We start from the raw sequence: 215,000 nt of genomic DNA, 5'->3' as shown, positions 1-215,000 counted from the left end.
GAAGGTAATTGCTTATGTAAACAAAGCCTAATTGAATATAATGGCCCAGCTTTATTTAGCATTTAATTTAACATGGCTGTTTAAGCAGAAGTCTACAGCGGCTGAGCTGTGAAGATGCAGTAGAGCTTGGTGCAGTCTTCTAATGTATTCTACTGTTTGGTCTGGTCATTTATGTTGGAGGTAGTGTAGTGAAGTAATATTGAATACACACACACACACACACACACACACACACACACACACACACACACACACACACACACACACACACACACACACACACACACACACACACACACACACACACATATATATACAGTGGGGCGAAAAAGTATTTAGTCAGCCACCAATTGTGCAAGTTCTCCCACTTAAAAAGATGAGAGAGGCCTGTAATTTTCATCATATGTACACTTCAACTATGACAGACAAAATGAGGGAATAAATCCAGAAAATCACATTGTAGGATTTTTAATGAATTTATTTGCAAATTATGGTGGAAAATAAGTATTTGGTCAAAATGGTTTAATGACATTGTAAAACAAACAATTAATTATGCAAGGAATAAAGCTTAAGTTACAAACCATTAATAAGAATTACATGACATTATTCTAGCCATGAAAACCTTAGAGTTACAAAGCAAAGTATGAACAAATTAGATGAAAATGTACCTGGCCAGAGGTCTAAAAGCCTAGGAAATTAGAATCTATCATACAGTTTTTTTTCCATGGGTGGAATACCGGATAAGAGGCAGAAAAGGGCATTTCATTCCATTTATAACATTTGAAGGTGTGACTTTTTCAAACCAAAACCAACCAACATGGAACAATTAAATGATACCTAGTTAAAGTAACCTGATTACTCAGGCCCAATCTCTACAGGATGTCCCAGCATCCAAAGGTATTGTGGGGGATGAGACCACTGCAACTAAGATAGAATTCCTAAAGACAATAAAACTCCTTTACATACAGTAGTTTACAGTTCACCCTGTACAGGTGCAAGTTACCACAGAGATCATACATCCATATACAGTAGTTTACAGTTCACCCTGTACAGGTGCAAGTTACCACAGAGATCATACATCCATATACAGTAGTTTACAGTTCACCCTGTACAGGTGCAAGTTACCACAGAGATCATACATCCATATACAGTAGTTTACGGTTCACCCTGTACAGGTGCAAGTTACCACAGAGATCATACATCCGTATACATTAGATAGCATCCGAGTTCTCCTCAGGGGACAAGTATAAAATAGATACCAAACATGGCTGCAATATATAATTCTATCACACATTGAAGTAGTCAGTCCGCTGTATACGGTGTGAGAGAGAGAGGCCTTTTGGCCCCTTAACGGGGGAATCTTATCTTTGACTGGTCCGTGAGCATTGTCTTGGGCCATTTGCCATGCAGACCCAGAGATGACAGAGAGCACATACAGTGCCTTGCGAAAGTATTCGGCCCCCTTGAACTTTGCGACCTTTTGCCACATTTCAGGCTTCAAACATAAAGATATAAAACTGTATTTTTTTGTGAAGAATCAACAACAAGTGGGACACAATCATGAAGTGGAACGACATTTATTGGATATTTCAAACTTTTTTAACAAATCAAAAACGGAAAAATTGGGCGTGCAAAATTATTCAGCCCCACTTGTTGTTGATTCTTCACAAAAAAATACAGTTTTATATCTTTATGTTTGAAGCCTGAAATGTGGCAAAAGGTCGCAAAGTTCAAGGGGGCCGAATACTTTCGCAAGGCACTGTACATTAATGCCAAGCCTATACTAGAAGGTCAGCATTGAAACAAGACTCAAAAGCCGTTTTATTTTTTCATTCAATGCTTTAAAGCCTTTTACGATTCATGTTGATATCATCCTTTAACTTTTTATAGAAAAGATTGCCTGAAAGTAAAACTTATGTTATCATACCATCAAACTATCATACCAAAAGAGTATCATTTCTAGACAGGCACTGAGAAAAGACACCCTGAATGGTAATGCCCCCATCAGTTCCTTGTCCGCTTGACTCCCTTATAAGGTTTGCTCTTGTATGTCCTGTATGACATTGACTATTGCCTCTTGACAACGCATTATTCAAGTTTCCTATCTTTCTTCATCTGTGGTCATTGCAATGCAATCAGAACTTGTGCACAATTCTGTCTGAGAAATGTCACACTGTATTCATAGATATTCCTCTCTCCACAAACACTCCAAAGCTCCATAACTCAAGGAACTCACATACTGGTGATAATTTCCCAAAACCATCTAGGAAGCACTTCTCCTGTTATTATTTTCAAGTCACAGCATTGCCTGTTGACGAGACACATTCAGTCGCATGGGAACTGGTCCGTACAGATAACGGAAAATAAATAGTGTATTTACAGAACGAAGACACTCAAATGGAGAACCAACAATGCATGTTGTTGTTCCTACCTAACTTTTCACGTACCGACGGAACTACGTGGAATTTTGGAGTACTTTGAACAGTTCAAAGAACAGCGGGACAGTTTTTCTATTTGTTACTTGTGAAGGGTGTTATTGAAACTCCGGCGGAGATGGATAAAGAGGACAGTCGGGGAAACACGTTATCAGTATTTATAATAGAAAGTACATTCCCTGCTCGGAGATGAACACACAGATGCATCCATAATTGATCTGGGGAGTAAGCGAGGGGTCCTGTGTAGTCTGTGGCGGGCCCTCCTATTCACCAACTCTTGTAATGTGATGATGGATGCTCCGCTGGAGCCAAAGATAACACGGAATCACCCAAGAGAGGAAAGACTGAAGCACAGAGATAGTCTGGGAGAGGGAGAGCAGCTAGACAGTGCATAAAAGCAGAAACAGTGATAAGGAAATTGCTTCATATCTCTGCAAATCCTAAACAATAAGAGGTTTGCAGAGTGAGAGCAGGCCTCACAGTTCTGGTAAGCCATCCTTCACAGAGTGGGGTGGACTCCCCATTGTATCAGCAGTGATGGGGTTCCATCAAGTACCCAAAGCTAGAGTTAGAAGGCTTCAAAACAAGAGGTCCCCATATGAAGGCCTCAATGATGTTAGATTAATTGAAATGCATTCCAGGTGACTACCTCATGAAGCTGGTTGAGAAAATGCCAAGCTTGTCCAAAGCCATTATCAAGACAAAGGGTGGCTATTTGATTTGATATATTTGTTTAACACTTTTTTGGTTATTACATAATTCCATATGTGTTATTTCATAGTTTTGATGTCTTCACTATTATTCTACAATGCAGAAAATGGTAAAAATAAAGACATACCCTTGAATGAGTTGGTGTTCTAAAACTTTTAGTAGTGTACATGTCATCATACGGTCAATCAACGCCACTGGCTACCGTGTATAAAACCACAACAACGGCAACAGATTTATTAAGAGAGCTGTGTGAAAAATGACATAATACAATCAGACATCTCTGGAATTGAAGCAGAACATTGAGAAATGTTCCTATTTACTGCAGACAAATGAATATGAAGCAGGAGAAATGTCAAAAGCGATGATGACAAACAAAGCTCAGAGCACAGCGAGTACTAAAGAAAATGATGGAAAAACTGACAGAGGAAGCATCTCAGCCCCTAATGAAATTGATAGCGGTTCACATCTCCGATTTACCGCCATGAAAGTGGGCCACGCCGCCAATTCTATTAATCTTGTTCATAGATAATGGGCGACAACTATCAGCCATAACAGCCACCATTGATGCTGAATATGGAAAAGAAAGGGGACAGAGATGAAAGGTAAACAAACAGAGCGTTGTGCAGTGGCTGGGGTTAAATGACAGGGTCAGCCTCTTCACAGGGTAATGCCCTCCAGCACCAACTCAATAGAGTAGCTACAGGTGCAACCTCCACTTCAGCACAACAACGCTCATAAAAAGGTTCTTATTATGACACTCTACCAAAGCAAAGCCAATAGTAGTCCGCTTAGCATTAGATGGCTTTCAGCAGACATTAGATGAATTAATCCTGTGACGGCTGTTAGAGAAATAAATTATATTAAAGAGGAACTCACTGATTTGGCCTGGCTTTGTAGCTTGCTCATTAAGAAATGCAAGAAGCCATGAGCGAGAGGTGTTTTGGGGGTGTGGTTTGACGTGGATGTGATATCCCAAATAGCCACCGTACCAAACACGCGACGCAGCATGACAACGTGAACGTGATTGCTTCCTTGTTTCTAGAGTAGCAGCTTGTTTCTAGAGTAGCAGTTTGTTTCTAGAGTAGCAGCTTGTTTCTAGAGTAGCAGCTTGTTTCTAGAGTAGCAGCTTGTTTCTAGAGTAGCAGCTTGTTTCTAGAGTAGCAGCTTGTTTCTAGAGTAGCAGCTTGTTTCTAGAGTAGCAGCTTGTTTCTAGAGTAGCAGCTTGTTTCTATAGTAGCAGCTTGTTTCTAGAGTAGCAGCTTGTTTCTAGAGTAGCAGCTTGTTTCTAGAGTAGCAGCTTGTTTCTAGAGTAGTCGCTTGTTTCTAGAGTAGCAGCTTGTTTCTAGAGTAGCAGCTTGTTTCTAGAGTAGTCGCTTGTTTCTAGATTAGAAGCTTGTTTCTAGAGTAGTCGCTTGTTTCTAGATTAGAAGCTTGTTTCTAGAGTAGTCGCTTGTTTCTAGATTAGAAGCTTGTTTCTAGAGTAGTAGCTTGTTCCTAGAGTACCAGCATTTTCCTAGAGTAAAAGCTTGTTTCTAGAGTAGCAGCTTGTTTCTAGAGTAGAAGCTTGTTTCTAGAATATAAACTTTCTTTTAGAGTAGCAGATTGTTGAGTACCAGCTTATTTCTAGAGTAGCAGCTTGTTTTTAGAGTAGCAGCTTGTTTTTAGAGTAGTAGCTTGTTTCTAGAGTAGTATCTAGTTTCTAGAGTAGAAGTTTGTTTTTAGAGTAGTATCTAGTATCTAGAGTAGAATCTAGTTTCCAGAGTAGAAGCTTGTTTTTAGAGTAGTAGCCTATCTTTGATGACAGCTGTTTTTGTGATGCAAATGTTAGTTCACAAATGTGAGAATATTTGAGTTCGAATAAATGCAAGCCGTAAAAAATAAACTATTTTTCTTTCAACACTACAGTTGCGACGATGTCTTCTTGTTTGTTGTGTAAACAAGTCGAGGCGCTGCGTGCTAATGGTTAGTTTGGCTGTCTGTAAATAAATGGTTGGTTGTAGGTTGATTCTGGTGAGAGATTGGATAGCGTGCACCAGATTATTTGATTACTGCCAACTGTGATTAGACTGCCAGGCAGGCTGCGTTTAGACAGACAGCCCAATTCTGATATATTTTTTTCACTAAACCAACCACTGACCAATCAGATCAGCTCTGAAAAAGATCTGACGTGAAAAGATCGTATGTGTTTGGTCAAAAGACCAATTAGGAGAAAAAATATCAGAATTGGGCTGCCTGTGTGAATTAAGTCGCTGTGGCCCTGTGTGGGCAGGATTGAAATGAAAACCTAACCCTCATGCAAGTTGTGGCATCCTCAGTTATTTATGCCGAAAATTATTCTACTTACACTTTGCATTCAATTTTGATACTAGAGTAAATGTTTCTGACGTATTGATGCCACATAGGCCGTTTTTAACCAAACAAGTTGGTTTTGATGCTCTTAAGGAAAAAGTGTGGTTAGCATGCAGACCAGGATTACATTTCTTCAAGGTCCATTTGCTTCCTTAGCTTCGATTAGAATGTTTAAAGGATTTTTTACATATCCTCACACTCACAAAGTCATTATTTCCAACTTGCTTCTTTTCAGGGCCATTCACATTTTACAGCACTGACCACTAAAATGGAGAAGCAGCTTGTTTGTAAAGTTATCCTCTTATTATGGTCCCTTTAACAACAGCATGCCTACAGGGAACGATCACTGGGCACTATTCATTTGTCTAACTGATCATAAAATCGGTGTTTCACATCAAGCCTGTGTTAGATTTTTTGAATGGAGTCAAGGACTGCCAAATTAAATTCCGGAAAATATTATGTCAATAATGGTCAAAAAGAACATAAAGATTTCTGCTGGAATAACCTTACTAGCCCCCTCATATTCCCTTAGTATCTATATTAAAAGTCCCCACTTCATCTTGACTGGTATCCTCCAGTATGTGGGTTGCATACATGATCCAGCTCCTTTAACAGTGCTCTTTGCCATGTAAGTGTGGAGCCATAATGACATTTCAATTAGCGACGCCCCCCACGGGATGAATTCACAGTCACTGGGACTCTGGCGAAAGAGAAAGCTGTGCATCCTGGGAATGCATAATCTGATGAATGGCTTCTTAATGGAACGGCTAAAGAGCAGCGACAGACAGAACAGCTGGGCTCTGGTCTTCTCTCCGTCTTGCACGTCTCCTTTCTGCTAAGCACTAATACACACGTTTTTAGTTCTGCCCAGCCCCGGGCGCTCTGAGTAGGAATCCATTTCTTTAAATTGTGTATATACACACCAGCTATAAAGAGACACAGAGGTTTAAAGGGGTTTTTGAGGAGAGGATACAAACCAAGGGCATTTTTTTCTCTCAGAAAACGGCTTTGGGCGTTCCAACAGAGACGGGTCATACTGTGTACTTTTTGCCCCTCGTGGTTTTACTTGTGAAGATATTTTGGTTTTCCATTTTCTGTTTCCAAATTCTATTTGTGATGAATAATTGATGCCAGAGAAACACTGGACTGAACAAGGAGTTAGACCAAAAAGGGTTAGACGTTTTGCGGTGGCAGTTTACCTGCCAGCCAAACTAAGACTTTGCTCCAACTGACAAGGTCAACGCTTCCTGTGTTTCTGGAGTCTGATCCTTCCCCTAAATCCCACTAGGGATTGCGTGTAAATCCTTCTACCATCTTTGGAGCTTTCTGTTGGGAACAAACAGGTATGTGTAATATCTGGCTGTAGTATCATTGGTCTGCTGTGATCTCTGAACTGTGCTGGGACTGGAAGCTATATGAAGTCTTTGTCAGGTGGATTTTGATTGTTAATCTCATGGATGAGCTTGGAGTTTTTTGTTTGTTTTTGCAGTCAGCCATTTGATCTGGCCTGGTGTGAGATATGACACACATGCAGAGACCTCTCTTTGTTTGTCCAGAATTCCTTCTTTGTTGTTTCTCATCAAAATCTCTCTCACCATTCCATTCCTTATGATGCTCAACATTAACAGGTGTGCCTTCTTAATGAGTTTGAGCCAATTAGTTGGATGGGGAGGGGTTATACCGAAGATAGCCCTATTTGGTAAAAGACCAAGTCCATATTATGGCAAGAACAACTCAAATAAGCAAAGAGAAATGACAGTCCATCATTACTTTAAGACATGAAAGTCAATCAAAATCCATCAAGCGCTATGATGAAACTGGCTCTCATGAGGACCGTCACAGGAATGGAAGACCCAGAGTTACCTCTGCTGCAGAAGATACATTCATTCGAGTTACCAGCCTCAGAAATTGCAGCCCAAATAAATGCTTCACGGAGTTCAAGTAACAGACACATCTCAACATCAACTGTTCAGAGGAGACTGTGTGAATCAGACCTTCTGTCATGTACTGTCATGTTGTCTTGTCTCTGTCCTTTCCCTTCACCCTGTCTCCCTCTGCTGGTCGTGTTAGGTTACCTTTTCTCCCCCGCTTTCCCCCAGCTGTCCCTTGTCTCCTCTAACTACCCATTCACCCCGTTCCCCACCTGTTCCCTTTTTCCCTCTGATTAGGTCCCTATATCTCTCTCTGTTTCTGCTCCTGTCCTTGTCGGATTCTTGTTTGTTTGTGTCATTCATGCCTGAACCAGACTGCCGTCATGTTTGCTGTAACCTTGTCCTGTCCTGTCGGAATCTGCCGGTCCATCTGAGCCTACCTATGTTTGGTAATTAAAGAAGCTCTGTTTAAGTTGATTCGCTTTTGGGTCCTCATTCACGCACCGTAACAGAAGAATCCGACCAAGAATGGACCCAGCGACTTCGGATCCTCTCCACTCAGCCGTCGAGATCCAGGGAGCGATGCTAGGCAGACACGAGCAGGAATTGTCTGCTGCTCGACATGCCGTTGAGACCCTGGCCACCCAAGTCTCCAACCTCACAGAACAGGTTCACCATCTCCGCCTCGATCCACCGGCCACTTCCAGGGCTTTCGAATCTCCGGAGCCCAGAATCAATAACCCGCCGTGTTACTCTGGGGAGCCCACTGAATGCCGCTCGTTCCTCACCCAGTGTGATATTGTGTTTTCTCTCCAGCCCAACACTTACTCCAGGAGCACTGCTCGTGTCGCCTACGTCATATCTCTCCTTATTGGACGGGCTCGTGAGTGGGGCACGGCAATCTGGGAGGCAAGGGCTGAGTGTACTAACCAGTATCAAGACTTTAAGGAGGAGATGATACGGGTTTTTGATCGATCTGTTTTTGGGGAGGAGGCTTCCAGGGCCCTGTCTTCCCTATGTCAAGGCAATCGATCCATAACAGACTACTCTATTGAGTTTCGCACTCTTGCTGTCTCCAGTGGCTGGAACGAGCCGGCCTTGCTCGCTCGTCTTCTGGAGGGTTTCCGCGCAGAGGTAAAGGATGAGATTCTCTCCCGGGAGGTTCCTTCCAGCGTGGATTCCTTGATTGAACTCGCTATTCGCATTGAGCGACGGGTTGATCTTCGTCACCGAGCTCGTGGAAAGGAGCTCGCGCTCTCCGTCGCCTCCCTCTCCGCATCACTACCATCTTCCTCTGCCGGCTCGGGTGCTGAGCCCATGCAGCTGGGAGGTATCCGCATCTCGACTAAGGAGAGGGAACGGAGAATCACCAACCGCCTCTGTCTCTATTGCGGTTCCGCTGGTCATTTTGTCACTTCATGTCCAGTAAAAGGCCAGAGCTCGTCAGTAAGCGGAGGGCTACTGGTGAGCGCTACTACTCCTGTCTCTCCTTCAAGATCCTGCACTACCTTGTCGGTCCATCTACGCTGGACCGGTTCGTCAGCTTCCTGCAGTGCCTTAATAGACTCTGGGGCGGAGGGCTGTTTTATGGACGAGACCTGGGCTCGGGAACATGACATTCCTCTCAGACAGTTAAAGGAGCCCACGGCCTTGTTCGCCCTGGATGGTAGTCCTCTCCCCAGGATTCAGCGTGAGACGCTACCTTTAACCCTCACTGTTTCTGGTAATCATAGTGAAACCATTTCTTTTTTAATTTTTCGTTCACCTTTTACACCTGTTGTTTTGGGCCATCCCTGGCTAGTTTGTCATAATCCTTCCATTAATTGGTCTAGTAATTCTATCCTCTCCTGGAACGTCTCTTGTCATGTGAAATGTTTAATGTCTGCTATCCCTCCTGTTTCCTCTGTCTCTTCTTCACAGGAGGAGCCTGGTGATTTGACAGGGGTGCCGGAGGAATATCACGATCTGCGCACGGTGTTCAGTCGGTCCAGGGCCACCTCTCTTCCTCCACACCGGTCGTATGATTGTAGTATTGATCTCCTTCCGGGAACCACTCCCCCCCGGGGTAGACTATACTCTCTGTCGGCTCCCGAACGTAAGGCTCTCGAAGATTATTTGTCTGTAGCTCTTGACGCCGGTACCATAGTCCCCTCCTCCTCTCCCGCCGGAGCGGGGTTTTTTTTTGTCAAGAAGAAGGACGGGTCTCTGCGCCCCTGCATAGATTATCGAGGGCTGAATGACATAACAGTGAAGAATCGTTATCCGCTTCCTCTTATGTCTTCAGCCTTCGAGATCCTGCAGGGAGCCAGGTTTTTCACTAAGTTGGACCTTCGTAACGCTTACCATCTCGTGCGCATCAGGGAGGGGGACGAGTGGAAGACGGCGTTTAACACTCCGTTAGGGCACTTTGAATACCGGGTTCTTCCTTTCGGCCTCGCTAACGCTCCAGCTGTCTTTCAGGCATTAGTCAATGATGTCCTGAGAGACATGCTGAACATCTTTGTTTTCGTTTACCTTGACGATATCCTGATTTTTTCACCGTCACTCCAGATTCATGTTCAGCACGTTCGACGTGTCCTCCAGCGCCTTTTAGAGAATTGTCTTTTTGTGAAGGCTGAGAAGTGCACGTTTCATGCCTCCTCCGTCACATTTCTCGGTTCTGTTATTTCCGCTGAAGGCATTAAGATGGATCCCGCTAAGGTCCAAGCTGTCATTGATTGGCCCGTCCCTAAGTCACGCGTCGAGCTGCAGCGCTTTCTCGGCTTCGCGAACTTCTATCGTCGTTTCATCCGTAATTTCGGTCAGGTGGCAGCTCCTCTCACAGCCCTTACTTCTGTCAAGACGTGCTTTAAGTGGTCCGTTTCCGCCCAGGGAGCTTTTGATCTCCTCAAGAATCGTTTTACATCCGCTCCTATCCTTGTTACACCTGACGTCTCTAGACAGTTCGTTGTCGAGGTTGACGCGTCAGAGGTGGGAGTGGGAGCCATCCTTTCTCAGCGCTCCCTCTCTGACGACAAGGTCCACCCATGCGCGTATTTTTCTCATCGCCTGTCGCCGTCGGAACGTAACTATGATGTGGGTAACCGCGAACTGCTCGCCATCCGGTTAGCCCTAGGCGAATGGCGACAGTGGTTGGAGGGGGCGACCGTTCCTTTTGTCGTTTGGACTGACCATAGGAACCTTGAGTACATCCGTTCTGCCAAACGACTTAATGCGCGTCAGGCGCGTTGGGCGCTGTTTTTCGCTCGTTTCGAGTTCGTGATTTCTTATCGTCCGGGCTCTAAGAACACCAAGCCTGATGCTTTGTCTCGTCTCTTCAGTTCTTCAGTAGCCTCCACTGACCCCGAGGGGATTCTCCCTGAGGGGCGTGTTGTCGGGTTGACTGTCTGGGGAATTGAGAGGCAGGTAAAGCAAGCACTCACTCAAACTCCGTCGCCGCGCGCTTGTCCTAGGAACCTTCTTTTCGTTCCCGTTCCTACTCGTCTGGCCGTTCTTCAGTGGGCTCACTCTGCCAAGTTAGCCGGCCACCCTGGCGTTCGGGGTACGCTTGCTTCCATTCGCCAGCGTTTCTGGTGGCCCACCCGGGAGCATGACACGCGTCGTTTCGTGGCTGCTTGTTCGGTCTGCGCGCAGACTAAGTCCGGTAACTCTCCTCCTGCCGGCCGTCTCAGGCCGCTTCCTATTCCCTCTCGACCGTGGTCTCACATCGCCTTAGATTTTGTCACCGGACTGCCTTCGTCAGCGGGGAAGACTGTTATTCTTACGGTTGTCGATAGGTTCTCTAAGGCGGCTCATTTCATTCCCCTTGCTAAGCTTCCTTCTGCTAAAGAGACGGCACAAATCATCATCGAGAATGTTTTCAGAATTCATGGCCTTCCGTCAGACGTCGTTTCGGACAGAGGTCCGCAATTCACGTCTCAATTTTGGAGGGAGTTTTGCCGTTTGATTGGGGCTTCCGTCAGTCTCTCTTCCGGCTTTCACCCCCAGTCTAACGGTCAAGCAGAACGGGCCAATCAGACTATTGGTCGCATCTTACGCAGTCTTTCTTTTCGCAACCCTGCGTCTTGGTCAGAACAGCTCCCCTGGGCAGAATACGCCCACAACTCGCTTCCTTCGTCTGCGACCGGGCTATCTCCTTTTCAGAGTAGCCTCGGGTACCAGCCTCCGTTGTTCTCATCTCAGTTCGCCGAGTCCAGCGTCCCCTCCGCTCAGGCTTTTGTCCAACGTTGCGAGCGCACCTGGAAGAGGGTCAGGTCTGCACTTTGCCGTTATAGGGCGCAGACTGTGAGAGCTGCTAATAAGCGTAGAACGAAGAGCCCTAGATATTGTCGCGGTCAGAGAGTTTGGCTCTCCACTCAGAACCTTCCCCTTAAGACGGCTTCTCGCAAGTTGACCCCGCGGTTCATTGGTCCATTCCGTATCTCTCAGGTCATTAATCCTGTCGCAGTGCGACTTCTTCTTCCGCGATATCTTCGTCGCGTCCACCCGGTCTTCCATGTCTCCTGTGTTAAGCCCGTTCTTCGCGCCCCCGCTCGTCTTCCCCCCCCCCCCCCCCATCCTTGTCGAGGGCGCACCTATCTACAGGGTCCGTAAAATCTTGGACATGCGTCCTCGGGGCCGTGGTCATCAGTACCTAGTTGACTGGGAGGGGTACGGTCCTGAGGAGAGGAGTTGGGTTCCCTCTCGGGACGTGCTGGACCGTGCGCTGATTGATGATTTCCTCCGTTGCCGCCAGGTTTCCTCCTCGAGTGCGCCAGGAGGCGCTCGGTGAGTGGGGGGGTACTGTCATGTACTGTCATGTTGTCTTGTCTCTGTCCTTTCCCTTCACCCTGTCTCCCTCTGCTGGTCGTGTTAGGTTACCTTTTCTCCCCCGCTTTCCCCCAGCTGTCCCTTGTCTCCTCTAACTACCCATTCACCCCGTTCCCCACCTGTTCCCTTTTTCCCTCTGATTAGGTCCCTATATCTCTCTCTGTTTCTGCTCCTGTCCTTGTCGGATTCTTGTTTGTTTGTGTCATTCATGCCTGAACCAGACTGCCGTCATGTTTGCTGTAACCTTGTCCTGTCCTGTCGGAATCTGCCGGTCCATCTGAGCCTACCTATGTTTGGTAATTAAAGAAGCTCTGTTTAAGTTGATTCGCTTTTGGGTCCTCATTCACGCACCGTAACACCTTCATGGTCGAATTGCTGCAAAGAAACCATTACTAAAGGAAGAAACTTGCTTGGGCCAAGAAACACAAGCAATGGACATTAGACCGGTGGACATCTGTCCTTTTGGTCCAAATTGGAGATTTTTGGTTCCAACCGCTGTGTCTTTGTGAGACATGGTGTGGGTGTATTTCCCACTGTCGTGTCTTTGGCATCATTGAACTGAAGACTGTTAGTTTATCAAATCAATTCTCTGTAATTATTATTATGTGATTAAACTAATAATGTAAATGTAATTAACTAGGAAGTCGGGGCACCAAGGAAAATATTCAGATTACAAAGTTATAATTTTCCTAATATAATTTTCAGATATTTTAATATCTGATCAATTAGTCTTCTAATTAATGAATTATTCTTTACCTCACGTTAGTCTCATTCCAAACTAACGTAAATTGTTAGTTATCTGCACAAACCCAGTTTTCACTATGAATCATCCATACATCAATTGTCTCAATCATTTATATATTTATTAACTAACTAAATAATCACAGAAATGCATAAACAAACAAACAAAGTAGATATGGTAATAAGGAAATGATAGGGAATGTGCCCTAGTGGGCTAAACCGATATGACGGTTTTGGCAGACAAAGGGACTGAGAAGGGCGCGAAAGACAAAAAGACACTACACCGTTGATAATTATAACAATTTAAATGCTAATCCTTTGCACATGGACGCTCACTCATTCGGGAATAATTGCAAATGAATATATATATTTACGCTCAGTGTGTCATCGGGATCTCTGTTGGAAACGTCCTTCTTTCTGTTGGAAGTTCATCCGCCCCTCTCTCTGCATCCCTGGAGTCTTTGGTTAGAATGGCTACTTCAGAGTAACATTCAGAAATGTTCTTATAGAATAGATGTTTCGGCGGTTGTCGGCATTCGCATTCAATGGTATAGAATTCCTAGCTGCAGAGTAGTAATTAGTATCAAAGATTTGCTCTTATTCTGTCGGTATCGAGAGTCTCAGAGTTTTGACAACCATGACAACCTTAGCTTATACTCAGGTTTATGGTCTCTACTCAAACCTTAGCCCTTTTGTGGTAATCGAGGTAAGCTGGTCTGCTGGGAAATCCTTCAGGTGGGGGTTATATTCGTAGCAGAAGAAAAGGGCTGTCCCATGATGCCAGGTCAATGTCTGTGCTCATGGGGCGGGCCTATGACTTAGTTAAACTCCAAAGGGAATTGGAGTTTCCTTCATTAAACCGTTTAAAATCACATTGCATAATTTCACAAATAGTTTCATCGTTACTCATTCATTTTATACAACAATTAAATGCAAGCCTCACAACTGAGACTCTTGTATAAACAGAGTTATGGTAATGTGGCTGTATTGTCTCTCATGAGTTTCACAAACATTGAAACGAAATGGACCAGGCGTAGCTGAATTCTCCCCCGATCGTGTACACATTATCCAAAACATGGACATTGTTCAGATCTCAAGTTCTGTGATGTGGAAGAGGTTCCTTTGTTCTCCTGTGAAACTCACTCTCTCTATATTGTCTGGCCATGAGGAGAGAGACTCCTCTAGGAATTTATGACCTGCATAACAGAGCCTGGGTGTAGGGGAAGAGAGAGAGGTGGTGAGAGAGAAACGGGGATGGTGCAGAGAGAGGGGGATGGTACTCTCTATCCCCAAAGAGGGCCACATCATGACACCACCGTGAGCATGGAGGAGAAGGTGTGATGGTGTGAGGGTGCTTTGCTGGTGACACTGTCTGTGATTTATTTAGAATTCAAGGCACACTTAAGCAGCATGGCTACCACAGCATACTGCAGCAATACGCTATCCCATCTGGTTTGGGCTTAGTGGGACTATCATTTGTTTTTCAACAGGACAGTGACCCAAAACACCTCCAGGCTGTGTAAGGGCTATTTGACCAAGAAGTAGAGTGATGGAGTGCTGCATCAGATGACCTGGCCTCCACAATCCCCCAACCTCAACCAAATTGAGATGGTTTGGTATGAGTCGGACCACAGAATGAAGGAAAAGCAGACAACAAGTGCTCAACATACATGGGAACTCCTTCAAGGCTGCTGGAAATGCATTCTAGGTGAAGCTGGTTGAAGGAATGCCAAGAGTGTGCAAGCTGTTATCAAGGCATAGGGTGGCTATTTGAAGAATCTCAAATATAACATATATTTTTGGTTACTACATGATTCCATATGTGTTATTTTATAGTGTTGATGTCTTCACTATTATTCTACAATGTAGAAAATAGCACAAATGAAGAAAAACTCTTCTAAAACTTTTGCCCAGTAGTATACATACAAATGTGTATTTTTTTCCAGTGATTATTCTGCTCATTGTTTCATACTCTGGGTAATTACAGAGGTTTACATAGACCCATAGCCAGAATATGTAATTATGGTATATTAGGATCCAGCCTTATAAACGTCCAGTTCAGTGATAGTGGCTGGTCTTCCGGATGGCTGTATGGCTATGCGCGGATCTAATTACTTTTCATGAGAGGGCCAGAACAATAACAAGTTATATGTTGCATATTGCAAGAAAGATAAGAATCTTACCTTTCTGATAAAACATACAGTGCCTTGCGAAAGTATTCGGCCCCCTTGAACTTTGCGACCTTTTGCCACATTTCAGGCTTCAAACATAAAGATATAAAACTGTATTTTTTTGTGAAGAATCAACAACAAGTGGGACACAGTCATGAAGTGGAACGACATTTATTGGATATTTCAAACTTTTTTAACAAATCAAAACCTGAAAAATTGGGCGTGCAAAATTATTCAGCCCCTTTACTTTCAGTGCAGCAAACTCTCTCCAGAAGTTCAGTGAGGATCTCTGAATGATCCAATGTTGACCTAAATGACTAATGATGATAAATACAATCCACCTGTGTGTAATCAAGTCTCCGTATAAATGCACCTGCACTGTGATAGTCTCAGAGGTCCGTCAAAAGAGAGAGCATCATGAAGAACAAGGAACACACCAGGCAGGTCCGAGATACTGTTGTGAAGAAGTTTAAAGCCGGATTTGGATACAAAAAGATTTCCCAAGCTTTAAACATCCCAAGGAGCACTGTGCAAGCGATAATATTGAAATGGAAGGAGTATCAGACCACTGCAAATCTACCAAGACCTGGCCGTCCCTCTAAACTTTCAGCTCATACAAGGAGAAGACTGATCAGAGATGCAGCCAAGAGGCCCATGATCACTCTGGAGGTGGGAGACTCTGTCCATAGGACAACAATCAGTCGTATATTGCACAAATCTGGCCTTTATGGAAGAGTGGCAAGAAGAAAGCCATTTCTTAAAGATATCCATAAAAAGTGTTGTTTAAAGTTTGCCACAAGCCACCTAGGAGACACACCAAACATGTGGAAGAAGGTGCTCTGGTCAGATGAAACCAAAATTGAACTTTTTGGCAACAATGCAAAATGTTATGTTTGGCGTAAAAGCTGAACACACCAACCCCACTGTCAAACATGGTGGTGGCAGCATCATGGTTTGGGCCTGCTTTTCTTCAGCAGGGACAGGGAAGATGGTTAAAATGGATGGGAAGATGGATGGAGCCAAATACAGGACCATTCTGGAAGAAAACCTGATGGAGTCTGCAAAAGACCTGAGACTGGGACGGAGATTTGTCTTCCAACAAGACAATGATCCAAAACATAAAGCAAAATCTACAATGGAGTGGTTCAAAAATAAACATATCCAGGTGTTAGAATGGCCAAGTCAAAGTCCAGACCTGAATCCAATCGAGAATCTGTGGAAAGAACTGACAACTGCTGTTCACAAATGCTCTCCATCCAACCTCACTGAGCTCGAGCTGTTTTGCAAGGAGGAATGGGAAAACATTTCAGTCTCTCGATGTGCAAAACTGATAGAGACATACTCCAAGCGACTTACAGCTGTAATCGCAGCAAAAGGTGGCGCTACAAAGTATTAACTTAAGGGGGCTGAATAATTTTGCACGCCAATTTTTCAGTTTTTGATTTGTTAAAAAAGTTTGAAATATCCAATAAATGTCGTTCCACTTCATGATTGTGTCCCACTTGTTGTTGATTCTTCACAAAAAATACAGTTTTATATCTTTATGTTTGAAGCCTGAAATGTGGCAAAAGGTCGCAAAGTTCAAGGGGGCCGAATACTTTCGCAAGGCACTGTAGTTATTTATTGACTTGATGTACTCACGTTTGAAGACACAAGCTCAAGTAGATAGCACAAATGTGATGAAAATATGAAATATCACATATGATTAACTTCCTATTCATGAAAAATGGGTGAATAGGGCCTGATTTTGGGGGGGATAATCTACATACATTTCCAATCAACTTTACAAATGACATCCTATAAGATTGCCTTATCACTGTAATAATTCATCATAAAACTAGTGGGTAGGGGAAATGTTCCTTATTTTTGTTGCACAGCTTTCATTCATTCCTCCCCCTACCTTGTGAAACCCACCGCGAGTTGGCTAGCGACTCCACAAATCTGTCACGATTTCAGCTTTCATGTCCTATTAAAGTTATACATCTGTAATGAACATAAAGTTGTTAAGTTTCACATCTACAAATAATATTTTGTTTAAAATAATCTAATTCGATATAAAACCGTGTGTGTTTGTTAGGGGCACAACTTGCACTGGGGTCAGGGGGGACATGTCTCCCCCATATTCTGAAATTGTATTTTTGTCTACCCCAGTTTTATCATTGGAATGTGATACAAAACGAAGCAACAGTGTGCTTTAGGGCCATGCGGATGCCTCCAACCGGTCGGGTAGGCCGTTGGTAGTGTTTATACGACTGTCTAAAAAAAAAAGTTACGACGCCCCCACTTCTAAAACAAAGTTGCACCCCTGGTGATTGTCATAGGATGATAGGACTACTTCCTATCGATGTGTGAGACTCTCAGTTTTTCAATGCTATGCAGTACATTTGTTCAATTAGCTACAAAATAAGACCTGTGGAAAAACTGCTACCTCATTCTATACGTGTTATAGTCAAAACCTATTGACCAGAGGAAGGCACTGAGGAGCATAAAGAAACTGCATTAAATATGCTCTAACCCATCTGTACATGTTGGCATACGAGGAAACACCAGCTGAAAACCAGATCAACTGATTGATATGCAATGAGAACAATATCACTATTTGAAGGCCTAGTTATGCATAAGCAACAATACTGCTATTTATGGCCCTAGCATGTAATATATTTTTCTGACCGTCTGTGACAGCTGCTGAATTACATGACCTTAAAGCTAAGATTTTTTGGCCATCACAAAATCTAATCACAGGTAATATGAATTCTGTCAAAGACTATGACAATTTTACTTCCTGGAGCGGGAGATTTGATTTTATTTAACTAGGTAGGCTAGTTGAGAACAAGTTCTCATTTGCAAATGCAACCTGGCCAAGATAAAGCAAAGCAGTTCGACACATACAACAACACAGAGTTACACATGGAACAAACAAGCATACAATCAATAATACAGTAGAAAAATCCATATACAGCATGTGCAAATGAGGTAGGATAAGGGAGGTAAGGCAATAAATAGGACATGGTGGTGAAGTAATTACAATATAGCAATTAAACACTGGAATGGTAGGGTGTGCAGAAGATGAATGTGCAAGTAGAGATACTGGGGTAGAAAGGAGCAAGATAAATAAATAAATACAGTATGGGGATGCGACAGGGTAGCCTAGTGGTTAGAGCGTTGGACTAGTAACTGGGCTGACAAGGTACAAATCTGTCGTTCTGCCCCTGAACAGGCAGTTAACCCACTGTTCCTAGGCCGTCATTGAAAATAAGAATTTGTTCTTAACTGACTTGCCTAGTTAAATAAGGGGTAAAATAAAATAAATAAAGATTGGATGGGCTATTTACAGATGAGCTATGTACAGGTGCAGAGATCTATGAGCTGCTCTGACAGCTGGTGCTTAGAGGTAAGAGTCTCCAGCTTCAGAGATTTTTGCAGTTTGTTCCAGTCATTGGCAGCAGAGAACTGGAAGGAGAGGCGGCCAAAGGAAGAATTGGCTTTGGGGGTGACCAGTGAGATATACCTGCTGGAGCGCTTGCTACGAGTGGGTGCTGCTATAGTGACCAGTGAGCTGAGATAAGGCGGGGTTTTACCTAGCAGAGACTTGTAGATTACCTGGAGCCAGGGGGTTTGGCGACGAGTATGAAGCAAGGGCCAGCCAACGAGAGCATACAGTTCGCAGTGGTGGGTAGTATATGGGGCTATGGTGACAAAACGGACCACCCACAATCCTGTTTAATAATACATGCTTAAATGAGTGAGCTAACCTGGAAGCCTGCCATCCATCTAAATGTAGCATGTGGTGCCCTTGTGGGACACCAAGGTTCAGGGCAGCTCTGCCTTGAGCTGATGGAGGTGACTTGTAGTGAGCAGGAATTTCCCTGTGTTCATTCAGGCTGCTTGTATAAATCTAGGCCTACATGACTGGAGCCAGGTCATGCCTCTAAGTCAACCTCCACTCCGACGCAAAGGTAAACACAACGCATTATGTCTCCATCTAATATTCATCAGGACATCTGAGCAGAGCTCCCGTGTTGCCCCTATTGAGTCGTCACTTGTATAATTTGATACTCAGCCTGAGTCCCAGACCTATCGAGCGGACCTGGGTGTTCCTGCCGGAGCGATTACAAGTAAACCTGGGGAAGAATTTTCACAGATCAATGTGAGGCGCTTCAGATTTTCATACATAATTAGCAACTGAAGTGATCAAGTGAAGGGATCTGAGACGTTATCAGGGTTTTTAAAGTCCCGTCGAATTAAATTTGAAATCGATCCCCTGTATAGGACACACACAAGTAGGTGTGTGGGTGGGTGCACAAACACACACACACACACACACACACACACACACACACACACACACACACACACACACACACATCAATACAAATTCATATAGTTGTGTACACACGCTAATGTAACGGATGTGAAACGGCTAGCTTAGTTAGCGGTGGTGCGCTCTAAATAGCGTTTCAATCGGTGACATCACTTGCTCTGAGACCTTGAAGTAGTAGTTCCCCTTGCTCTGCAAGGGCCGCGGCTTTTGTAGAGCGATGGGTAACGATGCTTCGTGGGTGACTGTTGTTGATGTGTGCAGAGGGTCCCTGGTTTGAGCCCGGGTATGGGCGAGGGGACGGTTTAAAGTTATACTGTTACATTGATGCCGTGACCCGGATCACTGATTGCTGCGGAAAAGGAGGAAGGTCAAAAGGGGGGTGAGTGTAACGGATGTGAAACGGCTAGCTTAGTTAGCGGTGGTGCGCGCTAAATAGCGTTTCAATCGGTGACGTCACTTGCTCTGAGACCTTGAAGTAGTAGTTCCCCTTGCTCTGCAAGGGCCGTGGCTTTTGTGGAGCGATGGGTAACGATGCTTCGACTGTTGTTGATGTTCGCAGAGGGTCCCTGGTTCGAGCCCGGGTAGGGGCGAGGGGACGGTTTAAAGTTATACTGTTACACTAACATAATTTACTTAATGATGACATAATTGAGTATAAAGTGTTTAATTGCCATCAAACACTAACAGGGAAAGATTAGGCCGATGGGTTAAACATTAAAATGGACATTACCACATGGCTCTTACATTAGACGGTCCATTACAACAATGATATTGTGTGTATTCCACATACAGCACTGTGCGATAAGTGTAAACAACAAATGCCATCTTTTCCCTCTAAAGCAATCAATAATATTACTGTCTTGCCTTGTGCTCCTTTGTTTTCATTATTCTCAACTAATGAGACAAGCATATTATTTGAGACAAGCATATTCTCCCCTGAAAGGGACCAAGAGTACACACCATTAATCAACCACCATGCTTTAATGGTGCGGCTGCCGCCTGGGTTTGTCTGCTACTGTGATAGCACCTGTCACAATGGAACAATGTGCATGGGTGCCTTTCCATCAACTCAGACCTCAAACCACACTCAAGGCATGGGGAAGGACCCCCTCCAACTACAGCATCTTCAATCAGCTTGTCGATGAGGTCAATACAGTAGGCTGCTGAATAACACACTGATGTGGAGAGTCATGATTTATGAAAGTAGACAGGTCAGTGCTTCCCTGAATTCTGTGAGAATAAAGTGGCGCTTAAAAGTCTTAATTGACTGCAGTGCTCTGTGTCTACCCACAAGCCCTTGCTTCTGAAGACGCTGCAGGAAGCCGGTTAGGTTGAGGGCGGCGGGGCCACGGGGGACCCAGTCACAGTTGATTGGTATGCACACGTACAGTATGTTCCCTCCATTCTTTATTGTCCTTCACGGAGAGTTGCCATGACACAGTAAAGTGAGACTGCTTTAATATGCTATTTATTATCCTTCCTCCGACAGGAAACAGAGGAGGGAGAGACACAAACCTGATATTACCATATCGTAATCCAACCGAATGGGTTAGAGTAATTTAATAATGTATTACACAGGGTTGACTTGGAGGCTTCTAAAACATCCCTGTAATGCTTTGGAACAATGTCAATGTACTCAATGCGGGCAGCTTGGTGACCCACTGGATTATATTGGATAAGGTGAAATAGGTGAAATAGTTACATTATTTTATGAACTGCAGTCCAGAGCTTTAGAGACAAGATTTCAGTAACTCCTCCTAGATGTTTATTATGCATTAAATCAATAAGAGCAAATATTTGCAATTTCCTGACTGTGTGATGTGCCCTGTGTTATCACTTAACCTTCATGTAGGGAAGCTCTCAAGTGGTCACTTCCTCTTGCATAATAAATACAGCCACGGCAATCAAAGAATGTGTTGTATTAAAAGCCTGAAAAGTGAGGACCAAAGGATTTTTTATCTGTCTGGGAACACGCTGTCGTTTTCCCATTTTATTCAGCCAAAGCAGCGCTATTGATGTTAAACCAGTAACCCTGGACTGTAATTACTCTGTGCATTCTTATCGCCGGAAACTAGGAGGGAGGAAAAGACGGGTGAGAACGAGAAAAAAAGGCTTTGGCTGAGGAACTTTTCATCTGGCCTGTCAATCAGGTGGATGGATGCTTCCGGACCATGGTAGTTAACACGTTTTTTGCAAGATTAGCTTAAAGTAAAACATATCTCTATGTTTCTTTGTTCTTTCATGAGTTAGACAGTTGTTTTGCATCATCTCTTGTTTTGTTGCTTCTCTTTTATGTTTGTTTTAAAAGTATCTTAATTACATATTTAATAGTCTAGGTATACGTTAGTATTATATGTTGTTATTATATATTATTATATACCACCTAACCACCATCAGAAACAACGTTGGTGGGTTTTGACTAGATGGGATACAGCTTTGACAGATTTGACTTATCTCAGCAGGTTAAGAGAACTTACGCAGCAGGTTATCAGAATTAACATAGGAGGTTAGGGGGATTAGGTTAAGGATAGGAAAAGGGTTAGGGTTAGGTAAAATGCAGAAAAATGCATCTTTTGACGTTAATTTGAGAAAGGCTGTTTTCCTTCTACCCATGAACACGTTGGTGGGGGCGAACAAGTAGTCGTATTCCGTATTAGCCATCATAGCCCAGTTGTCTCATAAAGGATACTGTTCTATACCAGCAGCAAGAGCTACTGTTGTAGTTTACTGTATTTCCTTGATTCCTCTGTCCCTTCGATCCCCAAACAAGTATAAATGCTACAGTTCTGTTGTGCAGGTCAAATATAGATCAGAGTGCAGAGCTAGGAGCCTTATAGTGTCATGCTAATGACTCACTGTTTGAGCCAGTTTGCTACAGCAGGAAAATAACCCTGCAGCAACAGGACATTTGAATTATTATACAGATTATAATTAATGGAAATCTTTATAGGGGTTGATACATTTTGATACAAGGGAAAATCAAGTCTGAAATTTCTAAGTGGTAAATACAAACATTTCAGAAGCCAGCAGATGTCACAAAGTGCTGTACAGAAACCCAACTTAAAAAGAGAGAGAGTGAGAGAGAGAAAGAGAGAGAGTGAGAGAGTGAGAGTGAGAGTGAGAGTGAGAGAGAGAGAGAGAGTGAGAGTGAGAGTGAGAGAGAGAGTGAGAGAGAGAGAGAGAGTGAGAGGGAGAGTGAGAGGGAGAGGGAGAGGGAGAGGGAGAGGGAGAGGGAGAGAGAGAGCGAGAGAGAGAGAGAGAGGGAGAGGGAGAGGGAGAGAGGATCAAAAACAACAGTTCTGGGACAAGGTAAAACTTCCGGGGAACAGGTCAGGGTTCCAGAGCCGCAAGCAGAACAGTTGAAACTGGAGCAGCAGCACGACTGGACACGGGGACAGCCAGGAGTCATCAGGCCAGGTAGTCCTGAGGCATCATCCTATAGCTCAGAGAGGGGAGAGGGAGAGAATTATTATTATTAGAGGGAGCATTCTTAAGTTCACACAGGACACCAGAATTTCACTAGATACGACAGACTGACCCTAGCCCCCAGGCAAATAGACTATTTAATCAGGAAAGTAATGATGCAACAGGTGATCAAATGATGATCCTACATCTGTAGCCATTTACTCTTTCTGCAATTACATCTACAGACTGTCTTCTATGAGGGCAGAGGGGGATGTGGAGAGTGAATAGACAGAGATGGAGTTCAGATAATACCTGAAGTTGAAACCAAGTTCAGTTGCAGTTGGAAGTTTACATACAATTAGGTTGGAGTCATTAAAAACTTGTTATGGCTGCAATCCCGATATCGGGATAAGTGTCATCAACAACCGCTGAATAGCATAGCGCTACATACAATAAATATTACTAGAAATATTTATATTCATGAAATCACAAGTGCAATATAGGAAAACACAGCTTAGCCTTTTGTTGATCCACCTGTCGTGTCAGAATTTGAAATTATGCTTTACAGCGAAAGCAATCCAAGCGTTTGTGTAAAAGTGTACTAAGTGTACTTAATGTTTATCGATCGCACGATAAAACATTAAGTACACTTAGCATCAGGTAGCTCGGTCATGAAAATCAGAAAATCAATCAAATGAATAGTTTACCTTTGATGATCTTCGGATGTTTTCACTCACGAGACTCCCAGTTACACAACAAATGTTCCTTTTGTTCCATAAAGATTATTTTTAGATCCAAAATACCTCCATTTGTTTGTCGCGTTATGTTCAGAAATCCCCAGGAAAGAGCGGTCACGACAACGCAGACAAAAATACCAAATAGTATCTATAATGTCCACAGAAACATGTCAATTGTTTTTTATAATCAATCCTCAGGTTGTTTTTAAAATATATAATCGATAATATATCAACCGCAAATGTCTTTCACAGTAGGAGAGGGGAAAACAATGGCTGTCCAAATTCTGTTCCGCGAGCAAAACTCATGTGACCACTTGACGCGATGTTATCATTCTGGCTCATTGTTCAAAATAAGTGCCTGAAACTATGTCTGAAGACTGTTGACACCTTGAGGAAGCGATAGGAAAAGGAATCTGGTTCATATCCCTTTAAATCCAGCAAAGGGAGGCTATGGTACATGGAGTTTTCAAAATAGAAGCCACTTCCTGTTTTGATTTTCCTCAGGGTTTCGCCTGCAAAATCAGTTCTGTTATACTCACAGACAATATTTTGACAGTTTTGGAAACTTTAGAGTGTTTTCTATTCAATACTAATAATAATATGCATATATTAGCAACTAAGACTGAGGAGCTGGCCATTTACAATGGGCACCTTTTCATCCAAGCTACTCAATACTGCCCCTGCAGCCATAAAAAGTTAAAACTCATTTCTCAACCACTCCAACAAATTTCTTGTTAACAAACTATCGTTTTGGCAAGTCGGTTGGGACATCTACTTTGTGCATGACACAAATCATTTTTCCAACAATTGTTTACAGACAGATTATTTAACTTATAATTCACTTTATCACAATTCCAGTGGGTCAAAAGTTTACATACACTGAGTTGACTGTGCCTTTAAACAGCTTGGAAAATTCCAGAAAATGATGTCATGGCTTTAGAAGCTTTAGAAGTATTTCAAGGCCAACCTTCAAACTCAGTGCCTCTTTGCTTGACATAACGGGAAATTGAAAATAAATCAACCAAGACCTCAGAAAAAAAATTGTAGACCTCCACAAGTCTGGTTCATCCTTGGGAGCAGTTTCCAAGCGCCTGAAGGTACCACGTTCATCTGTACAAATAATAGTATCCAAGTATAAACACCATGGGACCACGCAGCCGTCATACCGCTCAGGAAGGAGATGCGTTCTGTCTCCTAGAGAATACAAAGTCTCCTACTTTGGTGCGAAAAGTGCAAATCAATCCCAGAACAACAGCAAAGGATCTTGTGAAGATGCTGGAGGAAACACAGTAAAACGTGTCCTATATTGACATAACCTGAAAGGCCGCTCAGCAAGGAAGAAGCCACTGCTCCAAAATCACCATAAAACAGCCAGACTACGGTTTGCAACTGCACATGGGAACAAAGATCGTACTTTTTGAAGAGATGTCCTCTGGTCTGATGATACAAAAATAGAACTGTTTGACCATAATGACCATCGTTATGTTTGGTGGAAAAAGTGGGAGGTTTGCAAGCTGAAGAACACCATCCCAACAGTGAAGCACGGGGGTGGCAGCATCATGTTGTGGGGTTGCTTTGCTGCAGGAGGGACTGGTGCACTTCACAAAATAGATGGCACCATGAGGGAGGGAAATTATGTGGATATATTGAAGCAACATCTCAAGACATCAGTCAGGAAGTTAAAGCTTGGTCGCAAATGACCCCAAGCATACTTCCAAAGTTGTGGCAAAATGGCTTAAGGACAACAAAGTCAAGGTATTGGAGTGGCCATCACAAAGCCCTGACCTCAATCCTATAGAACATTTGTTGGCAGAATTGAAAAAGTGTGTGCGAGCAAGGAGGCCTACAAACCTGACTCAGTTATAACAGCTCTGTCAGGAGGAATGGGCCAAAATTCACCCAACTTATTGTGGGAAGCTTGTGGAGGGTTACCCAAACCGTTTGACCCAAGTTAAACAATTTAAAGGCAATGCTACCAAATACTAATTGAGTGTATGTAAACTTCTGACCCATTGGGAATGGAATATGTTGTGATGGAATAAATAAAAGCTGAAAAAAATAATTATCTCTGCTACATTTCTGACATTTCACATTCTAAAAAAAAATTGGTGATCCTAACTGACCCAGGACAGGGAATTTTTACTAGGATTAAATGTCAGTAATTGTCAGTAACGGAGTTTAAATGCATTTGGCTAAGGTGTATGTAAACTTCTGACTTCAACTGTATACCCCAGCCTTTATCTAAGCATTCCACAGGAAGAGATCCATAAGAAATGAAGTATCCAGACTAACTGGGTTAATCAGGTAATTGCTCAGAAGACTTGAGGTCGGAGAATGGATCAATTTTCACCAGATAAGATGTTTATCTTATCAGAGAAGAGCAGGCTGGGTATTCTCTGCTGTAGCTACATCAACTACCCAGAGTCAACGAGAGTGGTGAAAATACATTTGTGGACTTCATTTAAATATCCAATATTTGCAACCATGCAGTGGATTGAGAGACTGGGAAAATACTCCACTGCTTACTGAGCATGATCAGTACCCACTTCTAGTGCTGCTAAGAACTCTCTGTTTTGTTCTGAGTCCATGGGTATATTACAAAGCAGGGTACAGGAGATTACTAGCTAACTTCAGTCAATTCTGAGTTCAACTCGGGATCACCTTTGACACAAAGGTGGCTCACGTTTTTATCCAGGTACATTTCTATGGCAACGAATCCTAAACTCTAACATGCTTCAGGGAAGGCTAATGCCATTTGATCCTGAATTAAGTGTCTGCGCTGTGAGTTGAGGACCAATGAAATCATATTCCCTCCCTCTCGCAAAGATTGACTCACCATCCCCTTCATTTGATGAAATCTTTTATTATTCAAATGTTTTATGTGTTAAATAGAATAACATTAAAATACGCATCACACTACACACATTTAGTAACATCTGCAACTTCACGGGCAGTAACTTTAGTTTGACTATAGGAGCAGAAAAAAGGGGTTCTCTTTCATTGATAAAAGCACACCAAAGACGGCATAAACGATTCGCTTAATTTAAAAAAAAAGGCACTTCTAGTAGCATATCTCCCACCATAGATTAAATTAAATTAATTATTTCAGCAAAAATGAAAATGTGGTACTGACTGGCCATGGATAGCTGTTTCAACATTGTCTCAATGAAGAGTTCGGCTTTCGACTCGTTGGCCAATCCACATGTGAAATGCATGCGCAGGTGCAGGATCAATATCCACCTTCGTAACATGGATGAAGCCTGAGTGAGAACTGAAACTTTAGATAATCCTGAATAGATCTAGCTAGTGTCGTAGTATACACCTCAGGAAAGCTCTGAAGTAATACTGAGAGGGTATTTCCCCATAGAAAGACCATTGACTCCAACTTGCTCAGGACCTTTTCATAACACCTCATACTCAAGTGGGAGTATTTTGAGGAGAACTGAAGTGATGTTATTTAAGAGGCTGAATACAAAGTGAAGGCAGCATAATTCAACACACTGTGGCTGCTGCCGTGAAATATTGGGCGCTCAATGACTCGGATAGAGAGGGCAAGGTATGGAGGTGGGAGGGGCGGCGCAATGAGACATTATTTCTTCTAACACAAACAGGGACACACACAATACACACATGCACATGCATACACACACTGTGGGATTCTGTGTTTTACATTATATCCATTACCATATATATGATTAAATATTATCTGATGTTGGCTGTGTGAAGTATCTGCATTTGTGCACTTGAGCATCATCATGAGATTAAACAACTGCTTGCTACATCTACTTGCCTGTTTGTGTGTGTGACAAGAACTGAGTAACATGGTGTGACCTGCATGTTGCAAAACTGTAGATAACAGCACAGCAGATGCTTTGTCCTTGTGTTTGTTTGTGACAATATTGAGCACATGGTGTGACTTGCTGTATCTTACAAAGTTGTGGTTAATCAGGTATAGGGAGGGGGGGTCATCACGAGGTTTAACTGAGATGGAAAAATACTGAACAACACAATAGCAGGAACTGAGCAACTGTTATAACTAGGCTGCGATACCAGAACAGTGAGAATCTATACATCGACAGAGGGTGGACTCCAAGAAGCGCCAAGAGGCAGGGACCAGCCTGAGCGCCTGCGATAGGCTGAGCAAGTCTAATCCACGCTCAGCCTCTACTGTGATAGGCCAACAGACGGGTTGGAACTATGTCTATCACAGTATAAGAACAACTGTTTACGTACATCCTGTCAGTTCCCTTTTCTGCCCTGCGTGGTATTACAGTGAGCCCATATATACGAAAGAACATTTGCCATTTATTGCTTAGCTAATAAAAGTACATAGAGTACAATCAGTGACTCAGTGTTATAACTTGTACTAATAGCAGATTCGAATTCACGCAACCCTAACAATACGCATGCACACACAGAGTCAGGGCGGGCCATTATTTCTGGGGAGGAATGAAAGTGTACACTAAACAACAAAGATGTATATGGAAATCCATCCATATGACTGATGACATTCCCACCTTCTCTGTCACGTTCTGACCTTTATTTCCTTTGTTTTGTATTTATTTAGTATGGTCAGGGCGTGAGTTGGGTGGGCAGTCTATGTTTGATTTTCTATGATTTGGGATTTCTATGTTTCGGCCTAGTATGGTTCTCAATCAGAGGCAGGTGTCATTAGTTGTCTCTGATTGAGAATCATACTTAGGTAGCCTGGGTTGCACTGTTTGTTTGTGGGTGATTGTCTATGTTAGTGGCTTGTGTCAGCACAGGTCTCATTTGTAGCTTCACGGTCGTTATTTGTTTATTGTTTTGTGTGCAGTGTTCAGTACTTTCTTTATTAAATATTCACTATGAACACATACCACGCCGCGTTTTAGTCCTCTGATCCTTCTCGCCTCGCCTCTCCTCTTCAGATGAAGAGGAGGACGACCGTGACATTCTCACGTCCCATTTTTCATCTGCTTTCTCAGTTTCTCTACACCCTTTTACAGCATGATGTATACAGTGGATTTTCATATGAGTCAACAAACAATGGTCTAAGGTGTGTTCTGGGTCTACAGTATACCACAAAAATACCAATATCTCTTGCACAAACTGGTTGCTATTCAGCATTGCATAGGGCAGAAATAGAGACCTAAACTGAAGTGCTTCCAACAATTCACTGCCAAACAATTTGTCAGACTCAAATTGTAGTTCAAATTGTAGACAATAAATATTTTGTCAATGCTGTTGACTTAGATGACAAAATATGTTACTTATGCAGTTAGGGATATGGTCAGTGCATTCAGAAGGGAAAATGGAAAATGGCTCATTTCCTTTGAACCTGAAGGTGAGAAAAAGATGTATCAGACTGAGCAGACAGTCTAGACAGTGGTCTACTAGTCAGCTACATTATTTACACCTTTCAGTATTGACTCATGTACAATGTAAAACACGGCCAGGATTCACACAGTAATATTGATCCAACTGCTCGACATCCCACATCATTAAAAAAACGAACAGTTTCAGATCCTCTCTCTTACCATTGCATCTTCTCACCAAGCGTGAAATTGATCGTCTTCCGATAGTTGTTCAACTACTCAAAGACTCGCACCGACTTTACTTGTTCATATACACATTTCCTGGAGGAGGTGGGTTTATTCAAGGCTCTGTTATCTGCTCAGGGCCGAGAGCAAACACAAGCCCTAAATAACGTTTACGGCCATCTTAAACATTGATGTTAGTGGTCCCCTCATGCAGTGACTGTCACTATACAAGGACATTAAGAGGCACTGTTGCTGTTTGCGTTACTGCAGAGTGATTGTTTCCCCCCATCTATAGCCTGCATCACTCCCCTACTCCTTTCTCTGTACTGTCGTATCACACATCTACAAGTTATTCTCAAAGTCCAACAATGAGGTTGTACCGCTGTGCCAATCTGAAGGGATCCGCTTCACTCTCAAGCACTCTATCTGAATGTCCTGAGTGCTGGCCAAACCAGTGGGGTAGAGAGGACTCCTAAAGATGTTGGATGGGGAGGGGGGGGGGGGGGGGGGGGGGAGAGACTCTCCCTGGTCGCTGCAGGACTCTGCTGGCCTGGCTGGCTTCCCTCCAAACATCCCAGAGATCCACCCAACTAGCTGCCAGGCAATGGAGGGGTCCCGGGACTCATTGGGAATGAGAAATCACCTACTCATCATGTCCACTAACCATCCCAGTACCCAGACTCAAGGACTTTGAGTCAGTAATGGAGAGAGAGAGTGGGCTCTGTTCACAAACAGACCCCACAGAGCCCCAGGACAGCAACAGAATTAGACCCAACCAAATCATGTGAAAACTAAAAGATAATTACTTGACACATTGAAAATAATTTACCAAAAAACAGAGCAAACTAGAATACTATTTGGCCCTAAACAGAGTATACCTGACCACTGTGACTGATCCAAAATTAAGGAAACCTTTGACTGTGTACAGACTCAGTGAGCATAGCCTTGCTGTTGAGAAAGGCCGCCGAAGGCAGACCTGGCTCTCAAGAGAAGACAGGCTATGTGCACACTGCCCACAAAATGGGGTGGAAACTGAGCTGCACTTCCTAACCTCCTGCCAAATGTATGACATTTTAGAGACACATACTCAGATTACACAGACCCACAAAGAATTCGAAAACAAATCCAATTTTGATGAACTCCCATATATATGGGGTGAAATGCCACAGTGTGCAATCACAGCAGCAAGATGTCTGACTTGTTGTCACAAGAAAAGGGCAACCAGTGAAGAACAAACACCATTGAAAAATACAACCTATATTTATGTTTATTTATTTTCCCTTTTGTACTTTAACTATTTGCACATCATTACAACACTGTATGTATACATACTATGACATTTGATATGTTGTAACGTCTGCTTCCAACTCACACTCTCAAACACCTAGATCCCCTGAACACAGCTCACTCTCCAGATCCCAATAACCTGAATTCTAATCACCTGTTCACACACCTGTATGTCATTATCACACACTATCTAGTTCAGTTCATGGCACCCCATCACTGCGAGGTATTGTTTGTTTTGTGACACATTTCTTTCAGAGCTCTGTTTTTCCCGTGAATAATAGTTTTTGCCTGCCTCACTAATGACGCCTTTTGCCTATTCCCTGCCTGTACTTTAGCCTATCATATTTCCTGTTATCTACCTATTGCCTGATCTCCTGGACTAGGTTACTAGCATTTTCCCTGCCTGTACTGTTGCCCTTTTGGATCCCCTATGTATGACCTTCTGCCTGCCCCTGGACCCAGCTACCTGCCTCCTCATGTGGTCCTATGCAATAAACACCTGCTGCGCCCTGCGCTTGAAACCAGCTCTCTGTCTCCCCTTGTGTTCAAGGGGAGACTTTTTTTGGAAGTGTAATGTTTACTGTTAATTTATTATTGTTTATTTCCCTTTGGTTAATTATCTATTTCACTTGCTTTGGCAATGTAAACATATGTTTCCCATGCCAATAAATCCCTTAAAATGAATTGAGAGAGAGAGATAAGGAAGAAGTGAAGTGAAAATGCGATGCAGTCTCAGAGGGAGGGAGAGAGGATGAAATGGTTGAGAAGATAAGGAGAGACAGGAAGAGACACTGCAGGAACTAGAAAGAGCAGTGAAGAAACGGAATCTGGAAAAGGGAACTTCCGTAACTCAAACTTCCATAAATCAACAAGTGTAATGTCTGTCTGGTGTACTAAAAGCCTGCATGACGTAATAAAATCCTGCATTGTTTGTCATGTGTCTGGCTATGTCTATGTCTGTGTGTGCATTTCTGCAGTATACACATCTAGCAGCAACTACAGCACGTTTGTCACTTACAATAACATTAAGATGTCATCAGTGTAAAAAATAAATAATTTTGAACATGTCTTGAGGGATATTGTATGATCCAAGAATGGATGCTGTATGATGAGTAATGATGGAATTTGTCAGCCTGTGGCAGAATGATAGAAGGCATTACCATACTTATGAGGTTCATGTGAGATGACACCAGAAAATGGTTTGCCAAAATGCGGTGCAGTCTCATTACTTTCTGCTGCACAAACGTAGGCTACTTTATACCCAAATGTGGCTGTTCTCTGACTTTGATTTAAAGTAAACAGACAAGGCACAAATCTAACTGCTCCTAAATGCCAATCAGATACAGTCCAGACCACAGAAGCCTGGTGGCACCCTTAATTGGGGAGGATGGGCTCGTGGTAATGGCTGGAGCGGATAGGTGGAATGGTATCAAATACATCAAACATGTTTTAATGCCTTTCCGTTTACTCCATTCCAGCCATTATTATGAGCCGTCCTCCCCTCATCAGCCTCCACTGGTCCAGACAGGTAAATACTACTCGGAGCAGCTCAGAGGAGCTGCACCAATGCCCCAGCCACACTAAATACACACTAAATAACTGCAATCAGCCACAGCATTCAGGGCCAAGACGCTCAGGGGTTTCATAGAAAGGAAGATAAATATGTGATGTTTCCTCATTAGCTCTCCATCCCTCCTCACCCTTGAGATAGCCTGGCCTAGGGCTCGTCAGGCCTGCCTTTACCGTACTGCTAGGAAACTCCTCCGTTCTCCAAGAAGAGGCGAATGGACTGCTAACCTCCGTGATCATTAAACTAAGGGGGTAATAAACAGATATGAAGGCTGGAGCTAATAACCTGACCATAAGTAGAAAATGGCGAAATCGACCAACTTCCTGATTCCCAATTAATTGTGATGCATGATTTCCCTTTAGATTCGCTCGACGAGGCTTAATGTTACCACCACTCAAATGTTCAGCATCATTAGTGGAATATAAAGGGCCCTACCATCACTCTTCCCCTCTCCAGTGGTTTGTTATTGCCCTCATCCCGCCAAGTGATTTAAACTCATGGCCAAGAGCACCATCTCTTTTACACCTCCACTGTCCATATGGCTAAACTTTAACAATGGCTGTAAAAATAAAACACTCTTCCCTGTACACGAGCGGTGAGGCACATCATAAAAGGAAATCTCTTTTTTTACATTGTTGTTGATGTGGTGGCGACAGAAAAAGCCTATTACAGCAATGATTTCGTTTTTTGCTTAATTGATCATGGAAGAATGACAAACCACATCATAAATGGAACACATTACGGAATATTTTGTCCTTTCTAAATTGAGAAATTGTCACGATCGTTTGTAGAGAAGGACCAAGGGGCAGCGTGATTACAGTTCCACATCATTTATTAAAGTGAAACTATAAAACAAAACAAGAAACAACGCACCATGACTAAAGCGGTGCTACATACACTAACTCAAAATACAAAATACATGTGGAAAAAGGCTACCTAAATATGATCCCCAATTAGAGACAACGATTACCAGCTGCCTCTAATTGGGAAACATATCAAGCACACCAACATAGAAATATGAACTAGAACTAGAACACCCCAGTCACACCCTGACCTACTACACCATTGAGAAACAATGGCTCTCTATGGTCAGGGCGTGACCGAAATGATCTGTATTGAGTTAGTAAGTATAGATTATAGCAATCCATATTGTTTGTGATGGGAAGCCTCTTCCAGTTTTGACAGAGTGTCACATTGGTATGAATGATTCAGGAGACAAGCGCACATTTTTTATTTTATTTTACCCAAATTACAGTGTGCCGTGTAAAGGCACGGGGACTAAGACCAAAGACCAAACAAACACTATACAAAACAAAGGGTAGAAACCCAAACAAAAGAGACCCCACAATCATCTGCGCAATCCACAATGGCACGAAAGCCAAAACACACAGCACAGGTACTCACACGAACCAACGGACATTGTAACAATAATCGACAGGATAATGGTAAACCAAGAGAACACTTATACAATTACTAATCACTGGGAATAGGAGCCAGGTGTGCGTAATGAAAGTTCCGGAGGGATCTGTGACACAGAGAGGCTGGTTTTGTATTTCAAGCCTGAGAAAGGCTGATAACAATGGCTTTCTCAGGAGATGGTTCTATGGCTCCTGTCCTGCCTTCTGCCGTGACCAGAGCTGGCTGATGAATGTGTCTCTTCCTGTCTGGGAACGACTGCTACATGCACAGGGAATCATTTTCAATTTCCTTATACCTGTCTTGCTCCACTTGGCACGATTGATTGTTACTTCTCATTTAGTTTTGAGACCAAGTGACCCCAGGTTGGGCTGAAACTATTTCATCTATCCCCGCCCGCTTCAGAAATCAAATCAAATTGTATTTTTCACATGCACCGAATACAACAGGTGTAGACGTACAGTGCCTTGCGAAAGTATTCGGCCCCCTTGAACTTTGCAACCTTTTGCCACATTTCAGGCTTCAAACATAAAGATATAAAACTGTATTTTTTTGTGAAGAATCAACAACAAGTGGGACACAATCATGAAGTGGAACGACATTTATTGGATATTTCAAACTTTTTTAACAAATCAAAAACTGAAGAATTGGGCGTGCAAAATTATTCAGCCCCTTTACTTTCAGTGCAGCAAACTCTCTCCAGAAGTTCAGTGAGGATCTCTGAATGATCCAATGTTGACCTAAATGACTAATGATGATAAATACAATCCACCTGTGTGTAATCAAGTCTCCGTATAAATGCACCTGCACTGTGATAGTCTCAGAGGTCCGTTAAAAGCGCGGAGAGCATCATGAAGAACAAGGAACACACCAGGCAGGTCCGAGATACTGTTGTGAAGAAGTTTAAAGCCGGATTTGGATACAAAAAGATTTCCCAAGCTTTAAACATCCCAAGGAGCACTGTGCAAGCGATAATATTGAAATGGAAGGAGTATCAGACCACTGCAAATCTACCAAGACCTGGCCGTCCCTCTAAACTTTCAGCTCATACAAGGAGAAGACTGATCAGAGATGCAGCCAAGAGGCCCATGATCACTCTGGATGAACTGCAGAGATCTACAGCTGAGGTGGGAGACTCTGTCCATAGGACAACAATCAGTCGTATATTGCACAAATCTGGCCTTTATGGAAGAGTGGCAAGAAGAAAGCCATTTCTTAAAGATATCCATAAAAAGTGTTGTTTAAAGTTTGCCACAAGCCACCTGGGAGACACACCAAACATGTGGAAGAAGGTGCTCTGGTCAGATGAAACCAAAATTGAACTTTTTGGCAACAATGCAAAACGTTATGTTTGGCGTAAAAGCAACACAGCTCATCACCCTGAACACACCATCCCCACTGTCAAACATGGTGGTGGCAGCATCATGGTTTGGGCCTGCTTTTCTTCAGCAGGGACAGGGAAGATGGTTAAAATTGATGGGAAGATGGATGGAGCCAAATACAGGACCATTCTGGAAGAAAACCTGATGGAGTCTGCAAAAGACCTGAGACTGGGACGGAGATTTGTCTTCCAACAAGACAATGATCCAAAACATAAAGCAAAATCTACAATGGAATGGTTCAAAAATAAACATATCCAGGTGTTAGAATGGCCAAGTCAAAGTCCAGACCTGAATCCAATCGAGAATCTGTGGAAAGAACTGAAAACTGCTGTTCACAAATGCTCTCCATCCAACCTCACTGAGCTCGAGCTGTTTTGCAAGGAGGAATGGGAAAAAATGTCAGTCTCTCGATGTGCAAAACTGATAGAGACATACCCCAAGCGACTTACAGCTGTAATCACAGCAAAAGGTGGCGCTACAAAGTATTAACTTAAGGGGGCTGAATAATTTTGCACGCCCAATTTTTCAGTTTTTGATTTGTTAAAAAAGTTTGAAATATCCAATAAATGTCGTTCCACTTCATGATTGTGTCCCACTTGTTGTTGATTCTTCTCAAAAAAATACAGTTTCATATCTTTACGTTAAAAGCCTGAAATGTGGCAAAAGGTCGCAAAGTTCAAGGGGGCCGAATACTTTCGCAAGGCACTGTATATACAAGGAGTACCGGTAGCGAGTTAAAGTGCAGGGGTAATTGAGGTAATATTCTAGGAAGGGGTAAAAGTAACTATGCAATCAGGATAGATAATAAACTAGCAGAAGTGCATGTGGAAAGTGTGACAGTGTGTCTGTGTGTGAGTGAGTGTGTGTGTGTAGGAGTGTCAGTGTAGTATGTGTGAGTGTGTGGATAGAGACTACTGTGCGCATAGAGCCAGTGCAAGAATGTCAATGCAAAAAAAAGGGGGTCAATGCAAAAATTCTGGGTTGCCATTTAAAAAATACACATACACCAGATATGTGGTTAACTGTTCAACAGTCTTATGGAGTCGGGGTAGAAGCTGTTCAGGAGCCTTTTGGTCCCAGACTTGGAGCTCCATTACCGCTTGCCGACTTGGGTGGCAGAGTCTTTTTTTTAGGGCCTTCCTCTGACTCTGCCTTGTATAGAGGTCCTGGATGGCAGGGAACTTGGCCCCAGTGATGTACTGGGCCATACGCACTACCCTCTGTAGCCTCTTGCAGTCGGATGCCAAGGAGATGCCATAACAAGCGGGGTTTCAGCCAGTCAAGATGCTGTCAATGGTGCAGCTTTAGAACATATTGAGGATCTGAGGGCCCGTTACAAATATTTTTAGCCTCCTGAGGGTGAGGAGGCGTTGTCGTGCACTCTTCACGACTGTGTTGTGTGTTTGCTCAGTGTGGATGTTGCCTGTAACCCATGGCTTCTGGTTAGGATATGTACATTGTCATCATCAATACACTTATTAATGAAGCCGGTGACTGATGTGGTAAATTCCTCAATACCATTGGATGAATCCCAGAACATATTCCAGGTTGTGCAAGCAAAACCTTCCTGTAGCTTAGCATTCGCTTCATGTAACCACTTCCGTATTGAGTGCGTCACTGGTACTTCCTGTTTGAGTTTTTGCTTGTAAGCAGGAATCTGGAGGATAAGGTTATGGTCAGATTTGCCAAATGGAGGTTGAGGGAGAGCTTTGTATGCATCTCTGTGTGTGTCTTAAAGGACGCTGGCACAAATTAGGTAAAACTGATTTCAGTTTTCCTGCATTAAAATTACAGGCCACCAGGAGAGCTGCCTCTGGGTGAGCATTTTCTTGTTTGTTTATGGCCCTATACAGTTTGTTGAGTGCTAGCATCGGGTTGTGATGGTAAATAGACAGCTCCAAAAAATATAAACCAAAACTTTCTTGGTAAATAGAATGGTCTACAGCTTATCATAAGGTATTCTAACTAAGGCGAGCAGAACCTTGAGAATTCCTTAATATTAGAGATTGCGAAACAGCAGTTTTTAACAAAAAGACACACACACCCTCCCCTGAGCTTCCCCAACGCTGCCGTCCTGTCCTGCCGATGTATAGAACAACCAGCTAGATTTATATTTTACACGTACTTGTTCAGCCATGACTCTGAGAAACATAGCATATTAAAGTTCTTCAGGTCACGTTGATAGGATAGTCTCGAACGGAGCTCGTCCAGTTTATTCTCCAGTGATTGCAGGTTCGCCAATAGAACAGAGGGTAGAGGCGGTTTATCCACTCTCCTCCTTCTCCGGGTTTGGACCTGATCCGGGATAATCAATAAATGATGTCCTTCTCCTCCGACTCATTGAAGTAGAAGACCTCATTCAAGGTTAGTGATAGCTGTTCTGATCTCAAGAAGCTCTTTTCAGTCATAGGAAACGATGGCGGGTACATTATGGACAAAAATTGAGAAATAGCGCGTAAAACAGCTGCTAGACCCTCAAGCTGCATTTTTTTTTTAAATCCTCTGCCCTTGTTTGTCACAAATAACTTGCACTCGTGTTAGGCTGTGACTGTTGGCTGTCCCCTCCTTTCTCTCTTGTTCTCCAATCCAAAATGATACCTATCAAGTGTGGTTGCCAGGCTTGACAGAGCTCCTCATAGTTTGGGGTTGATTACAACAATCTGAACCTTGGACCCCAATTAAATCTCATCTTCCTAACACTGATATGCACAATTTGGCACAACGGGATAGTGCCCATCCCCATTTCCTGTGAGTTGTTGTCCAAGTGACAATATGAGCGGATGCAGGAAAGCATTTCTCATAAAAGGAGATTTGCATTTTTATGAGTCGGTTATGTGTGTCTGCCGTTTCCTATGAGGTCGGTCTAAGAGAATGTCATCACTGAATGATACATAATCTGTAGCGAGAAACACGTGTTTATGAAGCCACTGTCCTTTTGCTGACAGGTACTACTGGCAGATAGTTGTTAACCCTATCAGTCCCGAGACCCCAGCAAAAATTGGCTTTTTATTCCTCTGACGTTTATTTATCTGCATGTCCAGCCCTCATATTCAGCCTCACAAAGAAGTGTTTTACCATTTTCTTTTCAGGACATCCAGGGCTACAAACTGAATCCAATTTGACATAAACAGTTGCATTCCTGAGTTTTATTGACACATTTCAACAACAACCAAAACCTCCAGCCAAAGCAAAAATCTGATAAAAATGAATTTAAATGAACGCTGTAAGAAAATAAATAGTTTGCTTAGTGGGAAATGAATATCTCACTAGTCAGTGACAACTGTGTGGAGTTTGTGACAGCAACTTTGTGAGTTTATTACAGTATTATAGACACTATGTCCTGGGATTTCCTATGATCTTCTATGTAGAGGAACCCCTTACCTTCTAATCACTCTTGTAAAGCTTGGGAGCATCATGAAGCAAAATAGCTTTCATAGATAATGTTTAATAGTTTGTAGCTCAAACTATTCTGACTCTACAGATGTTTTTGAAAAAAAAGACCTGGCCCCGGGCCCCTTCGGGATCCACCCTTGTCTCACAGACACCTCTCTAGCTCAGCCACTGTTAATCACACAATAAATAGGCACATCCAATGGTACAACCCAGAGGTATGTAGCTCAAACACACAATGTTTAAAAGCGGTAGAAGTCTAGAATCATGCTGGGGCGACGGTGGGACTAATTTGGTTAAATGAAGTTTATTTTCAAACTTTTTAATAAGGATTTGCTGTCTTTGGAGAGCATGACATACAGATGTGGTTCTGTATCAATGGACACAGTTTATTTCAGAGATTTTTCTTCAAGTCAGCGTGCCATTACGATCCTCACAACTATGCAACTATGCCGCAGAGTGTTTTTAAACTCTTGCTCCAACTAGTAATTGGGGCAGTGTCCTTGTCATGGTAAGTACACCGCAAAAATATATTCTAGTAAGGCTCTCTCACTTCCTGATTTCTTTACTGATTTTGGTCTTGAAGTCATTTCTGGCGATCTCCGCAGTCTGCAGTGAAAAGGCAAAGCCTTCAGCTGTGGTTGATTTTAAAAGACAGGGAGTTTTTACTTTTAAATATCCCCCCCGTCTGCGTGCACAGAAACACTCTCCACTATGCACGCAATATGTTTTGCCACTGCAGCGAAGGTTTTATGTTCTTCAGATAATAGGTTAGTCTAAGAAAGGTAAGCCGCGGCAGAAACATCACTAAGCTCGGAGGGGAGCAAAGGCCAAATTGTCTCGTATGTGCAGTTCACCGCGGCAACTGTCTCAGTGAGTCACCTCTAAGAGTTTCCAGATCATACACATTTGGTGTATTTACCAGGCTCAGACTAAATGTCCTCAACAGTAACACCACGATACAGGCTCAAACTCCTCTTCTGTAAATAGTCACAGACAGAGTGCGCTGCACTGCTAAGTGTCATTGTTCAAACAACTTGACTATATTGAATACGACAGACCAATCCGATCCCAATATAGCCTTATGAACCAAAGTAGCCAATACAGACACGGATCTCCTTCCATTTGTTCGTGAACAGAAAGTGAACAGAAAAACTAGAGGTACAGCAGGCGTGCACTTGGGTTTGAACACACATTCATATGACAGTCATATGAGGTGAACAGTGACAACAAACAGGTTGATGGTTGTCTATTATTCTATTCGTCTCTGACTGCAAGACTGTTTGTGACGACACCCATTGGTCTCTATTGCGAAAACGTTCTATTTAATAATCGATACATCAGCTTTGGCAAACAGTGATATGTTCCAGATGTGTGGATCTTCCTGTCCTCTAGCAGTCTCATACAACAGAATAACGATTTGAGGTCTTCTTTCCTGAGCAGTCAATGTTAGCGACAGATTCATGGTTCATCTATTTGGGCAGATTTCAGTGCTTTGTCCAACCTACCATCGCTATCACTTCAATTAATTACTCTCAATTAAGACACTATAAACCAATCTAAAGAATTGCTAATAAGCTAATTTAGGGACAATGAAGACTGAAACAGAGATGGTGAATGGAAGATAATGAACTCTAAGCTTGATGTCAGCCCTGTCTGCCGCTCGTCTCCTCACTATGCGACGGGAGGGATTCACTGATTGACATCAAATCAATCAAGACTTTAAGGTGGAAACTGGAAATATGGAAGATGGACGGACACCTCTACAAAATGGCCAACAAGACAACAAAAGGAGCCATGAAGATAGAGATGCCGAGGTTTGGAACATACTGTCGAACACAGCTACTTAACCAGACCGTGTTGTCTAAAACATATACCGTAGGATGACAGCTGTATGATATGAGTATTTACTGTATTATTTACTGTAAACACACGATACAAGACACTATAGGCATGTCATAGTACTGAAGCTGAGAGCATGTAAATGGGGCCAAACATAGTGCAAAGAGTGGCTACCAGGTCACCTGACTGACACCAAAACACACCTATTATGGGCTGATGCTAACAAAACATTACATACACTCATTACTGTCACCCACCAGTCAGAAATCTGAGTGAGACCATTAGGCAATGCGGGAACTCAAGAGCATTGCACCTTATTTCTGAAGAAAGCAATGTTCATCCATGTTGCAACAGCAATACGTTCATGCTAATATGTGTTGTAATTGCTTGATAGTCAGGCCCCATGTGTCAACAAGCGCTGTTCAGCAGAGTGCTTATTAGCTGGCGGGAGACTTCGGGAAATGTGATTGGTCATGCTTCAAGCAGCAAGAGCTGTATAACCAATGGAATTGAGTGAATCATTTCAAGTATCTCATCCCCTTCGCTTTTTGTGATATTTTGCACTTAACTATGTTATATTACATGTTTGATTTGGTTATAAACCAAAACAAATGTCCTTCCTTTTCACTGGTGGGTAAAATCAATGAGTAACGGAACAAATTGCGTCAGCTGCTTGTCCCTGGCTTCCATCTAAATGTCTTCCACCTGACTCTTTATTGATTTGTGCATATTTTGTGAGATGTAGCGTTTCACTCTCTCCCTCTTTCTCCCTTCACCCCTCTCGTCGCCAGGGTCCCAGGTGGATTCAGAGCAGCCCAATTTGTCATTGACTTGTCAGGCCTGAATAAGACAAACTGCTCCATGCTCATTTATCTGTTATAACACCATACCCTGAGGATTCTGGGTCAGGGGCTCACTGAGGGGATAAGTACGTTACAATGTATTGTTGATGTGAGAGGTTCATGTAAAAAGATATTATAGTGCCATAATATCATGTGTACTCTCTAGGATGCACTGCCCAACAATATTGTAGTGCTCTTCTCCCCTGTCCCCGATGGTCCACGGTGTGTGTATGGTTATCACACCTGCTTTAGCTGGTCAAGGTCTGGATGATCCGTTGAAAAGTAGAAATAGGTGTTTTGGCACTAGGCTGGGTCAAATGGCTGCATCCACTGCAGGATATGTATTGATACTGGAGCAGGGAAAAGGGAAACCATATGTTACTATCCTTCCCCAAAGGAATCCGGGACTCACTTTTCCTGCAACCCAATGCAGATGAGCTTCCTGATTTAAATAAATTAGCTGAAAACCCACACTAACACACGGTTATATTAACAGTATTGTACTTGTCTTGTATCCTACTTTTGGCCAGCTAATAGCCTAACCACCGATCAAGCAACATTATAGACTAAAAGTTACAATCCTGTTGCTGCAGGATTATTTTGCTATCACAATATAGGTCAAATTAAGATCTTCTGATAGCTCCAGGATTAATGAGTGTCCAGTAACTTCAACACACTGTGTCAACCAGGGGAGCACTTGAACACGAGTATTTGAAGAGGGCCATATTGATATCCTGATGTCAATCATGACACGGCTGCAGACAGGGCTCTAGGGTTCCATTGGGACTACCCACTATACTCCACCTCCCTAAGGCCTGCTCATGGGAGAGAAGAGCATTACTGGGTTATTACACTGGACTAGACTGAAGGAAGAAAGATCTTCTGTATTTCGTAACACCGTGCTTGAGAACGTATGGCTCTGAATACATACATAGTGGAAGAATAGCCCCTTAATGAATATTTTGGTTCACGTGTGGGTCTTTAACACATCTGAATTTGATGAAAGACAGTCCATTAACAGAAGATACTCTCGCTCCATCTGCCCTCTAATTGAGGCCAACCTTTAGCTGTCTCTAGTGTACCACTTCAATATGCTGCTCTTGATCATCCTCTCCTCTTTTAATCTCTGTGTGTGTGTGTGTGTGTGTGTGTGTGTGTGTGTGTGTGTGTGTGCGCGCGCGCGTGCGTGCGTGTGCAGTATGCATCAGACTGTTGTCCTATATTTCCTGGTTCTTGTCAGACTTGATTAATAACACATCTCCCATTAACAAGAGCATTAACACCAGCTTTTTGTTTGTCTTCCTAATTACAGTGTTGGGAGATGCTTAATGCTGACAGTTGCATTTATGATGAAAATATAAACTTGTCACTTCACATCTCGAGAAAACAACGGAACTCCATGGCTTTATCCGGTTCATGTTTCTTTTCCACACAGGCCCCCCTCTACTTCACATTATGTAAAGTAAATTATATGCAGGCATTCCATCCACTTACCGCTAGCCAATTTAACAACCGCTACTTTGCTACACGGTAAGACACCATTCTTATTTAATGCAGGAGTATATTTTGCAAAATCCAAAACACCATTACAGTCCACTGTCTTAATTGAAAGCTACAGTTAGAACTGCTTCTATCCATACAGTGTCTACTAACCCCTTTCCCAATTTGGCAACTAGCAATAGTCTAACAATAATGGCTTTTCTTGGAGTAATGGCATTGTCAAGTTGAAGAGAAAGGAGAGATGGAAATAGGCAGTTTTGGGGCAGACGGGTCTGTTTATGACACTGGGTGTCACGACTTCTGCCGAAGTCGGTTCCTCTCTTTGTTTGGGTGGTGTTCGGCGGTCGACGTCACCGGTCTTCTAGCCATCGCCGATCCATTTTTCATTTTCCATTTGTTTTGTCTTGTTTTCCCACACACCTGGTTTTCATTCCCTCATTACGTGTTGTGTATTTAACCCTCTGTTCCCCCCCATGTCTTTGTGTGGTATTGTTTGTTTGTAAGTGCTTGTGCACATGTTGACTGGTGCACGTCGGGTTTTGTACCCAAGTTGTTATTTTCTTGATGCCGTTGGTTTTGGAATTAAACTGCTCTGGCTATTTCCTAGTTCTGCTCTGCTGCGTCTGACGTCCCTGCAGCCAGTTACGCACCCCTTACACTGGGCTGCTGTTCAAATTCCCTGTCTGTCTGTGAATCTTTTACAGGACTATAAGACAGTCAATGTCTACATTGTCTGTCGCTTGCATTAAAATGTCTCCATAGTGTTGTGATATGGTATACTCATATACAATGTTCTCTATCATTTATTTAACACAGCTGATATAGAGGTGTTGTGTGTTGGGAGGAGAACACACAGCAGGACTCAGAGAGACTTCCCCAGTAGATGTCAGTAGAACATTCTGAGCCCAAATGTTTCAACTACACTGTTTGCTTTGGAATGATCCCCAGAAAAACCAATGCCAAGCCATGAGAAAGGAAGTGAATGGGAATAATAATGAACAACATAATGTGGGAAACAAACAGGCAAACACACTGAGAGCTTGCGAATGATAACATCCCTGTTATACAAGAGCTAATCGTAGAAAATAATTATTTCCAGACATTGCTTAGATCATTGTCTCATAATAAAAAGATCCCATCAGCTTCACAATGAATTGGAACAACAAGAGATGTATATCTCAAGAGGCCTGTAGGCTACATGTATGAGGCCATGACAAACAATCATTTGAACGTGCCTTGTGCTGGAACAACAGCCAATAAGAATTTACAGGTTTACATGGTGGGATAGGGAGATAATAATGTCAAGTATGCGTCCTTGCGATGGGCATTACATGTGAACAAAGGCCGGATGCTGCTCGGTAGCCATTATCTTGCCCGCCCTGTGGGGGAGATGGGTGCATGAGCAGTCAGGGTCTTATGCACCCCAAAAGTCTGAGGGGGCACAAAGTACAGTGCCTTGGAAAGTATTCAGACCCCTTCCATTTTTCCACATTTTGTTTTCCATATTACAACCTTATTCTAAAATTGATTCAATCTTTTTTTCCCTCATCAATCTACACACAATACCCCATAATGACAAGACGAAAAGAGGTTTTTAGAAATGTTTGAAAATGTATTACAAATGAAAAACAGAACTACCCAGAACAATACTAATAATAATAATAATTCAATTGATTGGACATGATTTGGAAAGGCATACAGTATACCTGTCGATATAAGGGCCCACAGTTGACAGTGCATGTCAGAGCAAAAACAAAGCAATGAAGTCGAAGGAATTGTCTGCAGAGCTCCGAGACAGGATTGTGTCGAGGCAAAGATCTGGGGAAGGGTACCAAAAGGGCCTTGGTCAAGGAGGTGACCAAGAACCAAATGGTCACTCTTACAGAGCTCTTGAGTTCCTCTGTGGAGATGGGAGAACCTTCCAGAAGACAACCATCTCTGCAGCACTCCACCAATCAGGCCTTAATGGTAGAGTGGCCAGACAGAAGCCACTCCTCAGTAAAAGGCACATGACAGCCCGCTTGGAATTTCCAAAAGGCACCTAAAGACTCACAGACGATGAGAAACAAGATTCTCTGGTCTGATGAAACCAAGATTTAACTATTTTGCCTGAATGCCAAGCGTCACATCTGGAGGAAACCTGGCACCATCCCTACGGTGAATCATAGTGGTGGCAGCATCATGCTGTGGATATGTTCTTCAGCGGCAGGGACTGGGAGACTACTCAGGATCGAGGCAAAAATGAACGGAGCAAAGTACAGAGAGATCCTTGATGAAAACCTGCTTAAGAGCCCTCAGGACCTCAGACTGGGATGAAGGTTCACCATCCAACAGGACAATGACCCTAAGAACACAGCCAAGACAATACAGGAGTGGCTTCGGTACAAGTCTCTGAATGTCTTTGAGTGGCCCAGCCAGAGCCTGGACTTGAACCCGATCTAACATCTCTGGAGAGACATAAAATATCTGTGCAGCAATGTTCCCCATCCAAGCTGTCAGGGCTTGAAAGGATCTGTAGAGAAGAATGGGAGAAACTCCCCAAATAAAGGTGTGCTAAGCTTGTAGCGTCATACCTAAGAAGGCTCGAGGCTGTAATCGCTGCCAAAGGTGCTTCAACAAAGTACTGAGTAAAGGGTCTGGATACTTCTAAAAACCTATTTTTGCCTTGTCATTATGGGGTATTGTGTGTAGATTCATGAGGGGGAAAAACAATTTAAGACCTTTTAGAATAAGACTGTAACATAACAAAATGTGCAACAATTCAAGGGGTCTGAATACAATCTGAATGCACTTTATATGAGGGTGGTTGGGTGGTGGTTGGAGCATTTTGCATTTTTCAAACTGAAAAACAGCCTTTTCCTGCAATCTAGAACCATAATCATTATGCTTTATTAAATGTAAAAAATATATGTATTTTTTCTGCATATCTAAGCATATCTAAACTGTCTGTATCCTCCTGACTGGTGGTTCTTTTTTTAAACAAACGAAATATGCTTCTCTGCATCTCTGCTAAAAATCTGGGTAAAAGATTGAAAGGAATGTGAGTCTTATTCAGTACATTTAGTAAACGCTTGCTTTTCTAAAGTCTGCCAACCTTGCCAGCAGGCATGGCTAAGATAGTTAGACAAGCTAGCTACTCGAACTTGATTGATAGCCTGTAAGCCATCAACATTGCTAGGTGGCTAGTAGTATTACAAAGAAACAACAAATAAAAAATGAAACAGGACACATGTGAGGGCGCCCATGTGCTCCCTTTGATCTTGACGCCTCTGTGCGCAGTCAATGCTGCGCTCATTCAGCATGAGGAGGCATTGTTCTGGGATAGGTTAAGTCGTTTTAACCAGCGGCTAAACAAATCTCATATCACTGAGAGTGCTGTGCAGTTCAGCACGTACGGTCAATTGGCTAAACTCCTTTTACTCCTCCTCTGCAGAGGTCTGTTTTGAAGACGATCAACCAGCAGCTTTACCTTCGTATTGACTTTCTCCCCAGGTTTTCTTGCTCAGGCGTCGTGTGCGCTCTCCATGGTTCTGAAAGGCATCAACGCAATCCGCTCAAACAAACGGCCTTGGCTACCCAGACGATATTTCACAAGTAATGCAAATCAAGTTTAGGCACATTCAGAGCACAACCAATGCAACCATGATAGGACATATATCATTTGTATAGTATACAATATAATTATCACGCAGTTTGCAACTCTGCATACAATCAGTGTAGAACATCACCGTCGGTTTTGTTCGTCAAAAAGCAAGACAGGTACGCAGGGGATTTCACCAGCAACAAATATTCTAAGAAATTCTGCACTGTGCACCGCCCCCCTCTAACTCTCCCGCTCTCTCTCTCTCTCTCTCTCTCTCTCTCTCTCTCTCTCTCTGTCTCTCACATACACGCTCTCCTCCCTCGCCACTTTCTCCAGCCAAGAAGCCAGCTTTGCCTCCCCAGCTTTACTCTACAAGCATGTCCTCAGACGTGCAGCCGTGTGATGAAGCGGACCAACTAACTTCCAGAGAGCACCGGACGAAGGTAACCCGCTGCACGAGTAGCAGAAAAGCCTGAGAGCAGGTAATTAACTCACCAACATAGGTCATGCAAATCTTAAGATTTGGTTAGAGAATGGAGAGAATTGGTTAGAGAATGGAGAGAATTGCGCATGATAGGGGGATATCAATTTACTTGGGATACGTGTATAATGTAACAACATCAGACGTGGCAGGATACTGACAGAACTTTGTGCGCAACAAGCAAGGTTCGACTTGACCTATGGTATATGAATGTCTTTCTTGGGCATTCACTACATTATACTGAATCAACCGATGCTATGCAATAGAAAATATCGCATAGGAGTCATATTTCCTATCGGGGGATATAATAAACGTGTTTATCAGTGACATGGGAGTGGAGATGGTTTGCGCTTTAGACATGGGTATCTGTATATTGTGCCATGCCGTGATGCGGAATGGAATTGTCACATTGCGCAATGAAATTCAGCTTAGCAAATAAATAAATGATCATAGTGCTATGGAGATTGTTTTCTATCACCTGCTGTTGTCGTCAATATTGGAATGATTCTCTTTTATTTTGGAAAAGTAAAAAGTATTACATTCTCATATGATCCATATCTTCCTTTCAGTGGATTGTTTCTGCATCCAACACAAATGAAACGATATATACAAGGGTGGTATACAATGTTACGATAATAATCTTTAATAAGTTGTCTTAATAATTACAATGATCATAAAGGGAATATTACATTTTCCCCCATTTGCATGTGTGTGGCCGATCCATCTATGGAGCGGTTCCTTTCTCTATAGGAATGGTATTGCGCATCCCCGTGCCAAGCACCTCTCCAGCATAACAGCAAGCATTTCGTGAGAGTTGGAAAAATGTTTCTCAAAACAAGTTCAACAGAATCGAATTTTCCGCTTGGGCTATGGGCTACTACAACTGTATTGCGTTAAGCTGTTATTCTATTGTGCGACACAAAGAGGGTATACCATTTAAATATGCCGTTGATTTGTGTTTTGTATATGTTAATGTTTAAAATATTTAAAATAAAAGTTTTGAATAATCGTAGTCATTTTGCTGTGAAGTATGAAGCATCCGGAAGTTGACGCGTGATTTGGACTCGATGTCCTTGATTTGGAGACCTTCATACCTCGTGCAAATACGACTCTGTCCATCCAATGGGGACAGAATGCTATTGCTGTGTCCCCTACCCCACAAAGGAAGACAGGGAATGGTTTGTCGATTTCGTCGTCAGCCTCCATTAATTTATGCCCCCCACCATCATGACGATAAATGGACAGCACGCTGCATGAACATACGTGCTCGAATATGTTAAAGAGAGGAACTTCAATTATTTCACCCAATGCGCAATGAGTTTACTCGTGGTTGTTTTGCAGTGGTGGTGAGAGAAGGGTTTCGATTTAGTGACAAACAACAGGGTTTGTTCGACTGTGATGAAGCTGCATGTCTCACTGAATGTGCGCGTAAAAGCGCGCTTGGCACTGCGCGAGCAACCCCGAAGGATGAGTTTGGATATGGCTGGTGCATGTTGACACAGATTAGCAGATTGTATGATTGTATAACGGACAGCATTAACAAGATTGTGAGCGATTCCAGATTTCTTAACAGATCATATAAGAGGGCTTGCCTCATTATGTAGGTTGCATGACGTGTTTCAGAAATTGCGTCAAAATCAAGTTTTGAAATGAGCCACGGCTTTTGTGTTTTGAGGTCGCTGGAAGCTGGTGCAATTCCTCACGACAACGTCACAGTCGTGGCAAGCCTTTTGAGGTTGGAAAATAAAAATGTGCTTTGCATCGATTACCATCCCCATGTGATGTATGGGTCCCTGTGATCTCCAACAAAACTCTGGTCACACTGCGGGAGAACAAATGTGCCTGGCTATTCATAAATAGCCCCATAGACTCACATAAGGATAAGGATATGCATTTATCAGACCGGGATAAAGACACACTGTCTCGACTGTCCCATCTGTAAACTGTAAATATGACTGTTTTTGATCTAGTTGATGATGGCGATGAGAAAAAAACATGAATTATTTTATAGATTAAGAATCTGTGCTTGCATTACTGATTGGTCTCCCAAGTCTAAATGACGTTGGCCATTTAACAGATTGCAGAGGGGGCGAATGCTTTGAAGAAGGATGCAAATGTACCTCTTGCTAATGTGTCTGGTGTGTTTGATTAATTAGTGCACTTGATGCATTTGAGGTCCAGGTGCAGGTTGAAAAACGTGGTCATCATTTCTAACAAAAAGGCGCGGACTCTGCACTCTCTCTTTTACGTGCGTAAGTGCACTGGTAATTATTATGAACAATGTGACCCTGAATTCATTGTTGAAATTAATTGGTTTTGTGAGATAAAGACTGGCCAGACTCAACACTAGACCAATTGAATACTGAATAATTGTTGGTAGTGGTTTGGTTCTTGCAAAGTGTATTTGGTACTGGTACAGCTTGGCTGATAGGGTGCATTCTGGTGCTCACAATTAAGAGCCTTTAACAGAATGGTTATTGGTATTGCCTTTGCGCTATCTTCACAAAATAACATGCACGGGTAACCTAGTTTCATTTCCAGAGGAAAATACGATTGTTTTTTGTACAGCACTGCCATGTACAGTACAGACCCGGAATACATTTGGTGTATTTCGTTTTTCCATATTACGTGCTTGCCATCAGCTATGGTGCAGATCAGACACACACCATTGCATCAGATTATTTGTATCCTACATTATTATGTGAGCGAGCTTTTGAGAGGGTATTTTCTACCTCATATCCCCTGTCACAAACATCACATTTCTGAAAATATACAAAGGCCCTTATATAATTGCTGAAAAGCTTACTCGACTGATTTTTCCTGATTCCCTCCTCCACGGTAGGTGGGGTGAGCAGCAGTACACTTGTATAATATTTTACCGTTTAAGATGTATTAAGCTGTATGGTCAAGGGGTCACGCAGCACAGTCCTAGCAATTTGTGTGAAAAATTTGCACAATTCTTTAAGCTGTCAGTGAAATCCATACAATGCGTTGTCGATTTATCCACAGGTAAATACTCTAGCTATTTTCGTATTGGTTATCATACTTTATGCAAGCTGTACCGAGCGAGGTTGTTTTGGAAAGGATCCGTTTTTTTTACCACTTATGGTAGCATTTGCATGTACTTCTTCAGTAAATATTTACTAAGTTTACACATCGAGGACACAGTCAGTACATTACTGTCAATATATTATCGATATCACATTAGAAACGCAACCATTAAAGAGTAAGCATAATTTCCCTGTGCCGTTGTGGTTTATGACCACGATTATCCCATACTGTACTGTATAGGTATATACTAACCCTTAGGGTAACACGTTATATAGGGTTCATAACCCATATTCTATAGACTTGGAGATCTGCATCAATGTGAATATGTTGTGTTGCATATTGGCTGCTGTGGTTGACATGCTGGCTTACTAACCATGTGAGTAAAGAGGAAGAATGGGATTTGAGTTTGTGTGTAGGGAGAAGCTATGAATTAATTCATTTTTACCTATAGGGTCGTTTTTTTATCAGTGTTCATTTTTGTTTTACACTCATTCTCCAATGTATCTACACCAACCATGAGATAGATGTTGAGTTTGTTCAATGTCATCCCACTAAAGGTGGGACAAATTGACAGGCTATATTGATTTGGCAGAGAGAGTTACCATTTAGTGAGATGCTATTTGTGTGTTTTCTCTATAGGGGCACCCCAAGTTGACCCCATCCGGAGACTTCTTCCTGGGCTGAACACAATGGAGACTGTTTGACAGTGGAAGTGGAGGTTTACTGTACAGTAGCTCAGCTGGAGTTCCTCACCCCTTCATGACATGCAGTGAGCCGATGCCACTAACAGGTATGGTGGACAATTGTAATTAAGATGAATGACCTATTGTGATTTTTAAGTTGTTGCTGCTCCAGAACATGTTACTTACACTTTTCTAAATGGCTTTCATGTTTTGCATATAAGCCATCTATAGAGTTGTGGTCTGTTAGGAGAGCAGCAAGTGTCTGCTTGAGAGGGGCCACTTGAATGGCTCTGGAAGTCACACAGGTTCCCTGCCTCACTTGAAAGAGCAGCTGTTTAAGAGCAAAGTAACTTAAGGTAGCAGGCGTAAACTAAACACCTGAGCGGGGTCCCCACATCCGGTTTTCAGGAGGAAAGGAAGCTACGTTGAAAATACTGTATCCCTGAAAACAAGATGTTTCCCCGCTGAGGGTGGGAGCAGAACAGGCATGATAATTACTCACTTGTTGAATACAATTGCAAAGTTAACACTTAACACATAATGCGCTCCTAGCTTTGCCTATACATTCCCACCATGTGCGCATCATGTATGCTCACTTTTAAATGAACCCAGGCTCTAATGGAATGTTCGAGAGGCTGGCACCAGGGGTGCATTTGATATAGCAGCGAGGAGCAAAGGTGTATTTTTAAAAGTTTACATTTAGTCGGTTGTGTGTTTGATTCAACGGACATAGGCCTTTAGTGCAGTAACCCAGCGGTGGTGGGGCTGATCGAGCAGTGATGCGGTGCACATCAGTGGAGCTGAGAGATGGCACCAGCTGAAAGGAATGCCTGATTATCACGCTTTCAATCACAGCAGGCTGCCACATCGACGCTGAGCTGCTGGTGTTAAATCACACTTTTTCATTTTATTCTTATGCAATTAACATTTTATTTTAGCTTTGTATGGATAAGCTGAGGCACCAGCGATGGAGGCTTGTTAAGGAAGAGGATGTAATTAGGCTAAAATGGGAGAATGGAATAAGAGAATGTGCAAACCTTCCACTCTAACATGTTGAGCACAATGGAGCGGTAAGGATGTTTAGCAAGTCCTCTCTAGGCGGTTTCTTGAGCAGCTACATTGACCATGCTAGTCCCACACCACTCAGAACACGGAGATGTGTCGAGATACAGCATGCCCATCTCCGCTCCAAATAAGTACTTACGTTGCACGTTGCATGATTTCCTGATACAACTCTGTAGCCTTTATTCTGTAACAATAGGGTTCTCGCAAGCCTGCAATTCAGCTCAAGGAACATTGAAAAATCCGGACAATCAAACCAGCCACGGCGCGTAAAATCCAGCTGAATTGTGCTGTCATAAGAGCAGTCATTACACCTGGTGCAGATGATGGGTTATTTATCTGACGTTGAAGGATTCAGAACTTATATAGTGTGTAACGTAGGAACTCCACAGCACTGAGTGATGCTCCTCCAGATCTTCGTCTAGCACTGTGAAGTATGGATCAAATAAAATAGTGTCATTGCATTTCCTACAAAGACTATTGGAGGTTGTTGAACTAAGCGGTATGTCGTGTGTTTTTCTTCTTCTTCTGTGCATTGTGTCAGCATATTTCATAAAAAAATGCTAAAGAGATGTAGTGACCCGGTAATTGGTTGTAAATTCCAAGCTTGCCGTTTAGTATTTCAGGGCTCTCTAGTCTATACGGTGGTGAATTACACTACCTCAGATGAACCCAGTGATGATTGTAGTGTAAAAGTTTGATAGAATACATCAGAAGCCATTACTCTTCAAAATTGGTTCTAGGTGATCTGTTTAGTGTCCCACAGGGTGAGACCTGAATACATTAAATCATGCAGGTTGGCATTTATTGGGATGACTTATGTAAAAGCTTATGTACTGGAGGAAGCTCTGCAGGGTAGTCACTAGCTGGCACAGCCACAAAGTCATACAATCGGATTTTAAACGTAACCCTCCAGGACAGGATTCATCCCAATAAGCGTCAACATGCTTTAATCATGGCCGGAGAAAATTGAAGATTTGTTGATATCATTGTAATGAATCATCCGTGCTGTATCTCTCTCTAACTCTCTTTCCTGGTCTCCTCCCTCTGAATTAGCCAGGCATCTAAAAGGTTGCAGTGTCTTTGAGGTGCACCGTGACACTGCTCCATTCTAATCAAGAGGGTTCACTGCATTAACCTTGGGCTAGCAGCTAGCCTATCAGCTATTGTTGGGACACAGCTTAGAGATGGAAGAACGAACTTCCCTACTGCTGTCTGTAGACAGTGCCGAATCCTTTGTTGTATCATAACAGAGAACCAAGACTGCTTAGTAATAGTAGTACGGGCCTCCCGGGTGGCGCAGTGGTTAAGGGTGCTGTACTGCAGTGCCAGCTGTGCCATCAGAGACTCTGGGTTCATGCCCAGGCTCTGTAGTAACCGGCCGCAACCGGAGTGTCCGTGGGCCGATGCACAATTGGCCTAGCGTCGTCCGGGTAAGGGAGGGCTTGGCCGGTAGGGATGTCCTTTTCTTATCTCGCACCAGCGACTCCTGTGGTGGGCCGGGCGCAGTGCGCTCTAACCAAGGTTGCCAGGTGCACAGTGTTTCCTCCGACACATTGGTGCGGCTGGCTTCCGGGTTGGATGCGCGCTGTGTTAAGAAGCAGTGCGGCTTGGTTGGGTTGTGTTTCGGAGGACGCATGACTTTCAACCTTTGTCTCTCCCGAGCCCCTACGGGAGTTGTAGTGATGAGACAAGATAGTAGCTACTAAACAATTGGATACCACGAAATTGGGGAGAAAAAGTGGTACAATTCAATAAATAAATGAATAATAAAGTAATAGTAGTACTACTAAGTAGTAGTACCATCGATATCACAAGATATTTATCTGCCTGTTTTCAGTTCTCAGACACAGCTGAGGAAGCCTCAGGTGTTCCTAAGTCCTGCCACTCATCCAGTAATAATTCCGGCTGCCATTCCCGGTGCTTAATTGCACTAAGCCTCGGCACCGGATAAATCCGGCACTGCGCTTCTAGCTCCATTATTATTGGCTCCATAAAACATTCAGCAGTCCCCGCTCCCGTTGGAACCATGGCGGAGCAGTGACATTGTAATTTTGCAGCCAGATCTAATTCCTCCATGATGTGGGATTGGGAGATTGGAAGACAATCTCTCACACACAGGTTGGCTATTGGAGTTGCATTTGATGGTGAGGGACACAGAGAATGAGTCCAAGAGAGGAAAGTGTTAAGGGGTGATTTGTTTTCCCAATCCCCATTCTAAACTCAGTAGGTAGAGAATGATACAGCCAGTCTGGCTCATCTGGCTGTTATTGTTACCAACTCTGCCCAGATAGAATATACTGGACTCTAGAGGGATGTTTTCCACTACAGTGCTACTGCTGTTGATGCTGCTGACTGTGTGAATGTTTGTGAGAGAGCCTTGTGTCAATTTCTCCCCTTTCGGGTCATGAACACTAACGAGCAATTAGACAGGAAGAGGGACGATGATACGAGGCTGAAAAAACGTCTCCCTACAGTCCTGGTGAGTTTGAGCTCTTTCAGGCAGAGTCTGACAGGACTGGGCCTTTAATCATTCACAGCCACTAACAGGACCAGTGAGACTGTCTGAATGGGTTTGTGTTATGTCAGAAAGATAGCATCTCAAACATTTGACATTCACACTCCAGGAAGCCGTACAGATACACACGCACATAAACTCATGGTCACACAGCACACTGGCACACATATGCACACACACACACACACAAACTCCTATGCCCATCCTTTTCTCTTCATTCACCATTCCCTGGATCACCGTCATCATCTCTGTTTCCTGTTTCTCATCTACACACTTAGAAAAAAAGGTGCTATCTAGAACCTGAAACAGTTCTTCGGCTGTCCCCATAGGAGAACCCTTTGAAGAACCCTTTTTTGGAACCCAAAAGAGTTCTACCTGGAACCAAAAAGGGTTCTCCAATCGGGACAGCTGAAGAACCCTTTTGGAAAACTTTTTTCTAAGAATGTACCTTACAATGATGCCCTCTTTCTCCTGGATACTGGGCTTCCCCCAAAGGTTGACATGTCTACCAAGGTGATAGGTTAATCATGTGTATTTCTTGAATTAATTCAGCATTTCCCCTGCCCTAGTGGATCTGTTGTTTTCCCATCCTCAGCCATTCACTTTCAAGAACTAAGTGTTTTCAGCCCCTATGTAAAGGACTAACATGGTTTTAAAGGTCATTCTCACACTTTCAATTCAATTGTACTCTTAAAAGGCTTTAACATCTTAATTACTAATCCTTATTGTAAACCTCTGTAGTTCTATGTCACCTTTGCCCTGGTCCTGTCCTCTGACCATTAAGGAACCCTAAATGCCCCCCACTCTCGTCAAACTAGAACGCTTTATTTCATTCTCTGTTCAGTAGATACTGCCAAAACATACCATTGAAAGGAATTGGCACGAAATTACAGCATCAATCCATTTTTCCGTTTAGTCCTGTTGCGAGCCTCTTGCAACATAAATACTATCATTTTTTTTGTGGTGAATGTTCAGAACTGCAGAATGTGCCAAAGAAGCAAGTCTGTAAATTGCCTATGCAATTTTACAAAGCAATTGTGCTTCTCCCATACCAGTGTCAGTGGAGAAAAAAAAGGCAATCTGCGAAAATTAAACTTCAATTAGAGTAGTGGAGAGACTACTGCTTCACACAAAAGCTCCATTTTGTACAGGCCCACACGCTCTCACCAGCTAAACACAGGCCCTGAACTGAAGATAATGACGGAATCATAGCAGAGAAAAATGCTCCTGTCCAAGACGCTGGCTAATTTAAGGAGCAGAAAGGGAAAGGGAAAGGGGGATACCTAGTCAGTTGTACAACTGAATGCATTCAATTGAAATGTGTCTTTCCTCATTTTTTTTTTCTCTGGGATTCAATCCAGCAACCTTTCGGTTACTGGCCCAATGCTCTAACCACTATGGTGGTGGATCATGTTGAACACGTGTTAAAACCGAGCGATACTAATGCAGGCAATGATCATTTGAGGTTACAGATTCAGCAGTGCCTCAGTTGATTCTTGTGCATTTGTGAGTGCAGACCTGTTTATACTGTAGCTTCAGGTATAACTCATTTAACCTTTTGTTTCTTTTCCACTATGTTGTGTAGTAAAGTTAGATTTACTGCGGCTGTCCATTCTGTCTAACTATACGTAAACGCAAGACAAAGTCCAGATAACGGTTGTAAATACCGCTGCCTTGTTTGTCTTGGATGGCATTTCGTAGATGTCTGTTATTTTCTTGTTATTTCTCAGAAAGAGCAAAGATGTGTGTCTAGCTGTGCCCGGGGGGACAGTGGAGGGAAATCACTGGAGAATGTAGATATATCCCAAGGAGGAAGAGCGACAGGGACAAAGAGGAAACAGGGTCATGACATACTTCCACTATCAAAACAAGACCAGGACGACTCCAGACATATGATATTTCAGAGACATTTCCATAAGCCAGAAGCACAACATGTCCGGATCATCCAATACCTAGATATCTAGCTAACTTTCTCAACCTCAGGCTGTCAGTGAGAGAAACGACCAGCCATTTGGCCTATAGACCTGCTGCACACAGATCCATGACTCGACCCGACATTCATGAAGAAACCATTGTGGACAAAACCCTTTCCAGGTGGCTGAATTGACATTTGGAATAAATGCCATGGAGAAAGAGTGTATTTCAGCCATTTGTGTGCGTTTTAGGAACTGTGCCCGGCCGTCCCCCCGCTGATTCAATGTGGTATTTATATGCGAGTTCTGTGGGTTTTTGAAAGGATTTATTATTTCCGTTATTATCTTTGGGCTCCCCGTTGAGTCAGCTAGCCGTGTCAAACTGAACGGCCCGTCTGATATGCTGTTACTTTGAGTTGGCAGAGACAAGGTTGCCGAGGGAGCCCAGAGAATACAGTGTGTCCGTGTAACACAAACACACTCGGGGGATAGATTCTCTGAATTCACACCCTCTGACAGACCTCTCCAGGAACCATCCAAGAAAGGAGTCAGGACGCTAAAGAAAAAGAACAAGAAGCACAACCAGAGAAAAAGTCTGGGCTTGTCAGACCAGCTGGAACAAAGACGAGTAGAGAACAATGAACAGGCAAGCGAGCGATAAAAAAATAAATAATTCCAGGACAAAATCAGAGGGGCTTCGGCTCAGAGACAAGAGATAATTGGGAGCTGTTAGAATGCAGGAGACACTATTCTCTCTACTTCACCGTGTTCCGTGAACGTGGAGGTGGAAGGTATTTGGTTATTGTCCTACTGGTCTATCTCATCAGTCAGGATGGTGGCAACCTGGCCATAGATATATCAGACCAGATGCCGTGTGATGAGTGTGTCTGTGACGTATTGGCCTACATCCTGAGGTGGCGGTAGGTACAGACAAAATTCAATTTTCTTTGCTGTTTTTACCAGTCAGTCCCCATCCTTAAATACCCCTGGCTTTCATTAGAGAAAAGCCTGCAGCTCATTTCAGCAAGCAAGTCCTGTTGTGAGTATAAGCAGCAGGCCGCAATGCTGTCTTTGTTGCAGTTAAACAGAACTACAGGGAAAAGGGAGGGATTGGTTGCCAAAGAGTAACTACTTTCTTCTGTAAATAACAGAATGTCTTTGGATATATAACAATAGGCTTGTATAGAGATGAATACATGCCGAAAAAAGTTGAATGAGAAATCTGCTCTGCTTTATTCCATCAGACTAAACGTACAGTATGTGCATTCAATGTAGATATAATCTTTACTCCACAGACATTGGTTCTGAATTGGCTGGTGTTGGCTGAGTGGTGCTGTCGACCAAACTGCCTCATTTTGCCTTTAAGGTCACTCAGATCCTTCTCATTATTATGTGCATGGTGAGAGAACATTTCTGCGAGCCAGTGGTGACTCACCATGGTCTTGCCTATTGACTGAAGTCTGGAGGCGTGACAGCTTTCACAGTTTTGGGCAGTGGAATGATGAACTGCACTTAAACTCCCTAGCAGCGATAATGTCAGGAGAGAGCATTAAGTCTAGGTGACATGAATGAGAAAAGAAAAACATGTAAACAATGACTAACATTTTAACCTGTGTGAACAGGATGACAGTGGCTTAGACTTGGAAGATCAACCACTTATTGGCTATGATGGAAAGGTCTCCAGAGTAGTACCACTTATTCAGCCTTCCTAGTTGATTTATACCTGATTCATTTGGAATACGTCTCCATAGATCCAAACCAATATGGCCTCCTGTCTCCCAGTGTATCAACCTGTAAGCAAAAATATTTGAAATAGGCTGGGTAGAATCATTATGTCTGCCATCACATCAGGCATCACATACCTTGGAATTAATCCAGAAGGACCCGGATTCTCATACTGAGTTGATTGAGAATTAAGCTGTGTAATTTCGTGGCTCTGGAAAGAGATCCCTAGGGGACGTCTTTCCAGTGATCTATTAACTTGTGATTTATTGGTTCAGTTGTTCTCCTTTCCATCGCAACCTGACCTCCTTCCTCCTCTGTTTCAGTTCATTATTCTCCCTCTCCTCTCCCCACAGTCGCCTGTCTGTCTCCATCTCCCTCCCTCCCCTCGTGTGTTCTCTCTAGCTCTGCTTCTCGCCTAAGCGCTGTGATGGGCTTTTCCCATGCAGCTGGTTCTTAATGGAGGCCCTGCTCCAGAAAGCTGATGTTAATGTTGACTGGGATCACCGACTCTCCTCCGAGGCACAGAGTGGTGAGAAATGACTGTGCTACCTCCAGCCGGCCTGGCCCAATAACTTCTCATGTATGGATCCGGAGGCCTGAACAGGGGAAAAGCGTACTGTTTGGGTTTAGAGGAGGGGTGAGTGGGGAGAGGGGGGAGGCGGGAGGAGTAGGGTGTTTATGATAGGATGTGTATGAGTGTATACTGATGTCTGAAGAAATTAAGGTGAATGATAGCAGGTCATGAAGGATGATGAAGGAGGGTTAGTATGCATTTGGGAGACATCCATGCCTGACAGGACAGTGTGTTAATAAAACAGGGAAAGTGGGCCTGTTGCTCCCTCAAGTATTGGTTCGTCCGTCTTGCTGTCAACAGCATTGACAGTCAGCCTGCTCTGCTCCTGCTCTGCTGTGCCAACCTCCCTTAACCTCACAACCCTGTCTGACAGCCCTGGAGATGTGCTCTGTTCTGAGAAAGAGAGGTGTGTGTGTGTGTCTCAAGACGGTGCGGTTAGCCTCATTTACATCAGAGGATTGGTCATGACAGTGACCCTCGCTGACGAACGTAAGCAGACAGAGATCCCCCCGTCTGTTTTCTTCACGTTCTGCCATCAGTCCCCGGCTCAGAGTCTGTAAAGCAGCCATCCATGCCACAGCCTCGGTGACAGCACAGGAAAAATCACATGTCATCACTCCACACACCGTCCCCTCACATTCCCAGGGATGCGTATCCTGCCAGCCTTGCTATGATCTCCACAAACCAGACCAGGCATCCATTTTACATTGAACGGGGGTGGGGGCTGGTTCCATCCTGATTGGGTGACGTTCTAGTGTCTGTGTTATTTGTGACTGTTGGAAGGCCATGGTGTGCGAGACCCAGATACGCATAGCGACTCATTCCCCAGTGCTTAGAGCCAGGAAAGACCGATCCGTCATGCAAAGATCACCGTTGTCCTGTCTCTTTGAAGTGATGGTTGGATTTGGTGAGGCAGGACACAGTGCCTCCGGTGTGAAAAGGTTCTACTACCGCGGGGCGACTCGTTCAAAAACGCAGTCGCGTTCCATAAGTATGTATGAGACCAGGTGTGTAGCCAGGAGCCCAGCCAAGTCAATCCACTTCCAATTCACCCTTGGTTGGGAGTAATCCAGTATGTAAGTGTCTTTTTAATATTTTCTTTGGAAGTTGTGGTAACCCTTGCTCTCACATAAACCTACAGGGGAGCAACATTAATCAAAAGAACACAGAAGGGGTTTGATGGATAGGGTTGATGATTTGAATTTCCCCTTAGAAATTATGGTTTTATTCGTCTCATCTATGGGTTTAAATCAGTGGAACGTCCGTTCCAACGGTGCCCGGCCCTCTAAATTGCATGCAGGACTCAAAAACGGGAGATTTATCGACTTCCTCCACTGGCCTGCATGAATTATTTATTAGTCAATGTCTCTCACACAAACCCCAGCAGCTCTTTAATCCACACTGATATTAGCCTGCCTGACTGTATATTGGTGGACTGAGAGACGTATAAAAACCGAACTTCTGCGACAACACATCTCTCTCTCTCTCTCTCTCTCTCTCTCTCTCTCTCTCTCTCTCTCTCTTTGTCTTCAGTTTATCATGCAACTTTGAAAAACTTTGTTTACTTTTGATCTCAATGCTTTGCCCGGTTGACCCAATGAGGCATTGTGCAGGCGGTGTCTGCCAGAATGATGAGGTATATGGTCTTAGATTATCCTTTGAATTACCTGTTTCTGTGCATGTAAGATTGGGAAGGAGAGAAAGAAGCTGGCAGACTAGGGGGATTAGGAGGGGCTGATACCCAGAGTAAAGGCTGTCAATTTGTTCACTGTGAGGAGATGTGATTGAGCATGTCTGCTGGCTACATGGACCACAGCCCCACGTCTCCCCAGTGCAGGGATTGATTGAGTCGTACCTGCCTAGGGTTCCATTGGCCCTGCGCCTGTACACGGGCCACGTTCCCTCTCCCTGTCCAGTCTGTCAGCCCCTGAAGTTATGACATCATGAGCCCCCTCATAAGGCACCTCCATTGTTTTGAAATGAAGGGACATCAATTTCCCAGACTCCACTGCCCAGCGGATGATTTGTGAGTGCTATTATACTCAGAAATCGCTCTGGAAAATGGCTGCGGAATGGAGAGAGTTTGGGAGGGGTGACTTGCTGCATGGAAATGGTGTCTAAGCTGCCTGTTTTGGCCAGTTCCAATAGTGGTATTTCACCCTTTTGGGGTCAAAACCCCACATACACCTACATGTAGATCTACTCAGATTACAGAGTTGATTATCATGATTATTAAGCTACTATTTTTGCCCTGAAAGTGGCATTTGGAGAAAAATATGACTTTGTAGATAGGACTGCCAGCTAAGAGAGTGAGAGATGGAAATAAATAGCGAGACAGATGCAAAAAAATGACCAATCACCTGGATGTCAATGGAGCATTTCCAGAACTTTCTCTCTTGTCATTTGTAGAAGCAGCAGACCTGGGTACCATCCAGTTGACAGGTTTTCATGTCGAGGCTTGACTAATTAGTTAGAAAGCCATCAGTCAGAAATAAACTACTGACTATTCGAAACACGCCTTCCAAACTTGATCACAATGGATAGGTAATGCATTATACATTCCGATTTCATTATGAATAAAATAAAACATTTTTTTGTACGGAAAGCGTGTGTGAAATTGTTTTTATTTCCTTGAAGAGTACCAAAATATGGCAACAAAATATGAAAATGTAAAGATCAAGTCGCATTCATATTTCAAGTCTGCCCTAATTCAATCTCCTCTATTTCCTTTTCAAAACATTTGTCCACATTTCAACTCTAAACTTTAACGGATGTAAGAGTGTGAATCTATTTAGCGTCCTTTCGGGAAGAAGTAACTTACAGTACTTTTGCTTTCAGGAGCCACTCGGCTCGACACAATACGTGGTCAAATGCAGAAAGTTATCAGTGACATGCAGGAACGTAACGTCCTCTTCACCACTCACCGAAGAATTCAATTCTCCCACATGGACATGACAGCAGAGGGCTATTCTGCATGGGCAAGATAAACATTACAGTGGAAAACAGTGAAATAATAAATGCTGAAGGAATATGTTGGGATATTTATCTGAAGGGCCTGAAGATTGGGCCGAGGTGGGGAGAGGACTTGTTTTTGCCATTGGCAGATTGTGACCAGACCTTCTGAATACTAAACATACTAGTTCCTTTTGTTTTCTGATAATCCCTCCCCGTGCATTGTTGACTGTAGATGACAACACAATATCCTGGTCTTTGCCCGTGGGAGTGTCACTGATGTTTGGGACGGGATTTACTAGGTTCGGTAGTTATTCCCATCTTTTCTCTCGTACACAACAGCATTTGCGTTTACTATGGCCATTGTTATGGCAGGAAATTAGAAAACAAAAAGTCAATTTTAAAATAAGCGTTGTATCCATTAAACACAAACCAATTCTCGATGGATACAGAACCAAACAACGCAAAATAGCAATATCTGAAAAGAGCCATTGAGATGCCATCGGTATTGCAGCAATTGCAATGTCAAATGTACAAACTGTACAAGTTCTCACAGAGTTCAAATCGACAGCATAAACAATGCATTCATTCACACAAAAAAGCTGTATATTCCTATATGTTCCTGCCAGGAGTTCACAGTTAAGCTATGAGAATTGCATTGTGTAAACTACAAAGGGAACAGGATAGCCTAAATCTCTGTCACTGTAGTAACCTCTGACCTCAGATAGTATTACATCAGAGTTGAGAGAGAAGACGTCCTCTCCATCCTGTAACCTTTGTTTCACCCAGATATCCTCGCCTGCTTTTCCAGGAGTATCCCCTGCTATTCCTCTTGCAGAGGGAAATTTAATTTTAAAAGGACTCCTCGCCGGAATTCTTTCTAGTTGTGAATGTAATTATATTATCTCAGAGAAAACCCCTCCTCCGTTCTTTTCCCATCAGCTACTAAACCTCTGGGAGTGCCACCATTGATTCACTCTACTGCCTGATGATGAGTTCATACAGCACTCCACACGCACTGTTCCCATTTCTCACAGCCTTCAAATGTTTAGGTCTGATTTACATAGATTTAATACTGGTAGGTTTGAAAGGAAGGTCCAGCATTGCCATCAAGATTAACCTGATCAAATCAAATCAATCAAATCTCACTGTGCTGGATGGTGAAAGACAGTAGTTGGCCATAATGTCTGAGCTAACCTTTATGATACCGATTTAATATTGATTCACTTCTTATCAGCCCTCCTGTGGCTGGCTAACCCTCGCACCATTCTCTCCCAGTCTCTCCCCTGAACTTTAGACAGAAATCTTTTTATTCCAGTGTAAAGTCAGAGCTCAGCAGAATAGACTGCTTTCCTCCAAAGGATGATGAACACTGTAAAATCCCACTTTTCGATAGCAGGGATTTCTAGGGGGATGGGATGAGGTTGAATAAATATGCAGAGGCTGCATGGTTTTGTCCGAGAGCACAGAGTGAACAGACCTGCTTATCGGGTTTTAGATAATATGTGGGAAAAAAACAAATCCCCTGACCTCTGAATGTTTTTATCGTGGCGGTTTTACTAGCCTGTAGTATTCACTGCCTGCTTCCTTTAGCCATTAAAATCGGGGGTCCATTCTCCAACAGGCTGTTTTTGTAGTCAGACAGCAGCGAGGGGGGTGGCAATAGAATCTCGTTGATATTCATCTCACATTGAGCTAATTGTGAAGTTGTTGGGCTGTTTACGCACAAATCTGAAATTGCCTCATAAACAGATTACATGGGAAATGTACAAGAGGGAAGCGTTTGATTGAAAAGTTGCAATAGAAGACTGGTTGAGTGGAGGTTTCATGACTGTGTACAATTATATACGCTACTTCCAGAGAAAGATTTAATAAGCAATCACCCCTCTTGTCAATGTCTTCCAATATTAGCATAAATGAATCCTTCAGTCCATTACGCTAGTTTCTGTATGGATGTCATGCTTGATGATTGCCAGTCATCTCCAGTGTTATGTACAGAGCCAAATTCGTTGTTGTTCAGTTGATGAGAGAAGAACCTCGAAATCATATCAAGAATATTAGAAGTCCAAAATAGAACACAATGCATTTTCCAAAGAGCACAATGCAAGATCAACAGCTGTTTCAACATAATCTTCCTCCCGCATGCTAAATTAATCACACACAAAAAGAGTTGATGTAGTCAGTCAGGAAAACATGGAATACCACAATTCATGGTATCCGTGTAGGGACTGCTCACTTGGCCAGCTTCATCTGAACCTATATTAGTCATAGGTATGACAACTCTATGAGTGACAAGGTCTAGGACAACAAGTGCCAGCTGCGGGTTCTACCTGCACCAGGGTCAACTACTATAATGTTTGCATTGTCATTCTCTAAATCACCTCGCTGGCGTCGTGACGGGAAAGGCCTTCCGCCTCCTCATTCTCCTCGTTCTCCTTAATGAGCGCAGTTAACACAAAGCAGGAATATACTGGGACATACTGAGTGGGAGAGAAAAACAGAAAGCAATGCTAATAGCTAAGTAAACAAACTAATAACTGGAGCGCTCGGCCCTGGGGTTAAACAACAGACCCCTCTAATCACTCTCTTTGATTCAGTTGCATTGGTATTCATACAGGAAGCAGCCGATGAACACGGTCAACTCCAGCCCCCGGTGTCTGAGACTCATGCCGGTACTCAGAATGAACAAGCTGCTGCAGACAGATTCACCCATGGAGAAAAACACAAAAACACATGTGTACGGTATGTTCCTGTAAAAATAGCATGCACCACTTTCTTAGACAACTGCAAGCAACTCATCTGTGACGGATGAAAGGTTGCTGAGAGCATTTGAGGTTGATCAATATCTAGGGTAGGCAGTCTGAGAATAACAATTCAAGTAAATACAAAGAGATCCATAATTTTAACAAATATACAGAGATATGGAATAGAGAGTAGTGAGAGCTCTGCATTGCAGAGATGTAGCAGAGGCTGATTGACGAACAGCTTTTCAAAATGGTATAATCAAGACGTTATAGAAGGCAGTGAGCAGAGACACGCACTACAGCTGGTAGGAAGGCACAAAGTAGACAACAGGGAGAGCTGGTTAAGACGTCAGCTAAAAGGTGATTCTCATTGACGAACATTTTAGAATAGACCCTAAGATCTATAACAGCCCCAGAACCCTGAGAGTCAAGCCTCGTCATACTCCTGAACCATGATAGAGCAGCAGCCCATACTTGGAACCCGGGCCCTGACAATTGGTGCGGAGGGACACCGAATGCTAGAACATTGCATTATGGGCTTTCCCTCCTGAGTATTTCAAAATGGAAACACTGGCAGGCCTATTTAATGGGTTATTCTAGCTATAGGGTATTTTCAAAGCATTTAACAGTTTGATAGCGGTGCAAATATGTTTTTCTGTAAAAGGAGAATTATACTAGTCTCTAGGGGGTATCAAATGGAAATGCTACAGTCTTTGGACATAAAACATCAATTTCACCGGGGATTGCGTGAGGGGAAATTGCGATGACTCTAAAAACATAATATGAATTATCAGGATAAAGGTAAGACCCAGAAGCAGACCGAGTTGAAGTAACAATGTTTATTACAGCAACAGGGGCAAAGGTACAGGTCAGGCAGAGGTCGGTAATCCACAGGTGGGGCAAAGGTACAGGACGGCAGGCAGGCTTAGGGTCAGGGGCAGGCAGAGTGGTCAGGTGGGCGGGCTCAGGGTCAGGACAGGCAAGGGTCAAAACCAGGAGGATAAGAAAAGAGAGACTGGTGAAAAGCAGGAGCTGATACAACACACGCTGATTGACATGACAAACAAGACGAACTGGCCAGCGACAAACAGAGAACACAGGTATAAATACACAGGGGATAATGGGGAAGATGGGCAACACCTGGAGGGGGGTGGAGACAATCACAAAGATAGGTGAAACAGATCAGGGAGTGACAATAAATAGGTTAAATCCCCCGTAGTTCATGATGCAAACTATTCTACCCAGGAGGTGTCCAATGCACCCCCTAGGTAGAATAGCGATGAAACCATTTGCTTGCTTATACCAGAGACAATTTGAAGTATAACTTCATGTCTACTATTTGCTGCATATAAACATCTCTCTTGAGTTTATCGTTCTCTGCACAATGTCATAGCAAGCTGTTGCGCAACATTAACTCACAGTAAGCCAGTGCATATGGAAACATCCTATTTAGACACCCATGGAGGTCTGCTATACTGTGTGAGCATGCTCCGCACCTATCTGCAGTCTGCACCCCTCTCTTCAAGGAGGGCTGAGCTGAGATATTTCCCAGATAAATGGTTCTGTCACCCAGTCAGGACGCCGTAGAGGCATGTCAGAGAGACAGAGGGCCTCATTAAGACGTCTTATAGCCAGCGCAGCACCGCAGCTCCCCTGGCCCTTCTGGAGCTGTACTGACCCAGGAGGGGTGATGATGGCAGACATCCTCTCAGAGCCCTCTGGGCCTTCCTGCCTCACCACCTGTACTCTACCCACCGGCAGGGGGGAGAGAGGAGCAGCTGCCATATTTATAAAGGTGATTCTGAGAGAGTAAAGGGGTAGGGTGTAGTTTCTCCGTTATATCTGCTTCTCCGTTATACGCTGCTATCTGCAGCTTTTTTACAAGGTTGAATGGGGTAACTTAAACTAACAGATTAAATTGACACCATACATTTCAGGCATTGATGGTAGTGATAGCATATGCTTACTTTTATAATATCTTAATTCTGCCTAATCAGAAACAATTGAATTTACTGTTTACCTCGAAGGCTTCTGTTTACCACTGAAATCACAGGGGGGTAAAGTCTAGATTGTAATTAGTTTCAGATGTTCTGCAGCTAAACCCTAGGAGATTCAGTTCAATCTTGAGTTGCTTATTCTCAGCTACAAAGTGGAATAGAGTATGTACAATTGATAGGCTACAATCTAAACCTTGCCTCAACCACCAGATGATCTCTAACCTACTACAGTAGTTCAGATCATTATGTTCAACAACCAACACAAGGACACCAGCTCTGACCTCACAAACCCACTCAGTCACATAATCGTACACACAATTTAATTTTTACACATGACCCTCCTGTACACACACACACACACACACACACACACACACACACACACACACACACACACACACACACACACAGCGATGCACCAGCCAGGTCTAGAGTAAATCAGCGATCACAGTCTGTTGGGACAGGCAGGCAGCTTTATTAAATCAAAGCCCCCTCCCCAGAGGGCAGGGTAATTTATGAGGGAAGATTAAGGTGATGGAGTACGGACAAAGACAGCAGCCACAGCCAGACAGGATCCATGGAGAACCAAAGACCACACTTCACAGCCCTGATGGGCATTCTCACTGACACACAGATGACTCTCCAACCGGGACAGATACAGCTTGCGCCACAGACAGAGAAGAAGAGCGCCACAGACAGAGAAGAAGAACTCAACTTTATTGGAACTCAGCAGAAGCTGCCTGTCTTTCATCACCATATCGCTACTTTACAAGCGGCCTCACTTGTATGTTTAGTCGCAAGCAATCTTCATCAGGTATTAACCAGATGTTGAGAAATATAGCTTGTGTTCAAAATAGAGAGGATGTGCAAAACACCAATGTAAGACCTTGAATGGTTTCTAATATTATCATCAGCAAAATTGGCGCCGGCAATGTCATGTCATATAATTTTTTTGAATTTCCAGTATCGTCATCATGTGACTGTCACTGTCAGGATGGGGTGTTCCCTGAAGAGCCAGAAATACCTTAATTAAACAACGGAATAAGAACTTCTCACAGTGATGCAAATTCCTCCAACCCGTTCCACATGATCAGCTCCCACCAGAGTGTACTTTCCTTTACGTGTGTCTGATCAAACTAACGACGTCTCCTATTAGACTAATGAATGAATTATAGCCACAGAAACAAAGATCATTAAGCACATTTTCACCATGGGGACAAATCATTTGGACAATGTAACGTTGGACAATGTGAAGAGAAATGATCTGGTAGCCCACCAGTTCTACATATGGACTCTACGTTATCTGCATTGAAGAGAAAATGACCTCCATCACTCCTGTCACGCCTCAAGGGTGCCATTTCATCTCTGAGGGGCTTTGTGAGTTCTACACTGCCTTCTTGTTTCAGTGTGATTACTCATAACAGGCAGAGTAGGATATTGTCTGGCAGAATGTGTTGTAATGCACACACCCGCGTCCCATAAACAGAACACGATATCATATTTGAATCTGCTCTGGGATGACAGTGTACAAAACACAACCATAGCCACAGGGCTTATGTCTCATCTAATAACTTTTGTATTTTTTATTCCTTATTTTAATACCTCGTGTTCTTTCGCAGCCTGCGGTTCGGTTCATAAGCAGGTGTTGCATTCATTCTCCACTTAAGGTATAGTGCCAGGAGTGTTTTTATGTAGCGGCTGGTAAAGAGCTTTCAAAACTCTGTGTGGTTGTTTTTGTCGCACTGCTTTGCTTTATCTTGGCCAGGTCGCAGTTGTAAATGAGAACTTGTTCTCAACTAGCCTACCTGGTTAAATAAAGGTGAAATAAAAATAGAAAATAAATGACATTTTTCTGTTTCAAATATTTTTTATTGAACACACACAAGAATGGTGTATAAGACATGTATACAATTCTTATCTAAACATAAGAGAGCAGACAGGAACAACAAGACCCAGAGTTCTGGGTACAAAACAAATAATACAAAACAAGACATACAAGACAAGAACATGTAGAAGGAAAGAGGGTAGATGTCACCCCCCCACTTATTCCCCCCGTTTATCCCCCCTTTATTCCCCCACCCCCCCAACTGCTCGGGTGGCAGGGCCAGCACATGATGCCCAAAGGTAGATTAAAATATTACAATTGAGAGTGCGTTAATAAGTACAAGTTCACAGCGCCGACTCGTCCAAGTAGGAGAGGAAAGGCTGCCAGATTTGATCAAATGTTGATCATTTATTGTTCAGAATATATCTAATTCTTTCTAAGTGTACAGTGTTTGCCAATTCACTGAGCCATAATTTGGTAGAGGGCGCTTCCCTCCTTTTCCAAAACAACAAGATTAATTATTTTGCCGAAATGAGACTGTAAGAGACGAGTTGTTTTTGGGGGTTGGTTAATCTGTTTAGGGACTCAGACACTCTCAGGATTATCAGAAGCGGGTCTGGGTCTAATGAAGTCTCCAAAACTTCAGAGAGGATCCCAAAAATTCCACACCAATAACCATGCAAGCTAGAGCATAGGGCAAAGCTGTGGAGTAGTGTACCCTGCGCAGCCTGACATTTATCACACATGTATCAGGAAATATCCTATGCAGTTTAGTTTTGGAATAGTGTAATCTGTGTAATACCTTGAATTGTATGAGACGATGTCTGGAATTAATGGAGAATGTGTGGATATACTCCAAGCTCTCTTCCCAGTCTGCCACCGAAATGTCAGTCCCTAGTTCTTCCTCCCATTTTGCCTTAATGGCATGTGTAGAAGGTGTACTAACAGATTGAAAAGCATCATATAGACACGATATCAGTTTGTCTGAGGTGGGGCATATTTTTATGCATCCGTCAAACATGGAAGGTTTAGCATTCCCAAATGTTGGGAGGTGTTTTCTAACGTAGTCTCTAATTTGTAGGTATCTGAAAAAATTACTTCTGGGAAGATTATAAGTTTCCCTCAGCAACTCAAAGGAAGCAAAGGTCCCTTCTATATATAAATCCCCTATGATACTTATCCCCAACTCTCCCCATCGCTCAAAGGTGTTATCAAGGTTAGAGGGGGCAAAGGAGGGATTCCTGGCGACAGGGAGCATGAATGACATTGGTCTAAACTCAAAGTGGACTTTAATTTTCTTCCAGATTCGGACTGTGCTATGTATAATAGGATTGTTACAATAAAGTGACATCTCCAGATTGACAGGCGACAAAATCACAGCGCCAATAGAGAAGGGGTGACACTCCTCACGCTCCATACTAAACCAGCTGGATGACGGAAGTGCGTCATCCAGCAGAAACGTAACAACGCGGAGGTTAGCGGCCCAGTAATAAAATAGAGACAATCCTCCTTCCATCTTGGATTTACAGAGGTGTTTTTTACCTATCCTGTGTGTTTTATAATCCCAGATGAAATGATTGATAATTGAGTCCAGTTGTTTATGAAAGGATTTAGGTATGAATACTGGGAGCAGTTGTGGGACGAAGACCATTTTAATGGCATTAATTCTTCCGACAAGAGAAATTGGGAGAGTTCTCCAAAATTGTATGTTTGCCTTGAGTTATTGCATCAGAGAGGGGAAATTCTCTTTAAATAGTAAAGAGTATTGCTTGGTAACTACAATTCCTAGGTAGGTAAATTTTTCTGTAGATAACTTAACTGGGAGATGTTCTAGCCAGGAGGTGTTTTGCAACCGTATGGGCATTAATTCACTCTTGTTCCAATTTATTCTGTATCCCGAGAAGGTACCAAACAAATTGATCACATCAAGAATAGCTGGAATACTAGCCTGGGGTTCTATTACATAGAGGAGGATGTCATCTGCGTATAGGGAAGTCTTATTTAGAGTATCTTTATTATTATAGCCGTGTATTGCGACAATGATTGGTTAGTGAGTATTCTCGCACAGGGGTTCCTATATAAAAGCTGCATCCAATTTATGATCCCATCTCCAATATTACATTTCTGTAAGACCTTGAATAGATAAGGCCACTCAACTTGGTCAAAGGCCTTTTCGGCGTCAAGAGATATAACGGCAAGGTCCACGTTGGGTAACCTCATACTGTTGAAGAGGCGCCTGAGATTGATGAATGAGTTTCTGTTAGGGACAAAGCCGGTCTGGTCCGAATGGACCAATTTGCCAATTAAAGTGCTAAGCCTGTTAGCCAGAGTTTTTGCTAAAATCTTTTGGTCTGTATTAAGGAGAGATATTGGTCTGTATGACCCTACCTCTTCCGGATCTTTACCCTTCTTATGTATAACTGTAATGAACGCTTCATCCAAAGTAGAAGGGAGAGCTCCATCCTCATTGGCCTGAACCAACATTTTGTGCAGGTAGGGAGAGAGCATGTTGCTGAATGTTTTATAGAATTCACCAGTGTATCAATCTGGGCCCGGGGTCTTGCCACTCTTTAGAGATTTAATTGTTTCTCGAATTTCATCAAGAGATATTTCCTTATTCAGGAAGTTAGAATCTTCCTGGTTCAGGACAGGAAGATTACAGTCCTCCAAAGAGTTTTGCATAATTAAGGGGTTAGGATCTGCTTTATCATTGATGTCTTTGGGGGAAGAGAGTAATTCCCCAGATGCAGATTTAACTTTGTGAATCATTCGGTCACTCACATTTTTTCGAAGTTGTCTGGCAAGTAATTTGTGTGGTTTGTCACCAAACTCAAAATATTTTTGCTTGGCATAGAGAAAAGATTTAGCAATTTACCTGAGAGAATCTGATTATATTCAAATTTTAAAGAGGTAATTTTTTATGTTTCTCCATAGATGGATGGCTAGCATTCTCCCTATCCAGTAAGTGAATTTGTCCCTCCAGTTCTTCCAGTTTTCCTCTGTTTTGCCTACTCCTGGCAGTCTGAAAGGAGATGATACAGCCTCTTAGATAAGCCTTCAGTGTTTCCCACAATAATGCTGGGGAAGTCTCTGTGTTGTCGTTGGTATCAAAGAAAAATGTCATTTGGTCTTTAAAATGTTCACAGAATGTTGGTTCTGTGAGGAGCTGAGGATTCAACCTCCAGACCCTCTCATTTGGTACAATGTCACCCAATCTCAGGGAGAAGGTGAGTGGACTGTGGTCCGAGATTAGAATATCATGATACCTCACATTACAGGTATAGGGGAGTAGTTTGAGTGTAAACATTGTGAACATGAGAGTAAAAGGAGTATTCCCTACCCGTATGGTTAGCGATCCTCCATATATCAAATAAGTTAGAATTTTTTATGTAGGTATTCAAGAATTCGCTTGAATAGGAGGTAGGGGTTCACCGGGTAGAGGATCTATCCAAATATTGGTCTAGCACACAGTTAAGGTCCCCTCCAATGACCAGGTTAGTATGGGAGATATCTGGAATCAGGGCAAGGACTCTTTTGAAAAAAGAGGGGTTATCAAAGTTTGGCCCATAGATATTTAGTAGAGTTACTGAAGTAGAGTGGATTTCTCCTATTACGATCACATAACGACCCTTTTTATCCGCAATAGTGGTTTTATGTAGAAAGGGAATTCCTTTCCGTACCAGAATCGCTGTGCCTCTCCTTTTGGCAGAGAAGTTAGAGTGATACATTTGCCCCACCCACCTACAATTAAGTCTGCTATGAGTGTTATTTTTCAGATGGGTTTCTTGCAAAAATATAATATCCGACGATAGTGCTTTCAATAGGACCTTGCCTCTCTTAATTGGTTCATTTAAACCCTTGACATTCCAGGAAGTGAATGTAAGCCCTGCCCTCCTCTCGTTTGTAGTTCCTATAGTGGCCTGCATAACATGTAACTCAATAAAAAGGTAAGAAAGCGCACCAAACCATCATGATCAGCATATGTAGCACCTACACCCGACCAGTATCCAACCAACCCCTCCCCCTGCAAGCACGTTTACTTCCCACCCTGTTCCCCTAATTTCCCCAACACTTACCCCCCCCGCATCAACCCACATTTAACAGGCATGCACAAGTAGGAGAGAAAAAAAATTGAGAAATCAAAATAATAAACATTGTCTGGCCGATGCCAAAAATGCGCGGCTCGACCTCGAACAAGAGGTAAAACAAAAATAAAATCCCAACTATACGTTCACCTCTCACTATCCTAGAACTTCTACTAACATATGAACTGAGGAGGCTCCCGCGAATAAAGTGTTCAATTAGCATCTAATAAACCTAAACATAATAAGTTGCAACTTAAACATATTGCGCACTTAAGCGTCACCCTGGGTCAATCCCTGAGATAAGCAAGATATAGCATCACAAGATTATATTGCTAAGCAATGCCGGTCTAAACATAAACCATCTGCAACCGACATAGACAGCAGTACCTTTACATATTGTGGGCCAGGAGATCGGAACAAGGATTTTGCTAAATTAAACGTACCCCCCAATCAAAAAAGAAACAAAAAAAAATATATATATATCTTTTCCTTTTTAAGATTAAAAAAAAATTAAAATAAGAAAATGTTTTATACATGTATATATATATATGTATATATATATATATATATACACACACACACACACACACACACACACACACACACACACACACACACACAAACACATACACACCCATACAAAGAAATGAATATATAAAAAAAAAAATATATATATATGTATGTATATGTACAGTGCCTTGCGAAAGTATTCGGCCCCCTTGAACTTTGTGACCTTTTGCCACATTTCAGGCTTCAAACATGAAGAAATAAAACTGTATTTTTTTGTGAAGAATCAACAACAAGTGGGACACAATCATAAAGTGGAACGACCTTTATTGGATATTTCAAACTTTTTTAACAAATCAAAAACTGAAAAATTGTGCGTGCAAAATGATTCAGCCCCTTTACTTTCAGTGCAGCAAACTCTCTCCAGAAGTTCAGTGAGGATCTCTGAATGATCCAATGTTGACCTAAAAGACTAATGATGATAAATACAATCCACCTGTGTGTAATCAAGTCTTCGTATAAATGCACCTGCACTGTGATAGTCTCAGAGGTCCGTCAAAAGCGCAGAGAGCATCATGAAGAACAAGGAACACACCAGGCAGGTCCGAGATACTGTTGTGAAGAAGTTTAAAGCCGGATTTGGATACAAAAATATTTCCCAAGCTTTAAACATCCCAAGGAGCACTGTGCAAGCGATAATATTGAAATGGAAGGAGTATCAGACCACTGCAAATCTACCAAGACCTGGCCGTCCCTCTAAACTTTCAGCTCATACAAGGAGAAGACTGATCAGAGATGCAGCCAAGAGGCCCATGATCACTCTGGATGAACTGCAGAGATCTACAGCTGAGATGGGAGACTCTGTCCATAGGACAACAATCAGTTATATATTGCACAAATCTGGCCTTTATGGAAGAGTGGCAAGAAGAAAGCCATTTCTTAAAGATATCCATAAAAAGTGTTGTTTAAAGTTTGCCACAAGCCACCTGGGAGACACACCAAACACCTTGACATCTCTGTAGCCAGCGCGGTGCTTTGCCACATCGGGCGCATAATCCTCATAGACACGGAATGGGTGCCCTTTATGTGACAGGTTGCCCCTCATTCGAGCTTCACGCAGGATAAGATCCTTGGTCTTGAAACTGTGACAACAGATGATTACTGGGCGAGAACATTGGCCCTGTCCAGGCACTGGGACAAGGGAGCGATGTGCACGGTCCAGCTGGGGATCCGAAGCCAAAAGATCCGATCCCATTGCATCCTTCAATAGCTTGGCTAAGAAGTCGGTGGGGCGAGAGCCCGCCTCCACCCCCTCTGCCAGACCAACAACACGAAGGTAATTACGCCTGTGTAACAGTATAGACTTTACATCCGTCCCCTCGCCCCGACCTGGGTGCGAACCAGGGACGCTCTGCACACGTCAACAGTCACCCTCGAAGCATCGTTACCCATCGCTCCACAAAAGCCACGGCCCTTGCAGAGCAAGGGGAACTACTACTTCAAGGTCTCAAAGCAAGTGACGTCACCGATTGAAACGCTACTAGCGCGCACCACCGCTAACTAGCTAGCCATTTCACATCGGCTACACCTGGATCGGCCCTCCAGGTCGACCACTTTCACAGAAAGCCTCTGCACACTATCCTGCAATGACGTGCATAGCTTCTCTAACTCGTCGATCCTACCAGCGTTGAATTCAGAAGCTTTCTCAAAGTCCACAATACTCTGGCCATGCGAATCGACCGTTCGAATGATGCTCTCGATTTTGTTGTCCAGTTCAGCAATAGTAACATTAAGATCCTTAGCTATAGCAACACGTAGCTCCCCCAAAGCCCGGGTAAGTTCTGTAAGTGTCACGTTGTTGCCTGTGCCTTCCGCCATGTCTGTCTCGTTGTTTAGTGGGAAGTAGGCCTCCGCTGTGGATTTATTGTCCTTTGGTCGCTTATTACTCGGCATTTTCACATAGAAAGTTATAATCTTGTATTAGAAAGAAAGGTTTTTTGTAAAAAGCATAAAGTAGGTTAAATGAGATTATTTCGCAAAAAAAAGTTGCAGGAGCCTCTCACACACAGCTGTTCACTCCAACATGCTAGCTCCGCCGAGCACAAAGTTTCTCTGTCAAGAAATCACTTTTTTTTTTTTTTTAAGTATTTTGATTTCTGCAAGGTGCTGTGACACAAAATTAGCATTTCAACATCAGGCTGCCTGTTAGCGCCACATAGGGAACTATGGGTAACTGAGTGCTCAGGGGAAATTTTCTCAAAGTGGCATGGGTTTTATAGATGTGGCATGTGAGGTTGAACTTAGACCATGCTCATTTACATGTGAGGCGGCCAAGACACTTTTGCATATCATGATTAGCTTAGTCTAGTGGAGTGTATGTATTATGTAAATTGTGGTTGACAGGTGCTTTAGGGTCGGAGAAGGAGACTATAATTCAAGCAGTAGGGCTGAGAGAGCCAATCCCATGGCAGTTACATGTTCCACCCTTGAACAAAGTCCCTGGCCTTCATACACAACCATAATTATCAGTTCTACTCATGAAACTATTCCAGCAACAAACACCTCCCTTTCACCACTCCTTCTCTCTTAAAATATCTTGAAACTCTTCACAACTAATGTTTGGTATGTGAAGGTGGCTCTACTGTTAGCATTGGCCCCTGCTCCATTAATCCCACTAGTGCTATATCTAACAAGAACACCCAGAATGTGACGACAAACAGAGTGCTGGATCGTGACTGTACGCTAATGGCTCAAATATATTGGAAATGGAGCTTCAAAGGTGTACATGCTCGCATTTGAAGTTCTTTGTCAAGCAAAGTCACATATTGCCTATGATCCAGTTTTTGTTCATCGCAAATAGAGAAGATTATCTGTTGGCCAAAGCTCACACCCTCAAGCTTGGGCCATTAACATCCATCCTGTATCTGAGCTAAGTAGGTATTGAATGCATGAGCTCTGTGTATTTTCATGAGTGAAATTTTGCAGCCTTAGGTTGGCTTAAAAATGTGCACAGTCCACGGCCCGTGTGTAAATCTCAACCAATGAGTTACAGCAACATAAGGGAGACCCTAAATCCTTTACTTGACTGCACAGAACTAGTTCACTTCTAACTGACAGTGAAGCATACACCCTGCTATGTCGTTATGGATTTAAAATGTACATACCTTAATGTTTATTTGAAAAGTCGTATGTCTGCCCTGGTATAAGCGCGTGTCGTTCGCTTCAATCGTCTTTATGAATTTTTATCTGAAATAAAATCTTATAGACTTCATGGTCGGTAGGTCATTATCGTCCTGTTCAACATGCTGGCAGGTTGTATTTCATTATCTGAAAAATGTGTGTGATGTGTGGGAAATTATGTATTCACTCAACCTCCTCACTTCTACACATAACCTCCTGGGAACGTAAAGACAACTTGAAGGCAGCTAGAGGTTGGTCCATTTATTTAGAGTACATAGGTATAGGACTGTCCTATTTTGCTAGATATTCATGTAAAATAAATGGTTACTCTCAATGAGACTAACCTGGTAAAATAAAGGTAAAATAAACATGAATCATTCCACATCCAATCTTCTGCCATTCCTCTGTATAATTCCTTGAGGTGAATCTTCATAAGTGCCTGGGGAATGGGCCAGTCAGTCACTGCAGCATAGTTGTGAGGTGTGTGTGTGTGTGACATTCTGAAGGTTGATGTGGAGATTATCTCTGTTCATCTTGTTACTTCTCATTAGAGTGGTAATGTGGAATTTCAGCAGCTTGTTCAAGCTCTCAGGAGACAGAGAAAAGCATCTCATATGGGAGGAAAACTGACTCGTCGCTGAACTCTTATCAATGGCTGTCTAAATGAACTTGTCTAGCAAAGCGTAGTAAAAGTGTCTACCATTTAAATGGCTATTTCCCCAGTTTCCACAACATTCCTACACACTGATATCGCCTGGTGTGACTTAAATGGATGCTCTCCAATTGTTCTAATAACACTGTAAAAATGTACCTTTGAAACAAAAGAGTGAATGTGTGAAGCAATTCGTTAGGCTAGTGCTTCATATCAACAACAGCAAAGTCTTAGCATAGTGTACCATATAAACAATACCAATATGTTAGCGTAGTGCTTTATATCAACAAAAGCAATGTGTTAGCATAGTGCTTCATATCAACTAGAGGTCGACCGATTAATCAGAATGGCCGATTAATTAGTTTCCATAATAATCGGAAATCGGTGTTTTTGGGCACCGCTTTGCCGATTTTTTAAAATGTAATTTAATTATTATTATTATTATTTTGTACGCCTTTATTTAACTTGGCAAGTCAGTTAAGAACAAATTCTTATTTTCAATGACAGCCTAGAAACGGTGGGTTAACTGCCTCGTTCAGGGGCAGAAGACAGATTTTCTCCTTGTCAGCTCGGGGATCCAATCTTGCAACTTTACAGTTAACTAGTCCAACGCAATAACGACCTGCCTCTCTCTTGTTGCACTCCACAAGGAGTCTGCCTGTCACGCAAATGCTGGAGGCCAAGGTAAGTTGCTAGCTAGCATTAAACTTAAATTATAAAAAACAATCAATCATAATCACTAGTTAACTACACATGGTTGATGATATTACTAGATATTATCTAGCGTGTCCTGCGTTGCATATAATCTGACTAAGCATACAAGTATCTAAGTATCTGAATGAGCGGTGGTAGGCAGAAGCAGGCACGTAAACATTCATTCAAACAGCACTCTTGTGCGTTGTGCTCCAAGCATTGCGCTGTTTATGACTTCAAGCCTATCAACTCCCGAGATGAGGCTGGTGTAACCGAAGTGAAATGGCTGGCTAGTTAGCGCGCTACTCGCGCTGAGCCTTGGGGTGGTTGTTTCCCTTGCTCTGCATGGGTAACGCTGCTTCGATGTGGTGGCTGTTGTCATTGTGTTGCTGGTTTGAGCCCAGTGAGGAGAGGGACGGAAGCTATACTGTTACACTGGCAATACTAAAGTGACTATAAGAACATCCAATAGTCAACGGTTAATTAAATACAAATGGTATAGAGGGAAATAGTCCCATAATTCCTATAATAACTACAACCTAAAACTTCTTACCTGGGAATTTTGAAGACTCATGTTTAAAGGAACCACCAGCTTTCATATGTTCTCATGTTCTGAGCAAGGAACTGAAACGTTAGCTTTCTTACACGGCACATATTTTACATGGAACATATTGCACTTTTACTTTCTTCTCCAACACTTTGTTTTTGCATTATTTAAACAAAATTGCAATGTGTTAGCCTAGTGCTCCATATAAACAATACCAATGTGTTAGCATAAGTGCTCCGTATAAACAATACCAATATGTTAGCATAGTGCTCCATATAAACAATACCAATGTGTTAGCCTAGTGCTCCATATAAACAATACCAATATGTTAGTGTATCGCTTTATATCAACAACAGCAATGTGTTAGCCTAGTGCTTCATATCAACTACAGCAATGTATTAGCGTTGTGCTTCATATCAACAACAGCAATGTGTTAGCCTAGTGCTTCATATCAACAATAGCAATGTGTTAGCATAGTGCTTCATATCAACAACAGCAATGTTGTCCCAAGATGGCGTAGCAGTGAGACGTCTTTGTCCTTCTTCTTGTCGTGTCCTATGTATATATATTTTTATATATTTCTCTTCGCATATCTTTTTTATAGTTTTTCTAAACCTCAACTTCAAAACACTCTCCTGCAACCCGCCTCACCCAATGTGGTGTGTATCTGTTTTTTCTAGTATTTTTATTTACCTCAGAACCGGAATCCCCCAACAGAAGCTAGCCAGCTCACTAGCTAGCAGTCAGCTAACCGCTGCTTGCGGTCATTAGCTAACCTTTAGCTTGGAAAGCTCTCGCCAGTTTGTACAACACGACTCAAACCAAAGCATACCGGACCTATTTTCTCTCCATATCCTCGGATTCCTACCGCAAGCTCTGGACCTTTTCACCTGGATCATCGCAACTAGCTAGCTGCTACTCGAGTGACTACTCCTGACTAACCTCTGTCCCGAAGCAAACACCAATTAGCCTGGAGCTAGCCAATGCTAGGCCCATTCTCCCGGCTAGCTGAAGAGGCCTATCAGTCACTCCTGGGCTACAATACCCGGAACCCTTCTACTACCGGTGCGAGGCACGGAACCCTGCCGACCCTTCACGACTGGATTACGACTTAATCTGCTCAAAGGGGAACTCAACTGGCCCCTACATCGCGACGTCCCCTGAATGTCCATCTGCTAGCCTCCTAGCCGCGGCCCACTAGCTGTCTAGAGCATATTGGACTGTTAGCTGAATAGATCCATTGGCCAATTTCTTGGGCCACTATACCTATTTTGCCAATTGGACTTGGACCTCTCTGCTACTCGGAACCCTACTAATCCAGAACGACTGGTCTATCGACGTCACCGCATGCGGAGGCTAAAACAGACTTTCCTCCGCCAAGACATCCCTCTAAGGCCCTTCTGCTAGCTTGCTAGCCCAGGCCTGCTAGCTGTCTGAATCGCCGTGTCTCCAGCCAGCCCAACCACTCACTGGAACCTTATGATCACCTGGCTACGCAAGCCTCTCCCTAATATCAATATGCCTTGTCCATTACTGTCCTGGTTAGTGATTATTGTATTTTTTCACTGTAGAGCCTCTAGACCTGCTCAATATGCCTTAACCAACCATTTAGTTCCACCTCACACACATGCAGTGACATCACCTGGATTAAACGTCTCTAGAGACAATATCTCTCATCATTACTCAATGCCTAGATTTAACACCAATGTACTCACATCCTACCATACCTTTGTCTGTACATTACGCCTTGAATCTATTCTATCGCGCCCAGAAACCTGCTCCTTTAACTCTCTGTTCTGAATGTACTAGACGACCAGCTCTGATAGCCTTTAGCCGTACCCTTATCCTACTCCTCCTCTGTTCCTCTGGTGATGTAAAGGTTAATCCAGGCCCTGCAGTGCCTAGCTCCACTCCTACTACCCAGGTGCTCTCATTAGTTGACTTCTGTAACCGTGATTTCATGCATGTTAACATTAGAAGCCTCCTCCTTAAGTTTGTTTTATTCACTGCTTTAGCACACTCTGCCATCCCAGATGTCCTAGCCGTGTCTGAATCCTGGTTTAGGAAGACCACCAGAAACCCTGATATTTCCATCCCTAACTATAACATTTTCCGACAAGATAGAACTGTGAAAGGGGGCGGTGTTGCAATCTACTGCAGAGATAGTAAGACAGAACTCTGCAGGCTATCCAGGTCTGTACCAAAACAATTCGAGCTTCTACTTTTAAAAATCCACCTTTCCAGAAACAAGTCTCTCAACGTTGCCGCATGCTATAGACCACTCTCTGCCCCCAGCTGTGCCCTGGACACCATATGTGAATTGATTGCCCCCCATCTATCTTCAGAGCTCGTGCTGCTAGGTGACCTAAACTGGGACATGCTTAGCACCCCGGCCATCCTACAATCTAAGCTTGATGCCTTCAATCTCATACAAATGATCAATGAACCCACCAGGTACAACCCCAAATCCGTAAACACGGGCACCCTCATAGAAATCCTCCTAACCAACTTGCCCTTCCCTCCTGTTTTCAACCAAGATCTCAGCGATCATTGCCTGCATCCATAATGGGTCTGCGGTCAAACGACCACCCCTCATCACTGTCAAACGCTCCCTAAAATACTTCAGCGAGCAGGTCTTTCTAATCGACCTGGCCCGGGTATCCTGGAAGGATATTGACCTCATCCCATCAGTAGAGGATGCGTGGGTGTTCTTTAAAAGTGCCTTCCTCACCATCTTAAATAAGCATGCCCCATTCAAAACAAATTGAACCAGGAACAGATATAGCCCGTGGTTCTCTCCAGACCTGACTGCCCTCGACCAGCACAAAAAAACATCCTGTGGCATTCTGCATTAGCATCGAATAGCCCCGTGATATGCAACTTTTCAGGGAAGTTAGGAACCAATATACACAGGCAGTTAAGAAAGCTAAGGCTTGCTTTTTCAAGCAGAAATTTGCATCCTGTAGCACAAACTCAAAAGTTCTGGGACACTGTCAAGTCCATAGAGAATAAGAGCACCTCCTCTCAGCTGCCCACTGCACTGAGGCTAGGAAACACTGTCACCACCGATAAATCCACTATAATTGAGAATTTCAATAAGCATTTATCTAAGGCTGGCCATGCTTTCCACATGGCTACCCCTATCCCGATCAACAGCCCTCCACTCCCCACAGCAACTCGCCCAAACCTCCCCCATTTCCCCTTCACCCAAATCCAGATAGCTGATGTTCTGAAAGAGCTGCAAAATATGGACCCATATAAATCAGCCGGGCTAGACAATCTGGACCCTCTCTTTCTAAAATTATCTGCCAAAAATTTTTGCAATCCATATCTGTTCAACCTCTCTTTCGTATCATCTGAGATTCCCAAAGGTTGGAAAGCTGCTGCGGTCATCCGCCTCTTCAAAGGGGGAGACACTCTAGACCCAAACTGCTACAGACCTATATCTATCCTATTCTGCCTTTCTAAGGTCTTCGAAAGCCAAGTTAACAAACAGATTACCGACCATTTCGAATCCCACCATATCTTCTCCGCTATGCAATCTGGTTTCAGAGTTGGTCGTGGGTACACCTCAGCCACGCTCAAGGTCCTATACGATATCATAACCGCCATTGATAAGAGACATTACTGTGCAGCCGTATTCATCGACATGGCCAAGGCTTTCAACTCTGTCAATCACCACACTCTTATCGGCAGATTCAACAGCCTTGGTTTCTCAAATAATTGCCTCGTCCGGTTCACCAACTACTTCTCCGATAGAGTTCAGTGTGTCAAATCGGAGGGCCTGTTGTCCTGACCTCTGGGAGTCTCTATGGGCGTGCCACAGGGTTCCAATCTCGGGCCGACTCTCTTCTCTGTATTAATCAATGATGTCACTCTTGCTGCTGGTGATTCTCTGATCCACCTTGACGCAGACGACACCATTCTGTATACCTCTGGCCCTTCATTGGACACTGTGTTAACTAACCTCCAGACGAGCTTCTATGCCATACTACTCTCATTCCATGGCCTCAACTGCTCTTAAATGCAAGTAAAACTAAATACATGCTTTTCAACCGATTGCTGCCCGCACCTGCCCTCCCGTCCAGCATCACTTCTCTAGACGGTTCTGACTTGGGTATTTGTAGTTGTCCACATATTCTAAGTGTCTGGTTAGATTGTAAACTCTCCTTCCAGACTCACATTAAGCATCTCCAATCCAAAATTAAATCTAGAATCAGCTTCCTATTTCGCAACAAAGCACCCTTCACTCATGCTACCAAACATACCCTTGTAAAACTGACCATCCTACCGATCCTTGACTTCGGCGATGTTATTTACAAAATAGCCTCCAATACTCTACTCAACAAATTGGATGAAGTCTATCAAACTGTACGCTCTCGTTGGCTGGCCCTCGCTTCATACTCGTCGCCAAACCCACTGGCTCCAGGTCATCTACAAGTCTCTACTAGGTAAAGCCCCGTCTTATCTCAGCTCACTTGTCACCATAGCAGCCCCCCCCCCCCCCTTAGCATGCGTACAGCAGGTGTATATATAGCAAATTATTCCTTTGACCGCCTTTCCTTCCAGTTCTCTGCTGCCAATGACTGGAACGAACTGCAAAAATCACTGAAGCTGGAGACTCATATCTCCCTCACTAGCTTTAAGCACCAGCTGTCAGGGGAGCTCACAGATCACTGCACCTGTACATTGTATGTTTGTTTATTTCATGTGTATCTCTGTGTTGTTGTACAGTGGGGCAAAAAAGTATTTAGTCAGCCAGCAATTGTGCAAGTTCTCCCACTTAAAAAGATGAGAGGGCTGTAATTTTCATCATAGATACACTTCAACTATGACAGACAAAATGAGAAAAAAAATCCAGAAAATCACATTGTAGGATTTTTAATGAATTTATTTGCATATTATGGTGGAAAATAAGTATTTGGTCAATAACAAAAGTTTATCTCAATACTTTGTTATATACCCTTTGTTGGCCATGACAGAAGTCAAACATTTTCTGTAAGTCTTCACAAGGTTTTCACACACTGTTGCTGGTATTTTGTCCCATTCCTCCATGCAGATCTCCTCTAGAGCAGTGATGTTTTGGGGCTGTTGCTGGGCAACACGGACTTTCAACTCCCTCCAAAGATTTTCTATGGGGTTGAGATCTGGAGACTGGCTAGGCCACTCCAGAACGTTGAAATACTTCTTACGAAGCCACTCCTTCGTTGCCCGGGCGGTGTGTTTGGGATCATTATCATGCTGAAAGACCCAGCCACGTTTCATCTTCAATGCCCTTTCTGATGGAAGGGCCCCATTCATTCTTTCCTTTACACGGATCAGTTGTCCTGGTCCCTTTGCAGAAAAACAGCCCCAAAGCATGATGTTTCCACCCCCATGCTTCACAGTAGGTATGGTGTTCTTTGGATGCAACATTCTTTGTCCTCCAAACATGACGAGATTAGTTTTTACCAAAAAGTTCCATTTTGGTTTCATCTGACCATATGACATTCTCCCAATCTTCTTCTGGATCATCCAAATGCTCTCTAGCAAACTTCAGACGGGCCCGGACATGTACTGGCTTAAGCCAGGGGACACGTCTGCCACTGCAGGATTTGAGTCCCTGGCGGCGAAGTGTGTTACTGATGGTAGGCTTTGTTACTTTGGTCCCAGCTCTCTGCAGGTCATTCACTAGGTCCCCCCGTGTGGTTCTGGGATTTTGCTCACCGTTCTTGTGATCATTTTGACCCCACGGGGTGAGATCTTGCGTGGAGCCCCAGATCGAGGGAGATTATCAGTGTTTTTGTATGTCTTCCATTTCCTAATAATTGCTCCCACAGTTGATTTCTTCAAACCAAGCTGTTTACCTATTGCAGATTCAGTCTTCCCAGCCTGGTGCAGGTCTACAATTTTGTTTCTGGTGTCCTTTGACAGCTCTTTGGTCTTGGCCATAGGGGGGTTTGAAGTGTGACTGTTTGAGGTTGTGGACAGGTGTCTTTTATACTGATAACAAGTTCAAACAGGTGTCATTAATACAGGTAACGAGTGGAGGACAGAGGAGCCTCTTAAAGAAGAAGTTACAGGTCTGTGAGAGCCAGAAATCTTGCTAGTTTGTAGGTGACCAAATACTTATTTTCCACCATAATTTGCAAATAAATTCATTAAAAATCCTACAATGTGATTTACTGGATTTTTTTTTTCATTTTGTCTGTCATAGTTGACGTGTACCTATGATGAAAATTACAGGCCTCTCTCGTCTTTTTAAGTGGGAGAACTTGCACAATTAGTGGCAGACTAAATACTTTTTTTCCTTCACTCTATGTGTCGAACTGCTTTGCTTTAACCTTGGCCAGGTCGCAGTTGCAAATGAGAACTTGTTCTCAACTAGCCTACCTGGTTAAATAAATAAAAAATGAAAAAATAGTCCTCCATATAAACAACAGCAATGTGTTAGCCTAGTGCTCTATATCAACAACAGCAATGTGTTAGCCTAGTGCTCTATATCAACAACAGCAATGTGTTAGCCTAGTGCTCTATATCAACAACAGCAATGTGTTAGCCTAGTGCTCCATATAAACAACAGCAATGTGTTAGCCTAGTACTCTATATCAACAACAGCAATGTGTTAGCCTAGTGCTCCATATAAACAACAGCAATGTGTTAGCCTAGTGCTCCATATCAACAACAGCAATGTGTTAGCCTAGTGCTCCATATCAACAGCCTCACTGGTTATTCTGAGATAATGGAGGACACAGTATTAGTCCACCCTGCCAGCCACACTTTCCCTCTCAGTTCAAAGCTCTTCTGCATCTCTGATGGGGATAGAGTTCTGTGTGTAGATGGTGTGGCAGTGCCTGCCTCTCAACAGTAGTGTTGTTGTTGGAGCTGCAGCATCAAAGCGGTGGTTTGTTTGCCGTGTGAGATGGAGCACTTCCCAGAGGACTGTCAGGTCAGTGTGGTGCTGTGCTCGTCGGCTCCCTGGCAGGGATTGACTGGAGAGGGCAGCGCCAGTGCTGACAGAGCTCAGTGGGAGTGCCCTTCCAATTAGCAACCAGTAACCTTCCAACCCTGCCCTGCTTTCAGCCCGGGCTCCAAGACCAGACAGGGATGCACACGTAGACCTGAGCACACACACACAGAGACACACAGATCTATTCACATTGTTGAGGAAAACTCGTTCCAAGGATCAGGCAGAGCTCATGGTCAAGTTAATAAGAGTTTATTCAAGCAATTGCAAGGGAGATCACACTCAGGATAAACCGGAGAGGAACTGAAAAGTTACAGAATCACACAGTCATGATATACTTATTCTACACAAAGAGCTGCTAAGTTGAGAGATAAGGGGGACTTGGCTCCACTTCCTTAATGCATTGAACAAACAAGAACATGTTCTAACCAGTTCTCACAGCCTGCGTGTCTTAGAGAGGGGAGTGATGAGTTCTTTAAAGCCTATTCAAATAGAAGAAGAATTTGGCCCTGTACTGGGCCTCTAGTACCCAGCAGCAACTCACTCCTTTGTGCGGTGTGTGAAGAGGGTACTGGACAGTTACGGAAAATTACCAGTTGATATAGTACATATAGGACTATTCAACTCAAGTGCTCACATGACATTAGGCTGTAGCAGAACAACAACTTCCACACACGCACAATGTTCCAAACACCAGGCACTTATACCTCTCCCAACCAACAGGAGACTGAACTGTTAATGTAGATTCATCTACATTGCTGAGGACTGTGGTCCAAGACTCACTTCATTCCATCTCATTGGAGTGGAACACTCTGCAACCCACTGACAACTCATTGATCATCACCATGAACACCTGTCATGTGACAATTCACCTATTAGGAAGAGGGGTGACCCATAAAACTAACTGTTCAAATTTAGTAGTAGTTTCCCACTCTATATAAAACTCTATATAGCCATTTTTGTTTTTCTTAAGGCAGTGTTTTGTAGCATTATGTGAATTATGCAATATGCTACACTTTTTAGATGGTCACTCTTGTATGTCATTTCTATGAGCAAATATATATTTTTTTTACAAAAAGGCTTTGACAATGAAAAATATAACCTTTTCAAGACTAGGCTTGAATATGCTAAATATGCTATTTATAGTTATTTACAGAATGAATTTCATTACATTCTAATGCTGAAGAGGAACCTCTGCGGTGTCCAAAGGCTTGTTGATAAACGCCAGCATTTTATTTGTTGTCAAGCTCAACCTTCATGAAGCATTTCATTCAGCCAAGGCATTCTTAGTTGTTGCTGTTGCTGGGTTTCTCCCTCAGCAGATTGTATTGATTGTTATGTTCAATCCACTGTGAGAGAAGCAGGGGAAGGCTGGTATCCAATTGCATTCAGTCACAGGGAAAGTCGCATTGATCGCGCCTAAAGTGACAAGATTGAGGAGGCCCATATTGATGCGCTATTGTCCCTGTAGAAATAGAGCGTTGGACAAAGGGACACGCTGCAGATGGTTCCCTGAATGCGAATTGGTTGAAAGCAATGAATCAATCCTGGTGTGACTTATAATAGATCTAATAGTTCATCACACCTTCATACTACTGGACTAGTGTATCCAATGACAGGCAGACATGGTGATTTAAAGAGACACGAAAACACCATGGAAATAAATAAGGCCTGTGCACATGCAGGGTGAGAGGTCCTCCGTGCTGCTTGTAATAACATACTGTTGAGCACATGCACTGACTGAAATGGTATTTCTTCTCAAAGGCAGGTGTTGGAGAGGCTGGGTTTTCATGGGATTTGCTCCGCATTATTCAACACTGAGGAATTTGGGTGATTCTCCACCTATGAGGAGAAAACACACATCACAACAAGAGAGACAACAAACCACTACATAAAGAGAGACCGAAGACAACAGCATAGGCAGGGCAGGGCAGTAACACATGATAACACAGCATGGTCCATCGCTGGAATCTTAATGACATAGTGAGAACATTCTCAGCTGGCTAAATGTGCCATGATGCAAAGAAGTTGAGTATGGGGTCTAGAATCTGAGACGGATGGGGGCAGATGTGGACATGTCTCAAGAAGGATATTATAGGAAATAGACAGACGGAGGGGCAGAATTAAGATGTGAGGTGAGAGGAAGATGGAGAGTTGAGAAAAGAGGTAGAAGGAAAAGAGAGCAGCACCTTTAAATAACTGTCTGCCAGGAGCCGGAGATCCTTGCTTCAGTGATTCCTGTTTAGTTTACACTGCTTTAGCCTCTCATCTACAGTGTCCACGGGTTTCAGCTTCTGTCAATGTGTGCGCTGGATAGGCATGGAAATGGGAGAATTAAAGCAGGTTGCATACTTAAAAGCTGATGTGATTAACAACTAGTGAGCAGATTTGAATGTGCTGGGTTAGAATGCTGTGGAGTTGTACGCCACCATATATCTCAGCAGCAACAACAATAGCTGGAGTTCAGTTTGGATTCCTGGCCTGGCAACGTCTGTACGTCACCACCAGTTCTGTCAATGGAAAACAGCGAAGGCTTTTAGAAATTGCTGCTTTTCGATATGAGGACACCAGAAGCATGCTAGCTGAGCTCATTTCTGCAAGTGGTTATCGATTCATCTATAGTTACAGACACTTTTGACTTATCCATTGTCTGTCTACTACTTTGTGAAGTGTTTCAGCTGTATCTGTAAACCAGCTCCCTTTTCTAAATAGAGATGGTGCAGTAATATTTACATTGGAAAATATTCTACTGAACCCTGGCTTTTGTTATGCTTGATGTACTGTATATTGAATATGTCCCAACAGCAGTCTCTACATGCACAAATATGACATGGCGGTGTATCATTAGAGGAGTGTGGGGGCGGCAAACGGAAATGTCTGCTGCTGTCCTCAATCTTGTTCTTTTTTAGGTGCACTGTACTTACAGAGAACATTTCAGTGAATAGAGCACAGGAAAGAAACAGCATTGGCAGTCACTATGGGATGACAAACAATGTCTCATGTCATCTTATTTGATAGGCCTTGAATGGAAGGCCATACCACACAGCACCCTGGGAGTATTCGGAGAAACAGGGGGTGGGATGCATGTTAGATTATTGAATGGTAACAATTTCCTGATTATACTGTAAATCTCTACTCCAGGCCACAGAGCATTGGGACTTGTTTCCATAGTCTATTTATACCTTCTCATACCAATATCAGTTTACAGAGCTCTATACAGAACACCCTACCATAACAAAATGGAAATCAATATCAAACTATTATTTCTATGCAACTAGCTCTATGTGGCCTTATCAGGTCTGTTGCATAAAGGGCCAGCCACCACTCGGCCGATGGGTTTATGTCCAGTGAAGCCTGCTTATTTGTGATTGAAACAAGTGGCTGTGAGGCATTCTCTCACTAGATAAATCAGATGTGACAACCGAATCTCTGTTGCCCTAGCGTGTGTGTGTGTGTGTGTGTGTGTGTGTGTGTGTGTGTGTGTGTGTGTGTGTGTGTGTGTGTGTGTTTGTAATAAGTGGTTGACCATGCTCTTGGGTCATTTCCCTCCTTGCTTTTAATTAGGTTCTAAATGTCAAGATATGAATCGCTCTGCACTGTTGTTTGAACCGCTATGTGTGAGCAATTTGTTGTGGCTCAGTCTTCCAAAGAACTGTTGTTCATCTTTTGTTTCTGGTTGACCCGGTGGGCAATTACAAAGAGATTCTAAATGGACAACGGCAAAGAGAGAAGAGAGAGGATGGATGTGTGGGAGGGTGATTGAAAAGCTTCTGCCTTAGGCAGCTTTGATCTCTGACCTCTATTCCTTCTGTGTACAATACCACCGTTGCCGGATATATGTGCCATGGCAACTACCCAAATAAGGTCACATTTCCTCCACATGAAGACTATTGTATGGTTTAATTAAAGCTTGGAGAATAATGAGCCAAGGTAAACAGTAATTATAGGAACCAAGTCATTGATTACAGTCAGGTATGCGAGTGGCCCGATGGGGATTTCTTCAAAGGGAATGTCTCAGAATATCTGCTTGATTGGGCTATGCCGCTAAACACATTTACAGGCTTACACGAATGCTGGAAATAGTCCTAATTTAATATGGGTTAAAATTATACTATTCTTTTTATTTTTTTTATTTTTTATTTTACCCCCTTTTTCTCCCCAATTCCGTGATATCCAATTGCGATCTTGTCTCCTCGCTGCAACTCCCTCACAGGCTCGGGAGAAGCGAATGTCTAGTCATCCGTCCTCCAAAACGTGACCCGCCAAACCGCGCTTCTTAACACCTGCCCACATTACCCATAAGCCGGCCGCACCAATGTGTCGAAGGAAACACCGCTCAACTGACGATCAAAGTCAACCTGCAGGCACCCGGCCCGCCACAAGGAGTTGCTAGAGCACAATGAGCCAGGTAAAACTACCCCGGCCAAACCCTTCCTTAACGCAGATGACGCTGGGCCAATTGTGCGCCGCCTCATGGGACTCCCGGTCACGGCCGGTTGTGACAGAACCTTGGATCGAACCCGGGTCTGTAGTGACGCCTCAAGCACTGCGATGCAGTGCCTTAGAACTCTGCTGCACTCGGCAGACTATTCATACTATTCTCCATAACATTAATATACAGTATATTAAATGAATGTCTCCCACCTCCATTGGACTGTTATTGAGGCATAGAATTTATGGGAGTTCCTATCCACTCAACATGTGGATCAACTTCAAATAATATTTTTGCAGGAATCTCCTTGCGAATGATTTTGCCGAAGATTGTATCACCGCCGGGCTGTGACCAACCATTGCCATCTATTACCTTTGTGGTGATGAATCTATTCCCAGAGTTCAGATACGCTCAGTGAATTATGCATGTTCTATAGATAGGCCTCCAAACAGTGAGGAGGTGGAGCCATGATTGGACCAGCCTCTAACACATTAAGTAGGTCTCCACATGGGCATATAAATAGCCAAACAGCCCAATAGTGACACTTAAAAAAGCCCACTTATATTAATGAAAAAGGTTATTGCATCATCAGTGGATTGATCAGGGTCACTGATGGGTAATGAGAGGCTAGTTGCTGTGGAAACAGTGATAGCAGTCCAATAAAAGTTGGATCAGGTATGAGATTGGCTCATCCCAGCAACATCTGAGGTGTACAGTCACACAGCAGACGTCAGGTTCAGAGTGCTCCACAGCACTGGTACCGAGTAGCCCAACACGACTTTCCCAAAAGATGCATCTGTAACACCCAAAGAGAGTGACTGGATATGCTACGACCTGTAACACCCAAAGAGTGACTGGATATGCTACGACCTGTAACACCCAAAGAGAGTGATTGGATATGCTACGACCTGTAACATCCAAAGAGAGTGACTGGATATGCTACGACCTGTAACACCCAAAGAGAGTGACTGGATATGCTACGACCTGTAACATCCAAAGAGAGTGACTGGATATGCTACGACCTGTAACACCCAAAGAGAGTGATTGGATATGCTACGACCTGTAACAACCAAAGAGAGTGACTGGATATGCTACGACCTGTAACATCCAAAGAGAGTGACTGGATGTGCCACGACCTGTAACATCCAAAGAGAGTGACTGGATATGCTACGGCCTGTAACATCCAAAGAGAGTGACTGGATATGCTACGACCTGTAACATCCAAAGAGAGTGACTGGATATGCTACGACCTGTAACACCCAAAGAGAGTGATTGGATATGCTACGACCTGTAACAACCAAAGAGAGTGACTGGATATGCTACGACCTGTAACATCCAAAGAGAGTGACTGGATGTGCCACGACCTGTAACATCCAAAGAGAGTGACTGGATGTGCCACGACCTGTAACATCCAAAGAGAGTGACTGGATATGCTACGGCCTGTAACATCCAAAGAGAGTGACTGGATATGCTACGGTATGCTATGTCTACTCTTCCTCTAGCTATTTCTTAGTCAAGTGTAGAAAATAAGTCCAAAATCCGCCTTGGAAAGACATTAGCTTTGCGTCAATCTAAATGGTCTCCTAGCTGTACATTAATAAGAAAATTTATTGAATTATCTATCCAGGCTGTTTGTCTTCTGAGACAGGAGTGTGCAGCCATAAAGCGACTCCAACAAGAGTCTGTTAGCAATAGCATTAGCAGAGGGACCACGATAAGGCCATACACTTGTGGGTCATTACCATTCATCACCACTATTATAATTACAATGCCACACTCATAATGGCCCAATACTAAATATTGTGTCTGTGTTCAACACCAATTGTATGTATACATAATCTTCCATTACAAGCCTTTAGCTTTCCTTCCGAGTGAGTTAAGAAATGTAAAGGAGTCAGGCACACTAGAATTAGCATGTGACAGCCAGTGAGTGTGTAACTTGTAAAAATGTAATTTTCTGGGTGACTTCCCCGCTTAGAGATGTCGAAGCCGACGCTGGAAGACCAGCCAGGAGGTTTATCGAGACACTTGGCCCTCAGAGTGGGGCGCTCATGTCTGATCTCGGAAGAGTCTGATCTTGGCGAAGTGCAGCGCAGACATTTTGGGTTATAGTGAAAATGTACATGGTGAACCCGAGTGACATGCAGCCTCGGAGGCCCTGCAGCGCTACAATGGATTCACCCACTCTCTCTGCCTCTTCCTCATAGAAAGACGTTCAGTTAAACAAATGGGGCATCCAAAACATTCACTGTCTGATGCTGATGGACAGTCTGACTGAGAGAGAAAAGAAGAGAGAGAAAATAAAGACAGAGAGAGAACAGAGAAATGTGTGGCAGGGTGGGTCACAGCTGGCTCCCTGCCTTGCATTCCCAGAGATCTCTCCATTTGAAATAATTAACTTCCTCCGTTAGTAAAGGGGACCAGAACAATGTGAGTCCAAATAACTATCTAAGCCAGATCCTCTTTACTTACATTTACAAAGAGCTGCAATAAGGTACAACACTGGGTTGATGCTAAACCTCTCCTGTCACAAACAATCTAGTTAATCATATCAATGGGACAACTGTCATGGTAATTTATAGATGGCAGAAAGTGAGTGATCAGCAGGGAGTCTAAAAATAAGAGACAGCACCCTACCCTTCCCCCGAAACTCTCATCTCCTCATTTCACTGCATTCTGAATGAAAGTGGATTGTTCCAGGCAGGGTATAGTGCATATGCAGCAGTCCTTTAGATGTGCAGGTTGTTATGGTGAAGGAGGAGGAACAACAACAAGCTTTTTTCCCAGCTCATTCATAATCACTGGTAACAACTGGAAATCAAAGGGAAGCTATTCTCTCTGATATTTCAGGAGAAAAATATGGACGTTTTGGTGACTTCTGGTTCTTACTAATGAATTGGGGATTCGAAATGTTCACCTTCAGTACAGGATTAACACTACAGAGTTCCGTAGGAATCACAAGAAACTGAGTGATGAGAGTACCTCGACTTTCTCTCATATCACTATTTAATCCAAGGTTAGATTAAGGTAATCAAATTGTATTTACATTAATAAGTAAAACAGAAAAGATGTTACAGGGCAAAATGACTGCCAATGCAATTATTAACTACATACAGTGACCTCTCTAGTGACAGAACCCAAGTCACAACTCATAAGACTACATGTCCTTCAACATGCTTCAACATGCTTCAACATGCTCCAAAATTCTTCAACATGCTCCAACATGCTCCAACATGCTTCAACATGCTTCAAAATTCTTCAACATGCTCCAACATGCTCCGACATGCTTCAACATGCTTTAACATGCTCCAAAATTCTTCAACATGCTTCAACATGCTCCAACATGCTCCAACATGCTCCAACATGCTTCAACATGCTTCAACATGCGCCAACATTCTTCAACATGCTTTAACATGCTCTAATATGCTCCAACATGCTCCAACATTCTCCAACATGCTTCAACATGCTCCAAATGCTCCAACATGCTCCGACATTCTCCAACATGCTCCGACATTCTCCAACATGCTTCAACATGCTCCAACATGCTTCAACATGCTTCAACATGCTCCAACATGCGCCAACATTCTTCAACATGCTTTAACATGCTCTAATATGCTTCAACATGCTCCAACATTCTTCAACATGCTCTAATATGCTTCAACATGCTTCAACATGCTCCGACATTCTCGACATTCTCCAACATGCTCCGACATTCTCCAACATGCTCCGACATTCTCCAACATGCTTCAACATGCTCCAACATTCTTCAACATGCTCCAACATGCTCCAACATGCTCCAACATGCTTCAACATGCTCCAACATGCTTCAACATGCTCCAACATGCTTTAACATGCTCTAATATGCTTCAACATGCTTCAACATTCTTCAACATGCTCCGACATTCTCCAACATGCTCCAACATGCTTTAACATGCTCTAATATGCTCCAACATGCTCCAACATGCTTCAACATGCTCCAACATGCTTCAACATGCTCCAACATGCTTCAACATGCTCCGACATTCTCCAACATGCTCCAACATGCTTTAACATGCTCTAATATGCTCCAACATGCTCCAACATGCTCTAATATGCTCCAACATGCTCCAACATGCTCCAACATTCTCCAACATGCTCCAACATGCTTCAACATGCTCCAACATGCTTCAACATGCTCCAACATGCTTTAACATGCTCTAATATGCTTCAACATGCTCCGACATTCTCCAACATGCTCCAACATGCTTTAACATGCTCTAATATGCTCCAACATGCTCCAACATGCTCCAACATGCTCCAACATGCTCCAACATGCTTCAACATGCTTCAAAATTCTTCAACACGCTCCGACATGCTTCAACATGCTTTAACATGCTCCAAAATTCTTCAACATGCTTCAACATGCTCCAACATGCTCCAACATGCTCCAACATGCTTCAACATGCTTCAACATGCGCCAACATTCTTCAACATGCTTTAACATGCTCTAATATGCTTCAACATGCTCCAACATTCTTCAACATGCTCTAATATGCTCCAACATTCTCCAACATGCTTCAACATGCTCCAAAATGCTTCAACATGCTCCGACATTCTCCAACATGCTCCGACATTCTCCAACATGCTCCAACATGCTCCAACATGCTTCAACATGCTTCAACATGCTCCAACATGCGCCAACATTCTTCAACATGCTTTAACATGCTCTAATATGCTTCAACATGCTCCAACATTCTTCAACATGCTCTAATATGCTTCAACATGCTTCAACATGCTCCGACATTCTCCAACATGCTCCGACATTCTCCAACATGCTCCGACATTCTCCAACATGCTCCGACATTCTCCAACATGCTTCAACATGCTCCAACATTCTTCAACATGCTCCAACATGCTCCAACATGCTCCAACATGCTTCAACATGCTCCAACATGCTTTAACATGCTTTAACATGCTCTAATATGCTTCAACATGCTTCAACATTCTTCAACATGCTCCGACATTCTCCAACATGCTCCAACATGCTTTAACATGCTCTAATATGCTCCAACATGCTTTAACATGCTCTAATATGCTCCAACATGCTTTAACATGCTCTAATATGCTCCAACATGCTCCAACATGCTTCAACATGCTCAAACATGCTTTAACATGCTCTAATATGCTTCAACATGCTTCAACATTCTTCAACATGCTTCGACATTCTCCAACATGCGAGGTCCTCAGATTCATAGAGGTTAAACTGGTTCTCAGAGACACCGCAGGGACAGCGGCCAGCTCTGGGAATGGAGAAAGGGCACCCATCAAGTCCTGAGTGTAAGGGCTCATCATTTGATTCATACCTGACATCATCCTGTGTGTTTCAACTTGAGCAGCCTGATAAACTGACATCATAGTGTGCGTTTCGACATGGGCAGTCTGATAAACTGACATCCTTGTGTAGGTTTCGACTTGGGCAGCCTGATAAACTGACATCATAGTGTACGTTTCGCCTTGGGAAGCCTGATAAACTGAGATAAATCACTGATGGATGGCCGACTGCTTCGGCGATAAGCCTCATGTCTCCTTAGTATAGGTGATACATGTATATAAAAAGACGGGATTCCTCTTCTTTTTTTGTAAATCAGAGACCTTGTGGGTGTCACTTTGGACACAATTTCCTGTTACTCCCTTATACTCTCATTGGCTGACTTCCTTCTCACCCCCAAGAAATTATGATTGGCAGCGGTTAGATGAGGGTAAAATGTAGGCTACAGTCACATAGAGATGGATACATAATGAATTTCTTGCAGGTAAAACAGATGATATAGTTCCAGATGACTTAGTACCAGATGACTTAGTACCAGATGATATAGTACCAGATGACATAGTACCAGATGATATAGTACCAGATGACATGGTGGCATACTCTTCTGAGAGCCCCGACCTGCATTGTGAGCCACTGTCGCTGTGGTGTCACATGCAGACATAAATGTTTAATTAACTCAGATGTCCCCAAATATAATGTGAGAACAATGTGGCCCTTTATGCAAGCACATTGGTGTGACTGTTAGTCCCCCTGGGATGGGTTTGAGACTGTTCAAATCTACTGTCCTTTACAACAAAACAGATTAGGCCAATAGGATACAAACAAAATGTTATTTCAACCTCGACTGATAAGTTGATGTTTAATTTATGTCACGTTCTGACCTTAGTTCTGTTATTATATCTTTGTTTTAGTATGGTCAGGGCGTGAGTTGGGTGGGCAGTCTGTTTGTTTTTCTATGTTGGTTTTTGAGTTGAGTATGGACACTTACCACGCTGCGCATTGGTCCTCCGATCCTTCTCGCTACTCCTCCTCAGAAGAGGAGGACGAGATCCCTTACAATTTAACACTAAAACATGACCTTTTCCTCTGTTATTCTTATAACTTCCAATGTAAGCAACAAGAATCGAATGCCACAAACACACAATTTCCAACTCAAGACTACTAAGCCATTCACAGCCTGCTCTGTCCCAAACCAAATAAAACAACTACTATAGCCGCCTGGACATTAAGCTCCTTTATTGCAAAGTGAAGTAACTGAAGCAATGCTACTTCACACAAATTGCAAGTGATGTCTCCCAATTCAAATGAGCTGCCAACCGCTTGACTCAACATACAGCCTAAAGGCACACTTGAAGAAAAATGTCTAACTGGGAAAGTAATTACGTGCTCTGAATGATGTGCTAAAGGGAGGAAAGACCAAACTAAATGACAAGGTGTTGAATGTTTCTCTACATCTACCAGCCATGTGCGTGCTAAACATACACACGCGCCACATAGAGTCCCTGTAGTGTTACGCTAATGGCACCTTAAAGGGTCGTGACCTCTCCATCTTACTGTCAACACATTACACCTTAACAGGCGGTCATCAGGGCTTATTTAGAAAAGCAATAGAGTATTGATATCCTGCTCAATACTTTAAGGAGGGTGCAGGGCGGTTTAGCTGCTGGCCTTATGATAGACTGCTTAGATTCGTGGGTTAAAAAGGTTAAACAATCTCAGACAGGCAAGTACCTAATTACTTCTCCCATCCAATCCATTTAGTGGAGAAGCAACATGATAGCGCTCATATCGCCGAGCAAGTTCATCTGCTTAATTACAAATCAAATGTTCATCCGTGTATCATTAAGAAGGTCTCAATCTCCCAGAGTTCGTCTTCAGAAATGACACTCAAGACATGTAACCGTATCCACAGGAGGGCCTTCGCTAGCAAATGAAATGTCAATGCCCATATGACGGGAGAGAATGAATACCATTCCTCAAATGAAAGACATCTAGCCAGGGAGTAACAGGGTGAATGGGGTGGTTGACTAACTGTCATGGTTTGTCAAGGCCGAACTCATTGATGATGCAAACCTACTGTCATACTTCCCTTCAGGTAAACTAATCTGGTCACGTCAGATCTGGGTCGAACCAGCTATAGCCTACTATGATTACCATCATCAATCATTTCAGCATTATGTTGAAGAATGTAGACTATCAAAGGTACTTAACCATTCCAGAGCAGCATAGGACACAGTGTGATCTTTGTAAGGAGACAAAACATCTACCTGTCGAGAAGCTCTTTGTATCTATAAACGCACTCTTCCTGAACTTTTATTGAAAATGTTTCGTATAAAAGTATTGTGTCCCTATCGGACACTGCAGTTCACCTTCCTAATCTCTGTCAAACACCTTCCTCGTCTCGCGGCTGTAATTACGTGGCTCTGTTCACCACGGCTGATTTGGCGGCCCTGGTAATCGCATTAAGTAATCCCTGCCTCTGAATGGATGCAACAGGATGGACATTGTCAAGGAACTTTTCCCCCGACGCTTAGAGGGTGGAAGAGTGCCAGAGATGACTCTATTTCCGTGGGGCGACGCACAATTGGCCTAGCGTCGTTAGGTAGGGATGTCCTTGTCTCATCGCGCACCAGCAACTCCTGTGGCGGGCCGGGGGCAGTGCGAGCTAGCCAAGGTTGCCAGGTGCACGGTGGTGCGGCTGGCTTCCGGGTTGGATGAGCGCTGTGTTAAGAAGCAGTACGGCTGGTTGGGTTGTGTATCGGAGGACGCATGACATTCAGCCTTCGTCTCTCCCGAGCCCATACGGGAGTTGTAGCAATGAGACAAGATAGTACTACAACAATTGGATACCATGAAATTGGGGAGAAAAAGGGGTAAAAAATAAAATTAGTTGTCTGGATCTTTTTGCACTATATTGCGGAGTACTTCGTCTAGGCACATTTGATTTCACTGAAATGGTTGACGGCTGTGAAACCATATAAGATTTGAGTTTATCAAAACATATTATAGGCTATGTTGAAATGACGACGGGTGAGGCACATCGAGCCATTTAGGGATTCAATATCAGTGGCCAAATGTTGCTGCATTTCTCATCCCCATTAGCATCACAACACCTAGTCACATTCAGGCTAATAAACTGTGTTAGTGTTCTGACACAACGCCAACGAGAGGGACAGTATGTATTTTTAACTATCCACGTCTACGGCAGTTCAAGAACAATACTCCCTGATGTCATCCAAGAAGGCTGTCTGAATAGACACGCAGGCCTTGAAATCTCCTTCTTTGTGGCTTTGGCATAGCTATCTGCTCTGAGTGTCATTCAAAAGACATGCTTGATGGACTGATGAATCGTTCTCTGAGCTCACTGGCTGCCCAACAGAGGGCTGTAGGCACAGACTGAATCATAACATCGTAATCCATCAGATAATTAACACATTGAATGTGATGTTGTTGATGCCTTCTCTCTGTGACCAAATAGGTGCCAAAGGAAAAAGGTACTAGTTCTTCGGTATTTCCCCATTTTTAAATGTGTTTTTGACAGGTAGGTAGAAGTGGAACGCGCTTTGGTCAGCGCCGGGAACATTGAGTGCTCAGGAATCTAATGTATACTCCCGCAGCCTCGCTCCGGCACGGTTTACTAACCCCCGGTCCTGGCAACCCATCATTACGTACACCTGGCAACCCATCATTACACAAACCTGACAACCCTCATTATGCACACCTGCACCTCATTATGAGGCACACACCTGGGCTCCATCACTACCCTGATTAGTCCCCCTTTATCTGGCACTCCCTAGCATCACTCTTCAGGCAGTACTAATTATTGTGTTTCTGTCCAGACGTGGCTCTTGTTTTGTATTGCTCTATGTTCATCATCATCATCATTATTATTATTATTATTATTATTATTATTATTATTATTAATAATAATAAACTCACCACTTGCTTCCTGACAGTGTCATCGTTACAATTACAGCTGTCTTATATGCAAAAGATACGCTGGAGGCGCTCCTATCTGGTCTCCCAGCTTTCATTTGTACATGAATAAAAATAAAACGTTTGGAAAATCAAATCTCTCATCTGTACAGCAAGAGATCTGCTGAATGCATCTAGATTCATGTGTGACCTATAGATACAGCACTTCCATCCCTCTACGCTAACAGAGAACATGGTTAGACAACCTATCTCTGGTATCAATGTTAAACTGGTATGGCGCAGGCCAGTACCAGGAGCCATACACTATCATATGTCCACACGGATTCCAGATGTCAACATTCATGGAAACCACCACCGTGCACCTCATTGTTACACACGAACACTCACACCCGCACACACGTCACCATTTTCTGATTGCTTGGATTATTAGGCTGAGAGAAAAATACTTCTAAAGTATTTCTAAAATCTAACCCTAGGGCCTATGCAATCCATCAATAGGCATTTCTAAAGCTTTAAAAAGAAATCATCACCCAACCTAAATAGTTTTCCCCAACAAGAAATAAACAAGTTACAATTCAAACCCACCGAATAAGAAATATAAATTACCCCGCAACCTGCTCTTCTCAACACTTGTTGTAACTTGACAGATTTTCACTTTGAAACTCTTTGTAATTACTCCAGAAATTGCGGTGAGAGAAAACTGTCCCTGTGTGAAGGCAGCGGGATAGGAAAAAAGATTTGAAAAGCACTGTGCTAAGAGCGTGCAGTGACCCATCACTGAAGCCTGGCCTCTTTGCCTGTTCGCTGCAGCCTCCCCTCCTCATGCACAAAGCCAGTGCTTTTATTACTTCAGGGGTCACTGATAATGATCCTTTCATGACTCTGTCTCAGAATAGAGAGGGCTGCACACTAACCCTGCTACTCAGATATATATATAGAGAGAGAGATTTTACATTTCGTTTCCTGTGCACTGCAGATTTGGGCCTGTGACCCGAGACAATACTCCAATCTAAATGTAAAACATACACATTGAAAACGTGGGTAATACGTTTGACCTTTTTCTTTTAGATAACACAACGGTTGCACAAGAGGGATGGTTGTAAAATGCAACACCCCCTTGAGGAGTCAGCAAAAACGATCATAGTTTCATGTAAAACTTGTATACATTCTTGATGTCCATTCTTTTCCCCTTTCCAACCCAGTCACAAATGATAAGGAAGCAGTGTTCCAATGTCAAACTTGGGCGGTTGCCTGGACGGTTGCCTTGCCTGGACGGTTGCCTGGTAGTGGCAAACACCCTCTCTCCCTTTTTCCCACGCATAGCACCGAGCGCTTAGCCCCAGTTTATCAAACCCACCACAGCATGAAAGTGTGACGGCGGGACGCGGGCAGATTAAAACCACACTCCGCTCCATCACTGCCAGAATAAATGAATAACTGAGTATAATAATATATATGATAATACTCATAACACCGGGTCACAGCCAGATGGAATAATCTCATTTCCTTACCTCACCCAAACAAACAATATTTCTTCCCCCGACACTGCCCTTCTAAATGTCCTGCATTCTGTCCCAGCCAAGGTGTGCCCAGTGTGTTAGGCCATGATATTATCCATTTGTAACACTAACATTATGCCAGATCTGAAAGACTGCACTCGCCCTGATTCCTGACACTTAATAAGCATTTGTATTGGCTGGCTCCTGTAACCAATTTACTATTGAATGTTTCTCATCCCTCTGTCATAAACGCCTGATGAGCCTAAACTCACCTCCCTTCACGGCCAAAACACCCCAAACACAGCAATTACTGTTTGCTGTCGAGCCAATACAGCAATTGCTTTCATCCTGAGATAAGAGGGGAATGTGTTAATCAACAGCAGCCAAAACGAAACTCCACCTTTAACCTACGCTTTGTCGGCTTTCTCCGGTTAGCAGTCTTCATTTGGAAATGATCAGATCAATAGGACCACCTAAGAGTTGGCTGCTCAGCCTTCCTCATCACATCGGTGCTGAACAGATTCAACACAGTCAGACTCTACACTAGGACCAATCATACAGCTACAGCCTGATGCTAATCTGCTAACGGGGACGAAGGCTCAGAGAGAGAGAGAGCCCTTATTAGGCTGATTAATCAGACCTCAAATGGGATTTCCTAATCAGATTATGGGAAAGCACAGATCGTTAACCGGGGAGACGGGACGGCTGAGAGAGGGAGAGGGGAAAAAAAAGTTTTTATCTGGGTTTATTATTTATTTATTTGTTTTATTTTTTTCAACTTATTTTAACTAGGAGAGTCAGTTTAGAACAAATTCTTATTTACAATGACGGCCTACCAAGAGGTAAAAGGCCTCCTGCGGGGACGGGGGATATAAAAAAAAAAAAAAACAAGACAACAACACAGCATGGTAGCAACACAACATGGCAGCAGCACAACATGGTAGCAGCACAAAACATGGTACAACATTATTGAGCACAAACAACAGCACGAAGGGCAAGAAGGTAGATGCAACAATTACCTCAAAGCTTCACATTGAGTAGAACACATTACAAGAGAGTAGTTTGAGGCCTGACTCCTAAAATGTTGCAACTGCCAACGCATAAACAAACAGAAATCCATCTTTTCCTCTGCGAGGGGATCGTATTGAGTAAAACCCAAACTTCCAGGAAGTATCTGGTGGCAGCCTCCAGGAGAGAAGCTACACCTCATTTGGCACAGCTCAACGGGGGACAAGGAGAAATCACGCTGAGACATGATGAGAGAATAAACAAATAAGCACTAAGGCAAACCAACACAACCTAGGGAGCATTTTAAAGAATGCTAAATATCCATTATTCACCTCAAATAAAATATATATACTTGGTTAATCTGCTCTTTTTTATTGAGGAAACATTTCATTCTCAAGCATCGGTTGTTGTGGTAGGATGAGCAGGAAAACCTGGAGTGCTGTGGTTGAAACCGGTGAATCTAAAAGTTTAAGGATTTCAACAGATGCCTTAGTTTAGCATTTAGGTAAACAGGAAGCAGTGCATCTCATTATTGCCCAGAATAGAGCACAGTGTGTTTCACCTTTGGCCCATTGAGGTTCTCAGCAAGAGCCATCCCTAGTGTAATGTGTGACCTTTAGCTTAAACGATGAACACGCAGAGCCTAGAGTATCCCTGCACATTGTTAAAATGGTGCTGGAACTGACCCTGTGTATAGTATGCTTACTTACTTTAGTGTGTTCTTCTTATTTTTATATCTTGTGTGTTTTTGTTCTATCTTGTTATTTTTAGTATTACATTGTTACTGATTTCTGCATTGTTGGGTTTAGAGATGTGTCACCAACCTTTTCTGAGTCAAGATCACTTTCTGAGTCAAAATGCAAGCCTATGCAACATTAACCAATTAAAAACAGTTCTGTAGCAATGAGGTTTGTGCAGCAGGCTACAGGCCCAATACATTATCACTGCATATTGGCTAAGCCTGACTTGCCCTGCCAATGTTGTTCTTCTCAGACCATTTTGAAACTATTTCAAAACTGTAGGAACATGATCACACTGGTAATAGATGATGTGTTGTATTACTTGTGAGGCACAGCTAAGTGAGTATAATAATGTGCTTCTTTTACTGGACTGCTGGCCTGCATCTGATGGTCAGACTGGGGGATGGAGGGAGCAGCGGTAAGGTTGACCTCTCACCAGACTTACCATCCTCACTCCCGCCCTCCGCTGAGAAAAGGGGACACAGTCTTCCAGCTGATGACGAAACTTAAGTCGCACGGCATTACTTCTGCTTCGTGCACCAATTCATGTTGTTACTCCTATGACCAGAGAACGTGAAATATTCCTCGATATTAAAAAAAGACAAGGCGTTAATAACAACAATGCGAGCTTGTCGAAACACTTTGCTACTCATTCATTACAGCTGCAGTGCTGGTTGTAGCGCGAGTGAAAGTAAGAAGAATGCACATTTTATGGCTCATAAAAGTGCTGAACGAAGTGTTGACAGTGCTGAATAACAACTTAAACATGAACTTGCTTATAAAAACTGCCACTCTTCCTGTATTAGTTGAGTTTCTATCTAGTCATGGTTTTAAATGTTTTGAAGTCTCACATTATCAACTTTGGTGGCTTCCAGGCTTCTTTTTACAGTCTATGGCATGAGGAAACTGTACAGACACGTTGATCTGAGCTATCTGATTGGCCAACGGTAGGCCTATAGGTGCACTTGATTTGCTCTCGGGGTCTGCTGGGTATGCAGAGTTGTACCTTCAGACACATAAAATGGTTGAAAATGGGAACACTTTGCCTTCCCAGCACTAGGGCTTCCCAGCACAGCTATACCATATCAAATCCCCTACACTAAAATGTTCAACTCATTTACCTGCGCATGGTTCCAGTCTTTTTTGCCCCTTCCCTTTTCAAACTAATCTGACCTGGTGAATGGTGGTGCCCCATAGCAGCATTGCAGAGCTATCTTTAGGTATACTAGCAAACACAGCTACTTCTGTTAGGATGACATTTCAACTTGATAGAAGTGAAAAGGTTACTTACTTGGAAATCAAGGTTGCAGACTTCTTTCAGGCAAATAGCAGAGTTGGAACATTTTCTTTACTCCATTGATGGTCTAAGAAAGAGAGAACTATTAGCTGGGATATATTACAAGCACAAAAGCGCAAAATTGTGCTCCAAGAAGTACAGTGAGTAGGCGAGCAGTTCGAAATGCTTACAAACTGCCTTTGAATTGCCCAGTACATGTACTGCATTGCTTTGTTCCTTTTGAAGCTTTCCCAGTAAACAGTGGAACATATTGCATTGCTTTGTTCCCTTTGAAGCTTTCCCAGTAAACACTGGAACATCACAACTAGCGTTCCTGGGAAGAGCGCATATTATTAAAATAAAGTATACAAGATTGACTCATTTTTAAAAGGGTAATTTTCATATTTTTTGCGTGTGAAGGAAGTGCTGCTATACTGTACATACTTATATACATTACCGAATGTATTGTACAATAATAGATCATGTACCATCACACTATGTGAGAAAACTACTAAAATCATGTTTTTTCGAACAGAAAAACTTTAAGACTACAGATAAATTGGGCTTCTGTTAATCCACAGTGTTGCAGTTCAAGGCTCCTCATAGTTCAGCTTGTCAACTTTTCTCTGTGTTTGACTGATTTACTATCGTTACACTGGTAGGTTGGCCTTGCCACCAAGGGCTGAGACAGAAGTGAATTTAATCTCAAGAGACAAGGACTTTTTCATTCTGGTCAATTATCATTTTTTAGTTACCCTCATCTGAATCGTATGACAAAGAGGGGGATCAAAATCACAGTCATTTCTCTGTGAATGATGGATCCTCATCTGGCTTTTGCAGAAAGGGCTGCATGCATTTGAATGAATCCAAATCTATCATCTCCCCCACCGGAGTAATAGGTCAATTGTGCTCAAAGCTTAAAAGTTTGTAGAGAAAGAGAATTCTGCCCCTTTCATTTTTCATCACTTGAGTTACCATGTTCAAAATGGGCTACTGGCCTTTGTGAGGCCATTGTCACATAAAACAGTTCTTAACGTCTATCATTTGTAGGTCTCTGCCGATCAAGTACTGTAGCCGCTGATGAGGCTGACTAATACTCCAATGCAGCATCCATTTTCATCATAGCTCAGACAGCTTGGAAAATCATTTACACAGCTCCATCTCAGAAAACAAGACGGGGTACTGATCTGAAGTCTTTCCATCCAGCTCTTCTCCCCCCGTGGATCCATCGCTTTTCTTCATGTCCAGTCTTTCACTTGCACTGTCTCATTTCTTAGACCAGTATCAGTTTGTTGTTTACCCTATCTTGACTGGATGTTTGCCAATGAACCCCCCCCCCCCCCCCCCCCTTTTCTGCTCATCCTAACTTTCTCTCAAAACTCTTACAAAGGAAAATTAGCAGAAGCATTACAGACTAACAGTGAAAGATAGGCTACTCCATCGAAAAACCTCTACTCTAAATGTTCCACCATTGGAACCTCACAGCTAATGTAACGGCATTGATATAAATGCCGACACTGTCATGAGAGGAAGCAATTACACTGTGTTCAGATCAGAGTTTCTGAAGTTATAGATTTTAAACTGCAACTATTGCTATTAACCAAATATATCAGAAAACAAGCCTTAGTTCTTGTCTTTCTAGTCTTTCAGGCGGCTTCCTCAGACGCTCTTCGAACCTCTTGACTCCGGCAGTGACTGTGAATAAGTTCATTGATGTGTTTGACCATGAAGTCGGTCAATGATCTCCATTAGTAAAGATATCAGATTTCCCCCGAGGAGTCTGCTGATGTTGGTTTAGACTTGCAGCAAGAAAGCTCTTCCAACAGGCTCTGATACATTTGAGAAACCAGTCGTGCAGAAACATGCTTTGTCACAATGTCCTTCTGTAGATGAGAGACATTCAACGCCGGCATTTCCTGAGGCCCCCTAAAACGTAATGTCTGATTACTGCTCTATGCTCTTTCTTAGTTCGCTTGACATGACATACAAGTCCTAGTAGGACCCTAATCAGCATTTGATTTCTGCTGTTGCAGTGTATGTTTTGTTCTACATATAAACTCAAAAGCAAGCCTAGTAATTCACACAGCAGTCATTAGCTCAGAGTAAGGTAAAACGTTGTTTTTTTTTTAAACATATCAATTATCAATGCACAAATAGGATACCTTCAATCAGTCGGCAATTCGCTTTTTGTAACTGTTAATGAACCATGAATAAAGTTCAGTATCCTGCTTAGCAACAGCTATGCTCTGCATTTCTCGTCATCAATTGGCTCAAGTCGTGTCTCTCCAAAACCATATTTAGCACAAACCAATACTCTATAGTGTATGTCAACGTGCTAAATGTCAAGCATGTTGACTGGGGATGGAAAGCCCAGAACAATGGAACTACCGCTAGCTGGCACATACATCTACACATGAATGAATGTGGACAAGTTGACATGATGTATAGCGACAAGACATGTGTTTCCTCACTGAAGTGTCACCTGTATGTCTTATCTTCCTGCCTCTAACCCTCCTGGTGAAACCTCAGGCTGTTGGCATAGTAGGTAGTGAAAGGATCACACGTGTGAATTCTCATGGAGATTTCATTCCGTGCCTGCTGTACACACCCAAGACTGTCAGGGCATTCAGGAAAGGTGCTGCTAGTACACCCCAAAGCAAGATGCAAACCAGGACAAAGTTTGTGCGAATCAACTGAAGTAGAGCAAACAGCTAGGAGCTGAATAAGTATGTTCAAAAGGAGAAACAGTCATGTTTAGCTAATTTTGGTTCTGTTGAATAACTCACTGGGTTTGCAAGTGGTAATCCTGTTGCCTGCTGTGTGCAAATTGGAAGTTAGATGTGCTCTTTCAGAGCAGGGTTCTTCTCTATTCTGAAGAAATGGTGTCGATGAAACAGGGTTGCAGTCAGAAGTGCAGAACTATCCAGGTCAAAGAACGTCCCTTTTCAAGGCATTTCTGACCAGAGGCCACATTAACTCAGAACTGACATCACCAATTAACAGAATCAGATTTGACAGCAAGTTTCCTTCAGGCCGGGTCCCCTGACAAAGTCAGCACATTGACAAACAAAAATAACCTTCATCGGAGTCAGTGCTGTAATGAATGCTTTTGCTGCTAGGCCTTGATTTTTGATTGGCTCTGGCCTCGAGTTTTGATGAGATGCTGTGTCGGGCGCACTGTATTTGCTCCTACCAATCCGCAAACCCAATTAGCTGTGTCTCGAGGGGCATGAGAGTGGGGATTTATGTGCCAAAGTCCGGCAGCCTGGTGCCTCTGGAGATTCTGAGTTGTGGTGTCCATCAGAACACTGGGGAATGCAATTCTGCAGGCGAGGAGAGGGAGAGCAAGAGAGCTGAGGGGGGCTAACTGTGCGGCTGAGACCTTGTGTCTTCAAATTGCCAAAGCGCTGCATCATAAGTTCTTCTTGCGTCCACATTCCTAATTAATTAATGAGGCTGTTTTTGTTCTGTCTTCACGGCTTATTGGTTTGTCCGTCCCTGTTGAAGAACTGTATGAACACTGAGGCCGATCTTCCCCAGTGGAAAGTCCCTTGATCGTACTGCTTACCTGGCTCAATTATAGGATTTGCTCATACATCTCTGTTGCACTTCTTCCCCTGTGGCCGTTCATGTTTGAAAAGTAAACTATGTGATCATTGTCTAAGAAATCAGGCACTATTAGTAAAGTCTGTGAACATCATTTAATGAAGCAATAACCGTTTTGGACAGCTATTCCTGCCGGGACGGCCCCTCACTGTAATGCAAATGAGTTGAGAGAAAAGTGGGAAACTGAAGTGTTTAATATACAGCATGATTAATTTATGACAGTGCCTGTGAAATATATAGCTGGGCTTTCGAGACTGAGCGCTAATTGGAGGAGTTAGTTTTTTTGAGCAATTTTAAGAGGCTTGTTCTGACAATGTCAATGGGTAGAGCATTAGGACATTCATTAGCATCTTTTTGAGAGGACTTGATCAAGAATACCTGGTATTGGTGAAAATATGTAACCATTGTCTAAAGTGTCATAATGTTGGGTCCAACACCTCAAAAGTTATAAACAATAAGCAATGTTGAGGGACTGATGGAAGCTGATTAACACTATGCAGGCGTGTTTAAGGTCAGGAGAGCAGACAATGTTGAGGGACTGATGGAAGCTGATTAACACACTATGCAGGCCTGTTTAAGGTCAGGAGAGCAGACAATGTTGAGTCACTGATGGAAGCTGATTAACACTATGCAGGCGTGTTTAAGGTCAGGAGAGCAGACAATGTTGAGTGACTGATGGAAGCTGATTAACACTATGCAGGCCTGTTTAAGGTCAGGAGAGCAGACAATGTTGAGGGACTGATGGAAGCTGATTAACACACTATGCAGGCGTGTTTAAGGTCAGGAGAGCAGACAATGTTGAGTGACTGGTGGAAGCTGATTAACACACTATGCAGGCGTGTTTAAGGTCAGGAGAGCAGACAATGTTGAGGGACTGATGGAAGCTGATTAACACACTATGCAGGCGTGTTTAAGGTCAGGAGAGCAGACAATGTTGAGTGACTGGTGGAAGCTGATTAACACACTATGCAGGCGTGTTTAAGGTCAGGAGAGCAGACAATGTTGAGGGACTGATGGAAGCTGATTAACACACTATGCAGGCCTGTTTAAGGTCAGGAGAGCAGAAAATGTTGAGTGACTGGTGGAAGCTGATTAACACACTATGCAGGCGTGTTTAAGGTCAGGAGAGCAGACAATGCGAGAAATCCCATTAACGGGCTCTGAGGTACCGTGTGAATTCCATCTTCTTTTTGACTCTGTGCTAATAGCAGCATGCGTGGTCGGGTTATATACAACCTGTCATGTATTCATCTATACTGAGGCTTTTGCATTGGGAGGGGAATGAGAGGTAATGACAGTAAGATGAAGCAGAGATAAGACCTACCTAAGTGATTTCTGTCACGATCACCCTCTGCTCCCACCTGTCCTGACATCGCCTCTCAAAGTCTTAGTGTCTGTGATTGCTGTGCATTGGGAATCTGATGCTTGGATCAAGGTTGTATTCCGTGGATTAGCATCCGTCAGCCTGTTTCATTTCCAGTCACACATCACAGGGCTTTGGGCTGGAGATTACTGCAAGGGAATGTTGTCACCCACTTGTCTGGCATGTGGCACATTTTGTTCCTCCCTTATCTGACACAGTTGAAGTTGTCTCTCTACAAGTGTTAGACAGATTCTACTGCAGGTCAATGACCACAGAGAACCTTCATGCATTAATGATTCTTGAACCGCAATTCCCACAACCCACTGTGAGGAAGCTACACAGGTTGCAAGTGTGTCCTGGATTGTACCTGGCGGTAAGAAAATGAGTCAAGTCAAGCTACAGAACAAAAGGTGCGGTTCAGAGACAACTTGAACCTGTTGGAAAAACTACCAAGTAATGTGAACAGGGTAGTATGGTTATAGGTATTCCATTTAACTATAGCACATTTTCCCTTGAGCTATTCCTATGTGTTATACATCTATTCTATCTGACCTGTGCAAACGGGAGCAGCCAGGAAAGCAGGCAAGAACATTCAGGTGAATGGAACAACCTGCTCAAGGACAATGTAGCTTGGCTTTGTCGTCAAGCTCTGCGTCAAAGGAGAAAGGTAGAGGAAGAGGCTGAAAATACAAAAACAATGAAGTGGAACAAATCCAACAGGCCCATGTTTTATCTCCTTCCTTTCGTCTGCCTTTCCTTCCACTCCCGCTATCTTCCTCCATCTTAATGAGCAGCAGAGCTTTCCATCTACGGAGAGTGCAGGAGCAATACATCACAAGCAGGACACAGAGGGGGGACGGGGAGAGGACAGGAGCGTGGTGACGGCGATGGTGGCAGAACACTATACAGGGCAATTAAGATTGAGTAGACAGCCACGCTGATTCACACAGAAGGAGAGAGAGCGACATCATGGCGGAGAACGACACAGGCGTCCTGTGTTCTCTTTTCAAAGAGGGAGCCTATATTTGGAAAAAGGTATTAATGCTTTATTATATCTATGGTGTGAATTTAAATGATTGCTGTTACTCTATTCAGTTTACAAGGTTAAGATTCCATTTGTGATTGAAGTAGGATGAACTCCATTATACTGATTATGTACGGTGCATTCAGAAAGTATTCAGACCCCTTGACTTTTCCCATATTTTATGTTACAGCCTTATTCTAAAATGTATTCAATTGTTTTTTTTCTCTCATCAATCTACATACAATACCCCACAAAAACATTTTTTAGAAATGTTTGCAAATGTATTAAACATAACTGAAATATCACATTTTCATAAGTATTGAGAAACTTAGTCAGTACTTTGTTGTTCTTGGGTATGACGCTACAAGCTTGGCACACCTGTATTTGGGGAGTTTCTCCCATTCTTCTCTGCAGAATTATCAAGCTCTGTCAGGTTGGATGGGGAGCATCGCTGCACAGCTATTTTCAGGTCTCTCCAGAGATTTTAGATCGGACTCAAGTCCGGGGTCTGGCTGGGCCACTCAAGGATGTTCAGAGACTTGTCCCGAAGACACTATTGTATTGTCTTGACTGTGGGCTTAGGGTCGTTGTTCTGTTGGATGGTGAACCTTCGCCCCAGTCTGAGGTCCTGAGCGCTCTCAAGCAGGTTTTCATCAAGGATTTCTCTGTACTTTGCACCGTTCATCTTTCCCTCAATCTTGACTAGTCTTCCAGTCCCTGCCACTGAAAAACATCCCCACAACATTATGTTGACACCACCATGCTTCACCGTAGAGATGGTGCCAGGTTTCCTCCAGATGTGTTCTTGGGGACCTTCAATGCTGCAGAAATGTGAAGCTCGACACAATCCTGTCTCTGAGCTCTACGGACAATTCCTTCAACCTCATGGCTTGTTTTTTGCTCTGACATGCACCGTCAACTGTGGGACCTTATATAGACAGATGTGTGTGCCTTTCCAAATCATGTCCAATCAATTGAATTTACCACAGGTGGACTACAATCAAGTTGTAGAAACATCTCAAGGATGATCAATGGAAACAGGATGCACCTGAGCTCCATTTCTAATCTCAAAGCAAAGGGTCTGAATACTTACGTAAATAAGGTATTTCTGTTTTTAAAAACCTGTTTTCACTTTACCATTATGGGGTATTGTGTGTAGATTGATGAAGAAAAACATTTATTTAACCCATTTTGGAATAAGGCTGTATCGTAATTTTTTTTGGGGGGGGGGGGGGGGGGGGGGAAGGACTCTGAATACTTTCCCGAAAGCACTGTGTGTGTGAGAGGACTCCACTTGCGTTATATGACAGTTAAATCATAGTACCTACCAGCAAGTTAACATCTAATAACACATTCTAGGAAAGACTGTCCCCTGAGTACCATACTGAATCCGGTGTGCAATTCACTGTGCATTCTCAAATAACACTTGACTCATCCAATCACCGAGATGTCCTGGCTGTTCATACTGGCATAAACCCTAAAGTACTCCACGAGTCATGACTTTGGTATTTTGGTGCTGAGAGTAAAATCACTCAGACGCGGCGTTTCAAATGGCCTTAATCTACTAAAGAAAACATTCCATCTTGACCTGAATGCATATCTCTTGCCCTTGTCTCTCCCATAAAGTGGGTAGTGCATTGAGTCCTCCACATCCCACACATTATGAGACTGAACCCTGCACTGTACAACAACTGACTGCACTCGTGCAATAAGGGCTCATTACCCAAAGTCAATTGATGTCCTCAATGTAATACATTCAGAGAGAGAGAGAACGAGATGAACTCTCTTAATGCAGTGAAAAGGCAATGCACAGAATGAGGCTAGAGTCGTTATAGATCCTCAAAACCACCATACTAACCATATCATACCAGTATTATCAACTTTCAGCGACCAATATAAATAACGTTTTTGTTCACACTTCCATTTCACCAAATCATCACATTCCAAAGTCCTTACATACACTACTATGTGGACACCTGCTTGTCGAACATCTCATTCCAAAATCATGGCCATTAATATGTAGCTGGTCCCCCCCCCCCCCCCTTGCTGTCATAACAGCCTCCATTCTTCTGGGAAGGCTTTCCACATTGCTACGGGAAAGCCTTCCCAGCATTTCCCGTAGCTGATGTTGGGCGATTAGGCCTGGCTCGCAGTCAGCGTTCCAATTCATCCCAAAGGTGTTCGATGGGGTTAAGATCAGGGCTCTGCAGGCCAGTTAAGTTCTTCCACACCAATCTAAAAAAAAACATTTCTGTATGGATGTCGCTTTGTGCACGGGGGCATTGTCATGTTAAAACAAGAAAGGACCTTCCCCAAACTGTTGCCACAAAGTTGGAAGCACAGAATCATCTAGAATGTATGCTGTAGCTTTAAGATTTCCCTTCACTGGAACAGGGCAGAAATTTGACCAAGTGACTTGTTGGAAAGGTGACGGAGCCACGTTGAAAGTCACTGAGCTCTTCAGTAAGGCCATTCTACTGCCAATGTTTGTCTATGGAGATTATTGCTGTGTGCTCGATGTTATACACCTGTCAGAAAAGGGTGTGGCTGAAATAGCCACATTTGTATATGTAGTGTACTGTAGATTGCTCTATTCATAATCACTGAAGACTTTGTTCATCAGATTGGAGGATGTACTCCTTCACACCAGGTGTGCTTCATTTCCATAATCTAATTACTGGACCAAATTGTTTCCATTAATTCCCTAATTCCATGTTGCTCCAAGTTTGTTCCCAGCATCTGTAAAAGATCCAGACACCTGTTCCTCTCCCTGTACCCGTGAGACAGCTGGCTCTGGACCTTCACTGTAGAACAGGGCGTAATGGAACCAAGCTTTATAGAGGAGGCCTCAGCGCAGGGCAGGGCCAATGGGTTATTTCTGCAACGTGATACGACTACTGAGCCACAAACTCCTAGAGAGTGGAGAGGCGGTGCGGCACCGTGTGAACCACAATGAGCCAGCGGCAGGCCCGCTCATTGCCATGCATAGTGTGGATGGCTGTGGACAACAGGAGAGTCCCCCAGCAGTATAAAAAAGGAAACAGGATATATTGTCATTCTCTACGGGAGCGTATAACCTGGGAGATACGCACAGATGATGACAGTGGCCATGTAGAGCGTCACATTACCAAGTGTAATAAGTTTCATGACCGTAGCCTCAGCCAAGCACAACACTATAGTGATTCTGTTTTCCAGGATTCCTCGGTCTTCTCCAATGAGGCTGAACCCAGCACTATATCTTGCTACGTGCCACAGCAGGATTTAGTTATCTTTCGATTCAAAAACAAATATTTGTATATTTGCCAGTCATTAGCACTGCCGGGAAGAATACTGTAAATATAGTGACAAGCTGATGGGAAGTGTCTGTTTTTAGAGTGTTAGCCCATCAAGGTGTACCAGTGACAGTTACCATTGTGCACATTCTTTCCGTGCCATTACCCCCTCCCAAACATGGTGCCTGTCCCGGCAGTTGTCACCTACGGCATTCCGCCAGAGTGATGACCTGGCTACCAGATGTTGCCGTTAATGTCTGCCTGTCGATAATGAGCTATTTCAGGGGTGCCGCTACTGTCCTTGTATCCCAGTGGAAAACATGGCACATCCGTCTGCCAACAATGACACCTGGGACACTTTCCAAAACAAGATTTCACTGGAGCTAATAACTCTTACTTTCTGCCGTGTCAGAAGTCTTGCTATGTTATAAAGTCTGATTTGACTTAATTATCCCTGTTCGTACAGGAGGTCTGCATTCTTTCAGTGCATAAACAATGATTGTCCTAACTCCAAAAACATGGTATCTAGTTTAGATTTTATATGATCGCAAGATTACTGAAAATGCACTGCACTTCACCAATACACAAAGACTGCTAATTACCGTTCATCTAACACAGGAAACATACGTCCAGTGTTTTTCAGTCGAAGGTCAATTATGAACGCAGTAATGTGTAGTGAAAGGCAATATTGGTAGCATTTGGGTAAGCAGCGTGATTGTGTTTGTCAAGTGGCAGCAGCCACGCGGGGACACTCAATTTGACAGGAGGAAATTGACTCGTCTGCTTGAGAACTGTTTTTTTTGTCATTAGAATTTGGGCTGTGTGTATCTTTGTTTTCCATAGCAATTTTGTCAAATCACTGTGCGATATTTGACCTGCCCATATGGCTCAGAAACTGTTACCAATTGAAAGCAGGCTAAGTGATAGGTTATATTTCTCTTGCTCTGGATCTGACAAAACAACTTTGCATATTCATACTGTCATACTGTGGTATTTGCATAACTGGGCAAGGAAGGACTAGATAAACTTTGTAGAGCACAACAGTTAGTCCTATAGTTGGATAATGCTTCATCTTCAGGAATTACCTATGAGTTGAACCTTTGCATTACATTGTCCAAAGTCTATTTTGTGGCATTTGCTAAGTTGTTCCTGTGTAAAGAGCTCCTACTCTAGTGCTGTAAATCAGAACAGCCCTATTGGTGGTGTGGTCTGACAGGACGCTAGAGGTCGTACATGACAGTCATTTTTCACAGATTGCATTGGAGACTGCTGTAGAAAACTAGCCAGCATATGAATAAGCACATATATGTGCATTCTCAGAGAGCTGTGCAGACAGGGGAGAGGAATAGGGGACACTTTAAATTGACAGACCTTGTATTTGGGGAAGTATAATTTGTGGTACATCCAGGATGAATGTAATTTCTAGGAAGTGGCATGTAAAGGTCAGGTTGTGGGCTCTTCATCTTCTAAGGAGTAGAGGGGGTTCATCTAAAGCAGAGGTGTCAACCTCAACCCATGGAGAGCCTAGTGTCTGCTGGTTTTTATTCTTTCCTTTCAATGAAGACAACCAGGTGAGGTTAGTTCCTTACTAATAGGTGACCTTAATTCATAAATCAAGTACAAGGGAGGAGCGAAAACCCACAGACACTCGGCCCTCTGTGGAATGAGTTTGACGTGATCTAAAGCAATGGAGGGAGAGCAGAGGTGTTTTTATGATTCGGTTCACCCTCACAGTGGGGACCGACCCAAGCTGATGAGGAGGTGTCACATACTATCTGGGAGGATCAAGGTTACTCTGCTCTTCATGCACAACACAGACACACATGCGCACACACACTCACAGACACACTCACAGACACACACACACATGCGCGCACACACACACACACATACACACACAGACACACAGACAAACACACTTCCATCTTCTACACACGTACAGTGCCACATGGCCCGTCAGTGATCTCTGGAGAGGACAGCAGGCAGTGTTTGCACACCCCAGAGTGTTTTTTTCATCGGCTTGAATGTCATTTACTGCTTGTCAACTCTCCATTAACCCCTCGCGCTTTGTGTCCACTCTGCCACTTCAGCGGCGCCTGTGAACTGTATGCTTTGTCACACCTGCTCAGACATTTCCATGCTGAGGAAACATGGCGCCAGAGGGGATGGCTGCCGTTTTACGGGCTCCTAATCCTTATTGTTTTGTATTGTTTGTAACTCATTTTGTACATAATGTTGCTGGTAATGTTGCTGTCTCTTATGACCGAAAAGAGCTTCTGAACATCAGAACAGCGATTACTCACCTCAAACTGGATGAAGATGTTTTTATTTTAAGATTCCGAAGCAAATTATATACTGCTTTGTCAAGACAAGGCCCAAATCTCAGTCATCAGCTGAAGAAAAGATGGAGGAAAAGGGGAGGAGGGCGGGGTACATTGTAAGTATTTGTGATTGCACGTTGGCCAATAATACAGATGGAAGTGGTGGTTTACCTACTCATCAGCAAATTCCTACAAGGCACCTCACCCTCCTCCCCATTTTCCTCCAGCCAATGTGCAATCATTGGAAAACAAACTTGATGATCTACGACTGTCCTACCAATGGGACATTAAAAACTGTAATATCTTATGTTTCACCGAGACGTGGCTGAACGACGCCACAGATAATATAGAGCTGGCTGTCTTCTCTGTGCATCGGAAGGACAGAGCAGCTATGTCTGGTAAGACAAGGGGCGGGGGTGTGTGTGTATTTGTCGATAACTGCTGGTACGCAATGTTTATTTTTTAAGAAGTCTCGAGGTATTGCTCGTCTGAGATAGAATACCTCATGATAAGCTGTAGACCACACTATCTACGAAGAGAGTTCTCATCTATATTATTCGTAGCCGTCTATTTACCACCACAAACCGATGATGGTACTAAGACCACACTCAACGAGCTGTATAAGGCCATAAGGCCATAAGCAAACTAGAAAATGCTCATCCAGAAGCAGTGCTCCTAGTGGTCGGGGACTTTAATGCAGACAAACTTAAATATGTTTTACCTCATTTCTACCAGCATGTCACATTGTAACGGTTTTCTTCTATCTCCTCCTCTGATGAAGAGGTAGAACAAGGATCGGACCAAAATGCAGCGTGTAGATTGCGATCCATGTTTTAATGAACAAACGTAAAACACGAATCAGTACAAACACTACAAAATAAAGAACGTGATGAACGTAACGAAAACCTAAACAGCCCTATCTGGTGAAAACACATAGACAGGAACAATCACCCACAAACCCACAGTGAAACCCAGGCTACCTAAATATGGTTCCCAATCAGAGACAATGACGAACACCTGCCTCTGATTGAGAACCATATCAGGCCGAACATAGAACTAGACAAACTAGACATGTAACATAGAATGCCCACTCAGATCACACCCTGACCAACCAAAACATAGAAACATACAAAGAAAACTATGGTCAGGGTGTGACAGTACCCCCCCCCCCAAGGTGCGGACTCCGGCCGCAAAACCTGAACCTATAGGGGAGGGTCTGGGTGGGCATCTGTCCGCGGTGGCGGCTCTGGCGCTGGACGTGGACCCCACTCCATAATCGTTTTTGTCCACCTCCTTAGCGTCCCTAGATAGGTTACCCTCCTTAATGACCGCTCGGGACAGAGGGACAGCTCGGGACAGAGGTAGCTCGGGACTGATGGGTAGCTCAGCACTGAGAGGAAGCTCAGCACTGAGAGGAAGCTCAGCACTGAGAGGAAGCCCAGGCAGGTAGTTGGATCTAGCAGATCCTGGCTGACTGGAGAATCTGGAAGAGTCTGGTCGACTGGCAGATCTGGAAGAGTCTGGTCGACTGGCAGATCTGGAAGAGTCTGGTCGACTGGCAGATCTGGAAGAGTCTGGTCGACTGGCAGATCTGGAAGAGTCTGGTCGACTGGCAGATCTGGAAGAGTCTGGTCGACTGGCAGGTCTGGAAGAGTCTGGTCGACTGGCAGATCTGGAAGAGTCTGGTCGACTGGCAGATCTGGAAGAGTCTGGTCGACTGGCAGATCTGGAAGAGTCTGGTCGACTGGCAGATCTGGAAGAGTCTGGTCGACTGGCAGATCTGGAAGAGTCTGGTCGACTGGCAGATCTGGCTGCTCCATGCTGACTGGCTGCTCCATGCTGACTGACAGCTCTGGCTGCTCCATGCTGACTGGCAGCTCTGGCTGCTCCATGCTGACTGGCTGCTCCATGCTGACTGGCAGCTCTGGCTGCTCCATGCTGACTGGCTGCTCCATGCTGACTGGCAGCTCTGGCTGCTCCATGCTGACTGGCTGCTCCATGCTGACTGGCTGCTCCATGCTGACTGGCGGCCCTGGCTGCTCCATGCTGACTGGCGGCCGTGGCTGCTCCATGCTGACTGGTGGCCCTGGCTGCTCCATGCTGACTGGCGGCCCTGGCTGCTCCATGCTGACTGGCGGCCCTGGCTGCTCCATGCTAACTGGCAGCTCTGGCGGCTCCTTGCAGACTGGCAGCTCTGGCGGCTCCTTGCAGACTGGCAGCTTTGGCGGCATCCTGCAGACAGGCAGCTCTGGCGGCTCCTTGCAGACTGGCAGCTCCTTGCAGACTGGCAGCTCTATGCAGACTGGCAGCTCCTTGCAGACTGGCAGCTCCTTGCAGACTGGCAGCTCCTTGCAGACTGGCAGCTCCTTGCAGACTGGCAGCTCTATGCTAACTGGCAGCTCTATGCTAACTGGCAGCTCCTTGCAAACTGGCAGCTCCTTGCAAACTGGCAGCTCCTTGCAAACTGGCAGCTCCTTGCAAACTGGCAGCTCCTTGCAAACTGGCAGCTCCTTGCAAACTGGCAGTTCTGAACAGGCGGGAGACTCCGGCAGCGCTGTAGAGAAGGAAGGCTCTAACAGCGCTAAACAGGCGGGAGACTCCGACAGCGCTGGAGAGGAGGAGGGCTCCGACAGCGCTGGACAGGCGAGGCGCACTGTAGGCCTGATGCGTGGTGCTGGCACTGGTGGTACTGGGCCGAGGACACGCACAGGAAGCCTGGTGCGGGGAGCTGCTACCGGAGGGCTGGGGTGTGGAGGTGGTACTGGAAAAACCGGACCGTGCAGGCGCACTGGAGCTCTTGAGCACCGAGCCTGCCCAACCTTACCTGGTTGAATGCTCACGGTCGCCCTGACAGTGCGGCGAGGTGGAATAGCCCGCACTGGGCTATGCAGGCGAACCGGAGACACCGAGCGCAAGGCTGGTGCCATGTAAGCCGGCCCAAGGAGACGCACTGGGGACCAGCTGCGTAGAGCCGGCTTCATGGCATTAGGCTCGACGCTCAATCTAGCCCGGCCGACACGCGGAGCTGGAATATACCGCACCGGGCTATGCACCCGCACTGGAGACACCGTGCGCACCACTGCATAACACGGTGCCTGTCCGGTCTCTCTAGCCCCCCGGTAAGCACAGGGAGTTTGCGCAGGTCTCCTACCTGGCGTAGCCATACTCCCTGTTAGCCCCCCCCCAAGAAATTTTTGGGGCTGCCTCTCGGGCCTCCTTCCACGCCGCCGTGCCTGCTTCGCCAACTCCATTCTCTGATAACCTTCCGCGCACTGCTCCATCGAATCCCAGGCGGGCTCCGGCACTCTCCCTGGGTCGGCCGCCCACCTGTCGATCTCCTCCCAAGTCGTATACTCCATACTGTACTCCTCTTTGGGCTGCTCCTGTTGTTTCTTCTCCCGCTGCACCTTTGGGCGGCTACACTCCCCTGGTTTAGCCCAGGGTCCTCTCCCGTCGAGGATTTCCTCCCATGTCCAGAAATCCTTATTGCGCATCTCCTCGCGCTGCTCCTGCCTGTTGACACGCTGCTTGGTCCTTTTGTGGTGGGTGATTCTGTAACGGTTTTCTTCTATCTCCTCCTCTGATGAAGAGGTAGAACAAGGATCGGACCAAAATGCAGCGTGTAGATTGCGATCCATGTTTTAATGAACAAACGTAAAACACGAATCAGTACAAACACTACAAAATAAAGAACGTGATGAACGTAACGAAAACCTAAACAGCCCTATCTGGTGAAAACACATAGACAGGAACAATCACCCACAAACCCACAGTGAAACCCAGGCTACCTAAATATGGTTCCCAATCAGAGACAATGACGAACACCTGCCTCTGATTGAGAACCATATCAGGCCGAACATAGAACTAGACAAACTAGACATGTAACATAGAATGCCCACTCAGATCACACCCTGACCAACCAAAACATAGAAACATACAAAGAAAACTATGGTCAGGGTGTGACACACATGTGCAACCAGAGGGGGAAAAAACTCTAGACCACCTTTACTGCACACACAGAGACACATACAAAGCTCACCCTCCATTTGGAAAATCTGGCCATAATTTTATCCTCCTGATTATGGCTTACAAGCAAAAACTAAAGCAAGAAGTACCAGTGACTCGCTCAATACGGAAGTGGTCAGATCACGAGGATGCTACGCTACAGGACTGTTTTGATAGCACAGACTGGAAAATGTTCCAGAATTCATCCAGTGACATTGAAGAGTATACCATCACAGTCACCAGCTTCATCAATAAGTGCATCGAAGACGCCATCCCCACAGTGACTGTACGTATATTTCCCAACCAGAAGCCATGGATTACAGACAATATCCGCATCGAGCTAAAGACTACAGCTACCGCTTTCAAGAAGAGGGGCACTAATCCACTATGCCCTCAGATGAAACGTCAAAAAGCCAAAGCATCAATACAGGACTAAGATTGAATCCTACTATACCAGCTCTGACGCTCGTCGGGTGTGGCAGGGCTTGACAAATATTACAGACTACAAAGGGAAACAGCCAAGAGCTGCCCAGTGACGCGAGCCTACCAGATAAGCTAAATGCCTTTTATGCTCACTTATAGGCAAGCCACACTGAAGCATGCATGAGAACACCAGCTGTTCCGGGTGACTGTGTGATCACGCTCACCGTGGCCGATGTGAGCAAGACCTTAAAACAGGTCAACATTCACAAAGCCGCAGGGCCAGACGGAATACCAGGACATGTATTCAAAGCATACACGGACCAACTGGCAAGTGTCTTCACTGACATTTCCAACCTCTCCCTGACCGAGTCTGTAATTCCTACATGTTTCAAACAGACCACCATAGTCCCTGTGCCCAAGAAAGCGAAGGTAACCTGCGTAAATGAATACTGCCCTGTAGCACTCACGTCGGTAGCCATGAAGTGATTTGAAAGGCTGGTCATGGCTCACATCAAGACCATGCCGGAAACCCACTCCAATTCACATACTGCCCCAACAGATCCACAGATGACGCAATCTCAATCACACTCCACACTGCCCTTTCCCACCTGGACAAAAGGAACAACTAAGTGAGAATGCTGTTCATTGACTACAGCTCAGCGTTCAACACCTTAGTGCCCACAAAGCTCATCACCGAGCTAAGGACCCTGGGACTAAACACCTCCCTCTGCAACTGGATCCTGGATTTCCTGACAGGCTGCCCCCAGGTGGTAAGGGTAGGCAACAACACATCTGCCACGCTGATACTCAACAGTGAGGCCCCTCAAGGGTGCGTGCTTAGTCCCCTCCTGTACTCTCTGTTCACCTATGACTGTGTGACCAAGCACAACTCCAACACCATCATTAAGTTTGCTGATGACACAACAGTGGTAGGCCTGATCACCGACAACGATGAGACAGCTTATAGGGAGGAGGTCAGAGACCTGGCACTGTGGTGCCAGGACAACAACCTCTCCCTCAATGTGAGCAAGACAAAGGAGCAGATTGTGGATTATATGAAAAGGAGGGCCGGACAGGCCCCCATTAACATCGACGGGGCTGAAGTGGAGCTGGTCGAGAGTTTCAAGTTCATTGGTATCCACATCAACAATGAACTATCATGGTCCAACACACCACGACAGTTGTAAAGAGGGTACGACAATACCTTTCCCCCTCAGGAGACTGAAAAGATTTGGCATGGGTCCCCAGATCCTCAAAAAGACACTAGAGAGGGTAGTGCGTATTGCCCAGTACATCACTGGGGCCAAGCTTCCTGACATGAAGGACCTATACACTAGGCGGTGTCAGAGGAAGTTATCAAAAATTGTCAAAGACTCCAGTCACCCAAGTCATAGAATGTTCTCTCTGCTACCGCACGACAAGTGGTACCGGAGTGCCAAGTCTAGGACCAAAAGGCTCCTTCTACCCCAAAGCCATAAGGCTGCTGAATAATTCATTAAATGGCCACCCGGACTATATACATTGACCCTTTGTTTTTACATTGCTGCTACTCGCTGTATATTATCTGTGCATAGTCACATTACAAATTACCTCGAATAACCTGTACCCCCTCACATTGACTCGGTACCGGTACCCCTTGTATATAGCCTTGTTATTGTTATGTAATTTTCTTGTGTTACTTTGAAATCTTTTCTTAACTCTATTCCTTGAACTACATTGTTGGTTAAGAGCTTGTAAGTATGCATTTCACTACACATGTTGTATTCGGCGCATGTGAAAAATCCCCTTTGATTTGATCTGATGACTGCTTGTCTGCCTCCCAAGCTGTTTGCAAGATCAGAGAGACATCTTTCCATGGGAGGTATATAAAGGTCAAAACATCCCATGAGAAGTGGATCACGCTCTGGGTTCAAATGTATAGGTTTCTCCAGGCTGCTATCAAGGGAAAGGTCCTGTGGCTCACATTATGATCCCACTGGGTTTGATGCTCCAAGGAAATGAACGCAAACCATATTGAATAAACTACTTACAGTATGCATAATCCAGTGACTGAAGATTACAGTCTTCATGAACGCATTCACCACCATATAGCCTTATGAGAGTAGATCGTGGAAATTGCCTTTTTAATTTTTTTGATGACATTTTCTAAGATGGCATCCACCAACTCGACAAGATCACAACCATTAAACTTCCAATGACTAACACCACAATGCTCCAATAGCCTATAGGAATCACAAATATAACATACTGGCTGTTTATTGATGTGTGGGTGTATTCAATACTGTTTCCCATTTTGCATGCACTTAACACACACTTATGATGAAACGAGCCAATATTTACCTAACCGGGTTGTCAACCTCACAGTGGCAGTTGAAAATCCACAGGAGCTCAGCTGAGATGAAAGATCAACATTTCATCTGTAAACAATTCCAAAACACTTTCATTCAAATGGGTTTGTACAGACAATAGGGCATGGACACAACGCCTAGTACAGTCTAAATGCCGTTCTGACTGATTTTCACATAATAACATTTTCAGGTGTGTGTGTACACATTGGTGACTTGAGCAACATGTAGTCTGTGTCACACTCTGACCTTTAATATCTCTGTTTTCTTGGTTGGGTTGGGTCAGGGTGTGACGAGGTTGGGTCAGGGTGTGACGGGGGTGGGTATGCTAGTTTTGTATTGTCTAGGGTTTTTGTAGGTCTAGGGGTTTTGTAGGTCTAGGTATTTATATGTCTATGGTGGCCTGATATGGTTCCCAATCAGAGGCAGCTGTTTATCGTTGTCTCTGATTGGGGATTATATTTAGGTGGCCATTTTCCCTTTTGTGTTTGTGGGTTCTTGTTCTATGTTTAGTTGCCTGTCTGCACTATTCATATTAGCGTCACGGTTTGTTCAGTGTTCATTCTTTTAATAAATTAGAATGTACACATACCACGCTGCACCTTTTTCTCCTTCGTCCGACAGACGTGACAGTCTGATTCTGACATTCCACTAAAAGACAACTTTGATCCTAAGACAACCTCTTTAGATAGAACTGCAGACATTCAATATAAGCATTTATTTCCCCACTACTAACCACTGGAATCAGCCTGCCCTTAAGCTCAGCAGCATTAGTAACTAACCTGATATGTTCTTCCTGGAACAGACCCATGTAATACCACTGAGAGGAGTGTTGAACGTTATTGATCTTGGGGGGGGGGCGTGGTAGTGGGTGTGACCAATGGTGATGTCTCTGACCCAACATTTTTGAGGCCGTCCTCTTGGCTGCAGAGACTTGTTTTAAAGCTTATTTCCAGCAATTCTATACAATTTGTCACGGCTTCTGTCATGTTATTATACTATCTGAGTGACTCAAACATTATAACAAAATTAATGGGGTTCTCCCCGACTTTAATTTAGGAGATTGTTACTTCTCATTATCTGTTTCTCTACATACTGTATGTCTGATTTTAGTCGTTCAAGTGTACACGTGAAAACGTTTTACTATCCCGAAAACAATGTTCTGCTGTGGTGCAGCGAGGAAGGCCTGTGTATTCCAGGCATGCCTCGCCACAAACAGCTCAGTAAACAAAGGCCTTAACCCTGTGTATTCCCATGGAGAGCAGGCAATAAAAACGCATCTAATCATCTGAAACAGAGGGTAACTGCCCTGGGCTTTATCTTGAATCAGTGCTCGGAGATGGGAATGAGAATCTGTACCCTGGGGAGTCAGCATAATGCATCACTTTAAGTGCAGCTAAATAACCCGGTCCCCTGTAATCACATTCCCTTGCATGTTTTATACAGAATCAAGATTAAATTATGCTTGTGTGTCTCCCAGGACATAGGTGAAGTCAGAACATCGCTTGTGAATCTAACAAATATGACCTGGAAAGTGTACCTAAAAAAAACATTTTGGTCAAAACTATCAGTTTGATTTATTAGATTTCGGGAAAACTTTTCTTTACGTTTTGCATATTGGTGATCTGACTTGTCTGGGGTTAGACAGTACAGAGAAAATGGATACCCACATAAATGCAGAAAAAGGGAGAAGTTGGCCCTCCCTGCCTGTCAGCGTATGCGCTACTGGTGTTTGAAGTCAGGTGCAGGAGAGCAGAGAGTTGTGAGCAGGCGCACTCTTTATTGGGCAGAAGCACAACGGACACAACAGCGTCAAACCTCCAGCCAACATGCAAAAGAGAACTGCGCTAAATACAGTCACAAAAACAAACGTAATAATCCAACCTCCTATGGGTTACACAAGAATACCCAGGGAGGAAATAACCAGCCTGGCGCAACACACTGAACATGTAACAAAACAAATAACTCCACACAAGGACATGGGGGGGAACAGAGGAATATATATATACACAATGTAATTAGGAAATGATAACCAGGTGTGCGGGGAACAAGACAAAACAAATGGAACAATGAAAAATGGAGCAGCGATGGCTAGAAGGCCGGTGACGTCGACCGCCGAACGCTGCCCGAACAAGGAGAGGAGCCGAACGCTGCCCGAACAAGGAGAGGAGCCGACCGCCGAACGCTGCCCGAACAAGGAGAGGAGCCGACCGCCGAACACTGCCCGAACAAGGAGAGGAGCCGACCGCCGAACGCTGCCCGAACAAGGAGAGGAGCCGACCGCCGAACCCTGCCCGAACAAGGAGAGGAGCCGACCGCCGAACGCTGCCCGAACAAGGAGAGGAGCCGACCGCCGAACACTGCCCGAACAAGGAGAGGAGCCGACCGCCGAACGCTGCCCGAACAAGGAGAGGAGCCGACCGCCGAACCCTGCCCGAACAAGGAGAGGAGCCGACCGCCGAACACTGCCCGAACAAGGAGAGGAGCCGACCGCCGAACACTGCCCGAACAAGGAGAGGAGCCGACCTCCGAACACTGCTCGAACAAGGAGAGGAGCCGACCGCCGAACACTGCCCGAACAAGGAGAGGAGCCGACCGCCGAACACTGCCCAAACAAGGAGAGGAGCCGACCGCCGAACACTGCCCGAAGAAGGAGAGGAGCCGACCGCCGAACGCTGCCCGAACAAGGAGAGGAGCCGACCGCCGAACCCTGCCCGAACAAGGAGAGGAGCCGACCGCCGAACACTGCCCGAACAAGGAGAGGAGCCGACCTCGGTGGAAGTCGTGACACTGCCTCCCAAAAAGCACAGGCAATTTTCAGCTCTAGTGATCCAGCTCCAGGACCAGCTAAGTCCAAATGTGGAACAATACTCAACTTATTTATTCACACATCCACAGCAGCAACTTACTCTCCTTGGCGTTTATTTTTTAAACTTACTGAACATGGGGAAATGGGGACAGTGGAAATCAATGACATGGGAGATGGGACTACACCACAAATCACAGGAAGGCAATACAAATATAGATATATTCATAAGATAATCTAACATAAAAAAAAATAGGTTTTAGCCAAGGAGGAAACAGTGTACATGACAGGGCAATCGAAAATAAACATAAAATCTTTAGGAGCCTGAGATGTGTGCTTTTGTGTATGAATGCAGTCTATGGTGTAGATCACCCAGGTGCACTGGATCTCAGTGATGACTGTTGACTGATGAGAGGCAACCTCAATGATTGATGGCCATGCTTGAGCCTCCAGGCCTCGCCTCAGGCGGTTTGAACTGTACACACGCACAGCGGGGCTGCTGTACAGCTGGAAGCCTACACCTGTAAGTCAACGACTGCAGGGGAGATACCATTATTCACCTCACAGGCTGTAATGGCACCATTATCTCCCTGTCACGTTTTGTGTCTCGGCACCAATCACTGGGGGATATAGAGTGAGTTCAGAAATGATTGACACATTTTGATAAAGATGAGCAATAAAGACTGTATAAAATAAATAATTAAAATAATGAGCTACATTGTATTGCTGAAAACAATGGAGAAATTAATTGTGAATACTGATGAGTGAGAAAGTTACACACGGTCAAAGATCATACCCCCAAGACATACTAACCTCCCCTGTTATTGGTAATGGTGAGAGGTGAGCATGTGTCGTGACTCGGGATGTAACTCTCACTCCTGCTGAGCTACAGCTAATTCTGGGTCGGAGAGAGCAGGAGGCCATAAAGGCGGGAATTCATCGTGAAAATCTGAAAAACAGGAAGGAGAGGGCCGAGCATCTCTGCTCGCGGTCAACCAGGGATTGCAGCATCAGCAGGTTTACTTCCATCGTCAGCACCTTCACCTTCACCCAAAAGTGGAGCCCGGGGAATTACCAGAACGGAGGGGATGTGCAGTGAAACGTGAACTTCCACTAACCCCCTTTTTTGAAGTCATTCTGGAAGAAGATAATAACAACGGGGACTGGGGGTTTGGGGAGGGGCAGGATCGGGTTGGATACCCTAGGATTGGCTAGGGTATCCATAGGACAAGTAGACTGATTGTAAAGGGCTTTGCTTAAATAAAAACAGGGAGTGGATTTCCACTTGCTAGAGTGACCAAAATAAAACAGAGGGCTTCCTCTCTTTGTTACCATGTGGGTCCATGCATGGGGTGTATAGCAATGTCTTAGGATGTTAGGCTAAGGCATGACACGGTGACTATACCATTTTATTCTCGTGGGACTAAGGCATGACACGGTGACTATACCATTCAATGTCGTGGGACACTAGGTCCCATTACGGTGAGTAACTCCAGGTCCACAGGTAAAGGGTATGTGACGCACACCCGAAGGTGTAAAACTAAATATTTATTTAATAATAACAGTTGCCAAGCGTAGAAAGTATACCATCACTCTAGTTTCCCTGGTCTTATAGTTCCCCTGGTCTTATAGTTCTTCTGGTCTTATAGTTCCCCTGGTCGTATAGTTTCCCTGGTCTTATAGTTCCTCTGGTCTTATAGTTCCCCTGGTCGTATAGTTTCCCTGGTTTTATAGTTCCCTTGGTCTTACAGTTCCTCTGGTCTTATAGTTTCCCTGGTCTTATAGTTCCCCTGGTCATATAGTTCCCCTGGTCATATAGTTCCCCTGGTCATATAGTTCCCCTGGTCTTATAGTTCCCCTGGTCTTATAGTTCCCCTGGTCTTATAGTTCCCCTGGTTGTATAGTTTCCCTGGTCGTATAGTTTCCCTGGTCAGTTCCCCTGATCGTTTAGTTTCCCCGGTCTTATAGTTTCCCCGGTCTTATAGTTCCCCTGGTCTTACAGTTTCCCTGGTCATAGAGTTCCCCTGGTCTTATAGTTCCCCTGGTCTTACAGTTCCTCTGGTCTTATAGTTCCCCTGGTCTTATAGTTCCCCTGGTTGTATAGTTTCCCTGGTCGTATAGTTTCCCTGGTCAGTTCCCCTGATCGTTTAGTTTCCCCGGTCTTATAGTTTCCCTGGTCATAGAGTTCCCCTGGTCTTATAGTTCACCTGGTCTTACAGTTCCCCTGGTCTTACAGTTCCTCTGGTCTTATAGTTCCCCTGGTCTTATTGTTTCCCTGGTCTTATTGTTTCCCTGGTCTTATTGTTTCCCTGGTCTTATAGTTCCCCTGGTCATATCGTTCCCCAGGTCTTATAGTTTCCCTGGTCTTATAGTTTCCCTGGTCTTATAGTTTCCCTGGTCAGTTCCCCTGATCGTATAGTTCCCCTGGTCATATAGTTCCCCTGGTCATATAGTTTCCCTGGTCTTATAGTTTCCCTGGTCTTATAGTTTCCCTGGTTTTATAGTTCCCTTGGTCATATAGTTCCCCTGGTCATATAGTTCCCCTGGTCTTATAGTTCCCCTGGTCGTATAGTTTCCCTGGTCGTATAGTTTCCCCGGTCTTATAGTTTCCCCGGTCTTATAGTTCCCCTGGTCTTACAGTTTCCCTGGTCATAGAGTTCCCCTGGTCTTATAGTTCCCCTGGTCTTATAGTTTCCCTGGACTTATAGTTTCCCTGGTCTTATAGTTTCCCTGGTCTTATAGTTTCCCTGGTCTTATAGTTTCCCTGATCGTATAGTTCCCCTGATCGTATAGTTCCCCTGATCGTATAGTTCCCCTGGTCATATAGTTTCCCTGGTCCTGTAGTTTCCCTGGTTTTATAGTTCCCCCTGGTCGTATAGTTTCTCTGGTCTTATAGTTTCCCTGGTCTCATAGTTTTCCTGGCCTTATAGTCCTGGGAGAGCCTGATGAACTACGGGTCGCCCTACCCCTGAGCTGGACACCCCACTGAGTGGTTTTTAATAAAAAGGTTTCTTCCACTCCAGCTGTCGGCTGCCGAGCTCTACGCCGCTGGTATCAGTGGGTTGCTAGGATCGGGACTGGGCTGGAAGGTCAATGCCCGTTGGTAATAGGCTTGAAGCAGGGATAACCTAGGCCAGCTCATTAAGCTCAAGGGGGAGGCGTGAGTTGGGCAAGACACAAGTCTTGGGGATATGATCTCTAACCCACTAACTTTCTCACTCATCATTATTCACAGGATTATCCGTAATCTTGGTAGCATCCACATCAATGTAGAAGTGTTTAGAAACATATTATATTCTTATTTACACTAATAATAAATGACACAATACATTATTTACCATTCATTTCTATTGGGCACAAAATAATCTGAAACACAACCAAATCAAACTGCAAAGGCATCCAACAAGTATGTAGTCACAAGCTTGATGTAGTCATTACATGCTATGAACATTCTGAGGAGGAGTAGGAAAGATCGGACCAATGCGCAGCGTGGTAAGTGTCCATATTTTAATGAAATATAACCGAAACCTGAATACAAAAGAACAAGAGAAATAAATGAAAACCAAAACAGTTCTGTATGGTAAGACACAGAAAACAACTACCCACAACCCATAGTGGGAAAACAGGCTGCCTAAGTATGGTTCTCAATCAGAGACAACGATCGACAGCTGCCTATGATTTGGAACCATACCAGGGCAAACACAGAAATACAAAACCTAGAATACACAACATAGAATGCCCACCCCAACTCACTTGTTGAACACCATCTAGGTCACATTTAATTTGGATAGTCCGGATACTTTACAAATGACCATACTATCAACAAATTATCTGTTGACAAGCAACTGCTTGCTAGGGTTAGGGTTAGGTTTAAAATAAGGGCTAATGTAAGGCTTAAGTTTAGGGTCAGGATAAGGGTTATGGTTAGTGTTAGGACTAGGGTTAGGGTTAGTAGATAGTTAGTTGAAATGTTACTGATAGTCCGTAGAGCATCTACAAATAAGGTGTTACCCATTTAGTCAAATGAGTAACCAGACTGCAGCCCCGGATCGGGCATCAGGCGTCTGTGTCCCATCCTCTCAAGGGAAATGTCAAATACTGACTGGCTGGGCTCCGTAGAGTGTGAATGCAATGTCTTCAGCAGGGTGATGTCACCATGACAAGGTGAGGAGACATTTAGAAGAAGACTTTCTCTAGAGGCCCTTAAGCCACATTTATGTGCCATGGTAATACAGAGAAGGGATTTGGGACTGTCTCTGTTTGGTTCCGGAAGGTCAAAGCTTTGGCTTTTATGGCAGAGATTTCAGGTGTAGGACGAAGGCTTATGTTAGCTGGAGGTGGACAAAGATGTGCCGAGGGACATACTGACTCCCCCATCCTCAGTCTCTCCTCACTGAATCATCCACTTCCTTTCTCTAATCCACTTCTCTCTAGTGAGCCACAAGTGTGTCCTGTTTGTATTGTTGGATGTTTTAACATACAAATTGGTGGACTTAAACATTTGATGGGGATTAGTCCAGCTTAGCTCTGTGCCTAATGCAATGATTAGGGATTTCTGTCAGAGCAGATAAGTAAATTACTGTATAGCTAGTTATTCAGAGGCTGTGTTCAACTGTTAAAGGGGCATAAGCCTAAAAGAAGGACCTAAGATAGAAGGAGCTGTTCAGTGTCAGTTAATGACCTGTCAGCCAATACCTCCTCATTAAGTCCCATTTACATCAACCAATTGTGCATTGTGACAGTCAAACAGGTCCCTGAACCATCCAGTATCACAAAACAACTACTCAAAGTGAAAAATTACTCAGAGACAATCTGAGTAACTCAGTCAGATGCTGTACACCAAATGAGATCACCCTGCCATCGGCGGAACCATTATTAAACTGTCAGAGATGTAGCAAACGTGCAGAGAGCATGTTCCCTCCAAACACTTTACCGTGAGACTGGTAGCTTCGTCTGAGGCAGGCTAACAGTATAGACTACAGGCCACGAAACAAGGTAAAATACTAGGGGCCTGAAAACACATGGATCAATTTGTCTTTTCTTTGAGCTGCAGAGCCCGTCCCCCAAACAGCTGGATATAATACTACCAGTTCTTACCTGCCTGAAACACAGCTGGATATAATACTACCAGCTCTTACCTGCCTGAAACACAGCTGGATATAATACTACCAGTTCTTACCTGCCTGAAACACATCTGGATATAATACTACCAGCTCTTACCTGCCTGAAACACATCTGGATATAATACTACCAGCTCTTACCTGCCTGAAACACATCTGGATATAATACTACCAGTTCTTACCTGCCTGAAACACATCTGGATATAATACTACCAGCTCTTACCTGCCTGAAACACAGCTGGATATAATACTACCAGCTCTTACCTGCCTGAAACACATCTGGATATAATACTACCAGTTCTTACCTGCCTGAAACACATCTGGATATAATACTACCAGCTCTTACCTGCCTGAAACACATCTGGATATAATACTACCAGTTCTTACCTGCCTGAAACACATCTGGATATAATACTACCAGCTCTTACCTGCCTGAAACACAGCTGGATATAATACTACCAGCTCTTACCTGCCTGAGACACATCTGGATATAATACTACCAGCTCTTACCTGCCTGAAACGCACATAGCTTATCGGGTACAGGGTGAAAACATCAAGTGAAATGGTGGAAGGAACAGCATAGTGAGAGAGTGCATTGCTACTGTAGATGTGGGGAGCTCCTGCTAGGTCTGCATGACCCTGTTAGGCCTACACTGAATCACCGCCTACCGGTAATAGATGTTGTTGCATGTAAGATAACCTAACACAACACAAGAGACAAATGTATTGGTCTGTCAATTCAATTGCTTTTTTGTAAACAATCGGAGGAAATACATCTCATTTGCGGTGTTTTCTTTTGTTGAGACAAAAAGGGTCTCTCTTGTAACTGTTGACAGTATGTGGCTTCCTCTCCAACTTCTGGTTGTCTCGTTGTCCTGTTGAAAGTATCTCCTCCCATGTAGGCTACAATAGTTTTTGTTTACCAGGCCTGTTTTCAACAGCAGTATACCACCAGCAAGTTGTCGAATGTCTTGTTTTAACTCGACAATCTCATTAGTCCTCGTCGTTGTTTGTAAACAACTTTGTTTTCATCTCCGCTAATCACCTTGTCGCACACATTCATTATTATTAAATAAAGATACATGTTAATGATGTTATGTGTGGAAGTAGCCCTAGTTTTCAGTAGTTTCTCTAAAATGGAATTTTGATGGATGCATGTAGGCTACTTAATTATCTAATCCATTGTTTTCCTGTTTCCCTCCTTAGGTGCAAAGGCGATTCAACGCCTGAACTCCAACTGAATAAAATAACATCCCCAAGACCAGATGCAATGGAGATGTTCAATTTCACCAACTTCACCTACTGGAATGCCTCAGAAGGCACTGACGCAGGGCCTGTCACTGAACCCGAAAGCCCATACAAGACTGTGGAGGTGGTGTTCATCGTATTGGTGGCTGGGTCCCTCAGCCTGGTCACCGTTATTGGAAATATCCTGGTCATGCTTTCCATTAAGGTCAATAGGAACCTACAGACTGTCAACAACTACTTTTTATTCAGCCTTGCATGTGCTGACCTAATCATCGGGCTGTGTTCCATGAACTTGTATACAGTATACATAGTGATTGGCTACTGGCCCTTAGGGCCTGTGGTGTGTGATCTGTGGCTAGCCTTGGACTATGTAGTGAGTAACGCATCTGTCATGAACCTACTCATCATCAGTTTTGACAGATACTTCTGTGTCACAAAGCCCCTCAGCTACCCTGTCAAAAGGACCACCAAGATGGCAGGGATGATGATTGCTGCTGCCTGGGTCCTGTCCTTCATTCTGTGGGCCCCGGCCATCCTTTTCTGGCAGTTCATCGTGGGCGGGCGAACAGTGCCTGAGAGGGAGTGTTACATTCAGTTCTTCTCTAATGCAGCAGTCACCTTCGGCACAGCCATCGCAGCCTTCTACCTGCCCGTTATCATCATGGTCATTCTCTACATACAGATTTCTATAGCCAGTAAAAGCCGGGTAAAGAAGGAGACCAGGAAGCCGTCAGGGCCCAACCCAGAGGCCCTGTCCCACGAGCAGGCAAGGTGCAGTAATTCTGCCAAGCCCATCAACAACAACGTGACAGCAGAGGACACAGGGCAGTGCAGGACCGAAGCCATAGATGACGTGGCCAACCAGCACGACGGTAAACTGCAGAACGGCAAGGGCCCGTCCACCACGGGTGGAGAGGGGGAGATGGAGGGTGTGGACAGGGGTAGGGACAACTGTGCCCACGGAGAGGAGAAAGAGAGCTCCAACGACTCTACATCTGGCAGTGCAGCGGCGTCCAACCACAAAGAAGAAGAAGCGGTGCCATCCAGAGCAAACTGCAACACCGAGCTCGTTCAGCAGCCAACCCGCCACCGGGCCAAGGCAGGCGGCTCCAAACTCACCTGCATCAAGATTAAGACCAAGTCTCCCAAGGGGGACTGCTACACGCCCTCCAACGCCACGGTGGAGATCGTCCCCGCCACGGAGAAGCAGAACCACGTGGCGCGGAAAATCGTGAAGATGACCAAGCAGCCGCCCAAGAAGAAGAAAGCGCCACCGTCTCGGGAGAAGAAGGTGACCCGTACCATCATGGCCATCCTGGTGGCCTTTGTGGCCACCTGGACCCCTTACAATGTCATGGTGCTCATCAACACCTTCTGCTCCAGCTGCATCCCCAGCACAGTCTGGACTATCGGCTACTGGCTGTGCTACATCAACAGCACCATCAACCCCGCCTGCTATGCCCTCTGCAATGTCACTTTCAAAAAGACATTCAAACATCTCCTCCTCTGCCAATACAAAAACATTAGGTCAGCTAGATGAATATGGATGTGAGTGTGCGAGTGTGGATGTGAGCGTGTGTGTGTGTGTGTGTGTGTGTGTGTGTGTGTGTGTGTGTGTGAGAGAGAGAGAGAGGTTTATGATGTGCTCCCTTTCCTTTGTTTTTACTCTACGGCTCATAAGAGAACATGTATCCTGCAGCCATGTTGGGTTTGGCTCTGATGAATGAGATTTGTGATGCAACTGTTGAGACATAAGACTTACAAAGAAGCACACAGCCAGGAGAACAAATAGACCGAACTTGAAAAGGACAGTTGGATAGAGAGCTCTGCACTGCACAAGACGAATTCTAAGGGAAAATAGGGCTGACTGAATTCACGTACTTCCCGTTTGAAATTCAGAAAAGAAAACCTGTATATATCAATGTATACGCAAAATCTAAGTGTGTGTGTGTGTGTGTGTGTGTGTGTGTGTGTGTGTGTGCATCAGTCTGAGCGTGACAGAATGATCCATCACACAGTTTCAGTGGAGATGTCCGCCAGTAAAGACAGCACAAGGACATACAGAACATACTACAAACTGTTATCTGTATGCCGGTGGCACTCTGTGTTGGCGGCACACAAAGCAGAGCAGCTTGTCTAAACTTCCTCTCTGACATGTTCATATACGACTGAGTAATATGGCTGGGAGCCTTCCTATCTCCAGGGATGGACCATAAGTGGCCCCTGAAGGGCATAGCAGGACAGAGACCAGACCTGGCCAGGGTCACCTCTCACCACAACGCAGGACTGAGGTTAGGAAACTTATTTTGAAAAATGGTCATAAGTAAACAAATAAATAGATCATGTAAAAATGCATCAAAAAAGGCATTGTTCAATTACGTTATTTAGCTTGCTATTCGTTTTCCACATACTTTTAGATGATCGGCGATTTGATCTCTAACAATTCATTACATGAAGAGTTTGACGTTTATTTGATTGTATATTAAGATATTTTTTTAGTCAGATAGTCTAAACTCTTAGGGAAAAAAAGGTGCTAACTAGAACCAAAAAGGGTTAATTGGCTGTCACCGTAGGAGAACCCTTTGAAGAACCACCTTTTGGTTCCAGGTAGAACCCTTTTGGATCCAGTAGAACTCTTTTGCGTTCCATGTAGAACCCTTTCCACAGAGAGTTCTACATGGAACCCAAATAAACAAAAAGGGTTCTATCTGAAACCAAAAAGGGTTCTCCTATGGGGACAGCTTCAGAACCCTTTTGGAGCCAGTTTTCTACAAGTGTGTTGATGCTTGGAGCTTGTAAACACATTGAGGGTGGCAGTTGGCAGGGGCTTGGAGCCAAAGCCTATTCAATTATACAGGAAGGGATCTTGTGCTTTTCCAGGGGTGAGTTGGATATTCCTCTGAGATTGGATTTTCAACATAATTTAATCCCGCTGTGTTGCAGATGTTACCGCCTGTGACAAGAGCCTGTTGTATGTCAGTCCTGACTGATAATGAAGAGAAAGATTGAAAAGGGTTGTATTTTTCTCTTGCTGTCATCAGAGGTGGTTTGTATTCGTTGAGTAGGGGTTACCAAGGCTGTAGAGTGATTGAAAGAGTGTCATATCGTGGAGATTTTAGAGGTTATTTCAGTCCATGTTTCTGTTGTTACTCCGGAATGGGATTAAATACCAATAATCACAGGCCATGGCCTTGTGAATTATAAGGGCTACTCGATGTTAGATGTACTAATTCATCTACATGTGTGTGTGTGTGCGTGTGTGTGTGTGCGTGTGTGTGTGTGTGTGTGTGTGCGCGTGTGTGTGTGCGCGTGTGTGTGTGCGCGTGTGTGTGTGCGCGTGTGTGTGCGTGTGTGCGTGTGTGTGGACGTGTTTAACTATTAGTAAACTTGAACAACTGGGGACATTTTGTTAGTTCCCACGAGGTCAAATGCTATTTCTAGGGGGTTTAGGGTTAAGGTTAGAATTAGGGTTAGAATGATGTTAAGGGTTAGGGTTAGTAGCAAGGGTTACACCATACCCAAACTGGCCGCACGTGTGCGCCATCGTGCCAAAATTGATGTTGTGCCCCCAAACGTGATCAAGACACGCAGGTTAAAATATCAAAACAAACTCTGAACCAATTATATTCATTTGGGGACAAGTCAAAAAGCATTAAACATTTATGGCAATTTAGCTAGCTAGCTTGCTGTTGCTAGCTAATTTGTCCTATTTAGCTAGCTTGCTGTTGCTAGCTAATTTGTCCTGGGATATAAACGTTGAGTTGTTATTTTACCTGAAGTGCACAAGGTCCTCTACTCCGACAATGAATCCACACATAAAACGGTCAACCGAATCGTTTCTAGTCATCGCTCCTCCTTCCAGGCTTTGTCTTCTTTGGACTTATGTAGTTTATAGTTACATCGACGACCAACCGAACTCAGTTCATCTTTCAATCACCCACGTGGGTATAACCAATGAGGAGATGGCACATGGGTATCTGCTACTATAAACCAATGAGGAGATGGGAGAGGCAGGACTTGCACCATGTTCAGCGTCACAAATAAAACTTATATTTTAGTGCTTGGAAAAGCAGACGCTCGTTGGCGCGTGCGAGCAGTGGGGCGTGCAATAATTGAATAACATGTATGTTTAAATTTATTTTGCAACGAGCGCACGCGATGTGAGCGGTGTGGTCAGCATGTTAGGGTTAGGAGCTAGGGTTAGAGTTAAGGCTAGGTTTTTGGGTTATGGTTATGGTTAAGGTTAGGATAAGAGTATGGGTTAGGGCTAGTTTTAAGTTTAGGGGTTAGGGAAAATAAGATTTTGGATTGGACTGAATTGTGTGTTAGCTGTACAAGACTGTGTGTGTGTGTGTATGTGTGTGTGTGTGTGTGTGTGTGTGTGTGTGTGTGCTTCATCACATGAATATAGAGTATAGATGAAGTCTGTACTGTTTGTGTATGTCTGTTTTAATGAGATCACAGTCTAATGACGTTAGAAATAATACAATACTAGAATTCCCATGTTTTTGTGTCATACTGTTTGTGTCCATTCATTTCGTCCACACCGTATGCTGATCTTCAACACAGTCCATTTATCTCTGACATGCTAATGTATTCCAATTTAAGTAATGAATATAAAGCAGCCATGGGATGGTCGCCACGTTGGTTGCTAGGGGGATTAACAGAAAATGACACCAGCATTGGGCAACCCCTTAAGGCAGTCTCCTTAAAGAGAGATATGGGACAGGCCTTTAATGGAAACTCACCATGAGCCTGATCAGATTATAAAATGATGTGGAACACCTACTGGAGATTAAAGATTGGCTATTACGTGCTCGGTTTACACAGCCCATCCCCTCCCGTCCCACTTAGTGTCCCACTTGCTCCTGATCCCGTTATGTGTGACTGACGTCCCCTATATCAGGCATTGTTTAAAGGCCTGTGAAACATAAGGAACATCATATTTACTATCTATCCCTCTCTATCTCTAACTCTCGCTCTCTCGCTCTCTCTCACTCTTTCGTTCTCTCTCGTTCTCTCGCTCGCTCGCTCGCTCTCTCTCTCTCGTTCTCTCTCGCTCTCTCTCGCTCTCTTTCTCTCTCTCGCTCTCTCGTTCTCTCGCTCGCTCTCTCTCTCTCGCTCTCTCTCTCTTTGACATTGTCCCCCAATGTCTCCTCCCCCTTAATGACATTTTTATGACTAACATCGCCCCCAATATTATAAAGATAAAAGACAACGCAACCTACTGCAAATTCACTAGAGGCGTCAAAATAACTCAAAATTTAGGTCATGAGTAATTATTAATAAATTCTGCTTTTAATGGAAATAGTGATGGCAAAGGAAGAGGATGAAGATCCTCTGAATCCTTGCAATCTTCCTTATTTAAATGCAGGTTGTCCTCTGGAAGCCTGGCACGTATAATTCAGTCAATCTGTTCAACTGCCCGAGCCCAGCAGTGTGCGCGAGGCACCCATCCAAGTTTACAATCCAGCCATCCGTCATGTTGATAAGTGGACCCATGTCTGGGTGTCATCTGTCACATGTCTCAGTGGTTGGTGTTGCTAAGAGCCTCCTAGCTTCCCAGAACGGAACGTCTGATTCAGCTCAGTTTAAGCTGTTGTTTGAGTGATACCAGCAGGAAAGTAAGTGCTCTCCAACACAACTGGTGGTCTGGGTCTTTTTTGAGAACAGTTATCCAGGTGTTTGATGGAAAGTGACAGCCATTTATCACCAATGGAGGGACAGGGTTCACCGCCCCCAGACAAGATGGCTGTCACTCACTGAGTCTCAGCGGAATGCTCTTTCAGCTGCTTTCAGACAAAGTGGAAAGCTCACACCCCTTTAGCACTCCTCACCTGTCAACAGCATATTGTTTGACTAACAGGACAAAATAAATCCTGCACTGTCCACTTTGTACGGTCTGATAAGCCCGCATTTGTAGTCACAGTTGCAGAGAGGCGGCCTGTTGTCCACAAGCTCCACAACAGGCTCTCACATCTTAGGTACCATGTTTGGATACTGTCAGCCATTTCAGCCAAAGGGGGTCAGCCAAAGGTTTCCACAAAATAAATAACCCGTTCTTCAGGAATCACACGTTACTGTATAGTCTAGAGAATGATGGAAACAAGGTGATGGAGTACAGTAACTCTCAGATGGATTTTGGCTAGACTTTTTATTACCATACTGTAACAACAGGACATAGCTCTCTGTCCATGTGGGGGGGTGTATTTCTCATTGAGTGGATTCACTTGTCAACGAACAAAGAGCCTCATTCCACTGGTACTGTATATTTCCCTTTCATCACATAAACATTGTCTCCATGGCGTCAACAGATCATCATGTGCCGTCTGAGCTAGCTGGGCTCCTCTTCACACGGCTTGTTTCAAAGGGCTAAACCTTTTTAGGGAGATGTATTTTTCCCTAAATGTTTGATTGTGATTGATTAAATGTTGGCAGATTTTTTGGTTTAGTAGTTAGTTAGAATTGTGATGTTTTGATAGTGTACTTGACAAGTGTGTGAAAGAGTATTTATTTAGATTGTTACTGTGTTGTTTGGTCTGTTCTTGAGCAGAGGGTTAGTACCCATTGAGATGGGAGCATCCTGAGTCTCTGTTTCTAGTTGAGATAGTTGGGCTACTTCTGCCACTTCTAGCCGTGTTTCCAAGGTGATGTGGTATATGAAGTGTATCTGAACAGACAAATATATCGCCACATTGTATACTGAGCAATTTGAAGTGCCTTATTACTTATTACCCATTCTTATAATTGCTCATTGATATTTAAATGGATGTTTTATATTTTCAGTTGATGAAATCTTTGTGAGATGATGGTGCAATTTAAGGTGACAGTCATAGATGTAGAAAAACACAAGATCATCTAAAGTCTAAAATGTTTATTTTCTCCTTTGTTGTGGTCGTAGAAGGCATAGGTTTTGTAAAAGGGGGAAAACATATCTAATTCATCCCTGGAGGGTACATTAACGTGTGTGTGTGTGTGTGTGTGTGTGTGTGTGTGTGTGTGTGCAGGGATGTCATGCACCCCAAAAATGTATGTGAAGACGGCTGGGGGTGGTCCTGAGAGGGGCTAATTTGACATTTTTCAAACACCTGAAATAGCTTTTTTTCTGCAGTCTAGAGACATAATAATTATGCTTCATTATATGTCAAAATGTGTCTATTGTTCTGCATATCTACGCATACCTCTTGAGCTGTCTGTGTCCTCCTGACTGGTGGTTCTTTTTTTAAACAAACTAAATATGCTTCTCTTCATCTCTGCTAAAAATCTGGGTAAAAGATTGAAAGGAATGTGAGTCTTATTCAGTACATTTAGTAAACGCTTGCTTTTCTAAAGTCTGCCAACCTTGCCAGCAGGCATGCCAGCTAAGATAGTTAGACAAGCTAGCTACTCGAACTTGATTGCCTGAAGTGGCTTCATGGTAGCTATTTATGCGGTCGGGAGATTGGGAACCTACCTGGGCTAAAACCAACTTTATAGAATTTCTAGGTGGCTAGTAGTATTACAGAGAAAACAACGACAACCACACACACACACACACACACACATATATATTAATGAATTAAACAGGACAAATCTGAGGGGGGCACCTGTCTCTATGCCCCCTATGGGTCTGTCTGTCTGTCTGTCTGTCTGTCTGTCTGTCTGTCTGTCTGTCTGTCTGTCTGTCTCTGTCTCTGTCTCTGTCTCTGTCTCTGTCTACAAATGAATGTGTGTGTGCTTTGCTTTGCTCTATAAGAGACCCTTAGCATGTCAAAGCACCAAGTGGCATCTGTAAATAAACACAACCCCATAGAAACACAAGCCATGCATTGCGTTCAGGGGGGTAAGAAACACTAAAGGATTCAACAAACAATTGTTGCTTCTGTCCTCACCTCACATTCCCTGTTTGAAAAGTGTCTCAAAAGCAAGTGGCTTCCAAAGACACACTCTGAAAGATAAAGATTTACAAGACAAACATTTATTTTTGCCTAAACACATGTAAACACAATGTGATCCTCATACTGTACATTTTGTATCACGTTTTATAAAGCTATATCTATTATATTGTTGTACAAAATCTAGAATTGAACAGTGTATCAGTATGTGTTAGATGAGTACTGCATCCAGACTGAACATGTGTTTATTGGAGTGACAATATTATGGTGGGAAAGAAAGAAACATTGTTTAGTGAATGAGAAAACAAATGCAATTCTGAGAGAACGGACCACTGCCGTGTGACATTTAAAACTGAACTAAAGTACACTCAACTGTCCCACTTAACTTTTTTTTTCTCTGTCCCATGTTTGGGCTCTGTGAGACTGACGATCAGTCGAAGAGGAGAATCAAGTGGTAACCTGCTGAATCTGTAGAGAGAGAACCCCATTACTGACAAACAATGAAGTGCTGATGATCAGCCAAGGGATGTGTGTTCGGCATCCATTTTGTCTCAACTTGTAAATGAGTGATGAGTGAAAAGGGACACAGACTGACCGTAGGGAGAAACTGTGAGACCAGCTGCTACAACATGCAGTGTAGTATTGGAAACATCTGGACCTCTTCCAGATATCTGGGGGAATTGTTATTGAAACATATTCAAAGTCTTGTCTCGAGGGAATGAACCATTTTGAACCATTGTAGGTGTGACTTCACTGAAATATCTCTTCAAATGGACAAATGGAATACAAATGATGAAAACTTATATTGTGGGAAATGTATATACAGCAATGTACACTCTTCCAAAAGGGTTCTTCAGCTGTCCCCATAGGAGAACCATTTTTGGTTCCAGGGAGAACCCTTTTTGGTTCCAAGTAGAACCCTCTGTGGAAAGGGTCCTACATGAAACCCAAAAGGGCTCTATCTTGGAACCAAAAGGGTTCTACTTGGAACCAAAAATAGTTGTTAAAAGGGTTCTCCTATGGGGACAGCCGAAGAACCCTTTAAGGTTCCAGATAGCACCTTTTTTTTCTTACGAGTGTACAGGGTGTTAAGTTTTCAGTTGCGTCAGTATGTAAATCGAATCATTGTGCTCTCATCCACTGCCTCATGGCTCCTAATACGGTCGATATATTGTCTGTTTAAAACCTATTATTTTAATTGTATATATCTCTATAGTATACATTATATGTCATTTGGATGAGGTACAGTTGAAATGTACATTAGTCTACACATGTTTAATAGCTATCTGAATGTTCCCTTCCCTTCTCACCCTCCCTTGTCCTAATATGATACTCCCTCACCCCTAATGTACAGTAATAATGTTAATGATTTCCTTTGCGCCATTAGTTGATTGTTTAATAGTTCCGGACAATGAAGCTGAGTGTTAATATCACTGGCCACTCACTCACTTATGAAGCTGTAAAATATTAACCATATTCAGTGGATTTATGGAGGCGTTTTCATTTTTTAAATCAATTCAAATAAAATGTATGAAAAATGTTTCGTGGCATTTTGTGTCCAGATTATTGAAATGATAGTGGTGTGGAGAAATGTATCACTTGGTAGGTCGGAATTGGAAATTGCACGCATTAGGTTTCTATTTAGCTTTCATATTAATCCTCCATAACTTCATCTGAACATGAAATTACTTCAATCAGGGTGAGTAAACATCACACATATTTGGACATCATTTCAAACTTTATTTTTTAATGTAATCGATAATTAGGACAGGTCAACTCCAGTTGTAAACTACAATAACAGTTTTACTCAGAGTTCAACTGGAGAGCGGGGGAACTACAAAGTGAGGTATAATAGCAGGAGAACCAGAACTAATACTGGACACAAGCTCTTACACACCAACAGCTGTACAGAACATTAGCTAATTTATACAGTCATCTGACAAAAGTTTACATCTTTCACTGTAGATAACATTAGAAAAGTAATTTCCTTTACATCAATGAGTACTTATGTGTCTTATTAATGTATGCCCTCAAAAACTGTTAGAAAAGTTGTTAGCAATTTTGCTGTTGAGGGCACCAGCAAAATAACCTTTAAAACCCCAGTAAAGGCATGAGGTTTTAACTTTAAGCTGCTTTAAATTAAGACATGCAAGAAATTATTTTTTATTTGAGTGAGAATCGTTTTGTCACCTCAAACAAAAAGGATGTTATGTAATATGAACAAAAATCCAATTTTATTTAGACTTTCCAAAAATGACCCTGAAAAATGTTAAGGTAAGCATTTTAGTAAGAAATGCTTAATTTGTATTATTCACGCAAAGTATGAAATCGCCTACAATATTTTCCTATGAGAAATTAGGAAAGAAATACATTTTATCACTACTATCCAACTCTTTGTTGTGTAGCTGCTACAGGCCCCTATAAACCTACAGGACAAACAAATAGGAACCATGCTGAGATAGGGCAGTATAAGCATCAACTTCCATTTCCTGATTCCCATGATGCACCTCTAGTCCATCGTAGTGCGCTCCCTCTTCTTCCCATCCCGCTTCGGCTTCTTGGCATCTGCAAAAACAGGTGGGCATCAGGTTAGAATCTACATCCATACTGTCACTTACCCTGCAGTCAGTCGTGTTGTTAATCCTACCGCTGGCCTGAGGACTGCAGGTTTACTGTGCATGTGAACAAACATGAAAAGTGCTTTATCATCGTCCCACAAGAGTGGCTTTAGTACCTGACAGCCATGACAGGAACCACAGTCCATACCCCAGTCTCTGGTCTGATGAACAGGAGCAACATACCCCACCCTCCATACATATATTCTGCTATCTATCTGTCTATCTGTCGATCTGTCTGCATGTCTGCTTGTCTATCTTCCTTCCTGTCTGTCTGCTTGTCTGTCTATCTGTCTGTCTAATCTATCTGTCTTCCTGTCTGCTTGTCTGTCTGTCTGCCTGCCTATCTGTCTGTGTGTCTGTCTGCTAGTCTGTCTGCCTGCCTATCTATCTATCTGTCTGCCTGTCTGCTTGCCTGTCTGCCTGTTTGCATGTCTGCATGTCTGTCTGCGTTTAGAAGAGCGTGAGGGGGAAAGTAAACAACAAGGAAAAGGCAGGACTCATCTAAAGTCGGTTTCCCCCAGGAGCTCCTATCATTGTAGATTACAGGGTGGGATGTTGTTGGTGGGCGGTAACAGACGTGGATGTCAACTGGCTAATCAACACCTGTTTGTTTTGTACCTGATCTAAAGCAAGTTCCCACCTGCCACTAATTTAAGGTCCTCCCACGTCAGTTTGTTGATGAAAGCCTTGCCATCCTCTCCAGCTAATCTGAGAAAAACATCCTCAACATAAAACATTGAAACACTCCATCAATATTACTGTACGTTGCTGCTCCACTGCAACATATTAGAACGATCCAAACTGGATTTAAATTTACAGCACATTAATCGATATATTCACCACCAATGCAGCATTAGCCTATATGCAGTACCAAGCCAAGTCATGTACTGTACCAAGCCAAGTCATGTACTGTACCAAGCCAAGTCATGTACTGTACCAAGCCAAGTCATAAACTGTACCAAGCCAAATCATATACTGTACCAAGCCAAGTCATGTACTGTACCAAGCCAAGTCATGTACTGTACCAAGCCAAATCATATACTGTACCAAGCCAAGTCATATACTGTACCAAGCCAAATCATATACTGTACCAAGCCAAGTCATGTACTGTACCAAGCCAAGTCATGTACTGTACCAAGCCAAATCATATACTGTACCAAGCCAAGTCATGTACTGTACCAAGCCAAGTCATGTACTGTACCAAGCCAAATCATAAACTGTACCAAGCCAAGTCATGTACTGTACCAAGCCAAGTCATAAACTGTACCAAGCCAAATCATATACTGTACCAAGCCAAGTCATGTACTGTACCAAGCCAAGTCATGTACTGTACCAAGCCAAATCATATACTGTACCAAGCCAAGTCATGTACTGTACCAAGCCAAGTCATGTACTGAACCAAGCCAAGTCATAAACTGTACCAAGCCAAGTCATATACTGTACCAAGCCAAGTCATGTACTGTACCAAGCCAAGTCATGTACTGTACCAAGCCAAGTCATATACTGTACCAAGCCAAGTCATAAACAGTACCAAGCCAAGTCATATACAGTACCAAGCCAAGTAATGTACTGTACCAAGCCAAGTCATTTACTGTACCAAGCCAAGTCATATACAGTACCAAGCCAAGTCATGTACTGTACCAAGCCAAGTCATGTACTGTACCAAGCCAAGTCATATACTGTACCAAGCCAAGTCATAAACAGTACCAAGCCAAGTCATATACAGTACCAAGCCAAGTAATGTACTGTACCAAGCCAAGTCATGTACTGTACCAAGCCAAGTCATGTACTGTACCAAGCCAAGTCATAAACTGTACCAAGCCAAGTCATATACTGTACCAAGCCAAGTCATGTACTGTACCAAGCCAAGTCATGTACTGTACCAAGCCAAGTCATATACAGTACCATGCCAAGTCATATACAGTACCAAACCAAGTCATATACAGTACCAAGCCAAGTCATAAACTGTACCAAGCCAAGTCATATACTGTACCAAGCCAAGTCATATACTGTACCAAGCCAAGTCATATACAGTACCAAGCCAAGTCATATACTGTACCAAGCCAAGTCATATACTGTGCCAAGTCATGTACTGTACCAAGCCAAGTCATGTACTGTACCAAGCCAAGTCATGTACTGTACGAAGCCAAGTCATATACTGTACCATGCCAAGTCATACACAGTACAATAAGCCATCAGCATTAAACATTAACAAAGTCATGAAAACATTGAGGAATCATTTGCTTATCCTTCACATGCCCTTTAATAATCTATGTGAAACATCCGATCAGCATTGGCGCATTAATGTGAAGAATGTGATGATAATCAGCATATAAACTATTGTAAATCATCCCGATGCTAATCTTTAATCCCTCATAAACAAACAATACAATCCATCGGTAAATACAGAAGTAATGATTCCTTGCTTGTATAGAATTGCCAAATCATTAATAAGTGGGTATAAATGAACCCGTTGTAAGGGTCGATATGCCTCAGGCCAATGTACAGACCTAGAGATGACTCATGAATCGCAAGTGTCTAACTGATTGGTGATAGCCTACCAGATGTTGCCTGTGCTACCAAAATGCATAATGTTTGTCACTAGAATCCTCCTAAAATATAATGCTGACATCAATGCCCCAGGGACCTGCCATCTGATCTATACATTTCTCATAAGCACATGTATTGCAATTGTCACGGCCCCTCCTCTGCAGTGCATACTGTGGACAAGCCGAGAGAGTTCTGTGAGTTTGGAGATTGGGATGTGGGTGTTCATACAAAAACACAGAAAATTGCTCCTCGCTCCATTTGTTTGGCCAGTTTTAATTTGTTTAACTGTGTTTTTGCCTGTGCCTTTGTCAGCACATTTGGCTCCCTAGGGAGACAGAGAGAATCACATTCCCTCTGCGAGCCCCGTCTGTGAGATTGGAGCTCTCACCATGCCGGAGTGCTTTCTGCTGCATAGGCACATTACTGTGTACTCTCTCCGCTCTCATTTCTGCCACCGCACTTTTGACACAGACTCATAATAATCAGAGCGGCTCTGAGAGATTATGTTTTGAACCGGGATGCCATGAAACAGGCTGAGTGCAATAAAACTGAATTCAGTGTCTGAATGGGCTGTCTCGTACACAGAGACACAACGACACAGCCCTTCTCAGGGGAATGATAAACCATCGCCGGCCCCAAAAGAACTCCTCGACGGCAGCCACAGGGTTTTCATCTCTATAAAGCCTTTTGTTTCCCCGCAAATCATCTCTGACATTCTCCACTCCCCACTGTGGATCCCCTGCTCATTCTTCTGGGTAAGGAGGGAGGAGAATAGGAGAATTCGACAGGTATTCATAACGTTTCATTTCTGCTTCATTTCGGTCACTCTCTGTTTTCCGGCCTTTCCATTTCATTCCGTGGGGCCCATCTCTACCTGAGGTTAGACAAGGGAGAAGCTGACACTGAATCTCAGATCGCTCCCTCGCTGCCTCGCAGCATTGTCTCCTCAAGACTATGGGCCTGACAGATGTTTTCTCCATCGCTCCTGGCAGCAGCAGACAAGGTGGCTGTTTAGAATTGTAAATATGACTGGGCGGATATGGTGGCCCCAGCCAGAAGTAGGATAGTCCCTCGCTCTGTAGTCGGGGTTCATTACAAGTCCTCTGATCCCTCCTCTGTGACTCTGCCTGGCCTGGAATCCCCTTCCAACACACACACACACACAGAGGCAAGCGCATACACATATGCGCACACACACACACACAAACATCGTCAGCCTCTCTGTTTCCCAGTAACCCCTTAGCTTACCAGGGCTTATCTGTCAAATGGCAGACATGGGAAATCATACTCTCAGATAGCAGGTCTTTCTTTTCAACTCTCTCCATTCTTCTTCTCCACCGTCATCCCTCCCTCCTCCTTTCACACTGTGGTTCTCACCCTCCCCAGGGCAGTAGGCCCGACTTAAAACAGGACTGGCCTCCATCACACAGGATTCATTTGGGAGTATATGATCATTCATACAGGTACAGTGCTATACAATCCTGTACATGTGCTTGTGCGCACACACACACACACTGTATAGAAATTCCCATGAAATGTTAATCACTGCAGAAGTAATGTTATTTCTGTGTGTCACCTTGCTATTTCTGTCACTGAAATACATGTCCACCGAAGAAATACACCAACACAAATATGATTTAAATTTGGATCAGATTCCTTACACGTGACATCCTAAATAGGCTTTGCTCAGCTTATGTGAATGATATTGTAGTTTTTTCGAGAACCATTACCCAGGCCAGGGGTTCCACTCCACTGTCAATCTGACATGTTTTTTTCCGTCACAGTGAGATTTGTCTTACCAGCTTTTTACCCTTTTTGATTTCCCTAACTCCCAGGTTATTAGGAGGCGAGGGAAACTTGAATTGAACCCAAAATCCCAATCAGATTGACAGGATTGCGTGTTTTTATCTGTCCTCGACCAGGAAAACTGTCTTAACCGTTAGCTGCCTGCCTGAAACACAATGAGGCTCTGGTCCAGTCGCTCCTGGAGAGTCTGTTCTGTTCTGGCACACCCTCTCATACAGCAGATTACTGTCAGGGCTGCTGCCAAATCTACGCTGATTCCAGTTTCACACTCTCAACATATCACCACAGTAGCCTACTTCTCAAAACGCAGTCAGATTGGACATAATGTACACACTAGCCCCATGAGTCCTTTACTGGCAACATCATGCAGCATTCATTCTATTCTAACTTCTGCTCTCACTTGATTGGTTTTAACAGTGGGAGTCATCCGCTAAATAACGGACAAGTGGGAGTTGTTAATAAAGCCTTTATGTGGGGAAAATATATGGAAATCTGTGTGTTGGCCTCTATATGTTGGTAATATTCTGTCATTGTATTAATGATGGAGCATTGAACTAAAGCATTCATCTGATTTACTTTCGGAACATTTTGTAAAGTTTGGACATGAGGTATACATCTAATACAGTGAGGGAAAAAAGTATTTGATCCCCTGCTGATTTTGTACGTTTGCCCACTGACAAAGAAATTATCAGTCTATCATTTTAATGGTAGGTTTATCTGAACAGTGAGAGACAGAATAACAACAAAAACATCCAGAAAAACACATGTCAAAAATTGTATACATTTATTTGCTTTTTAATGAGGGAATTAAGTATTTGACCCCCTCTCAATCAGAAAGATTTTTGCCTCCCAGGTGTCTTTTATCCAGGTAACGAGCTGAGATTAGGCGCGCACTCTTAAAGGGAGTGCTCCTAATCTCAGTTTGTTACCTGTATAAAAGACACCTGTCCACAGAAGCAATCAATCAATCAGATTCCAAACTCTCCACTATGGCCAAGACCAAAGAGCTCTCCAAGAATGTCAGGGACAAGATTGTAGACCTACACAAGGCTGGAATGGGCTACAAGATCATTGCCAAGCAGCTTGGTGAGTAGGTGACAACACTTGGTTATTCGCAAATGGAAGAAACACAAAATAACTGTCAATCTCCCTCGGCCTGGGGCTCCATGCAAGATCTCACCTCCTGGAGTTGCAATGATCATGAGAACGGTGAGGAATCAGCCTAGAACTACAAGGGAGGATCTTGTCAATGATGTCAAGGCAGCCGGGATCATAGTCACCAAGAAAACAATTGGTAACACACTACTGCAGCGCCGGCAAGGTCCCCCTGCTCAAGAAAGCACATATACATGCCCATCTGAAGTTTGCCAATGAACATCTGAATGATTCAGAGGACAACTGGGTGAAAGTGTTGTGGTCAGATGAGACCAAAATGGAGCTCTTTGGCATCAACTCAACTCGCCGTGTTTGGAGGAGGAGGATGCTGCCTATGACCCCAAGAACATCATCCCCACCGTCAAACTTAGAGGTGGGAACATTATGCTTTGTGGGTGTTTTTCTGCTAAGGGGACAGGACAACTTCACCGCATCAAAGGGACGATTGACAGGGCCATCTACCGTTAAATCTTGGGTGAGAACCTCCTTCCCTCAGCCAGGGCATTGAAAATGGGTCGTGGATGGTTATTCCAGCATGACAATGACCCAAAACACACGGCCAAGGCAACAAAGGAGTGGCTCAAGAAGAAGCACATTAAGGTCCTGTAGTGGCCTAGCCAGCCTCCAGACTTTAATCCCATAGAAAATCTGTGGAGGGAGCTGAAGGTTTGAGTTGCTAAACATCAGCCTCGAAACCTTAATGACTCGGAGAAGATCTGCAAAGAGGAGTGGGACAAAATCCCTTCTGAGATGTGTGCAAACCTGGTGGCCAACTACAAGAAACGTCTGACCTCTGAGATTGCCAACAAGGGTTTTGCCACCAAGTACTAAGTCATGTTTTGCAGAGGGGTCAAATACTTATTTCCCTCATTAAAATGCAAATCAATTTATAACATTTTTGACATGCGTTTTTCTGAATTGTTTGGTTGTTATTCTGTCTCTCACTGTTCAAATAAACCTACCATTAAAATTATAGACTGATCATTTCTTTGTCAGTGGGCAAACATACAAAATCAGCAGGGGATCAAATACTTTTTTCCCTCACTGTAACAAACTGAATGGCAAAAAATGTGTTATCTTAAACACGGTTTGATGAATGATGAATGCCAATGTTCATCAGCGCATTGAATGAAGTCGTTAGACAAACCGGGCTAACTGTGACTGACCTAAATATTGAATATGCACTTTCATTCTATTAAGATACTCATCTAGTTCATTGTATCAGACAGGTGAAATTAACCAAAACGAAATACATTAGACATCTATAATGTCTGTTGGGCGAATTGCCAACTAAAACCACAATCTGCAATCCTCTATGTCATGTTCGGTGACCATCTCAGTCTCACTGCTTTACGTAATTGAAAGAGAAAAATCGATGTTTCTTGACGTCTCATATTGTCTTCTTTAAATGGATGAGTCTAGATGCCTACTGGCAGTTACTGAGAGAATGCAGCATTACATTTTCAAACTTGTACTGCTCAACACTTGTATTTACCTTAGTTCACCCGAGTTGAAGACTCACTCCGACTGAACTTTTTAGCCTCAGTGAAGGGGCTAATTCCACCATAGTGGAGCTGGATTAAACATGAATCTCTGACAAGTCTAGTACTATCGCAGAATGAATCATTCAGAGGATGTGGAGTCTTCAGCAGGATGTCATCGGTGTGAGCTGTGAAAGTACTGCCAAATAATATGCTAATAAATATACGTTAGCAAGGTTAAAGGATGAAAAATGTGGACTGAAAGCGGCAACGTGCTTTAAATATGAAGCATAAAGGGAGCAGGTGAAAATTGTCCTTTTCTGACGGTTTAATTAACCAAACGTAATATCATCTTCCAACGCTTCCGCACATTTATGGAGATTCACTCTCCAATGTATTGACTATTGTGTTTAAAATGGATCCTTTAACTTTGTGTTTTGTCCTCAACCAACCATGTACAGTACCAGTCAAAAGTTTGGACACGCCTACTCATTCAAGGGTTTTTCTTTATTTCGAATATTTTCTACATTGTAGAATAATAGCGAAGACATCAAAACGATGAAATAACACATATGGAATCATGTAGTAACCAAAAAAGTGTTAAACAAATCAAAATATATTTTATATTTGAGATTCTTCAAAGTAGCCACCCTTTGCCTTGATGACAGCTTTGCATTCTCTCAACCAGTAGTCACCTGGAATGCATTTCAATTAACAGGTGTGCCTTGTAAAAAGTGAATTTGCTGAATTTCTTTCCTTCTTAATGCATTTGAGCCAATCTGTTGGGTTGTGACAAGGTAGGGGTGGTATACAGAAGATAGCACTATTTGGTAAAAGACCAAGTCCATATTATGGCAAGAACAGCTCAAATAAGCAAAGAGAAATTACAGTCCATCATTATTTCAAGGTCAGTCAATAAGGAACATTTCAAGAACTTTGAAAGTTTCTTCAAGTGCAGACATAAAAACCATCAAGCGCTATGATAAAACTGGCTCTCATGAGGGCCGCAACAGGAAAGGAAGACCCAGAGTTACCTCGGCTGCAGGGGATAGGGGCTCCCGAGTGGCACAGAGTCTAAGGCACTGCATCTCAGTGCAAGAGGCGTCACTACATACATTGGTTTGATCCCGGGCTGTATCACATCCGGCCGTGATCGGGAGTCCCATAGGACGGAGCTCAGAGTTATCCAGGTTAGGGGAGGGTTTGTCCGCGGTAGGCCATCATTGTAAAATAACACCTCCAGGCTGTGTAAGGGCTATTTGACCAAGAAGGAGAGTGATGGAGTGCTGCATCAGATGACCTGGCCTCCACAATCACCCGACCTCAACCCAATTGAGATGGTTTGGGATGAGTTGGACCGCAGAGTGGAAAAGAAGCCAACAAGTGCTCAGAATATGTGGGAACTGCTTCAAGACTGTTGGAAAAGCATTCCAAGTAAAGGTGGTTGAGAGAATGCCAAGAGTGTGCAAAGCTGTCATCAAGGCTGGCTACTTTGAAGAATCTAAAATATATCATATATTTTCATTTATTTAACACTTTTTATGGTTACTACATGATTCCATATGTGTTATTTCATAGTGCTGATGTCTTAACTATTATTGTACAATATAGAAAATATAAAAAATAAAGAAAACCCCTTGAACGAGTAGGTGTGTCCAAACTTTTGACTGGTACTGTATACATTTTTAGACTAGTAATATATTGACTGGTACCTACACTATTTCCTGGTATTGTAAGTTAAACATTCACTAAACATGTGTTCCCTTTGCAGTGGTTTATCTTACCATTCAAACCCCTCAGGATATACACTACTGGTAAAGACATATAGGTACTATATACAGTGCCTTGCGAAAGTATTCGGCCCCCTTGAACTTTGCGACCTTTTGCCACATTTCAGGCTTCAAACATAAAGATATAAAACTGTATTTTTTTGTGAAGAATCAACAACAAGTGGGACACAATCATGAAGTGGAACGACATTTATTGGATATTTCAAACTTTTTTGCAAAAGGTGGCGCTACAAAGTATTAACTTAAGGGGGCTGAATCATTTTGCACGCCCAATTTTTCAGTTTTTGATTTGTTAAAAAAGTTTGAAATATCCAATAAATGTCGTTCCACTTCATGATTGTGTCCCACTTGTTGTTGATTCTTCACAAAAAAATACAGTTTTATATCTTTATGTTTGAAGCCTGAAATGTGGCAAAAGGTCGCAAAGTTCAAGGGGGCCGAATACTTTCGCAAGGCACTGTATGTAAATCTATGGCTTTGCTGATAAGCTCTCCGACACTCCCCCTCAGCCTACCTTGCAGCTTGGTCTTGGGGATCTTGCCGCAGGGCTTGGTGGCGCTCACTGTGTTAGGACAGGTGGCATCCATGAGAGCGCGTTTCAGCACCCCAGTCCGGTTCTTCTTCCCTGTCACCAAGTCACACTCTCCCCAGGCCTGGAAGTCAAACTTGCATTCACCTACAGAGATATGGTTACAACAGAGATACATGTTCAATACAAAACACACATTTTACAGGATTGTTACAGCCACAGACATACCTACTGTATAAACACTGCCGTTCAAAAGTTTGGGGTCAATTAGAAATGTCCTTGTTTTTGAAAGAAAAGCACATTTTTTGTCCATCCAATTTGATCAGAAATACAGCGTAGACATTGTTAATGTTGTAAAGGACTATTGCAGCTGGAAACAGCAGATTTTTTATGGAATATCTACATTCGCGTACAGAGGCCCATTATCAGCAACCATCACTCTTGTGTTATTTAACACGTTGTGTTAAATAATCCAAGTTTATCATTTTAAAAGGCTAATTGATCACTAGAAAACCCTTTTGCAATTATGTTAGCACAGCTGAAAACGTATGTTCTGATTAAAGAAGCAATACAACTGTCCTTCTTCAGACTAGTTGAGTGTCTGGTGCATCAGCATTTGTGGGTTCAATTACAGGCTCAAAATGGCCAGAAACAAAGACATTTCTTCTGAAACTCATCAGTCTATTCTTGTTCTGAGAAATGAATGCTATCCCATGCGAGAAACTGCCAAGAAACTGAAGATCACGGACAACGCTGTTTACTGGTCTGGTCTGTATGGAGGAGTGGGCCAAAATCCCTGCTGCAGTGTGTGCAAACCTGGTCAAGAACTACAGGAAACGTATGATCCCTGTAATTGCAAACAAAGGTTTCTGTACCAAATATTAAGTTCTGCTTTTCTGATGTATCAAATACTTACGTCATGTAATAAAATGCAAATTAATTACTTAAAAATCATAATGTGATTTTCTGGATTTTTGTTTTAGATTCCGTCTCTCACAGTTGAAGTGTACCTATGATAAAATAAAATTATAGACCTCTACATGCTTTGTAAATAGGAAACCCTGCAAAATCGGCAATATATCAAATACTTGTTCTCCCCACTGTACTTCAAGTTAGAAAATCCTTCCCCTAACCCTGACCTTAACCCTTTCACCTAACTACTAACCATATCCTTAACCCTAACCCTAAACCCTAGCCTCGCTAATGTTAGCCACCTAGCTAATGTTAGCGTTAGCCATTTAGCCACCTAGCTAACATTCACAACAAATTGGAATTTATAACATATCAGATGTATTGCAGATTTGTAATATATTATATGAATTTCAATTGTAACATATCATAAGATTTTTTATTTGTAACATATAATACAAAATGGATGATGAACTTCCACAAATGAATACATACCATATCATACTAATTTGACTGTCCCAGATTGGTATTTACTATGATACGTCTACCCATAAGTCCAGGCTGCTTGTATTATGGTGATTGTAGCACCCAGAAGACATCCCATAGGTTGAATACAACTGATCAAGTAAAACATGAAATGTAATTACATTTTTCTGCCTAGAATCAGCAATTAAGACCTGGACCCTCAAGCTCAGAGAGCTGCTGTTGTGGAACATCCTTTCTTTTACTGGAAAAGGGATTTTTTCATAAAATGTCTGATTTATTTTAGTTTTATCCGTTAAATAATCTGATCTTCTACTCAAAAACACCAGAACCGGTAATATTTGCAAAAATAATTACATTCCAACTATTCTCAGCCCCAGGACTTTCTTTATCAACCACCAACTGGTGCACCGTGTTATTAGCCAATGTATGGCTTTCCCTGCCAAGACCGGATTGTCTCCTTTATGCTCCATTTTGCCCAGTTTCTCCACTCTGAAGACTCCATCTGTCTTTCCCATACACAGACTGTCTGACGTTCTCTGCCTTTCAAAGGGGGCCTCCACTCTTTCACTTGATATTTTATTCTCTTTGTGGAAAGAAAACGTTTAAGCAGTCTACAGACTGGATTTCATTAAGGATCTTATTTTACAATTTATTCAGAGTCCTCTTTAAACTCCTCCCCCAAGGATGCAGGGCTGTTCCAGGAAAGGTTAGCCATGCCCCGTTCTTGTGTGTAAGAATGTGTGTCCGCATTCGTGTGTGTGTGCGTGTTTGTGTTTGTCATCCCTCCATCCCTCTCTCACGTCCTTTTGTTGGACTCTGGCGTAGCTCCCTCTTGGCTGTGACACTCGTTTCCCTATTTCTCTCAGAGAAAAGCTTGGGCCGCTGTCACCTGGCTCTGAAATCCCAGGGCACTCGGCTGAGGGGAGCGGAGCGGGGGGGGGGGGGGGGGGGGGGGGGGGGGGGTTGACAGGACCATTGTTCTGGGAATTCTACAGGGATCTTCAAAACAGAGTGCTCTAAAAGTGTGTGCCTCTGTACCTATTATTTGGCAGTGAACACGTGTAGCATATGGGCATGTGTGAACCTTACTCCTCAGCCTGAAGTGTCCCCACTTGCTAGCTTTTCATGTGGCGCTGACTGGTAAGATGCTTCAGGTGGGCAGTCACGTGTGCTAGCAAAGCAGAGATTTTGGGTTCAAGCCTGGGTGTGAGCTGAATCAGGAGGAAGCTAGTAGGGAAAGTGGCAGGTAGCCCATGCTCTGTTTGGACATGACTCACATCTCTGCTGTATATACCCAGGCTGTAATTTCCTGAACCAGGCAATCATTATCTGGGAATGTCCATTCATGAAGACTGAATTGGAAACCCAACTGAATATCCTACTCCATTGAGTAGCAGCATGGTTTCCCTTTAATGGACATGGATACACAACAAAAAATATTACCAAAACAAAAAGACATAAAATCCCTAGACCAGTCAAGTTCGTGCTGAATTGTAAATGTGAGTCCGCTCCCCATGACCACACTCACACACCTCCAAACTGCTTCTTCCAGTTACAGGGGATCTTGCAGCGCTGGGTCTTGATGGTCTGCTTGCAGTCGGTGCCAGTGCGTGTGCCCTCCCTGGTGCCCAGGCCGCAGTCACCCTCGTTGGCCACGCACACACTCCACTGCCACTCCCCACAGTCCGACTTACGATCCTTCTTCCCTGCAGGGTCGCACACACACACCAACCTTATACTGCAGTTAAGTCTGGAACATAATTATGTGGGCTGTAATTAGGCCAGGCTAGAGCTACACTACCACTGTGAAAGGTCAAAGTATTCAAATATATAAAGCACCGAGATGTGCGTCTGTCATTGTGAGTCTGCAGTGAGCCCCCCTGCTTAAAGTGTATTTATGCACAAATCTGACCTGATTTGAGCTTTACATCAAATTACCATTCATACCTTGTAGCAGGTACTGTAATAGGAGATCCCCCTCCATCCACATATCAACTGTCTGACTGCTACCAATCTGCCGGTGTTTCTCACCTTGTTTCTCAGCTATCCCCCCCTCGCCTGCTGTCACTGTGAGGACCAAGAGGGCCATGACGGCCAGAAGCGTCCACTGCTGCTGTCCTGACATGCTAGGAGAGAGGGAGAACAGGCACTGAGGAATAACAAGTACAGCAGCCTATGTAACTATGTGGGAGACATTCCATTGAAGGCCTCCCCTTCACCACCCTCTCACTTCTTCAGACGAAGGGGCAGACTTGACAAAGAACCACAGCATGCCCCTACTTACATGTATGGTTTACAGTTACAGGTGAAGGCAAGCTCAGGCTATTTGTGGAATAAATGGTTGTTATCTGCTACAATGGCCTGCTGTGTGCTGCGCTGTGCTCGTGTCTACAGACGTGTATGATGACATGGGGAAATTATCTGCTGTCAGACAATGATACAGACGATTTGGGAATAGAAATAAACCTTTTTTTGCATGTTCTTTATGAATAGACTAATTGTTTCCCCTCCAGGTGCTCTCCGGTTTTCCAGCGGCCCAATAAAGAGAACCACCATTCTAATCGCGGGTGCTGCTGTGCTTGGGAACTCTGGGTGGTGGAATTAGCGCACCATCCCCGTTTCTCATTCATTCCTTCTTTCACTTTCCCCCTGTTTATTTTGGAGATACCCTAAAACCCACAGAAGGGGAATCAGCGTGAGATTTAAACAATTACCGAGCGTCTTGGATGACAAAATGCTCCACTGTGCCCAAATTACTGCAAAAGGTACAGCCTGGCGGGGAAATCATTTACATTCGTCAATTTTAATTAATCATGAGCTGACATGGCTCTTACCGCCGCCCTGGCGCACTTGGCCCTGTATTGTTAGTCCTCTCCAGCTTGAGACTTTGCAGAAGTTGATGCACCCCACGTCTATTAGCCATGTAGGCAAGGTGATAATCAATTTAAAAAGATGGCATTCAAACTCTCTCCTTTATTGTATTATTAACCTTTATTAATAGAGTGTTGAATTCACTTCTGCTCTCAGTGCATCTATATATAATGAGTCTACTCTGAGTTGAACTCATCTGAACCCTTACAATACAGGGCTTGAACCCTCAACAGTGGAAGCATACGGCATACCCACTTTAACTGAGAGGCAGAATAACATTTGATTTGATTTGAGAACCCCTTTAAACAGACTGTTTTCTTGCCAGAAGCAGTTTTGTTGTCAGTCAAATTGTTCAGCCAATGGTCCATTCTTCTCTCTATTCCAAGACAAATCTTGTTGGTCCAACACCTTTGATCGTTTCTAAAAATAGACAACCTGCAAAGTCTAAAGTGTTTTCTGAGAAATTCCCCAATTGTACTTCTGGTTTGCAACCAGGAGTTTGGAAGCTACAGCATTGTGACTTCTCAAAGGAGAAGTCTTTCCCTTTAATGATTCATAAGCAGTCTGCAGATGAGTTCCAGTCCAGGTCCAGGTGTAGTTGAGGAGGGCTACAGGTTAAAGAGGGATATCAACCTCCTGCAGCGTTCAGTACAGTATGTTCAGACAGAATAGTTTGCTGAGGGGTAGACTACAGGGTTTCCCTCATTGCAATGGAATCAAGTGTTCCTCCTTTCACTCACTGGTGCTGTGCATGAAATATTTATACCGAATCCCTTTCTGTCTCTCAGAGCATGACAACACTTTCCATAATGGATGAATGGATTGGTTCAGTACACTTGACTTTTAGATGCTACCTGTGCATCTTCATTGTAACCTGGATTTCCATTGTAAAAATAAAGATGTTTTTATTGTCACATACACCAGATAGGTGCAGTGAAATGTGTTGTTTTACAGGGTCAGCCATACTAGTACAGTGCCCCTGGACCAAATTAGGCTTAAGTGCATTGCTCAAGGGCACATAGATTTTACACCTTGTTGGCTCTGGTATTCAAACCAGCAACCTTTTGGTTACTGGCCCAGCGCTGTATCTACTATGCTACCTACCGCCCTACTACTACAGAGTTGATCGATAATACCTGAGTTCTCAGATACTGTACACACCATGCATACTGTACCATACCCAGGTTATCGTATGATATTTAACTTGTATTTGGGAATAAAGTTACAATTTTTTTCCCACTATCCCTCCCACCACCCATAGATAATTTCAAATGTATATCTTCTCATATCACAACCAGACACAAGTCACCCTATGACAGTGGATTTCAAAGTTGGGGTTGTGAACCTCCAGTTGGGTTGCCAAAATTGTACATTTTCATAGATATATATTTTTCTTACCGTAAAATAAGAGTACAGATTATTGTATAGGACAATAAATATACAAACGTTTTTGAGAAAGATTATTTGAAAAATAAAATTTTATTGAGTGAATGTATTCGGGACTATTGTCCAATGTCCTCTGTCACATAAACAAAAGTCTTGCCTGATTATGTATGTCCAGACATCGATTAACACCTCTTTATTATGAAAAGCATAATGACTGTTATTGATGTGGGGATATTTATCATGTGGAATATATTGCCTCAATGTGTTTGTACCTTTTTCATACCTTTATTGAAGTTGATTGTCAATTAGGTAATTGGTAGGGTTTGTGGTGCATTCTGGGTAATGTGTATTGTTACAAGAAGCTTATAATTTCTTTGCTTGTTAGACAAGACATCCATGTAACAGGTTGGCTTGCTTGCTTGCTGCTGTTTAGTGCTGAGCGCTGAGCGATTAACCACATCAGTTCTATTTCATTCAGTTTTTTTCTGTGAGCTCAATAGTCAAATTGCACAGTATATCTATAGATTAATCAGATCCAGCCTGAACTGTGCGATGTCGTAGGGAGTTGTAGTTTCCAGCAGGCCAATATTCTACATAGTTTAGTGCATACAGCATGGTAATTAACTACAATGACCATAATGTAATTGTCCGGCCTGTGTTTCCAAAGACAGTACAGTATGAAACTATGTATGTTTCTTTATGCCTGCTACAGAGGAGACAAGAATGCGGTATCGTGAGGGGATGTAGAGATCAGCTGCTGCTTTACCAGGTATCTCTACCTAAAAATACATGATCAAAGTAATTGATAGTTGGTATTCAGCAGTCATAAAAGCATGCGTTACTTACTTTGAAGAACTACAAAATTGTGATTTTTGTCAGACAGCATAGGCTGTCTATAGCATAGCTCTATAGAGATTAAATGATGACTTGGAATGAATTAAGAAAGTAATCAAATAAAACAAATGTAATATACACAACAATTTAAATATTTTATTAAAGTAAAGTAATGTGAATAAATGATGGTTAATAAGTAGTAATGGGCAGCCACTACCATCATGGGACTTGTATTCATTGTTTTATTCTGTGTTGTTACAGCATTCAACACAAATAATCGAAACCGAAATCGAAAACATTTTAATTTTTTAATAATCTAACCGAAACCAAACCGACCTCAAAGCACTACTGGTTCAGCACTACTGCCAGGTTTACAGGCATGATTGAAGCCTGTGTTTTCTTTGGGTAGAGATTTATTTGATTCCAGTCTGTAGATCTGCATTGTTGCAAAAGCTAAATCCAAATGCATGGTCAACTTCACAATATTTATTGGTTACTTTTCACTTCAATAAGAATTTAAGGTGATGTGTTGATGTAAAAAATGTCAATTTACCACTTCAAAGGTTGTCATTAGATTTGTGATGGGTGGGGATGCGAGAAATTATTGTGAAAAAAAGTAGGGTCCCCAGAAATTCTGGTGGGAAAAAATGGGGTCCAAACTGAAAAAATTTGAATACCACTGGAAGCCAAATGAGAAGGCCTAATACGATGAGTCATCACTCCTATCTGTCACAATGAAGTGGGATTATTTCCTGTGGATCTGCCGGGAAGATCACAGTGTGGAGTGCTGGGTAGGCATGTGAGGCCCAACCCCAATCACTCTGTTAGAGGAGGATGACATGGCTTAGGGACCACGGAGAACATGCGTTTCCCAGCTGCCAAGCAGGCAGGTGCACCTCAGCCCTCCTCAGCCCTCGACAGAAACACTGTGGCAGACACAGTCCATGAGCCAGGCAGAATTAGTCCTATCAAACACTCCATTTCCCCATTGATCTGTGAACAGCGGTGGCGGCGCTCAGCGAGTTTGTGGAGCTCACCACAAACTCCTTCCCCTCCATTCCCGCTCCACTCCCTCTCTCATTGATACTGCTTCAATAGTTAAAGCCTCTATTCATATCATATCAAGAAAAGAGCCGTTAAAATGAATAAATGAAAAGACAGAAAGAGAATCGACTGGGGGGTATTAGCATTCTAAAGCTACATGCAAAATATTGGACCACGGTCATCCTCCAAAGAACGAAAATATACACTTGATCTTTTTTTCATGTTTTAATATTTTGAACGGAATAGATGATATGGTAATCCAACCATTACAACTCTCTACTGGTATGATAGAGGGAAATATCCTAACAAATGAGGGGGATTCATGCACTAGCATGCTGTGGTAAGTAGCCATACATAAATAAAACATGCATTGAATTCTATCCCCCTGAAGGCTCAGAGGCAAATCCCCATTTTCTTAAACCAGCAAGAATTCAATTATACATGGATCATATTTTGAGATAAGTATAGCCTTCAAAGCATTGTTTTAGGTTTAAATAAGCTTTCCGCTGTTCATCCGACCTCAGCCGCTCACAGATTATGAAAACAAATAGGCCTAAACAAACTTGTGAACAGGGAGAAGTAGCTCCCTCCCTTCCCTGTCCTATGCCTAGTATTGTTGTTCCAAAATGTAATGCGTACATGACAATATTCTGTTATCTTAGTGAGAAGGTGACCTACAATAACGGTGTACCGGTGTTTATATAGGCTAGAGAGATGGCTATCAATGACACTAAACCAGGGTGCTAAACCTAGTTCTGGAAATGACAGATTGCTCAGATCACAGCGTCCTATAACTGCCTGGTCACCTGGCGGGTTTATATACTCCTTAAGACCTCATTGTGATATCTTATTACTTAGCAATATAAAAGCTACAGTAGGTACAACAACCTCTAATGCTTGGTACAGAGCTATGAGAGGGCCAGGAGTCTTTCCTGACTTTGTGAGAAACTCCAGGCCTTAGTAAGATCAGGTCAGCACGTCACTCTCGATGAGGTGACCCCTAGTTTAAAACGTGATGCCAGACTATCTCAAAAGAACACAATTCACTGGTTGGTTTAGCTATTACTTTCTGTTGACTCTTATTGAAAGGGAAAATGAAGTTTGAGTATTTTTCTATTTGTCCTTGGGGAAAGTAATATGGATACACACCTCTGAGGTGTTTTAATTATTTTTTAGAGGAGCAGAAAAATGCTTCATCCAGACACACAGTACATTAAAAGGATGTGTTTCTTGTTGAGTGTTTGCCTGTTTGTGTTTCATCATCACACCTTAAGATACATTTCTAAACAGATGAAAAACATATTGACTACGGAGTGCAGTGTAAGACTGGTTGCAAACACAGCCACCAGGTATGCAGTATGACCGGAACAACAGTATGACCTGAACAACATAAAAGTTCACAAAACCCCAGAAAAACAGATATTACTGTATTGCTAGACATTTCTGCACGGTTGGAGCTAGAAACACAAGCCTTTCACTGCATTTGCGATAACATCTGCAAAACTGTGTACGGGACCAGTAAACTTTGATTTGATTTGATAGAAAAAAACATGGTTAACGAACCTCCACCAGCCAGAGGAAGATAGTCATGGTAAACAAACCTCCACCAGCCAGAGGAAGAGAGTCAAAGTCATGGTAAACAAACCTCCACCAGCCAGAGGAAGATAGTCATGGTAAACAAACCTCCACCAGCCAGAGGAAGAGAGTCAAAGTCATGGTAAACAAATCTCCACCAGCCAGAGGAAGAGAGTCATGGTAAACAAACCTCCACCAGCCAGAGGAAGAGAGTCAAAGTCATGGTAAACAAACCTCCACCAGCCAGAGGAAGATAGTAATGGTAAACAAACCTCCACCAGCCAGAGGAAGATAGTCAAAGTCATGGTAAACAAACCTCCACCAGCCAGAGGAAGATAGTCATGGTAAACAAACCTCCACCAGCCAGAGGAAGAGAGTCATGGTAAACAAACCTCCACCAGCCAGAGGAAGATAGTCATGGTAAACAAACCTCCACCAGCCAGAGGAAGAGAGTCATGGTAAACAAACCTCCACCAGCCAGAGGAAGAGAGTCATGGTAAACAAACCTCCACCAGCCAGAGGAAGAGAGTCATGGTAAACAAACCTCCACCAGCCAGAGGAAGAGAGTCATGGTAAACAAACCTACACCAGCCAGAGGAAGAGAGTCATGGTAAACAAACCTCCACCAGCCAGAGGAAGATAGTCATGGTAAACAAACCTCCACCAGCCAGAGGAAGAGAGTCAAAGTCATGGTAAACAAACCTCCACCAGCCAGAGGAAGAGAGTCAAAGTCATGGTAAACAAACCTCCACCAGCCAGAGGAAGAGAGTCAAAGTCATGGTAAACAAACCTCCACCATCCAGAGGAAGAGAGTCAAAGTCATGGTTAACGAACCTCCACCAGCCAGAGGAAGAGAGTCATGGTAAACAAACCTCCACCAGCCAGAGGAAGAGAGTCAAAGTCATGGTAAACAAACCTCCACCAGCCAGAGGAAGATAGTAATGGTAAATAAACCTCCACCAGCCAGAGGAAGATAGTCATGGTAAACAAACCTCCACCAGCCAGAGGAAGAGAGTCAAAGTCATGGTAAACAAACCTCCACCAGCCAGAGGAAGAGAGTCAAAGTCATGGTAAACAAACCTCCACCAGCCAGAGGAAGAGAGTCAAAGTCATGGTAAACAAATCTCCACCAGCCAGAGGAAGAGAGTCATGGTAAACAAACCTCCACCAGCCAGAGGAAGAGAGTCAAAGTCATGGTAAACAAACCTCCACCAGCCAGAGGAAGATAGTAATGGTAAACAAACCTCCACCAGCCAGAGGAAGATAGTCAAAGTCATGGTAAACAAACCTCCACCAGCCAGAGGAAGATAGTCATGGTAAACAAACCTCCACCAGCCAGAGGAAGAGAGTCATGGTAAACAAACCTCCACCAGCCAGAGGAAGATAGTCATGGTAAACAAACCTCCACCAGCCAGAGGAAGAGAGTCATGGTAAACAAACCTCCACCAGCCAGAGGAAGAGAGTCATGGTAAACAAACCTCCACCAGCCAGAGGAAGAGAGTCATGGTAAACAAACCTCCACCAGCCAGAGGAAGAGAGTCATGGTAAACAAACCTACACCAGCCAGAGGAAGAGAGTCATGGTAAACAAACCTCCACCAGCCAGAGGAAGATAGTCATGGTAAACAAACCTCCACCAGCCAGAGGAAGAGAGTCAAAGTCATGGTAAACAAACCTCCACCAGCCAGAGGAAGAGAGTCAAAGTCATGGTAAACAAACCTCCACCAGCCAGAGGAAGAGAGTCAAAGTCATGGTAAACAAACCTCCACCATCCAGAGGAAGAGAGTCAAAGTCATGGTTAACGAACCTCCACCAGCCAGAGGAAGAGAGTCATGGTAAACAAACCTCCACCAGCCAGAGGAAGAGAGTCAAAGTCATGGTAAACAAACCTCCACCAGCCAGAGGAAGATAGTAATGGTAAACAAACCTCCACCAGCCAGAGGAAGATAGTCATGGTAAACAAACCTCCACCAGCCAGAGGAAGAGAGTCAAAGTCATGGTAAACAAACCTCCACCAGCCAGAGGAAGAGAGTCAAAGTCATGGTAAACAAACCTCCACCAGCCAGAGGAAGAGAGTCAAAGTCATGGTAAACAAACCTCCACCAGCAAGAGGAAGAGAGTCAAAGTCATGGTAAACAAACCTCCACCAGCCAGAGGAAGAGAGTCAAAGTCATGGTAAACAAACCTCCACCAGCCAGAGGAAGATAGTAATGGTAAACAAACCTCCACCAGCCAGAGGAAGAGAGTCAAAGTCATGGTAAACAAACCTCCACCAGCCAGAGGAAGAGAGTCAAAGTCATGGTTAACAAACCTCCATCAACCAGCCAGAGGAAGAGAGTCATGATCCTCCATCCTTCATTGAGGCTTGTCGCCATTTTCCAGTGTATTTCGTGACTGTGTGACTGTATGACTATTATTTTGTGACTGATTTATTGTGTGACAGTGTGGCTGTATTATTGTGTGACTGTGTGCAAACCGTCCTCATTATCTCAACTAACAGCCACGCACTACCAATCTCCAGAGATATCCTCTTATGAACACAAACTGTGTGTGTGTGTGTGTGTGTGTGTGTGTGCGCGTTGCAAGGTGCCGAATAGAGCAGGAATCTACATAGCCGAGGCAACAGGCTTGTTTAATGATAAAACACATTAATAACGATGACACGCAGTGGCTCAGTGAGTGCATCAGAGCTGAAAAGACTCAAATGGAAGACATCAAATTATGCGTGAATGCCTCCATTACATTCAACAAATTACATTTAGCATCTAGACACCCACTCTCTGTATCCCACACCCTAAACCCTCTCCATTTTCTCTTCATCAATCGCTCTCTCTTACACTTTCAAACACACACACACACACACACACTATCCAAAGATCCTAGGATCTCTCCCTTGCAAAAAGCATACAGTCCATTAACCACCACTAGAGTATAAACTCTCCAAACAAACAGCCCCTCTTGATGATAAACCGTCTCAATGCAAATATCTCATATTTAGATCTTTTTCCACTTGACTGCCAGTATATCTGTTGAGCTGTGAGCTGTTTGACGTAAGACAGATGGGAATCCCATGTCTGTTTTAGAAAAGTCTGCTCTACCTAAATGTCTCTCAAAAAATGAGCAGTTTTGTGCTCATGTAGATCGTCACAACTCTCCAGATAAAATCGAAGTAAAAAGATTTCCTTTAAGCGTCTCCATGCACCCCTGTAGTGCAGCCCGAGCTGCGTTGCCTCAGCAGTTTAGCATGTTAAACACTGTAACCGTTCATTACCATTAGTCCTCCTGTCTTCTGCATTCAAAGGCTTTACTCAACAAAGATGCCCATGTTTGTTTGTGTTTTGTTTCTGGCTCATGCAAATTTGCATATTTTATGAATATTCATTTTCAACAGGGACTTGGGGACTTGAGATGGCGACACTAGGGCGGAGCTGAAATATTACCATTTTCCGGAAGCGCCCCCTCTTCGTTTTGATCAGAATTCATCATTGTGAGACTGGTGGAAGTCACGCTTGAATTAACTGTGGGAAGCCTCTGGCTATTGGAGAGATGTGTTACCTCTCTCTCTCTGAGGGGTTGGGGTAAATGCGGAGGACACATTTCGGTTGAATGCATTCAGTTGTGCAACTGACTAGGTATCCCCCTTCCCCTTTCCTATCCATCTTTCATTTCCTCTTGTTTTGGTTCCTTCTTGTTTGCTGGAAGTAGCAGCTTTTTGTTCACTTTAGATCCTGTCTCTCTTGCCAGTTGTGTTCCTCTGATCCCCTCTCACATGCAGGCCTGACTGGCAGACAAGTGACAGCAGCCTGTCCCTCTAGCCTCACACTGTTAGCACCTCAGTCATCTCCATATCTCTCTCTCCTCATCTCCTTCTCTCCCTCTCTCTCGCTCTCGCTCTCTCTCTCTCTCTGTACCTTTATCAGCTCTCTCTCGAAAGCTTCCAATTTAGATCAGCCCTCCTAATTGAAGAGACAATTGAGGAGACGTTGGTGAAAGCACCTTGAGACACTAGTTCATTAAATCAGGTCTGAAAGACAGCATTTGCGTACGCCTTGGGGAGTTTGGTCGGGCTTTTGATTAAAGCGCTGCCGCTCCCCTCGGACGTGCTCTCTGGTTTTCTCTCTCTATCACTCATTCCCTGTACACAGGCAGTGTGTTCATATGTTTATGCTACTTTCTTGCAGCTATGGAGCATTGTTTTGATGTCAGTCATAGGAAACTGAGTGGACGACGGAGGTTATCACAAAGGACTGATAGTTTTCAACGTGAGTGTCAGTGCCAAGGACAGTGAGGCTAAATGATGAATATTAACATTATAGATGCATGAATAGTGTCGAAGGGCTCCAAGGATTTCATTAACTGCAGGGCCATATCAATATGTTAAACCCACAACGTTATGCAAACACCAGCTCCAATGTGCTCTTTAGCTCTGACAGTGGAAGCTTGACTGTGTCTTGACTTCACTATTATAGGTGCAAAATATTCTACTGCAGAACTTTAAAGGCCACAGGCTTACTTTTAACATCACTCAATACTTTTTGGAATCAAACTTTGACTCTATACTTCTGACTTACCAACCATGAATTTGCAATGAATCAGCAACTGAAAATGTTGAACTTAACCTGAAAGTAGAAAAAGTATTGAACTGAAAGAACAAACCAACCCTAAGAGGACTGATTTAAAATGATAGTACTGTTATCACTCAATCGATTTTAGAATCTTTGTTTTGAGCAGTGAAGACCCATCTACAATACAGTATGTTCATTCAAACCGACACATTCACAGAACAGGGGAGGCTGCTGAGGGGAGAACGGCTTATAATAATGTCTGGAATAGAGCAATGGAATGGCATCAAGCACATATAATTCATGTATTTGATATCATTCCACTTATTCTGCTCCAGTCATTACCATGACCTCCCCAATTAAGGTGCAACCAATCTTCTGTGTCACAGAGACACCACTTCCACAATCATACCCACCCCCTCCTCAACGACAGCTTGGCATTACAATGCGAAGAGTTTCAAAGCGCGAGACAAGATGGAACCAGCCTGGCTAAAGCTGCTAGAGGACAAGATGGAACCAGCCTGGTTAAAGCTGCTAGACGACAAGATGGAACCAGCCTGGTTAAAGCTGATAGAGGACAAGATGTAACCAGCCTGGCTAAAGCTGCTAAAAGAACAAGATGGAACCAGCCTGGTTAAAGCTGCTAGAGGACAAGATGTAACCAGCCTGGTTAAAGCTGCTAAAAGAACAAGATGGAACCAGCCTGGTTAAAGCTGCTAGAGGACAAGATGTAACCAGCCTGGCTAAAGCTGCTAAAAGAACAAGATGGAACCAGCCTGGTTAAAGCTGCTAGAGGACAAGATGTAACCAGCCTGGTTAAAGCTGCTAGAGGACAAGATGTAACCAGCCTGGCTAAAGCTGCTAGAGGACAAGATGTAACCAGCCTGGCTAAAGCTGCTAGAGGACAAGATGGAACCAGCCTGGTTAAAGCTGCTAGACGACAAGATGGAACCAGCCTGGTTAAAGCTGCTAGAGGACAAGATGTAACCAGCCTGGCTAAAGCTGCTAGAGGACAAGATGTAACCAGCCTGGCTAAAGCTGCTAGAGGACAAGATGTAACCAGCCTGGCTAAAGCTGCTAGAGGACAAGATGTAACAAGCCTGGCTAAAGCTGCTTGAGGACAAGATGGAACCAGTCTGGCTAAAGCTGCTAGAGGACAAGATGTAACAAGCCTGGCTAAAGCTGTTAGAGGACAAGATGTAACAAGCCTGGCTAAAGCTGCTAGAGAACAAGATGGAACCAGCCTGGCTAAAGCTGCTAGAGGACAAGATGTAACCAGACTGGCTAAAGCTGCTAGAGAACAAGATGGAACCAGCCTGGCTAAAGCTGCTAGAGAACAAGATGTAACCAGACTGGCTAAAGCTGCTAGAGGACAAGATGTAACCATCCTGGCTAAAGCTGCTAGAGGACAAGATGTAACCATCCTGGCTAAAGCTGCTAGAGGACAAGATGTAACCATCCTGGCTAAAGCTGCTAGAGGAGATATAAATCTGTCAGTCACCTCTAATCCTATACTACTTTCATACCCATTTAAACCACCATCCCAGGCCTATTCTATTCCCTTGCGTGAACCATGGGTTATCAATTTGTGGGAGCTGTTCTTTGTTGTGCCCTGAGTGGCACCACTCAGGACATAAGGGAATAGAACATGGAAACCAGCGTCCCAAATGGCCTTTTGACATTCCAAGCATAACCATGTCTAGGCAGTGTCTCTACCCTTTCCTTATTAGAGTCAGGGGTACCTAGGTGTCTTTACTCAATGCACCAAGGTCCTCTAGAAAACTAGCCTGTAAAAGACAGAGACAAGACAGTAAGCTGGGTGAGGGAACGAGGCTTAGGTGAAGATTACGACATACACAAAAGCCAACAGTAGTAAATTCCCTTCGCTTAGTGTCTCACCTCAGCTTACCCTGACAAGAGATTGCTACTGTGTGTGGGATATATAATACCAATGCAGTGGAGGCTGGTGGGAGGAGTTATAGGAGGATGGGATGATTGTAATGGCTGGAATGGAATTAATGGAACAGAGTCAAACATGTGATTTCCATATATTCCATTCCAGGTATTACAATGAACCTGTCCTCCTATAGCTCCTCCTGAGGCGGTCCAAAAGCATATTGGTTGGTGTTCCCTTAAACAAAGTAAATGCCTGTCCTGTGTCGCATTGATTTCAGTCCTCCACACAACCTATATTTTTCAGTTCCTTTTCAGATAATTAAAACTTTTAGTTTGTAATCACTAACCTGTTCGCTTTGGTACAAGTGAATTGTGGCTGGTTATTTTCAGTCGTTTTCCCTTGTCACTGACGTCCTAATTGACTCCAGATGTACCCACATGCTAGTAGCAGGTGTGTGGAGTGAACAAATTAGTGCTTGTGCCCAAAATTCAAACACCTTTTCCAAGTTGTTTTTATGAATATATTCCACAAGCACCTGTCTGAGGTTAGATATCCATAGAGGGGGATTTGAATTCAATAGGAAAGTATTCCTCTATTGTACTTGTGTGTGGATGAGCAATATATTCTGTTCAGTTGTTTCTGTTTGTTAGATGGAAATATCCAGATTGGAGTTAACATTGAAGTGTAGATAAACAGCCGGGGATGATGTCGTGTCTGTGCTGATCTGTCTGGGTGGATAGTAGTCTAGACTAAACAGGATTCAAAATGTTCTTTGAGCTCTCGATCAATAACTGCATTTTAATAGCCCTCAAAGGTTATTCAAGTTCATGTGATTTGATCGTAAGCAAGTTGTTGGAGCAGGTCCTTAGCTTGGAGTATGAAGATGGGGAACTGAAGGCAACCTTAATATCGGCATCAGGAATAAGTTAGTACATTTTGACGACATACAGTAAATGTCTACATGTTGGTGGTATATAGTGGGTGTGCTAAATTATACCTTTTACCATCCTTCCTATGATTAAAACCTAATCTTCCTCTCCCACCAAGTGTTAGAGTGCTCATGTATCTTAACCTTTACTATTATACCGTGACATATTCATTTATAAAGCATTTATCATATAGACCTACAGAAGCTTTTGTGTTAAATACACCCCAATACTCCACCATGAACAAAATGCTCTTACGGTTCCAGAACAGATTTAGTTCATTTTGATGGGGCTTCCAACTGTATGACGTAGAGATCCAATTGCTTTTAAGTACTTTGGGCACCGACTGGAGTCAACTGACAGACAGCAGAAGGCTCTCATGATCTGTAGTAGTAGCAGGCACACAGCAACCTCTCTCCCCCTCCATTCTGTTGTGTAATCCTAAACGAGCACCAGGCCTTTGTTCAATAGGCAACCTTTATGGAACGTTGCAAGTAGAAAGTCAAGAATAGAGCGGACGATATTCCTTCTTCTACAGAGGCGTGTTTGTTCTACAGTTTATATTTCTATCCGTTTCTATTTCTTCCAAAACGTTGTGACTTGCTGAATGCAGCCCACATCCCTTCTCTCATGAAATACTGAACAGGCTCTACTGTCTTCCTCTGCTAATACAGGCTGCAATGGCCTTGTGCTTCATCATGCTTACAGCTCTCTGCCTTGCTTGGCTTCCACACATCTGGAGTCTCTTTTGTGTCTTAGTATAGCGGGTGTTTCCATTGATTTCTCTTCATAATATTTCTTGTTCTAGCGGCTTAAATTATATCTATGGTCACAACTTCACTGAGACCTCCATGTGTAGGAGTTTTTTGTCTCTTGAGAGAACGGCTTTTGTTGCATTCAAAGTCATGGAAACGCTTGAGTTCTAGTCCTTCTCATTAACTACACACTGCCCTCTTCTGGGCTGTCCTAAGTACTGCCTGGAGAAATGAGGACCAGTGTTATAATATTTATGAGAGTTACTGTAAAATGTCAAATCCTCCCAGTGATAGAGGGCTACTGTATGATTTCATATATAGGACATTTCCAGTCATTCATAAACAGGCAGGCTCAGTACCATGGCTGAATAATATGTTTGTGACAGATCATGTAGTCCCTTATGCATGGACTATGAAGGACTTGTTGTGTCTGGCATGTTAAGGTGCCCTGAGGCGAAAACAATTCATCTATGATAACAAATCATTTTGGCGGGCTTTGATTTAACACCAAGTCTCCAATGAGCCTGAATCATTCAAATATCAGTCCTATGAGACGCTGATCAAATGTGAGTAGTGGAGGAACAGGAATTTGACACTGGTGCTTCTCCTGAGTGCCTGCCATTTTGGATTAGACACTAAACAACAAAGACAGACAACACAGTCTGAATGGATAAATACATTTGGCCATAGTGCCCAATCAATCAAAATTCAGTAAGTACGCGACAGTAGTCAAAGCAGAATGATCACCCGCCGTGGTACAAGCACCAGATTGTCATGAGAGAGAGAGGCTCACGTCTGCCATGTACATTTAATAGTCTAATTTCTCTTCCAGAGAGTCTTATTATAGTGTCTGTCGGCAAACAAACACTGCATTCCCTCTGAGCACAGATGTCAGTTCAACGTCTAGTTTTGATTGACATGTGGTTGAGTTGTCAACTAACGTAAATTCAACGTGAAATCCACTAAATAGTTCACCATGTCATTGGATTTAGCTTAAAAAAAATTCTGAAAAAATGATGACATTTCCTAACATTGATTACTGTTTTTCAAACCCAATCAGTTTTCCACATTGATTCAACATCATCACATTGAATTATTTGGTTGAACTGAAGTGGAAACATTATTGATTCAACCAATTTTTTGCCCAGTGGGTGTGTGTGTGTGTGTTCTGAATATGGAGCCAGAAACCCATTCTAAGATATTTACAGGCACGTGGATGGAGCGCTGTCTCTATTTAACTTCTTGCACTTCTATTTCTTACTTTCTGCTAATTTAAATGAATTACACCATCTGTCATTAGGGGCTAGATGCACTATATCCCTGGTTTCAGCTCCCCGGGATGCAGAGAGGGAGGTTATTTATTGAAAATGGTGAGTGTGAACAGATTGGACAACCCTGTTACGTCAAGGACATGACTCCAAGCCAAAACAAGTCAATGTTATTGCATTGTCTTCGGGGCTATTTGGATGGAGGGCCATGGGATGGGCCATGCCTCCAGTATACAAGTATATTCCTCAAATCCTGTGTTTCTCCAACGTTTTCTGTAAGCTATGGTACTTCCTACTTAAGGGTCTGATGACAATATACTGTAACTAACTTTAAAACTGACAAAAAGATTCATGTCAGCGAACCATCAGAGGTACCGGTCAGCATCATCCCTGGGACCGATGCTTGTCCCAGAACCGGAGGTTGAGAAACATTGCTCAAACGTTTCTTGCCCAGGGACCCCCTCCCAGGCCAACCGGCGACACAAAGACGTGCGTCTTGTCTTATCATCAGGCGAATTATAATGGCAAGTAGAAGTAATCAACGTTTTAAAATGAAAAGACTTGGTAGACAGGTTCGTTATTGTGACCTCCCCACAGTTCACTGGAAGAGGAAGTGGAAACTCTAAGAGAGCTTCGAAGCTAATTTCCAACAATTCTACACAGTTTTACATGGAGCTGGGACAATTTTGCAGTTTTAAATGTATTGCAATTCTATGCATTTTGCAATGGATAATGCTGTGTTCTTCTTGTAAAAAATGATAACAAAGTCAATGGGCAGGTGCTCTGAATGGCCTTTAACTTTTCGCTGACTGTCTAGCTTTTATTTGATGGTTAGTTCTAAATTCTCAAAGATAATTACAAATATATACAGTACCAGTCAAAAGTTTGGACACCTACTAATTCAAGGGTTTTTCTTTATTTTTACTTTTTTCTACATTGTAGAATGATAGTGAAAACATCTAAACTAGGAAATAACACATATGGAATCATCCAGTATTCAAAATGTATTTTAGATTTTAGATTCTTCAAAGTAGCCACCCTTTGCCTTGATGACAGATTTTTTGGGCATTCTCTCAACCAGCTTCATGGAATGAATTTCAATTAACAGGTGTGCCTTGTAAAAAGTTCATTAATGGAATTTTCTTAATGCTTTTGAGCCAATCAGTTGTGTTGTGACAAGGTAGGGGAGGTATACAGAAGATTGCCCTATTTGGTAAAAGACAAAGTCCATATTCTGGCAAGAACAGCTCAGATAAGCAAAGAGAAACGACAGTCCATCATTACTTTAAGACATGAAGGTCAGTCAATCCAGAACATTTCAAGAACTTTGAAAAGTGTGGTCGCAAAAACCATCAAGCGTTATGATGAAACTGGCTCTCATGAGGACCGCCACAGGAAAGGAAGACCCAGAGTTAGGATAAGTTCATAAGATTTACCAGCCTCAGAAATTGCAGCCAAAATAAATGCTTCATAGAGTTCCAAGTAACAGACACAACATAAACTGTTCAGAGGAGACTGCGTGAATCAGGCCTTCATGGTCAAATTGCTGCAAAGAAACCACTACTAAAGGACACCAATAAGAAGAAGAGACTTGCTTGGGCCAAGAAACATGAGCAATGGACATTAGACAGGTGGAAATCTGTCCTTTGGTCGGATAAGTCCAAATTTGAGATGTTTGGTTCCAACCGCCGTGTCTTTGTGTGACGCAGAGTAGGTAAACGGATGATCTCCACAGGTGTGGTTCCCACCGTGAAGCATGGATAATGAAGTGTGGTGGTTCTTTGCTGGTGACATTGTCAGTGATTTATTTAGAATTCAAGGCACACTTAAACAGTATGGCTACCACAGCAGTCTAAAGCGATACGCCATCCCAGCTGGTTTGCGCTTAGTGGGACTATCATTTGTTTTTCAACAGGACAATGACCCAACACACCTCCAGGCTATATAAGGGATATTTGACCAAGAAGGAGAGTGATGGAATGCTGCATCAGATGACCTGGCCTCCACAGTCACCCGACCTCAACCCAATTGAGATGGTTTGGGATGAGTTGGACAGCAGAGTGAAGGAAAAGCAGCCAACAGCTGCTCAGCATATGTGGGAACTCCTTCAAGACTCTTGGAAAATCATTCATCATGAAGCTGTTTGAGAGAATGTCAAGAGTGTGCAAAGCTGTCATAAAGTCAAAGGGTGGCTACTTTGGAGAAAGTGTGCAAAGCTGTCATCAAGGTCTATCTTCAAGGTAAAATATATTTGATTTGTGTAACACTTTTTTGATTACTACATGATTCCATATGTGTTATTTCATAGTTTTGATGTCTTCACTATTATTCTACAATGTAGAAAATATAAAAAGTAAAGAAAAACCCTTGAATGAGTAGGTGTGTCCAAACTTTTGACTGGCACTGTATATAGTTCAATATCTTTTCTGAATGCTTTGTATCTGGTTTTGGTCAGTTAAGTTGTATGTAAGAATGCTGTTCATTGACTATAGCTCAGCATTCAACAACATAGTACCCTCCAAGCTCATCATTAAGAGCGAGGCCCTGGGTCTGAACCCCGCCTGTGCATTTGGGTCCTGGACCTCCTGACAGGCTGCCCCCAGGTGGTGAAGGTAGGAAACAACATCTCCACTTTGCTGATCCTCAACACTGGGGCCCCACTAGGGTGCGTGTTCAGCCCCCTCCCGTACTCCCTGTTCACCCATGACTGCTTGGCCATGCACGCCTCCAACTCAATCATCAAGTTTGCAGATGACGCAACAGTAGTAGGCTTGATTACCAACTTTTATTTTATTTTATTTATTTAACGTTTATTTAACCAGGAAGGGCTCATTGAGATTAAAATCTCTTTTTCAAGAGCGCCCTGGCCAAGATAGGCAGCAGCACCAAGTCATTACAAAAGTCATTACAAAAAAACATGAAAAACTACAAGTAATCTAGTAAAAACCATTGAATTCACAAAAGTATAAAACAGCAACTTAAAAACATTGACAGGTCAGGGAATCAGCCTCAAAATCCTTCATCAGTGATTTAAAAACACCAATCGGGACAAGTGCTTCCAGTTTAAAAGTATTTTGTAAGGTGTTCCAAGACGATGGCGCAGAGTATATAAAAGCCCTTTTACCAAATTCAGTTTGGACATTTGGAACAGTTAGCAGGATAAAGTCCAGCAAACGAAGAGAGTACCCACCACATTTCTGAACAATAAAAATGCACAAATAAAAAGGTAGTAAACCCAAAATGGCTTTGTAAATAAAAGTTTTCCAGTGACTGAGCCTACGAGTGACTAGAGAAGGCCAGCCAACCCTGGTATACAAAGTGCAGTGGTGCGTAAGGGTTTTGCAGTTTAAAATCAATCTCAAAGTGTCATGGTAAAGAGTGTCAATTGATCTCAAACACTGAGCGGAAGCGTTCATATATAAAATATCCCCATGGTCTAGTAAAGGCATAAATGTAGCTGATACTAGCCTCCAACAACGACGGGCTCCTGGAGTGTGGTGTCAGGAAAATAACCTCTCACTCAACATCAACAAAACAAAGGAGATGATCATGGACTTCAGAAAACAGGGAGCACCCCCCTATCCACATCGACGAGACACCAGTGGAGAAGGTGGAAAGTTTTAAGTTTCTCAGGGTATACATCACTGGCATACTGAAATGGTCCACCCACACAGACAGTGTGATGAAGAAGGCGCAACAGCGCCTATTCAACCTCAGGAGGCTGAAGACATTTGTCTTGTCACCTAAAACCCTCACAAACTTCTACAAATGCTCAATTGAGAGCATCCTGTCTGGCTGTATCAGCACCTGGTACGGCAATTGCACCGCCCACAACCGCAGGGCTCTCCAGCGGGTGGTGCGGTCTGCACAACGCATCACCGGGGGCAAACTACCAACCCTCCAGGACACCTACAGCACCCGATGTCACAGGAAGGCCAAAAAGATCATCAAGGACAACAACCACCCGAGCCACTGCCTGTTCAATCCACTATCATCCAGAAGGCGAGGTCAATACAGGTGCACCAATGCTAGGGCCGAGAGACTGAAAAACAGCTTCTATCTCAAGGCCATCAGACTGTTAAATAGCCATCACTAGCACAGAGAGGCTGCTGCCAACATACAGATTTGAAATCATTGGCCACTTTAATAAATGGATCACTAGTCACTTTAATAATCTCACTTTAATAATGTTTACATATATTGCGTTACTTATCTCATATGTATACACTGTATTCTATACTATCTACTGTATCTTAGTCTATGTTACTCAGAAATTGCTCACCCATGTATTTATATATTCTTAATTCCATTCCTTTACTTAGATTTGTGTGTGTTAGGTATTTGTTGTGAAATTGTTAGATATTACTTGTTAGATATTGCTGCACTGTCGCAACTAGAAGCACAAGCATTTCGCTACACCCGCAATAACATCTGCTAAACACGTGTATGTGACCAATCAAATTTGATTTATTTTATTTGATTTGGAGATATAGGGATACCTGATCTGTTGCATGATCTGCTAGTCTGTAGATATAGGGATACTAGAACTTTTGGATGATCTGCTAGAGATATAGGGCAGTAGAGATATAGGGCTAATAGAGCTGTTTGATGAAGAGCATGCAGCCAGCCAGCCACTGTCGAAAACATGTGCAGCAGAGCCATGAGAGATCCAACGCCTCGGGCCCTGTGACGTCAGTCAGCAGAGAGGGTTGATGGGAATTCGATACACAGCAACGCTGCCTAATTTATTCCACAATAAAACCGACAGAAGCTTGTTTGTCTGTTTCTGTGTGCAATGGCTGTGGAATGTACTGCAGTATATGCACACATTATTTACTGATGCTGAAAGATTCATCTGAGAAAAATGATTTGTCGTTGCATTGATTTGTCGTTTGATATTTGTACGCACTGTATGAAGTTAAGTCCAGCCTTTATTATGAAAATGTTCCAGCAGCCTAAAAGTGTTATTAGTTAGCTGGCAGTGGAGGCTGCTGAGGGGAGGACGGCTCATAATAATGGCTGGAATGGAGTCAATGGAATCAACCAATGATATGGAATGATGTCATTCCATTGACTCCATTCCAGACATTATTATGAGCAATCCTCCCCTCAGCAGCCTCCAATGCTAGCTAGGTATTTTCAATGTTATCGTCTCAAGCCATACTAATCAGAAATATTCTGTCATGAAACAATTAGTGTCTCCTTGGCACATTTGAATCAGAGTACCACACATAAAATACAACATCAACTCTACGTCTTAGTCAGCTTTAGCTACTCCCATTGCCAAAACCAAAGGTCCCAAACATGCACGCACGCACACACACACACACACACACACACACACACGAGTAAAAGCGTTTACATGTGATATTCCCGCCTCTGTTTGTTTTCAGAGGCTATTTCATTTATTCTCCTTACTGAGGATCTGCCAACCCTGTCTACCAACTTCATCTGTTCACATCACTGGCCTCGTCCCTTTCAACATGCTATCCCCATCCATCACACATGTATTGTTATCCTGGTTCCCAAATGGCACCCTACTCCTATATAGTGTACTACTTTTGACCAGGACCCCTGGGGATAGGGTGCCATTTGGGATGTACACCCTGTTAACCCACCAACATGAGTATCTGTAACGTATACGCAGGGAGTCAGGAAGCAGGTGCAGAAGGTGAGTTTAATAATAAACATGACAATAATACAAAACAGAAGCTGCACACTGAACGTAAACAAAACCAACAGTGCCTGATGAATGAGGCAACTGAGGGCTATATGAACGGAGAGTTATCAGGGTGATGATGAAGTCCAGGTGTGCTTAACGATGGGGAAGACGTGTGCGCAATGATGGTTGCCAGGTGAACGCAGTGTGGGTTGCCAGGTGAACGCAGTGTGGGTTGCCAGGACCGGTGGTTAGTAGAACCTAAATACATGTTTCTTTCCAAAGGACAACTTGCAAGTACATTGAGGAGCTCTTATTTGCTATAGAGTGCTCATAGCTTTCCACTTTCATCCTCCTCAAAGGGAATAACAAAACTCCTGGGAGCCAGCATACGACAACCTCCACTCAATCCCTATGTTTTTTTCTCAGAAAAACAAAATGTTTCTGGCAGTGTCCCATCACTGTCTCTGGTCATGGTGGGATTCAAGATAGTTTCCGGCCACCTGCTCACAGACACAGCACAGCCCAGAGCATTGACCGGGCCCTTTCAACATGACACAGAACATTACGCCAGACTGGGCAGAAACACACTCCTTTTCCGTGAGTTGAAGTGTGGTTTATTGTGCAACGTGCCATGCCTTCTCTGACCACCTTTGTCACATTGAACTGGGTCACACAGACAAACAGGTAATGGCATATGTGGTTTCCCCCTCAGAGAATACATCACAACAGATTGGTATGCAAAAACTGAAGAACTCATTTCAAATCACATGTTTTTTTTATGATCTTGACCTGTCTGTCTGGGTGTGTGTTTGTATAGTTATCTAATACCGTTTTCACACTACTGAGTCAAACCAAGCTGAGCTGTACTGGGTTGGCCTGGTTACACATCCACCATAGTTGCAGAAATTGGTTGTTAACTGGGTTGGGGAGTAAGTGATTACATGTAATCTGATTATAAAAACAACTACAACTAATCCGTTACCAGCTAAAATATTGTAATCAGATTACAGATACTTTCAAAAAAGTAGACGATTATTAATTGGATTACATTTAAATTCAGAAAGGATGTTTGCAAAAAAAACATGACAACTTTCTATTTTCTCAATGACATTCAATCCAGCATTGAAAACAGGCACAATTTAAGTTTGTTCCACCTGAACGAATCAGAGACCACTATGACGTCACATCAAATGCGTTTGAGGGATCTTTTTCATCTTCTTCTAATGCCTCTTAAGGGGAAAGTAATCCAAAAGTAATCAGATTACGTTACTCTGTTTGGGTAATCCAAAAGTTATGTTACTGATCATTTTGGACAGGCACTGTAACTAGTAACTCTAACGGCTTATATTTAGAAAGTAACCTACCCAACTCTGGTTGTTGATGCCAGTTTAGCTGTTGGCTCCTTCTCACAACAGTCTGACAGTGTCCACAGTGCAGCATCAGTGTTCAGCTCACAATGCACTGGTCCATTTAGCCCCCAGGGGCTCTCTCCGAGCAGCTCCAGGGGTGTCTGGCCTGGAAGGGGGAGGACAAAAAAGCCCCCTCAACCAGCAGACTCAAATCACCAGGGGCAGTACCCAGTTACATGTATGGGGCAAACCGTTAGTGTTCATCCGAGGGGTACGAGAAACAAGCTTGCTTCAACAATTTCCTCTACCTGCCCGACTACCTTTCTCTCTGGACCTTGGTTTCTCCCACTTTTCCTGAGGAGAATATGGAGTGTTGGTTCACTAACACAAGTAGATCACCCCTGAACTTCGTTGGAATCTATGTTTCTCTGCCTTTTGAAACATGGATGTGTTTCTCTACCTTTTTGAAACATGGAGGTTTTTCTCTACCTTTTTGAAACATGGATGTGTTTCTCTACCTTTTTAAAACATGGATGTGTTTCTCTGCTTTTTAAAACATGGATGTGTTTCTCTGCCTTCTGAAACATGGAGGTGTTTCTCTGCCTTTTGAAACATGGAGGTGTTTCTCTGCCTTCTGAAACATGGAGGTGTTTCTCTGCCTTTTGAAACATGGAGGTGTTTCTCTGCCTTCTGAAACATGGAGGTGTTTCTCTGCCTTCTGAAACATGGAGGTGTTTCTCTGCCTTCTGAAACATGGAGGTGTTTCTCTGCTTTTTAAAACATGGAGGTGTTTATCTGCCTTCTGAAACATGGAGGTGTTTCTCTGCCTTCTGAAACATGGAGGTTTTTCTCTGCCTTCTGAAACATGGAGGTGTTTCTCTGCCTTCTGAAACATGGAGGTGTTTCTCTGCCTTCTGAAACATGGAGGTGTTTCTCTGCTTTTTAAAACATGGAGGTGTTTCTCTGCCTTCTGAAACGTGGAGGTGTTTCTCTGCCTTTTGAAACATGGAGGTGTTTCTCTGCCTTCTGAAACATGGAGGTTTTTCTCTGCCTTCTGAAACATGGAGGTGTTTCTCTGCCTTCTGAAACATGGAGGTGTTTCTCTGCCTTCTGAAACATGGAGGTGTTTCTCTGCCTTCTGAAACATGGAGGTGTTTCTCTGCTTTTTAAAACATGGATGTGTTTCTCTGCCTTCTGAAACGTGGAGGTGTTTCTCTGCCTTTTGAAACATGGATGTGTTTCTCTGCCTTCTGAAACATGGAGGTGTTTCTCTGCCTTCTGAAACATGGATGTGTTTCTCTGCCTTCTGAAACATGGATGTGTTTCTCTGCCTTCTGAAACATGGAGGTGTTTCTCTGCCTTTTGTATAAGGTCAGGAGAATTTGAGCTATTGGTAAAACAAAGAGTAAAGTTCTAATGAGCCATCCCATTCTCTGGTGTTAGTGTAGACCGGCTGTCTCTCACTATGAGCTGTGGACAGAATACTAATGTATGACTAATGGGGTGTCTGTCTCTCGCTCTCGCTCTCTCCTTCTCCATCCAGCTTCCTCTCTCTTTCTCAATCTTTCTTCCTCCATCTCCCTTGTTCTCCTTTCTCCCTCTCTCTCCATCTTTCTTCCTCCCTCTCCATCGTTCTCCTCTCTCCGCTCTCTCTCCTTCTTTCTCTCTCTTTCTTTCACTCTCTTCCTTTCTCTCTCATTTCTCTCTCCTTATTTCTCTCTCTCCCTCTCTCTTCCTCTCTCCCTCTCTCTCTTCATCTCTCCCTCTCTGTCTCTCCTTCTTTCTCTCTATCCCTCTCTCCACAACAAACACAGTATGTGTGAGAGCCATAATCCACCACATTGAAGACGCAACTTCAAGCACATTGAAGATTGTTTCCTTAGTGAGGGATTTGCAAAGGGATTTCTGAGCCACACAAGTCAGTCTGGGGGAATTTAGTGGGAGGTTTAATGAGAACAGGGATAAAAAGCATTCTTGAACATCCCCCTGAGGCGCTGCTGATGGCAACCCTCCTCATAATTGTTGTGATCCTGAAGCTCTGATCACCTATTGGTGGGTACAAGCACCGCTTTGGTCTTAGCTCCATAGAGTGGGCTTACCTAATCCCCCCCTAGCCATTCTATGTGGTAAAGTTATCAAATCATTCTCTCACTCCTGAATGCATCCCTCAAAGAAATAAAAACATCCCAGAACGCCATCAGCTTGTGAACGTCTCCACAGAGTCCGATTAAAACCTGGTGAGATTTAAATGGAGTGGGATTAAGCTCTATCTTTAGTGTACAACGTCTGATTGCATTTGACTTTAACAAGGACTTTGAAATATAGCTTTTTGCAACATCTCCAATTCAGGCAACTTTAAAAACAGCCGTCATCCATAACTGATGCAGATAAAAATTAAAAAAAACACGTCCAGAACAAAGATAAGAGGATATCTGGCATTGATTGCAGACTTGATCATGGACATGCAACGTATGCTCCTGTTTCTAACAAGAATTGATCAAGTCAGAGACCAATCCAAACAGATTATTGACAAAAGGATTGGCTCGAATGTCATTTGTGATGATGGTCTGTTGGCAACATCCTTACATTCATCATAAACATTCATCCATCCGCTAGCTACACAGAAGTGCGGGGTTTCGAAATCATCTACGCATCACAGTATATCGACTATAGGCTGTCTAACTTTATTCCATCAGAACTTTCCATTTGAGCCGTGCAATGCCTTGTCATTAGGCTATTATCCCCATTCCACTGCATCTCTCATTTGCATTAGCCATCCTATTAGCAGTGAGGATGGAATAAGAAAACAAAGTGGTGGAATTCTGCAGGATACTGCTCGCGCTCAGTTAATCTTTCCATTCACCTTGAGTGGACTGGCCACAGCAGTGGAAATGGCTCTCAGTTTTGTCTGTCTGTACAGACTACCTGTCAAGGGCAGACAGACTGACAGTCCCCTAAGGACGGACTATGGTTCATCAAACCAATACGGGGAGTATTCTTGGTGGGTGTCTCGATCATTTTCTGTATTTCCTTTTTAGCCCTGCACTGTTTACGCCTGACGACAGTCTCCTTTCTGATTAACAGTGGCCATTATATTGAATAAAATCCTCTACGGTGGATCGAAGTAACTCAGCCACAGTGCTAAAACGTGAGGTAAAATAAAATGAGATTAGCATTGATTGCCTTCATAGATTTTAACATTTAGATTTCTGCATTGGAGGCAGCACATACATTGTATGTCATGTTATTGTGCCCCCAAGGAGTGTTAAATGTTATATAGGCACCTCTATTGGCAGGAAAGGTTGCTGAAAGGGACGTGGATAGTTTCATTTTCCCAATAGGCATAAAAGGACACATTTAATGTTGTTTGTAATGGATTGTTGCATTTATATAGTGCATTTAAATGCATCAGTAAGCATGTTCAGTACTTGGTGAGTTTCCCTAATACCATATGGAGAAAACTACTGGCCCTTCAGCACCACCTCCAACAACAGCAACCACACTTTCCTATGTGGTCTCCCGTCCAGGGGTTAACCCAGCCCTACCCTGCTTAGCTTATGTAAACCAGTCAATTTTAACAATGCAATGTACTGTAAGGATGGATTTTATCATGCCCTCCTTTCATAAAATGTCACTATGTAGAATTTGCTTTATGATTGATGAATGGCTCTGAATCACACTTCTACACACCACATACAAGAATCCATAACGCCACATGACACAGATATGAAAGCATAGATCGCCCCCTTTCTCTCTCTCTCTCTCTCTCTCTCCCCCCCTCTATTTCTCTCTCTCTCTCCTCTTTCTCTCTTCCCCTCATCCCTTTCTCTCTCTCTTTCTCCTCCTCTCTCTCTCCCCCTCCCCCTCTTTCATTGTTCTCTCTCTATATCTCATCTTTCTCTCTCTGTCCTCTCCATCCCTCTATCTACTCTCTCTCTCTCCATCTCCCTATCTTCTCCCTCCTGTGTTCTCTCAGTTCATTAGACAAACACAAACAGGCTGGTCCCCCATGGTGTGGTAACTGCAGCCTGTACACACAAACACAGAACGTTTATCTCGCTCTCGCTCTCTCTCTTTCCTCTCTCTTTCCTCTCTCTTGCTCTCTCTTACTCTCTCTCTCTCTTTCCTCTCTCTCTCTGTCACTCTCTCTCTCTCTTGCTCTCTCGCTTTGCTCTCTCTCTCGCTTTGCTCTCTCTTTCCTCTCTCTCGCTCTCTCTCACTCTCTCTCTCTATTTCCTCTCTCTTGCTCTTTCCTCTCTCTCGCTCTTTCCTCTCTCTCTTTCCTCTCTCTCACTCTCTCTCGTTCCTCTCTCTTGCTCTTTCCTCTTTCTCTCTTTCCTCTCTCTCGCTCTCTCTCTCTCTCTCTTGCTCTCTCTGCTCTCTCTCTTTGCTCTCTCTCTTTGCTCTCTATCTCTCTTGCTCTCTCTTGCTCTCGCTCTCACTCTTGCGCTCTCTCTTTGCTCTCTCCCTCTCTTTGCTCTCTATCTTTGTCCCTCTCTCTCTCTTTCTCTCTCTTTCCTCTCTCTCACTCTCTCTCGTTCCTCTCTCTTGCTCTTTCCTCTTTCTCTCTTTCCTCTCTCTCGCTCTCTCTCTCTCTCTCTCTCTCTTGCTCTCTCTGCTCTCTCTCTTTGCTCTCTCTCTTTGCTCTCTATCTCTCTTGCTCTCTCTTGCTCTCGCTCTCACTCTTGCGCTCTCTCTTTGCTCTCTCCCTCTCTTTGCTCTCTATCTTTGTCCCTCTCTCTCTCTTGCTCTCTCTTTTGCTATCTCTCTCTCTGTCCTCTCCCTCCCTCTCCATCCCTATATCTCTTTCTCTCCATCTCCCTATCTTCTCCCTCCTGTGTTCTCTCAGTTCATTAGACAAACACAAACAGGCTGTCATCCTATACACACTCAGACACCAGACTCCAAACTTCTATCAAACAGACACTGGACTCCAAACTTCTATCAAACAGACACTGGACTCCAAACTTCTATCAAACAGACACTGGACTCCAAACTTCTATCAAACAGACACTGGACTCCAAACTTCTATCAAACAGACACTGGACTCCAAACTTCTATCAAACAGACACTGGACTCCAAACTTCTATCAAACAGACACTGGACTCCAAACTTCTATCAAACAGACGCTGGATTCCATACTTCTATCAAACAGACGCTGGACTCCAAACTTCTCTCAGGGCAATAGTCACCTCATGAGGCAAGGATACTTGGACAGTAGGGCTATAATTCAACAGGATTGCAGGGAGGCTATATCTGCATTCTATTCCACAGTCACAAACATCTAACATTCAACTTGACTGATTACATACGCATGCATGGGAATGCACGCACGTGCAGGCACACACACACACATTCCCTGTCAGGTCACATATCGAGTTTTCCTTTCTTGTGTAATTGGTATGTACAGTAGACAGACATCAACACCCTGACCTATGACCTCACCAGCAGTGTGGGCCAATCAGACGGCAAGGGACGGTGCCAGGAGTATGCCGGCCAAGCTGTGACTGTGGGAGACTAATGAACTAATTGATCAGGGTGGAAGGCCTCTGGCCGTCACTGTTCCTCCGAGGATCATACAGCCAATGAGGCCGATACAAGGGCCAAACCACAGTACGTCACAGTCAGAGTCAGATATTCATATGACCACAGGCAAACTAGCTCTCCACAATACAGATACTCTCCAGACAGTTTATATTCATAACATTCCTAAGAATATATTATTTGGCCATTAGTGGAAAGGTGGTCTGAATCTGAAGTTCGATGTACGTGGTTATGTGATTCGAAGTCTGTCCCATCAAACACACACACACACACACACACACACACACACACACACACACACACACACACAGTAAGATAGACAAATACACGGACAGACACATGAACAGATGGACACAGACATGATTCACACAAAAATGCACCCATCAGATTCCCCACAACAAAAGTCATTGCCAGTGCCATCAAGGATGTTCCTCCCTACAAAGAGACTCTGTCATGTCAAGCAATGGGCCACTGTCTTTAAGGATGTTCAGTAAGCCAGAGATTGTTACGGTTTTGTTGTAATGAAATAGCCATCTAATTGACATCTCAATTAGAATATGTGCATTTCCTCAATTGACAATTTAACTATTTAAACGACACAGGCCCTCAGCTCAGACTAAATCCCATGCCATGATTACCGATGGACTTTCTGAGAAGATTTGATGAAATAGAGAGCCAGTCATCTCTTAGTATCATAGTAGCCTCTTTTAGCTCTGCGATAGTGGACACTGTTGAACCTTATCTCTCTTATTGCAGGGTCCCAGCTGACGGCTCTAGTCTAGCTACAGTACCGAACAGCATACAGCCCATGCACTTCCGAGCTCAGCCTGGTCCCAGAACTGTTTGTGCTGTACTGCCAACTTCCTAGGTTGTCGATGGCATGACGAGAGCCAGTGAGGGCTATCCGGTGCAAACAGGGGAACGGCTACTCAGGGCCTAGACTGGGGTCCGTCTCTGGTTTGGGTCTGGCAGCCCTCTCCCTCCCTCCCCAGACCCCATCTCTGTTCAGCCTACATGTGATGTGAGGGGTCAATGTGTACACCACAAGAATGAACCAGCCACTCAATGTGGGGATCTTTGTGCATTTTCCTTATCCCTGCCACCCTCCCTCTCTCTCTCAGCCACTTACTCCCCATAGACCGGACCTGGCTCCTTTGAGAGTGCTTCCCTTGCCCACTGTGAAGCAGCCTTCTTAGGCATCTCACAGACCATTCTATACCTTATTGCTCCAGGTCTTCCATGGAGAGTGGTCATGTGACACAGCATTTGTATAGATGGGTGAAATGCATTGGCTTTGTGTTCCATGCTGAATAGCATCTCTCAGTGTCACACATGGAAATATCAAGTGTTTGAAATGTGAGGGGCAACTTAACATTGAGGGAAAGCAGGATCCGTAAAATGTGCCTTGCCTTATCTTCCTCAAATGCCAGCCCTTACATAATTGCCAGTGCACATTGACAAATGGGACTGGTTATGTGAGAGTTAGCTCACCCCCCTGGCTTCCATCCTGGCAGCTCAGCTCCACCTCGGGTCTCTCAATGAGCTTGACTTCCCACTGACCAAAGCTGGTTTCTCAAGCTCATCTCTCCGACCTATTGCCTCATGTTTAATCTCCCAGCTCTTTCATTAGGAACACACCATGTGTTACTTCTAAAGCAATGAAGTGGCCAAAGCTCATTTAAATCTAGATCGAGACCGGGACTCTTTTGTACACAGTAGGAATGCTAGAGATGTTGGTCGAAGTTGGGCTTCCTATACCAGGGGTGAACATAACTATGGCAACACAGGCGCAAGGTCTGCTCAACCATAGGAGTGCTACAATACCGATGCCCTCGGTTTCTCATTCCAGTCAGGCCTGACCCAAATTACAATATCCTGGGAAAAACACTGTCCCCGACAACACACATGCGCACGCACATGCACGGCCACGCACAAATACTCTCTGTCAAACACACTCACATACACTGCAAGCATAGGTCTTTATAAGAGGATACCAAACAGAGGCAATAAAATGACTAGTCTAATGATATGCTTGGAGAATGAAGGGTTATGTTCTGGTGGGCGTGCACCTCTGTAGAATTGTGAAACTTGACTGATGGAGTGATTCAAGCAGTTGTGCTACAATATGAAGAACAACTAAATATCGTTTTAGACTAGAGGAAACATAGATGTTCTTAGAAGTCTTGAAGTTTGCAACGATTCCTATAGCATACTAAGTATTTGGATAAATGCTACTCCCTTACTGTAATGCAAACACTAAATATTACAGGGAAATGGTAAACACAAAGCCCTGCAGCTCTCTCTGCTATTGTTATTTCCTCATGAGCTTGTTTTGAGCTTCTTGTTCTTTACTGTTTTGTTTGTCTCACATACGAAGCCTGAAAGGGAAATATATCCAGTTTAAATTATAAATCCTTTGTTAATGAAAAAATAAGAGCTTTTATGTTCATATACCTGATTCTTCCACGTTCAGAACTGAATAAACCATAGAAAACACATGGACCATCAAGATGGTTTACATCAACAGTGTGCTGAAAGGGATACAAAAACAACACCCATAGCTTGTGGTGATTAGTATCTGCAACCATAAATTATAATAGAGGGGAAAAAAATCACAAAAAGGCTCTCGAGCTATACTTTGGTATGTCGCAGTGTTTAGTGTATTATTAGCCTGGGACGTGGCACGACATCCAAAACAAAGCAAGCCAGAGAACACTTACTACACAGAGAGTTAATAATGATGCTGCCAACTCAAAGACACCAGTTCCACTATCCCACAACACAAACACTCCCCCTACGCTCCTTCTGCCATCACTAATTGTCCATATCTGTCTAGGCTACAGTTGGACTCATCTGATTGAGTCTCGGCCCATTCATACTCCACAGACTCCCAGCATCGCTAGTCCCTGTCTGCCTCTCACAGTTCTGAAATCTCCCTCCTCATCTCAGCCCCAATAGCTTCACACGCCACATCTCTCCTGGTCACCCAACTACCACCACACATCCAAGTGTGCACCTTGCTCCGGTTAGAAGTACTTACTTTGAACTGGAGGTCTGGTGGTTGTTCCAACGCTTTGCAATAGTTTGTGAACTCTCCTCTCATCTGCTCCTCACCCCTGCTGTCAGTCACTCTCTCTCTAATTCTCTCTCTACCTCCCTCTCTTTCTTTCACTTACTCTCTCACTCTTGTCTCTCCACAAGTCTGGGCAAACGATAGCTGTTTCCCCCCCTCTCTCTCTCTTTCTCTCACCCTCTCATTTCTGTTGCTGAGAGAGGAGGGCGTTCTGAAAAGCTTGGTTTCCTGACTCGTGATTAGGATCTCATTGCCACAAGGTCACTCTAGGGACGGCCCGCTTGGCAGGGGAGCAGCACTCAGAGAGAGAGAAGAGAGAAAGAGGGGGTAGAGAGGGAGACAGGAGGGAGGAGAGGGAGCACTTAGAGACAGAACTGGAGCTATGTAGTCACACTGGGGACAGAGAAAGAGAGCGAGAGGGCGAGAGGTTGGGTTGAGTTGGGTTGGGGTGGGGTTAGCTACAGATGGGCTCTGACAGGATATAAAACAACATGAAGAACAACATGGACAACAGCATGGAGAACAGTACCCACAGAGGAAAAAATACATTTTAATATATTTAACGTCACGTAAAATGTATTTTAAGTACACTAACGGTCAAAAGTTTTAGAACACAGAGTCATTCAAGGGTTTTTCTTTATTTTTACTATTTGTACATTGTAGAATAATGGTGAAGATATCACAACTATGAAATAACACATATGGAATCATGTAGTAACCAAAAAAGTGTTAAACAAATCTAAATATATTTTACCTTGAAGATAGCCTTGATGACAGCTTTGCACACTTTTGGCATTCTCTCAACCAGCTTCATGAGGCAGTCACCTGGAATGAATTTCAATTCACAGGTGTGCCTTCTTAAAAGTTCATTTGTGTAATTTCTTTCCTTCTTAGTGCGTTTGAGCAAATCAGTTGTGTTGTGACAAGGTATGGGGTATACATAAGGTAGCCCTATTTGGTAAAAGACCAAGTCCATATTCTGGCAAAAACAGCTCAAATAAGCAAAGAGAAATGACAGTCCATGATTACTTTAAGAAGATCAGTCAATATGGAATATTTCAAGAACTTTGAAAGTTTCTTCAAGTGCAGTCGCAAAAATCGCTCTATGATGAAACTGGCTCTCATGAGGACCACCACAGGAATGGAAGACACAGCGTTACCTCTTCTGCAGAGGATAAGTTTATTAGAGTTACCAGCCTCAGAAATTGCAGCCCACATAAATGTTTTCACAGAGTTTAAGTAACAGACCGCAGAGTGAAGTAAAAGCAGCCAACAAGTACTCAGCATATGTGGGAACTCCTTCAAGACTTTTGAAAAAGCTGGAAGTTGGTTGAGAGAATGCCAAGAGTGCGCAAGCTGTCATCAAGGCAAAGGGTGGCTATTTGAAGAATCTCAAATGTAAAATATATTTTGATTATTTTAACACTTCTTTGGTTACTACATGATTCCATATGTGTTATTTTATAGTTGTGATGTCTTCACTATTACTCTACAAAAAATAGTCAAAATAAAGAAAAACTCTTGAATGTGTAGGTGTTCTAAAACGTTGGACCGGTAGTGTACATGTACATACATTTGCATCTTTGCTCAAGTGCATGTAATGACTGACAATATTCCAGAAATGAATGACAGTGACACCTAGTCTACAGGGTGGTCAAAGTGGTTCCTATGTCAGCTTCTTAAATCCCTGATTACATATTGATCAATGGCGCTAATTATTTTTTGGTCCACCAAGCCCAAAATTGTTATGGTGAGTAAAAAAAATGTACTTTTGATTTCACCTAAATGTAACATTCTTTCATAAAGAGAATGTTCAACTTTACAAAATAAAAATGTCCCATCTCAAAATAAAAAATAAGTTACTGTAGTAAGAGCCCCTCTTCAGCTTAATTTAATAATGACAAAAAAGGTAAGCTTTTTTTTATGATATGAGTTATCGGTTTAAATAAAAACTATACTTCATACAACACGCCACAATATGTCATAATGTAGGTCTTGTGCTTCCAATGAGTGGCACTATATGGATCTACAGTGGATGGTTAGCTGGGTTATGGTGTGTTCGTATCAAAGTGGGGAGTGGGAATTTACCTCATCTGGGGAAAATCCACTTGAACGGCCCTCAAACTGGTAATTACTAGTTAAATCAGCCATGAAGCAAGCCCCTTGTAACAGGGGGAAAGGAAGCGTGTTGACTGCAGCAAGGCGGGGGCAAGTGAATGCCCCCCAAAAATATATACATATTTTTTTCTACATTTCTAGCCGGTCTATGGGTAATAGGGTTGACAAGTTATGCTCAATCCGTTCAGTTTTTCACCACAAAGCACCAGAAAATGGCCAAAAAGAGTAGAACCAGCTCACCTGCTTTTACACTTAAGATTTGACTATTAGATGTTCCATTTTTCTTTTGAAATACATTTTTAAAAAGGAATAGTTTCTTAAAACAAGAGTTGAGTTCATGTAACAGGGTTGACCTTAAAATGAGGGACAGATGTAAATGAATCACTAATCACTTGAAATAAATAAAAATCTTCAGAAATAACTTTGTCAAAGCAACAAAATAACTATGGCTTTACAATAATGGTGAAAACTTGAAGCCTTTTGGGGGGGGGGGGGGGGGGGGGGGGGGGTTGTGGCTTAAAACCTTCCTAGAAGTCTTAGAGGGTCCACGGAGAGACATGTCAAAATACTGAATTGTCACTTTAGCCTTTATTGAAAATTACATTTATTGAATTCTGTTGAAGAGAACTTCATTTCAGTATTCACACTCCTTGACTTTTTCCACAGCAGCCGGAATTTAAAATGTATTGCATTTAGATTTTTGGCACTGGCCTACACACTATACCAAATAATGTCAAAGTGGAATTATGTTTTTAGAATTCTTTACAAATAAATTAAAAATGAAAATCTGAAAAGTCTTGCATCAATAAGTATTCAACCCTTTTGTTATGGCAAGCTTAAATAAGTTCAGGAGTAAACATTTGCAATCACATAAGTTGCATGAACTAATTCTGTGTGCAATAATAGTGTTTAACATGACTTTTGAATTACTCATCTATGTACCCAACACATACAATTATCTCTAAGGTCCCTCAAACGAAGGCTGTGAATTTCAAACACAGATTCAACCATAAAGACCAGGAAGGCACCTGTTGGTAGAGGGGTAAAAAAAAAGACATAAAATATCCCTTTGAGCACACTGAAGTTATAAATTACACTTTGGATGGTGTATCAATACAACCAGTCACTACAAAGATACAGGCCTCCTTCCTAACTCCGTCACCGGAGAAGACGGAAACAGCTCAGGGATTTCAACATGACTTTAAAACAGTTACAGAGTTGAATGGCTGTGATAGGAGAAAACTGAGGCTGGACCAACATTGTAGTTACTCTACAATACTAACCTAAATGACAGACTGAAAAGAAGGAAGTCTGTACAGAATAAAATAGTCCAAAACATGCATCCTGTTTGCAACAAGGCACTAAAGTAACACTGCAACAAAATAAATTGACAAAGCAATTAACTTGTCCTGAATACAAAATATTATGTTCGGGGCAAATCCAATACAACACATTACTAAGTACCACTCTCCATATTTTCAAGCATAGTGGGGGCTGCATCATCTTATGGGTATGCTTGTCATCGTTAAGGACTGGAGAGTTCTTCAGGATAAAAAAAAAAATACGGAATTTGCAAAATCCTAGAGAAACTTGGTTCAGTCTGCTTTCCACCAGACACTGGGAGATTAATTCACTTTTCAGAGGGACAATAACATAAAACACAAGCCCAAATCTACACTGGAGTTGCTTACCAAGAAGACTGAATGATACTGAGTGGCCGAGTAACAGTTTTGACTTAAATCTACGGTAAGACCTGAAAATGGTTGTCTAGCAATGTTAAACAACCTATTTTAATTTACCTTTATTTAACCAGGCAAGTCAGTTAAGAACCAATTCTTATTTTCAATGACAGCCTAGGAACAGTGGGTTAACTGCCTGTTCAGGGGCAGAACAACAGATTAGTACCTTGTCAGCTCGGGGGTTTGAACTTGCAACCTTCCGGTTCCTAGTCCAGTTCAGTTCCTAGTCCAACTCTCTAACCACTAGGCTACCCTGCCGTTGACAGAGTGTGCAGAATTTTGAAAATAATGGGCAAATGTTGCACAATCTGTGTGGAAAGCTCTTAGAGACTCCCAGCTGTAATCACTTCTAGGTAAGTGTTTCCAAGCATCTAGTAATTGGTTGATGTCATTGGAAACACATATTCCTCTGTTTGTTACTACAAAACATAGAAACACACCATCTTCACATATGTTGCTGTTGGTGTGGTGCTGGAGATTATTTTTTTTATTCACCTTTAACCAGGTAGGCCAGTTGAGAACAAGTTCTCATTTACAACTGCGACCAGGCCAAGAACAGTTGTGTCTGGTGCAGACAAACAGAAAACCCATGTGGGGAAAAGCTTCCTAAGTATGGTTCTCAGAGACAACGATAGGCAGCTGCCTCTGATTGAGAACCACACCCAGCCAAACAACAAAGAAATACAAAACATAGAAAATGAACATAGAATGCCCACCCCCCAAAGGTGCAGACTCCGGCCGCAAAAACCTGACTCTAAAGGGGAGGGTCCTGGTGGGCCTTCTTTACGGCGGCGGCTCTGGTGCGGGACGTGGACCCCGCTCCACCTCGGCCCACTTTAGGTGGCACCTCTGGAGCATGGACCCTCGCAATGGGTCCCGGACAGGAGGGAGACTCTGGCAGCTCCGGACAGGAGGGAGACTCTATGCAGCTCCGGACAGGAGGGAGACTCTGGCAGCTCCGGACAGGAGGGAGACTCTGGCAGCTCCGGACAGGAGGGAGACTCTATGCAGCTCCGGACAGGAGGGAGACTCTATGCAGCTCCGGACAGGAGAGAGACTCAATGCAGCTCCGGACAGGAGGGAGACTCTATGCAGCTCCGGACAGGAGGGAGACTCTATGCAGCTCCGGACAGGAGGGAGACTCTGGCAGCTCCGGACAGGAGGGAGACTCTGGCAGCTCCGGACAGGAGGGAGACTCTGGCAGCTCCGGACAGGAGGGAGACTCTGGCAGCTCCGGACAGGAGGGAGACTCTATGCAGCTCCGGACAGGAGGGAGACTCTATGCAGCTCCGGACAGGAGAGAGACTCAATGCAGCTCCGGACAGGAGGGAGACTCTATGCAGCTCCGGACAGGAGGGAGACTCTATGCAGCTCCGGACAGGAGGGAGACTCTATGCAGCTCCGGACAGGAGGGAGATTCTATGCAGCTCCGGACAGGAGGGAGACTCTATGCAGCTCCGGACAGGAGGGAGACTCTATGCAGCTCCGGACAGGAGGGAGACTCTATGCAGCTCCGGACAGGAAGGAGACTCTATGCAGCTCCGGACAGGAGGGAGACTCTATGCAGCTCCGGACAGGATGGAGACTCTATGCAGCACCGGACAGGATGGAGACTCTATGCAGCTCCGGACAGGATGGAGACTCTATGCAGCTCCGGACAGGAGGGAGACTCTATGCAGCTCCGGACAGGAGGGAGACTCTATGCAGCTCCGGACAGGAGGGAGACTCTATGCAGCTCCGAACAGGAGGGAGACTCTAGGCAGCTCCGGACAGGAGGGAGACTCTAGGCAGCTCCGGACAGGAGGGAGACTCTAGGCAGCTCCGGACAGGAGGGAGACTCTAGGCAGCTCCGGACAGGAGGGAGACTCTAGGCAGCTCCGGACAGGAGGGAGACTCTAGGCAGCTCCGGACAGGAGGGAGACTCTGGCAGCTCCGGACAGGAGGGAGACTCAGGACTCGCCGGGCTGGGGAGACACACAGGAGACCTGGTTCTGGGAACAGGCACAGGACTCACCAGGCTGGGGAGACCTACTGGAGGAATGGTCCGTGGAGGAGGCACAGGATAGACCGGGCTGTGGGGGAACACTGGAGAGCTGGTGCGTAGCCTTGACACCACTCTTCCAGGCTGAGTGCCCACTCTAGACCAGCACGTGCGGGGAGCTGGAACAGGCTGCACTGGGATCTCCTGGCGAACTGGGGAAACCCTGCCTAGAGCCGGCGCGGGAAATCCTGGCCCGAGGAGATGCACTGGAGGTCTGGAGAGCAGGGCTGGCACCATCCGTCCTGGCTGGATCCTCACCCTAGCCCAGCAGATGCGGGGAGCTGGAATGTAGCGCACCGGGCTCCGAATGCATAATGGAGATCTATAGCGCCAAGCTGGCACACGACGTGCAGTGCTGGGGAGGCGCACAGGAGGTCTGGTGCGTGGGGCTGGCACAGTCTTCACCAGACAGCTAGCACGCACCTCAAGACGAGTATGGAGAGCTGACTCAGGTGACATCAAATCCAGGACACGCTTCGTCGGGTGGATGTCATGCCTCATGCACCAACACAGCAACTCCCTCACTACTCTCGCCTCCAATCTCCCCATCAACTCCTTCACTGTCTCTGCCTTGCTTCCGTCGCTCACCACCAATTTCACCTTGACTGGCTCTGGTTCCATCCTCGACTCCTTACGGTAAGCACGGGGAGTTGGCTCAGGTCTGAATCCTGACTCTGCCACACTCCCTGTGTGCCCCCCACAAAAAAATGTTTTTGGGGCTGCCTCTCAGGCTTCCTTGCCAGCCGTGTTCCCGCGTAGTGTTGTCGCTCAGCCTCAGCTGCCTCCAGTTCCTCCTGTGGACGGCGATACTCCAGCGATATTCCCCCGCCTGCCTCCAGGGTCCCTTCCCGTCCAGGATCTCCTCCCATGTCCAGGAGTCCATTATTTTATGACTGAACACCGAAATAACAAAGAGACCAAAGACAACGAACGAAACCAAAACAGTTCTGTCTGGTGCAGACACAAAAACAGAAAACAACTACCCACAAAACACATGTGGGAAAAAGCTACCAACGATAGATAGCTGCCTCTGACTGAGAACCACACCCGGCCAAACAACAAAGAAATACAAAACATAGAAAATGAACATAGAATGCCCACCCTAGTCACACCCTGGCCTAACCAAAATAGAGAATAAAAGCCTCGCTATGGCCAGGGCGTGACAGTAGTGCAACACAAACAGCAACACAGAGTTGCACATGGAATAAACAAATGTACAGTCAATTAAATCAAATCAAATCAAATGTATTTATATAGCCCTTCGTACATCAGCTGATATCTCAAAGTGCTGTACAGAAACCCAGCCTAAAACTCCAAACAGCAAGCAATGCAGGTGTTGAAGCACGTTGGCTAGGAAAAACTCCCTTGAAAGGCCAAAACCTAGGAAGAAACCTAGAGAGGAACCAGGCTATGAGGGGTGGTCAGTCCTCTTCTGGCTGTGCCGGGTGGAGATTATAATAGAACATGGCCAAGATGTTCAAATGTTCATAAATCTGGTAATTTATAAATCATGGTCAAATAATAGGTCTGGGACAGGTAGCACGTCCGGTGAACAGGTCAAGATTCCATAGCCGCAGGCAGAACAGTTGAAACTGGAGCAGCAGCATGGCCAGGTGGACTGGGGACAGCAAGGAGTCATCATGCCAGGTCAATAACACAATAGGAAAAAAAGTATATATACAGTGTATGCAAATGGCGTGAGGAGGTAAAGCAATAAATAGGCCATAGTAGCGAAGTAATTACAAATTAACACTGGAGTGATAGATGTGCAGATGATGATGTGCAAGTAGAAATACTGGTGTGCAAAAGAGCAAAAAGTAAATAATAACAATATGGGGATGATGTAGGTAGATTGGATGGGCTATTTACAGATGGGCTGTGTACAGCTGCAGCAATCTGTAAGCTGCTCAGATAGCTGATGTTTAAAGTTAGTGAGGGAGATATAAGTCTCCAACTTCAGCGATTTTTGCAATTCGTTCCAGTCATTGGCAGCAGAGAACTGGAAGGAAAGGCGGTCAAAGAGGTGTTTGTTTTGGGGATGACAGTGAGATATACCTGCTGGAGCGCGTGCTTTGGGTGGGTGTTGTTATCGTGACCAGTGAGCTGAGATAAGGCGGAGCTTTACCTAGCAAAGACTTATAGATAACCTGGAGCCAGTGGGTCTGGCAACGAATATGTAGCGAGGGCCAGCCGACTAGAGCATACAGGTCGCAGTGGTGGGTGGTATATGGGCTTTGGTGACAAAACAGATGGCACTGGAATAGACTGCATCCAATTTGTTGAGTGATGATGAATATGAAGTTGAAACATTTACAAATTTCTCTTTAAAGGTTATGCTTGGACACTGCCAGTTCCACAGTCTTCATGAGACTGATAGCAGTGCATGTGATACCAAAGAGCCTACTCTGACAGTTTCATTGTTAAGACAGTCACCATTTTGTTCCAATATGATTTGGCCAATTTTTGTATTTGCCATACATTCTAATCTAAAAAATACATTTCTTACAAATATATGTAAATGAATGTTGGCACATATTTTACTAAACATTTCCAAATACATTTTAAAATATATTTACCAAATATATCGACAAATACATTTGAAATAGATTCTAAAATAGATTCTTTAATGTATTTCAGAATGTATTTTGAAATTTAGTAAATACATTTTCCGATGCATTTAACATTTATTGTGATATAGACTTGACACACATTTTAAATACATTACGTAATATATTTCAGAACATATTTCAAATCTATTAAATAAAATTCTAATTATACATTATTTGGCCAATTTTTTATATTTAATGTATCCTAAAAAGGTATCTAAAAAGAGGCCTTTTTTTCAATATGAGTATAGTCAAAATACTATTGAGTGATAGGAGTTTGGATCAGTTAGACTTTTAACTGGTATCATTCTCAATCGACAGCACTGTACTTCTGTCGACTACAACTGCGTTCGACAAAGTAGCTTTCTGAAAACTCTCCCTCTTCTCAACTAATTTCAGTTCTAATTTGCTGTGGGATCCTCTTAATGGTGGCACTTTAACAAGTTGTAGGAGGATAATCACATCCGCTGCGGAGCAGATGGCTGCAGATGACCTTATAGGAAGCGTCGCCCCCTGTTGCAGCTGGTTTCGACCGGTTTCGACAGATTACAGCACACTGAATCAATAACCCGTGCCATTAACGCTGGACATTCCACAGCCCATGTACAATACTGACGTCAGACACTGCCTATACAGACAGGCATGCGGGCACAAACACACACACACACAGCCTTGTGTTTCATAACAGGAGCTTGAGCCTAGACATACTATTAGACAGGCCTTTGATGCTGGTTTCGAAGTATTTATCAGAATGTTTGTTGAATGTTTTATTAATCCAATTTGAAATCAAATATCTGTTTGAAATGTCTATGGACAAATCTTTATGGAATGTATTTAGATTGCTGGAAAGTGCCTTTCTCTACCGCATTAGACAAAGGGAAAGGACTGAGTATTGTCCAATCTATAGAGGAGGACTGTGTTGTTGGATGAGGAAGCTGTGAACCGCATTTTGTGCTTAAAATGCCAATTTGAACCACCAGCTTTTCGTTCGGTATCACATTACAGTTAAAGTAACTCATTAATTTGAGACATTCATCAGGAAAACATCATCAGTGGTCATTCGTCAGTATGAGTCATGGTCCCAGGTGGTGATATGCCACTCCACCATCCCCTTCCTTCCTTCTCATATTCTTCTCATCAATAATGAACTCACTCCATTTGCTCCCCTCCCCTAAGTGTGTTATATGTCCCTCTTGAGCTCTTTCAGTGATGCCATTTTCATCAACTTATTGAATGAGAAATGAGACACGATGAATTCGAGACGCAATGAAAAAGGTCTCGGTCAACACCAGACGTTTTATTCTATTCATTCAATCCATAACAACTGTGGATTCACCATTATCACAGGACACCGCTCTCAAAAACACAATTCACAAGCAGAGGACATTGGAAATTGCTCTCTCCGGCAGGTCCAGTTCCTACCTCATTATTTTTCATCAGTTTAAGCTGGTTGTTGGCCCTATGAACCTGGCAGAGTATAAGGGCTTTATCTACCATTAGGTTAGCCCCATCCCACCCCATCCCTGTTTCTACCATTAGGTTAGCCCTATCCCACCCCATCCCTGTTTCTACCATTAGGTTAGCCCCATCCCACCCCATCCCTGTTTCTACCATTAGGTTAGCCCGATCCCACCCCATCCCTGTTTCTACCATTAGGTTAGCCCCATCCCACCCCATCCCTGTTTCTACCATTAGGTTAGCCCCATCCCACCCCATCCCTGTTTCTACTATTAGGTTAGCCCCATCCCATCCCACCCCATCCCTATTTCTACCATTAGGTTAGCCCCATCCCACCCCATCCCTGTTTCTACCATTAGGTTAGCCCCATCCCACCCCATTCCTGTTTCTACCATTAGGTTCGCCCCATGCCACCCTATCCCTGTTTCTACCATTAGGTTAGCCCCATCCCACCCCATCCCTGTTTCTACCATTAGGTTAGCCCCATCCAATCCCTGTTTCTACCATTATGTTAGCCCCATCCCATCCCTGTTTCTACCATTAGGTTAGTCCCATCCCATCCCTGTTTCTACCATTAGGTTAGCCCCATCCCACCCCATCCCTGTTTCTACCATTAGGTTAGCCCCATCCCACCCCATCCCTGTTCTACCATTAGGTTAGCCCCATCCCACCCCATCCCTGTTTCTACCATTAGGTTAGCCCCATCCCACCCCATCCATGTTTCTACCATTAGGTTAGCCCCATCCCATCCCACCCCATCCCTATTTCTACCATTAGGTTAGCCCCATCCTACCCCATCCCTGTTTCTACCATTAGGTTAGCCCCATCCCACCCCATTCCTGTTTCTACCATTAGGTTAGCCCCATCCCACCCCATCCCTGTTTCTACCATTAGGTTAGCCCCATCCAATCCCTGTTTCTACCATTATGTTAGCCCCATCCCATCCCTGTTTCTACCATTAGGTTAGCCCCATCCCATCCCTGTTTCTACTATTAGGTTAGCCCCATCCCACCCCATCCCTGTTTCTACCATTAGGTTAGCCCCATCCCATCCCTGTTTCTACCATTAGGTTAGCCCCATCCCACCCCATCCCTGTTTCTACCATTAGGTTAGCCCCATCCCACCCCATTCCTGTTTCTACCATTAGGTTAGCCCCATGCCACCCTATCCCTGTTTCTACCATTAGGTTAGCCCCATCCCACCTCATCCCTGTTTCTACCATTAGGTTAGCCCCATCCCATTCCTGTTTCTACCATTAGGTTAGCCCCATCCCACCTCATCCCTGTTTCTACCATTAGGTTAGCCCCATCCCATTCCTGTTTCTACCATTAGGTTAGCCCTATCCCGCCCATCCCTGTTTCTACCATTAGGTTAGCCCCATCCCACCCCAATCCTGTTTCTACCATTAGGTTAGCCCCATCCCACCCCATCCCTGTTTTTACCATTAGGTTAGCCCCATCCTATTCCTGTTTCTACCATTAGGTTAGCCCCATCCAATCCCTGTTTTTACCATTAGGTTAGCCCCATCCTATCCCTGTTTCTTCCATTAGGTTAGCCCCATCCCATCCCTGTTTCTACCATTAGGTTAGCCCCATCCTATTCCTGTTTCTACCATTAGGTTAGCCCCATCCAATCCCTGTTTTTACCATTAGGTTAGCCCCATCCTATCCCTGTTTCTTCCATTAGGTTAGCCCCATCCCATCCCTGTTTCTACCATTAGGTTAGCCCCATCCCACCCCATCCCTGTTTCTACCATTAGGTTAGCCCCATCCCACATCATCCCTGTTTCTACCATTAGGTTAGCTCCACCCCATCCCATCCCTGTTTCTACCATTAGGTTAGCCCCATCCCACCCCATCCCTGTTTCTACCATTAGGTTAGCCCCATCCCACCCCATCCCTGTTTCTACCATTAGGTTAGCCCCATCCCATCCCTGTTTCTACCATTAGGTTAGCGCCACCCCATCCCTGTTTCTACCATTAGCTTAGCCCCATCCCATCCCATCCCTGTTTCTACCATTAGGTTAGCCCCATCCCACCACATTCCTGTTTCTACCATTAGGTTAGCCCCATCCCACCCCATCCCTGTTTCTACCATTAGGTTAGCCCTATCCCGCCCATCTCTGTTTCTACCATTAGGTTAGCCCTATCCCGCCCATCCCTGTTTCTACCATTAGGTTATCCCCATCCCACCCCAATCCTGTTTCTACCATTAGGTTAGCCCCATCCCACCCCATTCCTGTTTCTACCATTAGGTTAGCCCTATCCCATTCCTGTTTCTACCATTATGTTAGCCCCATCCCACCCCATTCCTGTTTCTACCATTAGGTTAGCCCCATCCCACCCCATTCCTGTTTCTACCATTAGGTTAGCCCCATCCCATTCCTGTTTCTAGCATTAGGTTAGCCCTATCATCCCCATCCCTGTTTCTACCATTAGGTTAGCCCCATCCCACCCCATTCCTGTTTCTACCATTTAGGTTAGCCCCATCCCATCCCTGTTTCTACCATTAGGTTAGCCCCATCCCACCCCATCCCTGTTTCTACCATTAGGTTAGCCCCATCCCATCCCACCCCATCCCTATTTCTACCATTAGGTTAGCCCCATCCCACCCCATCCCTGTTTCTACCATTAGGTTAGCCCTATCCCACCCCATCCCTGTTTCTACCATTAGGTTAGCCCCATCCCTCCCCATCCCTGTTTCTACCATTAGGTTAGCCCCATGCCACCCCATCCCTGTTTCTACCATTAGGTTAGCCCCATCCCATCCCACCCCATCCCTGTTTCTACCATTAGGTTAGCGCCACCCCATCCCATCCCTGTTTCTACCATTAGGTTAGCCCCATCCCACCCCATCCCTGTTTCTACCATTAGGTTAGCCCCATCCCACTCCATCCCTGTTTCTACCATTAGGTTATCCCCTTCCCATCCCTGTTTCTACCATTAGGTTAGCCCCATCTCATCCCTGTTTCTACCATTAGGTTAGCCCCATCCCACCCCATCCCTGTTTTTACCATTAGGTTAGCCCCATCCCACTCCATCCCTGTTTCTACCATTAGGTTAGCCCCATCCTATCCCTGTTTCTTCCATTAGGTTAGCGCCACCCCATCCCATCCCTGTTTCTACCATTAGGTTAGCCCCATCCCACCCCATCCCTGTTTCTACCATTAGGTTAGCCCCATCCCACTCCATCCCTGTTTCTACCATTAGGTTAGCCCCATCCTATCCCTGTTTCTTCCATTAGGTTAGCCCCATCCCACCCCATCCCTGTTTTTACCATTAGGTTAGCCCCATCCCACTCCATCCCTGATTCTACCATTAGGTTAGCCCCATCCTATCCCTGTTTCTTCCATTAGGTTAGCGCCACCCCATCCCATCCCTGTTTCTACCATTAGGTTAGCCCCATCCCACCCCATCCCTGTTTCTACCATTAGGTTAGCCCCATCCCACTCCATCCCTGTTTCTACCATTAGGTTAGCCCCATCCTATCCCTGTTTCTTCCATTAGGTTAGCGCCACCCCATCCCATCCCTGTTTCTACCATTAGGTTAGCCCCATCCCACCCCATCCCTGTTTCTACCATTAGGTTAGCCCCATCCCACTCCATCCCTGTTTCTACCATTAGGTTAGCCCCATCCTATCCCTGTTTCTTCCATTAGGTTAGCCCCATCCCACCCCATCCCTGTTTCTACCATTAGGTTAGCCCCATCCCACATCATCCCTGTTTCTACCATTAGGTTAGCTCCACCCCATCCCATCCCTGTTTCTACCATTAGGTTAGCCCCATCCCACCCCATCCCTGTTTCTACCATTAGGTTAGCCCCATCCCACTCCATCCCTGTTTCTACCATTAGGTTAGCCCCATCCTATCCCTGTTTCTTCCATTAGGTTAGCGCCACCCCATCCCATCCCTGTTTCTACCATTAGGTTAGCCCCATCCCACCCCATCCCTGTTTCTACCATTAGGTTAGCCCCATCCCACTCCATCCCTGTTTCTACCATTAGGTTAGCCCCATCCTATCCCTGTTTCTTCCATTAGGTTAGCCCCATCCCACCCCATCCCTGTTTCTACCATTAGGTTAGCCCCATCCCACATCATCCCTGTTTCTACCATTAGGTTAGCTCCACCCCATCCCATCCCTGTTTCTACCATTACGTTAGCCCCATCCCACCCCATCCCTGTTTCTACCATTGGGTTAGCCCCATCCCACCCCATCCCTGTTTCTACCATTAGGTTAGCCCCATCTCACCCCATCCCTGTTTTTACCATTAGGTTAGCCCCATCCTATCCCTGTTTCTACCATTAGGTTAGCCCCATCCAATCCCTGTTTCTACCATTAGGTTAGCCCCATCCCACCCCATCCCTCGTATGGCATGGGGCAGTCCCTAAGGTGTGTGTGTGTGTGTGTGTGTGTGTGTGCGTGTGTGTGTGTGTGTGTGTGTGTGTGTGTGTGTGTGTGTGTGTGTGTGTGTGTGTGTGTGTGTGTGTGTGTGTGTGTGTGTGTGTGTGTGTGTGTGTCTGATGAAACAAAATGAAATCCCCCTTTAACACCGTCGTGCCGCTCCCTCTATGACATATGAAACACCTACCTACCCAAGGCCCAGAGACCCGGCTGTCATTCGCTCTGTCATCTCCCAGACACAAATACGTTGGCTAGGAGAAAATTGCTGAGCAGAGAGCAATATTGTTGGGGAAACATCGCTAAAAGGGAGCATACGGTGGAAAGGGAGAATTACTTGTTGTTTTTTTTCATTCTTGCAAATGTTCCATTTCTGCTATGTGTCTGAGTGGAAATTGAGATTGAACTTATTGCTGGGTTGAAAGGAGTCTAAACTCCTCTACCTCGATGGAAGGGAGAGTCCATTCCGAGTGGAGGAGTGGAAATGACATAAATCAGCCACGCAAACAGAGCCAGGCTGACAGCTAACACTCTGGCCATTGAGGACAGGTAACTCCATGCATCTCGATCAGACTAGCACAGAGCCAGGCTGACAGCTAACACTCTGGCCATTGAGGACAGGTAACTCCAAGCATCTCGATCAGACTAGCACAGAGCCAGGCTGACAGCTAACACTCTGGCCATTGAGGACAGGTAACTCCATGCATCTCGATCAGACTAGCACAGAGACAGGCTGGGTTGCCACTGTCTGGCAAGCTAGTCCTCTCCAATGTCACACAGCACAGCAGAACAGCAACACACTGTGTTTAGATATACAGTGCCTTGCGAAAGTATTCGGCCCCCTTGAACTTTGCGACCTTTTGCCACATTTCAGGCTTCAAACATAAAGATATAAAACTGTATTTTTTTGTGAAGAATCAACAACAAGTGGGACACAATCATGAAGTGGAACGACATTTATTGGATATTTCAAACTTTTTTAACAAATCAAAAACTGAAAAATTGGGCGTGCAAAATTATTCAGCCCCTTTACTTTCAGTGCAGCAAACTCTCTCCAGAAGTTCAGTGAGAATCTCTGAATGATCCAATGTTGACCTAAATGACTAATGATGATACATACAATGTCATGTATTGTCATGTTGTGTCTTTCTGTCCTTTCCTTTCACCCTGTCTCCCTCTGCTGGTCGTATTAGGTTACCTTTTCTCCCCCGCTTTCCCCCAGCTGTTCCTTGTCTCCTCTGACTACCCATTCACCCCGTTTCCCACCTGTTCCCTTTTTCCCTCTGATTAGGTCCCTATATCTCTCTCTGTTTCTGTTCCTGTCCTTGTCGGATTCTTGTTTGTTGTGTTTCATGCCTGAGCCAGACTATCGTCATGTTTGCTGTAACCTTGTCCTGTCCTGTCGGAATCTGCCGGTCTATCTGAGCCTACCACAGTTTGGTTATTAAAGAAGCTCTGTTTAAGTTAGTTCGCTTTTGGGTCCTCATTCACTCACCGTAACAGAAGAATCCGACCAAGAATGGACCCAGCGACTTCGGATCCTCTCCACTCAGCCGTCGAGATCCAGGGAGCGATGCTAGGCAGACACGAGCAGGAATTGTCTGCTGCTCGACATGCCGTTGAGACCCTGGCCACCCAAGTCTCCAACCTCACAGAACAGGTTCACCATCTCCGCCTCGATCCACCGGCCACTTCCAGGGCTTTCGAATCTCCGGAGCCCAGAATCAATAACCCGCCGTGTTACTCTGGGGAGCCCACTGAATGCCGCTCGTTCCTCACCCAGTGTGATATTGTGTTTTCTCTCCAGCCCAACACTTACTCCAGGAGCACTGCTCGTGTCGCCTACGTCATATCTCTCCTTATTGGACGGGCTCGTGAGTGGGGCACGGCAATCTGGGAGGCAAGGGCTGAGTGTACTAACCAGTATCAGGACTTTAAGGAGGAGATGATACGGGTTTTTGATCGATCTGTTTTTGGGGAGGAGGCTTCCAGGGCCCTGTCTTCCCTATGTCAAGGTAATCGATCCATAACAGACTACTCTATTGAGTTTCGCACTCTTGCTGCCTCCAGTGGCTGGAACGAGCCGGCTTTGCTCGCTCGTTTTCTGGAGGGTCTCCGCGCAGAGGTAAAGGATGAGATTCTCTCCCGGGAGGTCCCTTCCAGCGTGGATTCCCTGATTGAACTCGCTATTCGCATTGAGCGACGGGTTGATCTTCGTCACCGAGCTCGTGGAAAGGAGCTCGCGTTCTCCGTTGCCCCCCTCTCCGCATCACTACCATCTTCCTCTGCCGGCTCGGGAGCTGAGCCTATGCAGCTGGGAGGTATCCGCATCTCGACTAAGGAGAGGGAACGGAGAATCACCAACCGCCTCTGTCTCTATTGCGGTTCTGCTGGTCATTTTGTCACTTCATGTCCAGTAAAAGCCAGAGCTCATCAGTAAGCGGAGGGCTACTGGTGAGCGCTACTACTCCTGTCTCTCCTTCAAGATCCTGCACTACCTTGTCGGTCCATCTACGCTGGACCGGTTCGTCAGCTTCCTGCAGTGCCTTAATAGACTCTGGGGCGGAGGGCTGTTTTATGGACGAGACCTGGGCTCGGGAACATGACATTCCTCTCAGACAGTTAAGGGAGTCCACGGCCTTGTTCGCCCTGGATGGTAGTCCTCTCCCCAGGATTCAGCGTGAGACGCTACCTTTAACCCTCACTGTTTCTGGTAATCATAGCGAAACCATTTCTTTTTTGATTTTTCGTTCACCTTTTACACCTGTTGTTTTGGGCCATCCCTGGCTAGTTTGTCATAATCCTTCCATTAATTGGTCTATCCTCTCCTGGAACGTCTCTTGTCATGTGAAATGTTTAATGTCTGCTATCCCTCCTGTTTCCTCTGTCTCTTCTTCACAGGAGGAGCCTGGTGATTTGACAGGGGTGCCGGAGGAATATCACGATCTGCGCACGGTGTTCAGTCGGTCCAGGGCCACCTCTCTTCCTCCACACCGGTCGTATGATTGTAGTATTGATCTCCTTCCGGGAACCACTCCCCCCCGGGGTAGACTATACTCTCTGTCGGCTCCCGAACGTAAGGCTCTCGAGGATTATTTGTCTGTAGCTCTTGACGCCGGCACCATAGTCCCCTCCTCCTCTCCCGCCGGAGCGGGGGTTTTTTTTGTCAAGAAGAAGGACGGGTCTCTGCGCCCCTGCATAGATTATCGAGGGCTGAATGACATAACAGTTAAGAATCGTTATCCGCTTCCTCTTATGTCTTCAGCCTTCGAGATCCTGCAGGGAGCCAGGTTTTTCACTAAGTTGGACCTTCGTAACGCTTACCATCTCGTGCGCATCAGGGAGGGGGACGAGTGGAAGACGGCGTTTAACACTCCGTTAGGGCACTTTGAATACCGGGTTCTTCCTTTCGGCCTCGCTAACGCTCCAGCTGTCTTTCAGGCATTAGTCAATGATGTCCTGAGAGACATGCTGAACATCTTTGTTTTCGTTTACCTTGACGATATCCTGATTTTTTCACCGTCACTCCAGATTCATCTTCAGCACGTTCGACGTGTCCTCCAGCGCCTTTTAGAGAATTGTCTTTTTGTGAAGGCTGAGAAGTGCACTTTTCATGCCTCCTCCGTCACATTTCTCGGTTCTGTTATTTCCGCTGAAGGCATTAAGATGGATCCCGCTAAGGTCCAAGCTGTCATTGATTGGCCCGCCCCTAAGTCACGCGTCGAGCTGCAGCGCTTTCTCGGCTTCGCGAACTTCTATCGTCGTTTCATCCGTAATTTCGGTCAGGTGGCAGCTCCTCTCACAGCCCTTACTTCTGTCAAGACGTGCTTTAAGTGGTCCGTTTCCGCCCAGGGAGCTTTTGATCTCCTCAAGAATCGTTTTACATCCGCTCCTATCCTTGTTACACCTGACGTCTCTAGACAGTTCGTTGTCGAGGTTGACGCGTCAGAGGTGGGCGTGGGAGCCATTCTTTCTCAGCGCTCCCTCTCTGACGACAAGGTCCACCCATGCGCGTATTTTTCTCATCGCCTGTCGCCGTCGGAACGTAACTATGATGTGGGAAACCGCGAACTGCTCGCCATCCGGTTAGCCCTAGGCGAATGGCGACAGTGGTTGGAGGGGGCGACCGTTCCTTTTGTCGTTTGGACTGACCATAGGAACCTTGAGTACATCCGTTCTGCCAAACGACTTAATGCGCGTCAGGCGCGTTGGGCGCTGTTTTTCGCTCGTTTCGAGTTCGTGATTTCTTATCGTCCGGGCTCTAAGAACACCAAGCCTGATGCTTTATCTCGTCTCTTCAGTTCTTCAGTAGCCTCCACTGACCCCGAGGGGATTCTCCCTGAGGGGCGTGTTGTCGGGTTGACTGTCTGGGGAATTGAGAGGCAGGTAAAGCAAGCGCTCACTCACACTCCGTCGCCGCGCGCTTGTCCTAGGAACCTTTTTTTCGTTCCCGTTCCTACTCGTCTGGCCGTTCTTCAGTGGGCTCACTCTGCCAAGTTAGCCGGCCACCCTGGCGTTCGGGGTACGCTTGCTTCCATTCGCCAGCGTTTTTGGTGGCCCACCCGGGAGCATGACACGCGTCGTTTCGTGGCTGCTTGTTCGGTCTGCGCGCAGACTAAGTCCGGTAACTCCCCTCCTGCCGGCCGTCTCAGGCCGCTTCCCATTCCCTCTCGACCGTGGTCTCACATCGCCTTAGATTTTGTCACCGGACTGCCTTCGTCAGCGGGGAAGACTGTTATTCTTACGGTTGTCGATAGGTTCTCTAAGGCGGCTCATTTCATTCCCCTTGCTAAGCTTCCTTCTGCTAAAGAGACGGCACAAATCATCATCGAGAATGTTTTCAGAATTCATGGCCTTCCGTCAGACGTCGTTTCGGACAGAGGTCCGCAATTCACGTCTCAATTTTGGAGGGAGTTTTGCCGTTTGATTGGGGCTTCCGTCAGTCTCTCTTCCGGCTTTCACCCCCAGTCTAACGGTCAAGCAGAACGGGCCATTCAGACTATTGGTCGCATCTTACGCAGTCTTTCTTTTCGCAACCCTGCGTCTTGGTCAGAACAGCTCCCCTGGGCAGAATACGCCCACAACTCGCTTCCTTCGTCTGCGACCGGGCTATCTCCTTTTCAGAGTAGCCTCGGGTACCAGCCTCCGCTGTTCTCATCTCAGTTCGCCGAGTCCAGCGTCCCCTCCGCTCAGGCTTTTGTCCAACGTTGCGAGCGCACCTGGAAGAGGGTCAGGTCTGCACTTTGCCGTTATAGGACGCAGACTGTGAGGGCTGCTAATAAGCGAAGAACTAAGAGTCCTAGATATTGTCGCGGTCAGAGAGTTTGGCTCTCCACTCAGAACCTTCCCCTTAAGACGGCTTCTCGCAAGTTGACCCCGCGGTTCATTGGTCCGTTCCATATTTCTCGGGTCATTAATCCTGTCGCAGTTCGACTTCTTCTTCCGCGATACCTTCGTCGCGTCCACCCGGTCTTCCATGTCTCCTGTATTAAGCCCGTTCTTCGCGCCCCCGCTCGTCTTCCCCCCCCCCCCCCCCCCCATCCTTGTCGAGGGCGCACCCATCTACAGGGTCCGCAGGATTTTGGACATGCGTCCTCGGGGCCGTGGTCACCAGTACCTCGTTGATTGGGAGGGGTACGGTCCTGAGGAGAGGAGTTGGGTTCCCTCTCGGGACGTGCTGGACCGTGCGCTGATCGAGGATTTCCTCCGTTGCCGCCAGGTTTCCTCCTCGAGTGCGCCAGGAGGCGCTCGGTGAGTGGGGGGGTACTGTCATGTATTGTCATGTTGTGTCTTTCTGTCCTTTCCTTTCACCCTGTCTCCCTCTGCTGGTCGTATTAGGTTACCTTTTCTCCCCCGCTTTCCCCCAGCTGTTCCTTGTCTCCTCTGACTACCCATTCACCCCGTTTCCCACCTGTTCCCTTTTTCCCTCTGATTAGGTCCCTATATCTCTCTCTGTTTCTGTTCCTGTCCTTGTCAGATTCTTGTTTGTTGTGTTTCATGCCTGAGCCAGACTATCGTCATGTTTGCTGTAACCTTGTCCTGTCCTGTCGGAATCTGCCGGTCTATCTGAGCCTACCACAGTTTGGTTATTAAAGAAGCTCTGTTTAAGTTAGTTCGCTTTTGGGTCCTCATTCACTCACCGTAACATACAATCCACCTGTGTGTAATCAAGTCTCCGTATAAATGCACCTGCACTGTGATAGTCTCAGAGGTCCGTCAAAAGCGCAGAGAGCATCATGAAGAACAAGGAACACACCAGGCAGGTCCGAGATACTGTTGTGAAGAAGTTTAAAGCCGGATTTGGATACAAAAAGATTTCCCAAGCTTTAAACATCCCAAGGAGCACTGTGCAAGCGATAATATTGAAATGGAAGGAGTATCAGACCACTGCAAATCTACCAAGACCTGGCCGTCCCTCTAAACTTTCAGCTCACACAAGGAGAAGACTGATCAGAGATGCAGCCAAAAGGCCCATGATCACTCTGGATGAACTGCAGAGATCTACAGCTGAGGTGGGAGACTCTGTCCATAGGACAACAATCAGTCGTATATTGCACAAATCTGGCCTTTATGGAAGAGTGGCAAGAAGAAAGCCATTTCTTAAAGATATCCATAAAAAGTGTCGTTTAAAGTTTGCCACAAGCCACCTGGGAGACACACCAAACATGTGGAAGAAGGTGCTCTGGTCAGATGAAACCAAAATTGAACTTTTTGGCAACAATGCAAAATGTTATGTTTGGCGTAAAAGCAACACAGCTGAACACACCATCCCCACTGTCAAACATGGTGGTGGCAGCATCATGGTTTGGGCCTGCTTTTCTTCAGCAGGGACAGGGAAGATGGTTAAAATTGATGGGAAGATGGATGGAGCCAAATACAGGACCATTCTGGAAGAAAACCTGATGGAGTCTGCAAAAGACCTGAGACTGGGACGGAGATTTGTCTTCCAACAAGACAATGATCCAAAACATAAAGCAAAATCTACAATGGAATGGTTCAAAAATAAACATATCCAGGTGTTAGAATGGCCAAGTCAAAGTCCAGACCTGAATCCAATCGAGAATCTGTGGAAAGAACTGAAAACTGCTGTTCACAAATGCTCTCCATCCAACCTCACTGAGCTCGAGCTGTTTTGCAAGGAGGAATGGGAAAAAAATTCAGTCTCTCGATGTGCAAAACTGATAGAGACATACCCCAAGCGACTTACAGCTGTAATCGCAGCAAAAGATGGCGCTACAAAGTATTAACTTAAGGGGGCTGAATAATTTTGCACGCCCAATTTTTCAGTTTTTGATTTGTTAAAAAAGTTTTAAATATCCAATAAATGTCGTTCCACTTCATGATTGTGTCCCACTTGTTGTTGATTCTTCACAAAAAAATAAAGTTTTATATCTTTATGTTTGAAGCCTGAAATGTGGCAAAAGGTCGCAAAGTTCAAGGGGGCCGAATACTTTCGCAAGGCACTGTAACTATAACACATGCAAGACTCCATCTCCTCTGTCTGGATCCATAGTACACAGTGGTTCTTATCCAATTCATCTTATCAACTTTAGGTCCAACAGAGACAGCAAGAGAACAAATGGAGACAATGTCTAGACCAGTCTCTGACCGTCTGCGTGATTGAAAGTTTTGACATAAAATGTATTGTCAAACTTCAGCATGTGGACTTCATGCCTTCCCCCCATCTAATTTGTCTTACACACACAAACAGGCTGACTTCATACAAACACATTTGGAGCACCTCTGGGGCACTGACAGAGACTGAGATCGAACAAAACCAAGAGGGGGAGGGGCCTAGGGAATGGAACCCATCAATACAGGTGAAAGTGATGGCAATCTGCTGACCCAATCATTGAGGAGTTCTCAGGGGGTAACTCTGTTCTTCACTGCATGTCTAAAATCTATCAGCCTGGTGATTACATGTCAGTGTCCTTCGGTGCTCTTTGGATCCATTTCTTTATTATCTGTTAAGACGCTCAGAATCCGATGACATCTGCTCTCCACTTCATAATTGCCTCCAGGACTCTCCAGGCTGAGATGATGGCCAAATGAGTATCTGGCTGACTACGTTAATCGCCAGCTACAGTGAGCTCCAAAAGTATTGGGGCAGTGACACATTTATGTTGTTGTGGCTCTGTACTCCAGCACTTTGGATTTTAAATGATACAATGACTATGATGTTAAAGTGCAGACTGGCAGCTTTAATTTGAGGGTATTTTCATCCATATCGAATACACCATTTAGAAATTACAACACTTTTTGTACATAGTTCCCCCATTTTAGGGGACCAGAAGTTTTGGGACAAATTCACTTATATATAAATAGTTAAGTGTTTGGTCCCATATTCACAAAATGTAATGACTACATCAAGATTGTGACTCATTTGCTGTTTGTTTTGGATGTGTTTCAGATTATTTTGTGCCCAATAGAAATGAATGGTAAATAATGTATTGTGTCATTTTAGAGTCACGTTTATTGTAAATAAGAATAAAATATGTTTGTAAACACTTCTACATTAATATGGACGGGAACCATGATTACGGATAATCCTGAATGAAACCTCCCCTGTTATTGTGATGGTGAGAGGTTGTCTTGGGGTATGCTATTTGTGGGTCTTTAACTTTCTCCCTCATCATTACTTTGGAACACACTGTATGTGATTTGAGGGTCTGTTGGCTAGCAACCAGTCTGGATGTGTCACAGGACCCACTCCAATCCTGAAAAACCGCACACAATCTGACAGGTTGGCAAACATGTCAAAGACGAGGCCACTCAGTTCCATGTTGTTGGATGTTTCACTGTCTGGAAAACAAATAGGTTCACGGTACAATCTTTTCTTATCGGGATCAAGTCCTCTCCAACGGGGTTTAAACGCCCAAAAAATGTATGGCCTTCAAAATGAAGTAATGAAAGAAATTCTATTATGCCAATTTAATTTCAAAAGATTCTCAGTTGCATAAAAAAATCATGAGCTCTCGGCTGAGTATTAATATTTATGCGTCTGTGCCACTGCTTATAAAAGTAAAGAGGGATTTTTCTAACCCACCCAAGACAACCCTTATCAGCATGATTTTTCCCTATAATGAAAGCCTTCGCAATGCACTTTCTGAGGACAATTCATTGTTCTATATTATGCAAAAGTCTTTCAGGTCGACGTGTACTCTTTCTTGAAAATACTACTAATAATATACATACTACTACTACCACAACTACTACTACTACCACAACTACTACTGCTGCTGCCTCATTGTATCATATGAATAGGATGCACAGTTCAAAGTGAATTTCTCCCTGTGTCAAGGGATTTTACTACACAATGTATTACAGTTTGAACTAAATATTTCTAACTGAACGTACATCTGATACTGATCCAACTGAAGCCTTCTCTCTTGTACCCACTCAGACAGCAGACACCATGAATCCTGGTCTAGTGCTCCCAGACTGATTCCTGATGCTTCTGTGGACTTGTGTGGGATCTGACAGCTCCTGATGTGCTGCCCTTCTCCCCTGTCTCGAGAACCCAGAGCCTCGAAAGCCAAGGCTGTTTTAGGTTGCAATTGGATGGAAGGAAAGTTAATTTAGCACTGACAATTAATCTGCAGGAGCCAAACACCCTGTCTGGCTGTTGAAGCGTGACAGCGCTGGCGAAGCAGCAGCAACAGCCAGCCTGGACGGGTGCGATCTGTCTCTCAGCTCGACACTCTCACTCAGTCGCCATGCGCTTATCCACCTACAAACACTTCAACTCAGAAACTCATGCATTTTTAATGGCTTATTTCAATGTGCAAGGATGCCACGTGTTTGTTCTTATTAATGGGTTTTCAATCACATGCGACAGAACTGTATTTCCAAATGTTTTATTTGAGGGTCAATTTTGTACACAAAAATGAATTTTGCAGTCAAACAAAGCTAAACAATCGCTTCCTGCAAGAAAAGAGGTTGTATTAATTAAATCCTCCAGTTCTTCTTTGTTTTTTGGCATTCGAATACAAGTTCTACTTCAGTCTTCGGGGATCGGGAGGATGGTGTACAGTACCTACACTAAAATAATGACTAGAGCTGCAAGCACCGCGAGGGGAGAGGGGAGAGAGGCAGAGGGAGAGAGAGTGTGAGAGATAGACGAATAGAGAGAGGAGCAGAAAGTGAGAGAGAAGGGGGGGGCAGGTCTTGCAGTTTTGTGTCACTGCTTATAATTGAAATCTATACCCCGAGGTGACGAAACGAAAACCTCTGTTAGATATGTGATTTATATGTGTTCTATCTTCCAGACTTTTATTGATCACACTCGAAGATTCCTCAAAAAATGTCTCAAAATAATCTGGTGAAATATTGAACTCATGTTTTGTTTGTGTGCTCTGATTAGGAATCCTCTGTTTAGAACAAAACTTCAGACATGTTTGTGCATTTTTCTCTACTATCACAATATCACATCTCGCTCTTTCTCTCCTTTCAAAGTACACTGTAAACATGACAAATCTAGTGAAAAATAATCATTTTCCCATTCACATGTATCTGCCTAATATGCAGTGTTGTGTTCTCGGGCTCAAGCTGTGTTTCTGTGTTTCTCTGAGCGAACTGTCAGTGATGTTGGCAGCAGACTGAACACTGATATTAGTGCAAGTGGGAGTGAACACTGAACAGAGAGTTAAAGTGAATCAAGCCTGACTTGGGCTGCTACAGATGATGAAACCTTGGGCCCTCGGGAGCATTCCACAAGCTCTGTGCTTGGTTTGGTCAGTTTGCTCTTTCTTTGTAATTTTTGTCTGTTGCCACTGGGTTTGGCTGTTTGCTCTCAGGTCTAGCCTTTTATCTTGCCTATGTAAAGCGCTGGAGAGCGAGACAGAGATGGGGCTGTGACCAGGAAATGAACCCCTCTATTCAGTATCACCTGAGGACATTGAGGAATTGTCTCTCTCCGAAACAGTCATGTTGATAGCTGTTACGTGGCAGAAGATGTAGATTAGACATACGACTTACCCTCCTCACCCCACCCTTACCCTCCTCACCCCACCCTTACCCTCCTCACTCCATCCTTTCCCCTCCATTCCTGCCACAGAGGCAGACAGAACCGTGACCCGTAAACGGTGTGATACACTCCTTTTGGTTGCCTCGCTGTGCTTTATAAAGAGTATCTTTCCATGAAGTTTATATTGAGAGCAATACCCCCATAATAAAACACTTCTGTCTCACTCCAGCTGATCACTGGACATCAGTGATAGGAGAGAGGGGCCTGCAGTGGAAATCGATTGTAAAATAAATTACCACAGGCAGCATAGACCTCGCCGGAGGCCTGAGGAGAAAGAGGTCGAATCTCCATTCCTTCTAAACTCCTTTGTGGGACAAATGTAAAAAAAAAAAAAACGATTGAGAAAGTACTAATAAAAAAGTTATAAGAAACCAAACCTAGCTAACATCAATAATCAGATGGCGACGACGTCAAGCGCTGGCGTTGTTTATGGCTCTCGTTCACTACTAGGGTGTGCTGCATCTTCAGCAGACACTGAATTGTTTTTGATTGGCACGGGGCAGCAGGCCCTCATTTCTTCTCTCCCAGCCTCCTCTCTAAATCAATGGAGTGTATAAACAGATCAGTTTAGTGGGATGGTGCATCGCAGTTCACAGGTGCTCACTGTCAATCCAGCCAGTACAAAAGTAAATAAAAATCCATAGCATTGACACACAGAAAGTGCGTAAATCTGTAATCAGTCTTCCTCAACCAGCAGTTTGGGTTAGAGTCAAGACTGGACTAGAGAAGATGCATAGTAATGGATACTGTAACATCAAACCATTACAATGGAAATTAACATTATTGGTGGATTGTATTTGCGTACAGATGTCGGATCTTAATTTGACCTGCACTACCATTCAAAAGTTTGGGGTCACTTAGAAATGTCCTTGTTTTTGAAAGAAAAGCACATTTATCTATTAAAATAACATCAAATTGATCAGAAATACAGTGTAGACATTGTTAATGTTGTAAATGACTATTGTCGCTGGAAACGGCTGGTTTCTTATGGAATATCTATATAGGCGTATTACATAGGCCCGTTATCAGCAACCATCTTTTTTTTTTTTTTTTTTTTTTTTCTACCCCTTTTTCTCCCCAATTTCGGTGGTATTTAATTGTTGTAGTAGCTACTATCTTGTCTCATCGCTACAACTCCCGTACGGGCTCGGGAGAGACGAAGGTTGAAAGTCATGCGTCCTCCGATACACAACCCAACCAGCCGCACTGCTTCTTAACACAGCGCGCATCTAACCCGGAAGCCAGCCGCACCAATGTGTCGGAGGCTACACCGTGCACCTGGCTACCTTGGTTAGCGCGCACTGCACCCGGCCCGCCACAGGAGTCGATCAGCAACCATCTTGTGCTTCATTAAATATTACCCAGAAAACACCAGTCTCAACGTCAACAGTGAAGAGGCGACTCCGGGATGCTGGCCTTCTAGGCAGAGTTTCAAAGAAAAAGCTATATCTCAGACTGAACAATACACAGAAAAGATTAAGATGGGTAAAAGAACACAGACGCTGGACAGAGGAACTGTGCCAGCATCCCGGAGTCGCCTCTTCACTGTTGATGTTGAGACTGGTGATTTACGGGCACTACAGTGCCTTGCGAAAGTATTCGGCCCCCTTGAACTTTGCGACCTTTTGCCACATTTCAGGCTTCAAACATAAAGATATAAAACTGTATTTTTTTGTGAAGAATCAACAACAAGTGGGACACAATCATGAAGTGGAACGACATTTATTGGATATTTAAAACTTTTTTAACAAATCAAAAACTGAAAAATTGTGCGTGCAAAATTATTCAGCCCCCTTAAGTTAATACTTTGTAGCGCCACCTTTTGCTGCGATTAAGTCGCTTGGGGTATGTCTCTATCAGTTTTGCACGTCGAGAGATTTTTTTTCCCATTCCTCCTTGCAAAACAGCTCGAGCTCAGTGAGGTTGGAAGGAGAGCATTTGTGAACAGCAGTTTTCAGTTCTTTCCACAGATTCTCGATTGGATTCAGGTCTGGACTTTGACTTGGCCATTCTAACACCTGGATATGTTTATTTTTGAACCATTCCATTGTAGATTTTGCTTTATGTTTTGGATCATTGTCTTGTTGGAAGACAAATCTCCGTCCCAGTCTCAGGTCTTTTGCAGACTACATCAGGTTTTCTTCCAGAATGGTCCTGTATTTGGCTCCATCCATCTTCCCATCAATTTTAACCATCTTCCCTGTCCCTGCTGAAGAAAAGCAGGCCTAAACCATGATGCTGCCACCACCATGTTTGACAGTGGGGATGGTGTGTTCAGCTGTGTTGCTTTTACGCCAAACTTAACGTTTTGCATTGTTGCCAAAAAGTTCAATTTTGGTTTCATCTGACCAGAGCACCTTCTTCCACATGTTTGGTGTGTCTCCCAGGTGGCTTGTGGCAAACTTTAAACAACACTTTTTATGGATATCTTTACGAAATGGCTTTCTTCTTGCCACTCTTCCATAAAGGCCAGATTTGTGCAATATACGACTGATTGTTGTCCTATGGACAGAGTCTCCCACCTCAGCTGTAGATCTCTGCAGTTCATCCAGAGTGATCATGGGCCTCTTGGCTGCATCTCTGATCAGTCTTCTCCTTGTATGAGCTGAAAGTTTAGAGGGACGGACAGGTCTTGGTAGATTTGCAGTGGTCTGATACTCCTTCCATTTCAATATTATCGCTTGCACAGTGCTCCTTTGGATGTTTAAAGCTTGGGAAATATTTTTGTATCCAAATCCGTCTTTAAACGTCTTCACAACAGTATCTCGGACCTGCCTGGTGTGTTCCTTGTTCTTCACGATGCTCTCTGCGCTTTTAACGGACCTCTGAGACTATCACAGTGCAGGTGCATTTATACGGAGACTTGATTACACACAGGTGGATTGTATTTATCATCATTAGTCATTTAGGTCAACATTGGATCATTCAGAGATCCTCACTGAACTTCTGGAGAGAGTTTGCTGCACTGAAAGTAAAGGGGCTGAATAATTTTGCACGCCCAATTTTTCAGTTTTTGATTTGTTAAAAAAGTTTGAAATATCCAATAAATGTCGTTCCACTTCATGATTGTGTCTCACTTGTTGTTGATTCTTCACAAAAAAATACAGTTTTATATCTTTATGTTTGAAGCCTGAAATGTGGCAAAAGGTCGCAAAGTTCAAGGGGGCCGAATACTTTCGCAAGGCACTGTATTTAATGAGCAGCCAGTTGAGGACGGTTTTTGAATTTTTTAACCCCTTTTTCTCCCCAATTTCATGGTATCCAATTGTTTAGTAGCTACTATCTTGTCTCATCGCTACAACTCCCATACGGGCTCGGGAGAGACGAAGGTTAAAGGTCATGCGTCCTCCGATACACAACCCAACCAAGCCGCACTGCTTCTTAACACAGCGCGCATCCAACCCGGAAGCCAGCCGCACCAATGTGTCGGAGGAAACACTGTGCATCTGGCATCCTTGGCTGGTGCGCACCTCCACAGGAGTCGCTGGTGCGCGATGAGACAAGGATATCCCTACCGGCCAAGCCTCCCTAACCCGGACGACGCTAGGCCAATTGTGCATCGCCCCACGGACCTCCCGGTCACAGCCGGTTACGACAGAACCTGGGCGCAAACCCAGAGTCTCTGGTGGCACAGCTGCAGTACAGCGCCCTTAACCACTGCGCCACTCAGGAGGCCCGTTTCTGGATATTTTGAGCCTGTAATCGAACCCACAAATGCTGATACTCCAGATACTCAACTAGTCTAAAGGCCAGTTTTATTGCTTTTTTAATCAGAACAACCATTTTCAGCTGTGCTAACATAATTGCAAAAGGGTTTTCTAATGATCAATTAGCCTTTTAAAATGATAAACTTGTATTAGCTAACACAACCTTCCATTGGAACACAGGAGTGATGGTTGCTGATAATGGGCCTCTGTATACCTATGTAGATATTCCATTAAAAATCAGCCATTTCCAGCGACAATAGTCATTTACAACATTAACAATGTCTATACTGTATTTCTGATCAATTTGATGGTATTTTAATGGACAAAAAATGTGCTTTTCTTTCCAAAACAAGGACATTTCTAAGTGACCCTAAACTTTTGGACAGTGGTGTAAATTGTCACAGCAAAATATTCCTTCAGCAACAGGATTGTAGTTTAGTCAATATTGTTGCTTGATCGGTGGTTAAGCTATTAGCTGGACAAAAAGAGTAGGATACAGGAAAAGTACAATACTGTTAATATAACCGTGTGTTAGTGTGAGTTTTCAGTGAGTTAATGGAAATCACAGAAGCTTATCTGCGTATCCGGCGGCGGAGGAAAATTCTCAGCAACAAAAGAGTGATCAAATTAAGATCCTATATCTGTAGTTGTGTTATCTATCGGTACATGCACTGTATGGGTGTGGATTTTAGCTATAGCATCTGGTGAGTCATGTCATCACTGAGAACACTTCTGGTAGGACGAAGAAAAACTAAGGTTATGAAACAACCTGGGACGTCAGAGCGAGTGACATAATCTCTAATCTAATGGCACTGCTTCCCAGCTAATCCCACATAATCCACTGTAATTACGGACAATAAAAAGGGAACTCTTTAAACACGGATTTTAACTTTGATCACAATATTCAGAGCTAATTTTGATTATTAATGAAAATCTTTTCACAACTCAAATTTGAATGCTTTGAAGTGCGCTGGGTGTGCATTAATTTCCATGGCAATAAGGAGCATGACATTCCAACTGATGAAGAGACATAACCTGTAAAGATCACACATTATTGTACAAGAGAACAAAATAAAGGCCGATTTAACTTTAATCCCCAGTTTGATGAGAATGAAGTACCACAGAGTTGCTTTATTTCATTTCATTTGAAACTTCTCTCAGGGCTGAAATATACTGTAACTACTGTTAATAATATATCTAGTATTATTACTAGAGTTAATATCCGTGCAGGATACTGGAACTTGACGTGTTCCCATCAAATTTCAGTGGGGTCACCCGTGGTCAAAGAGGGCGGCAATTTTGATTTCACTGCGCCTTTCCTCATCTGGTTTTCAATCTGCAGGTGTTGTTAGAATGATACACTGTTTGTGTTCAATAACAGCTTTAATAAGTGATTTTTGCATACTGGGGGTCAGACAGGGCAGCGTTCCAGACACATTGACATGTTTATTAGTCTGTTAGCATACAGATGAGTTTGTCTGGTGCTGGCAGTTCTGTGCTCTTCTCTAATGAGGTTGAGAGGAGGTCTGCTCTGGGCAGGGGAGTTCCACACCGTGTTGACCTTTACACCCCACACAAAAATCCATCATAAGGGTCTTTGTCTGACTGCAAACAACCACCGCACCATCCACCTAGCGGACGCCATACATCAATCACCCTGTAAGTGACAAGACCATCAGAGAGGGAGGTCACTATGTGTGTCAGAGACTAGCCTGGTGCCACATCTGTTTGTGCTGTGCAACCTACTATGATGGTTGTTATGCCTGCTATGCCTGCAACGCCTGGCATATCAACAACCATAGGAGTTGGCTATACAGCACAAATAGATCTGGGACCAGGGCTAGGCAGAGACAGAGAGAGTGTTTGCAGCAGTCCTCTCTCTACAGGCACTGATAACCCAAAGATATTTGCATCACTGTTGTCATGATGATCATGTCACCTCCCTCTCTGCTCCACTGTCTGAGCAGCAGTCAACTGCATCCCCCAGAGCTGCCTCACAGCAATGAAACATCATCCTCTGATGTCCATAACTACAAATGGAATGCCACTTACCTGACACCTATAGGGCCTACTACTGTTTCTGTAAACCATTGCATATGTATATTTTACTCCCCCTCAATGGCATTGCATTAGAAATATAACAGCCTCCAATTCCTCTTGGCTAATGGACAGGTTTTTGTGTCACCTTGAATGGAGAAATTCATTTAGCATCT

General features: G+C 43.8%; 2 protein-coding genes across 5 annotated transcripts; one reads left to right on the top strand and one right to left on the bottom strand.

Moving 5' to 3' along the window:
- The first annotated feature begins 46,219 nt into the window (after window positions 1–46,219).
- On the top strand, window positions 46,220–133,091 carry LOC110499977 (muscarinic acetylcholine receptor M2). 3 transcript variants are annotated; one of them, XM_021577062.2, is made up of 3 exons: window positions 46,220–46,366; window positions 50,056–50,206; window positions 129,710–133,091. In XM_021577062.2, the coding sequence occupies exon 3, from the start codon at window positions 129,774–129,776 to the stop codon at window positions 131,289–131,291; it is 1,518 nt and encodes a 505-aa protein (XP_021432737.2). In that variant the 5' UTR covers window positions 46,220–46,366; window positions 50,056–50,206; window positions 129,710–129,773; the 3' UTR covers window positions 131,292–133,091. The 3 variants fall into 3 exon arrangements, with proteins under 3 accessions (XP_021432737.2, XP_021432738.2, XP_036813121.1); XM_021577063.2 differs by having other exon boundaries at window positions 46,227–46,327; XM_036957226.1 differs by lacking the exons at window positions 46,220–46,366; window positions 50,056–50,206 and adding an exon at window positions 76,404–76,517.
- Window positions 133,092–139,344: 6,253 nt separating this feature from the next.
- LOC110499976 (pleiotrophin-A) lies at window positions 139,345–183,878 on the bottom strand. 2 transcript variants are annotated; one of them, XM_036957225.1, is made up of 6 exons: window positions 183,662–183,869; window positions 175,093–175,243; window positions 152,981–153,075; window positions 152,482–152,655; window positions 149,540–149,701; window positions 139,345–140,190 (listed from the first exon to the last, which is right to left on the bottom strand). In XM_036957225.1, the coding sequence occupies exons 3-6, from the start codon at window positions 153,072–153,074 to the stop codon at window positions 140,135–140,137; spliced, it is 486 nt and encodes a 161-aa protein (XP_036813120.1). In that variant the 5' UTR covers window position 153,075; window positions 175,093–175,243; window positions 183,662–183,869; the 3' UTR covers window positions 139,345–140,134. The 2 variants fall into 2 exon arrangements, with proteins under 2 accessions (XP_036813120.1, XP_021432735.1); XM_021577060.2 differs by lacking the exon at window positions 175,093–175,243 and having other exon boundaries at window positions 183,662–183,878.
- Between the last annotated feature and the right edge of the window lie 31,122 nt (window positions 183,879–215,000).

This window comes from Oncorhynchus mykiss, chromosome 21 (genome assembly GCF_013265735.2).
Source record: "Oncorhynchus mykiss isolate Arlee chromosome 21, USDA_OmykA_1.1, whole genome shotgun sequence".
Taxonomy (NCBI): domain Eukaryota; kingdom Metazoa; phylum Chordata; class Actinopteri; order Salmoniformes; family Salmonidae; genus Oncorhynchus; species Oncorhynchus mykiss.
The sequence above is the reverse complement of the archived record's forward strand: the minus strand, read 5'-3'. Positions and strand labels throughout refer to the sequence as shown.

Bases quoted from the DNA above. Each gene is read 5' to 3' on its own strand.
- LOC110499977 (XM_021577062.2), top strand. From the start codon at position 129,774: ATGGAGATGTTCAATTTCACCAACTTCACCTACTGGAATGCCTCAGAA.
- LOC110499976 (XM_021577060.2), bottom strand. From the start codon at position 153,074: ATGTCAGGACAGCAGCAGTGGACGCTTCTGGCCGTCATGGCCCTCTTG. The intron at 152,656-152,980 runs GTGAGAAACACC...GCGACCCTGCAG, and splicing joins GGGGATAGCTGAGAAACAAG to GGAAGAAGGATCGTAAGTCG. The intron at 149,702-152,481 runs GTGTGTGAGTGT...ATATCTCTGTAG, and splicing joins CTGGAAGAAGCAGTTTGGAG to GTGAATGCAAGTTTGACTTC.